This window comes from Salmo salar, chromosome 11, assembly GCF_965601325.2.
Source record: "Salmo salar chromosome 11, fSalSal1, whole genome shotgun sequence".
Taxonomy (NCBI): domain Eukaryota; kingdom Metazoa; phylum Chordata; class Actinopteri; order Salmoniformes; family Salmonidae; genus Salmo; species Salmo salar.
The window spans coordinates 41,851,145-42,139,502 of NC_138301.1; the positions used below are offsets into that span (position 1 = coordinate 41,851,145).

Genomic DNA, 288,358 nt, shown 5'->3' on the forward strand with positions numbered 1-288,358 from the left:
TAGATGTTTGTACTCAATCACATCCTCTCTTTGAGACTAATCAAAATGGTTATTAGCCCTAATGGCTGTAAATAGTATGAAACCCATCTGCACCCTGGGATATAAAAGACCAACTACTATTTACTGAGTCCTGACTCTTCAAGACAGACTTTGCCAAGATATTTCCACTGCTTCTGGCTGCAAAGCCTTTTATCCTGAGTGCAGGCCAAATCAAACTGTTACCAGAGGGCAGTGCACATCTGAGTTCAGGCCTTGATATGGTAATTCAGCAAGATGCTGTTATCCAAAGCAACTCTCTGTAAACATACAGTATATGTTCCATGAGTGACTTAAAGCCCAGCTTTGGTGTGGCAGCACTATGCTCCAATCAACTAAAGCAGTTACAGTTTACATTTCCCCCATTGATGTTTCATTTGAAGTAGTGGAATAGAGTCCAATCCAGGGTACAAGAAGATCTGCAGCTGCTACACGGTGTAAATATACATCTCTGCGGAACCAATATTCTAATTAGGAAAAGCAGTTATAGGAATGAAATGGGTGGGACACACACCATAATAGAAAACCACTGTGGGGAATTATCTGCTCTAGTATTTTACAGCTATTCATTGAATGGGAGAGTTTCTCAGAGTTTCATCCGTTTCTGCATTTTCACCACGTGAAATATGGTGAAATATGAAAGCCACTCAATTAAAATGTTGCAGATATATCGTATTAATACCATATTATACGTTTTGAGGGATTTCTCATTGCTGTTAGTTGACTTGGCACTTCCATGAACTATGGTCTTTGAGGGGACAAGCTATGAACAATACCGCTCTCCTCCAAGATCTTCCATTCTTTATTGCCATGGTCCCTCTCTTTCCACCTCATGCCAAGTTATACTACACTACCTAGCATGCCCCACCCTGTCCCTGTCATGGTCCCAAAGCATTCTACAGCTTTCACTTGGATCAGGCATCAATGGCTCTTTTGTCATGGGTATCCAGAGTCATTCAGCTTACTGTGTTGTAATTCATCTGGCTGAGCTCGTGGCTTTTATCTGTTCGATTGCCTCATAATTTGTTCATGTGTTTCGGTGTAAGACTTGGGCTACTTTCACAGCCCTCCTCAAAGCAGCTTTCTGCTCGTCTGATTGCAGAATCTTCAACACATATTTTTAACCCATTTATTTCTAGTACCATCCACAGGGTCTGGAAGGCGGCTCATATACTCCCCCTTCACAAATGTGTTGACCCGTATGACCTAAATAATTATAGCCTCATTTCCAAACTCTATTGCCTAGCAAATATTATTTTATAACTATGAAATGTATTCTAAATGTACACGAGTCAGGTTCCAGACAAGGTTATAACACCATCTCTGCTACTTCTTTGGTTTTAAATGATGTTCTTAATTGTTTGGATGAGAAAAAAACATTGTGCAAACCGTTTTATTGACCTGTCTAAAGCCTTCAACACTGTGGATTGCGCATTACTTATTCAAAGGCTTTCATCAATTGATCATGACCAGGCTGGTTTGAAACTATATTAAAGGACAGAATACAGTGTGTATATACTGATGGTGTTAAATCAGGTTTTCTGGATTTAACATAAGAGTGTCCCACAGGGATTGATTCTTGGTCCTGTTCTTTTCACTATTTACATTAACAGTATTTGTTTATCTGGAGAAGAAGAAAAAAAAAATGTCACCTGTATGCAGATGACACTGTGGTGCATGCTATTTCCCCCACAGCTGACCAGACTCTATCAGAGTTTTAATCTGTCTTTATTGCCCTGCAGAAAGCTTTTGTTGAACTGAAATGGTTACTTAATGCAGGTTAAACCAAGTTATTATTATTATTATTATTATTATTATTTTCCAAATCATGTAAAAATGTATCTGATGATTTATGCATACCTACTTTGGACGGTGCCCTCATTGATCGTGTCCACGCTTATAAATATCTGGGCATCTGAATTTACAAAAAGCTACTATATCTTTTCAAAGAAGCATGTTGATGAGTTAGTTAAGAAATGTAGAATTAAAATAGTCTTCTTCTGTCAGAACAGGTCCTGTCTTTCGTTAAAAAGCAAAAGACAAATAATTCAGTCAACATTCATTCTGGTTATTGACTACGGTATAGTCATCTAACGGTTAAGCTAGCTATAAAGAAAAACTAAACAACCACCTGTTTGATCCACAAGCCCTTCACACATGTCTGAAAATTCTGTGTTATGGTTGGAATAACTTTTGTTGGCTGTTATTCATTGGCTTAAAAATCTGGTGTTGATTTTGAGTCTATGAATATGTTCACAGCATTACACACAGACACACAGGAACAATATTGTGTGCATCACCTGACCTTTGCCCTGTTTTAGGAAATACTATACGTTATATGACAGTAGGGCTGGAGTAGTGGAATGGAAATACTATACGTTATATGACAGTAGGGCTGGAGTAGTGGAATGGAAATAGCATACAGAGGCTATGACTCTCGTTCAGTGAAGAAGGGAAAAAACATGAGTAGAAGAAGTATGGTATGCAAAATGATGTCACCAGTCACAGTTTAACCATCGGAAAATCCACCCCCACTGCCATGCTGGGTAGATGCAGTCGTTGTGGAGAGAGATATCCCACTGCCATGCTGGGTAGATGCAGTCGTTGTGGAGAGAGATATCCCACTGCCATGCTGGGTAGATGCAGTCGTTGTGGAGAGAGATATCCCACTGCCATGCTGGGTAGATGCAGTCGTTGTGGAGAGAGATATCCCACTGCCATGCTGGGTAGATGCAGTCGTTGTGGAGAGAGATATCCCACTGCCATGCTGGGTAGATGCAGTCGTTGTGGAGAGAGATATCCCACTGCCATGCTGGGTAGATGCAGTCGTTGTGGAGAGAGATATCCCACTGCCATGCTGGGTAGATGCAGTCGTTGTGGAGAGAGATATCCCACTGCCATGCTGGGTAGATGCAGTCGTTGTGGAGAGAGATATCCCACTGCCATGCTGGGTAGATGCAGTCGTTGTGGAGAGGGATATCCCACTGAGCACAGATGTCATTTCAACGTCTACTTTTGATTTACATTTGGTTGAGTTGTCAACTATTATGTAACCTTCAGGTGAAACTGAGATATTAAACCTACAGATATTATGTAACCTTCAGGTGAAACTGAGATATTAAACCTACAGATATTATGTAACCTTCAGGTGAAACTGAGATATTAAACCTACAGATATTATGTAACCTTCAGGTGAAACTGAGATATTAAACCTACAGATATTATGTAACCTTCAGGTGAAACTGAGATATTAAACCTTCAGATATTATGTAACCTTCAGGTGAAACTGAGATATTAAACCTACAGATATTATGTAACCTTCAGGTGAAACTGAGATATTAAACCTACAGATATTATGTAACCTTCAGGTGAAACTGAGATATTAAACCTACAGATATTATGTAACCTTCAGGTGAAACTGAGATATTAAACCTACAGATATTATGTAACCTTCAGGTGAAAATGTGGTATTGGTCCTACAGATATTAAATCAAATCAAATTGTATTTGTCACATGTGCCGAATACAACAGGTTTGTATTTGTAAGGTTTGTACCTTACCGTGAAATGCTTACTTACAAGCTCTTAACCAACAACGCAGTTTTAAGAATAAATTGGTACTATATTTACTAAATAAACAAAAAAATAAACTGACGTTTAAAAAAAAGTAACACAATAAAATAACAATAACGAAGCTATATACAGGGGGTGCCGGTACCGAGTCAATGTGCGGGGGTCCAGGTTAGTCGAGGTAATTGAGGTAATTTGTACATGTAGGTAGGAGTAAAGTGACTAGTCCAGTGATTAGTCCAGATGGCCATTTGATTAATTGTTCAGGAGTCTTATGGCTTGGGGATAGAAGCTGTTAAGGAGCCTTTTGGACCTAGACTTTGCGCTCTGGTATCGCTTGCCGTGCGGTAGCAGAGAGAACAGTCTATGACTTGGGTGACTGGAGTCTTTGACATTTTTTGGGGCCTTCATCTGACCCCGCCTAGTATAGAGGTCCTGGATGGAAGAAAGCTTGGCCCCAGTAATGTACTGGGCTGTACGCATTACCTTCTGTAGCGCCTTATGGTCAGATACCGAGCAGTTGTCATACCAGGCGGTGATGCAACCGGTCAGGATGCTCTCGATGGTGCAGCTGTATAACTTTTTGAAGATCTGAGGACCAATGCCAAATCTTTTCAGTCTCCTGAGGGGGAATTGGCATTGTCGTGCCCTCTTCATGACTGTCTTGGTGTGTTTGGACCATGATAGTTTGTTGGTGATGTGGCAAAGCTCTCGACCTGCTCTACTACAGCCCCGTCAATGTGAATGGGGGCGTGTTCGGCCCTCCTTTTCCTGTGGTCCACAATTAACTCCTTTGTATTGCTCACATTGAGGGAGAGGTTGTTGTCCTGGCCCCACACTGCCAGGTCTCTGACCTCCTCCCTATAGGCTGTCTCATTGTTGTCGGTGATCAGTCCTACCACCTAAGTGTCGTCAGCAAACTTAATGATGGTGTTAGAGTCATGCTTGGCCACGCAGTAGTGGGTGAACAGGGAGTACAGGAGGGGACTAAGCATGCACCCTGTGTTGAGGATCAGCGTGGCAGATGTGTTGTTGCCTACCCTTACAAAACTGGGGGTGGCCCGTCAGGAAGTCTAGGATCCAGTTGCAGAGGGAGGTGTTTAGTCCCAGGTTCCGTAGTTTAGTGATGAGCTTTGAGGCCACTATGGTGTTGAACGCTGAGCTGTAGTCAATGAACAGCATTCTCACATAGGTGTTCCTTTGTCCAGGTGTGGAGTGAAAAGTGTGGAGTGGGAGTGAGATTGAGATTGAGATTGCGTCATCTGTGAATCTGTTGGGGCGGTATGAGAGTTTTATGTAACCTTCAGGTGAATCTGAGGTATTGGTTCTACAGATATGATGTAACCTTCAGGTGACTTTGAGACATTGGTCCTACAGATATGATGTAACCTTCAGGTGACTTTGAGACATTGGTATTTTAGGTATTGTGTGTGTGTGTGTGTGTGTGTGTGTGTGTGTGTGTGTGTGTGTGTGTGTGTGTGTGTGTGTGTGTGTGTGTGTGTGTGTGTGTGTGTGTGTGTGTGTGTGTGTGTGTGTGTGTGTGTGTGTGTGTGTGTTTGTGTGTGCATTTGTTTCCCTATCAGTGTGTAGAGCTGCTGTGTGTCTAAGTGTGAACGCAGCAGGGTATAACAGCCCTGTGTTAGAGAGTCTCTGGTGAACACAGCAGGGTATAACAGCCCTGTGTTAGAGAGTCTCTGGTGAACACAGCAGGGTATAACAGCCCTGTGTTAGAGAGTCTCTGGTGAACACAGCAGGGTATAACAGCCCTGTGTTAGAGAGTCTCTGGTGAACACAGCAGGGTATAACAGCCCTGTGTTAGAGAGTCTCTGGTGAACACAGCAGGGTATAACAGCCCTGTGTTAGAGAGTCTCTGGTGAACACAGCATGGTATAACAGCCCTGTGTTAGAGAGTCTCTGGTGAACACAGCAGGGTATAACAGCCCTGTGTTAGAGAGTCTCTGGTGAACACAGCAGGGTATAACAGCCCTGTGTTAGAGAGTCTCTGGTGAACACAGCAGGGTATAACAGCCCTGTGTTAGAGAGTCTCTGGTGAACACAGCAGGGTATAACAGCCCTGTGTTAGAGAGTCTCTGGTGAACACAGCAGGGTATAACAGCCCTGTGTTAGAGAGTCTCTGGTGAACACAGCAGGGTATAACAGCCCTGTGTTAGAGAGTCTCTGGTGAACACAGCAGGGTATAACAGCCCTGTGTTAGAGAGTCTCTGGTGAACACAGCAGGGTATAACAGCCCTGTGTTAGAGAGTCTCTGGTGATAATGCGTTGTGTGGCTGTTGCCAGATGACATCATGAGAATGTCTTTGATCGGAAGTCTTTTGTCTTTAACCCTTAAAGGGAGCCAACCAGTGTACTGAATGCCCAGAGGACCTGGTTCAACCCAAGGTCTCATTCACACCATCTCAGAATTGTGATCCAGATTCACCCTGGCTTCTGCCTGATGCCCTCCCGTTGTCCTCTATTTATTCATATTCAAAGACTTCGAATTCCATAACCAATTTAATGATGGCATAATCCTGTAAGACTTACACTGAGGCCCAATATGCTTCTACAAAATGATATCAAGCTTTGTGTTAATATTTTATCAGATGTGTTCCCCACTTTCCCTCAGCTAATGAGGAATGAATATTTCTGATTAAAACTGTGACATCTGTCTTGTCTGTTGAGTATTGAGGACCTATGGGAAATCAAACAGGAGATGATGAGTTTAGCCAATAGAAGAAATCTCTGGAAGAAAGTCTACATTAGAAAATGACACACTAATTGAGTAAAGTTGGTAAAGTTTTACTGTGGGAAGCTGTTGAGATTGGACTCTTTTTCTGAAAAGCCTGGGTAGGGACTTTAGCTGTAAATCTGTTCTGCCATGAAAAGGATACTCCAAGTTATGAATGCTGCCCTTGGTTTGTCACACACATACACACACACACACACACACAAATACAGTATATACAGTGCATTCGGAAGGTATTCAGACCCATTGACTTTTTCCACATTTTGTTACGTTAGAGCCTTATTTTAAATTGATAAAAAAAATACAGAAATAACTTATCAATCTACACACAATGCCCCATAATGACGAAGAAAAAACTGCTTTTTAAAAATGTTTGCAAATGTATTACAAATAAAAAACTGAAATATAACATTTACATAAGTATTCAGACCCTTTATTCAGTACTTTGTTGAAGCACCTTTGGCAGCGATCGGTGGCAGGGACTGGGAGACTAGTCGGCATTGAGGGAAAGATGAATGGAGCAACCTACAGAGAGATCCTTGATGAAAACTTGCTCCAAAGCGCTCAGGACCTCAGACTGTGGTGAAGGTTCACCTTCCAACAGGACAACGACCCTAAGCACACAGCCAAGACAACGCAGGAGTGGTTTCGAGACAAGTCTCTGAATGTCCTTGAGTGGCCCAGCCAGAGCCTGGACTTGAACCCGATCGAACATCTCTGGAGAGACCTGAAAATAGCTGTGCAGCGACGCTCCCCATCCAACCTGACAGAGCTTGAGAGAATCTGCAGAGAAGAATGGGAGAAACTCCCCAAATACAGGTGTGCCAAGCTTGTAGCATCATACCCAAGAAGACTCAAAGCTGTAATTACTGCCAAAGGTACTTCAACAAGGTACTGTGTAAATGGTCTGAATACTTATGTAAATGTGATATTTAAGATTTAGATTTTTAATACATTTGCAATGCCATTATGGGGTACTGTGTGTAGATTGATGAGGGAAAAAATGATTTAATCAATTTTAGAATAAGGCAGTAATGTAAGAAAATATGGAAAAAGTCAAGTGGTCTGAATACTTTCCGAATGCACTGTATATATAAATATAAAAATGCATGCATGCATGCACGCACGCACGCACGCACGCACACACACACACACACAGCCAGTTCCACTCAGGCATGGCCTGAAGCTCTCAGCCATATGTCTCTGAGGAAATAAGAAGGAGGTCAGTGGATTGAAGTGACATCAAACATTCATGACATCATAACCAACATTGAGAGGTCTCAGCCATGATCCATCCAAGTCTGTTAATCCAGCGCCTCACTGTGGACGTAGAGGCACATTGCAATAACAATTCTTTGGTTGGCCCAGGTTCTTAAACAAAGGAAATGATGTTATTTCTTCAATGTGTATTTCTCGGCTGCTTTGTGTTTATGTTGATTGTAGACTTTAACAGCCAAGTGTTGAGTTTGTTTGGTAATTGAAGGATCAGCGGGGATAACATTGTTACAGTATCAGTACACTTTCATCGTGGTTTATTAGCAAGTCTTCAGTTACACTAATTCAACATTTATCTGTAAGGGTGAACGTTTAAAAGAGACGTTATTTGACTGAGGTCATCAAATTATCCAATCAATTTTGTAGGGTTGTGTTAACTGTTTACATGGCTAGTGTTACTCAGTGGGGTCCTCTGACCTTGACATATGTAGGGCAGTGTTAACTGTTTACATGGCTGGTGTTACTCAGTGGTGTCCTCTGACCTTGACATATGTAGGGTTGTGTTAACTGTTTACATGGCTGGTGTTACTCAGTGGGGTCCTCTGACCTTGACATATGTAGGGCAGTGTTAACTGTTTACATGGCTAGTGTTACTCAGTGGTGTCCTCTGACCTTGACATATGTAGGGCAGTGTTAACTGTTTACATGGCTAGTGTTACTCAGTGGGGTCCTCTGACCTTGACATATGTAGGGCAGTGTTAACTGTTTACATGGCTAGTGTTACTCAGTGGTGTCCTCTGACCTTGACATATGTAGGGCAGTGTTAACTGTTTACATGGCTGGTGTTACTCAGTGGTGTCCCCTGACCTTGACATATGTAGGGCAGTGTTAACTGTTTACATGGCTGGTGTTACTCAGTGGTGTCCTCTGACCTTGACATATGTAGGGCAGTGTTAACTGTTTACATGGCTGGTGTTACTCAGTGGTGTCCTCTGACCTTGACATATGTAGGGCAGTGTTAACTGTTTACATGGCTGGTGTTACTCAGTGGTGTCCCCTGACCTTGACATATGTAGGGCAGTGTTAACTGTTTACATGGCTGGTGTTACTCAGTGGTGTCCTCTGACCTTGACATATGTAGGGCAGTGTTAACTGTTTACATGGCTGGTGTTACTCAGTGGTGTCCTCTGACCTTGACATATGTAGGGCTGTGTTAACTGTTTACATGGCTGGTGTTACTCAGTGGTGTCCTCTGACCTTGACATATGTAGGGTTGTGTTAACTGTTTACATGGCTGGTGTTACTCAGTGGTGTCCTCTGACCTTGACATATGTAGGGTTGTGTTAACTGTTTACATGGCTGGTGTTACTCAGTGGTGTCCTCTGACCTTGACATATGTAGGGTTGTGTTAACTGTTTACATGGCTAGTGTTACTCAGTGGTGTCCTCTGACCTTGACATATGTAGGGTTGTGTTAACTGTTTACATGGCTGGTGTTACTCAATGGTGCCCTCTGAGGGCTCCCGAGTGGCGCAGCGGTCTAAGGCACTGCATCCTAGTGCAAGAAGTGTCACTACAGACCCTGGTTCAATTCCAGGCTGTATCACAACTGGCTGTGATTGGAAGTCCCATAGGGTGGTGCACAATTGGCCCAGTGTTGTCTTGGTTTTGCCAGGGTAGGCCGTCATTGTAAATAAGAATTTGTTCTTAACTAACTTGCCTAGTTAAATAAAGGTATAAAAAAATGTACCTTGACATATGGCCTATATGTGTGATGTCATCATTTGGAAAATACATAGTCACATACATGTCAATAATGGTGATAGAGAGCCATTGAAGTCTGTTCTCCTCAATATATGATCAGTATGTTTGTTCTTTCATTTCAGGCCGGCCGCATCGACCCCCACCACCCCAAAGTGTGTGGCCACCAAGGCAATGTCCTGGACATCAAATGGAATCCCTTCTTTGAAAACATCATAGCTTCCTGCTCTGAAGATTCCTCTGTAAGTGCACACATACACACACACACACACACACACACACACACACACACACACACACACACAGTAAACTGCTGTTTCTGCTGACTCATTGACTGTGCAGCTACAGTTGAAGTTGGAAGTTAACATACACCTTATCCAAATACATTTAAACTCAGTTTTTCACAATACCTGACTTTCAATCCTAGTAAAAATTCCCTGTCTGAGGTCAGTTAGGATCACCACTTTATTTTAAGAATGTGAAATGTCAGAATAATAGCAGAGAGAATTATTTATTTCAGCTTTTATTTCTTTCATCACATTTCCAGTGGGTCAGAAGTTTACATACACTCAATTAGTATTTGGTAGCACTGCCTTTAAATTGTTTAACTTGGGTCAAACGTTTTGGGTAGCCTTCCACAAGCTTCCACAATAATTTGGGTGAATTTTGGCCCATTCCTCCTGACAGAGCTGGTGTAAGTGAGACAGATTTGTTGGCCTCCTTGCTCTCACCCGCTTTTTCAGTTCTGCCCACAAATGTTCTATAGGATTGAGGTCAGGGCTTTGTGATGGCCACTCCAGTACCTTGACTTTGTTGTCCTTAAGCCATTTTGCCACAACTTTGTTAGTATGCTTGGGGTCATTGTCCATTTGGAAGACCCATTTGTGACAAAGCTTTAACTTCCTGACTGATGTCTTGAGATGTTGCTTCAATATATCCACATCATTTTCCTCACTCATGATGCCATCTATTTTGTGAAGTGCACCAGTCCCTCCTGCAGCAAACACCCCCACAACATGATGCTGCCACCCCCGTGCTTCACGGTTGGGATGCTGTTCTTCGACTTGCAAGCCTCCCCCTTTTTCCTCCAAACATAACAATGGCCAAACAGTTCTATTTTTGTTTCATCAGACCAGAGGACATTTCTACAAAAAGTACGATCTGTGTCCCCATTTGCAGTTGCAAACTGTAGTCTGGCTTTTTTATGGCGGTTTTGGAGCAGTGGCTGCTTCCTTGCTGAGCGGCCTTTCAGGTTACGTCGATATAGGACTCGTTTTACTGTGAAAATAGATACTTTTGGACCTGTTTCCTCCAGCATCTTCACAAGGTCCTTTGCTGTTGTTCTGGGATTAATTTGCACTTTTCGCAGCAAAGTACGTTCATCTCTAGGAGACAGAACGTGTCTCCTTCCTGAGCGGTATGATGGCTGCGTGGTCCCATGGTGTTAATACTTACGTACTATTGTTTGTACAGATGAACGTGGTACCTTCAGGCGTTTGGAAATTGCTCCAAAGGATGAATCAGACTTGTGGAGGTCTACAATTTTTTTCTGAGGTCTTGGCTGATTTCTTTTGATTTTCCCATGATGTCAAGCAAAGAGGCACTGAGTTTGAAGGTAGGCCTTGAAATACATCCACAGGTACACCTACAGTTGACTCAAATTAGGTCAATTAGCCTATCAGAAGCTTCTAAAGCCATAACATAATTTTCTGGAATTTTCCAAGCTGTTTAAAGGCACAGTCAACTTAGTGTATGTAAACCTCTGACCCACTGGAATTGTGATACAGTGAATTATAAGTGAAATAATCTGTCTATAAACAATTGTTGGAAAAATGACTTGTGTCATGCACAAAGTAGATGTCCTAACTGACTTGCCAAAACTATAGTTTATTAACAAGAAATATGTGGAGTGGTTGAAAAATGAGTTTTAATGACTCCAACCTAAGTGTATGTAAACTCCCGACTTCAACTGTATGTTAGTTCTGCATCCCGTAGTACTTTCACTTATTATAGGATCATCTCCTCAGTACATCACAGAGCTCCATCACTGAGCTCCCTCACAGCGCTCCCTCACAGAGCTCCCTCACAGAGCTCCCTCACAGAGCTCCGTCACAGAGCTACCTCACAGAGCTCCCTCACAGAGCTCCCTAACAGAGCTCCCTCACAGAGCTCCATCACAGAGCTCCATCACATAGCTCCCTCACAGAGCTCCCTCACAGAGCTACATCACAGAGCTACATAACAGAGCTCCCTCACAGAGCTCCATCACAGATTATATGGTCTATTTTCCATCAAGTATACAGCAGCTCCCTATGCTGACATCTTCAATACACACATACAAACTGTCAATCTGATCACAAATAGGATCATGATTACATTGGAGAGACGAGTGTATGACTGGCTAAAGTATCAAAGGTCTAAACGTTAGGTTGACATTGAAGTATCAAAGGTACTCTAACAAAGAATGAAACAGTAATTCAAATGAATTTTGTGAATTTGTTTACTAAAGATTATGCTAATTGTGTTTGTGTGTGTGTGTGTTCATGTGTACGTGCAGGTGTGTGTGTGTGTGTGTGTGTGTGTGTGTGTGTGTGTGTGTGTGTGTGTGTGTGTGTGTGTGTGTGTGTGTGTGTGTGTGTGTGTGTGTGTGTGTGTGTGCACTTGTGTGTGTGTGTGCACTTGTGTGTGTGCCAGGTACGAGTATGGGAGATCCCAGAGGGAGGGCTGAGGCGAAATATGACAGAGGCCATGATGGAGCTGTATGGACACAGCAGGCGTGTGGGCCTCATCGAGTGGCACCCCACCAGCAGTGGAATCCTCTTCAGCGCTGGCTATGACTATAAGGTATCATCACAGATCACTGGCTATGACTGTAAGGTATCATTACAGATCACTAGCTATGGCTTTAAGGTATCATCACAGATCACTGGCTATGACTGTAAGGTATCATTACAGATCACTAGCTATGGCTTTAAGGTATCATCACAGATCACTGGCTATGGCTTTAAGGTATCATCACAGATCACTAGCTATGACTGTAAGGTATCATCACAGATCACTGGCTACGGCTTTAAGGTGTCATCACAGATCACTGGCTACGGCTTTAAGGTATCATCACAGATCACTGGCTATGACTGTAAGGTATCATCACAGATCACTGGCTACGACTGTAAGGTATCATCACAGATCACTGGCTATGACTGTAAGGTATCATTACAGATCACTAGCTATGGCTTTAAGGTATCATCACAGATCACTAGCTATGACTGTAAGGTATCATCACAGATCACTGGCTATGACTGTAAGGTATCATCACAGATCACTGGCTACGGCTTTAAGGTATCATCACAGATCACTGGCTACGACTATAAGGTATCATCACAGATCACTGGCTACGACTGTAAGGTATCATCACAGATCACTGGCTATGACTGTAAGGTATCATCACAGATCACTGGCTATGACTGTAAGGTATCATCACAGATCACTGGCTACGACTGTAAGGTATTATCACAGATCACTGGCTACGACTGTAAGGTATCATCACAGATCACTGGCTACGACTGTAAGGTATCATCACAGATCACTGGCTACGGCTTTAAGGTATCATCACAAATCACTGGCTACGACTGTAAGGTATCATCACAGATCACTGGCTATGACTGTAAGGTATCATCACAGATCACTGGCTATGACTGTAAGGTATCATCACAGATCACTGGCTATGACTGTAAGGTATCATCACAGATCACTGGCTATGACTGTAAGGTATCATCACAGATCACTGGCTATGACTGTAAGGTATCATCACAGATCACTGGCTAGGACTGTAAGGTATCATCACAGATCACTGGCTATGACTGTAAGGTATCATCACAGATCACTGGCTACGACTGTAAGGTATCATCACAGATCACTGGCTATGATTGTAAGGTATCATCACAGATCACTGGCTACGACTGTAAGGTATCATCACAGATCACTGGCTACGACTGTAAGGTATCATCACAGATCACTGGCTACGACTGTAAGGTATCATCACAGATCACTGGCTACGACTGTAAGGTATCATCACAGATCACTGGCTACGACTGTAAGGTATCATCACAGATCACTGGCTACGACTGTAAGGTATCATCACAGATCACTGGCTACGACTGTAAGGTATCATCACAGATCACTGGCTACGACTGTAAGGTATCATCACAGATCACTGGCTACGACTGTAAGGTATCATCACAGATCACTGGCTACGACTGTAAGGTATCATCACAGATCACTGGCTACGACTGTAAGGTATCATCACAGATCACTGGCTACGACTGTAAGGTATCATCACAGATCACTGGCTACGACTGTAAGGTATCATCACAGATCACTGGCTATGACTGTAAGGTATCATCACAGATCACTGGCTATGACTGTAAGGTATCATCACAGATCACTGGCTATGACTGTAAGGTATACACAACAGGGTCATATTCATTAGTGCACACCGTAGCACAACGTAACAAAACTATTTTAACGAAAATAAAATGTGTTTTTATTGGAGTTCAGGGTAGTCTTTCCCCATTTCACTCCCTTTTCTTCGAAGTTCAGATCTGACAGTTGATATGATTCCCTGCCCGTCCCATCCAGATCCTGATCTGGAACCTGGAGATAGGTGAGCCGGTGAAGATGATCGACTGTCACTCTGACGTCATCGTGTGTATGTCCTTCAACACAGACGGCAGCCTGCTGGCCACCAGCTGTAAGGACAAGAAGCTGCGTGTCATCGAGCCCCGCTCCGGGAGAGTCTTACAGGTCAGTCTTACAGCGGGCAGAGAAAGTTTCACTATTTACCTCCTTTACAGAGACAAGGTTTCACTATTTACCTCCTTTACAGAGACAAGGTTTCACTATTTACTTCCTTTACAGAGACAAGGTTTCAGTATTTACTTTGTTTACAGAGACAAGGTTTCACTATTTATCTCCTTCACAGAGACACGGTTTCACTATTTACTTCCTTTACAGAGACAAGGTTTCACTATTTACCTCCTTTACAGAGACAAGGTTTCACTATTTACCTCCTTTACAGAGACAAGGTTTCACTATTTACCTCCTTTACAGAGATAAGATTTCACTATTTATCTCCTTTACAGAGACAAGGTTTCACTATTTACTTCCTTTACAGAGACAAGGTTTCACTATTTACCTCCTTTACAGAGACAAGGTTTCACTATTTACCTCCTTTACAGAGATAAGGTTTCACTATTTACTTCCTTTACAGAGACACGGTTTCACTATTTACTTCCTTTACAGAGACAAGGTTTCACTATTTACCTCCTTTACAGAGACAAGGTTTCACTATTTACCTCCTTTACAGAGATAAGGTTTCACTATTTACTTCCTTTACAGAGACACGGTTTCACTATTTACTTCCTTTACAGAGACAAGGTTTCACTATTTACTTTGTTTCCAGAGACAAGTTTCACTATTTACTTTGTTTACAGAGACAAGGTTTCACTAATTACTTTGTTTACAGAGACAAGGTTTTACTATTTACGTCCTTTACAGAGACAAGGTTTTACTATTTACTTCCTTTACAGAGACAAGGTTTCAATATTTACTTTGTTTACAGAGACAAGGTTTCACTATTTACTTTGTTTACAGAGACAAGGTTTTACTATTTACGTCCTTTACAAAGACAAGGTTTCATTATTTACTTTGTTTACAGAGACAAGGTTTCACTATGTATCTCCTTTACAGAGACAAGGTTTCACTATGTATCTCCTTTACAGAGTACATCTAAATGAGTGAATATAATGCCCCATTACAGTAGAGTCTCTTTGTGTTTGTTCCCAACATTTAGAGTGAATATAATGCCCCATTATAGTAGAGTCTGTGTGATTGTTCCCCACATTTAGAGTGAATATAATGCCCCATTATAGTAGAGTCTGTGTGATTGTTCCCCACATTTAGAGTGAATATAATGCCCCATTACAGTAGAGTCTCTGTGTGATTGTTCTCCACATTTAGAGTGAATATAATGCCCCATTACAGTAGAGTCTGTGTGATTGTTCCCCACATTTAGAGTGAATATAATGCCCCATTACAGTAGTCTCTGTGTGATTGTTCTCCACATTTAGAGTGAATATAATGCCCCGTTACAGTAGAGTCTGTGTGATTGTTCCCCACATTTAGAGTGAATATAATGCCCCATTATAGTAGAGTCTGTGTGATTGTTCCCACATTTAGAGTGAATATAATGCCCCATTATAGTAGAGTCTGTGTGATTGTTCCCCACATTTAGAGTGAATATAATGCCCCATTATAGTAGTCTCTGTGTGATTGTTCTCCACATTTAGAGTGAATATAATGCCCCGTTACAGTAGAGTCTGTGTGATTGTTCCCCACATTTAGAGTGAATATAATGCCCCATTATAGTAGTCTCTGTATGATTGTTCCCCACATTTAGAGTGAATATAATGCCCCATTATAGTAGAGTCTGTGTGATTGTTCCCACATTTAGAGTGAATATAATGCCCCATTACAGTAGAGTCTCTGTGTGATTGTTCCCCACATTTAGAGTGAATATAATGCCCCATTACAGTAGAGTCTCTGTGTGATTGTTCCCCACATTTAGAGTGAATATAATGCCCCATTACAGTAGAGTCTCTGTGTGATTGTTCCCACATTTAGAGTGAATATAATGCCCCATTACAGTAGAGTCTCTGTGTGATTGTTCCCCACATTTAGAGTGAATATAATGCCCCATTACAGTAGTCTCTGTGTGAATGTTCCCCACATTTAGAGTGAATATAATGCCCCATTACAGTAGAGTTTCTGTGTGATTGTTCCCCACATTTAGAGTGAATATAATGCCCCATTACAGTAGTCTTTGTGTGATTGTTCCCCACATTTAGAGTGAATATAATGCCCCGTTACAGTAGTTTCTGTGTGATTGTTCCCCACATTTAGAGTGAATATAATGCCCCGTTACAGTAGTCTCTGTGTGATTGTTCCCCACATCTAGAGTGAATATAATGCCCCATTATAGTAGTCTCTGTGTGATTGTTCCCCACATCTAGAGTGAATATAATGCCCCGTTACAGTAGAGTCTTTGTGTGATTGTTCCCCACCAGCACGCCAGCTGTAAGAACCACAGGGTGAACAGAGTGGTGTTCCTGGGCAACATGAAGCGGCTGCTGACAACAGGTGTGTCCCGGTGGAACACCAGACAGATTGCACTGTGGGATCAGGTGAGGCAGCCGGGGACCCCTGCTGAGATGTGTCCCCTTGGGTGTGTGTGTGTGTGTGTGTGTGTGTGTGTGTGTGTGTGTGTGTGTGTGTGTGTGTGTGTGTGTGTGTGTGTGTGTGTGTGTGTGTGTGTGTGTGTGTGTGTGTGTGTATCCTCAATTAAGGGTTATGTGTGTCCTTATTAGTGTGTGTTCAGGAACAATGTCTGAACCCTAGGGGGGGGGGGGGGGGGGGGGGGGGGGGGGGGGGGGGGGTGTGTGTGTGTGTGTGTGTGTGTGTGTGTGTGTGTGTGTGTGTGTGTGTGTGTGTGTGTGTGTGTGTGTGTGTGTGTGTGTGTGTGTGTGTGTGTGTGTGTGGTCCCACAGGAGGACCTGTCTATGCCCATGGTAGAAGAGGAGATAGACGGTCTCTCAGGGCTGCTGTTTCCTTTCTATGATGCAGACACACACATGCTGTACCTGGCAGGAAAGGTGAGCACTACCCCTTACACAACACAATGAATAGTGTGGACTCATGTAGTGGATTATTTTTTTAAAGACAAATTAGTCCTTTGATTGGTTTAGGTAGATGTGAGATGTCATTTGATTAGTTTAAGTAGATGTGAGACCATTGTGTATGCAAAACGTTAACTTGTTAACCAAAAATATTCTTAAATAGTATTTTACATTCCCTGATTCAATGATGGTATTCCCTTTCTGTTTCATCAACAAGCCCTGTCAGTAAAATTGAAGGTAAAACATATATGTACATGTATTGGAAGACATCTGGGTCAGATAGTAAACAAACACATCCATTCCATTCACAGGGCGATGGCAACATCCGTTACTATGAGATCACCACAGAGAAGCCCTGCCTGCAGTATCTCATGGAGTTCCGCTCCCCTGCCCCACAGAAAGGCCTTGGTAAGTGACAGACTCACCGGGGCAGACCCTTACAAACAGAGACCAAGGGTTTGGGTTTGTTTGCTCAGACACATCTTAGCTTTCATTCAGAAATGTTGTTGCTCTTTTTCTGAGTGAAAAATCTATGGAAATGTCATCAATGATTTTAAAAAGTCAAGTTATACAGTAATATCACTATGGTAATATCTAAGGTAATGTTATACAGTAACATCACTATGGTGATGTCTAAGGTAATGTTATACAGTAACAGGACTATGGTGATGTCTAAGGTAATGTTATACAGTAACATCACTGTGGTGATGTCTAAGGTAATGTTATACAGTAACAGGACTATGGGGATATCTAAGGTAATGTTATACAGTAACAGGACTATGGTGATGTCTAAGGTAATGTTATACAGTAACAGGACTATGGTGGTGTCTAAGGTAATGTTATACAGTAACATCACTATGGTGATGTCTAAGGTAATGTTATACAGTAACATCACTGTGGTAATGTCTAAGGTAATGTTATACAGTAACATCACTGTGGTGATGTCTAAGGTAATGTTATACAGTAACATGACTATGGTGATGTCTAAGGTAATGTTATACAGTAACATGACTATGGTGGTGTCTAAGGTAATGTTATACAGTAACATCACTATGGTGATATCTAAGGTAATGTTATACAGTAACAGGTCTAAGGTAATGTTATACAGAAACATCACTATGGTGATATCTAAGGTAATGTTATACAGTAACCGGTCTAAGGTAAATTTATACAGTAACATCACTATGGTGATGTCTAAGGTAAATTTATACAGTAAAATCACTATGGTGATGTCTAAGGTAATGTTATACAGTAACATCACTATGGTGATGTCTAAGGTAATGTTATACAGTAACATCACTATGGTGATGTCTAAGGTAATGTTATACAGTAACAGGACTATGGGGATATCTAAGGTAATGTTATACAGTAACATCACTATGGTGATGTCTAAGGTAATGTTATACAGTAACATCACTATGGTGATGTCTAAGGTAATGTTATACAGTAACATCACTATGTGATGTCTAAGGTAATGTTATACAGTAACAGGACTATGGTGATGTCTAAAGTAATGTTATAAAGTAACATCACTATGGTGATGTCTAAGGTAATGTTATACAGTAAAATCACTATGTGCTGTCTAAGGTAATGTTATACAGTAACATCACTATGTGATGTCTAAGGTAATGTTATACAGTAACAGGACTATGGTGATGTCTAAGTTAATGTTATACAGTAACAGGACTATGGTGATGTCTAAGGTAATGTTATACAGTAACAGGACTATGGTGATGTCTAAGGTAATGTTATACAGTAACAGGTCTAAGGTAATGTTATACAGTAACATCACTATGGTGATGTCTAAGGTAATGTTATACAGTAACATCACTGTGGTGATGTCTAAGGCAATGTTATATAGGAACATCACTATGGTGATGTCTAAGGCAATGTTATACAGTAACAGGTCTAAGGTAATGTTATACAGTAACATCACTATGGTGATGTCTAAGGTAATGTTATACAGTAACAGGACTATGGTGATGTCTAAGGTAATGTTATACAGTAACAGGACTATGGTGATATCTAAGGTAATGTTATACAGTAACATCACTATGGTGATGTCTAAGGTAATTTTATACAGTAACATAACTATGGTGATGTCTAAGGTAATGTTATACAGTAACAGGACTATGGTGATGTCTAAGGTAATGTTATACAGTAGCAGGTCTAAGGTAATGTTATACAGTAATATCACTGTGGTGATGTCTAAGGCAATGTTATACAGTAACATCACTATGGTGATATCTAAGGTAATGTTATACAGTAACAAGTCTAAGGTAATGTTATACAGTAACATCACTATGGTGATGTCTAAGGTAATGTTATACAGTAACATCACTATGGTGATGTCTAAGGTAATGTTATACAGTAACATCACTATGGTGATGTCTAAGGTAATGTTATACAGTAACATCACTATGGTGATGTTATACAGTAACATCACTATGGTGATGTCTAAGGTAATGTTATACAGTAACATCACTATGTGATGTCTAAGGTAATGTTATACAGTAACAGGACTATGGTGATGTCTAAAGTAATGTTATACAGCAACATCACTATGGTGATGTCTAAGGTAATGTTATACAGTAACATCACTATGGTGATGTCTAAGGTGTTGTTATACAGTAACAGGACTATGGTGATGTCTAAGGTAATGTTATACAGTAACAGGACTATGGTGATGTCTAAAGTAATGTTATACAGCAACATCACTATGGTGATGTCTAAGGTAATGTTATACAGTAACAGGTCAAAGGTAATGTTATACAGTAACAGGACTATGGTGATGTCTAAGGAAATGTTATACAGTAACAGGACTATGGTGATGTTATACAGTAACAGGACTATGGTGATGCCTAAGGTAATGTTAGACAGTAACAGGACTATGGTGATGTCTAAGGTAATGTTATACAGTAACAGGACTATGGTGATGTCTAAGGTAATGTTATACAGTAACATCACTATGGTGATATCTAAGGTAATGTTATACAGTAACAGGACTATGGTGATATATAAGGTAATGTTATACAGTAACAGGACTATGGTGATGTTATACAGTAACAGGACTATGGTGATGTCTAAGGTAATGTTATACAGTAACAGGACTATGGTGATATCTAAGGTAATGTTATACAGTAACAGGACTATGGTGATATCTAAGGTAATGTTATACAGTAACAGGTCTATGGTGATGTCTAAGGTAATGTTATACAGTAACAGGACTATGGTGATGTCTAAGGTAATGTTATACAGTAACAGGACTATGGTGATATCTAAGGTAATGTTATACAGTAACAGGACTATGGTGATATCTAAGGTAATGTTATACAGTAACAGGACTGTGGTGATGTCTAAGGTAATGTTATACAGTAATATCACTATGGTGATGTCTAAGGTAAAGTTATACAGTAACAGGTCTAAGGTAATGTTATACAGTAACAGAACTATGGTGATATCTAAGGTAATGTTATACAGTAACAGGACTATGGTGATATATAAGGTAATGTTATACAGTAACAGGACTATGGTGATGTTATACAGTAACAGGACTATGGTGATGTCTAAGGTAATGTTATACAGTAACAGGACTATGGTGATATCTAAGGTAATGTTATACAGTAACAGGACTATGGTGATGTCTAAGGTAATGTTATACAGTAACAGGACTATGGTGATGTCTAAGGTAATGTTATACAGTAACAGGACTATGGTGATATCTAAGGTAATGTTATACAGTAACAGGACTATGGTGATATCTAAGGTAATGTTAAACAGTAACAGGACTATGGTGATGTCTAAGGTAATGTTATACAGTAATATCACTATGGTGATGTCTAAGGTAAAGTTATACAGTAACAGGTCTAAGGTAATGTTATACAGTAACAGAACTATGGTGATGTCTAAGGTAATGTTATACAGTAACAGGACTATGGTGATGTCTAAGGTAATGTTATACAGTAACAGGACTATGGTGATGTCTAAGGTAATGTTATACAGTAATATCACTATGGTAATATCTAAGGCAATGTTATACAGTAACAGGACTATGGGGATATTTAAGGTAATGTTATACAGTAACAGGACTATGGTGATGTCTAAGGTAATGTTATACAGTAACAGGACTATGGCGATTCCCTCCTCAGGTGTGATGCCTAAACATGGGCTGGACGTAACGGCCTGCGAGGTGTTTCGCTTCTACAAGCTGGTGACGCTGAAGGGGCTGATCGAGCCCATCTCCATGATAGTACCAAGAAGGGTCAGTGTCAGTGGGGATGCCCTTCTCCCTCTCACTTCATATAGCAGTGTTTCTCAATCCATTCCCGGAAAGACCTTAGGGTGTGTGCACATATTTGTTACAGCCCTGCACTAACACACCTCATTAATCTAATCCAGGGCAGTTGAATCAGATTGAATGTTGAATCAGTGCAGGGTTGGAACAAACATGTGCACCCTTGGAAAGAAACAGAGATCTTAAAGTATTGGAACATGCTCTCACTCTGTCTCTCCTGGTGTTGCAGTCAGAGACGTACCAGGAGGACATCTATCCAATGACGGCAGGGACCGAGCCTGCCCTCTCAGCCAATGACTGGTTGAGTGGTATCAACCGAGGTACAGTGCACGCCACATGTCTTTAGTTTGAATGTTCAGTACACCTTCTGATATAGTCCTAGTAGTGGGAGAGGAAATGTTTACATCAATATATAGTGTATGTGTGCAGTTGTACGTAGCACATTTTAATGAAGTTTGTGTGTGTGTGTGTGTGTGTGTGTGTGGTGTGTGTGTGTGTGTGTGTGTGTGTGTGTGTGTGTGTGTGTGTGTGTGTGTGGTGTGTGTGTGTGTGGTGTGTGCGTGCGTGCGTGCGTGCGTGCGTGCGTGCAGACCCAGTGTTAATGTCCCTGAAGAAGGGCTACCAGAAGCCCAACCAGCTGGTGTTCAAGGCACCGGTGAAGGAAAAGAAAGGTGTGGTGGTCAACGGCATTGACCTGCTGGAAAATGTGCCACCCAGGACAGAGAACGAGGTGTGTTTATCAGATAACTGTGGATGGAGATATGGGTGGGTGAATGGATGAATGAAAAGAAAAGGGAGAGAAGGAAGAAGGTTGGTTGGTGGGTGGTGAGTGTATTAAACACTACTTGGAATGGGGTGCAAATGCTCAAATTACTTCCTAAGCACATTTACAAACTATGGTCTATAGCCTGTTATCTTTGTGGACCTGATCCCTCTATTCTGTAGTTCCTGGGGATGTTCTACAGGACGCTATATGACCCTGATCCCTCTGTTCTGTAGTTCCTGGGGATGTTCTACAGGACGCTATATGACCCTGATCCCTCTGGTCTGTAGTTCCTGGGGATGTTCTACAGGACGCTATATGACCCTGATCCCTCTGTTCTGTAGTTCCTGGGGATGTTCTACAGGACGCTATATGACCCTGATCCCTCTGTTCTGTAGTTCCTGGGGATGTTCTACAGGACGCTATATGACCCTGATCCCTCTGTTCTGTAGTTCCTGGGGATGTTCTACAGGACGCTATATGACCCTGATCCCTCTGTTCTGTAGTTCCTGGGGATGTTCTACAGGACGCTATATGACCCTGATCCCTCTGTTCTGTAGTTCCTGGGGATGTTCTACAGGACGCTATATGACCCTGATCCCTCTGTTCTGTAGTTCCTGGGGATGTTCTACAGGACGCTATATGACCCTGATCCCTCTGTTCTGTAGTTCCTGGGGATGTTCTACAGGACGCTATATGACCCTGATCCCTCTGTTCTGTAGTTCCTGGGGATGTTCTACAGGACGCTATATGACCCTGATCCCTCTGTTCTGTAGTTCCTGGGGATGTTCTACAGGACGCTATATGACCCTGATCCCTCTGTTCTGTAGTTCCTGGGGATGTTCTACAGGACGCTATATGACCCTGAGCCCTCTGTTCTGTTCTGTTCTGTTCTGTAGCTACTGAGGATGTTCTTCAGGCAGCAGGAGGAGCTGAGAAAGCTGAAGGAGGAGCTGAACACCAAGGACGTTAAAATACGCCAGCTGGAGCTGGAACTCAACAACCTGAGGAACGTCAGCCCCGTTGGAAACAATGTCTGACCTCTGATCTCTAGCTTATGGCACCACCACCACCACGCCACGTCCAGCGTCCTCCCTCCCTTTCATCGTGTATCATTTGTACTTCCTGTTGCAATTGATAATGTAATAGCCACCGGATAATGTAAATACTGATTATAACGTTTGTGTAACAGTTTTTGTTATCGATAATGTAATCATATTGACATCACTGTTAAATCCCTCAATTGATAACATAATAACCAACTGATAATATAATTTATTGTTACAAGATTTTTTTTTATTCTGTTCCATTGATGTATCCTGATATCCGGTTTGGCTTCATTATGATTAGTTATTACATCATCAGTCGCAATACACCCCTCCCCCCTACTGCAGAGCACCATCAGTGTATCCCAGGGGTCCTCACACCCCACCTGCCATGTCATGCCATGCCCCTCTGAGTCCACGTGGCAAAGCCTTTGTCATCACCCAGAAATGCCACCCCCAAATCCTCCAACCTCCACCCTGCCATCACCAGAGACTACCCTGGGGAAAGAGATTGACTTCCCCCTTCTCCCCCAATCCTCCCCCATGGTCTACCCACTGCAAACCAACTCACAGCAAAGCTGCAACATCTCAACCTCCCAATGGAAGAGTCTTCTACTAGTTCCAACTACTGTGGATGATGAGTTTTACAGGGACATGAATGAGGATGAGTTTTACAGGGACATGAATGAGGATGATGAGTTTTACAGGGACATGAATGAGGATGAGTTTAACAGGGACATGAATGAGGATGAGTTTTACAGGGACATGAATGAGGATGATGAGTTTTACAGGGACATGAATGAGGTGTATTTCAAGACAGTTTTTTTTCTTCATCTCTCCTAAGAATGTGTTGTCTGTAAAAAGCTGCAGCTCTGGCTCAGACTGGCATACAGCAACCCAAATGTAGTCTTAACGGGCAGTTTGTCTGTCACCTCAGTCATTATCTTTAGAAGTTTTGTTGGAAAATGTATTATTGTTACTATTTATTTGTTATATTTGATGTTTTTAGCTAACTCTTTATGCAGAACATTCATCTCATGTCTTTGGGAGAAATCGTGGTCATGAAAATGATAGCTGACACACTTGTGATTGAATTATGTTTTCACACAGATGGTGGCAATTTGGCTGAGACCGTATACTCAAAAATATCCAGTATTTTCTTGATTGAATCGATACAATACTAAATCTGGTAAATTGGAATATTAGTTAACATGAAATTAGGTTATGTACGTAAAACTGTACATCAAACCGAAAAATTAATACAATATTTGTCTTTATACCTTTCAGCTATGAATATTCTATTTAAGAAAGTTACCAACATTGTTAATCTGTGGTATTCCACATGATCCATTCCACTCAAGTTAAGACTGAGATTTCCTGTAGTTCTGGTTACCTATACTATACCTCTACAGAGGAATCATTATTTGTACCATTGTCATAATATTGTCATAATCGGTAACATACTCTGCAGGGGTTGACTGACTAAATGAATGAAACAGCAATATTACTTACACAAGGTAATTATTTACATCTTTAACCCTAACATATACCTTGTAAATACCCCCCCCCCCCCCCTCAAATGTTATACTGTAATAGTGTGTCCTTATCCAATGAAGACACCAAGCAAACAAATGAAGGTACAGTAGCGTGGTTGCCATGTGTTACATTTTGCTTTAGCCAACTCCTCTGGCATTCGTTGTCATGCTATATGGACATTGGAGAAGTTGCCTTAAGCTCTTACAGGTGTGGGTAGCTAGCACCAGACTATAGGCACAGCACCCTGTGGGCATCTAGTCTGGCAACAGTGAAGGTGAACATGGTGGATAAGGTCAGGTCAGCCCTTAGAGAATGACAGAGGTCTCAAGTGGCCTAAAGGAGGGGATTCACAGTGTTGCACTGTGAAGATGCAGCCGTATGCAAGGTGACTGAAAAGCGCTGCAGTATTGTTTTGAATGGGAGGATAACTAACCATTTGGTGGAGATGATGATGATGATGGCCTATAGGTGTAGTAAATACTGGTCTACGACCATCTAAATGCCTAATTGTACTATGTGCTGATGAAACTGCAGAATGACAATTCTCTCAGAAAGACAGAACATTGTACTGTGTCAGTTAGCCTACAATACATCCTGTTTCACCTCATTGATCTACAAGTCCCAACAACTAATATCAATTTGTTAAGTTAATGCAATGAGTGGATAAACCAGATTATTCCCTTTTAGCATGAACTACCTGGATTCTCCACATGATGTCAGTAGTAGGCTACAGTACATTAGGAAGCAGGTACAATTTAGCACAAGCATCTGGGATTATCAAAAATGCTATTAGATGACGATGTAAGCAATTCAAAAAGATCACAAACCACAACTTGTATTAAAAAAAAAATATTTATTGAAGTGAAAGGGAGAAAATCAAAAGTTTGTCTCATGGTAAGGTATTAGCTTTGATGACAGTGGGTTAAACATGTAAGGGGAACATGACTGAGGTAGGCCTATCTGACCATGAACTGCCCTATGGTTTTAGAAAAGAAAATGCAAAAGGTGTTTTCTTTGCACATTGCCCAGCGGTGTATTATATAGGTGGGGAACGAATATGTACTTGAAGAGTTGGACAGCAATAACAAATTTGGATTCAGTGAGTATTTCTGTGAATATAATTTGGTGAAAATGGAAATCGTGTACCAGATTCAATTAGCCTATTTTAGGTACGGCTGCACAGATATTCAATATCTTACTACAGTTCATCGTTACAATTAATTAAGTGTAAATGTCTGCCATTATCAAAGAGTAATAGAAAAAAAATAGATTTGGTCAGTATTTACAAATAACACGTAATTTCCGAACTATCAAAGCTAGGGGTTAAGGAGAAACATTCTGACAAGGGCAGACATTCTTTACTATGCTTAAAAAGATGCCCTGTATACAGGCCATTCTATGAATGTTTAAACACCCAACCCATGAAGAAAACAGCACATATAATGATATACGGATGACACCACAAAACGCTTCATGTACACAAAGAAAAAGACACTGAATAAGAAAAGGGTATAGGAAACTGTCATACTTGAAATCCAGTAGTCGACTTTAAAATCTATTTCAGACATGCATTTCTAAAAGGTTTTTTGGTAGCTTGTCTCTTTAAATACATAAACCATCATCAGAAATCTGTATACACAGAAGCTATCAATATCACTGAGGAAACAAAACCTTTACAAAGGTTAGAGCTAATAATATTGGACTTTTACAAAATGTTCTCTTCTGCCCTTCCAGTGGTTTGCAGGGGACAGATATGAGTAGAATACAAGGAATCAAAAAGTACAAAAAAAAATTATAAAGTCAACTTGTCAACTTGTTTCCTTACACCAACCCTTTACCCAGCTGGCCCATGACACTACCATGCCTACTGCAATATATGACAACTGACAAATACAGAGGGGTGGGGGGAGACAGGGAATACAAGGTTAAAACAGTCTGATCAGAACATAGCTTGGTGGTGAGCACATCTTCAGTCGTCTTCCTCCTCCTCTGCTTCCTCGTCTAAATCCCTTTTCCTCTTCAGACCTCGCTCCTCTTCTAGGAAAAAAAAAGTCAATGGTCACGTTCAACAGGAAAGCATTGAGTTTGGTTTAAGTTGACGTGTTATTTTAAAAATCAGTCCCAACATTAAAGCTACACACGATACTGTGACCATGCACATTTGGTGACAACAGTGAGATTCCACCACACTCACCTTCATTATCCTCATCACTCTCCTTGCCGTCCAACTCCTCCTCGTCCTCCTAAGAGACAAATGCAGATCAGAATCTCCCTTGTCATGTGCCCTGGGTCATATTCAAATAATGATGTCACAGTGCAGTGGTTGAGATGCACCTTCGGGAAGGGAAGGGGGGGGGGGGGTGAAGGGCACCAGGTATTTGCTGGTTTAGCAAACATCAGCCCAGTCTGCATCACTTTAAGGTAGGTATAAGAACATTTTGTGTGGCCCTTTATTCATTTATTGTAAATCATGCAACTTATCATGCAGGCGTCGATCAAGATATAAGTATCATTGCAGCCCGATCCTCAAAGTCTCACCTCTCCACTTAGGTCCTCCTCTTCCTCTTCTTCCTCATCATCATCATCATCCTCCGCTTTTCTTGGTGGGGCGTCTTCATCCTCATCCTCCTCCTCGTCTACCTCTGCAGTTGAAAATAGAATTAGCCTATTAAGGTGATCAAAAAATGCATAAGGGCCACTACAAAGTTACAATAGTTATAATGCAACTCATTCACTGCAGCCACTTGGTATAATACCGTTGTTACAAAAGGAAACGTTGAACAACATCATGAACATAATTACCATTAGAAAAACACAGAGGTCATGTCAGAGCTCTATGGGTTCATATCCATCTTTTAAATCACAGCCCAATCAGATTATTATTTACCAACATTTGTATATAGTATACAATAGTATGGATCTTAAATCGTACCATCACTGTCATCGTCATCGTCCAGTCCCTCCACATAGGCCTCTGCGTCCGAATCTGGCGCCTCCTTGTCGTCTTTGTCATAGCCGTCGAGGTACGTCAACTGGGGGAGGAGCTTGAACACGTTGTCTCTGTAGTCGTTGAGGTTGGTCACCTCGCAGTTGAACAAGTCTAAGCTTTTCAGGGTCTCTAATTTTTTCTGGGAAAGAAGAGAAGTCTTGATGATGAAATATGAATATTTAGGCTTTGTTTGTTTTCTTTAATACTGACTACTCCAACTAGATTAAAATATACACTATGGAGGTTTAGTTGCTAATTGTTTACCTCAAAGCTTTACATATAAGTTATGGAGGTACATTTGATGAATGAGGTATTTTCTGGACAATGATATGTCCATTTAGGGTTCCCTTTCAGACCCAATAGCACCTTGCGACAAGAGTTCAGTACAGTACACATATATATACATATATATACACACACACACACACAGAGCTACTACGTTGTCATGACACCCGCTGCATACCAGAGGTTCTATCGTGCTGAGGTCTTTAATTTTGTTGCCACTGAGGTTTAGGTGTGTGAGGTTCGGGCATTTCTCCGCCAGTACTTCCAGCCCTCCTGAGATCCTGTTGTCGCTGAGTTCAAGCTGAGGAGAAAATAATGCAACAACTGTATGAGCAGAGTAATCATAACAGGACATCCATAAAACAGATTTTCACTTTACTGCACAAAGTGGTAATAGCATGGCAACAATAATACTTTGTTAATTTTTATTTTTATAGAAAACCTACTTTTTTCAGCTTGTTCAGCTTCGGCAAGTTGGAGACCGACGTCAGCCCAACGTTGATTGTGCTTAGAAATTCCAACTCTTTAAATTCATCTGTGAGGCCCTCAATTTTGCCTTCGTTTGAGCGACAGTTATCAAGCACCAGCTCTTTCACCTGGAAAACAAGAGGAATAGGAAATGTAAAGTGATTCTTTACTCCAAATCTATAACTATAGTATGCCTGTCAGTCCATTTGAGGGAGGGCAGTCCCAAAGCAATGGTGTCTGCATAAAGTCCATATCTGACACCAGAGGAGGCTGGTGGTAGGAGGTATAGGAGGACGGGCTCATTGGAATGGCCAGAACGGAACGCTATCAAACACATGGAATCCACATGTTTGACTTGGTTCCATTTATTCCATTCCAATGAGCCCGTCCTGTTATAGCTCCTCCCACCAGCCTCCTCTGACACTGGTCTGGTGCAGAAAATGTTACATAACAGATGGTGTGTTGCTTGGGATTTAATGAATTGATCATTTATTAAACATATTCTTCAGAATCTGGGTGGTAGTTTCAGGTAACTTGTTGTTCCACGGATCACTATTTTGTAAATACATAGAGGTGATTTCTCACAGGAACGTACATGTAGTAATACATACATATTTAGATTGAACTCACATTAAACATATCTGATGATTATGACAGTACCCAGCTTGTACACTCCTCTGTAATTCCCACGTTTTGTGGACAGAATGCAGACTAATGTTTTGCACAGGACCGGGATTCTCATTAGTGTATGTAGAGGACAATGACCAATATTAAGATTTTCTAATTGGTGGTGCTGCTTCTTGTATTCCATTGTCGTAGTCCCACAAATTAATCCAACCAGCTCATAGGCAAAACACAGACACCTCTGGTATATTACATTTGGCATGAAAACACCTTCTGTTCACGTTTGAAATGAACATTATGCTGAGTGGACACCATTGGCATTATATTATACCCTGGATTAGACCATCTGTGCTGCTGGTGTGAGCCAAATCCGCAAATTATGCACGTAACAAATTCGACTAAATAAGGGGTAAACCACGCACAACGATCGACGAGTGGGTGTATTTGTCGATTTTCATTGCTCTAAAAGCGAAAACAACCTGCTACGAGTCGTGCAATGGGTCATCAAGCGAGTAGGAGGGGCTGCCGATTAGAAGTTGGCTGGGATGGCAGCAGGCGCAAGAAAACCAATCGTTACATTATGGCTTACTCATAAAGAGTTGACGATTTGGATTGTAGCCTACTGCAATATGTTTAAAGGTATGCAGGAAAAATGTGTTATCGTTCGTGTTAAATGAACGTACAGCAATGTACACGGTATCTTCGATAGAAACCGTTGCCTTTGTTTCTCGGTAAAATGGCGGCTTGTCCTAGATCTTGAAACTGGAGCACCGCAGCCCGAAATTGCCTGTCGGTTTTTATGTGCTTAGCTTGACAGAAAATTATTCTTATTGTTTGATGCTGAAACCTGGGTCAAACTCATCGTTTTTCAACTGGGAATCCAAGCATGCGTATAGCCTATGCAACCAAACGAGCCATAATGTAAAATATTGTAACATGCTTTTTTGATTTTTATTCGGCAATAGTCTGATATTCTCTGAATGTGCACCTTGTTTAGAATATGAGCCGAGATAGATGTTTCTTCACACGTGATAACCTGCACTAAAATCCTAGGACGGACAAAACCTTTTCATTGCGGTTTTAAATGAGTTGTGTAGGCTATACACTTAACGTTACTAATACCTAGGCTATTATAACAAATACAAAAAGTAGGCCTATCCTACCATACACGGTAAATATAGCCGACCCAACGAACGATACACACGTCTATTTGGCAGTCTAGGAATTTGCCTATCTTTGGATAAACAATCCGTAGACAGACCACTGAGATCGGTTACCAAACCATTTCTAATAGGTATAGCCTGTGCTGCGTAATAAGTTGTGAGCGAGCAATCGCCGGGGTACAAAAATCAAGGACCTTTTGTAGCCTATGCATGCGCTAAAATAGTAACGTTAATTGTATGAGAACTGACAATGAATTAGCTGAAAAGAGGCTATGAATGCGCCTTGTTGATGGGAAGGAAAAGGGCGCGTTCAGGACTACAAAGTTACCATCAGGCAATATGGCTCACGCTTGCCTTTTAAATACAGATATGAAAATGAGGTGTATTGGTGCATTCTCACCAACTGCACTTTCAGACATGCTTCCTTCTAATCGTTTTAAGTTGGCTACGAAGTCTAGAGCGGCAATTACGGTGATAAATATCAGCAATAATGTAACAAACTGCTCCGGTAATGGCAACATTGCTAACTCGGGAAAAAACTTTGTAACCCTTTGCATATCACACTATCATTAAAACAATTGCAAACAATACGATCTCAACGTTAGCTTACATCAGATGGCGTGCGATTCCGCAATTCTAGATGAATTCTTTTCTTCATATCCATCTTGAGAAAACCAGTCCACCGATTTTCTAAACCAAGTATACAGACGTAAAAGTATGTTTTACTGAAATTGCAACTACTACTCCTTGAACAGACTGCTGTTGTTCATTCAAACTTGATCTCCTCGGTAGGCGGGAATGTGAGTTGGGATTGTCGTCACCATTGACCAATTACAATCGCCAACAAAAAGGGGGACAGGATTTACAAAAGATCACCCACCAATAAAAGGCGATTATAAAATTGGGTGGGGTTTTCTACACGATGTTTGGTTGTATGTTCAGTATTTAAGTTGACATCCAAAGTATGTACACATCAACATTGAACTCTGTCCATCAGGATTTACTTAGCACACAACTAAATAATGAAATTTGGCTTAACAGTGAAGATTCTCCTTAGCAATTAATTTATTGTCAAAATATTGCCTTAATTTTGAAGTAGGCTATGGACACCTTCAATGATGTGCTAATTACGCACGCAGGTGCGGTGCTTACAACCTTTCAATCGACGTTTTTGACGTCTTCCTCATTTTATCATTGTGTCGGCGAGTCTGCTGCCAACATCATTTTGGCATTGGGCCTTGGCCACAACATCATAATTATATAAGTACGCCTTTATGCACTACACCCTTGGAAAACTCAAAGCGCAGTTTCCCAACACAGGCTAATGAAGAACGAGCAGCATGCAACATCTGGTGACATGTAAGCCTAGCCATAGTGGTTTATGCATGGCCAAACTCCTGTTTTTTATATCCAAGAATGTGTGGAATGCAGGATTGTTGCCACCAAAATGTATTGACACACCGAAACCACTTACACATTATAAAGTGGTCGCATCAGAGACCCCCATTGCCGCCATTACATGTGCACGGTTGAAACAATGGTCTCACCACATATCCCAACCAGCTACGCAATTGTGTAGGTAGGCTACAATAGGCTACATTGACTTCCGCATCTCTTATGAACCAACAATCATGCATTGGTGATGGAGAAAAACAAGGTCACCTGACTTGGCTACGCCGGCGCCATCTTGCCAGCAAAATGCAATACAGTGAAATGTAATTTATTGATGATTAAAACGAACAAAAATCATTAACATTACCTATCATTGAGGTCAGTTCTGTATGGCGCTCCGACATTGCTTTAAAAAGCATGGAAAACGTAAAGCTTTGCGCGCTACTAATTGTTTTTTCTCAAATGCACCGACTTTGCTGGCTTGAGAGAACACATTTCATGAGAATCTGTCGCTCATGTCATGTACATTTCAGGTAATTTCGTTCTCGACAGTCTTCTTCCACTTTCCTGGCCAGTTTCCGCACCGTGCCTGCAGGATCATTTGGAACCATTTTTGGGTATTGCTGTTTGTCGCATTTGCCAGCACCATATTTCCGCTGGGTGTGTCCCTCTGACTATATGCCCTTGTTCTGCCTTGAATGTGAGAAGAGAACTGCATACTGCGTGTTTCTTGTGCGCAGAGCTGTTTTCCACGTCGCTCGACCTTTCCCGTAACCATCTCTCCCTCCCTTGCTCCGAATCGAGCTCAAACTCAAACATTTCCGCTTGAGACTAGGGAGATAGGCAGGCTCGTTTGTAGGAAAATAGCAACATCAGGTAACTCTATCAGGTCAGGTTGCTCTGATGATGTGTACATTTGTAGTAACATCGTATTATTATCATGCCGTTTCATAGTAGGCTACTTTTGTAAATGCAATACAAAAAAGCCTACTTGCCTATGAAGAGGAGTGGCCGGTTTTGGTTACACAAGAGGAATATGTTGCTTAATATAGTGGCCACTTATGTAGCTAAGGCTAAGCTGTAGCCAAACATTCTAAATTCTAGGCTTCTATTACTAAACAGTATAACTCCAGTAGGCTACTTTGTAGGAATTACCTTGTTACTACACAGGTATACGACAATTGGAGGAAATGTAAAGTGCATTCACAGGCATACATAATGTAGCCTGTATGCTATCTTTAAGGGCACTCCCATCTATTTTGGTTTGAACTGAAACAACGTTACAGGAGTAGCCCCCTGGCACAATATGAATACAGGTTGAATGGTGGCCTAGAGTTAACATTTACGAGTACTACGTGTGTATGAATGAGATGCCACTTCCCAAATGTAATGTTTAAATCCCAAAGGCCCAGATACATTCCAGTCCTTCCTCCTACATAGAAGGTAATATAACTGAGTGTGATGTGGTCGTTTTGATTAAAGTTGATTCAGGAACTACACAAAGACAGTTTTGCAGCCTATAGGCCTATACTAAGAGCTTGGGATATTTAGTTTTTACATAGGCCTAGTTGTCATGTTGCAACTAGCTTGACTAGATACCTTTTGCTTCAATAAGCCTATCAAGTTCATGTATTCACATTTTGTTGAGTTCATTTAGGCTGTTCAGTCACAGCTGCACAGCTCCACACCATTGCCATCTAGTGGTGGAAACAGTGCCTTGCCTACTTTATTTCTAAGTATGTAGCAGACAGGCAGCATTACGTAATTATTATAGATCAGCAGGGTATGAGATTTCTTATATAAGAGCTGGAAACACCAGAAGGAAATGTGCCAGCCCAGTATGGCTGCAAGAGCACAACTTGAAATTGTTGGGGGTGACATAGAAATTATTGGAGAATGATGCAGCCATGTGTTTTTATTTAACCAGGAAAGTCACTTAAGAACAAAATCTTATTTACAATGACGGCCAAACCCGGACGATGCTGGGCCTATTGTGGGCTGCCCTATGGGACTTCCAATCACAGCCGGTTGTGATACAGCCTGGAATCGAAGCAGGGTCTGTAGTGACGCCTCTAGCACTGAGATGCAGTGCCATAGACCGCTGCGCCACTCGGGAGCCCCTCTTCTGGTCAAATTATTTTACTACAACAGTATACTTTATCAGGAATAAATATGTTCAGAACTCTTCTCTAGCCTAAGGTTTTGAAGTTGACCTGCTGGCTTAAAAAATACTTTAACTCTAAAGCGGAAACATTTAAATCAAGAAATCAGAGACATTTCATACATAAGGTCTAAAAATGAACTTTCACTTTGAAAGTATGTTCAGCCTTGAAAGTATGTTTCCTCTTTTATGTACTAGACCAGTGGTTCCTGACATTTTTCGGTTACTGTACCACTAACTGAATTCTGCTCTGCCTGGAGTACCCCTGAAGTACCCTTTCATGTGCATTTTACCAGTAAGCCTATGGTCTGATGAGTCTTCTCAAGTACCCCCTGTGGATAGACCACGTACCCCCAGGGGTCCTAGTAGCCTTGGTTGAGAACCACTGCACTAGACCATATGTAGGTAGTATTTCTATCCACTAGATGGAACCTTAGGGTAGAGAATAGTTTTTAACATATTGAGACCTGACAAAGTATAATGTTGTAGTAAAATAATTTTACCAGAAGAGGGGGGTGTTGATGAGAAAAAAAGATTATAGTGAGGCGTCCTTATAAAGAAATAGAGTGGACACATACCCAAAAAGTATTTGAGGTGCTGACTAACGGAAACAGAAAAGTCACACACTATGTATAGTCTACTATCAAACATGTAATGTTGGTAACCAGTGAAAGTGAAGTGTTCTGCAAATTATTATTCAGTACATTTAGAAATGTCCAAGTAAATGACATATTGTAATATGATAAAGTCTATACATATAAACATTACGTTCTATGTCAGTAGATAAAGTTGCTTGATAATTTTGAGGCATAACACTAGATGTCACTTCTTTGTATATTTTGATAGTTATAACCTAAAGCTTGGAGTATCAGTGGACTGTTCCTCATACCAACGCGGGGACCAGAGTGGGGAGGGGGGGTAATCTTGATGGAGTATCAGTGGACTGTTCCTCATACCAACGCGGGGACCAGAGTGGGGAGGGGGGGGGGGGGTAATCTTGATGGAGTATCAGTGGACTGTTCCTCATACCAACACGGGGACCAGAGTGGGGAGGGGGGGGGGGAATCTTGATGGAGTATCAGTGGACTGTTCCTCATACCAACGCAGGGACCAGAGTGGGGAGGGGGGGTAATCTTGATGGAGTATCAGTGGACTGTTCCTCATACCAACGCGGGGACCAGAGTGGGGAGGGGGGGTAATCTTGATGGAGTATCAGTGGACTGTTCCTCATACCAACGCAGGGACCAGAGTGGGGAGGGGGGGTAATCTTGATGGAGTATCAGTGGACTGTTCCTCATACCAACGCGGGGACCAGAGGGGGGGGGGGGGGGGGGTAATCTTGATGGAGTATCAGTGGACTGTTCCTCATACCAACACGGGGACCAGAGGGGGGGGGGGGGGTAATCTTGATGGAGTATCAGTGGACTGTTCCTCATACCAACGCGGGGACCAGAGTGGGGAGGGGGGGGGGGGGAATCTTGATGGAGTATCAGTGGACTGTTCCTCATACCAACACGGGGACCAGAGTGGGGAGGGGGGGGGGGTAATCTTGATGGAGTATCAGTGGACTGTTCCTCATACCAACGCAGGGACCAGAGTGGGGAGGGGGGGGGGGGGTAATCTTGATGGAGTATCAGTGGACTGTTCCTCATACCAACGCGGGGACCAGAGTGGGGAGGGGGGGGGGGGAATCTTGATGGAGTATCAGTGGACTGTTCCTCATACCAACGCAGGGACCAGAGTGGGGAGGGGGGGTAATCTTGATGGAGTATCAGTGGACTGTTCCTCATACCAACACGGGGACCAGAGTGGGGAGGGGGGGTAATCTTGATGGAGTATCAGTGGACTGTTCCTCATACCAACGCGGGGACCAGAGTGGGGAGGGGGGGTAATCTTGATGGAGTATCAGTGGACTGTTCCTCATACCAACACGGGGACCAGAGTGGGGAGGGGGGGTAATCTTGATGGAGTATCAGTGGACTGTTCCTCATACCAACGCGGGGACCAGAGTGGGGAGGGGGGGTAATCTTGATGGAGTATCAGTGGACTGTTCCTCATACCAACGCAGGGACCAGAGTGGGGAGGGGGGGGGGGGGGTAATCTTGATGGAGTATCAGTGGACTGTTCCTCATACCAACACGGGGACCAGAGTGGGGAGGGGGGGGGGGGTAATCTTGATGGAGTATCAGTGGACTGTTCCTCATACCAACGCGGGGACCAGAGTGGGGAGGGGGGGGTAATCTTGATGGAGTATCAGTGGACTGTTCCTCATACCAACACGGGGACCAGAGTGGGGAGGGGGGGTAATCTTGATGGAGTATCAGTGGACTGTTCCTCATACCAACGCGGGGACCAGAGTTTGACTAAATGACACAAAGATAATCTGCGGTTGCCGGTTTGAATCCCCAAGCTGATGGGGGAATCTGGAGGGTCCTTCAAAATCCCATGAGCTAACTACCGCCATTGTGCCCTTTAACCCCAAAACTGGTCCAGTCTGTCCCTGGTTCTGACCCCTACTTCTCTATGTGTATATACAGTACTGTATGTGTACGTCCACCTGGGAGAATGGAATATACAATAGACATTTCTGTTGCAAAATGGACTAAGAAAGTTCTCTTCTAAGTGGAGGAGAACATTCTCTCCATCCACCACATGTATGGTAGCCTATATTTGAACTATTTGAATGTCATACCAAGACAACAAATCTTCTGACCCCTATTTTGCTAAATAATTAGCTGAGGATCCTCTTCTGCGAAATTCAAGTGATGTGAGAACAATGGTAGGAGCCAGGAGAAGGTTCTACGGTTCACAGGGTAACTCAAGTTGCTCTACATTCATTATTCATATTAATTGATTCTGGCAGTTTTGAGGACAGTGCCTTGTAATGCAACACCCATGGAGGACAGGGATGAGAAATGCACACTAATTTCCTTTGACATGCATACTAAAGAGCCCATTTAACAGTCACACGACAAACTTACACACAAGACCCTAGTGAAAGGAAATGTACATCTTATAGTACAATGGTTATAAACCCACTACCCGAGTGAATGTTGTTCAGTTTTCTTTTTTCTTTAAGTTTATACATCTCCCTGTCACGCCTCAGGAGAAGACCCAGATGCAGACAGTTTCAAAGTAATAAACGTTTATTACAGAAATGGGGGCAGGCAAACGATAGGTCAAGGGCAGGCAGAGGTCAGTAGTCCAGAACAGAGTCCGAAAGGTACAGAACGGCAGGCAAGATGGTCAAAAACCAGGGAAAGCTGGGAAAACAGGAACTAGTGCAAGACAGACACACAGAAAAACCACTGGTAGGCTTGATGAAACAAAACAAACTGGTGACAGACAGAGAACACAGATGTAAATACACTGAGGATAATGGGGAAGATGGGCGACACCTGGAGGGGGTGGAGACAAGCACAAATACAGGTGAAACAGATCAGGGTGTGATACTCCCAAAGCAGCTGCAATTAGGTTTAGTAAATCATTATTTTGATAGCATCATTATTCAAAACCATTGATTATAATCTATATCATTGTTACCAAGGTGTCACATCCTGATCTGTTTCACCTGTCTTTGTGCTGGTCTCTACCCCCTCCAGGTGTCGACCATCTTCCAAATTATCCCCAGTGTATTTATACCTGTGTTCTCAGTCTGTTGCCATTTAATCTGGTCAAGCCTATCAGCGCGTTTCCCCCCTGTGCTCTTGATTTTTCTAGTCTCTGTTTTCTAGCCCTCCCAGTTCTGACCTGTTCTGCCTGGCCTGACACTGAGCCCGCCTGTCTGACCATTCAGCCTGCCCACCCCCCTGTACCTTTCGGACTCGACCTGGTTAATGAACTTCTTCCTGTCTTCGACCTGCCTATTGCCTGCCCCTTGTATTCTAATAAATATCAGACTCTAACCATCTGAATCTGGGTCTCGCACTGTGTCGTTATTCAAGGTCTACATATTATATGGATACCCCCTGTACTTTTCGGGAATGGGGGGCACAAGGCCTTGTAGAACCACATCTCTCTCTCAGTTATATGGATGTTGGGGAATATCGGTGTGTTCAGTCTACTGAAGGTAAGCCTTTTGATTAATACTCTACATCCCATCACTCAGGCATCTCAGTGGCTCCTCTTGCTAGATGCCGGTGGGCAGGCATATCACTGAAAAGTCCAGAGCAACATTTGTCATTTGCTGGTGACATTACAATACAGCAGCACCCACATCTATCTGTGTAACCAGTGTTATATTCTCACCTAATCAAATAGCAGCCCCTGGAGAACTGCCAGTAGCACACAGGCACCACAAACCACATTTTCAATCAAACTATAGCCCAAGTTGAATTGGAGGTGCCACTCAGAAGATGTTTCATTTCTGGTTGAGTGAGGTATTTATTTGGATCGGGAAAGCAACTCTTGTTGGAGAAAGAGAGAGACAGGAAAGCAACTCTTGAGAGAGTGAAAGACGAAGAGGGGACTGTAAGAGGGAAACAGTGATTGTAGGAGAGGTGTGTATAGAGGTAGTATAGACTCTACTACTGCTACTCTGCTGTATTAGTCTTTACCTTTCTTAAGTTTTAGCAGGAAAAAGCAGATGGCTAGATGGATTTGTTTTTAAGGAGAGAGGCAAAGGTCTAACATGTTGTATATGGAGATTTACTCATTCCAACTCAGCCATCGAACATGTTGCATATAGAGATGTACCCTGTCTCTCTCTACCTCTCTCTCTCCCTGTCTCTCTCTGTCACTGTCTCTCTGCCTCTCTCCCTGTCTCCCCCTGTCTTTATCTCGCTTCCCTGACACCCAGTCTCCTGAATACTCTTCAGAGTATGATTGTTGGAACATTAGTTGTGCTATTATTATTAAAGGGCTTCTCATGGTTAAGATGTTTTTTTGACCTACTCTCATATAAATACTGGCTTCTGGTGCAGAACTGTTTACGTTATATATAGCTGTTTTAGGATTTTGACTCCCCAAAGCTGATTCTTCTTTAAAATTATTCCAGAAGCAGGTTAAGCATAGTCTCGGACTAAGAAGCACTTTAAATGGAGAATCTCCATTGAACATACCTTCTAGTCTAGGACTGAAATTAATCTGTGTCCAGGAAACCAGCCCATGATGTGATTCCCACTGTTCAAGATAATCCCCAACCATGTGGCCCTCAGCATCCCTTCACCCCTCTGTAAATGACTGCATAGACCTGCCCATCAAGGGTTCATCCTATTCACACTGAGCTCTATCCAGAACAGTGGACCAACTCCCTGGGACTAATGTTGAACATTCATTAACCTTCCTGAGATCCTCTATATCAAGCTCAGCTGGCTGCTCAGCTGAATGACAAACACACATACACACACACACACCCTGCCCTGTAGCTAATCATATTGTGTTAGAGCGGAGGAGGAATACATGATTACATATTTACTGCTCACTGATCTGCAGTGGTTTCGATCACTAAGTGGACCGTCTTCATGTTAACCAGAGGGTTGAGTGGCGTAGTCACAACCTACATCTGAACAGAGGCGGTAACAAATCCTTGCAGCAAGCTACCACTATCTAGCCTTGTCCCAGGTCTGTTTGTTCAGTATAGCCAAGTCCTATGGTCGTTTCGCGTGTTTGGCATGGCATGATAATGACCATAGGAGTTAGCAGGACAGCACAAATAGATCTGGGACCAGGCTCGGTCCATCATCATCACAAGGAATCAAAAGACAGGGTAAATATAATGTGAAGAATGATACGCCCTTTCTCTAACTGCTGTTAAAGTCTTGGATACTATTCCATTGTTGAATGTGTACTATCGATGTGTAATGGGGGTGTCAAATGATACCCAATACAAATATGACTTATGGAACATTTGCACACGTTCTCTTTCAGTTTTTTACCTTGGCTCTGTCTCAGCCTCACAGTAGCTGTACTAATCTGCACAATCATGATGGCATGATTCACTTTTATAAGCAGCCTGATTCACGAGGTGGAAGGGGGAGTCCTCTGAAGTTGCAGCTGTGGAAGCATCAAATCTTCAACTTCATGAAAGAAAGAGGCCTGCTCCTCTCACTGCTTTCGGTGTGAAAGAGGCCTACTCTCACCTCTTGGTGTGACCATTTCCCCAAACCTTCCCTTTAATATTTTAATCAATATAATTATAGGAATGAGGGCCACGGGTGTAAACACCATTCAAATTCTCTGGTATTAAAGGGGCTTTCCTGATTTGCATGGCTTCTCCCTGTGTCATATTTTCACTGACAGACTTAATTAGCATAATTTCAATTATCCTCTATTAAAAGGAGCCGAACTTTGCCAAACCACAATAACTTTCTCTTTTTAATTCATTGATTAATTCCCCCACACTCAAAAAAAATAACAGACATTCCACTCTCAATCTTGTTAGTGTAATGTACAGTGCATTCGGAAAGTATTCAGACCGCTTCACTTTTTTCCCACATTTTGTTACGTCACAGCCTTATTCTAAAATTGATAAAATAATTTTTTTCTATCATCAATCTACACACAATACCCCATAATGACAAAGCAAAAACAGGTTTTTAGATTTTTTTGTACATTTATGAAAAACCCCTGAAATATCACATTTACATAGGTATTCAGACTCTTTACTCAGTACTTTGTTGAAGCACCTTTGGCAGCGATTACAGCCTTGAGTCTTCTTGGGTAAGACACTACAAGCTTGGCACACCTGTATTTGGGGAGTTTCTCCTCTCAAGCTCTGTCAGGTTGGATGGGGAGCGTCGCTGCACAGCTATTTTCAGGTCTCTCCAGAGATGTTCGATCGGGTTCAAGTCCGTGGCTGGGCCACTCAAGAACATTCAGAGACTTGTCCCGAAGCTTCTCCTGCGTTGTCTTGGCTGTTTGCTTAGGGTCATTGTCCTGTTGGAAGGTGAACCTTCGCCCCAGTCTGAGGTCCTAAGTGCTCTGTAGCAGGTGTTCATCAAGGATCTCTTTGTACTTTGCTCCGTTCATCTTTCCCTCGATCCTGACTATTCTCTCAGTCCCTGCCGCTGAAAAACATCCCCACAGCATGACGCTGCCACCACCTTTAAGTGCTTTTTGGCAAACTCCAAGCGAGCTGTCATGTGCCTTTTACTGAGGAGTGGCTTCCGCCTGGCCACTCTACCATAAAGGCCTGATTGTTGGAGTGCTGCAGAGATGGTTGTCCTTCTGGAAGGTTCTCCCATCTTCACAGAGGAACTCTGGAGCTCTGTCAGAGTGACCATCGAGGCCTCCCGAGTGGCTCAGCAATCTAAGGCACTGCATTGCAGTGTTAGAGGCGTCACTACAGACCCTGGGGGTAGGCCATCATTGTAAATAAGAATTTGTTCTTAACTGACTTGCCTAGTTGAATAAAGGTTAAATAAATAAAAAATTGTAAGACTTCTTGGTCATTTCCCTGACCAAGCCCCTTCTCCCCCGATTGCTCATTTTGGTCGGGCGCCCAGCTCTAGGAAGAGTCTTGGTGGTTCCAAATTTCTTCCATTTAAGAACGATGGAGGCCACTGTGTTCTTGGGACCTTCAATGCTGCAGACATTTTTTGGTACCCTTTCCCAGATCTGTTCAGCGACACAATCCTGTCTTGGAGCTCTACAGACAATTTCTTCAACCTCATGGCTTGGTTTTTGCTCTGACATGCACTGTCAACTGTGGGACCTTATATACACAGGTGTGTGTCTTTCCAAATCATGTCCAATAAATGTAATTTACCACAGATGGACTCCAATCAAGTTGTAAAAACATCTCAAGGATGATCAATGGAAACAAGATACACCTGAGCTCAATTTCGAGTCTCATAGCAAAGGGTCTGAATACTTATGTAAATAAGCTATTCCTGTTTTCATTTTTTAAATATATTTGCAACATTCAAAAAAACAGTTTTTGCTTTGTCCTTATGGGGTATTGTGTGTAGATGAGGATTTTTTTTATTTAATCAATTTTAGAATAAGGTTGTAACGTAACAAAATGTGGAAAAAGTGAAGTGGTCTGAATACTTTCCAAATTCACTGTATATCACAGTGGAGTAAGGTTGATTCAGTTAACAGTAGTACTAACCAAGCCTTTTACATTTAAATAAGTTATAGAATTAATTAAGTAGTATCCAATAGTCTTTGAAAAGCTTACCATGCTATTATTTTTCTTTAATGATGTTTCTGAGTTTACGTGCAGTTAGGAATCTTGGCGACAATACTTGGAACATTGCCATAGAAGATAGTTCTAATTCATCAGAGAGCTATTTTATGGTCCTCCAGGCTAACTCCCTACTGGGCTCGGAATCTATTTTAAAACTCATGTTGCTGTAATTCAACAAAATGGGCAGAAGAATAGATTGTGTTTGAGGCTTGAAGCACTGAGACACAGATGGACTCATCTAAAAGACGTGAGGGGGATTTCATATTTCATTGTCAGCTGACTGAAAAGCTTCTTCTATCTGGAGGCCATGTTTTAGTTAAATTCTTTCATTCTCCTCCCGCTGCCTGTCTGCATAGCTACTGACAACAGTGAACGTCAGCAGTGAGATCACACCAGTGGAGGCTGCTGAGGGGAGGACGACTCATATTAATGGCTGGAATGGAGTCAATGGAATGGTATCAAACACATGGAAACCATGTCTTTGATGCAATTCCATTGAATCCATTGCATGAGTCCATTGCATGAATCCATATTATGAGCTGTCCTCCCCTCAGAAGCCTCCACTGGAACACACAGTATGGATAACTCTCTCATCTGTACACAAGCAGTGTGACACACCTTCCACTTCATCACCCTGGTTACCGCCTGCCTCGGAGGAAACTAACTTCATCACCCTGGTTACCGCCTGCCTCGGAGGAGCCAAACTTCATCACCCCGGTTACCGCCTGCCTCGGAGGAGACAAACTTCATCACCCTGGTTACCGCCTGCCTCTGAGGAGACAAACTTCATCACCCTGGTTACCGCCTGCCTCTGAGGAGACAAACTTCATCACCCGGTTACCGCCTGCCTCGGAGGAGACAAACTTCATCACCCGGTTACCGCCTGCCTCGGAGGAGACAAACTTCATCACCCGGTTACCGCCTGCCTCGGAGGAGACAAACTTCATCACCCGGTTACCGCCTGCCTCGGAGGAGACAAACTTCATCACCCCGGTTACCGCCTGCCTCGGAGGAGACAAACTTCATCACCCGGTTACCGTCTGCCTCGGAGGAGACAAACTTCATCACCCTGGTTACCGCCTGCCTCTGAGGAGACAAACTTCATCACCCTGGTTACCGCCTGCCTCTGAGGAGACAAACTTCATCACCCGGTTACCGCCTGCCTCGGAGGAGACAAACTTCATCACCCGGTTACCGCCTGCCTCGGAGGAGACAAACCAAGGAGCAGCATTTGCATGGTAGATGTGATAGAAGAACACTTATTTTCATTTTTTAAATTCTCCGTATAAACATGAATCAGGGAGACAGCCTCAGGCAGACACGCCAGTGGTCCTCAGAGACCCAGCCCTCCTCCCGCTGGCAGGCAGGCTGGGCAGGTTAGGCGGGTGGGCCCAGCAGGGTAAAGGATGACTGATCTGAGGAGTAGGAGGAGGACAGACGGCTTTTGAGGAGCTGTGTGAGGCTGCGGAGCCAATCCCCCTGACGCTGCTGACTCTGACGCCTCGATCTCAGAGGCGTCACCCGGAGAGACTAATGGAGTACGCTAGTGTAGCAGGCAGCTCTCTGGTTTAACATGCAGTGAATGTGAACTGATTCTAAACACCCACTCACTTCAACTCCCCAGCAGCCCAACATGGACTGAGCTGGTACAGGACAGAACAGAAGACCCAGGCACAGACTTTTTGAGTGTCAGGTTTATGCTGTGGATTAGAGATGAGATTGTGTCCGATAAAGCAGGGTCTTAGTTCAGATCTCACAAAGGGCTGCTTCATCAATTCTGAAATGAAGAAACTGAGATGAGTAGGAGGACTAGGCCCTAGGTGATCAGAATAATGAAAAGCTGTTCCCACTGAATTGGCTACAATACTGGCTTAAGCCACGACCCACTGCAACACCAGTCATTTTTTAAATTTAACCTTTATTTAACTAGGCAAGTCAGTTAAGGACAAATTCTTATTTATAATGACGGCCTACACTGGCCAAATGCTGGGCCATTTGTGAGCCACCCTATGGGACTCCCAATCACGGCCGGTTGTGATACAGCCTGGATTCAAACCAGGGTGTCTTTAGTGACACCTCTAGCACTGAGATGCAGTGCCTTACACCACTGCGCCACTCGGGAGCCCACCATTTGGGAAACAAATAAGGTTATGATGCTCCGAGTCAGGAGAACAGTTAACTGAATACTGCCATTTCCAGACTTCTTTGTATGAATTCAGCGATGCCAAACACCCTCACACAGTCAGGCGTAGCCCACTTATTCACCCATATATTCAGTAGTGTAAAGTACTTAAGTAAAAATACTTTAAAGTACTACTTAAGTAGTTTTTTGGGGTATCTGTACTTTACTTTACTATTTATATTTTTGACAACATTTACTTTTACCCAAAAGTACTCATTACATTTTGAATGCTCAGGCAGGACAGCAATATGGTCCAATTCACTCACTTATCAAGAGAACATCCCTGGTCATCTCTACTGCCTCTGATCTGGCGGACTCACTAAACACACGTTTCATTTGTAAATTATGTCTGAGTGTTGGAGTGTGCTCCTGGCTATCTGTAAATTTAAAAACAAGAAAACTATGCCGTCTGGTTTAATATAAGGAATTTGAAATTATTTATACTTTTACTTTTGATACTTAAGTATATTTAACCCTCCTGCTGTGTTCCAGTCGAATTGGACCGATTTACAGGTTCTCTCTGAAAAATGTAGTTCATTTAATCAGATTGTCATAAGGTTCCATGACTTTGTCCACACAGGGCATCTGAACACACCATATACATTTTGATGATTTTCATAACATTTTGGGTGTTTTATTTAACTTTTGTACACCTGTGGTGTTCCCGATCAAAAATGACCGCTCATTAGAAATGAATGGGTGAGACTACAATTAGTGTATGAAATTGAGTTCAGGCACATGCCCATAGTTGTACACACTTACTCTCCCAGATCCTCACATGCATGTGTGTTTGAGCGCACACACACACACACAAAACACACACACACACACACACACACACACACACACACACACACACACACACACACACACACACACACACACACACACACACACACACACACACACACACACCTCACTCCCCTTCTTGGCTTCCACGGCAACCCCCACGGGAACCTTTCCTCAATAGAATCTTTCCCCCACGGAACCACACCTGTTGGCATTCTCACAAACAATCACAACATTGTTTCAATAATGTATAGAACTTTTCTCGCAGATCTGGTATGTAAAGCTTTATTGAGGCCTTGCTCACAATTCATTCTGTGGCAGCACAATGGCTAAACGTGTCAGGAATCCCGCTTCCTGAGTCTGTTTTCTGCCTGAGCTGACTTTTTTTTGTTTTGGAGTCTGTTTCCTGAGGTTTCTGAACACACCCTGTCTGGTTGCCAAGCGACGAAGCTAGGCGGGAGAACTCTTGATTACCCGCACCTGCATCTCATCAGCCATCTGCACACCTGGTCCTGATCATCACCTCTTCTCTTCATAAGCTCTAACCTGACATCCATTCCCTGCCGGATCGTTAGCAATAAACACTATATTGTGTCAGCGTATCAAGCCTCATGTTACCAGAGTTAGTTTTGTTGTTCTGTACTTTTTGCCGGTTACTCACCCCCGTTTACTCTGTCTACAGTTATCCTCCCAGAACATTCAACTCACTTGCCTGGCCGTCGGTGGTTTCAGTGACATCATTGGATCTGCCTATTCACTCATTAACTCACCTCCGCTGTCGCTCCGTCTCCTGGATTATTCAATTTTCACCTCGAGACTGTAAATAAATACTCACCTTCATTTTACTCACCTTGTCCTGGTCTGCTTCTGGGTTCAGCTTTAGAGAATCGTGACAAAACGATATGCTGTATGTGAGGCTCTTGATCATATCTTTGATTATGACACTAGTGAGGTGGAGGAAGTCCTTGTTAAACTTTGACACAAAGTAGTCTGTGATAAATAGCACAATATGTTTATTCTGAGTATTTGTTATAGTCAAAATAATCCATACATTATGCTTTTTTTTACTCAAAACCGAGTTGTACGAGCTCAGCTCAATGAGGCTTACAGGCCATAAATAGCAAATAGAAGTTCAAAACTTGTAATGTTCACAAGAACTTAAGTTGATAAAAGATCTAACACAACATTAGGTGATAATATATGTATTATTATGGATTTATAAATCAGCTATAATGGGGCGGTCATTTTGGACCGGGAACACAGAATTAATTAACATGAAACGAACACAACAGGAGGGTTAAAACCCAATACTTGTAGACTTTTACTCAAGTAGTATTTTACTGGGTGACTTTCACTTTTACTTGAGTCATTTTCTATTAAGGTATCTTTACTTTTACTACAGTAAGCCATTTGGGTACTTTTTCCACCGCTGCAAATATTTCTCCCTAGTTTAGCATCCTCCCTCTTTATTACTTGTAGTTGTCTCACCTGGCTGCCATCTTGTCTCCACAACAGTGTTTATAAGGGCTGTCCTGGTAAACAGGTCTATCTGAGGGGAACAAGGGAGGCATTGTAAATATTTATAAAGCCTCCACACCGTTGTTCTCGGTCCCTGCAATGCTCTACCTAAAGTACATTAACAAACACTGTAAGCACTGCGCATGAATCTTTTATGACCTTCGGAGGCTAGATAAAATGAAAGACAACAGAGGGTTGCAGCAGTGAGCACATGGCAACACTGGAATCAATCAGCTGTCAGCCCCAGTGTGTTGAAAGCCAAGCTGGGCTGAGTTGAACTTTGTCTCTCCTAGCGCTATATCTCCCCCCGGGTGCTGTGTAAGTGTGTTTGGGTGCTAACGAGAAGGAAGACCCTCTGCTGTCAAGGCAAACTGGAGTGTTTGCTGGAAAGCGATGAGATGCTTGCTTAGGGGTCAGGCACAATCTGAATCTGACTGCATTTAGGGAATGTCGGAGAGGGCTTGTAGGAGACAACTGTGGAACTGGGGATTTATGGAGGGATAAGGTCAGTTTTATGAGGCATTTTTAGTCAATGGATTTTTTTGTTGTTTAACCTTTATTTAACTAGGCAAGAACAAATTCTTATTTACAATGACAGCCTACCAAAAGGCAAAAGGCCTCCTGCGGGGACGGGGGCTGGGATTAAAAATAATATAAAATATAAATATAGGATAAAACACACATCACGATAAGAGAGACAACACTACATAAATAGAGACCTAAGACAACAACATAGTAAGGCAGCAACACAGCATGGTAGCAACACAACATGACAACAACATGGTAGCAGCACAAAACATGGTACAAACATTATTGGGCACAGACAACAGCACAAAGGGCAAGAATGTAGAGACAACAATAATCATGCAAAGCAGCCACAACTGTCAGTAAGAGTGTCCATGATTGAGTCTTTGAATGAAAAGATTGAGATAAAACTGTCCAGTTTGTGTGTTTGTTGCAGCCCTTTCCAGTCGCTAGCTGCAGCGAACTGAAAAGAGGAGGGACCCATGGATGTGTGTGCTTTGGGGACCTTTAACAGAATGTGACTGGCAGAACACCTAGCTATGGCTAGGGCTGTTACCGTCACACCGGTGGTCATGAGTAGGGCTGTTACCGTGACCTTCTTAAGGCAGTAAAATTCCACATGACCGTTTAGTCATGGTAATTAGGCTTCTCCAAGCTCTGAAGCAGCTGAGGCCTACAATATATATTTCTCAACTTTCCTCATATTAAGCACATTGCTTCTCTTTACAACAGGAGTATAGCCTACCTGTCTGGCATGAAAATGAACCACTGGAAAAGCATCTTCCATTCGCTATTTAAGTGCATAGATGACATCGAGACAGGTGCATCATAATGGTCCATTCTAAATCAAAACAAATTTCATACTTATATTATTTAGTATATGTACAGACAATATTAAATCAAGAATAGTGTGATGGGTGATAATATTAGGCTATCACTTGTGAATGATATATTACCACTTGTGAATGATGCTCAGCTTAAGGCAAGAAACAGCCATGGCTTTTTTTTGTGTGACTTTTTCAAATCATAGTCGCACACCTCATGTTGCATAGCCCATAGATAGGCCTATATGTTTTGTATCACAACTAAAGTGGCCAAATAACTTAAGTAACAACCTAATAACTTTGAGTAAAGCCAGTGTGTCTATGTATGCGGATGACTCAACACTATACACGTCAGTTATTATAGCGACTGAAATTACTGCAACACTTAACAAAGAGCTGCAGTTAGTTTCAGAAGGGGTGGCAACGAATAAGTTAGTACTAAATATTTTAAAAACTAAAAGCATTGTATTTGGGACAAATAATTGTGATTTAGGTGACTGCACGTCACTGGTACTTCATGTTTGACTTTTTGATTGGCTGCTTGTTGCTACTTGGCTACCTGCCAAACTTTTAGTTTTTTTACATTTAATAACCGTTTAATCAAAATCAAAATGTAATACATTTACAAACGTCTTAGTTTTTCCTCGTTCGACTTTTTCTCCCCGGACGCTTTATCTGGACATGGTTCTGGAGACGTCCACCAGCCGAAGAAGCTAAGTAGTAACATCAACACTATGCCATCTAATTGCAGTCGCTGTGCTCATAATATACAGGAGAACTATTGCCTTATGTTGGGGATAGCCTTGTTGCAAGCCCAGCTTCAGATGCAATCATTAGGCAAGAGCAATTTAAGTGTAGGAAAGGATGGAACAGCATCTGTGCCACAAGTAAGTACAGATAGTAGTATAAATCCTACCGCACAGTCCTCGCAGCCTTCTGGAAAGAAATGCTGTTGGACAGAAACTTCCAACCGGTTCTCCCAATAAGCAACGAGTCAGAGGCCGAGCCTTCTCAGGTCCCTCCTCCACCCGTTACGGGGTCTGAGCCGCCGAAGCCTCCCACCATTAGCTCTGACAAATTGAAAACCCTAGTCATTGGCGACTCCATTACCCGCAATATTGGAGTTAAAAAGAATCATCTAGCGATCATACACTGTTTACCAGGGGGCAGGGCTACCGACGTAAAGGCTAATCTGAAGAGGGTGCTGGCTAAGGCTAAAACTGGTGAGCATAGAGAGTATAGGAATATTGTTATCTACTGTATGTCGGCACCAACGATGTCAGGATGAAACAGTCAGAGGTCACCAAGCAAGTGCAACATAGCTTCTGCGTGTAAATTAGCTAGAAAGATGTCAGCATCGAGTAATTATCTCTGGCCCCCTCCCAGTTAGGGGGAGCGATGAACTCAACAGAAGACTCTCACAACTCAATCTCTTGTTGAAAACTGTTTTCTGCCTCTCCCAAAAGATTAGCTTATCCCCACATTCTGCCACTAGCACAGTCAGTGTAGTCAGCTCAACTATCCCCATTGAGACCGTGTCTGTGCCTCGATCTAGATTGAGCAAAATTTAACATGGCGGTGTTCGCTTTAGCAATCTCAGTGGAATAAAGACCTCCTCCATTCCTGTCATTATTGAAAGAATTTGTGATATCTCACATCTCAAAATAGGGCTACTTAACACTTCCAAGGCAGTCATACTCAATGAACTAATCACTGATCATAATCTTGATGTGATTGGCCTGACTTAAACATGAATTTACTGTGTTAAATGAGGCCTCTCCTCCTGGTTACACTAGTGACCATATCCCCCGCACATCCTGCGGAGGTGTTGCTAACATTTATGACAGCAAATTTCAATAAAAATACATTTTAAAAAAAGACTGCGTTTTTGTCTTTGGACCTTCTAGTCATAAAATCTATGCAGCCTACTCAATCACTTTTTATAGCTACTGTTTACAGGCCTCCTGGGCCCTATATATGGTTCCTCACCGAGTTCCTTGAATTCCTGTCGGACCTTGTAGTCATGGCAGATAATATTCAAATTCTTGGTGACTTTAATATTCACATGGAAAAGTCCACAGTCCCACTCCAAAAGGCTTTCGGAGCCATCATCGACTCAGTAGGTTTTGTCCAACATGTTTTCGGACCTACTCATTGCCACGGTCATACCCTGGATTTAGTTTTGTCCAGTGGAATAAATATTGTGGATCTAAATGTTTTTCATCATATTCCTGGACTATCGGACCACCATTTATTACGTTTGCAATCGCAACAAATAATCTGCCCAGACCTCAACCAAGGATCATCAAAAGTAGTGCTCTAAATTCTCAGACAACCCAAAGATTCCTAGATGCCCTTCCAAACCCCCTCAACCTACCCAAGGACATCAGTTAACCACCTAACTGAGGATCTAAATTTAACCTTGCGTAATACCCCCGATGCAGTTACACCCCTAAAAACCAAAAACATTTGTCACAAGAAATTTGCTCCCTGGTATACAAAACAATACCCGTGCCCTGAAGCAAGCTTCCAGAAAATTGGAACGGAAATGGTGCTCCACCAAATTAAAAGTCTTCCAACTAGCTTGGAAAGACAGTACCATGCAATATCAAAGAGCCCTCACTGCTGCTCGATTATCCTATTTTTCCAACCTAATTGAGGAGAATAAGAACAATCCAAAATGTATTTTTGATATTGTAGCAAAGCTAACCAAAAAGCAGCGTTCCCCAAGATAGGATGGCTTTTACTTCAGCAGTGATGAAGACTGCACTCGTGAAGGTGGTAAATTACCTTTTAATGGCGTCAGACCAAGGCTCTGCATCTGTCCTCGTGCTCCTAGACCTTAGTGCTGCTTTTGACGCCATCGATCCCCACATTCTTTTGGAGAGATTGGAAACCGTAATTGGTCTACACGAACAGGTTCTTGCCTGGTTTAGATCTTATCTGTCGGAAAGATATCAGTTCGTCACTATATATTTTACCTCTTGGTGATGTCATTTGGAAACACAATGTCAACTTTCACTGCTATGCGGACGAAACACAGCTATATATTTCAATGAAACATGGAGAAGCCCTGAAATTACCCTGGAAGCCTGTGTTTCAGACATAAGGAAGTGGATGGCGGCAAATGTTTTACTTTTAAACTCAGACAAAACAGAGAACCTAGTTCTAGGTCCCAAGAAACAAAGAGATCTGCTGTTGGATCTGACAATTAATCTTGATGGTTGTACAGTCGTCTCAAATAAAACTGTGAAGGACCTCGGCGTTACTTTGGACACTGATCTTTCTTTTGACGAACATATCAAGAATATTTCAAGGACAGCTTTTTTCAATCTTTGTGACATTGCAAAAATCCTAAGCTTTTTGTCCGAAAGTGATGCAGACAAACTAATCTGTGCTTTTGCCACTTCTAGATTAGACTACTGCAATGCTCTACTCTCTGGCTACCCGGACAAAGCACAGAATATACGTCAGTTAGTGCTAAACACGGCTAGAATCTTGACTAGAACCAAAAGATGTGATCATATTACTCCAGTGCTAGCCTCTGGCTTCCTGTTAAAACTTCTTCAGGATTGGTGGGTCCCCTGCGGGACAGTTGAGCTAACGTAGGCTTATGCGATTAGCATGAGGTTGTAAGTAACAAGAACATTTCCCAGGACATAGACATATATTGGCAGAAAGCTTAAATTCTTGTTAATCTAACTGTACTGTCCAATTTACAGTAGCTATTACAGTGAAATAATACCATGCTATTGTTTGAGAAGAGTGCACAGTTTTGAATATGAAAAGTTATTAATAAACAAATTAGGCACATTTGGGCAATCTTGATACAAAATTTTGAACAGAAATACAATGGTTCATTGGATTAGTCTGAAACTTTGCACATACACTGCCGCCATCTAGTGGCTAAAATCTACATTTCACCCGGGCCGGAATAATACATTATGGCCTTTCTCTTGCATTTCAAAGATGATGGTACAAAAAAAAGAAAAAAAAGGTTAGTTTTTTTCTTTGTATTATCTTTTACCATATCTAATGTGTTATGTTCTCTTACATTCCTTTCACATTTCCACAAACACTAAAGTGTTTCCTTTGAAATGGTACCAAGAAAATGCATTTCCTTGCTTCAGGGCCTGAGCTACAGGCAGTTTTTATTTTTTTTATTTCACCTTTATTTAACCAGGTAAGCTAGTTGAGAACAAGTTCTCATTTACAACTGCGACATGGCCAAGATAAAGCAAAGCAGTGCGACAGAAACAACAACACAGAGTTAGTTACACATGGAATAAACAAGCGTACAGTCAATAACACAAAAGAAAAAAGAAAGAAAGTCTATATACAGTGTGTGCAAGTGGCATGAGGAGGTATGGCAATAAATAGGCCATAGTAGCAAAGTAATTACAATTTAGCAGATTAACACTGGAGTGATAGATGAGCAGATGATGAGCAGATGATGGTGTGTAAGTAGTGATACTGGTGTGCAAAAGAGCAGCAACGTAAATAAAAACAATATGGGGATGAGGTAGGTAGATTGGTTGGGCTATTTACAGATGGACTATGTACAGCTGCAGCGATCGGTTAGCTGCTCAGATAGCTGATGTTTAAAGTTAGTGAGGGAAATGTAAGTCTCCAGCTTCAGCGATTTTTGCAATTCGTTCCAGTCACTGGCAGCAGAGAACTGGAAGGAAAGGCGGCCAAACGAGGTGTTGGCTTTGGGGATGACCAGTGAGATATATCTGCTGGAGCGTGTGCTACGGGTGGGTGTTGTTATCGTGACCAGTTAGATTTGGGTGTGTCATTTTAGGAGAAAATTGAAAAAAAGGAGCCGAACCATAGCATTGCAAATGAAATAAAAATACCAATGCTCATATTTTCTTGCCACCCAACCTATTTTTTTTTATAGATTGATCTGCCCTTGCAGCACTGAGATTTCAGATGATCCCAAACATTTCAATCTGATAAGCGTAATCAGAAACAATTCTACTGTTGTCACTGAGGGATTCAACTGTTGTTACTTAGTGATTATACTGTCGTTACTGAGAGATTATACTGTCGTTACTAAGTGATTATACTGTTGATACTGAGGCATTATACTGTTGTTACTGAGTGATTATACTGTTGTTACAGGGATTATACTGTTCTTACTGAGTGATTATACTGTTACTATTGACTGACTATACTGTTCTTACTGAGTGTATATACTGTTGTTAATGAGTGATTATATTGTTCTCACTGAGGGATTATAGTATTGTTACTGAGGGATTATACTGTTGTTACTGAGTGATTCTACTGTTACTCAGGGATTATACTGTTCTTACTCAGGGATTATACTGTTGTTACTGAGGGATTATACTGTTGTTACTGAGGGATTATACTGTTGTTACTAAGGGATTATACTGTTACTAAGGAATTATACTGTTGTTACTGAGGGACTATACTGTTGTTACTGAGGGATTATACTGTTCTTACTAAGGGATTATACTGTTGTTACTGAGTGATTCTACTGTTGTTTCTGAGTGATTCTACTATTGTTTCTGAGTGGTTATGCTGTTGTTACTGAGGGATTATACTGTTGTTACTAAGTGATTATACTGTTACTCAAGGATTTGACTGTTGTTATTGAGGGTTTATACTGTTGTAACTCAGGGATTATACTGTTGTTACTGAGTGATTATATTGTTTTTACTGGGGGATTATACTGTTGTTACTGAGTGATTATGCTGTTGTTACTGAGTGATTATACTGTTGTTACTGAGTGATTCTACTGTTGTTACTGAGTGATTCTATTGTTGTTACTGAGTAGTTATACTGTTGTTACTGCGGGATTATACTGTTGTTACTAATTGATTATGATGTTGTTACTGAGGGATTATACTGTTGTTACTGAATGATTATACTGTTCTTACTGAGGGATTATATTGTTACTCAGGGATTATACTGTTGTTCCTGAGGGATTATACTGTTCTTACTGAGGGATTATACTGTTGTTACTGATTGATTATACTGTTGTTACTGAGTGATTATACTGTTCTTACTGAGGGATTATACTGTTGTTACTGATGGATTATACTGTTGTTACTGAGAGAGACTATACTGTTGTTACTGAGGGATTATACTGTTTCTCAGGGATTATACTGTTGCTACTGAGTGATTCTACTGTTGTTACTGAGTGATTATATTGTTACTGAGGGATTATACTGTTGTTACGGATCGATTATACTGTTGCTACTGAGGGATTATACTGTTGTTGCTAATTGATTATAATGCTGTCACTGAGGGATTGTACTGTTGTTACTGAATGATTATATTGTTCTTACTGAGGGATTATAGTGATGATACTGAGGGATTATACTGTTGTTACTAAGGGATTTTACTGTTGTTACTGAGTGATTCTACTGTTACTCAGGGATTGTACTGTTATTACTGAGGGATTCTACTGTTGTTACTGAGGGATTATACTGTTGTTACTTAGATAGTATACTGTTGTTACTGAGGGATTATACTGTTGTTACTCAGGGATTATACTGTTGTTACTGAGGGATTATACTGTTGTTACTGAGCGATTATACTGTTACTCAGGAATTATATTGTTGTTACTAAGGGATTATACTGTTCTTACTGAGGGATTATACTGTTGTTACTGAGAGATTATACTATTGTTACTAGGGGTTATACTGTTACTCAGGGATTATACTGTTCTAACTGAGGGATTATACTGTTGTTACTGAGAGATTATATTGTTGTTACTGAGGGATTATATTGTTGTTGCTGAGGGATTATGCTGTTGTTTGCTCCCTGGTATACAAAACAATACCCGTGCCCTGAAGCAAGCTTCCAGAAAATTGGAACGGAAATGGCGCTCCACCAAATTAAAAGTCTTCCAACTAGCTTGGAAAGACAGTACCATGCAATATCAAAGAGCCCTCACTGCTGCTCGATTATTCTATTTTTCCAACCTAATTGAGGAGAATAAGAACAATCCAAAATGTATTTTTGATATTGTAGCAAAGCTAACCAAAAAGCAGCGTTCCCCAAGATAGGATGGCTTTTACTTCAGCAGTGATGAAGACTGCACTCGTGAAGGTGGTAAATTACCTTTTAATGGCGTCAGACCAAGGCTCTGCATCTGTCCTCGTGCTCCTAGACCTTAGTGCTGCTTTTGACGCCATCGATCCCCACATTCTTTTGGAGAGATTGGAAACCGTAATTGGTCTACACGAACAGGTTCTTGCCTGGTTTAGATCTTATCTGTTGGAAAGATATCAGTTCGTCACTATATATTTTACCTCTTGGTGATGTCATTTGGAAACACAATGTCAACTTTCACTGCTATGCGGACGACACACAGCTATATATTTCAATGAAACATGGAGAAGCCCTGAAATTACCCTGGAAGCCTGTGTTTCAGACATAAGGAAGTGGATGGCGGCAAATGTTTTACTTTTAAACTCAGACAAAACAGAGAACCTAGTTCTAGGTCCCAAGAAACAAAGAGATCTGCTGTTGGATCTGACAATTAATCTTGATGGTTGTACAGTCGTCTCAAGTAAAACTGTGAAGGACCTCGGCGTTACTTTGGACACTGATCTTTCTTTTGACGAACATATCAAGAATATTTCAAGGACAGCTTTTTTCAATCTTTGTGACATTGCAAAAATCCTAAGCTTTTTGTCCGAAAGTGATGCAGACAAACTAATCTGTGCTTTTGCCACTTCTAGATTAGACTACTGCAATGCTCTACTCTCTGGCTACCCGGACAAAGCACAGAATATACGTCAGTTAGTGCTAAACACGGCTAGAATCTTGACTAGAACCAAAAGATGTGATCATATTACTCCAGTGCTAGCCTCTGGCTTCCTGTTAAAACTTCTTCAGGATTGGTGGGTCCCCTGCGGGACAGTTGAGCTAACGTAGGCTTATGCGATTAGCATGAGGTTGTAAGTAACAAGAACATTTCCCAGGACATAGACATATATTGGCAGAAAGCTTAAATTCTTGTTAATCTAACTGTACTGTCCAATTTACAGTAGCTATTACAGTGAAATAATACCATGCTATTGTTTGAGAAGAGTGCACAGTTTTGAATATGAAAAGTTATTAATAAACAAATTAGGCACATTTGGGCAATCTTGATACAAAATTTTGAACAGAAATACAATGGTTCATTGGATTAGTCTGAAACTTTGCACATACACTGCTGCCATCTAGTGGCTAAAATCTACATTTCACCCGGGCCGGAATAATACATTATGGCCTTTCTCTTGCATTTCAAAGATGATGGTACAAAAAAAAGAAAAAAAAGGTTAGTTTTTTTCTTTGTATTATCTTTTACCATATCTAATGTGTTATGTTCTCTTACATTCCTTTCACATTTCCACAAACACTAAAGTGTTTCCTTTGAAATGGTACCAAGAAAATGCATTTCCTTGCTTCAGGGCCTGAGCTACAGGCAGTTTTTATTTTTTTTATTTCACCTTTATTTAACCAGGTAAGCTAGTTGAGAACAAGTTCTCATTTACAACTGCGACATGGCCAAGATAAAGCAAAGCAGTGCGACAGAAACAACAACACAGAGTTAGTTACACATGGAATAAACAAGCGTACAGTCAATAACACAAAAGAAAAAAGAAAGAAAGTCTATATACAGTGTGTGCAAGTGGCATGAGGAGGTATGGCAATAAATAGGCCATAGTAGCAAAGTAATTACAATTTAGCAGATTAACACTGGAGTGATAGATGAGCAGATGATGAGCAGATGATGGTGTGTAAGTAGTGATACTGGTGTGCAAAAGAGCAGCAATGTAAATAAAAACAATATGGGGATGAGGTAGGTAGATTGGTTGGGCTATTTACAGATGGACTATGTACAGCTGCAGCGATCGGTTAGCTGCTCAGATAGCTGATGTTTAAAGTTAGTGAGGGAAATGTAAGTCTCTAGCTTCAGCGATTTTTGCAATTCGTTCCAGTCACTGGCAGCAGAGAACTGGAAGGAAAGGCGGCCAAACGAGGTGTTGGCTTTGGGGATGACCAGTGAGATATATCTGCTGGAGCGTGTGCTACGGGTGGGTGTTGTTATCGTGACCAGTTAGATTTGGGTGTGTCATTTTAGGAGAAAATTGAAAAAAAGGAGCCGAACCATAGCATTGCAAATGAAATAAAAATACCAATGCTCATATTTTCTTGCCACCCAACCTATTTTTTTTTATAGATTGATCTGCCCTTGCAGCACTGAGATTTCAGATGATCCCAAACATTTCAATCTGATAAGCGTAATCAGAAACAATTCTACTGTTGTCACTGAGGGATTCAACTGTTGTTACTTAGTGATTATACTGTCGTTACTGAGAGATTATACTGTCGTTACTAAGTGATTATACTGTTGATACTGAGGCATTATACTGTTGTTACTGAGTGATTATACTGTTGTTACAGGGATTATACTGTTCTTACTGAGTGATTATACTGTTACTATTGACTGACTATACTGTTCTTACTGAGTGTATATACTGTTGTTAATGAGTGATTATATTGTTCTCACTGAGGGATTATAGTATTGTTACTGAGGGATTATACTGTTGTTACTGAGTGATTCTACTGTTACTCAGGGATTATACTGTTCTTACTCAGGGATTATACTGTTGTTACTGAGTGATTATACTGTTGTTACTCAAAGATTATACTGTTGTTACTGAGGGATTATACTGTTGTTACTGAGGGATTATACTGTTACTAAGGAATTATACTGTTGTTACTGAGGGACTATACTGTTGTTACTGAGGGATTATACTGTTCTTACTAAGGGATTATACTGTTGTTACTGAGTGATTCTACTGTTGTTTCTGAGTGATTCTACTATTGTTTCTGAGTGGTTATGCTGTTGTTACTGAGGGATTATACTGTTGTTACTAAGTGATTATACTGTTACTCAAGGATTTGACTGTTGTTATTGAGGGTTTATACTGTTGTAACTCAGGGATTATACTGTTGTTACTGAGTGATTATATTGTTTTTACTGGGGGATTATACTGTTGTTACTGAGTGATTATGCTGTTGTTACTGAGTGATTCTACTGTTGTTACTGAGTGATTCTATTGTTGTTACTGAGTAGTTATACTGTTGTTACTGCGGGATTATACTGTTGTTACTAATTGATTATGATGTTGTTACTGAGGGATTATACTGTTGTTACTGAATGATTATACTGTTCTTACTGATGGATTATATTGTTACTCAGGGATTATACTGTTGTTCCTGAGGGATTATACTGTTCTTACTGAGGGATTATACTGTTGTTACTGAGTGATTATACTGTTGTTACTGAGTGATTATACTGTTCTTACTGAGGGATTATACTGTTGTTACTGATGGATTATACTGTTGTTACTGAGAGACTATACTGTTGTTACTGAGGGATTATACTGTTTCTCAGGGATTATACTGTTGCTACTGAGTGATTCTACTGTTGTTACTGAGTGATTATATTGTTACTGAGGGATTGTACTGTTATTACTGAGGGATTCTACTGTTGTTACTGAGGGATTCTACTGTTGTTACTGAGGGATTATACTGTTGTTACTTAGATAGTATACTGTTGTTACTGAGGGATTATACTGTTGTTACTCAGGGATTATACTGTTGTTACTGAGGGATTATACTGTTGTTACTGAGCGATTATACTGTTACTCAGGAATTATATTGTTGTTACTAAGGGATTATACTGTTCTTACTGAGGGATTATACTGTTGTTACTGAGAGATTATACTATTGTTACTGAGGGGTTATACTGTTACTCAGGGATTATACTGTTCTAACTGAGGGATTATACTGTTGTTAGTTAGGGATTATACTGTTGTTACTGAGAGATTATATTGTTGTTACTGAGGGATTATATTGTTGTTGCTGAGGGATTATGCTGTTGTTACTGAGGGATTATACTGTTGTTACTGAGGGATTATGCTGTTGTTACTGAGGGATTATGCTGTTGTTACTGAGGGATTATACTGTTGTTGCCTAGAAATTATACTGTTGTTACTGAGAGATTATACTGTTGTTACTGAGGGATTATGCTGTTGTTACTGAGGGATTATGCTGTTGTTACTGAGGGATTATACTGTTGTTGCTGAGGGATTATGCTGTTGTTACTGAGGGATTGCTGCCATATTCTTTTACTAGTAGTGGTAATTGCTCATTTAAATTAGTGTGCGATCTGAAAGGTGACCTTGATATTGTTATGGTAACTGGGAAACTCCTGAGAATAAAGAGCTGGTCCGACATGAAGACATGTCTTTGGATAAAGACATGGCATATATTATATTATTTTATATTATTGTACTATTATATATATTGTACAAGACATATCCTGAATCTAACTATTTTGAGGAACTCAGTGTGCACTTCTTAACTGTCAAGCAACTATGTTTTTTTCCCCCAACTGGTAAGTACTCTCAGAAAGTGAATACAAAGGTGTGAGTCAACCACATCCCAAAGCACAGGTACCTGTCTCATAGAATGAACATGCATCAGTTACTCCACTCCATTTTCCTATCCTCTTAACAACGCGAGAGCTCTTAAGCACTTGTTGCCTGGTTCATTTACCAGTCCACAATTACAAGTCCCTCTTAGATTACTCCTACTCTCACTTGGCCTTACATCATTTGAACCTGATTGGTGTGTTAAACCTTTTTTTATTTTTATTTTATTTCACCTTTATTTAACCAGGTAGGCCAGTTGAGAACAAGTTAAAAAGCAAAGCAGTGCGACAAAAACAACAACACAGAGTTACACATAAACAAAGGTACAGTCAATAATGCAAAATAAAATAAAAATATATGTACAGCGTGTGCTAATGTAGAAGAGTAGGGAGGTAGGCAATAAATAGGCCCTAGAGGTGAAAATAATTACAATTTAGCATTAATACTGGAGTGATAGATGTGCAGATGGTGATGTGCAAGAAGAGATACTGGGGTGCAAAAGAGCAAGAGGGTAAGTAATAATATGGGGATGAGGTAGTTGGGTGTGCTATTTACAGATTGGCTATGTACAGGTGCAGTGATCGGTAAGCTGCTCTGTCAGCTGATGCTTAAAGTTAGAGAGGGAGATATAAGACTCCAGCTTCAGAGATTTTTGCAATTCGTTCCAGTCATTGGCAGCAGAGAACTGGAAGGAAAACTATATATATAACATATACTCTAACTTTCTGCCAGACAGGAAGACTACATGGTAGGTCCCAATATGCAGTCAGTGACATATTGTCAGTGACATATTATCAGTGACATATTATGCTGTGCTTACTTCTGCTTCGAATTGCAAATTATAGTGTTAGCAGTAAGCACATTCACACAAAGAAAAGGAAAGCCCCTACTCAGTTTAAGTAACTGAAATATAGTGTTAGCAGTAAGCACATCCACACACAGAAAAGGAAAGCCCTAGCTCAGTTTAAGTAACTGAAATATAGTGTTAGCAGTAAGCCCATCCACACACAGAAAAGGAAAGCCCCTGCTCAGTTTAAGTAACTGAAATATAGTGTTAGCAGTAAGCACATCCACACACAGAAAAGGAAAGCCCTAGCTCAGTTTAAGAAACTGAAATATAGTGTTAGCAGTAAGCACATCCACACACAGAAAAGGAAAGCCCTAGCTCAGTTTAAGAAACTGAAATATAGTGTTAGCAGTAAGCCCATCCACACACAGAAAAGGAAAGCCCTAGCTCAGTTTAAGAAACTGAAATATAGTGTTAGCAGTAAGCACATCCACACACAGAAAAGGAAAGCCCTAGCTCAGTTTAAGAAACTGAAATATAGTGTTAGCAGTAAGCCCATCCACACACAGAAAAGGAAAGCCCCTGCTCGGTCTAAATAAAGTTCCACAGTTGAAAGAAAGATGGCGGGGAAGTTGTCAGGTTGAATTAGAAGCCTAATAAAAGTTTATATTTAAGCAGTAAGGCACGAAGGGTGTGGTATATGGCCAATATACCATGGCGAAGGGCTGTTCTTAGGCAAGACGCAACGTGGAGTGTGTTGTGAAGTGTGTTAGAGGTAGGTGAAGGAGTCAAGCGCAGGAGAGCAGAGATGTCCATGTAGCGTCTTTAATAGGCAAGTCCACAACACACAAAAGGTCAGGTACAATACCAAAACAAGAAACCGCCCACGACACAAGAGAACACAGTACTCACGGGAGGAGGAAAACAACGCTCCTAAACTTATACACACTCAGTATAAACGTGAATAAACCTGAGGCACAACCTCAACGAGCAACATAACACGTCTAATCCCACACAAACCTAAGCAGGCAACAGGGGTAATTATACACACAGAAATTAAACCAAATGAACCCAAGTGTGAAAGAACCAAAGACAAAACAAACGGAAAAGGAAAAATGGATCGGTGATGGCTAGTAGGCCGGCAACGCCGACCGCCGAGCACCGCCCGAACAGGGAGAGGAATCACCTTCGGTGGAAGTCGTGACAGAGTGCCTGGATACAGCCCTTAGCCGTGGTATATTGGCCATATACCACAAACCCCCGAGGTGCCTTATTACTATTATAAACTGGTTACCAACGTAATTAGAGCAGTAAAAATAAATGTTTTGTCATACCCGTGGTATACGGTCTGATATACCATGGCTGTCAGCCAATCAACATTCAGGGCTCGAAACACCCAGTTTATACAAGCCTACATGTCTCCATTCAAAGTGATGGCCTCCCTCGCTCCCCTTTTGCAGTGCTGTCAGTTTTTTGCACCAAGGTTAATATCAGAGAGAGGGAGAGCAGCGTATGAAAGTGTCGCGTCTCATCCCCTTTTCCCAAAAGTGAAAATGAGAAACTACAGCTGAATATAAATGGCGGGAGATCAAATGAACTGTGGTGTTGAGCGCCTTATCTCGCCCAGTCAGCCTATTCAGGCCCCAGCAACAAAGACCTAGCTTCCCTCATGGTTGTGACACACACACTCACTCACTCACTCACACACTCACACACTTAACTCACACTCACACACAGCTATAGGGAGGTGAAAACACCAGCCCCGCCGCAGAGAGAGTTGGTGTTGGACAATTATGCTTTCAATGACCAACACTGGAGCGGGGAGACAAATGTTTTCATAATGAGACAGCTTTTACTAATTAGCTCAGTACATTTGTGTAAGCACGGCTGGGTTCAGATAACATGTCCAAGAACCATGTGGCTGGGTTGGAAGTGTGGCAATATATTTTATTATTGAATCATGTACAAGCTTGTAAATCATATGTTCTCACTGTAAAGGGCTTGACTGCCATGGATTTAGTTGACTGTATGGATCAGTCCAGGTTATCCATTCTCACTGTGTCAACAGAACTTCAAACCTCTTGACTGACTATAGGATTCTCAAGATGATCAAATCAAATGAAACTTTATGCAACGAATACAACAAGTGTTGACCTTACCGTGAAGTGCTTACTTACAAGCCCTTAACCAACAGCGCAGTTCAAAAAGAGTTAAGAAAATATTTATCAAGTAAAAAATAATAAAAAGTAACACAATAAAATAACAATAATGAGGCTATATACAGGGGGTGCAGGTACCGAGTCAATGTGTGGGGGTCCAGGTTAGTCGAGGTAATTTGTACATGTAGGCAGGAGTGAAGTGACTATGCATAGATAATAAACAGCAAGTAGCAGCAGTGTGGGGGGGGGGGGGGGGGGGGGGGTCAATGTAAATAGTCTGGTGGCCATCTGATTAATTGTTCAGCAGTCTTACGGCTTGGGGGTATAAGCTGTTAAGGAGCCTTTTGGTCCTAGACTTGGCGCTCTGATACCGCTTGCCGTGCGGAAGCAGAGAAAACTTGGGTGACTGGAGTCTCTGACAATTTTATGGGCTTTCCTCTGACACCACTTATTATATAGGTCCTGGATGGCAGGAAGCTTGGCCCCAGTGATGTACTGGGCTGTACGCACTACGCTCTGAAGTGCCTTACGGTCAGATACCGAGCAGTTGCCATACCAGGCGGTGATGCAACCGGTCAGGATGCTCTCTGGTGCAGCTGTAGAACTTTTTGAGGATCTGGGGACCCATGCTAAATCTTTTCAGTCTTCTGAGGGGGAAAAGGTTTTGTCGTGCCTTCTTCACGACTGTCTTGATGTGTTTGGACCATGATTGTTCGTTGGTGATGTGGACACAGAGGAACTTGAAACTCTTGACCCGCTCCACTACAGCCCCGTTGATGTTAATGGGGGCCTGTTCGGCCCGCCTTTTCCTGTAGTCCACGATCAGCTCCTTTGCCTTGCTCACATTGAGGGAGAGGTTGTTGTCCTACCACCACCCTGCCAGGTCTCTGACCTCCTCCTTATAGGCTGTCTCATCGTTGTTGGTGATCAGGCCTACCACTGTTGTGTCGTCAGCAAACTTATTGATGGTGTTGGAGTTGTGTTTGGCCATGCAGTCGTGGGTGTACAGGGAGTACAGAAGGGGACTAAGTACACACCCCTGAGGGGCCTAGTGTTAAGGATCAGCGTGGCAGACGTGTTGTTGCCTACCCTTACCACCTGGGGGCGGCCCGTCAGGAAGTCCAGGATCCAGTTGCAGAGGGAGGTGTTTAGTCCCAGGGTCCTTAGCTTAGTGATGAGCTTTGCGGGCACTATGGTGTTGAACGCTGAGCTGTAGACAATGAACAGCATTCTCACATAGGTGTTCCTTTTATCCAGGTGGGAAAGGGCAGTGTGGAGTGCGATTGAGATTGCGCCATCTGTGGATCTGTTGAGGCGGTATGCGAATTGGAGTGGGTCTAGGGTATCTGGGAGAATGCTGTTCATGTGAGCCAAGGCACTTCATGGCTACCAACAAGAGTGCTACGGGGCGGTAATCATTTAGGCAGGTTACCTTCACTTCCTTGATCAACCTAATAATAACATATTTTTGCCTAAACCTGTAGTATGAGCATATGCATGTAACTTCTTCAGTCCACATCTAGTATCTTCATCCAGACTTGTTTTTTTTAATGAGACGCTAATTCCTAATTTTTTCAGTGCAGTTATAAGTACTGTAAAACTGGATGCGTATTTAAAGCTCCTATCAGTGTTGTGAATGCTGCTTTTTCACACTACTATGGAATAATATCCACCATGTGTTTGAGCATATTTTTCATTCGAGGTAGCTACCTGGGTAGTGCCAGACATCAGCCTCTGCGCATAGGGACAGGGATAAAAACACTAAGCTTATTAATTTCAATAACATTCTGCATGTTCCTGGATGAGGGAATCGAGAACATGGCTGCCAGGAAATGTGATTAGGTGCCGAAATGTCCTCTGTCGTTTTAACAACCTTCCACTCACATCCTCTCCCAAAACAAGATAGACCTACTTAATTCCTTCTACCCTCCTCTTGTGTCGTTTTTTCCCCCTGTATTAGTGCAAAGTTACATACTCATTATTATACAGCTGGGTGCGTTCAGTTTGACAGAATGGTGTGCAATGGTGAATTCAAAGGAAACTGTACCGAACGCCCAGTTGAAGAACGGTGTGCTGAACGACCAGTTGAAGAACGGTGTGCTGAACGACCAGTTGAAGAACGGTGTGCTGAACGACCAGTTGAAGAACGGTGTGCTGAACGCCCAGTTGAAGAACGGTGTGCTGAACGACCAGTTGAAGAACGGTGTGCTGAACGACCAGTTGAAGAACGGTGTGCTGAACGACCAGTTGAAGAACGGTGTGCTGAATGACCAGTTGAAGAATGTTGTGGTTATGGTGACCCAGAGAACGACTGTGTATGTGCTGCACAGGTTTTGTGTTTTAAAATGGTCACAACCATATTGCACATTGTTTTGGGGACATGTGTCATTCAGTACAAACCGTCAAGCAATTAGCAAATGTTGAACCAAACTGAACGCACCCCTGGCATCTTGGGTCCAGATTTCCATCATCCCAATTTGAGCTTTTTTGTCAACAAGCTTCCAGGGAGCATTCAAACACACCTCCAAAATTTTGCACATGTACACATGGGAATTTACACACACACACATCCCGAGAGACTGTTTACTTCTGAGAGACTGTTTACTTCTGAGAGACTGTTTACTTCTGACAAACTGTTTACTTCTGAGAGACTGTTTACTTCTGAGAAACTGTTTTCTTCTGAGAGACTGATTACTTCAGAGAAACTGTTTACTTCTGAGAGACTGTTTACTTCTGAGAGAATGTTTACTTCTGAGAGACTGTTTACTTCTGAGAGACTGTTTACTTCTGAGAAACTGTTTACTTCTGAGAGACTGTTTACTTCTGAGAGACTATTTACTTCTGAGAGACTGTTTACTTCTGAGAGACTGTTTACTTCTGAGAAACTGTTTACTTCTGAGAGACTGTTTACTTCTGAGAGACTGTTTACTTCTGAGAGACTATTTACTCCTGAGAAACTATTTACTTCTGAGAGACTGTTTACTTCTGAGAAACTGTTTACTTCTGAGAGACTGTTTACTTCTGAGAGACTGTTTACTTCTGAGAGACTCTTTACTTCTGAGATACTATTTACTCCTGAGAAACTATTTACTTCTGAGAAACTGTTTACTTCTGAGAGACTGTTTACTTCTGAGTGACTGTTTACTTCTGAGAGACTCTACTTCTGAGAGACTGTTTACTTCTGAGAAACCATCTACTTCTGAGAGACTGTCTACTTCTGAGAGACTGTTTACTTCTGAGAGACTGTCTACTTCTGAGAGACTGTCTCTTACTCTATGTTGGAGATGGACAGGCACTCCTGTGGGATAGCACACACACACACTCTCTCTGTCTCACTCTCTCTCTCTCTCTCTCTCTCTCTCTCTCTCTCTCACACACACACACACACACACACACACACACACAAAATGCCATTTCCACACACACACACACACACACACACACACACACACACACACACACACACACACACACACACACACACACACACACACACACACTGAAAATAACAAATACACAACACTACTATCTTTGACGCCCACTTGATTATTCGGATGACCATTAAAAAGCAACTCTTGTAAATGGTGCATACTATTGGCATGTTATTCCTATAACACCCACAGCACCCTGTAGCCTGCAGCCTGTTTCCTTTCCTCACTTAGCAGAGTGGACCAGGACTCCGACCCCAGTGAGACATCCAAAAAGCATGACCAGCCATACACATGGCCAAAGCTCATTACCCAGCATGCAAGGCTGAGTATGGAGTGAAGCTCTTCATCGCAGGTCAGGAACCCTTTCACCGGGGGGCTGAAAAGACTCCAGCACACAGGAACATAGTGAATAATGCATGGAGGTGAGTAGGGGAGCCTGATCAAAGGATACCGTATAAGCTGATGAATATGAGAAAGAGCTTGACAACGGCCTCCAAAGGGTTGTTGTTTTTTGAATAAAATGAATAATTTTGGAATTACAAACGGCTGTGTGTTTTTAAGGGTGGTGGGTGGACGATGCAGCCTAACCTGTCTATGATGTTTACTGTTTATAAACATTTTCCACACATGATTACAATTCTATTGATCGATCTATTAGGCAAAGCACGTAATGATACGCTAACAAAGCATTTGTAACCTGCATTTGCCACGACTGAGCACCACCACAGATCCAGAAATATTGTTGTTTTATAATGCAAGAAGTCATGCTCTTATGAGAACCTGCTTCATTAGCTTAATTATAGCCTGCAGTCTACACACAGAGACACACACACACACGCACACACACAAAGTCCCCTAATCTGCAGTAAACAAATGTGTTGTACGTTTTCAGCCAGGTCACAGCCTATGTTGAACAGGGATGACTCAAGACTTTTTTTCTTCTCAAATTAAAACAGGCCAAAAAAGAGCAACATGAGAACTCATATCACAACATGCGAACTCATATCACAACATGAGAACTCATATCACAACATGAGAACTCATATCACACAACATGAGAACTCATATCACACAACATGAGAACTCATATCACACAACATGAGAACTCATATCACAACATCAGAACTCATATCACACAACATGAGAACTCATATCACACAACATGAGAACTCATATCAGAACATCAGAACTCATATCACACAACATGAGAACTCATATCACACAACATGAGAACTCATATCACAACATCAGAACTCATATCACACAACATGAGAACTCATATCACACAACATGAGAACTCATTACGGCTGCAGGTAGCCTAGTGGTTAGAGCATTGGACTAGTAACTGAAAGGTTGCAAGATTGAATCCCCGAGCTGAAAAGGTAAAAATCTGTTGTTCTGCCCCTGAACAAGACAGTTAACCCACTGTTCCTAGGCCGTCATTGAAAATAAGAATTTGTTCTTAACTGACTTGCCTAGTTAAATAAAGGCAAACTAAAAAAATAATATCAGAACTCATATTACAACGCCACTTGAGAGGGTTCAACATAAGTTTAGTCGAATTATGCAGAAATTCAATGTTAGTGACTGAATACAACAGACTAGATCTTGGTCTCTGGATAGCAGGTAGCCATAGCACCTCTGCTAATATTCATACAGAGTTGTAGCATCCATCCACATTCCACAATATACCTTGTAGCCTATAGCTGTAGTCATAATGAATCAAAACCTCCTTACCAGATCATTTTAAACTGAGGGCCATATATGATCACAATTTATGTTTTCACAACTGTTTTTGCTTTGAAGCATATTGAATGAAACATACTTTTATCCCATTTAGTTAAAAATAACAGACAGATCACTTAAAATGACTGTATATGTGCATAACCGCGACCCCTAACGTCAGATATCTGAATCTGTCAATGAAAAAAAAAAAACGATAATCTTCGATTTCATTGGCCATTGCCTTTCTCACCGGGGCCTCTCACTGGTTCGTCAAATCTCCACCCTCTCGTACTGTCTCGCGGTGTCAGAGTGCTAGCAGTGAGAAGCAGATGCGCGATTCTGTCCACATTAAATGTTGCGCGAAGGTAAGGCATACTGCCTCTTGTGAAAAGGAACATTCAGAGAGAACCCAGCTATCTACCTAACCTGCACTGAAGTCATTGATTTCAGCATCCCTGGATATTCAGCACTATATCTGAACAGGACATTTATTAAGCTTTTGTCGAAGGTAAGTCACACGTCTTTCAGCATTCTCTGTTTATTATTGCCCATGTAATGCTAACGTCTGTTTGCAATAATTTTCCATTCTCCACATACACAGCCAGCTGCTAGTTAGGACAACCGTCATATGTAGTGCCTTGTTCAGACAGTATAGCAACGGAAATGGCTCTATTTGCCGTACTAGTTTGTTTGTTAGCTAAGTAACTAGCTATCATTGTATTTGATAGGGTGCATTGAAGTTACATGTACAAGTTAGCCTGCCAGCTAGCTCGCTAGCTAACGTTACAGTAGTGGACTAGCAGCCAGCAATGTTTTAAGACATCAGCTGGCAGCTACGTTAGCTACTTCTGGTAGACACACTCGTACAACCACAGCGGGTAACGTTAGCTAGCTAGCTATATGTTTTGCAAGTTGCACAAAAACACTAACTAGGTATGTTGTTCAGTGTAAAGGGATAAAGAAAAGAAGGAAAGCCACATTTGGGTAACTTAGCAGTGTTCACCCTCTTGACATTCTAGCCAGCTCCTGCTAGGTGGCCAGTCTCTCATGCGTTCAACTCTGAACTTCTGAGTTTAGGCGAGTAAACTAGCTAACTATTTCTATCTACCAGACAGTACGACATTAACACTTGAGTTATCCTGTCTGTATAACCACCCAACCACAATCAAAGTAGATTTTACCCTCCTCAGTCCAGTTTTAGAGTTTGGCTATGCCACCATAGTATAAAACTAGTAAATTCATCTAAGGGTCTTTTCACATAGTCATCTTTAAAGCGAACTCTGGGATTAAAAAAAAGAGCAAATAACTCAGTTCTTTGTGTTCACACTAACCTTGCATTTTAATGAGGACTCAACTATTTTGCCAGTTCACTTCACCTATTTTGTGATCCGAGTCACATTGCTATGTTTAGAAAGGACCCAAGATCTTTTTCCAATATTCATTCAATGCACTCTGGGTTTTTACAAATGGCAGGAAAGCAATTCAATCAGAATGTGTCATTGGACAGCAAGATATACCTACTTACTTTGTTGGAAGCTAATAGATTGCATTTTGTTAAAAGATGAGACATAATCATTGTAATCAGAAGATACTATTAACATGTAAATATTATGGTAACAGAATAAATAGCAGAATAACTGCAGATTAAATAATGCTGTCATTGAAAATTGTAAACCCAATGTAGGGTACTGCCCCTTTCAAGAGCTAGAATAAATGTTGTACCCTAGTTTGTGATTCTCACCAAATACAGTATATTATCTCCTCACACTATTCAAACCCCACAATCGAATAAACAGTCTATGAAGCTCTCTTAGCCTATAGATCACATATTGCAAAACAATTATCTGAACTAAACTCCACACATTTGAAGGCATTTCTGTGCGTTCTTGACAATCGCTAATCAATATCCAAAACAGCACTTTTTTTCCCCACAAACCTGCACATCATCTCTCTTTTGTGGCACTAATGTGAGGGTTTATGTCAGGGAAAACGGTGTTTCAGTAGTCTAGTGTGTGGTGCCGGAATAACGACATGTAATCCTGGGGAGATTTTTTTTCACATTACCCCAAAAAAGTGAAGCAAAACGAGCTCAGACCAGCTCTGAAGATTGTTTCGGTTTGCTTCGAGGGCTCTTTTGAGGGGTCTGAGTTCCTTTGGAATGTTCACACTTCAGTTTTTGCAAATGGCATTGAGTTCACCAAAATTGTCTGAAAGGGACCAAGTGTGAAAACAATGTTTGGCACCCCTGATCTTTAAAAAAGACACCACTTTTCAAAAATAAACTGTCACACACCCCAGTCAATTCTATTCTATCCAGCCTCTTCACCAACTAAAGGAGGTTCATCCAGCTTTACTTTGTCCTGTCAAACTGTTTCTGCAGTCTTGGATACAGTGACTTTTTGGGGCTTTTGTGTGCACTGGCTGAGCCCACTTGGCTGTTGTGACTGCATCTCTCTGGTCTGAGAAGCAGTCTTTGCTCTGTGCGCTCTAGCTAGCCTAATGCCTTCACAATGTCACACAATTTTACTTTTTCAACTTTTTTGTTCCAGCCTGAATTTTAAATGGATTAAATTGAGATTGTGTGTCACTGGCCAACACACAATACCCCATAATGTCAAAGTGGAATTATTTTTGTTTGTGTGTGTGTGTATGTATGTAATATATATCTCTATATCTCTATCTCTCACACAAAATAAAAAGCTGAAATGTCTTGAGTCAAGTATTCAACCTCTTATGGCAAGCTTAAATAAGTTAAGGAGTAAACATTTGATTAACAAGTCACATGCATTTGCATGGACTCACTCTGTTTCTAATAATAGTGTTTAACATTTATTTTATAATGACTGCCTCAGCTCTGTACCCCACACATACAATTATCTGTAAGGTTCCTCCGTCGAGCAGTGAATTTCAAACACAGAACACAGATTCAACCACAAAGACCAGGGATGTTTTCCAATGCCACGCAAAGAAGGGCACCTATTGGTAGATGGGTAATACAAAAAAAGCAGACATTGAATATCCTTTTGAGCATGATGAAGTTAATAATTACGCTTTGGAGGGTGTATCAATACACCCAGTCACTACAAAGATCCAGATGCCCTTCCAAACTCAGTTGCCGGAGAGGAAGGATACCATTCAGGGATTTCACCGAGGCCAATTGTGACTTTAAAACGGTTAGAGTTTAATGCTGTGACAGGAGAAAACTGAGGATGGATCAACAAGATTGTAGTTACTCCACAATACTAACCTAAATGACAGTGAAAAGAAGGAAGACTGTATAGAATATAAATATTCTAAAACATGCATCCGGGTTCCAATAATGCACTAAAGTAAAACTCTAAAATGTGGCAAAGAAATTAACTTTTTCTTCAATACAAGGCACTATGTTTGTAGCAAACCCAACACATCACTGAGTACCACTTCATATTTTCAAGCATGGTAGTGGCTGCATCATGTTATGGGTATAATACACTGCTCAAAAAAATAAAGGGAACACTTAAACAACACAATGTAACTCCAAGTCAATCACACTTCTGTGAAATAAAACTGTCCACTTAGAAAGCAACAATGATTGACAATACATTTCACATGCTGTTGTGCAAATTGAATAGACAACAGGTGGAAATTATAGGCAATTAGCAAGACACCCCCAATAAAGGAGTGGTTCTGCAGGTGGGGACCCCAGACCACTTCTCAGTTCCTATGCTTCCTGGTGGATGTTTTGGTCACTTGTGAATGCTGGCGGTGCTTTCACTCTAGTGGTAGCATGAGACGGAGTCTACAACCCACACAAGTGGCTCAGGTAGTGCAGCTCATCCAGGATGGCACATCAATGCGAGCTGTGGCAAGAAGGTTTGCTGTGTCTGTCAGCGTAGTGTCCAGAGCATGGAGGCGCTACCAGGAGACAGGCCAGTACATCAGGAGACGTGGAGGAGGTCGTAGGAGGGCAACAACCCAGCAGCAGGACCGCTACCTCCGCCTTTGTGCAAGGAGGAGCAGGAGGAGCACTGCCAGAGCCCTGCAAAATGACTTCCAGCAGGCCACAAATGTGCATGTGTCTGCTCAAACGGTCAGAAACAGACTCCATGAGGGTGGTATGAGGGCCCGACGTCCACAGGTGGGGGTTGTGCTTACAGCCCAACACCGTGCAGGACGTTTGGCATTTGCCAGAAAACACCAAGATTGGCAAATTCGCCACTGGCGCCCTGTGCTCTTCACAGATGAAAGCAGGTTCACACTGAGCACGTGACAGAGTCTGGAGACGCCATGGAGAATGTTCTGCTGCCTGCAACATCCTCCAGCATGACCGGTTTGGCGGTGGGTCAGTCATGGTGTGGGGTGGCATTTCTTTGGGGGGCCGCACAGCCCTCCATGTGCTCGCCAGAGGTAGCCTGACTGCCATTAGGTACCGAGATGAGATCCTCAGACCCCTTGTGAGACCATATGCTGGTGCGGTTGGCCCTGGGTTCCTCCTAATGCAAGACAATGCTAGACCTCATGTGGCTGGAGTGTGTCAGCAGTTCCTGCAAGAGGAAGGCATTGATGCTATGGACTGGCCTGCCCGTTCCCCAGACCTGAATCCAATTGAGCACATCTGGGACATCATGTCTCGCTCCATCCACCAACGCCACGTTGCACCACAGACTGTCCAGGAGTTGGCGGATGCTTTAGTCCAGGTCTGGGAGGAGATCCCTCAGGAGACCATCCGCCACCTCATCAGGAGCATGCCCAGGTATTGTAGGGAGGTCATACAGGCACATGGAGGCCACACACACTACTGAGCCTCATTTTGACTTGTTTTAAGGACATTACATCAAAGTTGGATCAGCCTGTAGTGTGGTTTTCCACTTTAATTTTGAGTGTGACTCCAAATCCAGACCTTCATGGGTTGATCAATTGGATTTCCATTGATTATTTTTGTGTGATTTTGTTGTCAGCACATTCAACTATGTAAAGAAAAAAGTATTTAATACGATTATTTCTTTCATTCAGATCTAGGATGTGTTGTTTAAGTGTTCCCTTTATTTTTTTGAGCAGTATATTAATCGGCAAGGACTATGGAGTTGTTTTAGGATAAATAGAAACATAATAGAGCTAAGCAGAGGAAAAATCCTAGAGTAAAACCGTGTTCAGTCTGCTTTCCAGCAGACACTTGGAGACAAAATCACCGTCTGTGTGTGTGTGTGTGTGTGAATACATTCTTTAGGCACTGTATATGCCAAACAATGGTTTGGCCTTGGCAGTGTGCACTTTTGTCAACGACTGTGATTTGTAGTTCACGTGTCCTTCCAAATCCATTTCAAAGTCCTCTCTCCAATGAGTGTCCTTTATCAGCACATTTTGTCATACTTTCTTGAATTATTCTTTCTGTGATTGAAGTGCAGAGCTAGCTGATGCTCAAAGGAACGGTGCATCAGTTGCTATTCAGACTTCCAAAAGAGACTCATCAGTGGAAATGCCTTTTCATTCATAAGCACTTTTTAAAATACCTGGGGACTACATATTCTCTGGAAATGTGATGAATAATGGGCACATTGGGTTCAGAGTTTAATTTGAGATTTCTGCTGCAGGCAATGTTCCCTCTAAACTGTGCGCGCACACGCAGTAGTCCCGAGACGCGCAGCTCCCTGGGACTGCAGTGCAGAAATATCAGCCCACAGAGAGTAGCTTGAGATTAAACTTCACTCAACTTTCTAGAGCAGTGGTCACCAACCGGTCGATCGATTGGTCAATCTCCAAGGCATTCCTAGTCGACCTTCAAACATTTCTGTAAAAACCCTGATAAGTCCTTGTTTCTTTTTAAAAATGTATATGTCTCCTGCTGTTGGTGGTAGGTGCACCCGGGTAGGGGAACGGTTGCCATTTTGAACCATTTCATGTGTCTGAAGGTACAAACTCTCCCTTCCTGGCGGGCCCAGAGAGCAAATCAAGTGCATTAAAGGCCTACTGCTGTCCAATCAGTTGGCTCAGATGATTGTCTCTGCAGTAACGTCGCAGGCATTAAAGAAAGCTAAAGCAAAGTTGATACTGTGAGATTTCAAAATTTATAAAACCATGAGAGGGGCTCAATGAATACAGCAAAGAGCTGCTGTTTTTGACTGAGTTCATGTTTAAGTTCTTACTCAGCACTGTCAACACTTTGTATTCAACACTTTTTTATAAGCCATGAAATGTGTTGTTCCTATTTCCAGTCAATGCTACAACAAGCAGTGCAGTAGTAATGAATGAGTAGGAAAGTGTATCGATAGGCTTGCGTCGTTTGGGTCTTTAATATCAAGGAATATTACACTTTTTCTCTGTTCATTGGAGTAACATGAATTTGTGCATGGAACAGAAATAATGCAGTGCGACTCGAGTTTCGCCATCAGCTGGAAGACGGTGTCTCTTTTTGGTCAGTGTATGAAAGGTAAAGTGGAGGGGTGTTGACAGGCGGACCCTCAGTCTGCTGCTCTCACCCTCCGCTGAGAATGACCATCAGATGCAGGCACCATCAGCAAAGTATTTAAATATGCTCACTCAGCTGTGCTTCACAAGTAATACAACAACATATCCATTACTGGTGTGATCATATAGCCTACCTCAAATTTTGAATTATAAACTGGGTGGTTTGAACCCTGAATGCTGATTGGCTGACAGCTGTGGTATATCAGACCATATACCATGGGTATGACAATATTTATTTTTACTGCTCTAATTACATTGGTAACCAGTTTATAATAGCAATAAGGCACCTCGTAGGTTTGTGGTATATGGCCAATATACCACGGCTAAGGGCTGTCTGCAGGAACTCCGCGTTGCGTCGTGCATAAGGACAGCCCTTAGCCGTGGTATATTGACCAAATACATTTTAAATTCAGTTTTTCACAATTCCTGTCATTTTAATCCTAGTAAAAATTCCCTGTCTTAGGTCAGTTAGGATCACCACTTTTATTTATTTTAAGAATGTGTAATGTCAGAATAATAGAGGTGATTTATTTCAGCTTTTATTTATTTCCTCACATTCCCAGTGGGTCAGAAGTTTACATACTAATTGAGTGTATATGGTAGCATTACCTTAGTATTTGGTAGCATTGTTTAACTTGGGTCAAACGTTTCGGGTAGCCTTCCACAAGCTTCCCACAATAAGTTGGGTGAATTTTGACCCATTCTTCCTGACAGCTGCTGTAACTGAGTCAGGTTTGTAGGCCTCCTTGCTCGCACACACTTTTTCAGTTCTGCCCACACATTTTCTATAGGATTGAGGTCAGGGCTTTGTGATGGCCACTCCAATACCTTGACTTTGTTGTCCTTAAGCCATTTTGCCACAACTTTGGAAGTATGCTTGGGGTCTTTGTCCATTTGGAAGACCCATTTGTGACCAAGCTTTAACTTCCTAACTGATGTCTTGAGATGATGCTTTAATATATCCACATCAATTTCCTTTCTCATGAAGCCATCTATTTTATGAAGTGCACCAGTCCCTCCTGCAGCAACGCACCCCCACAACATGATGCTGCCACCCCTGTGCTTCACTGTTGGAATGGTGTTCTTCGGCTTGCAAGCCTCCCCCCTTTTCCTCCAAACATAACGATGGTCATTATGGCCAAACAGTTATATTTTTGTTTCATCAGACCAGAGGACATTTCTACAAAAAGTACGATCTTTGTCCCCATGTGCAAACTGTAGTCTAGTTTTTTTATGCCGATTTTGGAGCAGTGGCTTCTTCCTTGCTGAGCTGTCTCTCAGGTTATGTGGATATAGGACTCGTTTTACCTATGGATATAGATACTTTTGTACCTGTTTCCTCGAGCATCTTCACAAGGTCCTTTGCTGTTGTTCTGGGATTAATTTGCACTTTTCGCAGTAAAGTACGTTCATCTCTAGGAGACAACGCGTCTCCTTTCTGAGCGGTATGACGGCTGCGTGGTCCCATGGTGTTAATACTTGCGTACTATTGTTTGTACAGATGAACGTGGTACCTTCAGGCGTTTGGAAATTGCTCCCAAGGATGAACCAGACTTGTGGAGGTCTAAAAAATTTTTTTTTCCTTGTGTCTCAGCTGATTTCTTTAGATTTTTCCCATGATGTCAAGCAAAGAGGCACTGAGTTTGAAGGTAGGCCTTCAAATACTTCCACAGGTACACCTCCAATTGACTCAAATTATGTCAATTAGCCTATCAGAAGCTTCTAAAGCCATGACATCATTGTCTGGAATTTTCCAAGCTATTTAAAGGCAGTCAACTTAGTGTATGTAAACTTCTGACCCACTGGAATTGTGATACAGTGAAATAATCTGTGTAAAAAATTGTTGGAAAAATGACTTGTCATGCACAAAGTAGATGTCCTAACTGACTTGCCAAAACTATAGTTTGTTAACAAGAAATTTGTGGAGTGGTTGAAAAACGAGTTTTAATGACTCCAACCTAAGTGTATGTAAACTTCTGACTTCAACTGTACCACACCACCTTGTGCCTTATTGCTTGAATATATATTTTTTTAAAGTCTCACAATAATGCATTGGCAGGAAAGACAGTATGCAGTGATAATTGGCCAAAGTTTACTGCACAAACCTTATTACTACAGTACTGTTTTTAATTGGTTAATGTTGCATAGCTTACATTTAAGTCATGTTAATAAATCTAAGCGGTAGATCTCAGCTTGCTTTTTGACTCTGATCTTGACTCAGGAAAGGTTGGCGACCACGGTTCTAGAGTTTTCCCTGTTAACGCTATCAACGTTTCCCTTTACTCTGGCAATTGTGATCGACTCAACGCAATGTTACCCACTTTCAAGGCAACACTACCCAAATCAAAATATACTGCTCAAAAAAATAAAGGGAACACTTAAACAACACAATGTAACTCCAAGTCAATCACACTTCTGTGAAATCAAACTGTCCACTTAGGAAGCAACACTGATTGACAATACATTTCACATGCTGTTGTGCAAATGGAATAGACAACAGGTGGAAATTATAGGCAATAAGCAAGACACCCCCAATAAAGGAGTGGTTCTGCAGGTGGTGACCACAGACCACTTCTCAGTTCCTATGCTTCCTGGCTGATGTTTTGGTCACTTTTGAATGCTGGCGGTGCTTTCACTCTTGTGGTAGCATGAGACGGAGTCTACAGCCCACAAAAGTGGAAAAGTGGAAAAGAAAAACGTATTTAATAAGATTATTTCTTTCATTCAGATCTAGGATGTGTTTAAGTGTTCCCTTTATTTTTTTTAGCAGTGTACATTTAAAGTAGGCAGAAAGCATCAGAGTAGGATTCTATTGCATTGACATGCACTACTCAGCCCGTACTCTACACAGACCTATGCTGCAGTAGACCTATATGCAAATAGAATGTTGCCATATATGGATGTGTGCCATTTACTTTGAACTAGACTATGTTTACAGCATGATCGGTCGCGAGTAAATGCTTTTGTTTTGAGATCAAAGCGAGAGCTGAATGTATCCACGTTTGCACATTTTGTTCATATCTTTTGCTAGTTAGTGAGTTAATAACCAAGTTACAAATAATTTGTAGTCGGCAATAGGGGAGTGATATCTTCCTACAAGAGCACAAAACATGTTCATTTCTAGACATCTTTGAAAAGTGAGTCAGGTAAAGACTTTTTTTTTTTTTGTTTTTTTTTGTCTTAAAGGGGCAGTGCTGTATTGAGACTTGAAATAAGCTAAGCCAACAGGCCTTGGGTAACTGTTTGATTCTCTGTAATAATGGTATGGTAATAATAATGCATTTTATTTTGTAAAGTTGTTTCTTGCATAAAACAACATTTTCAGTCACCTTGGCCACTGTTAACTGTAACTTAAATTGGGTACACCCTCAGTGTTCAGTCAACGGGCTGGAAGTTGCACTGAATTTTCACTATGTTCAAGTTTGCGCTCGGCATACTTTACATTTTCTCAGTGCTGGAAAAAAAATTAGAGGGAACATTGGCCTCAGCCCTGTCTAGTTTGCAGTGTTGTCTGATCAAGTCGCTTCACCTCAGCAGTTTACAGGACTTGCTGCAGCTGCTTCCCCTTCAGGTCAGGCATGGCTCTAGAAAGAATTTGCCTGAATGAAATGCATAGTCCTTTCCCGTCATTGCTTAATCAGGTCATGTCTGAAACGTGAATATGGAAAGATCTACCTGTCTTGACAAGAGCAGGATTGTCAACTACACCTGTTTTCCTTAGCAGGTGTCTGCAAGCTCTGCTGTTTCAGTGGGATGAACTTCTGGACCACATTGGTCTGAGGGGATATTGTTTCTGTGTTCTTACAAGAATTCTTACAACTCTTATGCATGGTGCTGAATTGACTTTTGCTAATTCTTTTGAGCCTGGCTCCACCTCTAAGTGAGGTTTTTCAATATTTTAATGTTGCGAACACACTAAATTGTAATTCCTGCATTTATTTAGAAACGAATGCATTTACAGCTTTGATTAATGCAGCATCAGTGCTAAGTTGATTCAACAGCAATCTTTAGTTCTGGGGCAAGTGTTCAGTTAATTACAAAGCTTTTTTTCCTCTGTGGCTCTCTGTGCTATGTGAAGTAGACCTGTATTAAGGGTGCAGTAGCTGGAGAGGCGGGTGCTGATTGCAGCCAGAGGATCCAGCTACTTTACGAACAGTGGACAAATGGCCTCTACTCTACTTCTCCAGTCAGCTGCTGGAGTCATCTCTTTCCTCAAGGGGCTCGGCTTTGGGCGCATCAGGGCAAAATGCTGAATTATTTTATAAAGTCATTGGGAATACATGGGCCTTTTGATGTGCTTTAGTGGTGGCAGGTAGCCTAGTGGTTAGAGCGTTGGACTAGTAACCAATAGGTTGCAAGATCCAATCCCCCGAGCAGACAAGGTCAAATTCTGTCGTTCTGCCCCTGAACAAGGCAGTTAACCCACTGTTCCTAGACCATCATTGAAAATAAGAATTTGTTCTTAACTGACTTGCCTAGTTAAATAAAGCTGTAAAAAAGAAAGTTAACCGAAAAGTAATGTTTGAAACATGTAGGTGAGGCTAGCTATTCGCTAGGACTACATCAGGCCCAATGTTAAAGGCCTGGCCTGTAGTCTATTTTATTTTAAATGTTGCAGTTATTTCAGTCATGTTATTCAGACTACTTGAGAACTGGAATAGACTACATAGGCGGTTAATGCCCCCAGTGTCTGAACAGATGTGAAAAGCAACATTAGCCAGAGCACTAGGCTACATGTGTGAGGAACCTAGGTTCTGTAGGCTAAATGGTGTGGGGGAATGTAGTGTTCAGCGACGTGTTGGCGTCTCTAATTTGCATGATGAACTAAATTAGTTCTGGGTTTGAACAAGCTTATGTTATCTCAGCATACCATCCCATTCTATTGGGAGCAGTTATCATCTTGGCTAAATTAATGAATGATAAGTTGGGCTGATTATCAGACTGTCAAAAAGTAAGCTAATTATAGTGTATGTGTGAGGCTTTTGTATCAGCTGCATTGCATTATCCTAAAGAGCGACGGTACCGTCTAGCTTCCTGCCACAGATATACACATTTCTTCTGTTTTCCCCTTTTATTGTTTGAAGGAGTCTTGGTAGTTCTACTTCCTGTTCCGTAGCTTTGGAAAGCAACCCTCAACAATGGGCTGCTTTTATGAGCTTTGAAAAGTGCCAGCTGAAGAAATTGTATTGAAGGAATGCTAACATTTCTGTGCCCTGAGGAGATGCCATTGTCTCTGGGGTGTTTGCCTGCCACCCATCAAAGCAGACTCCTAAAGCAGACTGAGTGGCTTTATGACACTTGTTTGGCTTTGTCCTGCCCTGTGGTGGTTTGCTGGGAGGTTATCAGAGGTGGGGCGTCTGGGGCCAGGCATACAGGCAGATGGCCACTCTGTGCTGCTCATACCCTACTGGAGCACACTAGGAAATCCTCTAACTGTCATGTCCTTTTGGGATGTGGCAGTGAAGTGGCAGTGCTTGAACTTCTCCCTTCCTGTTTTCTGGCTAAATTGCATTTCAAGGACCCACGACCACTTGTGCTCTTAACAAATTGTTCCATCGGCTTGTTTTCAGTAAGGCTTACCTACACGGTGTCGACCCTAAGTCATTGTCGTCAGTGACAACTGTATCTAGCGAACAACCAAACCATTATTTAAACATAATACAACTTAGTATGCTGCAGTGGTTTAAATATCCAATTTTAACAATATAACAGCTTTTTCACTAATGTATTTATGAAATTTAATTAACCCAAATCTCTTGGAAATGTAAAAGTCCCCCTGTCAAGGCTGTCTTTCAGGGAAGTCTTTTGAATACTGCACGAATAATTAGAGAAATGGGCTTGGTCCTAGCAGCAGTGTAGACTAATAATGATGCAGCATTTTTACTAACATTCCTAAATCTCTTCTTATTGTCTAGGTTGTATGGAAACGTGAGTTGTAGCTGTAATCAGTGGCTCATGTGACTTCTGTCTTGGTAGTTACAATAGTTCCACGTTTCAACCCATAGCCTACACACACTCATCAGCAACCCTGCTTCCAAGAGCAACAGTTTACAACCAATGAAACCAACCCCGTCCACGCATAATTAGCACTTAGCAGTATGTCTTGATAATCGCGAGTCTCACCTGCAGTGCCTTGATAAGATGCAGAACTTTCCCTCCCGTTCTCCTTTAACTTTTGCTAAAGCTTTGGGGAGTCTGCCAAGGCCCACCAAGTGCTTTGATTAAGAGGCATATGATATTTCAGTGGACTAATTATACTGGAAGGTGCAAGGGGAATTTTTAATAGGGAGTTTGGCTGAGAACAGGTCTCAAGCACAAAGGCAGCTGAAGTGAAATGGGAAGAAGTAAATTGGCCTTCACCGATTTTCAGAACGCCTTTTCCTCTGTCTTTTTGTTTTACTGCAGCACCTCTTAATGAGCGTCCGTAGGAGCCGTTCCATGTAATTTCAGCAAGCCATGACACCCACCATCTCAGACCACACTATTTATTTTCATCATGAGCAAAAGCAAATGGCTCTCTACCCAAAGTTGCAAATAAATTGTTGTGATCTGTTCAATAAACATGAGACCAGTGACATTTATAAAAGGGTGTGGCAGTAGCAGGAACAGTGGCATCTAGTGGGCAAAACCTGGTATTTTCACACATTTTTGTTAAATAATGCAAGCGACTTCAATGGCCAATTTCTCAGAACAGGAGAAAAACCACCAGGTTAACAGGGAATACATTACATGGTATGACGAAACAACACTCCAAGCCGTAGCTCTGTACTACTTGTTAGACATGGGGAACTGATAATGGTTGTTGGGGAGGGATTGGCATGGGGGGGGGTCCATGGGTGGCTTTTGACCATGTTATTGGATTCCTCATGACTTACAATAATTATGGTCCAAATTGGATGGTAGGTACTATATTTATTGAATTCTATAAATTAAAAGGACCAATTAGGGTGTAATCAATTAGATTATTTTCTCAGACCAAATTATATTTCAACCAAATAATGTTTCAGGAATGTTAATCTTATTTCTAACTACAGGAACAATTTCAACACGACCCGTAGCCATCTTCAAAGGAGATTTAGAAGAAATAGGAACACGACTCCTGGTAAGACTGTGGGCCTGTGCAGGCCTGGCCAACTAGCTGGGTCTCATTTGGTTGCCTCAGGACCTCTACTCTAAAATGTTGGGTCACTGGCCTGTTCCGTGGCTGCCTTTAAAAAATAAAAAATAAAAAAGAATGTATAGGCTTACTGTCACCCAGACACTAATAGGTGGACTCATAATCTGCCCCAATGCTTCAGTCACTTGAGTCGGCTCATCGAGGGGGTTTAGTCTCTGATACCGTGAGTGGAGCGTTAAGCCAGGCGCCCCATCGAGACTAATAATAGTGTAGTGCTGGAAGGCCCTGCCCTACTTTGGCTCCTAGCTGGACACTTCCTGGAGCCTGCAGCCCTCTGGTACACAAGTCACTCCGGTCATTTGGTTGGCTGGGTTACTGGCTAACTAACATTGCTGTCAGCAAGACTGCTAAAATGGATCATCCAACTGGGCTTCATTCAGCCCTGCCGTTAAAGTTCAACACAGTTGTGGTAAAACAAACGTGCAAAGTTTTCTGTACTTTGCAAGAACCAGAAGGAGCCATGAATATAAACGCTCTAATGGATTGGAGACATTTTGAGAGATCGATAACCTGAAAGCCAGCAAAGGTTTTACGGTGCCCTCGCAATCAATACGCTGCCTGTGTTGCTGGTTTGAAAAGGGCAACACAGACAAACATAGGGTTAACGGTGCAAAGTTTACCCAGTTCTTGAGGAGTGGATACTTTTGAGGGGGTGGAATTTAGCAAGAGGTGAGATCTGTTTGCTGTGGATGGTTTCCATAAGAGATCCCCGGTCAGTTCATTTGTTGAGTCACAATGGGGGTGTGACGATCCCTATTGATAGTTAATTTGATGGCTCCAGTTTCCAATAGTGTCTAGAACAGTAGTTAATAAATACATGACTGATGCAGAAAAGACTAGGGGAAGTATTTTAAAGTGCTCATGATGTCTCCAGTGTGTTCTGTTTTGAACTGAAGCATGCAAGCCTGCATTCAAACTGTGGAAGTTACTCCCATGTCCTGATTTCAAGTGTGCATGGATGACTCCCCATCTCGCCACTTCATTGTACAATGGTCTTTCTGTTGAGGCACTTTTGCTTTAGGGCCACTTTGTCACCCCGGAACGACAGCAGAGCTTCTGGGAGCCAAGAGATGTCAGGAAGGGCTAGGCCATTATTGTCTCATCAGAGAGAAAATATGGGCTTGAGAAACTAGACACTTTCACCCACAGACTTCTGTTTTCTGAGTGGTTTCTGTGTAGTCAATGGGCATTCATATCACATTTTAATGTTGATTTAATGGGTGATTCATGCTGTTTAACATTTTTGAACAGCGCTTGGTGGTGATTTTTTTATTTTTTTTAATGGAGCTGTTGATGTCATGGTGCAACATCCCATAGTCAGCTGATTCAGTGTGGTGGTGACCATGCATCATTGAGCCTCATTTAATTCAAACAGCTGTCCAATCATTTCTATATATTTTGTACTGAATGGTTCCTTTTTAACTGCTGTATGTTGTCTTCCTAAATATTACCATGGAGTAGCCTAAATGTGTGACATTGCTCATTTTGCTATCATCATGGGTCTTGGTGAAATACAAAGTATTACACAACTTTGTAAGACAGACTATTTCCTCTTTCGAACATCACTTGTTTTCCCTAATGCCATTTTTTTTCTCCTGAGTACTGGCTCTTGGAAATGTGGTGTCACTGTTACCACTGCTGTCTGTAGAGGGTTGTCTCCATGCTATCTGTGGGACTGTCAGCCTGACAGTTAACCCCCTCGCTGGGGCCCCTCAGGGCACCGTTGACCATGGCCCAGTTCACAGTCCTAAACCAGACGGCACTAATGCTCCCCGACCCGGGGTGCTCTAATCCTCAGACGCCCCCCTTCCCCTGCAGCCCCAGCAGCCACATTAACAAAGAGCTGGCTTCAGCACCCCGGCACCAAGACCAACAGAGATGGAGTTGTGCTCCCATCCTATTATTCACTGTACTCTCATTATGGCCAGTTGTGAATGGAGGGGGCTTTTAGAAAAATGTCTGTGCTGCCTTTGGGGCTAGACTTCCTGGTCGATGCCAGTGTTTGTGCAATAGCCTGAATGTCCAGACAGGCTCACAGGGACTAAGGTGGGGGTGCTCTCTCTGAGGATTGGGAATATCTGGTTGGCTGCTGCTGAGCCAATGGGAAGCTTGCAGCTCTCCCTGTTGCCCTGTGCTCTGCTATGACAGACACTGCCATGAGGAGTAGTGGCTATGGACACACGCCCACACAGACACACACTGTGGTGTTGGCCTGTGGAGTCACACTGCTGCCTTGCCAGGATGGTCCTCTCAGGCACTGTCTCAGATCTGTTTAGGAGTCCATGGAGCCCATTCAGCTGAATGTATAGAGGGGTGTTCCGGAGTGTCAACAGAGGTCCATATGACCCTCGTCATACTAACTGGCTGAGAGCCTTCACTCTGTTTTGATCTCAGTTTTCTGTCTTTCAGTTGTTCAAACAATGATAGGAGAATGGATTGGAGCGTAGATCAGTTGTTGGCATTAAAAGTGGAAAACCATGTTTGTCTTGGCATTGTTGCCGTTTTGACAACAGCCAATGGGAGGAGTACAGTGCATTGGGAAAGTATTCAGACCCCTTGACTTTTTCCACATTTTCCACATAGCCCTTTTTCCACATTTTCCACATAGCCCTTTTCTGAAATTGATGTTTAAATTATGTATTTTTCTCAATCTATGCACAATACCCCATAATGATAAAGCGAAAACTAGGTTTTCAGAAATATTTGCTAGTGTATTAAAAATAGAACACCTTCTATAAGAATTCAGACCCTTTGCTCTGAGACTCAATTGAGCTCTGGTGAATCCTGTTTCCATTGATCATCCTTGAGATGTTTCTACAACTTGATTGGAGTCCACCTGTGGTAAATTCAATGGATTGGACATGATTTGGAAAGGCACACACCTGTCTACTTAAGGTCCAACAGTTGACAGTGCATGTCAAAGCAAAAACCAAGCCATGTCGTCGAAGGAATTGTCCATAGAACTCTGAGACAGGATTGTGTTGAGGGACAGGAAGAAGTTTGGAACCACCAAGACAATTCCTAGTGTCTGGCCAAACTGAGCAATCGGGGGACAAGGGCCTTGGTCAGGGAGGTGACCACGAACCTGATGGTCACTCTGACAGAGCTCCAGAGTTCCTCTGTGGAGATGGTTGTCCTTCTGGAAGGTTGTCCCGTCTCTGCAGCACTCCACTAATCAGGCCTTTATGGTAGAGTGGCTAGACGGAAGCCACTTCTCTCTAAAATGCAAATGACAGCCCGTTTTGGGTTTGCCAAAAGGGACCTAAAGGACTCTCATACCAGGAGAAACAAGATTGAACTCTTTGGTCTGAATTGCAAGCATCACATCTAGAGGAAACCTGGCACCATCCATCCATCCGGTGAAGCGTGGTGGCAGCCTCATGCTGTGGGGATGTTTTTCAGCGGCAAGGACTGGGAGATAAGTCAGGATCAAGGGAAAGATTAACTTAGCAAAGTGCAGAGAGATCCTTGATGAAAATCTGTTCCAGAGCGCTCAGGACCTCAGACTGGGGCAAAGGTTCACCTTCCAACAGGACAACGACCTTAAGCACATAGACACGTCTCAATGTTCTTCAGTGCCTCAACCATAGCCCGGACTTGAACCCGCTTAAACATCTCTGGAGAGACCTGAAAATAGCTGTGCGGCGACGCTCCCCATCCAACCTGACAGAGCTTGAGAGGATCTGCAGAGTAGAATAGGTGTGCCAAACTCGAGTCTGTAATCGCTGCCAAATGTGTTTTAACAAAGTACTGAGTAAAAGGTCTGCATATTTATGTAAATGTGATATTTCAGTGTTTAATACATTTGCAAAAAATTCTAACCATCTTTTGCTTTGGAATTATGGGGTATTGTGTGTGTGTGTGTGTGTGTGTGTGTATTGAGGAATGTTTATTTTTTTTAATCCATTTTTGAATAAGGCTGTAACGTAACAATGTGAAAAGGTCTAGACAACAGCCAATGAGTGGAGTATGTCTAGACCTACACATGTTCCATCATTCTCTATTCATGCTCAGATTCAAATGATACCTGGACAAGCAAGCACACAAAAGGAAAAGCTTTCATTGTCGTTTTGAAATGGTCTCCATGTCAATGTTCCCTGTTATCTTGTAAAATGGCAACAAGTGGCTATCTGTAAATGGCTGTTGCTGTTAGCCTGTTGAGGCGGGTGTCTGGGGAGGTTGTGCATTGTAGGGGCGTGAATGTTAAAACGTAAAAAATACCTAACCCAAAAAGTTTTTACCGTAGCATAGTCGGTGAACTATTGCTACCATGTACGACTAAGAAGGATCTGTCGCAACCATGTACTAGGGATGTGACGAATGGGATTTTTTTCCCCTTCATTTTTTGGGGTGTCGTCCTTTCAGATTGTTAAGCATTACTGTACCTCAATTCCACCTTGCAACGTTTGCTGCATTTCCTTCTAATTTAACTTCTCAGTGTTGCCATACAGGACTTTGCCTGTCGTCGCCTGCCTCTCTGCCATTTTTCCAACTGTTAACGATGACGTGGTGGTGGAGAGTCAACTCCAAAGTAATTGATTCCTCGACTCCTTGCAGGTCGATTCCCATTTCTGAGTGAAAATTAAATTCATCTGGGAATCGACTCCTAAGAGTCAGTGTTTTTGGAATGGAGGAGAAGGATTAGTTGTCGTACTTCTGAGAATACTAACACTTGTTTCAGAGCGAGCTAGTGAGTGTTTCAATTAGATGGCACAGCCACAAAGTCAAAATGGTCTATATCATGAAAATTCATAACAAAGAAAAGCACATCGTTTTTCATTTAAGGTTACGCTAGCAGTGTGATTGAGGTTAGGATTAGGTTTAAAATCACATGTTGGTTTTCCCAAGTGGCACTGCGGTCTAAGGCACTGCTAGAGGCATCACTACAGACCTGTGTTTTTCCATTTGTCACATCCCTAGTGCATGGTAGCGACAGATCCTCTCCAGACCTTTAGCTCACTTCCTGCCACCGGGAACTCCTGCCTCGACCTTTAGCACCCTCCAAGCAGCAGGTTGTCAGGGGCGATATATTAAAAACCTCCAGTCATCCAGAAACAAGGTGGAAGAGTGCTTATGCCTAAACCACATGGCGGCCCTCCTCTCCTCAGCAGATATAGCTTAGTGATCCTCCACACACTGTCTATTAGCCTGTACGTGCCCATGTTAAATCCAGAACGGAATGCTAAACATCCTGAGAAGCCATCACTGATTGTAAACATTGCTTAGTGTCTTGTGTTTTAATGTCATTGGTTGAACTTTATTTGACGTGTAGGCCTATGTTTTAATGACATTTTAGCTCATCACTAAACTACTGATACTTTACATATGCAGACCATTGCTCAATATCAAGTGTTAGGATAGTCATTATTAGGTTGTGTTGGCATTATTTGCAGTGACTCCTTGATGTTTCTCCTAAGCGAGGAAAGCGCTTATGCAAATATGACCTGTGTCATGGGAAGGACAGCGGTAGGGCTTCATAAGTATGAATAACGACGCAATTATTTTTCATCCATTTGATAACACATGGAGCCAGTATAATAAAATGTCCCTCGGCAGCCATTTTCCCTCCACCTTCATGAGCGCCACCCACTACCACCGTAGAGTCTGAAATGATGCCTCGTTAAATAGTTCTAATAGCCGCCTTTACAAGCCAGTGCCTGGATACAAACTGGCTGTCTGACTTCCTCCTCTCCCACGATAAAATGACTTCCCTCCCTGGATGCCTCAAGTCACGCTCACACATGATTGGGCTTGCAAATTAAGTTTTCCCCTTTCGAAAGATAAGAGCAACCTTGGCCCTGGAGACCCGGTAAGTCTGTTTTCTTTGGCCGTGGACAGGCCAGCTCCTCCATCATCAGCACTTTCTTTAGCTCTTCCATCGCGTCCTCCACAACGGCCCCTCCCTCAACAGCCTTTGAGGCGAGGGGGGTCCCCAGACTGATGAAGCACTTTGGTCAAGAGAGCCACCGTTTGTCATCCAATTTGATGCAGAGCACACAGAGGAATGGAACCGAACCAATCAGCTGGCCGCTGAAACGTTGTCTTTTTGAACGGTATTGTTCCACAGTCGGCTATAGACTGATTAGTTGACAACGTCAGGAAAACGACGTGCTCGCTTCAATGGGGCAGAAGTCAGTGTGTTGTGATTCTGGATGTGCAGATAGCTAGTAACAATGAGGGAGAGAAATAAATCCTGGCATGTGGGGAATCGTAGGTGGCTTGTTTCAGCTAGTTTTATCTTGTGCTTGATCCAATGTCTTGTTTTGAGGTGTTTTATGCTAATGTGGCAAATTTAATTAGCTATCCTACAGATGTAACAATATATTTGAGAAGTGCTCATTGTGAAAATGTATTTGACATGTCAAATATATTTAGAAAACAATCTAAGCCAGGGGTCTGTAACCTTTTTCTAGCATGAGAGCTACTTCATTTATTTTTATAAATAAACATGTCGCGAGTTAGTATTACTTATTTATTTTATAGCTTCTCCTCTACACTGCAACTTGTACACCAAGGACCTGGAGACAAGATGTGTTTTCTGTGAAATATACCTGATCAAATAATAGTTGATTTAAAGTATTTGGCATGACTTGGATTTTCCCATATGCTGTTTTCTATCTGGTTTATGGATTTATTTAATTGACTCTCTTACAATATTTGTAGAGAAACAACTAATTGATATTCTGATAGGGCTGGGGGGTATACCGCATTTGACCGACCAACACTTTTGGTTCCTACCTTGTCAATAATTCCTCCCTGGTTTTTTAATTCATTGTCAAACAGCAATGTATTCAAGGTGCTGCCCACTATATTCCAACTATAGAATTAGAATAATCATTATATTTTCATGATTCCAACAGTACACCAATTAACTAGGCCTATATATATATATATATATATTTATTTTTTTGTTGCCCATATCATGCTGCGTGGCAGTGGGGAAATTGATGAAAATGCTGAATTTGTTGTTGTTGGATTGAACAGTATAAATGGAGAAAGCCCCATTTTGAAGTCGCATTGTCTTATCACACTAAGGTTATGAACTACTGAAAAAGCATATTTAGAACTTTTATTATTGAAAAACATACAATACCGTCAAACAAATTTTGATAGACAAAAAATCATATCCCAGCCATATGTTCTGAGTCCATTTCAATGCTTAACACATTTTTAATTTGTCTAATTTCCCTTTAGTTGTCCATCTAGAAAGAGGAATGTGTCAGTCTAGCGATGTTTCTGCTGTTAGGCCTACTGCTGAAGCACGTCATGGCATAGTTTGCAAACAATGGACTCCCAATTTAATCAAATAATGATTTATGGTTCTGTCAGGTAAGCCTACTCTGCATTTGACATATTCATTGAGAAGGTTTTTGGGGAAAGTCTTTGTCTACTCGACCCACAAGACGGGTATCATTAGCACCTCTAACAGGCTAAATACGGAGGGATGGACAAACACGCACGCCAGATGGGCAATATTGCTGGAAATGAATTGCCAGGTGTTATGTTTGGCTTTTTAAGCCAATGGTGGCTAACCAGTGGTGGGATATTGTCAACATGGCTTTGATTGGATAGTAGCCAGGAGCTTTATGTTTGACAGTACTCCGTCTGGTTTGTCCCCGGACCCCGTCTGTTTCGACCCCCGTCTAGTTTAGCCCCCGTCTGGTTTGGCCCCGGACCCCATCTGGTTTTGTTGCTAAACCACCAACCTGTCTATTAAACCGTGCACATTCAGTGTACACACACACACACACACACACGTTTTGATGTTTTCACACACTTCACACTGCTCAAAATGCTGTGATGTCTTCAGCTCCATTGGCCCCATGTAAGACATGTCACCACTATCATCAGATCTCATCATGTGATGAGGAGTTGGGCCAATGATCTATAACAGCTCTTTGTTTTCTTCAGAATATGTATCCAACCTAAAGATGGCGCCGACAGAGGGCTGCCTCGCTTCTAGTCCTTAGGAAACTTTGCACTATTTAATTTTTTGTAATCTATTATGCTGCACTGTTGGAACTAGAAGCACATGACTATTGCGAGTGTAGCAACATTATCTGCTAACCATGTGTATGTGACCGATTTTGAAATGATTTAACTCTCTCCTGAGATTGGACTATTGTGATAAATGACTTCTAAAGGAAGGATGGTTGGTGTTTATTGCAAGGAAAATAATAGAATGGAGTGGGGAAGCATGTTTTGAAGGGCAAACATTATTGGTGTTATTCTGTAAGAAACAGAGAGACGGTAGTTGGTTGGCTTTTTCCCCAAGTATGTCTTTGTAAACTTGACAGTCCAGAGAAAAGTATGAAGGGAAGTGATCTCTCCTCCTTTGCAGGTTTTCTTTGAGGGCCTGTTCAGAGTGTACACACCCTGGAAAGTGCTTGCCTGTATTGCATGTTGCCTAGTTATAGGCTGTAACGTTGTGAAGCCATAGGCTGTAACGTTGTGAAGCCATAGGCTGTAACGTTGTGAAGCCATAGGCTGTAACGTTGTGAAGCCATAGGCTGTAACGTTGTGAAGCCATAGGCTGTAACGTTGTGAAGCCATAGGCTGTAACGTTGTGAAGCCATAGGCTGTAACGTTGTGAAGCCATAGGCTGTAACGTTGTGAAGCCATAGGCTGTAACGTTGTGAAGCCATAGGCTGTAACGTTGTGAAGCCATAGGCTGTAACGTTGTGAAGCCATAGGCTGTAACGTTGTGAAGCCATAGGCTGTAACGTTGTGAAGCCATAGGCTGTAACGTTGTGAAGCCATAGGCTGTAACGTTGTGAAGCCATAGGCTGTAACGTTGTGAAGCCATAGGCCGTAACGTTGTGAAGCCATAGGCCGTAACGTTGTGAAGCCATAGGCCGTAACGTTGTGAAGCCATAGGCCGTAACGTTGTGAAGCCATAGGCCGTAACGTTGTGAAGCCATAGGCCAGGGTGGGCTAGCGGTAGCAGAGAAACACCAGGGCTAGCTGATCATTTGTTACCTTGTTGCCACCAAGGAGAAAAGATTTGGATGTGCTTTCAATTACAAGGCTGCACATCAAAGAACATCAAGAGAAATCTTTGAATACATGTCTCGCTGGAACCAAGATGTTCATTTCATGTGTTTTCTTTTAGATCGAAAGCCTTCACTAAGGTTATGACAATAGCCTTCAAAGGTGAAGCAACCGTTATCATAGCAAATGACAACCAGCCTTTCAGTGGCAGGTTGTAGCACAGCCATATCTTAACGCTCCTCACCGTCATGACTGATGCACCCAGGTGACGTCACCCTGAAAGCTGGGCTCTTCATCCTCTACCTCCCTTTCATCTTCTCCACACCAAAGCGAGACTGCAGCACCTTTCATTCTGCCTCAGTGGAATATTCCAACATAGGGACCCCCCCACCACCGCCACAGAGGCGCTCAGAAGCCTCACTAAGAGGATTTCAGATGGAGGCGGTCGTTGCCAGGTAGAGGTCAGGCCAGGTTGAGCTTGAAAAGAGAGCCTCTGCCTCCTGAAGAGCTAGTGTGTTGGAAAAGTTCTGAGAATGTTTCTGCAGGCTAGGCGCCGTAGCAGTGTGCTGGTGAAGTTCTGAGAATGCTTCTGCAGGCTAGGCATCGTAGCAGCGTTGGCAACAACAACAAGCTTGGGGGTGATTGACTCCCAGCTTTTCTACTTTTGATCTTCCCCATTTAATATTTATAAAGAGATTTTTAGAAGTCCATATTTAGCTATTCATTTCATGTAATCCTCCGCCCTAAAAGCATTCTGCTGGAGTTTACTGAGCTTTAGCGGCGATATGCCAGAAAATCCAGACCCATGCAATTTCTGGCCTGCTTTCCAGTGGAGGTATTTGGGAGTGTTCTGCTCGCACCATTTCTGCAATGTATGTGGCGTGTGAGAACTTGCCATATGTCATCTCTAATAACAACGTACCTCCTGCTTTATATAATCCCTGTCTGGCGTTCAGAAAACCTGTGCCAGTCATTTTGAGTCATGGTCACGTACTAGAGTAAATGTGTGCATCTCACGTTTTTGGTGATGTCCATCTTCCTCCTTTATGAACGTTGCTGAAGTCTGCATCTGCAGTAGGTCTGTGCATCTGCAGTAGGTCTGTGCATCTGCAGCAAAGAGTAAGTGAACCCGTACTTTCTGTAGTGCTCCTAATGTGAGGAGCAGCTGAGTAAATATTCTCTCACCTCACCAACAAGGTAATTCTCCTCTCATCTCTGCCTCTCATCTCCTCCTCTCCATTCTATGTCTTATTGCCCTCCAAGACTAGCTAGCCTTGGTAACATTGTACCAATGTGCTCCCTTGCCAACCAGCCCGTTCAGACAAAGCCCTGTCAGTGATACCAGATTTGAAGAGTTGTGCTGCTCCGCTGGATGACTCTAATATCCTCAGCTCTCTCCCCCCTCTCCATCTGGAGAAGGTGTGGAAATGACCTGGCACAGCGTCATGTCCAACCCCGTAGGCGCCCGTTTCTAAAAAAAATAAATTTGTCACCAAGTGAAACCACGGCGCTTTTGTCATTTTTCAAACGATAGGGTTTACTTTTTAATCATTTGTTTGTTTCACACCATTACCTGCCACCGCACTCGTTTTGAGATGAGAAAATATGATTTTCAGCTGAGAGCTTAGAATTCTGGAAAATTCAGCCTGTTGCTTAAGGGTTCGATGTGTGTCAAGGCAGGTGTTAGCTTTTAATGCCAATGTTCTGAGAACAGAGAGCTAAGACTGAGGCTATGTACACAAGGTGAAGTTTGAAGGGGTACATCTCTCAGGTTTTTCAATTTCCCCCCCAAGGCCTTTCTGTTCTCGCTCACTCAATCTACAGACGCGTTGAACCATTTTACTAGCAAGGCTCCATGTGAATACTGACATTTTCGTAGAATTCCTAAGCATGGTGACATTACGGGCCTTGCATATTGAACTCTGAATTAGCTTTTCTTATGAGCTCAGGTCTACTTACTTTATTTTTAACTGTGGATATCTCCCTGAAGTTCCAGGTTAATACAGGATACATGAGAGAAGTACTAAGTCAGACGGGCTATATATCACATTTATATTATTCACATGCGCCGAATACACAGTCATTTATCTAAGGTGCTACTAATTATCCATCACCCAACGGAAACCCTTGGTACCCGTCCAAGTTCTAGAATCTGTTTAAAGGGGCATGCTCTGCTGCTGTCATTTCTGCTGCCTTGACCATTGTTGACCTAATTGTTTCATTAGGCCCCTGACCTTCCAGTTCCCCCAGATTGAAGAGGCATGTCTCTGCCCTCCTCCCTTTCACAGGCCAATATCGCTCTCTCCGTCGTCCTCTCTCCGTCCTCCTCTCTCTGGCCGACGCCTCTCCGTCCTCTCAAGGGTAGAATATAGGGCGGAGTGCTCGGTTAGGAATGCAATAGAAGGACAGCTATTTGTGCTATTTGGCATGCCTTGGTAGAAGTAGCGTGTAGCCTACAGTAGTGGACTCTGATATGGGCCCCAGCACACCACGCTGTAGTGGACTCTATGGGCCCCAGCACACCACGCTGTAGTGGACTCTATGGGCCCCAGCACACCACGCTGTAGTGGACTCTATGGGCCCCAGCACACCACGCTGTAGTGGACTCTATGGGCCCCAGCACACCACGCTGTAGTGGACTCTATGGGCCCCAGCACACCACGCTGTAGTGGACTCTATGGGCCCCAGCACACCACGCTGTAGTGGACTCTATGGGCCCCAGCACACCACGCTGTAGTGGACTCTATGGGCCCCAGCACACCACGCTGTAGTGGACTCTATGGGCCCCAGCACACCACGCTGTAGTGGACTCTGATATGGGCCCCAGCACACCTCGCTGTAGTGGACGCTGATATGGGCCCCAGCGCACCACGCTGTAGTGGACTCTATGGGCCCCAGCGCACCACGCTGTAGTGGACTCTGATATGGGCCCCAGCACACCACGCTGTAGTGGATTCTGATATGGGCCCCAGCACACCACGCTGTAGTGGACTCTGATATGGGCCCCAGCACACCACGCTGTAGTGGACGCTGATATGGGCCCCAGCACACCACGCTGTAGTGGATTCTGATATGGGCCCCAGCACACCACGCTGTAGTGGACTCTGATATGGGCCCCAGCACACCACGCTGTAGTGGACGCTGATATGGGCCCCAGCACACCACGCTGTAGTGGACTCTGATATGGGCCCCAGCACACCACGCTGTAGTGGACTCTGATATGGGCCCCAGCACACCACGCTGTAGTGGACGCTGATATGGGCCCCAGCACACCACGCTGTAGTTGAAGGCTTGTATTAGGAGGTTACTGTCAGGGGGAGAGCCCTCAGTATTACATTCTGGCCTCATATTGGAGATCAGTGTCAAGCAGTGTGTCTCAGATCTATTGAAAGAGAATGACAAATGTCCTGAAACCCCTCCTGGTGTCCCACTTCCCACTCTCTTCCACTCCCTCTGGCAGTCTGTGCTTCACTCTTTCTCCCACCACTTCTCTCTCTCTGAATCAGAACTTGATATTGAAAAGCCAAGCCTTTGATTGAGGAATTATATCATGTGCCAGGATAAGATAGGCAAAGAATAATCCTCCTCCTCTTTTGGAAGCCCTTTCTTCCCTGCCTTTTTATTTGTTGGCTCTGTCATATCAGCAAGCCTTCGAAGAGATGGAGCGATATCATCAAAGCTTTTTGAAGCCCCTACTCTCTTTTCAAGTCCTTTTGATTTCCACAGGCTTAACTGTTTAATATTCCAAACTAGTTGGTGGCCTTTTCAGAAAACCACCAAGGTGCTGAGGATGTGAGCCTTGTCTTTATGCGGAGGCAGCTGGACTCAGCCTCAGACACTGGGGTCGCAATGCTTCTAGAAAGCTCTGTCGCTCTCCTCAGACAGCACCGTGGCCTGACGCACTACAGACGCTCACGTCATTGTCCTCCGGTCTCTTGTCTTTACAAGTGTCCCTAGAAGTGCCCCCCTCCCCCTCTTACTGCAGGAGGAGGGGTGTCAGTGCAACAAGTTCCCCCTAGTCTGACGGGGGGACACGTTTAGCTAAGACTCCGTCGACCATAGACACTTCGTCTGGATTCAGAGCTGTGAGCTTTTGCAAACGTGTGTGTGGACAGTTTAGGACCTGTGTCCTACTTGTTTATCTTCTATTTCAAGATTAGTTTTCTGAGTTCATCCAGGATATGAACACTCAGTCTTCAGAGCCGACACTCTGGGAGGCTCTGCCCTCTAGGGCTGTTTATGCAGCTCTGTCAAACTGTGTCCAGCTTTTATTTACTCTCAGCTGGCCTGTGCTGCAGCCTGCCTACCCTGCCTTTCTCTCCTGCTTGTTTGTTTGGCGCCAGAGAGCCCAGCCTGAGTGGTACTTACAGAGACGCTGCAGTCTGGGCTCCCCTGTCGCTCAGCGCTCACTCCCGGCCTCCCTAGAGCCTGTTTTGGTTTTATCGCCTCTGCCTGCCACTTCTCACTAATCTGTCTTTTAACCCCACATTAGCGGGATTGAACTTTTGTGAGTAAATGGGAAACAGTGAAGGATCCCTACTCTTCTGTCATTGTCATCACAGTATTGGGGGGGGGGGGGGGGGGTTGTCTAAAATAGATCAATGACTTGTGATGCTGCCAGCAGGATATTGTGACAGGGGCAGGATCTACTACTCACAGTAAGACACCAGCTGAGAAAGGGATGGAGGAGTAGAGAAGGACAGAGAAGCTGAGAAAGGGATGGAGGAGTAGAGAAGGACAGAGAAGCGGTAGAAAACGGCTGCTTCGATCGGGGTGGAATCCAGAGGATACGGAGAACCGTGGCAGAGCCACATTCGTGGGGAGAGAGGACCACCAAATGATATGCAAAGCCTGGGTAAAAACTCAGAGGAATATACTGACTATATTCCTGAGAGCTTGTGACAGCCACGACGCATCTCTCAGCGTGTGACGCAGGGCCCCTGAAACCCTCTTTGTTCACTAAATCCACTGTGAAGATTCCGCTCATGTTTGGAGATTTGAGGATGGGGGGGTTGGAGCAGGATATTAGGGGTGTGTAGTTCTGCAGTAGCCATCTCAGGATTTAGGGCCTAATTATCCCCATCAGACAGGGTTATTGTGTTGGCTTGATACTCCCAATGTGCTTCTAGAGACTGCTGAAAACAATCCTGTCAGCTGTGATAAAAATAGAAACTGAGTTTCTGTATGCAAACCAAAGTCTTAATAATGTCTCCGTTTCCCACCCATGTGTCGTTGTCTTGCATATTCTAATCTAAATATTGCTTTGTGATGTTGTATTTGCCGGTCCGCATTAAGATGTTCTTGGTCCATCTGATTTTACGAGCAGCATTTCTGACAGACTTGTTATAAATCAGAAATGAGAGAGATTCCATTTCCCTTTCAAGTGTGCATCTATTATTTAACCTGCAATATTTTATGCAGAATGGAAATTAGCCTGGTAAGAGGCACTTTCTTTTCCATCTTCATCGGATGCCAGATTAAATATTGTGTAGTTCAGTGTTCCAGCACTCTCTGTGCTCATTTAGAATTCAGCTTTGTTGCCTCAGCCTTTGAAGTGTTGTCAGGGAAGCAGCTTGTGATCTTCATATACATTAGTGTTGAGTCTGACATGGTGTACAGACTCATGCCTTCCTAGTATTTGTTTACACAAACATACAGGCAGCCACACTGTATTATTCTAACCAATCAAGGAACTCTAAAGGCATCCACATGCTTCCCCCAGCCAAAACAGTTGGGATGAGTTTGAATAGATTGAGGACATTTTGGGATGTCTTTGTTTGTTTTAGACTTCGGTAAGGTTTTTTTTTGGTTGTTCTGGCGCACATTTTCTTGAGACGACAACGTTGGTAGCTGAAGTCTATCCCCCCTTCGTCGGTGATTGGTCAGCAGTAGGGATTCTTCACTAAAGGTTTGTTGTCATTAAATGAGAGATGGCTCGTTTTCATGCAACTTCTTTAAATTGAGAAATACCGCACCAAACATCTTAGTTAATGTAAAGTTGCGTGACTAAGATTTCCTCGTCAAAAACGTCAATTACATATTTCTTGTTATCTTAGATTAATTCTGACTATTTTGAGGAAGTGTGTACTCGCTACAGCATCTCAAAATGGCCAAACAGTACTATTTCAGATTTTTTCTTGTTTTTCAGAAGGTCTTTTTTAGGGAGTATGCGAGTACACTCATTCGGTGAGCCGCCAGCCCAACTTAAACATGCTGACACCTTAACCTCTTACATCTAGACGTTCGGCTAGCGGAACACCTGCTCCAATATCCAATGATAGGCGTGGCGCGAATTACAAATTCCTCAAAAATACAAAAACTTCCATTTTTCAAACATAAGACTATTTTACAGCATTTTAAAGACAAGACTCTCGTTAATCTAACCACACTGTCCGATTTCAAAAAGGCTTTACAGCGAAAGCAAAACATTAGATTGTCAGCAGAGTACCCAGCCAGAAATAATCAGACACCCATTTTTCAAGCTAGCATATAATGTCACAAAAAACAAAACCACACCAAAATGCAGCACTAACCTTTGATCTTCATCAGATGACACTCCTAGGACATTATGTTATACAATGCATGCATGTTTTGTTCAATCAAGTTCATATTTATATCAAAAACCAGCTTTTTACATTAGCATGTGACGTTCAGAACTAGCATTCCCACCGAACACTTCCGGTGAATTTACTAAATTACTCACGATAAACGTTCACAAAAAACATAATTATTTTAAGAATTATAGATACAGAACTCCTTTGTGCAATCGAGGTGTCCGATTTTAAAATAGCTTTTCGGTGAAAGCACATTTTGCAATATTCTGAGTACATAGCCCGGCATCACAGGGCTAGCTATTTAGACACCCAGCAAGTTTAGCCTTCACCAAACTCCGATTTACTATTAGAAAAGTTTGATTACCTTTGTTCTTCGTCAGAATGCACTCCCAGGACTGCTACTTCAATAACAAATGTTGGTTTGGTTCAAAATAATCCATAGTTATATCCAAACAGCGGCGTTTTGTTCGTGCGTTCAAGACACTATCCGAAGTGTAAATAAGGGTCACGCGCACGACGCATTTCGTGACAAAAAAATTCTAAATATTCCATTACCGTACTTCGAAGCATGTCAACCGCTGTTTAAAATCAATTTTTATGCCATTTTTCTCGTAAAAAAGCGATAATATTCCGACCGGGAGTGGTGGTTTTCGTTCAAAGAGAGAAAATAAACAATGGAGTCGACTCGTGCACGCGCCTCAGTTTCATAGTACTGTGACCGGCCACTATCCAAACGTGCCAATGTTTTTCAGCCAGAGCCAGCAAAGCCACGATTCAGCTTTTTGCCGCCTTCTGAGAGCCCATGGGAGCCGTAGGAAGTGTCACGTAACAGCAGAGATCCCCTGTATTGGATAGAGATAATCAAGAAGGCCAAGAAATTGTCAGACAGGGCACTTCCTGCATGGAATCTTCTCAGGTTTTGGCCTGCCATATGAGTTCTCTTATACTCAGACACCATTCAAACAGTTTTAGAAACTTTAGTGTTTTCTATCCAAAGCTAATAATTATATGCATATTCTAGTTTCTGGGCAGGAGTAATAATCAGATTAAATCGGGTACGTTTTTTATCCGGCCGTGAAAATACTGCCCCCTAGCCATAACAGGTTAATTGCGTCACAAGGTTTTAGCTCAGTCTTTTCTTCCCTGATACAGGAAGCAGACCCTGGAATACTTTGCTTTGATTCATTCTGTCAACGTTTCACAGTAAATGTCATAGATCTGTCTTCGTGCTGTATGTGTAAATTCTCAGCTGTTTTCCTTTTTGTTCGCTTTTCTATGAAAATGACAGCCAAATCACTTGAAATGGGAAGGTGTGCAATGATGGGAGTGTTCATTCCTTCAGAATATGTGATGGACTCCTGTCACTGAAGAGTCTACTGAAGCTTGTTTTATATTGAGTCTCTAAAACTTGTGTTTAGATCTTCAGCTCAACCCACTCAGTGATCTATGTTCTGAATCACAACTGAGCTGGCTGTGTGACTGGTTGATTCGGTGATCTTGGTTCTGAATCAGATTTGAGCTGGCTGTGTGTGTAAGGTCTCAGGAAGCAGATATATCTGTCATTTTGGATCTTTGTTTCACTGACTCAGTTTTCCTGGACACTGCTCTGGGTTTCAGATGGCTAATGATGCCTGCCACTATTAATGTCCATGGCTTGATTAGTTCATGATTAGCCAGCTATCAAGACCATGAGTGTTATGACTGCAGAGCAGATGGACCATCACAGGCCCACACACACCCTGAGTAGAAGTCCTGATGGATGCTCGCTCAGAGCGCCAGGAAAGGACGAGTGTCTGGAATTTACAATGCAGTAACATCATACTTCGGCCTGCAGTGTGAACAAGGCTTGAATGCTCAAATTAGTTTTAGAATACTGACTGTCCAACCCGGAAGTTAGAAGTTACCAAATAGGATTTGTATATGTTCAGACAGCAGTCATTAGCAGACATGGCCAAGCTAGTTGTCATAGTAACGCCGTGTGTGTGTGCAGTGGTGTAGGCAATGAAGGGGGTTTGAAATGTCAGATTCCATGTGCTTTTTTGGCTGTAGGTTCAGACTGGCTGTAGGTTCAGAGATGCAATTTTGGGGGGATTTGAGTCACTTCAAACTGCCAATGTGAACAACACTTAATGTGAGGATCCTTAACGTAATAGACTCCCCTTTACACCATGTACAATGTGAACGGTAGGTTAGAACCTGGTTGAGTCATTGCATGTGTGCAAGGTGTCAACCCCTGTTTTGAGGTGTCAGATGAAAGGACACTTGAAGGCTATGATGAGTGTCACGGTAAAGATTAAAGTCCAGAGATGTGCTAAGCTACCGCTCTGCAGGAACTGAGATCACTGGATCATGTTGAACAACCATTCTGCTTCTTAAACATTACACATCCCAAGGCTTAGGAATGGTTTGTTACTGAGCTGCTTTCTGCTCAGGGAGTCGGGGCGATGGAAGACTGAGCTGTGTCATGACGTTGGCCTGTGGGTAAGGTTTATGACCCCCCCCCCCCCCCCCCCCCCCCCCCATAAATACCCTTCTCCCTTCCCCTCTCTCTCTGACCCTACTGAAGGACTTTTGAATAGCCTTTGTTAAATATAGAGTGTCTGGGAACATCAAACAAGTGGGGGGGGGGGGAAGGAACCATATTTCGGTAATAGAACCAATAGGAAATATACCAGGTACTTAATGAGTATGGATTTCAGTTCGGTTGTCATCTGAGACATTGACTGATGACAGGACGACAAACTGTAGCTGGGAAAGTCTACACATTCTAGTTATCAGATTCACATGGAATTGTTGTGGAATTTAGATGTTTGATATTGAAACTGTTTGTTAGGAGATTAAATGTAATTTAGCTTCCAATTGAGAGAATTGGGTTTTCATAAGGAAAGAGCCCTGACCAATCAGTGGCCCGCTCCTGTGAAGAGACAGGGGTTATAAACGATGAAACGCACACTTCTCCCCTCGCCACTATATAAGCCTTTGACAAAATGTAACCAGCCTGTTCCGGGTACGTGAGGTCTGCAGCCTCTGCGTTAAAAGGACACACATGTCAAGTACAGAACTAAGCTAACCTCAGCGTGAGCTTTGGTTGCGAATGGTATGAACTTTGAACTCTTATTCACTACTGAAGTGATACTTCCTAGCTGTTGAGTTAGCAGCGGCCGCTGTAGACGTGGGCTAGGAAACGACGGACGACGTATCCAGTCTAACACACAACGAAGATACTACAACGAAGATACTACAACGTATCCATTTTACCAAGAGTGACATTCTTCCGAGGACAGGAAGATCTCTGTTGGCCAACACAGCCAGCATCTGCGACCAACCTATCGAAGCGCAGCTCAGAGTAAATATTTATTGCGTTTTCCTTTTCCAAATGGCCGGTAATTTAGAATGCATACAATACAGTATTTACGATGGCATAGCTGCTTTCTTTGTTCCTCAGTCTTCCCGCTCTTTCATTCAAGCCCAACCCCCATTTCTTTGTGTAACAAGCCTCTGTCATGACGTTGGCCTGTGGGTAAGGTTTATGACCCCCCCCATAAATACCTTTCTCCCTTCCCCTCTCTGAATCTACTGAAGGACTTGAATAGCCTGTGTTAAATATAGAGAGTCTGGGAACATCAAACAAATGGGGAAAGGTACCACATATTTTGTTAATAAAACCAGTTGGAAATATGCTTGGGAACGTAATGAGTATGTATGTCAGTTCGGTTGTCATCTGAGACATTATGACTGATGACAGGACGACATAAACTGTACCTGAGAAAGTATACGCCCTCTAGTTATCAGAGTCACATGGAATTGTTATGCAATTGAAATGTTTGATATTGAAAATGTTTGTTAGGAGATGAAATGTAATTTTAGTTTCCGAATGAGAGATTTGGGTTTTCATAAGGAAAGTGCCCTGCTCGATCAGTGGCCCGCCCCTGTGAAGAGACAGGGGTTATAAACGATGAAACACCTCCCTCCCCCTCTCCACTATATAAGCCTTTGACGAAAAGATAACCAGTGGTTCCAGTACGGGAGGTCTGCAGCCTCTACGTTAGAAGGACACACATGTCAAGTACAGAACTAAGCCAACCTCGGCGTGAGCTCTGGTATGAACTGGTATGAACTTTGAGCTTATTCACTACAGAAGTGCTACTTCCTAGCCGTTGAGTTAGCAGCGTGGGTTAGGAAAGGACGGACGACGGATCCAGTCTAACAACCGACGAGTATACCACCACGTATCCAATTGACCACCATTGACATTCTTCCGGCCAGGAAGATCTGTTGGCCAAGCCGGCCAGCATCTACGACCAATCTACCGAAGCGCAGCTCAGAGTAAATATTTATTGCATTTTCCTTTTCCAAATGGGCGGTAATTTAGAATGCATAAGATAATGTATTTACGATAGCATAGCTTCTGTTTCTGTGTTCCTAAATCTTCCCGCTCTTTCATTCAAGCCCAACCCCCTTTCCTTTGTGTAACTAGCTTTCATACAGGTTCCGTCCACCAGGACGTTTTCTGTATGACATCATTGTATTCTGTGTATTTGTAATTCTGTGTGATTTAGTTAGGTATTTAGTAAATAAATAATTAAACCCAATTTTGTATTGCTGATTTAACTTGTTAGCCAGGGTTCGTGAAGATAGCCAAGAATTTAACTTTCATTATGACACTGAAAATAAGACAAGGGTTTAATATTGACTGCTATCGATGTAAAGTATTACTAAGTATTTTAAGAGTTTATTCGGAAGATAACGGCTCTATAAACGTTCTTCCGTGGTGCCCCGACTTTCTAGTTAATTACATTTACATGATTAGCTTAATCAGGTAATATTAATTACAGAGAAATCATTTTATAAGTTAGCATGTCATATCACTTAATCCGGCATAGCCAAAGACACGACACCGCCATGCCGGTTTAGCCCACTAGGGCACATTCTCCTATCATTTCCTTGTAACCATATCTGTTTTATGCATTTCTGTGAATTATTTAGTTAGCAAATAAATTATTTTAAGACAATTGATGTATGGATGACTCATAGTGAAGACTGGGTTCGTGAAGATAACCAACAATTTACGACGTTTGGAATGAGACTGACGTGAGGTAAACGAATACGTCATTAATCAGAAGACTCAGATCAGATGGTATGATATCTGAAAGTTATAGTTATTTGATAAACATGTCTTCCGTTTTAATGATGCCAAAGACACGACAGCTGCTTTCTGCTCAGGGAGTAAGGGTGATGGAAGACTGAGCTGCTTGCTGTGTAGTTTACTCATTTTCATTTATCTTCTTGCATGTCTTTTTATTTCTCACCTCTGTATGTGTGTGTGAGGAAGTGGCCTGAGGCTGGGCCTGGCTGTGTCCAGATGTTCATTCCTGTGGGAAAGACGAGGGACACATCTAGAGGGAGAGTGCCACGTTGGTGCCTTGAGAGGGGGAGAGTGACGCACAACAAACACCTGCTTTCTGCTCAGGGAGTCGGAAGACTGAGCCGCTTTCTGCTCAGGGAGTCGGAAGACTGAGCCGCTTTCTGCTCAGGGAGTCGGAAGACTGAGCCGCTTGCTGTGTAGTTTACTTCACTCATTTTCATTTATCTCCTTGCTTCTTGGCTACGATTACGGCTGTCTAGCCCTGTAGGAGTAGAGATTTCCATATTGCTGTGGAATATTGATTTGACCATCTTGCTTGCCAGCATGTTTTCTGAATTCAAAGGTATTGAATATTTTTTTTTAATCTAGTCTCCCTATTTATAAAATGGAGTACACATGGTTTTAAGGGAATAGCAATGTTAAATTGCCCTCGTTGAGTGCAGAATAGTTTTTTTTTTTTGCTAACGGTGCGTGTAAGTACTATTTGTCTTACCGTAGCCACTTGGAAGACCACTGCTCTGTTATCCTATTTCATTTCAGGTGACTAGTATCTTGAGGCAGTGTTCAGCTGGCCAGTCACACCCTGCCTCTAGTGCTTCCTCTTCAGTCTAACAGGGTTTTGAGGTTCCCTGTTGCAATGTGGGTCAAAAAAGATGCATAGTGGTTTATCATGCCTGTCACCTTCAAGGTGGCCATGGGGGGGGGGTTGTATTTGATATTAGTAGCATCTCTAAATTGCCTTCACCACCCAGACCTGTCAAACCAGGGCCTTCAACACATGACCTGTCAAACCAGGGCCTTCAACACATGACCTGTCAAACCAGGGCCTTCAACACATGACCGTCCATGATAGTACAGCATTGTGCTGTTTAATTACCAAGACAGATTTAGTTTCTGTATTAAACCAACACTAAATGCATGGAGATATAATTTAGAATTACCAGTCATATGATTTAGAATCACAAGGTATATTTGCCATAGTCAAGACTTCAACAGCCTCTTGGCCCAGACTTGTTGTGTGTGATTTTGTCTTCTATAGCCACCTTGGTGTGTCAATACTTGCTCTGCTCTGGTCTGATGGCTAGATAAATGCAATTAAATATTATAATTTGGGGGAATTCTACGAAAAATCCTCCCACACAGCTCGGCCCCAATCAAACATCCACCTTCCTGCTCCACCCCATCTTAGCCTTGACTGAAGATACTCTCTTTGTTCTTCAAGCATCCGCTCCACTATGTAACACTGTGCCCACAACAGGGCTTGTATGTTACCAGCTGTTATAAACTTTCTAATACCTGATTTGAGTGCTTTGTCAATTAAACCCGTTTTGATGAAAGATTGATCGTCTCTCTTTGTGCGGTGATTTAACACCGTCTTTCATTTAACAGTCCTTTCCGCCTCTGCAGTAGGAACGTTATAGGGGCGCGATTAATTGCAGGGTGAAGTATCCCTGTCACTTTCTACACATTGCTCATAATGGATTGGCAGTACGTTAATGACCTAGTGGTTGAGACGCCTGTAAATTCATCATGGTTGCAATTACAAATATGTGTTTGTTTCCTCAGCATCATTTATGGGTCATTCAGAGCCTTAAGTCATTGGCTATTGATGTTCGACTATCATTTACCCCTGGTCAAAAAGCATTACGGCAATAATTTTGGTTTCCCTCACAAAACGTGTGACCTGAAAAGGCGGTGGAAGAGATCAATCGTAATTTACTTCAAGAAACATTACGTCTGTTAAAGGATTATCTTGAAACCGCCAACAAAGGGAAAGTGCAGCGTGATCTGATTATTGCATGATCAATTCTCCTGTAAAAAGGCCAACATTAACGTCATTCACCCTGGTAAATCTTGAAGTGTGGTGTTGAACCTTGTAACAAACCCTGTTGTGAACAATTAGATATTATCGTCTGATTTGACAAATTAGAATTAATATAGGCTAAATGCCCGGGCACAGTTAATAGTACTGATTTCAGTAAGAAGGAAGATGGACGTCAATACTTATTGGATTAGGATAGCCTCAGCATGAGGATCATGTTATAAATATCCTGCTAAATTCTCATGCTCTGGTGAAAGCTGATCTCGCTAAGATTACCCATAGCCTATTATTCCAAAGATTGTGTTGCCTGAACGTCTTAATCGCAACATGTTTATGACCCACAATTTGCATACGATTTGTATTAGTGCCACTGGTTGCTGCAGTGAACCAACATCCTGCCAATTTTGGCTCTAATCTTGTCCACCAAACGGTACAGGCTTAGCCAAAGAGGGTGTTTTTAGTGATTTACAATGAATAGTTTGTATTTGATGCAGCACAGTTTGGGCACATTTGACCTTTGATGAAGAGGCCTCTGAATAGAGGAGAACATGGAGCTTCAATATTCCAGATTATATTTAACCAGTGAACTCCACCTCCATGGAGTCTGCCTTTTTATGTTGAACTTTCATGGTATGGATACATATGTCTGAGTGACCTTTATGTTCTCTCCAAATAGATATGATTGTCTGATATTTCTAAGCCTTTTTGTCCAATGAACATCAATGAGAGGCCAGGGGATGAGGCTTGGCTGTTTGATTGGCCTAATTTGATTGTAGAGATGTAATCCGTGCATGTTTCTTTTAAGCGCTCATTTCTACGAATCATCACAGCCTTTCATCCCTATCAGCAGGGTACTAGAAGACTCTTTTTTTCCCCCCACAGACACGTTTCTCTCTGGCCATGTTTGCCCAGGAGTTGTCTGATCTCCCGATGTAGGCCTGATGATGGCAGACACTGATAGAGCCCTGTCTTGGTCTGGGAACTCTTGATGTTTCCTGTCAGTGGTCCAAGTCCAAAATGGCTGCCGCCCACTCTGCTGGACGGAGTCAAGCTAACACACAACATTCTCTGCTCTACAGGCCTTGTTGTTGTCTCCCTTGGTTGTTAGGTCATTATGCTTTCACGTTTTTAGGGACAATTTTTGAAACAACCAAAGATGTCTGCCTGGTAACTCATCCAAAATGTTAACCTTATTAGAATGTGATCATATGTAACTTCTTTCCTGGAGAGTTTTAGGCCTATATTTAGTAAGTCATCCTCATTGGTAGGTAGTCATTGTTAGGGATGTGACAAACGGAAACATTTTCTTAATGTTGAAAAAACTAAAAACATCTGCTTTCTGTTAAAACTATAAGCTCCCGAGTGGCGCAGCGGTCTAAGGCACTGCATCTCAGTGCATGAAGCGTCACTATAGTACCTGGTTCGAATCCAGGCTGTATCACATCCGGCTGTGATTGGGATGCAGCGTCGTCGGGTTTGGCCGGAGTAGGCCGTCATTGTAAATAATAATTTGTTAACTGACTTTCCTAATTAAATAAAATTCACAATGCAGCTGTGCTGTTGCCAGCAATGGTTTGGTTCTCAGGGTGCGGTCCTTTTCAGATGGTTAAGCATTGAACCTGTACTACCATACTCTACTTCAATTCCACCTCACATAATTAGCATTTCCTTCTCAACTACACTACCGTTCAAAAGTTTGGGGTCACTTAAATGTCCTTGTGCTTTTCTTTCAAGAACATTTTTTGTTGTTGTCCATTTTAAAATAACATTAAATTCATCAGAAATGGTGTGGACATTAATGTTGTAAATGACTATTGTAGCTGGAAATGGCAGATTTTTTATGGAATATCTACATAGGCGTACAGAGGCCCATTATCAGCAACCATCAGTCCTGTGTTCCAATGGCACGTTGTGTTAGCTAATCCAAGTGTATCATTTTAAAAGGCTAATTGATCATTAGAAAACCCTTTTGCAATTATGTTAGCACAGCTGAAAACTGTTGTCCTGATTAAAGAAGCAATAAAACTGTCCTTTAGACTAGTTGAGAATCTAGAGCATCATCATTTGAAGAAGTTGAGCCTCGCGCTTCAACGCTCTTAGTTCCTGTGGAAATTGACCCACTATGCTGTTTACTTTCTGCGTACTGGGATTTGTCGTAATGTTACGGATCCCAATTTCATTTAAAAGTTTTAACATTTTAAGTGTTCACACTGCTACTCAATGTAATGTGATGTTTTTATTGCAGGTGGTGAGGAGTCGGCCAGTGAGATAGGTGGCCAGATGAACTAGAGCCAGGGGAACCTGTGGCCGTGGACATGACTGATCCGTTGGCTGTTTTCTGGTGAATGGATTAGGGTGAGTACCTACAGTGCCTTCAAAAAGTATTCATACCCCTTGACTTATTCCACATGTTACAGCCTGATTTCAACATGTATTTTTCTCCTCACCCATCTACACACACTACCCCATAATGACAAAGAGCAAACATGATTTTAGCAAATTACAGAAATAGCTCATTTACATAAGTATTCACACCCCTGAGTCAATACATGTTAGAATCCCCTTTGGCAGTGATTACAGCTGTGAGTCTTTCTGGGTAAGTCTCTAAGAGCTTTCCACATGTGGATTGTGCAACATTTTTTTAAATTATTTTCATAATTCTCCAAGTTCTGTCAAGTAAGTTGTTCATTATTACTAGACAATCATTTTTGTCTTGACATATATTTTCATGCAGATTTAAGTCAAAACTAACTCAGCCAACACCCAGTGTAGATTTGGCCTTGTATTTTAGGTTATTGTCCTGCTGAAATGTTAATTTACCAGTGTCTGGTGGAAAGCAGACTGAACCAGGTTTTCCTCTAGGATTTTGCCTGTGCTTAGCTTTATTCCATTTTTTTTTTAAATAAAAAAAAACTCCCTAGTCCTTGCCAATGACCAGCATACCTATGATGCAGGCACCACCTGCTTGAAAATATGAAGAGTGGTACTCAGTAATGTGTAGTGTTGGATTTGCCCCAAACATAATGCTTTGTATTCAGGAAAGCAAGTTCATTTCTTTGACACATTTTTTTTGCAGTTTTACTTTAGTGCCTTGTTGGAAACAGGATGTGTGTTTCGGAATATTTTTATTCTGTACAGGCTTCCTTTTCACTCTGTCAATTAGGTTAGTATTGTGGAGTAACTACGATGTTGATCCATCCTCAGTTTTCTCCTATCACAGCCATTAAAATCTGTAGTTGTTTTAAAGTCACCATTGCCCTCATGGTGAAATCCCTGAGCGGTTTCTTTCCTCTCCGACAACTGAGTTTGGAAGGGCGTCTGGATCTTTGTAGTGACTGGGTGTATTGATACACCATCCAAGTGTAATGAACAACTTCTCCATTCTCAAAGGGATATATTCAATGCCCTACTTGGTCAGGCATTGGAAAACCTCCCTGGTCTTTGTGGTTGAATTTGTGTTAGAAATTCACTGCTCGACTGAGACCTTACAGATAATTGTATGTGTGGCACACAGATGAGGTAGTCATTCAAAAATCATGTTAGACACTATTACTGCACACAGTGAGTCCATGTGACTTATTAAGCAAGTGTTTACTCCTGAACTTATTTATGCTTGCCATAACAAAGGGGATGAATACTTATTGACTAAAGACATTTCAGCTTTTCATTTTGTATTAATTTGTAAACATTTCTAAAAACATAATTCCACACTATAGGGTATTGTGTGTTGGCCAGCGACGCAATCTAATTTCAATCCTTTTTAAATTCAGGCTCTACCACAAATGTGGAAAAAGTCAACGGGTGTGAAATACTTTCTGAAGGCACTGTACCTGTCATTTTTCAAAAGTAACTTACTTTGGAACCATAGAACTGCATTAATGCTGACCCAATCTGACCTAATCTTAATTGAGTAAGCAGAGCTGTGACGGATTTCCCTAAACCCAAACCGTATCAAGTTGATAGCAAAAGGAAAGGAGAAGTCTTTGAACGTGCTCTGGATTTATTAGCCTGTATCAGGCTGGTAATTGGAAGTCTGCATGGAGCGAGAGCACGGGACTTGGGTAGATTCACAGACGCCGATCAAAGCTACAGCTCCACGGGTTGCTTTTTTTTATGCCACCTCTTCATGCAAAAGACTCGCCTAGAGGGGATATGTCACATGTTCAAGGTCCCAATATCTATAACCCTGCTATGTCATGAGGTTTTAACCATGTAAGCCTTACTGTGAAAGGATACCATGCCCTGCTCCGTCCCTAAATCATATTCTGTTATGCTGCTGCAGAGGCTACTTGTTGTTGTGCACTGCTTATAAATGATGTGCAAAGGTCACAGTAATGGCATTGAAGAGTGGTTATTTTTCTATCGTCTCTTCTCCAGTTGATTAGGAGCGTGTTTAATCCCCTCTGTAGGTCTCTAATATTGTACGCTTCTTGGTAATAACCTGCCTAATCCCTGGACTAGCGATGAGTTGGACCGAGGCATTAACTTCAAAGCAATTTCCTCCATTCTCTGCCTGCTCTGAGAGATATAAACAATGTTTCATTGTGCAGCGCTAATGTGGAATTATTACTTTGTTGGCCACATCGAAGTCAATTTGTTAGCTCAGTGTGTTTGTTATGGTGATTCAACAAACGGAATGTAATAGAGAGAAGAAACCCAGTGGAATGCAGGGCCAATGCCAGGTAAGAACGACCTGGTGCTTAAGTCTTGTGTTATCAGGGCACAGACGGTAAACGCCGGCTGGCCGGTATAGACCTTCCTCAGCTAAAATCAGCAGAACACATCTTTACTCAATTATATAGGCCCAGCTTTAGAGGATAAATCCTACATTTAGATATCTCAGCCTTACCTGGCCTTGAAATGGGCATCGTTTTTTCAAATAAACATTTGACTTCCATTTTCTACATTTGTAAACGCCCATACGACTCTTTGGGTCGTTAGAGGTTTGAAGAATATCAGCTTGGAGTTGGAGTTCTCACACAGTGAACTCTTTTTAAAACCTCTATTAATCCAAATACACATTCTCACAGGGTTAGACTAGAAGAGCCTATATGCGGTTTTGTTTTCCACTGCAAACATCTGGATAGGAGTTTTGATTGGACTATAGTAAGCGTCTTATTCAAATCAATGTGAGGTCTGCACAACTGGGCCCTATTGGAGTGGCGAGGGCATCCACACCCATGAATGATTAACAAGGCTGGAGTCCAGCAGGGTATTGAGCTACTGGAAGTCCTGCTACTCCCCTGAGAGGCCTGGTGAGATGGTAAATGGAGACACACACACTACTCTAGAAACTGTTTGACCATCTGGTTTTTAGAGCTTCTGCTTTGACTAATCTCCATTTAAAAAAAAAAAATCTGAACTTCTTGAAGTATTTGTTGAAATATGATGACTAACAGGTTAGAATGGTGAACGTAGCTCACCGCTGACTCTGTTGGTGAATCCCTTTGCACTCTGATTCATTCATTATTTCACAAGGTGTAGTTGCAGGATGATCTCCTTCTCTGCAGGATGATCTATATCCAGTCAGTCTCAGAGAGAGACAACCTTTCCACCCAGAGGACTGGCATCCTTTAGTGAAGATCGCACCAGATTTGCTTTCGTGTGCCAACGTCTGATTGGGCGACGGAGCGGGTGTTTTGGGCAGAATGTGTACTCATTGCTAACAGAAGATGTGATGAAGGGCTAGCTCCCTCCCCCTGTCCCCCCTCTCCTTCTCTACTCCTCTCCTCTGAGATACAACTCGCTGTGACGGTGTGTTCTTACGCCCAGGCAGCAGCAGGCATTTGAAGACTTGAAAGGGCATGTGTAGGGGTAATTACAGAACAGACATTTGAATGTTGTGGATGGTACATGCACTGTGGTGCATATTAATACTCTGTCATCAGTGTGACTTATTCAAGCTTAGTCGCGGTCGCTTCCCTTGTATTGAGGCACCACCAAGGGAGAATTTGGCCTCAACCTTGGTAGTGATGCTGTCAACGCCTAAATGTTACTGAGTGAGCCATGCATTAACCTGTTAGGGCTAGGGGGCAGTATTGACACGGCTGGATAAAAAACATACCCGATTTAATCTGGTTACCACTCCTACCCAGTAACTACAATATGCATATACTTATTACATATGGATAGAAAACACCCTAAATTTTCTAAAACTGTTTGAATGGTGTCTGTGAGTATAACAGAACTCAAATGGCAGGTCAAAACCTGAGAGATTCCTTTACAGGAAGTGGCCTGTCTGACCATTTCTTGAACTTCTTTTCCATCTCTATCATTTACTAAGGATCTCTGCTCTAACGTGACACTTCCCACGTCGTCCATAGGCGCTCAGAGCCCGGGAAAAAACAGAATGTCGTCATTCCAGCCCCAGGCTGAAACACATTATCGCCTTTCTCAAGTGGCCGATCAAGGGACACTGGGCTTATGCGCGTGACCCGACCGCCCCCGCCTTTGGGATTTTTTCCTCTGTTTGCCGAAAAGGAGATTCCCTGTCGGAATATTATCGCTTTTCTACGAGAACTGTCGTAAAAATTTATTTTAAACAGCGGTTGACATGCTTCGAAGTACGGTAATGGAATATTTAGAATTTTATTGTCACGAATTGCGCCATGCGCGCAACACTTCTTTACTATTTCGGATAGTGTCTGGAACGCACGAACAAAACGCTGCTATTCGGATATAACGATGGATTATTTTGGACCAAACCAACATTTGTTATTGAAGTAGCAGTCCTGGGTGTGCATTCTGACGAAGACAACAAAAGGTAATCAAACTTTTATAATAGTAAATATGATTATGGTGAGTGCTAAACTTGCCGGGTGTCTAAATAGCGAGCCCGTGATGCCTGGGCTATGTACTTAGAATATTGCAAAATGTGCTTTCACCAAAAAGCTATTTTAAAATCGGACATATCGAGTGCATAGAGGAGGTCTGTATCTATAATTCTTAAAATAATTGTTATGCTTTTTGTGAACGTTTATCGTGAGTAATTTAGTAAAATGTTAGCGAATTCCCTGGAAGTTTGCAGGGGGTATGCTAGTTCTGAACGTCACATGCTAATGTAAAAAGCTGGTTTTTGATATAAATATGAACTTGATTGAACAAAACATGCATGTATTGTATAACATAATGTCCTAGGGTTGTCATCTGATGACGATCATCAAAGGTGAGTGCTGCATTTAGCTGTCTTCTGGGTTTTGCTGACATTATATGCTGGCTTGAAAAATGGGTGTCTGATTATTTCTGGCTTGGTACTCTGCTGACATAATCTAATGTTTTGCTTTCGTTGTAAAGCCTTTTTGAAATCGGACAGTGTGGTTAGATTAACGAGAGTCTTGTCTTTAAATAGCTGTAAAATAGTCATATGTTTGAGAAATTGAAGTAATAGGATTTTTAAGGTTTTGAAAATCGCGCCACAGGCTGGCAGTGGCTGTTACGTAGGTGGGACGCAAGCGTCCCACCTAGCCCATAGAGGTTAACTGATGAAGAGGAGTGAGACGACCTACAGTGGAGCACATTTATGGGAGGCGTGTTTCTTTTCTAACGTGCTGCCTCTCGCTCTCTCTCACACACACACACACACACACACACACACACGGACACACGGACACCCTTCTCGTCTCCGACACAACAGGAGTTAACAGGCCCCTGAGCTCCAGCCAGCCAGAGCTTATTATTTACAGCAGTCTGAGCCCCTGCCTGAATTCACCCAGAGACCACTGAAAATGTCATGAGTGTCTAGTTGGGGCTGGAACACCTGGCTGCACAAACACCGGGACTTCTGCTCCGATACCTCCCCAAGGGCAGCTCACTGGCGCTGGGGCGTTATCGCAATGATGGCTGTTAGATTTTGTTTTCCACCAGAAAACAGCAGAGGGATAAAAACAAAAGTCTGCCCATCCCAGGGCTCTGCTGCTACAGTGGTCTGCCCATCCCAGGGCTCTGCTGCTACAGTGGTCTGCCCATCCCAGGGCTCTGCTGCTACAGTGGTCTGCCCATCCCAGGGCTCTGCTGCTACAGTGGTCTGCCCATCCCAGGGCTCTGCTGCTACAGTGGTCTGCCCATCCCAGGGCTCTGCTGCTACAGTGGTCTGCCCATCCCAGGGCTCTGCTGCTACAGTGGTCTGCCCATCCCAGGGCTCTGCTGCTACAGTGGTCGCTACACCTTTGTATTGAGAGATAATGACAGGACAATGAACCTAAACACTGCAGGATGTTCCTCATCCCTCCCCATGTTATCAGTAAAACAACACAAAACCTCTGCTCACATTTGAAAAACAATGTTAGGCCCACTTGTTTTGCTCTTTTCGCGGTCTCTTCATTATAAACTGAACTTGTAGTAGGAGATTGGCTTTAGCAGGCGTACTGTAACTAAGTAGCCAATCCAACCACCCCCTTTTCTGTTTTCTTGCTGTTGTGTGAAGGGTTAAAGTATCCCCCCCTTTTTATACATGCACATTAAGCTAACTGGCCAGCTGGTATGTTGGCAGTCTGTTAACGTTCCAAGGCAGAATGAGATACTCTTGAGCACGGTGTATCCTGGGTAGTTGTGAAGCAGCTGTTATTGCATCCAGAGATTTCTGACACGTTAACAATGCAGCGCAGCTGCTGCCAGCATTCACCCTATGAGCAAACGCCTGTCATCGGAGCTTGCCTATGAGTGATGTCAGAGATGACCGGAGAAGCTGCGAGCAATTGGAACTCGCAGACCTCCCTCCTCATGGCTTCTGTGTTCAGTGTTTACAGTCCCGTGACCTCGGATCACAAAGGTACTTCTCAACACGTAAGCCCCTTCAAGATATCGATTTGACCTCTGCTCCAACCAGCCACGGTTAGACATGGACAGTTGGAGCAGAGGTCAATCGACATGTTGAAGGGGTCCATGTCTTACCTTGGATGGTTGGAGCAGAGGTCAATCGATATGTTGAAGGGGTCCAAGGTTAGACATGGACCCCTTCAATATATCGATTGACCTCTGCTCCAACCAGCCACGGTTAGACATGGACCCCTTCAACATATCGATTGACCTCTGCTCCAACCGTCCAAGGCTAGACATACTATTATGTCTCTGTTGGTCTTCAAGGACTGTTTGTAAGTTTTGCCATAGCTCATGTTGCCTAGAAGCAATGCATTGTATTTCAACCAGCTTTTTTACTGATTTTCAAGTCTTAGCAAGCCTGGCATGCACCTGCCTCTGATCTATTCCTGGAACTTAAATGGCCTGAAGAGTTGGACAGTATATCTGATGACCGTTCTGTCAAGCTCACCGTAGTCGTCTAACCCCACCTGGCTGGGCAGGTTGCGCCCAATATGGCCTGTCGTCCCAACCCCTTGGAAGCCAACAAAACGCCACATGTAGTCCGACATCATCAGCATGCTAGCAGCAGCAGCTGCCCTCTTCATTTTGTCTCAACGTTGATGCCCAGTCAGTGTTTATAAAAAAAAAAAAACTCTGAGTGGAAGTGTTCTGACAACCATAAGGTGACCGGAGCCAAACCATCCACTCAGAGCAGAGGCCACTAAACCTGAAAGCAGTCCTTTCAGACTCCACAGTCCCTAGTGCCAGGGCCAGCCTTCCTCCTCCCACCCCTGATGGCCATTATCGGGACAGCATCTAAAGACAATGTAGCCCCTATGCTCCCAAGGGCCAGGTTGCCAAGGCTGGGGTGGAGGCCAAGGGCAGTGGATGTTCTCACATTACTGAGACCCCCCCCTTATCAAGGCTAGGCTGTTTTAAGCTCAGTGGATAACACACACACACACACACACACACACACACACACACACACACATCTTTATTATTAAGGCTGTTTTAAGCTCAGACAGTGGAGAACCCACCCCCCCATACATACATTTATCAAGGCTAAAGGCTAGGCTGTTTTAAGCTCAGCAGTATGCTTAGCAGCATTTCAATAGAGTCCTTCCTTTCCTCCTGTGTCTCGTCCCTCCCCCTTGGCCCCCTGGGAAGGCCATGCATCACCAGGATGAGGACGGGGAGTGGGCGTGAACTCTGGGCAGAGCGCCGTGATGACAGATGAACTCTTAAAGCATACTGGGAGGGCATTTGGTCGTGTGTGCTGGCTACAGATTGATGCACTCATTTTAAACGCAGGTCCCATGCTGCTGTGTCAAATTTTTTAAGTATCTTTCAAATCTCCGAAGCAGGACGTTGGCGCATTATAAGCTGAAAAGCTCCACCCCCCCCCCACACACACACACACACACACAATCTGTCAGGCATGGAGGGTTTTTATCCTCAACAGCCTTGTACTCCGTATCCGGTTTGTTGTCTGTTGTTTTGGAGTACTTTCCCTCTAAGTCTGTAGTTCAAGTTGTGGATATTACCAGAGGGATTACATCTGTGCAACACATCCGTAGTCAAGCTGATTGCCCTTGGATTACACAGAGGCCCATCCATATCTCATGCAATAAAGTGGATTTGGGCCGAAATGATCCATGAAAACACTGCTACTGTCTAGTCCACTAGATATAGCCTAGTGGTGTTGTCTGAGCTGTAGTTTAGTCGTACATAATAAATAGGTTACGTTCACAAGTGAATTGAAAGATGCTACAGGTTTTTATTGAAGTGGCTCCTTTTCCAAAACCTTGAGGAGATCCGTTTTAACAGTCTGATCATATGAATCACAAGATGTGGATTCATGAAAGGTGGTGAGGGCGAACATGAATGAATCACAAGCAATGTGAAATAAGTTCTAGATTTATCCTTGCCCACTTGTCTAGTCACTATGGTGTTGTCCTGGTTTAGGCAGACTGTGATTGGCTGGACTCAGTGAAGTCTCAGTGAAGCCTAGTGGTATAGCCAGTAGCCATGCCACTGACTGAGCTCTGCCGGCAGCACACCACCTAATAAGATCCAATTATTTATAGTCAGGCCTTGATAAGATGGAGACAGTCTGCTTATCTTTCACTGTGCAGTCCCCAGGCTTCCTCCCAGAGTTCTCATCATTGTCAGAGCTCCTAGCAGCCCAATCATTCATCTCTACACTACGCTGACTTTTCTCCAAATATCAATGATACTTTTATTCATACAGCACTATTTTACATATGCAGAAGTCTGCCAAAGCAGATTTTTCACATGACATGACACTTAAAGTTGGTAACTGCAAGTGCAGAGTTGACTTTTACCCTCCAGCAGTTGATACTTGGAGAGAAGCATGTGTAGACCTATTTCCAAATGGAAGTGCTCTCTCTTATTGGAAAGTGTGTTTCTAACCCACCCCATACAGCTCATGTATTTGCAGCAGCTATTGTTAGAACATGATCACCAACACATGATCTTCAGGGTTCATATTGTGAGCTGGGTTACTAACACCAGGCTGTTTTTAAAATGTATACAGTACCAGTCAAAAGTTTGGACACCTACTCAAGGGTTTTTCTTTATTTTTACTATTTTCTACATTGTAGAAATGATAGTGAAGACATCAAAACTATGAAATAACACTTATGGAATCATGGATTAACCAAAAGTGTTCAACAAATCAAATCAAAATATATTTGAGATAGCCACTCTTTGCCTTGACAACAGTTTTGCACACTCTTGGCGTTCTCTCAACCAGCTTCACCTGGAATGCTTTTCCAACATTCTTGAAGGAGTTCCCACATGCTGAGCACTTGTTGGCTGCTTTTCCTTCACTCTGCGGGCCAGGTCATCTGGTGCAGCACTCCATCAATCTTCTTAGTCAAATAGCCCTTACACAGCCTGAAGGTGTGTTTTGGGTCACTGTCCTGTTGAAAAACAAACGATAGTCCCTCTAAGCGCAAATCAAATGGGATGGCGTATCGCTGCAGAATGCTGTGGTAGCCATGCTGGTTAAGTGTGCCTTGAATTCTAAATAAATTACTGACAGTGTCACCAGAAAAAGAACACTCACACCTCCTCCATGCTTCACGGTGGGAACCACACATGTGGAGATCATCTATTTACCTAATCTGCATCTCATGAAGACATGGTGATTGGAAGAAAAAATATTGTTTTCTTGGCCCAAGAAAGTCTCTTCTTATTGGTGTCCTTTTAGTAGTGCTTTCTTTGCAGCATTTCGACCTTAAAGGCCTGATTCACGCAGTCTCCTCTGAACAGTTGATTTTGAGATGTCTGTTACTTGAACTTTGACGCATTTATTTGGGCTGCAATTTCTGAGGCTGGTAACTAATGAATTTATCCTCTGCAGCAGAGGGTCTTTTCTTTTCTGTGGCCAGTTGGTTTTTGCGACTGCACTTGAAGAAACTTTCAAAGTTCTTAATCTTCTGCATTGACTGACCTTCATGTCTTAAAGTAATGATCTACTGTCAATTCCCTTTGCCAAGAACAGCTCAAATAAGCATAGTATGGACTTGGTCTTTTACCAAATAGGGCCATCTTCTGTATACCACCCTTATCTTGTCGCAACACAACTGATTTGGCTCAAATGAATTAATTTGTGGAATTTCTTTCCTTAACTTTTTAACAAGGCACACCTGTTTTAATTGAAATGCATTCCAGGTGACTACCTCCATGAAGCTGTTTGAGAATGCCAAGTGTGCAAAGCTGTCATCAAGGCAAAGGGTGGCTACTTTGAAGAATCTCAAATATAAAATATATTTTGATTTGTTTAACACTTTTTTGGGGGGGATACTACATGTGTTATTTCATAGTTTTGATGTCTTCACTATTATTCTACAATGTAGAAATTAGAAATAAAATAACCCTGTGTCCAAACTTTTGACTGGTACTGTATGTTTTTCTTTATTTCCCCCTAACCCTACCACTCCTCCCCTAATTGGAGTAAACGAATCGACAACAACACTTAGGCTTCTACTTCCAGTGTATACATACTATATACATTTTACAGACACTGTATATTTTACAATGGTTATCTTTTGTTTGTTTTTAGTCCCATCTTTCAGCTCCCCTCCCATCTATCTCTGAACACCATCCAGTTTTGGTTTCTATTTAGTATATAGTTTTCAGCTGTGATGTTTAACAAAAGTTCTGAACCTTTCTATTCTCATAGTGTCTACAGATTGTAAATAAAATGTAAAAAAATTCTAAGAGCATTCTTATATTATTGATCATTTGACTGACATTTTTAAATCACCCAGCACTCAAGGCTGTTCTTAAGAGAGTAGCCTATACTGCCTCATATCCTGTATCATATCATGCCTTTACTCTACACGCCTATTAGAGAGAACTGGAACTTCCTGACTCCGGTCACCCTTGTCTGGCTACATGCTTGTCCTTGGTGTATAACTTTGTTGGAGACCAGAGACCATTATCGTTGTAATTTGACTCGGCGTTGCTAGGGCAGATTGCTCCCATTGTGGAATTAATGCGCATTCATTGTGCTGACCTTTAGCTGTGGCTGGATTAAGCTGAAGCATTGAGATGCTCTTGGAAGTAATGATTTTCTACCCTCTCTCTCGCCTCCTGTATTGTGGGAAGGCCGAGTCTTTGTCGTTGCTGCATCTGCAACTCCTAGCGCCGTAAGCTGTAATTAGTGAGGGGGTTTGCCTATTGATTTCTCTCAGGACGATGGAAATGCCAGAAACAACATGGCTGACGTGAGCCTCGTACCCGCGCTGATTGGCACTGTTAATTGGGTGAATGAATCGACGCGTCTCGTTCGCCTGGTAGACGTCTACTCCAGCCTTTTATCTAGTTTTAACCCTCACCTCAAAGCGTTTCAAGTTCTTAATACTGTTCTCGTAGACAAGTGTTTAGTCCCTCTTTGGTTGTGGCTGTCTGTGATCCACTATTTGGAAACCACTATTCTAGTTATTTACTCCTTGTTCACCCTCCACCCCTGTGCTCATTTAAAATGGCCAATGCAAGCCTCTGAAGTGGTAGTTGAATGAATGTTTTCCATTCCCAACCCTCAAGCGGAAGCATCTGCAAAAGCGTACACAAACAACTAATTGCCAATGCTGCTCGTCATCACATTTACCATAATGCTGGTTCCTTTCCTCAAGTTAATCTGCATTCAATTCTCATCAACTCATCTGCAGATGTTCCTCAATCACCTTGCATCTTCTTAAGTGGTTTAGTCTACTTTGTGTGATCAATATTCCTTAATTGATCACCCGTGAGCTGGGGAGCCCAGACCTGTCGTCTAGAACCGTGAGCTGGGGAGCCCAGACCTGTCGTCTAGAACCGTGAGCTGGGGAGCCCAGACCTGTCGTCTAGAACCGTGAGCTGGGGAGCCCAGACCTGTCGTCTAGAACCGTGAGCTGGGGAGCCCAGACCTGTCGTCTAGAACCGTGAGCTGGGGAGCCCAGACCTGTCGTCTAGAACCGTGAGCTGGGGAGCCCAGACCTGTCGTCTAGAACCGTGAGCTGGGGAGCCCAATCCTGTCGTCTAGAACCGTGAGCTGGGGAGCCCAGACCTGTCGTCTAGAACCGTGAGCTGGGGAGCCCAGACCTGTCGTCTAGAACCGTGAGCTGGGGAGCCCAGACCTGTCGTCTAGAACCGTGAGCTGGGGAGCCCAGACCTGTCGGTGTAGAGCAGTAGGCTAGTGTTGGAGTGACTATCTGTGCTGTTTTTCTCCACATCCCAACACCTCTCTTGTTTGTATCAATGGAGCTCCCAGATAACACTTTGCATGTGTTTTTGTTGAAGATGTTGAGATCCACACATACGGTGACAGTAGTAGTGGTACAGCAGAAGTACATGGAGTATACAAAATATTAAGAACACCTTCATAATATTGAAAAATGAAGAAGGCAATGTTCTTGATCACCTAACGTATAGCAGAAGTTAACTGCAGGTATTTACAACCAGTTGAGTTGACAGCCGTTTTACACTATTTTATTCATATAGAAGTAGTGTGTGTGTGTGTGTGTGTGTGTGTGTGTGTGTGTGTGTGTGTGTGTGTGTGTGTGTGTGTGTGTTTCCCCCTCCCCTGGAAAGCTATGACCTTTCACCTGGAATTGTTTATTTAAGTCTGAGGGGGAAAGAAACACTTTTCAAAAGTATTCATTCTCTTTGACTTATTCCACATGTTAGTCTGAATTTCAAAATGTATATGAAAAGAAATGTTCTTACCCATCTAAACACAATACATGTTTTTGGGCCCAATCTATTACATTTAATACAGAAATATCTAATTTACATAAGTATTCACACCCCTGAGTTAATACTTTGTAGAAGTACCTTTAGCAGAGACTAGTCTTTCTGGGTAAGTGTCCAAGAGCTTTCAACACCTGGATTGTGCAACATTTTATAAAAAATAATATATATATATATTCAAGCTCTGTCAAATTTGGTTGTTGATCATTGCTAGTCAACCATTTTTCAGGTCTTCCGATGGATTTTCCAAGTAAATTTAAGTCAAAACTGTAACTCTACCACTCAGGAACATTTCACTGTCTTCTTGGTGAGTAACTCCAGTGTAAATTTGGCCTTGTGTTCTAGGTTATTGTCCTGCTGAAATGTTAATTAATTTCCCAGTGTCTGGTGGAAAGCAGATTGAACCAGGTTTTCCTCTAGGATTTTGCCTGTGCTTAGCTCCATTCAGTTTATTTTTTTTATCCTGAAAATCTCCCTTGTCCTTAACAATTACAGGCATACCCATAACATGAGGAAAATACGGAGAGTGGCGCTCAGTAATGGATTGTATTTTCCCCAAATATAGCGCTTTGTATTAGGGACAAAAAGTTAATTGCTTTGCCACCTTTTTTTGCTGTATTAGTTTAGTGCCTTGTCGCAAACAGGATGCATATTTTGGAGTATTTGTTTTCTGTACCGGCTTCCTTCTTTTTGTTGAGCCATCCTCAGTTTTCTATCACAGCCATTAAACTCCTTCCTCTGCGGCAAATTAAGTAGGAAGGCTGCCTGTATCTACAGTGCCTTCGGAAAGTTTTCAGACCCCTCCACAATACTTATGTAAATCTGATATTTAAGTTTTTCTATTTGTAATACATTTGCAAAAATGTATAAAAACCTGTGTTTGCTTTGTCATTATGGGGTATTGTGTGTAGATTGAGGGGGGATGACGATTTAATCAATTTTAGAATAAGGCTGTAACGTAACTGTGGAAAAAGTTCTGGAGTCTGAATACTTTCCCAAGGCACTGTATGTGTTTTATATACTTAATGTTGTCAAAGGATACTATTAATAATTCTCTGTTATCCCCTGTGCAGGTGTGCTGTGACCATGCGTTGCCTGGCGGCCCGGGTCAACTACAAGACCCTGATCGTCATCTGCGCCCTCTTCACCCTCCTCACCGTGCTTCTGTGGAACCGCTGCTCCAGCGACACCGCCCTGCGCTTCCTCCCACGGGCCCCGCCGCCACCCCCCAGCGCCAAGGGGGGCGACGCCAGCATTAGCAGCCAGCAGCAACCCCCGCAGCCCCCGGAGCCGCCGCCCATAGTAGGCGGAGCTGCCGGCATCAAGTACGAAGAGATCGACTGCCTGATTAACGACGACGTCACGATAAAGGGTCGGCGGGACGGTGCTGAAGTGTACTTTCCTTTCAGCTGGCTGGAGAAGTACTTTGACGTGTACGGCAAGGTGGTGCAGTATGACGGTTACGAGCGCTTTGAGTTCCAGCACAGCTACTCCAAGGTGTACGCGCAGCGCGAGCCCTACCACCCGGACGGCGTCTTCATGTCCTTCGAGGCATACAACGTGGAGGTGCGCGACCGCGTCAAGTGCATCAGTGGAGTGGAAGGTGAGTCAAATCCCTTGAGGCGCCAACATTGATCCGTAACACTGTCCACGAGGAAAGGCATTTAACCTGTCTGGGAACGTGCTTGCGTCCCAACCTAGTCAACAGCCAGTGGAATCGCGTGGCGCGAAATACAAATGCCTCATAAATGCTATAACTTCAATTTCTCAAACATATGACTATTTTACACCATTTTATAGATACACCTCTCCTGAATCGAACCACGTTGTCCGATTTCAAAAAGGCTTTACAGCAAAAGCAAAACATTAGATTATGTTAGGAGAGTACCCAGCCCAAAATAATCACACTGCCATTTTCAAAGCAACTAGCATGCATCACAAATACCCAAAACACAGCTAAATGCAGCACTAACCATTTACATTACATTTACATTTAAGTCATTTTGCAGACGCTCTTATCCAGAGCGACTTACAAATTGGTGCATTCACCTTATGATATCCAGTGGAACAACCACTTTACAATAGTGCATCTAAATCTTTTAAGGGGGGGGGGGGGGGGTTAGAAGGATTACATTATCCTATCCTAGGTATTCCTTAAAGAGGTGGGGTTTCAGGTGTCTCCAGAAGGTGGTGATTGACTCCGCTGTCCTGGCGTCGTGAGGGAGCTTGTTCCACCATTGGGGTGCCAGAGCAGCGAACAGTTTTGACTGGGCTGAGCGGGAACTGTGCTTCCTCAGAAGTAGGGGGGCCAGCAGGCCAGAGGTGGATGAACGCAGTGCCCTTGTTTGGGTGTAGGGCCTGATCAGAGCCTGAAGGTATGGAGGTGCCGTTCCCTTCACAGCTCCGTAGGCAATCACCATGGTCTTGTAGCGGATGCGAGCTTCAACTGGAAGCCAGTGGAGAGAGCGGAGGAGCGGGGTGACGTGAGAGAACTTGGGAAGGTTGAACACCAGACGGGCTGCGGCGTTCTGGATGAGTTGTAGGGGTTTAATGGCACAGGCAGGGAGCCCAGCCAACAGCGAGTTGCAGTAATCCAGACGGGAGATGACAAGTGCCTGGATTAGGACCTGCCCCGCTTCCTGTGTGAGGCAGGGTCGTACTCTGCGAATGTTGTAGAGCATGAACCTACAGGATCGGGTCACCACCTTGATGTTAGTGGAGAACGACAGGGTGTTGTCCAGGATCACGCCAAGGTTCTTAGCACTCTGGGAGGAGGACACAAGGGAGTTGTCAACCGTGATGGCGAGATCATGGAACGGGCAGTCCTTCCCCGGGAGGAAGAGCAGCTCCGTCTTGCCGAGGTTCAGCTTGAGGTGGTGATCCGTCATCCACACTGATATGTCTGACAGACATGCAGAGATGCGATTCGCCGCCTGGTTATCAGAAGGGGGAAAGGAGAAGATTAATTGTGTGTCGTCTGCATAGCAATGATAGGAGAGACCATGTGATGATATGACAGAGCCAAGTGACTTGGTGTATAGCGAGAATAGGAGAGGGCCTAGAACAGAGCCCTGGGGGACACCAGTGGTGAGAGCGCATGGTGCGGAGACAGATTCTCGCCACGCCACCTGGTAGAAGCGACCTGTCAGGTAGGACGCAATCCAAGCGTGGGCCGCGCCGGAGATGCCCAACTCGGAGAGGGTGGAGAGGAGGATCTGATGGTTCACAGTATCAAAGGCAGCAGATAGGGCTAGAAGGATGAGAGCAGAGGAGAGAGAGTTAGCTTTAGCAGTGCGGAGAGCCTCCGTGACACAGAGAAGAGCAGTCTCAGTTGAATGCCCAGTCTTGAAACCTGACTGATTTAGGATCAAGAAGGTCATTCTGAGAGGGATAGCAGGAGAGCTGGCCAAGGACGGCACGTTCAAGAGTTTTGGAGAGAAAAGAAAGAAGGGATACTGGTCTGTAGTTGTTGACATCGGAGGGATCGAGTGTAGGTTTTTTTCAGAAGGGGTGCAACTCTCGCTCTCTTGAAGACGGAAGGGACGTAGCCAGCGGTCAAGGATGAGTTGATGAGCAAGGTGAGGTAGGGGAGAAGGTCTCCGGAAATGGTCTGGAGAAGAGAGGAGGGGATAGGGTCAAGTGGGCAGGTTGTTGGGCGGCCGGCCGTCACAAGACGCGAGATTTCATCTGGAGAGAGAGGGGAGAAAGAGGTCAAAGCACAGGGTAGGGCAGTGTGAGCAGGACCAGCGGTGTCGTTTGACTTAGCAAACGAGGATCGGATATCGTCAACCTTCTTTTGAAAATGGTTGACGAAGTCATCCGCAGAGAGGGAGGAGGGGGGGGGGGAGGGGGAGGAGGATTCAGGAGGGAGGAGAAGGTAGCAAAGAGCTTCCTAGGGTTAGAGGCAGATGCTTGGAATTTAGAGTGGTAGAAAGTGGCTTTAGCAGCAGAGACAGAAGAGGAGGAGGGAGTGAAAGGATGCCAGGTCCGCAGGGAGGCGAGTTTTCCTCCATTTCCGCTCGGCTGCCCGGAGCCCTGTTCTGTGAGCTCGTAGTGAGTCGTCGAGCCACGGAGCAGGAGGGGAGGACCGAGCCGGCCTGGAGGATAGGGGACAGAGAAAATCAAAGGATGCAGAAAGGGAGGAGAGGAGGGTTGAGGAGGCAGAATCAGGAGATAGGTTGGAGAAGGTTTGAGCAGAGGGAAGAGATGATAGGATGGAAGAGGAGAGAGTAGCGGGAGAGAGAGAGCGAAGGTTGGGACGGCGCAATACCATCCGAGTAGGGGCAGAGTGATAAGTGTTGGATGAGAGCAAGAGGGAAAAGGATACAAGGTAGTGGTCGGAGATTTGGAGGGGAGTTGCAATGAGATTAGTGGAAGAACAGCATCTAGTAAAGATGAGGTCAAGCGTATTGCCTGCCTTGAGTAGGGGGGGAAGGTGAGAGGGTGAGGTCAAAAGAGGAGAGGAGTGGAAAGAAGGAGGCAGAGAGGAATGAGTCAAAGGTAGACGTGGGGAGGTTAAAGTCACCCAGAACTACTGTGAGAGGTGAGCCATCTTCAGGAAAGGAACTTATCAAGGCGTCAAGCTCATTGATGAACTCTCCAAGGGAACCTGGAGGGCGATAAATGATAAGGATGTTAAGCTTGAAAGGGCTGGTAACTGTGACAGCATGGAATTCAAATGAGGAGATAGACAGATGGGTCAGGGGAGAAAGAGAGAATGTCCACTTGGGAGAGATGAGGATTCCAGTGCCACCACCCCGCTGGCTCGATGCTCTAGGGGTATGCGAGAACACGTGGGCAGACGAAGAGAGAGCAGTAGGAGTAGCAGTGTTATCTGTGGTAATCCATGTTTCCGTCAGCGCCAGGAAGTCTAGGGACTGGAGGGTAGCATAGGCTGAGATGAACTCAGCCTTGTTGGCTGCAGACCGGCAGTTCCAGAGGCTGCCGGAGACCTGGAACCTTTGACAATCCTCATCAGATGACACTCCTAGGACATCATGTTACACAATACATGCATTTTTTGTTCGATAAAGTTCATATTTATATATAAAAACAGCATTTTACATCGGCGCGTGACGTTCAGAAAATATTTTTCCTCAAATGCATCTGGTGAAACTGCGCTACAATTTACAAAATTACTATTCGAAAACATTATTAAAATGTAATATTGTCATTCAAAGAATTATAGATGAACATCTCGTGAATGCAACCGCATTGCCAGATTTAAAAAGAACTTTACTGTGAAATCACACTTTGCAATAAACGAGGTACTATGCTCAGAAAAATAGGCTAGGTGATACAGGTTAGCGCCATCTTGGAACCATCTAAAATCAAATATACTATTGTAAATATTCCCTTACCTTTGATTATCTTCATCAGAAGGCACTTCCAGGAATCCCAGGTCCACAACAAATGTAGTTTTGTTCGTAAAAGTTAATATTTTATGTCCCAATAGCTCCTTCTTGTTAGCGCGTTCCGAAGGCTACTCATAATGTACGAGGCGCGCTGGACTTGTCGTCACGAATGTGCAAAAAAAAGATATTTACGTTCGTTCAAACGTTGTCTAACAAATCTTTAGGGCCTTTTTCAATCAGAGCTTCAATAATATTCAAGGCGGACGATTGCATTGTCTTACTAAACATTTCGGAATGAAAGGGTACCCATGGGCGCCCGCGTCATAGTAGTAATGGCCCTCCCCTATGACCAACTTTCCAAGCCTCTTTCGGTCAGTTTTTACCGGAGAAGACTCAAACCACTTTGTAAAGACTGTTAACATCTAGTGGAAGCCTTAGGAAGTGCTAAATGAATCCTAACTCACGGTGTGTTTCATAGGCAAAGTGTTGAAGGTGATTCCACAAATCAGATTTCCACTTCCTGCATGGAATCTTCTCAGGTTTTGGCCTGCCATATGAGTTCTCTTATACTCAGACACCATTCAAACAGTTTTAGAAACTTTAGTGTTTTCTATCCAAATATACTAATTATATGCATATTCTAATTACTGGGCAGGAGTAGTAACCAGATTAAATCGGGTACGTTTTTTTTATCCGGCCGTGCAAATTACTGCCCCCTAGCCCCAACAGGTTAATTCCAGCCAACCATATTGCAACCAATATTTTTGATTCACCTGACGCACAGGAAATTAGAGCTAGTCTATCAATCCTTTAATCGCCTTAATTACTACTTATTGATCAATACCATCACGAATGTATGGCCTTATAAAATCTTATTTGTTTTTCCCAAAATTTAGTTTTCTCCGTTTTGGTTTCTGTAATTCCCAAACTTTTTAAAAATAACAAAATTTGATCTTTTTTTAATTTTGGGTTGTAGTATGAACCAACGAGAGACTGTTTGGTTAGCGCCGTTTGTGTAGCGTTCATGTGGTTGGAGAGTTTTCAAAACAAATAGCCACTGGATTGATGCAAATGGTCATATCATTCTGCCAGGTAGGCATAGGCTACTTTGTGGTAGACATTTTAATTGGTAAGGTTTTTGGGAAAGCCTTTCCATCGAACAGAAGATGGTTATAATTAGCATCATCCCTAACGGCTACTCAATGTGCAGACATGCGCTCGCCGCGCAGACACGGGCATTCCTCGCCGCGCAGACACGGGCATTCCTCGCCGCCTCATAAAGTTGCAGCGAAATACGAATCACTGATGCATTCTGTTCTAGTCTTGTCTTGGGCAAAGTAATGTGCTTTCTACTAAGTTCAATACATTTTTGAATATTGTTGAAATCCGTTTTAATATCTTGATTCCGTGATTCTGTCCTCATTCTCCGCAATGTGGCTTTTTTGGGCCCTGTGAATGGTCGCACCCCAAGACCAGGATTGGAAGAATTCTGTGAATAGTCAAATGTAAGAAAGCAAAGTAGCCCAACATTCATTGCCTTTGTCCTCAACTCCATAACCCCTCCTTGCAACTCCATAAACGGGGACCAGGAAAGAAACTACTAAAGCTCTATCACACACTAGTTTATACATGGCACGTCAGGGCCAGCACTTAGTGGTTGTGTGCAAAGCAGTCTGAACGGACCCGTCTTAAAGGACAGTGTCCATACGTGCTTAAGAGCCATTTAGCTGCACAGTCCACAGGAGAATTTTCCAGGAAACCAGGCTTGAGTAATCCACCACTGGCCCCTTGTGAATAATGCACCATCAATTGAGTTGCATTAAGCAAATGAAACTGGGATTTGATCAGGCAGATCACAAGACCTGATTGTGGCAACTTAATGGAGCACCATTTTGTGCTTGTACCGCTACGCAGGGGTCTCCTGTTTCACAACGTGGAGATGGTGGACTATTGGTAGACAATGGAGTGTGAGGGTCTCCATGTGTGGGTACCCGTGGTTTTAATCTCTGATCAGCTTATTTTCTGTCTGAGTGTTTGACACCTACACCTACAGCACCTGATGTCACAGGAAGGCCAAAAAGATCATTGACATCAACCACCCGAGCCACGGCCTATTCACCCTACTATCATCCAGAAAGCGAGTTCAGTACAGGTGCCTCAAAGCTTGGACCGAGAGACTGGAAAAATCTCAAGCCATTAGACTGTTAAATAGCCATCACTAGCCGGCCTCCACCCAGTACCCTGCCCTGAACTTACTCACTAGCTGGCTACCACCCAGTTACTCAACCCTGCACCTTAGAGACTGCCGCCCTATGTACATAGACATGGAATCACTGGTCACTTTAATGATGTTTACATACTGGTGTTTTGTTGAGGACTTGTGAGGGGTCTTTCTCAAACTAGACGCTAATGTACTTGTCCTCTTGCTCAGTTGTGCACCGGGGCCTCCCACTCTTTATATTCTGGTTAGAGCCAGTTTGCGCTGTTCTGTGAAGGGAGTAGTACACAGCGTTGTACGAGATCTTCAGTTTCTTGGCAATTTCTCGCATGGAATAGCCTTCATTTCTCAGAACAAGAATAGACTGATGAGTTTCAGAAGAAAGTGCTTTGTTTCTGGCCATTTTGAGCCTGTAATCGAACCCTCAAATGCTGACGCTCCAGATTCTCAACTAGTCTAAAGAAGGCCAGTTTTATTGCTTCTTTAATCAACACAACAGTTTTCAGTGGTGCTAACATAATTGCAAAAGAGTTTAATGACAATTAGTCTTTTAAAATGATCAAGTTGGATTAGCTCACACAATGTCTACACTGTATTTCTGATCAATTTGATGGTATTTTAATGGACAAAAAATGTATTTTTCTTTCAAAAACAAGGACGTTTCGAAGTGACCACAAACTTTTGAACGGTAGTGTATGTACATATGTATGCGTGTGTGTGTGTATATATATGTATGAGTGTGTGTATGTATATATAAACGTCCTCTCACTGTCAACTGAGTTTATTTTCATCAAACTTAACATGTATGAATATAAGATTCAACAACTGAGACAAACTGAACAAGTTCCACAGACATGTGACTAACAGAAATGGAATAATGTGTCCCTGAACAAAGGGGGGGGGGTCAAAATCAAAAGTAAGTCAGTATCTGGTGTGGCCACAAGCTGCATTAAGTACTGCAGTGCATCTCCTCCTCATGGACTGCACCAGATTTGCCAGTTCTTGCTGTGAGGTGTTACCCCACTCTTCCACCAAGGCACCTGCAAGTTCCCGGACATTTCTGGGGGAATGGCCCTAGCCCTCACCTGCCGATCCAACAGGTCCCAGATGTGCTCAATGGGATTGAGATCTGGGCTCTTCGCTGGCCATGTCAGAACACTGACATTCCTGTCTTGCAGGAAATTATGCACAGAACGAGCAGTATGGCTGGTGGCCTTGTCATGCTGGAGGGTCATGTCAGGATGAGCCTGCAGGAAGGGTACCACATGAGGGAGGAGGATGTCTTCCCTGTAACACACAGCGTTGACATTGCCTGCAATAATGACAAGCTCAGTCCGATAATGCTGTGACACACCGCCCCAGACCATGACGGACCCTTCACCTCCAAATCGATCCCGCTCCAGAGTACAGGCCTCGGTGTAAAGCTCATTCCTTCGACGATAAACGCGAATCCGACCATCGCTCCTGTTGAGACAAAACGGCGACTCGTCAGTAAAGAGCACTTTTTGCCAGTCCTGTCTGGCTCAGCGACGGTGGGTTTGTGCCCATAGGCGACGTTGTTGCCGGTGATGTCTGGTGAGGACCTTCTTTACAACAGGCCTACAAGTCCTCAGTCCACCCTCTCAGTCTATTGCGGACAGTCTGAGCACTGATGGAGGGATTGTGCGTTCCTGGTGTAACTCGGGCAGTTGTTGTTGCCATCCTGTACCTGTCCCGCAGGTGTTACACGTGGTCTGCCAATGCGAGGACGATCAGCTTTCCGTCCTGTCTCCCTGTAGCGCTGTCTTAGGCGTCTCACAGTACGGACATTGCAATTTATTTCCCTGGCCACATCTGCAGTCCTCATGCCTCCTTGCAGCATGCCTAAGGCACGTTCACGCAGGGACCCTGGGCATCGTTCTTTTTTGTTTTTTAGAGTCAGAAAGTGTCTTAAGTTTTCATAACTGTGACCTTAATTGCCTACCGTCTGTAAGCTGTTAGTGTCTTAACGACCGTTCCACAGGTGCATGTTCATTAATTGTTTATGGTTCATTGAACAAGCATGGGTAACGGTCTTTAAACCCTTTACAATGAAGATCTGTGAAGTTATTTTTACGAATTATCTTTGAAAGACAGGGTCCTGAAAATGGGAAGTTTCTTTTTTTGCTGAGTTTGTGTGTCACACACACACTCTGACATTGCTCGTCCTAATATTTATATATTTCTTAATTCCGTTCTTTTGCTTTTAGATCTGTGTGTATTGTTGGATATTAATGCACTGCTGTACCTAGGAACACAAGCCTTTCACTACACCCGCAATAACATCTGATAAATATGTGGATGTGACCAATAACATTTTGAATTGTGTGTTCTATTTGTCTATCTTGTGGGTTGTGAAGTATGCTTCGTGTTGGTGTGTGGGTAGGTGTGAATATGTCGGCTATAACACACGACTTGAAAAGAGCACAGTATCTCAGAAGCTCACACACATTGTCTGCCTTTGTCCTCAGTGCTCCACTTACTGAGCCGGAGTGTAACCAAGCGTCTCCCTACCTCTGTGTTCGTCCCTGTCCTTACTGCTCTGCCAGTCCACTTTCATTTATCTTCTCTGTTTAAACAAGAAATTCTCCCCAAGGATGGCCTTGGGTTTTTGTTCTGCCGTGACTACAGCACAATGGAGAGAGCAGGTCCCCCCCCCCCCCGTCCCCCCCCTCCTCATCTAACAGTGCGTTTCCTCTGCATCTCTCTCTCTAACTCTCTCATTCTCTCGCTCTCTCTCATTCTTGTGCTGTCTCTTGTTCTCTCCTTACTGGAAGTCACAGCGATACTGCCAAGTGTGGAAGGAGAGAACATCTCTCCTCATGTTCCTTCCATTTATCTCCTTGTTATTACTCTCCTCTCTGATGCCTCTCACTGTCCTGTCTCTCTCTCCCTAGGGGTTCATTTCATCATATGCCACTTTCACTTTCTTGGCTTATTCAAATTCTGACCGCATAGCAGGCGTCATGCTATGCGTCATATTATTCTACATGGTATTTATGGTCATTGCATGGTAGCTGCCATGTGTTGTTGCCTAACAAGTAGTATTTAGTTCTCTATGGATGTGGTACCATTTTAGTACCCTGTAATATGAATTAAAAGGGTGGATTTGACTAGAACAGAAAATCATGATCAAGAGCCATTGAGATCAGGTATAAACAGAATTTTTTTGGCCCTTCCACATTGTTTTAACTCAATCAGACATGGCTTGATAACCACCTGCTTTTCTTAGGGAAATTACAGATCCTTTTGGATAATCAGCAGAATCCAGTAAAGTTTGTGTGATGGCTAAATTAAAATGTTCACTTGTTCTGTGCTGATGTGATTTCAGACTTGATTAACAAGACGCATCCCATTTACCAACGGCATGTAAGACGTGCATCACCTGCCCCTCCACCTAAATGCAATTAGACTTTTAAAAACATTTTTTTTTACTGCAAACATAATCATACTTGATTTGTTTGTAAAGCCAATTAAAAAGGCATTGGAACTCTAGCTTGGAGGCCTTGTTAGTGTTGGAATCGACAACGAATGATGCTAGCTTTAAGAGAATGAGAACTGGGCCAGCTAGCCTTTTATAATGAGAACTGGGCCAGCTAGCCTTTTATAATGAGAACTGGGCCAGCTAGCCTTTTATAATGAGAACTGGGCCAGCTAGCCTTTTATAATGAGAACTGGGCCAGCTAGCCTTTTATAATGAGAACTGGGCCAGCTAGCCTTTTATAATGAGAACTGGGCCAGCTAGCCTTTTATAATGAGAACTGGGCCAGCTAGCCTTTTATAATGAGAACTGGGCCAGCTAGCCTTTTAATAATGAGAACTGGGCCAGCTAGCCTTTTAATAATGAGAACTGGGCCAGCTAGCCTTTTAATAATGAGAACTGGGCCAGCTAGCCTTTTAATAATGAGAACTGGGCCAGCTAGCCTTTTAATAATGAGAACTGGGCCAGCTAGCCTTTTAATAATGAGAACTGGGCCAGCTAGCCTTTTAATAATGAGAACTGGGCCAGCTAGCCTTTTAATAATGAGAACTGGGCCAGCTAGCCTTTTAATAATGAGAACTGGGCCAGCTAGCCTTTTAATAATGAGAACTGGGCCAGCTAGCCTTTTAATAATGAGAACTGGGCCAGCTAGCCTTTTAATAATGAGAACTGGGCCAGCTAGCCTTTTAATAATGAGAACTGGGCCAGCTAGCCTTTTAATAATGAGAACTGGGCCAGCTAGCCTTTTAATAATGAGAACTGGGCCAGCTAGCCTTTTAATAATGAGAACTGGGCCAGCTAGCCTTTTAATAATGAGAACTGGGCCAGCTAGCCTTTTAATAATGAGAACTGGGCCAGCTAGCCTTTTAATAATGAGAACTGGGCCAGCTAGCCTTTTAATAATGAGAACTGGGCCAGCTAGCCTTTTAATAATGAGAACTGGGCCAGCTAGCCTTTTAATAATGAGAACTGGGCCAGCTAGCCTTTTAATAATGAGAACTGGGCCAGCTAGCCTTTTAATAATGAGAACTGGGCCAGCTAGCCTTTTAATAATGAGAACTGGGCCAGCTAGCCTTTTAATAATGAGAACTGGGCCAGCTAGCCTTTTAATAATGAGAACTGGGCCAGCTAGCCTTTTAATAATGAGAACTGGGCCAGCTAGCCTTCTAATAATGAGAGTCGGGCCTTAACTAAAGTCATTACTGATAGGCACCTCTTGTTAAAATGAAAGCCCCCATATATCAATAGCCCATTTCAGAAAGCTCTGGCTCTAAACCACATTATTACCATGCTGGACCCTTCCCAATGCTAGTTGGTAAAGTGGCCTGTATACTTGAGGGGGGGGGGGGAGGACTGTGAGGGTAGCAGTTCAGGGAGCTATTATGTCATTAATTTTGAAAGTGAAGTCTCAACTTTTTTGGGCTCTGTACTCCAATTTGCATTTGATATTAATTGATGAATGAGGCAAAAAAAGCTCAGCGCTTTATATTACAATATTAATACATGTGCCTGAAGTGATAAACATTTCGTGTGCTCTCACTACCTGCTGACGATTGTGTAATTATGCAAATTACCAACATTAAAATGTGAAACCTTTTAACTTCTTTTAAATGAGAAAAATAAGCCACTGACCGGAAACAATCGTCTCAGGAACAGTCATAGGAATTTACTGACAGCAGTTTGTATATGGAATAATTCAATCCCCTGCAGATGTATTCGTTGCTGCGGCACTCTAAATTTGTTGCATGGCTGAACTGCACCCTGTTATTAGGTCCAGCTGGGTAGTAAATGCTGCTACCTTTACCCAACAGTGTTCTGCACCACAGGTATGGAGGGCTGCATTTGGCTAGGGTGGAAAATGGGTCAGTCAGGAGCTGAGCACAATCCATGTGTGGTACTGTATGAATCTGGAGGGAGCTTACTTATTCTCTCACCCATTTCCTATAGACGAGGAGAGACTTGCACTATCTCGCACCTCAACTGCAACTTTGCATCTTATAAAGGGGTGAATATATCACTCCATTTAATTAGGTCGTCACAGCCAGAGGGACCCGAGGGCTCAGCCGTAAGGTTTTGGGAGCGTTTCTACCCGATGCGCCCTGGTATCCATGGAAAAGTTATTTAGTGAAGGCCCCTTGGAGCATAATGCATTAAACATGGGTCTCCTTTCATCTCTGTCCCTACTTTAACCCTGCCTAATCACTCTGGGACCAACTCAAAGCGTTCACTATCCGCTGAGAGACTCCTCCACAACAGACTTGGTCAGAGTGGAGATGTCAAGTGGACTCATTTGTTTACGTTTCTTGTTCAAAAGGCAACTCTTTGACGTATAAATGCAATTCACGGAACAATAAGTGATTTATTTTGACGTGATGTCATGTCCGCTTTATGCCTTGCGTTTCTATATTAGAAGAGAGGCGTAGGTATAAATTTTTTGACTTATTAGAATGTATATCAGCAGTGTTTTCTGTAAGTACATGGAGAAAGTAGCCAGCCAGGGAGTTCCAGTCTGGGGGGGCATACCCCCCAGGGATTTTTGTTTTGCAGAACAAGCTCTATTTTGGTGGCCTCTGGTACATTCTGTCTATATTCCATCTGAAAAATACACAGTTAAATTATTGAATACGTTAATGACTTTACCACCCAGATTGGTAAAATGAGTTGTTGACTTTACGATGAACATTTCTTAAAATGGATGAATTCAGCATGCTAGTTGTTTTTGGATTTTGCCGTAGGGTGGATTTTGCCGTAGGGTGGCGGCAAATGTTTGCAGTTTTTATATGATAACTGATGATCAATGGGCCCCACCCCGGTCAGTAATTTGACCATGCTTACTACAGGTTTAGTTAGTTAGTCTAGCGGACAGCATTTCGATATTGCCCCTTGTGTATTCTATTATTCAATAAGTTTCTTGTGTGAAATTGGTCCGTGGGCCTAGAAAAGGGTGGTGGCCCGCGGGAATGATTTTAACATTAAACAAGTCTTCTCTTGAGGTTAGTCATATTTACAGTTTTACTGCAACATGAATTGCCACAATGACGTTTGTTCTTCAAATTATTTATTTTATTGGCTCTGCTGCTTTGGACACTTTTAGGGTAAGGAAACCAATGTCATTTTGGGTGAACTATCCTTTTAACACGTATGTCAAACTCGTTCCGTGGAGGGCCGAGCGTCTGCGGGTTTTTGCTCTTCCCTTGAGCTTCATTGATGAATTAAGGTCACTAATTAGTAAGGAACTCCTCACACCTGGTTGTCTAGGGCTTAATTGAAAGCAAAAAGCAAAAACCTGCAGACACTCGGCCCTCCATGGAATGAGTTTGACACCCTGCCCTCCCCTGACCATCCCACCCACAGTGATTGATTGGCCTGTCAATCAATCACTGTGGGTGGAATTGTCAGGGGAGGGGACAGGATGTTTGAGTCAGTTCGTAGGGTTTCAGACCTGTCAATCAATCACTGTGGGTAGAACTTTGAGGGAAGGCGGTAGATTAGTAATCTTGTCAGAAAAGATTGTAGTCTACTCTTTCAATTCAGTTTTTTTTTATGTCATGTAAACATGGATTCCCTGTTGAGAAAAAATATAGAATTGAAGGGAAATGGGTTTAAAATAACATTTAAAAACATGTTAGAGGGAGGACACCCAGACCCCCCACTTTTATACCAAGTCAGGCGCCCATTAAAAGACATGAAAAGACCTACAGGTGTGATTGAAGAATGAAGCCAGTGTTTAACATGGGCTTTGCTACACAGAAAGCAGCAGTTGACTACTTGTGGACACTTCAATCAAATCAGTAGGCCTAAATCAATATTCTGAATAATACCATACCAAGTACCATGACATTAGCTTTTATAACCTTCAATCTGTTTTATTTATCATATTTTCTCTACTACCTATTGTTCCTGCAGCAAGGATTCAACATCTTAACCGAATGTTTTCATAATTTATCTGCAGATAATTGCCAAAAAAGCAGTAGTAGCCTACCAGTATGCAAATTGGAGAGCTAAATGAACAACTCGATTCCTTCACCTAAAAGATGCGTTCAAAAAGAGCCGTTCGTTCGCGAGCAACCATCACCAGGTTTCACTGACGAGTCACTTTAGAGGTCACTGGCAAGTCTCGACATTGGCTTGGAATCCTAGGAAAATACAAAGATCTTTTGGTTTACTTGTCCCGATGCGGTACCATGGACTTATAAATAGCAAAGTATGATTTATAAATGGCAAAGGGATCTAGAAGATGGACTTTTCAGTCAGTTCGACACCTTTTATAAACTGGTCAACACTTGCTGTTTGGTCATCAATCAAAGCACAGTAAATAGTCTATGGGCCGCGACTCTTTGGCTGGCTATAGTAGGCCTATGAAACACGCAAAAGAAAATAAATGAATATGCCTCAAAACGATAATGAAGTGGATTTTAACTCATCGTTACCACTTGCATTAATGTACATTGGAAGTGTAAATTCACTCACAGGAGATGTTGAAGAGGATCACGCTCCTCCATGAAAAGAAATTTGACTGCAGCCAACCAGAGCGCACAAAGATCACACGGGTACCGAGAGGCGGGATAGACAGCAGACTGACAATCCAGCAGTGTGTCCCTGTCATCTCTGGCTTTGACTGACAGGCGCCTGTCCTATAAATAGATCACTAGAAGATTCATGTCGTTCATTCGAGTGGGAGAAGGCTCTACTGACTTTTCTGACGAATTGAAACTTTTTAAATGAAAAGAAGCCTAGTTAATTAATGAAGTGGAAAGAGTAGCCGGCTGACAAAGCAGTTTATCCGCTATTTCGCCGATGGTTGGAGCTTATGGAAAATTCTTATCAGGTGACTGAGTTGCTGCTAAAGTTGAATCTTTAGGAATTAAGTTCTAGCAGGGTGTCTGTCATTACTGGAGAGAGAAGCTTCACTCCTCAACCCATAGAGCTTTTCTTTATCACGTTCTAGTCTATGTTCTTACGGTCTTTCTCTTCCCCTAGTCTCTCTCTCACACACACACACCCACCCTCTAATGATGTATATGACGCTCTTCATCCGGAGGAGGAGGAGGTGTGTGTGTGTGTGTGTGGAGGGGGCTAAGGACTCTGAATAGAATCTAGGCCAGACACTGTCGCCAAACCTAAGACTTAATTTAACTCCTGGAGCGTGTAGCAGGAGTAGCAATCCCCTGCCATGGTGCTTACAGCTGCAGTCCTGGTGCCACGCGGCCCTAGTGTAAATCAAGTTAAGTGAGAATGGCTTGCATCATCTTTAAAGTCGACATAGCTCAGGAAGATCTAAGCAATAGTCAAACCATTATAAGCTATTTTCACACAAATTATTTATTTTCTTTGGAGAGTCTTCATGCGCCAGGTATCCTTTCTACATCAGACATGTCTTTTTTTTACCCAGCAGCCCCTGAGAAATAATGGATGTGCACGCTGAGTGTTTGTGTGATGGATGGAGGGCGACCTGGCAACTGCCTGGGTTTTGTAAGGAGAACTGAAGGCAGACTAATGAATACTGAACACTATGCCCCCAAATTCAGAAAACGTCACAACCTCAACTATTCCATTATTAATAATCCTAAACTCTGCTGTCCTTTTGTCTGGTGTTGACGGTTTATACTTGATACTTAACTGTCTTTCTCTCCTCATCTCTTGTCCTTAATCTGCTCTGAACTGAGGATAGCGGAAAGCAATATGGTAGATCCCTCTTTTTTTCCATTGGGTGCAGATGAAGGAAAGGAGATATAAGGAAGCTTCTTTAAACTATTCACACCCATTGGTCCGGTGTTGTCTTGTTGTACAAGATAAAACATTGCAAACTGATTCACACAAACTGATTCACACTGCTTAATGCAGAGTAATCACCACCACCAAAACACTATGGGCTAGCCTAACGCTAGCCGCTAATGTGATTGTCATGGCTAGTGGGTTCTGCTGTCTCTGTCATGAGCTCTTTAGGTAAACTATCTATTCATCAGGGTGCCACCCGCCTGGCAGCCTAGGCTATTTGTAGTGGGATGAGGAGGCTAGCCTCCAGGTACCTGACGTTGGAAATGGATTAGCTTGAATTTCACCTCACGGTCTTGTCTGTCTCTCTGATCACTTAATGTGGCCATTTTCCTTTCTCTCTATTCCTCAGTTTCTTTCTAAAATAGGCCGTGTCTCGCTGGCACTTGTCTCGCTTCACTTTGTCTCTGCCACCCCCCACCCCCTCGCTCTTTACATCTGTCTGTGGCTCTCACTCTCTCCCTTCTCTTTATAGGACTCTCTCCATTTCTATCTTTGTCTGCCGCCGCTGCTCTCTGTCTGCCGCCGCTGCTCTCTGTCTGCCGCCGCTGCTCTCTGTCTGCCGCCGCTGCTCTCTGTCTGCCGCCGCTGCTCTCTGTCTGCCGCCGCTGCTCTCTGTCTGCCGCCGCTGCTCTCTGTCTGCCGCCGCTGCTCTCTGTCTGCCGCCGCTGCTCTCTGTGTGCCGCCGCTGCTCTCTGTGTGCCGCCGCTGCTCTCTGTGTGCCGCCGCTGCTCTCTGTGTGCCGCCGCTGCTCTCTGTGTGCCGCCGCTGCTCTCTGTCTGCCGCCGCTGCTCTCTGTCTGCCGCCGCTGCTCTCTGTCTGCCGCCGCTGCTCTCTGTCTGCCGCCGCTGCTCTCTGTCTGCCGCCGCTGCTCTCTGTCTGCCGCCGCTGCTCTCTGTCTGCCGCCGCTGCTCTCTGTCTGCCGCCGCTGCTCTCTGTCTGCCGCCGCTGCTCTCTGTCTGCCGCCGCTGCTCTCTTGTCTGCCGCCGCTGCTCTCTTGTCTGCCGCCGCGCCCGCTGCCGCCGCTGCTCTCTGTCTGCCGCCGCTGCTCTCTGTCTGCCGCCGCTGCTCTCTGTCTGCCGCCGCTGCTCTCTGTCTGCCGCCGCTGCTCTCTGTCTGCCGCCGCTGCTCTCTGTCTGCCGCCGCTGCTCTCTGTCTGCCGCCGCTGCTCTCTGTCTGCCGCCGCTGCTCTCTGTCTGCCGCCGCTGCTCTCTGTCTGCCGCCGCTGCTCTCTGTCTGCCGCCGCTGCTCTCTGTCTGTCTGCCGCCGCTGCTCTCTGTCTGCCGCCGCTGCTCTCTCTCTGTCTGTCTGCCGCCGCTGCTCTCTGTCTGTCTGCCGCCGCTGCTCTCACTGTTTCTAATTTAAACATGAAGTTTGAAATATATAAATAATATTCAAACTTTATTTGTCACATGTGTAGACCTTACCATGAAATGTTTACTTACAAGCCCTTAACCAACATTGCAGTTCAAGAAGAGTTAAGAAAATATTTACCAAATAAACTAAAGTAAAAAAATCATAAAGTAACATAACAATAACGAGGCTATATACAGGGGTTACAGGACCCGAGTCAGGGTGTGGGGGTACAGGTCAGAGGGAATTTGTACATGTAGGTAGGGGTGAAGTGACTATGCAAAGATGATAAACAGTGAGAAGTAGCAGTTTACAAAACAAATGGGGGGGGGGGGGGTCAATGTAAATCGTCCGGTGGCCATTTGATTAATTGTTCAGCAGTCTTATGGCTTGGGGGTAGAAGCTGTTAAGCAGCCTTTTGGTCCAAGACTTGAAGCTCCGGTATCGCTTGCTGTGCGGTAGCAGAGAAAACAGTCTGACTAGGGTGGCTGCAGTCTTTGACAATTTTATGGGCTTTCCTCTGACACCGCCTATTATATAGGTCCTAGATTGCAGAAAGCTTGGCCCCAGTGATGTACTGGGCCATACGCACAAACCTCTGTAGAATCTTAATAACCTCTTACATCTAGATGTTCCGCTAGTGGAACGCCTCGCCAATATCCAATGATAAAGCGTGGCGCGAATTACAAACTCCTCAAACTCCTCAAATCCAAAAACTTCAATTTTTCAAACCTATAACTATTTTACACCATTTTAAAGACAAGACTCTCCTTTATCTAACCACATTGTCCGATTTCAAAAAGGCTTTACAACGAAAGCAAAACATTAGATTATGTCAGGAGAGTACCCAGCCAGAAATAATCAGACACCCATTTTTCAAGCTAGCATATAATGTCACAAAAACCAAAACCACAGCTAAATGCAGCACTAACCTTTGATCTTCATCAGATGACACCCCTAGGACATTGTTATACAATACATGCATGTTTTGTTCAATCAAGTTCATATTTATATCAAAAAACAGCTTTTTACATTAGCATGTGACGTTCAGAACTAGCATTCCCACCGAAAACTTCCGGTGAATTTACTAAATTACTCATGATAAACGTTCACAAAAAACATTATTTTAAGAATTATAGATAAAGAACTCCTTTATGCAATCGCGGTGTCCGATTTTAAAATAGCTTTTCGGTGAAAGCACATTTTGCAATATTCTGAGTAGATAGCCCGGCCATCACAGGCTAGCAATTTTGACACCCGCCAAGTTTGGCACTCACCAAACTCAGATTTACTATAAGAAAAATTGGATTACCTTTGATGTTCTTCGTCAGAATGCACTCCCAGGACTTCTACTTCAACACCCAATGTTGTTTTGGTTCCAAATAATCCATAGTTATATCCAAATAGCGTCGTTATGTTCTTGCGTTCAAGACACTATCCGAAGGGTGACGCGCCGGCGCATATCGTGACAAAAAAATTCCAAATATTCCATTACCGTACTTCGAAGCATGTCAAACGCTGTTTAAAATCAATTTTTATGCGATTTTTCTCGTAAAATAGCGATAAAATTCCGACCAGGAGACCTTGTTTTCGTTCAAAGACTGAAAATAGAAAATGGAGTCTTCGAATGCGCGCGCCCTTGTCATTGTTCTCAGATCGACCACTTTCCAAAACCCCTACTGTTTTTCGCCCAGGGACTGCAGAGTTATCATTCCCCGTTCTGGCGCCTTCTGAGAGCCTATGGGAGCCTTAGAAAATGTCACGTTACAGCAGAGATCCTCTATTTTCCATAAAGAGGCTATAGAAGGACAAGAAATGGTCAGAGAGGGCACTTCCTGTATGGAATCTTCTCAGGTTTTGGCCTGCCATATGAGTTCTGTTATACTCACAGACACCATTTAACAGTTTTAGAAACTTTAGGGTATTTTATGTCCACATCTACTAATTATATGCATTTTCTAGTTTCTGGGCAGGAGTAATAACCAGATTAAATCGGGTACGTTTTTTTTATCCGGCCGTGAAAGTACTGCCCCCTATCCTAAACAGGTTAATGTCAGATGCTCAGCAGTTGCCATTCCAGGCGGTGATGCAACCGGTCAGGATGCTCTCGATGGTGCAGCTGTAGAACTTTTTGAGGATCTGGGGACCCATGCCAAATCTTTCCAGTCTCCTGAGGGGGAAAAGGGTTTTGTTGTGCCCTCTTCACGACTGTCTTGGTGTGTTTGGACCATGATAGTTCATTGGTGATATGGACACTGAGGAACTTGAAACTCTCGACTTGCTCCACTACAGCCCTGTCGATGTTAATGGGGGCCTGTCCGGCCCGCCTTTTCCTGTAGTCCACGATCTGCTCCTTTGTCTTGCTCACATTGAGGGAGAGGTTGTTGTCCTGGCACCACACTGCCAGTTCTCTGACCACCTCCCTATAGACAGTTTCATCGTTGTTGGTGATCAGACCTACCACTGTTGTCATCAGCAAACTTAATGATGTTGGTGTCGTTTGGCCACACAGTTGTGGGTGAACAGGGAGTACAGGAGGGGACTAAGTACACACCCCTGAGGGGCCCCAGTGTTGTGGATCAGCGCGGCAGACGTGTTGTTGCCTACCCTTACCACCTGGGGGCGGTCTGTCAGGAAGTCCGGGATCCAGTTGCAGAGGGAGGGTGTTTATTCCCAGGGTCCTTAGCTTAGTGATGAGCTTTGAGGGCACTATGGTGTTGAACGCTGAGCTGAAGTCAATGAACAGCATCCTCACATAGGTGTTCCTTTAGTCCAGGTGGGAAAGGGCAGTGTAGAGATGGCTTAATCTGTGGATGTGTTGGGGCGGTATGCGAATTGGAGTGTGTTTAGGGTGTCCGGGAAGATGCTGTTGAAGTGAACCATGACCAGCCTTTCAAAGCACTTCATGGCTGCCGATGTGAGTGCCACGGGCGGTAATCGTTTAGGCAGGTTACCTTCGCTTCCTTGGGCACAGGGACTATGGTGGTCTGCTTGAAACATGTAGACTCAGGCAGGGAGAGGTTGAAAATGTCAGTGAAGACACTTGCCAGTTGGTCCGCGCATGCTTTGAGTAAACGTCCTGGTAATCCATCTGGCCCTGCGGCTTTGTGAATGTTGACCTGTTTAACCTCTCTGGGCTAGGCGGGACGAATTCGTCCCACCTACGTAACAGCCACTTGCAGGCTAAGGCGCGATTTTCAAAACCTTAAAAATCCTATTACTTCAATTTCTCAAACATATGACTATTTTACAGCTATTTAAAGACAAGACTCTCGTTAATCTAACCACACTGTCCGATTTCAAAAAGGCTTTACAACGAAAGCAAAACATTAGATTATGTCAGCAGAGTACCAAGCCAGAAATAATCAGACACCCATTTTTCAAGCCAGCATATAATGTCACCAAAACCCAGAAGACAGCTAAATGCAGCACTCACCTTTGATGATCTTCATCAGATGACAACCCTAGGACATTATGTTATACAATACATGCATGTTTTGTTCAATCAAGTTCATATTTATATCAAAAACCAGCTTTTTACATTAGCATGTGACGTTCAGAACTAGCATACCCCCCGCAAACTTCCGGGGAATTCGCTAACATTTTACTAAATTACTCACGATAAACGTTCACAAAAAGCATAACAATTATTTTAAGAATTATAGATACAGACCTCCTCTATGCACTCGATATGTCCGATTTTAAAATAGCTTTTTGGTGAAAGCACATTTTGCAATATTCTAAGTACATAGCCCAGGCATCACGGGCTCGCTATTTAGACACCCGGCAAGTTTAGCACTCACCATAATCATATTTACTATTATAAAAGTTTGATTACCTTTTGTTGTCTTTGTCAGAATGCACACCCAGGACTGCTACTTCAATAACAAATGTTGGTTTGGTCCAAAATAATCCATCGTTATATCCGAATAGCGGCGTTTTGTTCGTGCGTTCCAGACACTATCCGAAATAGTAAAGAAGTGTCGCGCGCATGGCGCAATTCGTGACAATAAAATTCTAAATATTCCATTACCGTACTTCGAAGCATGTCAACCTCTGTTTAAAATCAATTTTTACGCCATTTTTCTCGTAGAAAAGCGATAATATTCCGAAAGGGAATCTCCTTTTCGGCAAACAGAGGAAAAAATCCCAAAGGCGGGGGCGGTCGGGTCACGCGCATAAGCCCAGAGTCCCTTGATCGGCCACTTGAGAAAGGCGATAATGTGTTTCAGCCTGGGGCTGGAATGACGACATTCTGTTTTTTCCCGGGCTCTGAGCGCCTATGGACGACGTGGGAAGTGTCACGTTAGAGCAGAGATCCTTAGTAAATGATAGAGATGGAAAATAAGTTCAAGAAATGGTCAGACAGGCCACTTACTGTAAAGGAATCTCTCAGGTTTTGACCTGCCATTTGAGTTCTGTTATACTCACAGACACCATTCAAACAGTTTTAGAAACTTTAGGGTCTTTTCTATCCATATGTAATAAGTATATGCATATTCTAGTTACTGGGTAGGAGTGGTAACCAGATTAAATCGGGTATGTTTTTTATCCAGCCGTGTCAATACTGCCCCCTAGCCCTAACAGGTTAAAGGTCTTGCTCACATCGGCTACCGAGAGCGTTATCACACAGTCATCCAGAACTGGTGCTCTCGTGCATGCTTCAGTGTTGCTTGCTTCGAAGCGAGCATAAAAGGCATTTAGCTCGTCTGGTAGGCACGCGTCACTGGGCAGCTTGCGTCTGGGTTTCCCTTTGTAGTCCGTAATAGTTTTCAAGCCCTGCCACATTCGACGAGCGTCAGAGCCGGGGTAGTAGGATTCGATCTTAGTCCTGTATTGACTCCTTGCTTGTTTGATGGTTCATCTGAGGGCATAGCGGGATTTCTTATAGCGTCCGGATTAGTGTCCCGCTCCTTGAAAGCGGCAGCTCTAGCCTTTAGCTCGATGCGGATGTTGCCTGTAATCCATGGTTTCTGGTTGGGATATGTACCTACGGTCACTGGGGATGACGTCGTCGATGCACTTATTGATGAAGCCGATGACAGGTGTACTCCTCAATGCCATTGGATGTATCCCGGAACATATTCCAGTCTTGGCTAGCAAAACAGTCCTGTAGCGTAGCATCCACGTCATCTGACCACTTCCGTATTGAGTGAGTCACTGGTACTTCCTCCTTAGTTTTTGCTTGTAAGCAGGAATCAGGAGGATAGAATTATGGTCAGATTTTCCAAATGGAGGGCAGGGGAGAGCTTTGTATGCATCTCTGTGTGTGGAGTAAATGTGGTCGAGTCGTTTTTCCTATGGTTTCACATGTGACATGCTGGTAAAAATGAGGTAAAACTGATTTGTTTGCCTGGATTAAAGTTCTCAGAAGGTAGCCCGATCTGCGTCCTTTTCCTCCGTCTTTTCTTCACCCAAATGACGGGGATCTGGGCCTGTTCCCAGGAGAGCAGTATATCTTTCTTGTCGGACTCGTTAAAAGAAAAAGATTCTTCCAGTTCTGATGGCCAGAAGTTATTTTTGGTCATAAGAGACAGTAGCAGCAACATTATATACAAAATAAGTTACAAACAACGCAAAAAAACCTAACAAAATAGCACAACGGTAACTAATTGCAACTGATATCGAAACGATATCACAGTGTATCAAGAATGGAGTATCTCTGAAAACAAGACAGTAATTATTCAGTAGCGTCCTAGGTGCTCAGGCATGATCTGTAATCACAGGTGACGTCAGTGCTTTGTGATGCTAGTGCCTCAACTGTTTCATTATGTAAGCTCTCTCCCTCTCCCCCAGGCGTGCCCCTCTCTACCCAGTGGGGTCCCCAGGGCTACTTCTATGCCATCCAGATCGCCCAGTACGGCCTGAGCCACTACAGCAAGAACCTGACGGAGCGGCCACCCCATGTGGAGCTGTATGACGTGGCCGAGGAGAAGGACAACCGCGCGGGCTCACCCAGCGGGCCCTGGACGGTCCCCAAGGGCTGCAGCCTCACACGGCTCCACGACAAGGGCCGTGCCACCGCCGTGCGCCAGTTCAGTGCCCCAGGTAGGATGGCAGCAGCGCATGTATGTCTATAGTGCGGGGAGGTAGATGGAAATAGAAACGCACAAGAATATCATTCTATCTCTATGGTGGATAGAATGCAGTGGTTGAAAATGAGGCTGGAATGTTCTGCTCTATTCAGTTCTGTCCTCACCTCAATCTGTAGAGCTTTCTTAGACCTTGATCATTAGTACATCATCAACCTCTCCTTGATTGCTCTCTTTGTCTATTTCTCTTTCTAGCTCTCAACTTTGTCTGGCCATTTTCCCTCTTCTCTCTCGCTCCATCTTTTTTTGAAGGCTATTCCTCTCTCTACTCATCTTTCTTAGTCCCCATAGAATTACTCAGGTTAATGTTTTTTTCCACATGAATCTTCTTGAGGCAACTCTGCACAGCCACAAAGTCATTATATTTTAACCTTAACCCACTGCTAACCCAATGTTGACTTTTCAGCTGGCCTATCTAAAGGGAAGTTGCTCAGTTCTGCCTCCAGGACAAGACATGACGACAAACATCAACCTACTAGAATGAACTCCCACAATCCCCCTCTCTCTCCCTCCCCCACAATCCCCCTCTCTCTCCTCCCCCACAATCCCCCTCTCTCTCCCTCCCCCACAATCCCCCTCTCTCTCCCTCCCTCCCACAATCCCCCCCTTGGGTATCTGACAAGCGGATCAATGAGTTTCATTTGATTGGAAGCCTGTGGCCTACTCATCCCATACAGAGCAGATTGTGGTCACTACTGTATGTCTCAGTCGTCAATGGCAGAGAGGCGCCTGGATTCTGGGCGCTGATACCCATTCTTTTGTTGATCATCCTGTAATGCAGTTTTCCCCCTGCAGCAGATCAAACCCCATTAACATTAGCAGGGCCATTCTATAAGGAGACAGTGGAGTAATTGTTGTCACTAGCTAAGCCCCATATGGCTAGAGCTGTGGTCTATGAATGTGTGAGTGCTTATGTGTTTCGATAGGCCTAAATAAGTGTGTGTGTGTGAGCGCAATTGAGTACCTGGGTTTGTATTTGTGTGTGTGTTGTCACAAACAGGCTCAAAGTGCGTAACAAAAAAGGAGACAACGTGGAGTTAAGGAATAACAAAATATATTTCTTTAACTAAAGTAAACTAAATATAATTAACAATGGTGTGTGTGTAGTCAGTAATCACTAGTGTGAGTGAGTGGTCGTGTGCATAAATGTGATAATGAGGGGTGTTGAAAGGTGCCAAAGCAAACAGCCACAACCAAAATCTGTGTCTGCATGGAGAGAGTCTCCCCAATGAATGGGGAGGAGGTGCATTTATCCTGGGACACACCCGAGCCCAGGTGTCCCATTTTGCTGACGACCCTCCCAGGAGGGAGGGCTGCCCACCGACATCCTATTAAGGAAAACAAGAGCAAAGAGAGAATTCGGCAGACAGAGTGGGAGGGTCGTCAGTGTGTCACGATACCTGCATTTTAATTTGGATACCAGGTTTAGTATCACAATGCTCGATACCAAAATGATACCTCAGCAAAAACAGAAGGCATATTAGCCAAAGCCACAGAATGGCACTTGATCCAGACAGATGAACTCAGGTACTGCTCTGTTCAATTGCTGGGCATCTTTTGAGTTCAATATCATTACATTTGAAATGTTTTACGTCAGACTTCTTCAGATACAGCCATGTATGTATTAATGAACCAATTAAACAATCTAACTACATAACAACAACATGGTAATACCTTTTTGAATGGTTTATCTCTATTGATAAACTGGGTAAATCAAGATGTAGCCTAGGTCTATCCACAATACAGGTGAATGCATATTCAGTAGGCGTGTGTGCATGCGTTGAGTTATTCAGCTTGTTTTGGCTGATGTCATCTGTACCCCATGAAAATCTGTTTCCCTTCCATGTGACCCTTATGTTATTGTACCGATCAACAACATTTGCGTAGAAGTAGCTTCTTTTATAAAATTGCCACTGTCTCTTTAACTAGTAATGAAGTCGTTCACCAGCCAAGAGGGGTACGGCCTGTCGGAGCCCTCAGTTCTCTGAGGCAATAAATCTTTGACAGAGAGAGAGACGTGAGGGATACCGATAAAGTGAATTAATTACGTTTTTGGTAGAAAGTTAGCCTACGAAGCTGGAAGCTACCGGTATCTTCTTGCATTGTAAAGTATTACATGCTGTGTCACATTATTCAAGTGTGTTGACTTCTGTGCATCATGAGTGAGGAGCTAAAATAATGCAGCCCAGACTCCCAGTGCAAGCTAACAGTGAGTATGTGGAGCTAACATGATGCAGCCCAGACTCCCATTGCAGGCTAACAGTGAGTATGTGGAGCTAACATGATGCAGCCCAGACTCTCAGTGCAAGCTAACAGTGAGTATGTGGAGCTAACATGATGCAGCCCAGACTCCCAGTGCAGGCTAACAGTGAGTATGTGGAGCTAACATGTAGCCCAGACTCCCAGTGCAGGCTAACAGTGAGTATGTGGGGGACATTTGCAGCGCTGATAGACTTGATTTGTGAGACACATTTGACAAAAGTATCGAAAGTAACAAATTATAGTACTCAAACCGTTTTGTTCTAGTTTCTAAAAAGTACAGATGTTTTAGTATATTCGTGTGCCTTCAGGAAGTATTCACGCCCCTTAACTTTTTCCACATTTTGTCGTTAACAATGTGGGATTAAAATGGATTTAATTGTAAAAAAAGAAATGTTACTGATCTGCACAAAATACTTTCATAGTGGAAGAAAATGTGTTTTTAATTTATTTAAAATGAACACTATATCTTGATTAGATAAGTATTCAAACCCCTGAGTTAATACATGTTACAATCACCTTTGGCAGTGATTCCAGCAGTGAGTCTTTCTGGGATTTTTGCCATAGATTTTCAAGCTGATTTAAATCAAAACTATAACTAGGCCACTCAGGAACGTTGTCTTGGTAAGCAACTCCAGTGTGTATTTGGCCTTGTGTTTTAGGTAATTGTCCTGATGAAAGGTGAATTTGTCTCCCAGTGTCTGTTGGAAAGCAGACAACCATGTTTTCCTCTAGGATTTTGCCTGTTCTTAGCGCTATTCCATTAATTTTTTTCCTAAAAACTTCCCTAGTCCTTGCTGATGACAAGCATACCTATAACAACATGATGCAGCCACCACCATGCTTGAAAATATTAAGAGGTATTCGGTGACGTATTGTTGGATTTGCCCCAAACATAACGTTTTGTATTCAAACATAACGTTTTGTATTCAAGACAAAAAGTTCATTTCTTTGCCTTTTAAAAAAAAAATAAAGTATTACTTTAGTGCCTTATTGCAAACAGGATGCATGTTTTGGAATATTTTTTTCTTCTGTATGGGCTTCTTTTTCCTTCTGTCATTTATGTTAGTATTGTGGAGTAACTACAATGCTATTGATTCATCCTCAGTTATCTCCTTTCACAGCCACTAAAGAAAAAATCCCTCACTGTTAGCTTCATGGTGAAATCCCTGAGCGGTTTCCTTCCTCTCGGGCAACTGTGTTAGGAAGGACGCCTGTATCTTTGTAGTGACTGGGTGTATTGATGCACCATCCAAAGTTGAATTAGTAATTGTAACATGCTGAAAGTGATATTCAATGTCTGCTTTTTTTATTACACATCTACCAGTAGGTGCCCTTCTTTGTGTACAATTGGAAAACCTCCCTTGTCTTTGTGGTTGAAATTCACTGCTCAACTGAGGGACCTTAAAGATAATTGTGACTCGTTTCAGGAAACTAGGAGTATGTCATGCGTCACTACTTCACAGGAGAGCCATTTGAACGTAAATGTTTTAGCTAGCTAGCGTTAGCAGGCTCGCTTGCTAACGTTACGAATAATATTACTACACAGATCATACACGTATCTGAGCCATTTGCATTGCTAGTTAAAGCCTAATGTTAGCTAGCTAACATTGAACCTGGTTGGTTAGCTACCTATAAATTAATGCAGAGTAGTAACGTTATAAGTTTGGATTATGGTTCATTGTTTAGCTAGATAGCTACATGTCTAAACAAAAGACTCCACTGCAAGTAACCATGTCAATAGAATGTTCATGATGTCACTGCGACAACTGTCGCTAGAGTTAGCCAGAGCGAATTTACCAGCTATCTACTTTGATTTCAGAGCACTCTCGTCTGAGTGTGCCAGAGCGCAGAATAACTGACAAATATACGATAGCTCAACACCCGTTGAATATGGCCGGTATCAGTAAACGTTGGCAAAAAAATCTGAATTAAATTGTTGCCAGCACTACAGTTAGTCACCAACATTCTGGATAACATAAAAACAGCCTAATCAGCTCTGCCAGGGTGAGTAAAATGGTCGGAGTGATCTGTTCTCTCATTTTTTGGTCTGGCAGTAGCTAGCAAGCTAGCCAACGTTAGCTTGGGTGCTTGACTGCTGTTGTGAGGTCAGAACGCTGGGATGAACCCTACTCCTTGTGCTAGAGCGTCCAGTGTGCGCTCTGAACGCTAAGAGAGCGAAAGGCTCAATTTACCAACAGACAATCTGACAACACTCTGAGTTTACGAAACACCTAGAGCGCGCTCTCCTGCTCTTCAAATTAAATTACAAACACACCCGTAGTATAAACCAGCCTTTAGTCTTGATGTCTTTGGTTGTTTAGTACATGGCCTTACATGTGAATCCTTAAAGAGATGGGTGGAGCTAAAGCGAGTGTGAACGATGCTGAATGGGTGTAGACAAAAGAGCTCTCCAGTAGGTGTACCAAAACATTCAAGGGCCATTTTCTCAAAAATGAGGTTACAAGTTTGTCAATTTTCAAAGCATAATTACTTTCCCATTGTTCTGTAGTGTATGATATACCATTTTGTAGCTCTGAGTCGCTACTTTTATCCAATGTAAAAAAAAAAAAAAATATCTGGGTAGAATACTTATTGACTAATTTCAGCTTTTCATTTTTATTCATTAGAAATATTTACCAAAAACAGATTTCCACTGACATTATGGGGTGCTGTGTGTAGATCTGTGACACACAATCTCAATGTAATCCATTTTAAATCCAGTCTGTATCTCAACATAATGTGGAAAAAGTCAAGGTGTGTAAATACTTAATGAAGGCAATGTATGTATTAGTGCACCTGTGCCGCAGACAACCTGGCATATTGTCTCTCTCAACCCCGGTGATGAGCAGCAGACAACCTGGCATATTGTCTCTCTCAACCCCGGTGATGAGCAGCATCAGAGAGGAGATGGGATCTCGTCTGTATTCCCGGCCCATCATTTATTGATGGCAGAGTAATCACAGGGCCACGGTACAAATCCACTTACTCTCTGGGTTGCCTTAAGTAATGGATTTATGAGTGCATTAAAGAGCTGTAGAAACCTGGGGCCCTGCCTGCCAGCCTGACTGTGCCTCTCTGTCTGTGTGCTGACAAGGGGCCTCTCTGTCTGTTTGTGCCTCTCTGTCTGTGTGTGCCTCTCTGTCTGTGTGTGCCTCTCTGTCTGTGTGTGCACTCTCTTTCTGAATGTTTAACAGTGCCTCCTCCGCTGAGTGTTTTCAGAGTGCTGTGGGGTGCAGACTTAGTAGGGGGGAGGGAGCAAGGCTTAGCCGCTGACAAGGGGCCTGAACATTTTGGGATAAGTTCAGAAGATGAATTCTGGAAGGAAGTGTGTGTATCTATACATATACAGTACCAGTCAAAAGTTTGGACACCTACTTATTCCAGTTTTTTATTTTTTACTATTTTCTACGTTGCAGTGTAATTGTGAAGACATCAGAACTATGAAATAACACATGGAGTCATGTAGTAACCAAAAAAGTGTTTAACAAATCAAAATATATTTTATATTTGAGATTCTTCAAAGTAGCCACCCTTTGGTGTGATGAGAGCTTTACATACTCTTGTGTGAAAAACCCTTGAATGAGAAGGTGTGTCCAAACTTTTGACTGGTACTGTATATGTGTGTGTGTGTGTGTGTGTGTGTGTGTGTGTGTGTGTGTGTGTGTGTGTGTGTGTGTGTGTGTGTGTGTGTGTGTGTGTGTGTGTGTGTGTGTGTGTGTGTGTGTGTGTGTGTGTGTGTGTGTGTGTGTGTGTGTGTGTGTGTGTGTGTGTGAGGGATTCAACATTTCCTAGTAGTATTGTCAAACTGTGTTCCATGCTGGGCTGTTGCCTAAGGAAGTGTTGCAGTGCGAGATGTGGACTGAATCCAGACAATAAAACAGAATTCAACAATGTATTGAACTTATCAGTAGGGAATAAACTAAATGTATAAAAGCATGTATTCATTTGCCCAAGTTTATCATGACATGAACAGAGTGATTCGTATTTCCTGCAACTTTCGGAAGAGGCAAGGAGAATTCCTCCCTGTCTGTATGCTGTATGGGCGGTGTGCGCTGCTATCACTTTGTGTAGCCGTTAGCGATGATGCTAATGATAAATCTCCCAATAGATGGAAAGGCCTTCCCAAAAACATTCTAAATGAAATATTAACTGCAGAGTAGCCTGTGTTTACCTGGCAGAATATCATTATTATTTACATCAATCCAGTGGGTATTAGTTCTGTAAACTCTACCCACGTGGGACAATGCAAATGTGTGCTAGAAAAACACAGCTAAACAGCCTCTTGCTAGGTGCACACTGGAATTAAAGGGTGACTGCACACTAAACATTTTCCCAGACCTCAAAAGTGGTCTCTTGATGCGGTTTAAGTATGGTTGTTGACTTAGATTATCCAATTTTTAGTTCTGAATTTGGATGTTGTTTTTTATTTTTTTTTATTTTAGGGGTCTAATTAGGATATGGGCTGAGCAGCACCTTGGTCTATTTTCCTTATCTCCCAACTACCTCTCTTCTCGCTTATATATATATATATTTATTTATTTATTTATACTATCCAGGGGGACTTTCTCTCAGAACCCATGCATCTGTTGGGGGGGGGGGGGGGAAGAAGAGAGACTTCTCAAAGTCCTATTACAATGCAAGCCTACAGAAAGCTGTCCTTAGAATGACACGGTAGCGCTTTATGATGCTGCACGTTTAAGACAAACTGTCTTGGGTGTGATGGGCCTTTTTCTAAATACAGCGCTTTGTTACAAAAAAATCCAACTTCAAAATCTCCCTCACCCTGTTAGTAACCATGAGAACAAACCCAAATACACACATTCTCATTAGTTCAGAGAAGGTTGGACCCTAGTGAGTACCAGTGCTGTGAAGAACTGTGAAACCATTAAACCCACCATGTTGTTTCTCCCTCCCGTCACTACAGAGAACTCTGAAGGTGTCTCCCTCCCCCTGGGCAACTCCAAGGACTTTATCATCTCCTTCGACCTCAAGTTCACCTCCAACGGAAGTGTGTCTGTGGTGCTTGAGACCACGGAGAAGGGCGCGCCCTTCATCATCCACTATGTCACCTCCACTCAGCTCATCGCCTTCAGCGGCCGCGACATCACCTACGGCATCGGACCCCGTGCCGCCTGGTCCACTGTCACCCGGGACCTGCTGACCGACCTGAGGAAGGGCGTGGGCCTGTCCAACACCAAGGCCGTCAAGGCCACCAAGGTCAGCACCTTCAGTCTTAATTGTGTTAGAGCAGGGCTCTCCAAACCCCAGTTGATTCAGTTTATCATTTACATTTAAGTCATTTAGCAGACGCTCTTATCCAGAGCGACTTACAAATTATCAACCAGCTAATTATTAGAATCGGCTGCGGTAGATTAGGGGTGTAGTGAAAAACCTACAGGAGGGTGGTTCTCCAGGCACAGGGTTGTAGTGAACCTACAGGAGGGTAGCTCTCCAGGAACAGGGTTGTAGTGAAAACCTACAGGAGGGTAGCTCTCCAGGAACAGGGTTGTAGTGAAAACCTACAGGAGGGTGGTTCTCCAGGCACAGGGTTGTAGTGAAAACCTACAGGAGGGTAGGTCTCCAGGAACAGGGTTGTAGTGAAAACCTACAGGAGGGTAGCTCTCCAGGAACAGGGTTGTAGTGAAAACCTACAGGAGGGTAGCTCTCCAGGAACAGGGTTGTAGTGAAAACCTACAGGAGGGTGGTTCTCCAGGCACAGGGTTGTAGTGAAAACCTACAGGAGGGTAGGTCTCCAGGAACAGGGTTGTAGTGAAAAACCTACAGGAGGGTAGCTCTCCGGGAACAGGGTTGGAGAGAGAACCTACAGGAGGGTAGCTCTCCGGGAACAGGGTTGGAGAGAGAACCTACAGGAGGGTAGCTCTCCGGGAACAGGGTTGGAGAGAGAACCTACAGGAGGGTAGCTCTCCGGGAACAGGGTTGGAGAGCCCTGCTGTAGAGAAACAACAAAATGTATAGAAACAATAATACATTTTAACCAAACAATACATTTAAACATGTTGGTTAAGACCATAAGATACTATTTACAGTGTTAAAATATATTTTTTAATGTTAGTTACCAAATCAGCATATAACCCATAAGGTTATAAAGTACAAGAAACTTAGAAGTAAAAGTTGTGTGAATCTTGGTAGGAAGAGTTAATGTTCCTATCATGTTAAACATGGCTTCAGTTAAACTAAACAACCTGCCCCCCCCCCCCCCCCCCCCCCGTTTCCAGGTGATGCCGCGGCGGGTTGTGCGACTGATAGTCCGCGGGCGCGGCGCCATCGACAACGTCACCATCGCCACCACAGCGCACACGGCTGCTTTCTTCGCCGCCAGTGACTGGCTGCTGCGCAACCAGGACGAGCGTGGCGGATGGCCCATCATGGTCACACGCAAGTTGGGTGAGGGCTTCCGCCCCCTGGAGCCCGGCTGGTACTCCGCCATGGCGCAGGGCCAGGCCATGTCGACTCTGGTCCGTGCCTACCTGCTCACCAAGGACCAGACGTACCTGAACGCTGCGCTGCGGGCCACCGGCCCCTACAAGCTGCCCTCTGAACAGCACGGCGTTAAGGCTGTCTTCATGAACAAGTACGACTGGTACGAGGAGTACCCCACTACACCAGGCTCCTTCGTGCTCAACGGCTTTATCTACTCGCTGCTCGGTCTCCACGATCTGGCCGAGACGGCGGGCGAGAAACTAGGCCGGGAGTCTGGCCTGTTGTTCTCTAGGGGCATGGAGTCCCTGAAGGCCATGCTGCCACTGTACGACACGGGCTCAGGCAGCATCTACGACCTGCGGCACTACATGCTGGGCACAGCCCCCAACCTGGCACGCTGGGACTACCACACCACGCACATCAACCAGCTGCAGCTGCTGGCGTCCATCGATAACGCGCCCATCTTCCGGGACGTGGTGAAGCGCTGGAAGAGCTACCTGAAGGGGGGACGGGCCAAGCACAACTAGGAGCCGGTCCTGGACCATAAACTCTTTGGGGAAGGTGTGGGAGGGAACCGGGTGATTTTTGTATGTGTGTGGGTGTGCACATCTATCTGTGTGTAAAGCCTACGTAGCTAAGTGTGTGTGATCTGGTAAGGTTTCAGAGAAGGTGAAAGGTGCATTCAGTCTATTGCAGTCTAAAAGTGGTAAATGTTTGTGGTGCCCGTTACAGGCCCTGGTCTTATTTTTGCCACTGTAATTGCAGCTGTGGTCTATTCCGAGCTAGCTGTTGTAATTCTGTGCAAACGTAGCTTCAGGGAGTGTGTCTGTGTGTATGGGAGAAAAAGGGTGCCCCCCCCTCCTATTTGTCTCTTCACTCATCAGGATGCTACAGAAGAAGAATGTCTTGAGTGGGTTTATTGAATAGCTTTGTTCCAACACTTTATTCCTTCACTAGTCTCCCCTCCAATTGTCTTTTTGTTTACTGTTTCATCTGTGTTTTGGGACGGCGGAAGAACTAGCTGACTGAAACGATACTGTAAATACTAGATGGAGTATGATATGCGTCTTTTATTTGGAGGAGACTAATTTATAAAGACTCTTTTTGGAGGAGAGTTTTCCCCCAGCCGACCAGGTTTCCAACAACATTGATAGTTGTTTTGAACGTACCAAATGTTATTTGTTCTATGAAAGTAAATAGTCCACTGATTGGTGTTCAGAGTAGAAAGATAAGGAGCTACTATCGTCATTCACTAACAATCGCTCCCCTGGATTATCATGAGTAACCCCAGTTGATGTAGAATCAGTTTATTTTAACCCAATCCCAACCTAAAACATCAGTATCCAATAAATAGATCTGACTTGCGATCAGCTCTTAGGGGTAGCAACATCTCGCCCCTTCCAGAAAACATCCCATTCCCATAGGCCTCATAACCACCTCACCACAATCTCATTTTGGGTGGCGAAGATTGAGCCCTGCGGAGCCCCGTAGTCTGTTCAGGGGCGGTGTCCGTGTAGCTGCTCTCAGGTCAGTTTGATTGCTCTGAGACACGGGTTGTATTTCAGCCCAGTAAGGGGAGGCAGCATCCCTGATCCCCGGCCACAACTAGCTCCCATTACAGCTCCCATTACAGCTCCCTGGGGTCGGCCCATCATCCTTCACATACTGGAGCCAGAGGCATTCGCTATAGTCGTTACATTACATCCTATCTTTTCCTATTGCCAGGAAATGGCCGCCCTCCCTTCAGTCTGAGACTGGAGCTCTGTTCATGTCCATTATAAATCCATCTTGAATTCTTCCTTAGTGATTTCACTGATTTTAATTTCACCGTGGGTTGATTTTCGTGAACCCTCTCCAGTTGTGAGTGTCTGATCAGCAAATGAAATGTAGATGAATGTAATTTCTTTGACTATTGTTATTGTTTCAGTAACACTGACATCATATCCTATTTTACATTAATTGTCAGAAATACTAGCTACTACACTACATTTTCATTACTCTATCAATCATCTGGAAATGAGATCAATCATTTGCTAATCACTACACTACAATTCTGGAAGTGTGTGTGTCTGCGCGTGTGTGAGAGAGTGGGCAGATTGAGGCGTCATGTTGTTCGAGGAACACTGTCAACATCTTTAGTTTCTCAACAAGAACATCGCCGGCGGCTGAGGTTGTTTTGAACGCTGCCCTAATTCTTGGCACACGGAGACGCTAGCGGAAAGCAAGCTAATGACAGTCAGTCTTTCTCCCATCCGTTAGCATGCGTGGGCTCAGGCCTGTTTAATCTCCCTGCCTGGCCTATTGACAGGTGGATGTGAGTGAAGAGGGTTGCAGAGCCACCTCTAATTCAGACGGTTAATAGGCTTGAGTCTTGAGAGCCTGTCGGTGGTGCAGCAAGGAATGATTCAGCTTTTAACTGACTGGTAAACAATGGCTGGCCAAGCCCAAGAAGACGGTTTCACTCCTGACTGATATGGAGTCAGATCAAAGATGGTTTGTGAAAAGGATGTTCTGTGGTACAGATGGATCGGGTTCACCGTCTCCAACCGGCTACAGGAATTCTAAAGTGCGTAAGAGGATTGAAATGTTCTTTGTTCAAAGGACCACTCCATTTCTCCCATTTTTCCTAAATCACTTTTTAACTTGATAAAGGACGAAATCCGGCTATTTTAGTGACGTTGGCCCTCGCTCTTTGAGGTGATGCCAATGACGTATAAAATAATGAAAGGAAAACCTACTACTGGTGTGAGTCTGGTACTGCTGTCAGAGAGGAGACCGTAAGAAGAGCTTGGCGTGAGCTACATGTTTTCATTAGAACATGCAGAGGAAATGGTTTAGTCAATGAGGTTTAACCTTCATTTACTCAGTGAAATTCAGTGTCAGTCGAGGTGCAGAAGTTCTCAAACTCAAAGCCCCAACCTTGTGTTTCCTAGCCTGGTCCCAGATCTGTTTTAGCACGACAATGACCATAGGATTTCACAAGACTGCACAAACGCATCTGAGACCAGGTAGTGTGTGTGTGTGTACCTGCTCCATCTGATCTCCCAGGTTCCATGTCAGTCACAGGGTTCAGATGGTCACCTCTTCACCCTCTGTGACCCTTGCCCTCTTGTGCCCTGCTCTGGTTTCATTCTGGAGGCCAAGTCATTGGTTGCTGAGAAATTGCACTCTGAACCTGTCATAACTTGAGATCCCCTGATTTGGATATTCAATGGATATTGTTTGATTCTCTTAATCATTGGTTGATCATTTCTATTCAATCTCATTTCTTCACATGAATACCACTATGCATATTTCATACTTTGACGGGACTAAGAATGAAGTACATTCATTAAAAGGATATTGGGACAGTGAGGCATACCGATAGGGCCTGTTTATTGAGAGCTTCATTTTGTTCAGACCAAAGTCTTTAAAAGTCCAGGTTGTTTGAGGTGTTATTCTTCTTTTTTTTGTTTCTGCAGATTTTCCATGAAGCATTTTGTTTGTCAGTCTCAAGTCTGAGATATTGCAAGATGACAAACGATAATGCTTAAACAAGAGTTTCTTGCCTTCCCCCCTCAGAGACAACGGGGGGAATCAACTGCCTTTTGAAAAATTTAGTTTTTGAAATGTAGATTCTAATAGAGTAGCGTGGGAAGTTGTAGTTAACAGAAGATAAGTAAAACTGGCCTGTCTAATGGGATGTGTGCAACCGTACCTCTAGTGTTAGTGCTCGGTCATATTTCAAAGGGAAAAATAGGCTCCTAACTGCAGATCCTCCTGGAGGGGGTTGTAGTTTACCAGCTTGTTTTGTTTAGCGTTGCTTTACATGGTGGAAGGATTTGCTTTAGGGTCAGCTGTTTTGTTTGTTGTTGTTGAGTAAAGCACAATCACAGGCTCCATTCGTTGGTCTATATTTCTGTTGGATTTTCTTTCTTCTGGACAATGTGCAACGCCTTCCTTTTGAAAGCTGCTATTGTTTTTCACTGTGTAATGGAATCTTTCTAGTCTTTATTTTCTCTCCTTTTCAACTTGATTCTTTCCACTATCCTGTAAATTGACATGTGCGGATCACATGTGACTTATGCAATAAAATGTAGACTGTGTCCCAGCTGCCGAGGGGCGCCCAGAGAGCGGTTGTACAGACAAGCACAATGTGCACATGCTACCATTTTTTTATGCAGAGAAAAAGTGTTTATATATAAGAGTGAATCTTTGTGCTTAAAAGTCGCTTTTTAAAGTTGTAAAATAAATACATTTTTCTTAATGTTGACGTCCAATGATCTCTTTCTTCAAATATGCAGCCATGTTCCTGTTTAATACTCTTTAATTGCTTAGAAGATTAATCAATCAAGGTGTATCAAAATGCACAACTCGTTTCGGACGAGACGATTGAGTTACAATCCGATAGTCTACTTCCATTAAGTGATCAGTCCTCTACACCCACAAAACACAAACCTGAGGAAAGACCTAATGGATGGAACCCGGGTGAGTTTAAGCACATTGAATTGGAAACTCATTGAGGACGCTCGACCTGAGCTCAGCAGAGCTCCCCTCTCCTGACATTTATAGACTTCAGCCCTTCTCTCTCTCCACAGACCCTAATGATATTACCTTTCCTCCTGACAGCCAGTTTGTCTCCCAGCCCTTTAATTAGGCCTTTCCCAGACTCCAGGCTTTGTCTCTTTATTGGCCCCATTGGCCCTCCCTCCACAGGACCATCCACATCCTTCACCTACTCTAGTGCCATTCAGATGGCTCTGATAGCATTAGAGGAATTCATGGTGCTTTGAGTGTCCGGAGACCCAGGAGAGGAGCACTGCAGTTGGGTTCATTTCACTGTCTGTCTGATCAGATTAGCTCCAGGGTGACCCTACGCTCATTGGGTTTGGGTCCGTGTGAGGCGTTTGTAGATGGGATGGGGGGGGGGGGGGGGTTGAGTAGAGCAGATTAAAGCAGGGGAGGTAAGAGTTGAGTGAGTGAAAGAGGGAGGTAGAGGGAGAGAAAGGAAGATGGAGGAAGCCTCGAGTCATCACTTCATTGTGTAAGACGGAGCTTATGAAGTTGCAAGTCTTAGAGGTAGCTGGAACTTTCTCATTACATTTGATTTGCTTTTTCTAATCTTTGCTTGGTTTATGATCCCTCTGACCTATTTTAAACACCGATGCTTATCTAATTCAGAAGCAGAATAAACATTGTTATCGAATGCAGATAGTTTTAGCAATATCTATTTCAGACAATGGAACAGCAGAGATGATCATTAACCAAAGACCATGTGATCATTCCCTGATTGCTGCCATTGACTTACCAAACCAGCTAATTACAGTGTTTGGCTTGGCGCTTTGTCTCGCGGCTCTCTTATAGGCATTGTACTGAATAATATAGTGCATTGTGCCACTAACTGGCAGTTGTTAGAGCCAGAGGTGACCTCGGGGGCGAGGCTGGCATAACCGTGCCCCAACCAGAGAGGGAGAGCGACCTGAGCTGCTTACCCACCATTAATTATGAATCCGGCAGGGCAGACTGGGTCAGGGAGTGTCTGTCTGCCAGACACACCCGACCTCGCCAACAGACTCCAGAACACCACAACCAAGCAGACGACCTAATCCACTCCAACCTACTGACCTTCTACTGACCTGTCACACTGGCAGCACACACACTAGGATGTACTGTATTGTAATGAATGTGCTGCAAGATGCCACCTGGTTTACACTGTTACACTAAAGCCCTGTTTCCATTGGCTCTTTGAAATTAGGGCCAAATTATGCCCCACTGGGGCTTCTGTTTTGCCTGCGAAGAGGAGGGCGTTTAGCCTCAAGTAGATTTCTCTCAACAGTCAATAGCGGTGGTTACGCACCAAGGGCTTCTTTCCACAGCATGTGGTGAAAACCAAATGGTAGGTTCAGGTTGTGACCTACTGGGTTGTGGCCAGAACCATTGGTCTTTGTTTGGGTTTGTCACAGGGGAATTCTTCATTGTAAAACTATAGGTGGGTCAAGGCCTCTGGTAGATTTGGTCTATTAGGTCCCATCTGTTGCTATTAGAAGTCGTATCAGAAACCGTAGGAAATGTTGTCAATCACTGAGAATTCCCTCTTTCGCTACAGCGGAGCTACTGTGTCTATGCATTGTTCTTACAGAAGATATGCAGAAAGATTACTGCTTGTCAGAGAACACAATGAACTCAAGAAAGACTGGATCATGGTGCAAGTTAAAGAAGCTAGTAACAACTGATTTTAATTAGGTTGAAAAATACTATCTTCATAGCAAGGCTACTAATGCTATGTTACAGCAGTGATATTTATTTTTATATGGCTTCTGGGGGTGTTCAGGTGATAAACAACGTTGATGTATTTTATTGGCCATTATAAGCCGTCACTGTAGTTGAATGAACACATTTGACCAAAACAATCCAGACAAACTCAAAACCATGCTAATACCAATATTAGGCATTAGGATTCCCCAACCTCTGTGGTAAGGTAGGCCTCGGAGCTGTTCACCTTGAGGACTGTTCAGAACTCTACCCTGTAATGTTTCCATATGAAAAGACTGACATCTTGTGGTGAAGTGTGATATTGCAGACATGGCAGTGAGCTTGCGTTTTATTCACCTGTCATATGTATTATAATAGGGAAGAGGATTGAACTCTCCTGAAAGTCTGTCTGGAATTCAACAAACTACCATTCATTTTTCTAAAGTGTTTTATTATTCATTATTTGCATCAAGAATATGACATTTCCATTATGAGGTCAAATAATCTCATAACAGTGATGTTTTTTCTAAGACATCCAGAGATCGATGCTCTAAATGTCCAACAAACTGGTTTGGATTTAGCCAACTACTTATTAAGATTGCATAAAATGTATGATAGAAGGAAATAACTTATCCGTTTCCTAAGTCTCTCTGGGGTCCCAGGTGATACTATATCCAGGGCTGCTTTACTGAGCTCTCCATGGCGGAAGTCACATGACGATCCATCGCCACAATCATTAGATGATGGGAATGCACAAGCAACAATTATCAACACTTAACGTATATTCTTACATTGTAAATGTCTTGGAAACTGGATCAGGGCCAAACGGGACCATGGCAGGAGAGATCCTCAAGCCGGCCAGGGTCACTGGATAATCCAGCCTGGAGGCAGGCGTGTCCTCCTTCCTCCCGGCGCATGTCCAAATTGATCCCGGCACACGTTCTTCCGCCCTGCGCTCTTCCTCCCTTCCTCCCTGTGCGCGTTCTTCCTCCCTGTGCGCGTCCTTCCTCCCTGTGCGCGTCCTTCCTCCCTGTGCGCGTCCTTCCTCCCTGTGCGCGTCCTTCCTCCCTGTGCGTGTGTTTCGTCCTTCCTCCCTGTGCGCGTCCTTCCTCCCTGTGCGTGTGTATCGTCCTTCCTTCCTGTGTCGTCCTTCCTCCCTGTGCGTGTGTATCGTCCTTCCTCCATAGGTGTGTGTCCTCCTTCCTTCCTGCATGACTTGAGTGAAGCCAATGCAGCTGCTAAGGGAGCAAGTATCTCACTACACGTCAACACAGGAGGAGTCCACCATGAACCCCCTGTACACGTCAACACAGGAGGAGTCCACCATGAACCCCCTGTGCACGTCAACACAGGAAGAGTCCACCATGAACCCCTGTACACGTCAACACAGGAAGAGTCCACCATGAACCCCCTGTGCACGTCAACACAGGAAGAGTCCACCATGAACCCTGTGCACGTCAACACAGGAAGAGTCCACCATGAACCCCCTGTGCACGTCAACACAGGAAGAGTCCACCATGAACCCCCTGTGCACGTCAACACAGGAAGAGTCCACCATGAACCCCCTGTGCACGTCAACACAGGAAGAGTCCACCATGAACCCTGTGCACGTCAACACAGGAAGAGTCCACCATGAACCCTGTGCACGTCAACACAGGAAGAGTCCACCATGAACCCTGTGCACGTCAACACAGGAAGAGTCCACCATGAACCCTGTGCACGTCAACACAGGAAGAGTCCACCATGAACCCTGTGCACGTCAACACAGGAAGAGTCCACCATGAACCCTGTGCACGTCAACACAGGAAGAGTCCACCATGAACCCTGTGCACGTCAACACAGGAAGAGTAAAATCAAATCAAATTTATTTATATAGCCCTTCGTACATCAGCTGATATCTCAAAGTGCTGTCCAGAAACCCAGCCTAAAACCCCAAACAGCAAGCAATGCATGTGAAAGAAGCACGGTGGCTAGGAAAAACTCCCTAGGAAAAACTCCCTAGAAAGGCTAAAAACCTAGGAAGAAACCTAGAGAGGAACCAGGCTATGAGGGGTGGCCAGTCCTCTTCTGGCTGTGCAGGGTGGATATTATAACAGAACATGGTCAAGATGTTAAAATGTTCATAAATGACCAGCATGGTCAAATAATACTAATCATAGTAGTTGTCGAGGGTGCAACAAGCACGTCCGGTGAACAGGTCAGGGTTCCACCATGAATCCCCTGTACACGTCAACACAGGAAGAGTCCACCATAAACCCTGTGCACGTCAACACAGGAAGAGTCCACCATCAACCTCTTTTAGAGAATTGTGTGGGAAAATACATCATTATGCACATCAAATTGACATCTGGCCTATGAGTGATCTTTTCTTTTGAATGTAGGCTACCAACGTGGTCTCGGAGAATTTCGTATTATTCTGTACGGAAATCCCAGACATGGTTGTACTATTTAGTGGATGTCCATCACCTATTTTGTATATGTTACAAATTGCAATTTGTTGGATATGTTACAAATTGCAATTTGTTGGATATGTTACAAATTGCAATTTGTTGGATATGTTACAAATTGCAATTTGTTGGATATGTTACAAATTGCAATTTGTTGGATATGTTACAAATTGCAATTTGTAGGATATGTTACAAATTGCAATTTGTAGGATATGTTACAAATTGCAATTTGTTGTGGCTTACGCTAACCCATGCACCCAGACCAACCACCCTCCTTTCGTTTTTACCTTAAGTAACCTGTCTTATGTAACCATACCAAACCTAACATATCAAACTCATTTGAGTGTCCCAGATTTATATTTACTATCTTATATTTATGGGTCTACTCTGAGACCAGTCTGAGGCTACTCACATGTGTAAAGTGTAGGCCTGTAACATAAACGTTTAATACACAACATTTTCCCTATTTTAGTTTGTGTGTCAGCTAGACCAAATTATACAGTGTGCATACTAATTTACCTGTTGTGACAAAGTGTGTCCGACTCTTAATCAGTGAAATTTGGGATACAATTGGCTGAATGGCGGAGCTGTCCTTCAGCATCACAAAGTTTTCCCTAACCACCACTATCTCAATATGCAATATAGTCTACTTGCAGTTCAGCACCACACAAACTCACATTGAGGATGCACACCATGATAATAACATAACTAATTGAGGATGATCATATATAATGTGTAGGCCGATGTGAAAGGCACAATTTAAATAGTGACATTTCATACATCTTCTGTTTGTTCTTTCATACAATTTCCTTATCAATTTCCTTATCTAAGGTGTTAAATTGGATTTTGGCACTATCAATCCATTGAATTGTTTTTTTTTTGTAAATACAACCAAATTGTTTTTTTGTTTTGTTTTCCTCCAAAATCCAAACTTTTACTTTTCCAGGCAATTTGAGACTTTCCAAATGAATGTGTACACCTTCCTAGCATGATTTGATATCACTGTCATTACATTCACTACATTAAACTAGACTACATTAACTAGACTACATTAACTAGACTACATTAAACTAGACTACATTAATACATTAACTAGACTACATTAATACATTAAATTAGACTACATTAAACTAGACTACATTAACTAGACTACATTAATACATTAACTGGACTACATTAAATTAGACTACATTAAACTAGACTATAATTAAACTAGACTACATTAACTAGACTACATTAAACTAGACTACATTAAACTAGACTACATTAACTAGACTACATTAAACTAGACTACATTAAACTACCTAATGGTTCATGTTTTCTTGCCGTCACCTGGTTACAAGTCCCAGTGAAGATGTTTTATGCGATCCCAGGCGGCAGATACTCCACACTACCAGGTAACAAAAACACAATGGTGTCTTGGGAGGAAATACAATGTTTTGATAAAGAATACCTCAGGGGCAAAATCTGTATAGCTTTCACAAGAGACTTTCTTCTGTTTGAACCTCGTTTGTCTTTATGTTCAGGCCTAATGGGCTTCCCATTTTGTTTTAAAAGTAATTCAAAGGAATGAATCACCAAGTCATCACAAATAGCATATTGAATGAATCACCAAGTCATCACAAATAGCATATTGAATGCATTGCATTTATTTGACATTTATTTGAAAGATGTACAAATATGTGCGATGTTTCATGTTGTGTTGTAGTCCTCCTGTAGAATACCTTATTGGTCCTTTACTTTGTTCTTTCCCTCTTTGTCTAGGGACATGTCACTTAAGTGAACCTGCCGGGTCTAGGGACATGTCACTTAGGTTAACCTGCCGGGTCTAGGGACATGTCACTTAAGTGAACCTGCCGGGTCTAGGGACATGTCACTTAGGTTAACCTGCCGGGTCTAGGGACATGTCACTTAAGTGAACCTGCCAGGTCTAGGGACATGTCACTTAGGTTAACCTGCCGGGTCTAGGGACATGTCACTTAGGTTAACCTGCCGGGTCTAGGGACATGTCACTTAGGTTAACCTGCCGGGTCTAGGGACATGTCACTTAGGTGAACCTGCCGGGTCTAGGGACATGTCACTTAGGTTAACCTGCCGGGTCTAGGGACATGTCACTTAGGTGAACCTGCCGGGTCTAGGGACATGTCACTTAGGTGAACCTGCCGGGTCTAGGGACATGTCACTTAGGTGAACCTGCCGGGTCTAGGGACATGTCACTTAGGTGAACCTGCCGGGTCTAGGGACATGTCACTTAGGTTAACCTGCCGGGTCTAGGGACATGTCACTTAGGTTAACCTGCCGGGTCTAGGGACATGTCACTTAGGTTAACCTGCCGAGTCTAGGGACATGTCACTTAGGTGAACCTGTCGGGTCTAGGGACATGTCACTTAGGTTAACCTGCCGGGTCTAGGGACATGTCACTTAGGTGAACCTGTCGGGTCTAGGGACATGTCACTTAGGTTAACCTGCCGGGTCTAGGGACATGTCACCTAGGTGAACCTGCCGGGTCTAGGGACATGTCACTTAGGTGAACCTGCCGGGTCTAAGGACATGTCACTTAGGTGAACCTGCCGGGTCTAGGGACATGTCACTTAGGTTAACCTGCCGGGTCTAGGGACATGTCACTTAGGTTGGTTAACCTGCCGGGTCTAGGGACATGTCACTTAGGTTGGTTAACCTGCCGGGTCTAGGGACATGTCACTTAGGTTGGTTAACCTGCCGGGTCTAGGGACATGTCACTTAGGTTGGTTAACCTGCCGGGTCTAGGGACATGTCACTTAGGTTGGTTAACCTGCCGGGTCTAGGGACATGTCACTTAGGTTGGTTAACCTGCCGGGTCTAGGGACATGTCACTTAGGTTGGTTAACCTGCCGGGTCTGGGGGACATGTCACTTAGGTTGGTTAACCTGCCGGGTCTGGGGACATGTCACTTAGGTTAACCTGCCGGGTCTAGGGACATGTCACTTAGGTTGGTTAACCTGCCGGGTCTAGGGACATGTCACTTAGGTTGGTTAACCTGCCGGGTCTAGGGACATGTCACTTAGGTTGGTTAACCTGCCGGGTCTGGGGACATGTCACTTAGGTTGGTTAACCTGCCGGGTCTGGGGACATGTCACTTAGGTTGGTTAACCTGCCGGGTCTAGGGACATGTCACTTAGGTTGGTTAACCTGCCGGGTCTAGGGACATGTCACTTAAGTTAACCTGCCGGGTCTAGGGACATGTCACTTAGGTTAACCTGCCGGGTCTAGGGACATGTCACTTAGGTGAACCTGCCGGGTCTAGGGACATGTCACTTAGGTGAACCTGCCGGGTCTAGGGACATGTCACTTAGGTTAACCTGCCGGGTCTAGGGACATGTCACTTAGGTTAACCTGCCGGGTCTAGGGACATGTCACTTAGGTTAACCTGCCGGGTCTAGGGACATGTCACTTAGGTGAACCTGTCGGGTCTAGGGACATGTCACTTAGGTTAACCTGCCGGGTCTAGGGAGATGTCACCTAGGTGAACCTGCCGGGTCTAGGGACATGTCACTTAGGTGAACCTGCCGGGTCTAGGGACATGTCACTTAGGTGAACCTGCCGGGTCTAGGGACATGTCACTTAGGTTGGTGAACCTGCCGGGTCTAGGGACATGTCACTTAGGTTGGTTAACCTGCCGGGTCTAGGGACATGTCACTTAGGTTGGTTAACCTGCCGGGTCTAGGGACATGTCACTTAGGTTGGTTAACCTGCCGGGTCTAGGGGCATGTCACTTAGGTTGGTTAACCTGCCGGGTCTAGGGACATGTCATTTAGGTTAACCTGCCGGGTCTAGGGACATGTCACTTAGGTTAACCTGCCGGGTCTGGGGACATGTCACTTAGGTTAACCTACCGGGTCTAGGGACATGTCACTTAGGTTGGTTAACCTGCCGGGTCTAGGGACATGTCACTTAGGTTAGTTAACCTGCCGGGTCTAGGGACATGTCACTTAGGTTAGTTAACCTGCCGGGTCTGGGGACATGTCACTTAGGTTGGTTAACCTGCCGGATCTGGGGACATGTCACTTAGGTTAGTTAACCTGCCGGGTCTGGGGAGATGTCTGGAGAGACCTGAAAATAGCTTTGCAGCAACTCTCCCCATCTAACCTGACAGAGCTTGAGAGAATCTGCAGAGAAGAATGGGATAAACTCCCCAAATACAGCTTTGCCAAGCTTGTAGCATCATACCCAAGAAGGATTGAGGCTGTAATCTATTATTATGAGCCATCCTCCCCTCCGCAGCCTCCACTGCACTGACCCTAAACCTTAACCTTAACATTACCCTTAACCCCAACCCTCACTTAACCTGACCCTACTCATAACTCTATCAAATTGTTGAGTATCTTCAGATAAAATGTGACATTAATTTGTAATGGTACTGCAGGTAAAAGATCAGGCTCTTCTATGATCTGTAGGACCATCATGTCTGTGCTGATATAGGCCTAGCCATGTAGTTGTTACTCAGTTTACACACTTGGTTAATTTTTACACATTCTAGTTGCTGAGATTTGAGATGAACTGTCCTCAAGTGAACCAAACCTAGAACTACAGTAGTTAGCAATGTCCAGTCAAAGAAATAAAACATCATTTGTAACTATATTCGAACGAACAAAGCAACAAAATAAAATTTCAAAAACAACATTTATTTACACATGACAGAAAATTACTAAGAAAAGGCCACACTTAATGTTACTACATCTATAGCAAAAGTGGAATATGTTTTCATTCTTTGCGTTCAGATTTTGAACAACATAACATGGAAGAATGTTGATTTAAGCTTTCAGTCATCTCTGGGTGTGACACTCGTTCTGTGGGCAGATGACATGTCTACATGCCTCTTTCTAACATGGAAGGAATGAGTGAAAGAGATGTTTCTTTCTGCCATTTACACCCTTCATTCATTGCCAGCCTTTATCTGGTGTGACTGAAACTCAGTTTGCATATTTGGCAGAGTTCAATATGGCTTGGTCCCAGATTTGTTTGTGCTGTTATGCAATGACCATACAGATGTAGGATCTTAATTTGATAAATCTTTTTGTTGCTGAGAATTTTCCTGCCGAGCAGGAAATGCAAACTTGTAGTGTATTCAAGGTTTAAAAAGTATTCTAAAGTTTAGAATTTCCACTTTAAAATGTCACTTCATTTGCTCTAATGAAAAATGTATCAACCCTTACAAAAATGTCCATTAATTATAATTCACATAATAATTCACATCTCCTGTTGCTACAGGATTATTTTCCTCCTGTAGCGAACTGGCTCAAATTAAGATCCTACATCTGTAGGAGTTGGAAAGACAGCACAAACAGGTCTGGGACCAGGCTAAATTCACTGCTAATCTCCAGACATCTTCACTTAGGTGTCTCTTAATGGAAAATGGCCACCCATTCTAAAGTGATTCTTAAGACAATGAATGTCAGTAACAGCTGGTTCCTTGGAGACTGAGGTAGTGCTTGTTTGTGTCACTGTTACCTTGAAGTTGAACCAAGACTCCTCACTGCGAAACCTTTTTTATAAATGTATTGTCAAGTGCAGGTAAAAAAATATAACATTTCATTACAATGAATAGCTTAAATAATACCTGTCTTTATTTTGTATTTCTTCCCCATGACTTGCATACACTCATGTACAGCATCAGAACAGGTACAACCATGCATACCCTCATGTACAGCATCAGAACAGGTACAACCATGCATACACTCATGTACAGCATCAGAACAGGTACAACCATGCATACACTCATGTACAGTATCAGAACAGGTACAACCATGCATACACTCATGTACAGCATCAGAACAGGTACAACCATGCAATCAGACAAAAACAAAAAAAAGAGTTCATATTCACGTCTTATTTCTTATTGATTTGCTCTTATTGACATGAATCTGATGTGGGACTGCCAGATATTATGGAAATCATTTGGTCTGCCTTTGATGTTACAGTAGGACCTAAATCTTGTCCTCAAGGATGTAGCTAGATATTTAATTTAGCCGCTGTGTTCAAGTAGGAGGATTGTAGATTTCCAGAATAATGTTATGCATTTCTTTGCTGCATGCATAGACGGATCAATATATATTTTTCTGCTACTTATTCCATGGATCTAGTTCACGAGTACCAAGCAGACACAAGCGAGGCAGGGGTTGAAATCTCTAAACATCACTGTGAAAGCTGCTAAATTTGCTGTACTGCTGTGCTCTTTCCCCTTTGTGATTGTTAAGCTACCGTAATCAGTCATTAACTCATTGTTTTTACTTCAGAGAACAATAGGCCAACTGATCTCAAAGACAAACTCTGTAACTCATAAACCACTATCTTTCAAAATATGAAAGCTTTTGGTTAGACTTCTGTTGCCTTTTTCAAAAGTTTTCTCCCTTGGCAGCTTTTTCGAAGAATGTGAATATTTTTGTGTGTCTGTGTGTGAACATGAACTCAGCTGCTCAACACCTTTTTGTCTTAGGGTGAAACTAGATGGGGTGTGCAGAGCCTGATGGGAGAGGGAGAGAGAGAGAGAGAGAGAGAGGAGGAGTGGAACAGGTGTACTGAATGTTCTGGGTGGGTGGGGAGTGGGAGGGAGGGAGGGAGGGAGGGAGGGAGGGAGGGAGGGAGGGAGGGAGGGAGGGGAGGGAGGAACCAACAGAACAACATAGCAACAACCTTATAAAGTGAAAGATGCTCCCTCTCTCTGGCTTCAGTTCATACAGCAAGTGAAGTCAACACCACTGTCCTCTCAGACAACATGCTCAGCCTTATTAAACTGCCCAGAGTCTTCACCATCAACCAAGTCCCAAAAGTAAGTTACTTTACTTCACTACGTTTTATAATGACATATCCTACAATATTATTTTCAGAGTCGAGGTTATATTTTCTATTTAAGTCCAGTTAATTCAGAAGTTGGACATGTGGACATGGAATTTGAGTGGAACACTATTCTGAATCATGTGTTTATTCTTGCCACTTAGAATGTCAAGAATGTATCATTGTGACTCCCCTCAAGAATGTATAGTCCTACTTTCACTGGGAAATATGTCAACATCATCACCATTGTGTTTATAGTAAACAGGTTACCCTCCATATGTATCTAGATATAGCCTACTACTGTGTGGTGAATGAGTGTTGGCCAACTGTGCAGTAACCCTGGGTTTTGTTTTGTTTAGGTGTTCCATGAGGACAGCATCATCTCAGGCTACCGACACCCTCGCAGCTCAGCCACTGACTGCATCCTCAGCCTCTTCCAGCTGACCAATGAAACGCTCAATATCTGGACACACTTCCTGCCCACATGGTATAGCCGAGCAACACCTGTTACACTTACGGGGTTCCTTGTGAACGTTTTGGTCACACTTTATTTGGATAGTCCCACACAAGATGCTCTGTAGATGCTCATACTATCAACAAACTATCTGTTTAGCAATTGCTTGCTAAATTTGGCTTAGGGTTAGGTTTAGAATCAGGGCTAGGGTTAGTGGATAGTTATTTCAATCAATCAAATGTATTTATAAAGCCCTTCTTACATCAGTTGATGTCACAATGTGCTGTACAGAAACATTGACATTTGTTTACAGTTATTGAACATCAACTGAACATCTACTTGGGACTATCTAAATAAAGTGTTACCCAGCACTAACACACCTAATTCAGGGTTGAATGGTTATTAGTTCATTAGTGCTGGGTAAGAACTAAAATGTGCACTCCTGTCACAGCAGTGGTATGTGTCCTTCAGACAGAGTTGTAGTAAATTCACAACCTTAACATCCTTCATAGATTAAAACAAACTGAGCTCTTTTCCTTAGATTCTTTATTCCAAAACTCTTCATCCTCAAAAAACAATGATCCGTATAGTTAAATGTGTGTCAGGTAATCCTGTGAATTGTAGTTAATAGAAGATGGGGGGACTTCTCAAACTATTTAATAACCCGTATAACATCTCTTTGAGGATCATTGTAGTATTCAATGCAGACCCGCCCCCATGGCAGTCCTCTGCTTCTTATTAAGGATGTGTAAAGAGCAGGTGTAGTCATTAAACATGATGGCTAACTAGAACCTCAGGGGACAGTCTCGTGTCAGTGATACTGGAGGCTTGACTGAGACGAAAGTAAACAGTTGAACTTTTCTCTCATGTTTAGTGTTATCTTTATAATTTGGATACGAACAATGAACATAACATGTCTTTTAATGACAGAAAAGAAGCAACTGCATATTGAAACATGCTCTCTCACACTCAATTCCCTGGAACAATGTTGCTTTGGATTTGGACTAAACCAGAAAACATGATTAGCAGGTTTTAGTGAATAGCAGCTGAAGCATATTCCACAGGCTTGAGGCCTTCCACAGGAAGTAGTAGTTGATTAGCAGTGTAGCATGGTGTATGTGACTGTGTCTACCTGATGATGACAGTCGTTAAGACACTTGCCTCTGCACTGCAAGGATCAAGGACTCCTCTTTCTATTTCTCTCTCCCTCTCTCTCTGTCTCCCTCTTCTCTCTCTTCTCACAGCTCTCAAATGAGTTGCCACAATTAGTGAACAGCTCAGTGTAGTAATGGGGAAAACCACAAATAAGGTTTATTTGTTAATGAGGCGTGCAGAGACATGGAAACACAGCCCACTGCCTCTGTAACTACTGTGTACAGGCCAGGGAAAACCTTGTGGTAGATACAGTAACTCACTGTGGCTGACTGAACTGGAGAATACAGTAATCTTACAAAAGACCAGGCTGGTTAAAGGGGATTTATTTCTTTTTTTAAGCTATCACTGTGATGTTTAGGCAAACAATCCAAAATAACTATTTAATTTTGAAGAATCATAATTAACTTGCATTCTGATTTAATGCTGAAACAAGTACCACAAAATTGGTAAACGATTGCTCCCCCGATAAACAATTGGTCCTGAAAGGAATGCGTCCTCCAGTGCCAAACTAACCCCCTCTGTCCTCTGTGTGTCCTGACAGGTACTTCTTCTGGAAGCTGCTGACGGTGGTCCTGATGCAGGACGTGTGGCGCGACTCGTTCACATGGCCGCTCCTGATGTTCCTGATGTCGTGCTGTGTGTACCCGCTGGCCTCTAGCTGTGCCCACACCTTTAGCACCATGTCAACGCGCGCGCGACACATCTGCTTCTTCTTCGACTACGGAGCTCTGAGTCTCTACAGCCTGGGTGAGTAGACATGTCATAGAAATAGAATTCTTTTCAAAAGAACATTGTTGCCCCTAGCAACATGACTACATTACATTACATTTAAGTCATTTAGCAGACGCTCTTATCCAGTGCGACTTACAAATTGGTGCATTCACCTTATGATATCCAGTGAAACAACCACTTTACAATAGTGCATCTAAATCTTTTAAGGGGGGGGGGGGGGGGGGGTTAGAAGGATTACTTTATCCTATCCTAGGTATTCCTTAAAGAGGTGGGGTTTCAGGTGTCTCCGGAAGGTGGTGATTGACTCCGCTGTCCTGGCGTCGTGAGGGAGCTTGTTCCACCATTGGGGTGCCAGAGCAGCGAACAGTTTTGACTGGGCTGAGCGGGAACTGTGCTTCCTCAGAAGTAGGGGGGCCAGCAGGCCAGAGGTGGATGAACGCAGTGCCCTTGTTTGGGTGTAGGGCCTGATCAGAGCCTGAAGGTATGGAGGTGCCTGTTGTAGAGCATGAACCTACAGGATCGGGTCACCGCCTTGATGTTAGTGGAGAACGACAGGGTGTTGTCCAGGATCACGCCAAGGTTCTTAGCACTCTGGGAGGAGGACACAAGGGAGTTGTCAACCGTGATGGCGAGATCATGGAACGGGCAGTCCTTCCCCGGGAGGAAGAGCAGCTCCGTCTTGCCGAGGTTCAGCTTGAGCTGGTGATCCGTCATCCACACTGATATGTCTGATAGACATGCAGAGATGCGATTCGCCGCCTGGTTATCAGAAGGGGGAAAGGAGAAGATTAATTGTGTGTCGTCTGCATAGCAATTAATCTTCTCCTTTCCCCCTTCTGATAACCAGGCGGCGAATCGCATCTCTGCATGTCTGTCAGACATATAGACCCGATCCTGTAGGTTCATGCTCTACAACATTCGCAGAGTACGACCCTGCCTCACACAGGAAGCGGCGCAGGTCCTAATCCAGGCACTTGTCATCTCCCGTCTGGATTACTGCAACTCGCTGTTGGCTGGGCTCCCTGCCTGTGCCATTAAACCCCTACAACTCATCCAGAACGCCGCAGCCCGTCTGGTGTTCAACCTTCCCAAGTTCTCTCACGTCACCCCGCTCCTCCGCTCTCTCCACTGGCTTCCAGTTGAAGCTCGCATCCGCTACAAGACCATGGTGATTGCCTACGGAGCTGTGAAGGGAACGGCACCTCCATACCTTCAGGCTCTGATCAGGCCCTACACCCAAATAAGGGCACTGCGTTCATCCACCACTGGCCTGCTGGCCCCCCTACCTCTGAGGAAGCACAGTTCCCGCTCAGCCCAGTCAAAACTGTTCGCTGCTCTGGCACCCCAATTGTGGAACAAGCTCCCTCACGACGCCAGGACAGCGGAGTCAATCACCACCTTCCGGAGACACCTGAAACCCCACCTCTTTAAGGAATACCTAGGATAGGATAAAGTAATCCTTCTAACCCCCCCCCCCCCCCCCCCCCCCTTAAAAGATTTAGATGCACTATTGTAAAGTGGTTGTTCCACTGGATATCATAAGGTGAATGCACCATTTTGTAAGTCGCTCTGGATAAGAGCGTCTGCTAAATGACTTAAATGTAATGTAAATGTAATTAATTGTGTGTCGTCTGCATAGCAATGATAGGAGAGACCATGTGTGGATATGACAGAGCCAAGTGACTTGGTGTATAGCGAGAATAGGAGAGGGCCTAGAACAGAGCCCAGAGACTACTATATTATGCAGGTGTATTTCTAGAGGGAAAGGCATTGTATGGATTCTATCTAGTCAATGTATAAGGGGTTGGATTTGTATAGAGTTTTGAACCTGCAGGTCTTTTAACTGAGAGTCGTTGTATGATACCCTGATGGAGTTAGAATGGGTAGGAAGCACAGGAGGTTGGTGGCACCTTTACTGGGGAGGATGGACTTGTGGTAATGGCTGGAGCAGAATCTGTGGAATGGTATCAAATACATCAAACATTGTTTGATGCCATTCCATTTGCTCCATTCCAGCCATTATTATGAGTTGTCCTCCCCTCAGCAGCCTCCACTGGTAGAAAGGGAATGTAGTCCCATTCAAATGGATGTTCTGTGGTGGGTACACTGGCCAGTCATACTTTTGATGTACAATTTGGAGTGTTGGATTGATCACATTAAACATCTATGCCTGTTTCATTTGATCTAATTCTGTGGTTTCCGCCAATCCCAAATCAACCCCTAGTCGCTTGTTAATTCCTCATTACAGATCTGATGGAAGTACATGTGTCTGAGATAAATGGCACCAACTGCCTGGCCAGGCTCTATGACCATATTTGGCCCACCCATTCAATCCTTTTGGATTTTGGAGGGGCTTACAAAAGGTGACTAGGCGTGGCAGTTGGGGTGGCAGTAGGGGTTGATGTGGAAAAACGCATGCATAATGGTTTGCATTTATATAGCTCTGCACCCAGTTTTAAAAATCCCTTAATGTGTAGCAGGTCTTGAACAGGACATAATGTACAGTCAGGGTAACTATACCCTCAACTAACTAATGTGAAGCACCAACCTGCCATACAAAGGGTGTTATTAGTTATGGAATGCATGCAGGAATGTGCTTAACCACATGTACCATGCATACTGAGTCCTGGACCAACCAGTCCTCAGATTGGAATCTACACTTCTGCCAGCATCTGCATGCTGAAGGGTGACAGTGTGTGTTTGTGTGTACACACGCATTAATGCCTTAGCCTCATGAGTTCCCAAATGTAGGATCTTAATTTGAGCCAGTTTGCAACAGCATGAAAGATCTCCTGAAACAGGGTGATCAAATTAAGATCCTCCATCTGTATGTGTGTATATTATACACATCAATATAGTCTATGGTATATACACATAGTTTGCAGTGCCTCTGTATGCACACACATGTTTATGTATTTGTGTCTATTCCTGCATGTTTGGTTATGCATATTTCTTTCCCCTCCAGGCTCTGCCATAACATATTCTGCCTACGTGATTCCTGATAAGTGGGTGAACAGTTTGTTCCACCAGTACTATATCCCCATCGCTGTGGTAAACACTGTCATCTGTACCGCCTTAGCCTGCTACTCCAGGTAAGAGAGCTTTCTACTGGAAGGCCACTGTTGTTTGCAGGTTAACGTTTTTCCTTGTTCTGGAGGCAGCTCTGCAGAGTGGTCATTAGCTGGCACAGCCACAAAGTCATCAAATCTGATTTAAACCTAACCTTAACCCCAACCTTAACCACACTGCTAAACCTAACCTTAACCCCAACCTTAACCACACTGCTAACCATCATGCCTAAACCTAACCTTAACCTAACCTTAACCACACTGCTAACCATCATGCCTAAACCTAACCTTAACCCTAACCACATGGCTAAATCTAACCTTAACCCCAACTTTAACCACACTGCTAACCATCATGCCTAAACCTAACCTTAACCCTAACCACACTGCTAAATCTAACCTTAACCCCAACTTTAACCACACTGCTAACCATCATGCCTAAACCTAACCTTAACCCTAACCTTAACCACACTGCTAACCATCATGCCTAAACCTAACCTTAACCCTAACCTTAATCACACTGCTAAACCTAACCTTAACCCCAACCTTAACCACACTGCTAACCATCATGCCTAAACCTAACCTTAACCTAACCTTAACCACACTGCTAAATCTAACCTTAACCCCAACTTTAACCACACTGCTAACCATCATGCCTAAACCTAACCTTAACCCTAACCTTAATCACACTGCTAAACCTAACCTTAACCCCAACCTTAACCACACTGCTAACCATCATGCCTAAACCTAACCTTAACCCTAACCTTAACCACACTGCTAACCATCATGCCTAAACCTAACCTTAACCCTAACCACACTGCTAAATCTAACCTTAACCCCAACTTTAACCACACTGCTAACCATCATGCCTAAACCTAACCTTAACCCTAACCTTAACCACACTGCTAAACCTAACCTTAACCCCAACTTTAACCACACTGCTAACCATCATGCCTAAACCTAACCTTAACCCTAACCTTAACCACACTGCTAAACCTAACCTTAACCCCAACTTTAACCACACTGCTAACCATCATGCCTAAACCTAACCTTAACCCTAACCTTAACCACACTGCTAAATCTAACCTTAACCCCAACCTTAACCACACTGCTAACCATCATGCCTAAATCTAACCTTAACCCTAACCTTAACCACACTGCTAACCATCATGCCTAAATCTAACCCTAACCTTAACCACACTGCTAAATCTAACCTTAACCCCAACCTTAACCACACTGCTAACCATCATGCCTAAACCTAACCTTAACCCTAACCTTAACCACACTGCTAAACCTAACCTTAACCCCAACTTTAACCACACTGCTAACCATCATGCCTAAACCTAACCTTAACCCTAACCTTAACCACACTGCTAAACCTAACCTTAACCCCAACTTTAACCACACTGCTAACCATCATGCCTAAACCTAACCTTAACCCTAACCTTAACCACACTGCTAAATCTAACCTTAACCCCAACCTTAACCACACTGCTAACCATCATGCCTAAATCTAACCTTAACCCTAACCTTAACCACACTGCTAACCATCATGCCTAAATCTAACCTTAACCCTAACCTTAACCACACTGCTAAATCTAACCTTAACCCCAACCTTAACCACACTGCTAACCATCATGCCTAAACCTAACCTTAACACTAACCTTAACCACACTGCTAAACCTAACCTTAACCCCAACCTTAACCACACTGCTAAACCTAACCTTAACCCAACCTTAACCACACTGCTAAATCTAACCTTAACCCCAACCTTAACCACACTGCTAAATCTAACCTTAACCCAACCTTAACCACACTGCTAAATCTAACCGTAAATGAAAACCAAAAAGCAAATGTTTGTTTTCATGAATGTTTACAATATAGCCAGCTGGCCTATCTAAGGGGAAAACGCTCAGTTCTGCCTCCAGGACAAGACTCATGACAATAAATGTCAACCTGCCTGTTGTTTAGCAACCACTCAATCTCAGGCATCTCATAGTGCTAATGAGGATATTGTATAATTATCTCTGGGTTTTAAAGGAATGTGATTGTACAACTTGACCCCTAGCTTTGGATGTTGTGAATTAATAAGATTACAAAATGACAATATTCCTCCAACCAGAAACAATCACATTTAGTCTAAATCCTACTGTGTGGACACATATTTGACATTAAACATTTTAATGTACATTTCATGTAGATTTGATACACACACTGCTGTTAATTAATTTTGGGGAATGAAACTGCTCCTTTCAGCTCCTTTCTGTCAAAATATCTTGCATGATAGGAGGCAAATTGGACCAGTATTTTACCTCAGCTTAGCTTCACTGTGTAGAAGCTTGTCATCGTACACTAAGCCAACACGTTGTTGTTAAAACGCACACTGACTGGTTTGCCTACATTTCTTCATAATTATTACTGAGTATTCTCTGCTTGATGGCAGTCTCACAATGCTTCTCCCTCCTCTTTTCTGCTAAGGCTTGGTTTACCATATATCCAATATAACCATGACATCATAAAAAGGTAAACATCATGTCGTCTCCGTTAGTCATGCGTTTTCTTTTGCTCTCTGTCAACTGCTGTGCTACTGCTAACCTAACTCACTGTGCTACTGCTAACCTAACTCACTGTCTATCACAGGAGGTTGGTGGCACCTTAATTGGGGAGGATGGGCTCATGGTAGTGGCTGGAGCGGAATGGGTGGAATGGTATCAAATACATCAACCACTTGGTTTCCATTTTCACATATGTAGACACTGGTTTGGTGCTGGAGATAATGAATATGAGGTTGAAAAGTGGCGGAGTTGCCCTTGAAATGTTAGTGGCACTATGCACCTCCCTTTTCAATTATGTGGTGTGAGCTAACAAAAAAACATGTAGGCCTCGTCACTCCATAGATAGACTATCAAGTGTGGTTTTAGTTGGAAGAGGTAGTAAGGAGAGGAAAGACATGTACAGTAGTTAGCAACAGATCGTGTGTTCTTTATGTGAAGAGGGAGTTGGCTTCATTTACACTGGAATGTGTTTCAAAGCTACAAAAACAGAATCTATTTTGCTAATCTGATCTGACAATGACTCAGCAGTTATGGTTGTGTGAAAGGTAAGGAGAGCAAGTGAGTGAATTTAATTGAAGCCGTGCATTCGGAAAGCATTCAGACCCCTTGACTTTTCCCACATTTGTTACATTACAGCCTTAAAAAAAGTGTTTTTGCTATTAAACTAGAAATTGAGCTCATGTGCATCCTGTTTCCATTGATCCTCCTTGAGATGTTTCTACAACTTGATTGAAGACCACCTGTGGCAAATTCAATTGATTGGATATGATGTGGAAAAGCACATGTCTATATAAGGTCCCACAGTTGACAGTGCAGGTCAGAGCAAAAATCAAGCCATGAGGTCGAAGGAATTATCCGTAGAGCTCCGAGACAGGATTGTGTCGAGGCACAGATCTGGGGAACGTTACCAAAACATTTCTGCAGCATTGAAGGTCCCCAAGAACACAGTGGCCTCCATCATACTTAAACGGCAGAAGTTTAGAACCACCAAGAATCTTCCTAGAGCTGGCCGCTCGGCCAAACTAAGCAATCGGGGGAGAAGGAACTTGGTCAGGGAGGTGACCAAGAACCCGATGGTCACTCTGATAGAGGTCCAGAGTTCCTCTGTGGAGATGGGAGAATCTTCCAGCCATTTCTACAGCGCTCCACCAATCCGGCCTTTATGGTAGTGGCCAGACAGAAGCCACTCTTCAGTAAAAGGCACATGACAGCCTTCTTGGAGTTTGCCAAAAGGCACCTAAAGGACTCTCCGACCATGAGAAACAAGATTCTCTGGTCTGATGAAACCGAGATTGAACTCTTTGGCCTGAATGCCAAGGGTCACGTCTGGAAGGATCCGGCAACATCACTACAGTGAAGCATGGTGGTGGCAGCATTATGCTGTGGGGATGTTTTTCAGCGGCAGGGAATGGGAGACTTGATGAAAATCTGCTCCATAACTCTCAGGACCTCAGACTGGGGTGAAGGTTCACCTTCCAACAGGACAACGACCCTAAGCACATAGCCAAGCCAACACAGGAGTGGCTTTCGGACCAGTCTTTGAGTGGCCCAGCCAGAGCCCGGACTTGAACCCAATCGAATATCTCTGGAGAGCCCTGACAATAGCTGTGCATCAACGCTCCCCATCCAACCTGATAGCGCTTGAGAGGATCTGCAGAGAAGAATGGGAGAAACTCCCCAAATACAGGTGTGCCAAGCTTGTAGCATCATACCCAAGAAGACTCGAGGGTGTAATCGCTGCCAAAGGTGCTTCAGCAAAGTACTTAGTAAAGGGTCTGAATACTTATGTAAATGTGATATTTCTGTTTATTTTTTATTTTTAATACATTTACAAAATGTATTTATTGGGTATTGTGTGTAGATTGATGAGGGGAAGGAAAACATTTGAATCCATTTTAGAATAAGGCTATAACGTAACAAAATGTGGAAAAAGTCCAGTGGTCTCAATACTCTCCAAATGCACTGTAAGTGATTTGTGATGGGAATATAAAACCATGAAAATGTCCTGTGTAATATTTAAACAAGATGAGTTCATGCTAGATACAAAAATGCACTGAAAAAGTGTCTATTTGGGAGCAAGTTCATAAAGGCTACAGTTTATTCCCAAATTCAGTAACGGGAAATAGGTTTCTAATAATTTGAATAACCATGCAACAGTAATGCAATAATTTGTTCCCTAGACGCTGTTAAGAGCATCTTCTATTCATCTATCCTTAATGCACAGAGATGGGGAACAAAGAGATGGCATACGTTGATGAATTAAAATCCGTAATTATTTGCAGTGTATAATGAATGTGCATGGATTTGGCTCATTGTGATGGCTGATAAAACAACCATAACATTTTTGTTTCAGATTCTCAGAGTGTAAGAGCCCAAAGTTTGGCAAATTTCTCCGCATTCTAGCTTTCGCATTACCCTACCTGTTCGACAACATTCCTCTCTTCTACAGGGTGAGTCATTACATTTCTCACCCCTCTGTGTGACAGACGCACCTTCTCCTGTGCCTGAGGAAAAGTTGAAAAGTATAGAACAGTGTTTGTCATGTTGAAGTGTACTGTGTCAATGTTTGATTCATGTGATGTTTCTATCATTTTTTTGCCAGATCGTGGGACTAGGGATGAAAATGAGCTGAAGCTAGTATTGTCTGATTATTGTACGACTATATATTTTGAAACCTAGCAAGCTCTGAACACTTTGTTGTCTGGTTAATGGTATAATTATGGTCAAGTCAGTGGAATGCAGGTGTACAGTTAAGTATTTATGAACAGTTCTGAAATTCAGCTATTGGATCTTAATTTGACCAGTTTCTCACAGCAGTAAAATAATCCTGCAGCAACAGAAATGTTGATTATAATTATTGATTATAATTAATTTTTGTATGGGTTGATACGTTTTTAGTTAGGGCAAATCAAGTCTGAAATTTTGAACTGTAAATTACCAATGTTAAAATATTTTTTAAAGCTCAAATACACTACAAGTTGGTGTTTCCTGCTGTATAGGAAATGTCCTGCAACAACCGGGTGATCAAATTAATATTCTACACCTGTACCATGCTATCTTGGTTCAACAGCCATGTGGAGTATGACTGTGATGAAGCCTGTCACGTGACGCGAGGCTAATACATTCTACTGTGTTTTGACAGCTCTTCTTGTGTGTGGGTGAGGGCTGCACTGACAACGATACCAACGCTCTCCACCACACCCACATCGTCATGGCCTTCCTGACCGCATTCCTCTTCGCCACACACCTACCAGAGCGCCTGGCCCCCGGCAGCTTCGACTACATAGGTCAAAGTGCATGGTCTATCTGGAAAGGCTGCTTGTTTGATACATTCAGAATGATTTGTCACTGTACTGTGCAAGACTTGTTGCAATACAGTGGATACTGATCAACACTGGCTTGACATTAGTGGTATGACATATGTAGCATTAAAACAACATAGTAGTCTTTATATCACTGCCTCTGGGTCTCACCGTGCCTTCCTGTTTCCCCCTTATGCTGTGGAGGCCAGTTCTTCTGTGGCTGGCCAGTTACAGTTCTCCTCCTTGAGTTCTGCTTCGTACCTTTCCTGTACCACTACTACTGTAGGTATTTAACCACAGTCCTTTTGCACCCTCTGCAGGTCACAGCCACCAACTGTTCCACGTGTTCGGCATAATCGGCACTCATTTCCAGATGGAGGCCATTGAGCAGGACATGGTGACGCGACGCCCGTGGCTCCTCACGTACTCTCTGCCCATCACCTTCACCAACACACTGGGGGCGGCACTGCTGAGTGTAACCCTCAGCCTTGGCATCATCTTCCTCTTTAGTCTGCCTCTGCTCTGGTCAGCCACCCAGGGAGAACACACTGAGAAGAAGACACAGTCACATCCAATAGCCAAGGGCTGCCAGTACCACTAGCACTAGCCATTAGCCACATGCTAATGACAATGTATACGGGATGTAGGAACTGGATGGTTCAGTTGGTGGAGCATGGTGCCTGTAATGCCAGGATTGTGGATTCGATTCACAGGGCCACCCACACGTAAAATGTATACAAGCATGAATGTAAGTCACTTTGGATAAGAGTGTCTGCTAAATGGCATATATTTGTATTATATTACTATTATTAAACTGGACACTGTGGTGGGGTGGGCCTGGGAGAAGAGGTGAACAAGTGAAGTGACCCACTATGACTTCTTGGTGTTGGATAGAGGTGAAGTCATGACAAGATACAATGCTGAAGGGGCAATGAAATGTTCTTCACATTATGTCAGCATGGATGAATAAACTGGTAGCTGAGCAAGAGCTCCAGATATACTACAATGAGGGACAGACAGTGGTACCTCTGGTAGTATTACATTGACTATAGAACTAGTACACAGTACTAAACACATAGGCCTTGCTTTTGTTCTCTGATTTACCAACGCTACTGAGGAGCAGGAAGAGACTGGAGCAGTGGGAAGTCAAACTGTATATGAAGAATCAATCCACTGATGAGCAGGAAGAGACTGGAGCAGTGGGAAGTCAAACTGTATATGAAGAATCAATCCACTGAGGAGCAGGAAGAGACTGGAGCAGTGGGAAGTCAAACTGTATATGAAGAATCAATCCACTGAGGAGCAGGAAGAGACTGGAGCAGTGGGAAGTCAAACTGTATATGAAGAATCAATCCACTGAGGAGCAGGAAGAGACTGGAGCAGTGGGAAGTCAAACTGTATATGAAGAATCAATCCACTGAGGAGCAGGAAGAGACTGGAGCAGTGGGAAGTCAAACTGTTTATGAAGAATCAATCCACTGAATGTTACATGAAGAGGAATTTTCAATATTCCTTCAATTTCATTATTCTTTCTTTTTAAACACATTATTTTTATACTAAATATATTGATCACTTGATCATTTTTATACACAAACAATGGATATGTACCACAAACATATATCAACAATATTAGGGCCACAGTCTGTAGTCTAAGGGCTGTTCAGTAGAGGGTTTTGGTAGTCTACTGTAAACTAAAATCAGCACTGAAGGATACAATAACTTATTAATGAAGTGTATGATGGTCAGCTACAAAAGTGAAGGTGCCTTTTAGAGATAAAAATGATACATGTCACATCGCTTTCCTGTACACTGTTAAGTACAGTATTATTTAAAGCATCACCAAGAGATTATAGTTCTCCGTTAAACATTAAACATTTTCTTTGGCTCCTGTAAATCTTGTCTTATTTTAGTTCATATATTTTGTAATGTTATTTATTGTGAATTCCCATAAAAGGTGTATGTGTATTGCCTTGAAATGAACTAGAGAGCAAAAACATCCTGTGAATGCAACACAAGAACTAGGCCTACAGCAAACTCCAAACACGGTTTTCTCATTGTAGTACATTTGAAGAAGAGCCATTAGCTCACTTTCTCTTATTTCATTAACCACATGTAGGCTAGAGGATCACTTTGGATTTTATCATAAGCACAATATTCTTGAAATAGACATTGTACACAATATTTTTTTATTGAATGATTATTGAAGACATGGTTAGTTTTATTCCCAACAAATGATAATGCAGAAGTGTGCAGCACACACTCAGCTGATCCCAGGTTTTCGGTCAGGGTAGATAAGGTCATTTGGGGCAACCATATGTGGGGGCGGGGCTTCCTTCACATACGGATGACGCTGTCTGCGTTTTTACTGGCTCAAAACCACCAACACCTACGTGACGTCACACGAGAGGGAATTTTCAAAAACTGAAGAAGCTCACCGAAGTTAAGGGGAAAGATAAACAAAGGCAACATAAAAAATGCAAAGACCTGCGTAAGTACAATATTGTACTATTATATAACGATAGCGAACAAGGTAACTAGCATTCTAGCTAACTAAACTAGCTAGACCGGCAGATAACCTTGATTGATAGATATCACGCCAACTGTGGCTAGCTAGCTAAGTATCATGTCGAATGTAATGTTTGCCAGCTTAGCAAGCTACTCCAACATAATGCATAGACGTTAGCCAACACAAATTGAGACGCCAGTTTGCGCTGTTGACTTGAACATGTACACTTTTCTGAAGGGTGGGCTGATTTTGTAGCCAGCAGATCCAACCCGCTTGCTTACAGCTGCACCAGGGTCTGACAGGCTAACTGTGTAGCTTAAGGCAGAAGGAACCACTGCAAGATATATCGGAAAGGTACCTCAATGCAGGAATGAAGAAATACCTTGTACTCCGAATTGTCCCATTATCCCAATAGTTACAATTGAACAACTGTTAGTTTATAAGTAAACTGCCATCTGTCCTAATGCTAGCTAGTAGTAGCCACATCGGCCATTATGGAATGGCATGTCAAGTTGAACAAGAAAAGGAGTTGATTGGCTGACACTGCCAGTCCAAAATGACTGCTATGACTTCTGCTACCTAGCATGAGGACGAAATGGACAGTTTTCTGAGAAACATGGCGCTGGCTCCATGGTCAATCAAATGTATTTATAAAGCCCTTCTTACATCAGCTGATGTCACAAAGTGCTGTACAGAAACCCAGCCTAAAACCCCAAACAGCAAGCAATGCAGATGTAGAAACATGGTGGCTAGGAAAAACTCCCTAGAAAGACCGGAACCTAGAGAGGAACCAGGCTATGAGGGGTGGCCAGTCCTCTTCTGGCTGTGCCGGGTGGATATTTTTAACAGAACATGGCCAAGATGTTCATAGATGACCATCAGGGTCAAATAATAATCACAGTGGCTTTAGAGGGTGCAACAGGTCAGCACCTCAGGAGTAAATGTCAGTTGGCTTTTCATAGCAGATCATTCAGAGTATCTGCACATCTATCACTCCAGCGTTTAATTGCTAAATTGTAATTACTTCGTCACTATGGCCTATTTATTGCCTTACCTCCCTAATCTTATCTCATTTGCACACACTGTATATAGACTTTTTCTATTGTGTTATCGACTGTACATTTGTTTATTCCATGTGTAAGTCTGTTTTTTGTCACACTGCTTTGGTTGCAGTTGTTCTCAACCGGCCTACCTGGTTAAATAAAGGTGAAAAAAATAATCTCTACTGCTCCTGCTGTCTCTAGAGAGTTGATAACAGCAGGTCTGGGACAGGTAGCGCGTCTGGTGAACAGGTCAGGGTTCCATAGCCGCAGGCAGAACAGTTGAAACTGGAGCAGCAGCATGACCAGGTGGACTGGGGACAAATCAAATCAAAGTTTATTTGTCACATGCACCGAATACAACAGGTGTAGACCTTACAGTGAAATGCTTACTTAGAGGCTCTAACCAATAGTGCAAAAAAGGCATTAGGTGAACAATAGGTAAGTAAAGAAATAAAACAACAGTAAAAAGACAGGCTACATACAGACACCGGTTAGTCAGGCTGATTGAGGTAGTATGTACATTATTATGTAAATGTAGATATGGTTAAAGTGATTATGCATATATGATGAACAGAGAGTAGCAGTAGCGTAAAAGAGGGGTTGGTGGATGGCGGACACAATGCAGATAGCCCGGTTAGCCAATGTGCGGGAGCACTGGTTGGTCGGCCCAGTTCAGGTACTATGTACATGAATGTATAGTTAAAGTGACTATGCATATATGATAAACGGAGAGTAGCAGCAGCATAAAAAAGAGGGGTTGGGGGAGCACACAATGCAAATAGTCCGGGTAGCCATTTGATGACCTTTTCAGGAGTCTTATGGCTTGGGGGTAAAAACTGTTGAAGCCTTTTTTGTCCTAGACTTGGCACTCCGGTACCGCTTGCCATGCGGTAGTAGAGAGAACAGTCTATGACTGGGGTGGCTGGGGTCTTTGACAATTTTTAGGGCCTTCCTCAGACACCGCCTGGTGTAGAGGTCCTGGATGGCAGGTAGCTTAGCCCCAGTGATGTACTGGGCTGTACGCACTACCCTCTGTAGTGCCTTGCGGTCAAAGGCCGAGCAATTGCCGTACCAGGAAGTGATGCAACCACTCAGGATGCTCTCGATGTTGCAGCTGTAGAACCTTTTGAGGATCTCAGGACCCATGCCAAATCTTTTTAGTTTCCTGAGAGGGAATAGGCTTTGTCATGCCCTCTTCACGACTGTCTTTGTGTGTTTGGACCATTCTAGTTTGTTGCTGTGGATGCCAAGGAACTTGAAGCTCTCAACCTGCTCCACTACAGCTCCATCGATGAGAAATGGGGGTGTGCTCGGTCCTCCTTTTCCTGTAGTCCACAATCATCTCCTTAGTCTTTGTTACGTTGAGGGATAGGTTGTTATTCTGGCACCACCCGGCCAGGTCTCTGACAGCAAGGAGTCATCAGGCCAGGTAGTCCTGAGGCATGGTCCTAGGGCTCAGGTCCTCCGAGAGCGGATTAGAGAGAGCACACTTAAATTCAGACAGGTGAAATACTCCAGATATAACAGACTGACCCTAGCCCCCCGACACATAAACTATTGCAGCATAAATACGGGAGGCTGAGACCGGAGGGGTCGGGAGACACTGTGGCCCCGTCCGACGATACCCCCGGGCTGGGCCAAACAGGCAGGATATAACCCCACCCACTTTGCCAAAGCACAGCCCCCACACCACTCGGGTTTGAGGCAGAGAATCCCAGTGGAGAGACGGGAACCGGCCAGACAGAGACAGCGTTTGTTGCACCAGTGCTTTTCTGTTCACCTTCACTCCTGGGCCAGACTACACTCAATCATAGTACCTACTGAAGAGATGGGTCTTCAATAACGACTTAAAGGTTGAGACCGAGTCTGCGTCTCTCACATGGATAGGCAGACCATTCCATAAAAATTGAGCTCTATAGGAGGAAGCCCTGCCTCCAGCTGTTTGTTTTGATATTCTAGGGACAGTAAGGAGGCTTGCGTCTTGTGACCGTAGCGTACGTGTAGGTATGTATGGCAGGACCAAATCGGAAAGGTAGGTAGGAGCATGCCCATGTAATGCTTTGTAGGTTAGCAGTAAAACCTTGAAATCAGCCCTTGCCTTGACAGGTAGCCAGTCTAGAGAGGCTAGCACTGGAGTAATATGATCACGTTTTCTGGTTCTAGTCAAGATTCTAGCAGCTGTGCTTAGCACTAACTGAAGTCTTAATCTACACAGGAAGCCTGTCTGACCCAAGTGCAGCTGTAAGCAAGCGGGTCGGATCTGCTGTCTTCTGTATTTGTAGCTAACTATGTGTTAGTTATGCTAGCCATGTCTTGCTGCAGTGTTTTTTTTCAGCCACTTTCTCCAAGTCCATCACTGTGTAAATGTACTGTAGCTACTCAACCTCTAAATGCCTCTCATTCATTTCACAGAAAGGGCAAAACTCCACGGAGGCCAGCCCTGAAGAAAACATCCCACACACAAAAAGACCCAGTTGGTGTAAGTTGGTCACTGTCAGCTGTCACCTCAATTAATAGTTACTAAAAGCAAGTTGATAATGACAAAATAATCTGTACGTAGCTAGTGAATAACATGCCTTACAGTATGGTGATTTGCTGTGTGCAGGTGTACTGCCGTATCCGCCCTTTAGGAGCTACAGATGAGGAGTGTTGTATTGAAATGATCAGCAGCACCACCATTCAGCTGCATGCTCCTGATGGCATCAAAGCCAACCGCAATGGGGAATACAAAGAGGTACAGGTGTAACACAGCTAACTACATTACATGTCTCTCTCTCTCTATGATGCATCTTCCTGTGTCATCTCATAATGAACGTGTTCTTTCACAGACCGTCTCTCTCTATGATGTCATCTCATAATGAACGTGTTCTTTCACAGACCGTCTCTCTCTATGATGTCATCTCATAATGAACTTGTTCTTTCACAGACCGTCTCTCTCTATGATGTCATCTCATAATGAACGTGTTCTTTCACAGACCGTCTCTCTCTATGACGTCATCTCATAATGAACGTGTTCTTTCACAGACCGTCTCTCTCTATGATGTCATCTCATAATGAACTTGTTCTTTCACAGACCGTCTCTCTCTATGATGTCATCTCATAATGAACGTGTTCTTTCACAGACCGTCTCTCTCTATGACGTCATCTCATAATGAACGTGTTCTTTCACAGACCGTCTCTCTCTATGATGTCATCTCATAATGAACGTGTTCTTTCACAGACCGTCTCTCTCTATGATGTCATCTCATAATGAACGTGTTCTTTCACAGACCGTCTCTCTCTATGACGTCATCTCATAATGAACTTGTTCTTTCACAGACCGTCTCTCTCTATGATGTCATCTCATAATGAACGTGTTCTTTCACAGACCGTCTCTCTCTATGATGTCATCTCATAATGAACTTGTTCTTTCACAGACCGTCTCTCTCTATGACGTCATCTCATAATGAACGTGTTCTTTCACAGACTCAGTACTCCTTCAAAAAAGTGTTTGGGATCCAAACCTCCCAAATAGAGTTGTTTAAGGATGTTGCCAAACCACTTGTGGATGACCTCATTCACTGCAAGAATGGTAAGTGACCGAAACTGCTCGTTTAGTTTTAATAATGCATACGTTTTTAAAGTATTCGGTTTCGACAGGGTGTTGAGCGGCGACTTTTGTTTTTCTTTGCTGTCCGTAGGATTGCTTTTCACTTATGGCGTCACAGGCAGTGGAAAGACGTTTACCATGACAGGCTCTCCTGGAGAAGGTGGTCTCCTCCCCCGCTCTCTGGACATGCTATTCAACAGCATCGCTCCATTACAGGCCAAGAGATTTGTAAGACTTATTTTACGTCTATCTCTGTTCCTACAGGGCATCATTGTATGCTTTTGTCCTTGTCTTTTCATCAGAGATTTATACATTGAACTGGATGTGTTGGTACACTAGCCAATCAAGTGCATGTGAGAGACTTAACTTTGAGTTGGCCATTTTATTCAACAGCTAATATGTGCAAAAAAGCCAATATTATTTTACTATTTGAATTTCAGGTTCTGCAAATTTTACATTTAGTGCTAAACCCTATACGTCTAGCTTTCAAATGTTCAATCTTGTAGGTGTTTAGGACCGACGACAAGAATGGCATGGAGATCCAAGGTCAGGTGGACGCTCTCCTGGAGAGACAGAAGAGAGAATCAAATCAACAGTCTACAGTGCCCAAAACACCGTCCTCAAAGTATGCATGGGTTTTAGAAGCCAAACATGTTTCGTGCACATATTTGTGATCATCCTCAGATGTAAATAGATGCTAGGTTATTGACATCTTTCATGCCTTGATTTGAGTGTTTCAGAGACTATTTGGATGACAAAAAGACAACCTGTTGAAATGATATTGCAAATGGCAAAAGAAAATGACCATTTCACTTTCTTGATTGTTGAAGCTGGTTTGAGACTGAGGTTTTGTGTTGGTTCTGTCCTTCAGGCAAAAACCTGACCCAGAGTTCGCAGACATGATCAGTCCAGAGGAGGCTTGCAAATGTGAGGGAGTTGATGAGGACAGCTGTTACAGTGTGTTTGTGTCCTACATAGAAATATACAATAACTACATCTACGATCTGCTGGAAGAAGCTCCAATAGACCCCATACGACACAAGTAAGTCCAGGCTTTGTTGTTCTACCAGTAGTTATGTATTTTTGTGTAATTTAATTGGAAAGATATGTTAAGGGAGACCAGTAAATCATTCTGCAAGAGTGGTCCTACCGCACGTCTTTCCTGTCATTTGTATCTTCTACAGTTAATTTTAGTGTGAAGAATGCACCAGTCAATGTAAGATGTATTGTAGGTTAGAGATGTGAAATGTTTTGTCTTTGTTAGGCGACCCGGTGGAGACACACCTCTGCGGATCCCTGAGTTGATGTACGTGGTTAGTTTATAACTAGCCTGGGACCACACTGATCAACTAGCTGTTTCATAGAAGCAGTTTCATATATCTGATCCCAGGATAAGTGTATACAGTTTAAAAGTATAAAAACATGGCAGAATGATCTAGCCATCATCCCTCCACTACATCCCCTCCCAATCTAGAACCCTGCATATAATATGTATGGTACCATCATCCCTTCCCATCTAGAACCCTGCATATAATATGTATGGTACCATCATCCCTTCCCAATCTAGAACCCTGCATATAATACGTATGGTACCATCATCCCTTCCCAATCTAGAACCCTGCATATAATACGTATGGTACCATCATCCCTTCCCAATCTAGAACCCTGCATATAATATGTATGGTACCATCATCCCTTCCCAATCTAGAACCCTGCATATAATACGTATGGTACCATCATCCCTCCCCTACATCCCCTACCAATCTAGAACCCTGCATATAATATGAGTGGTATGTAGTGTTATTATATAGTATATACATTTAAACATGTAGTATTACCTTTGGAGTAACTATTTGCTTTTATTCCTCTGTCTCTGGTTGCCTTTGTAGAGGCAGTGCTTTTAACCTCTGCTGATTATCATGAGATTGGTGTAAACACATCCTTGAATGGCTGTGGTGAAACTGATCTGTGCTGCGGCTGGGAAGCTAGACATAATGCATGTCTTTTACCCGTTGACTGTTTTGAACAGTCATAACCGTTGTTTTAACATAGTCATGTTGACTTTTTGCTAGTGGTTAGTCTAGTTTATTTGTTGTAGGCTGTGTGGTGGTTAACCGTATTGTTGCTCTGCACGGTTGCAGACCGCCTCAATCAAAGATTTTACGTGAGGACCAGAACCACAACATGTATGTGTCAGGATGCACAGAGGTCGAGGTGAAGTCCACAGAGGAAGCCTTCCAAGTGTTTTGGCGGGGTAAGTGGGATTTTAGTCATTTCTTTTGAAGGAAAAAACTTTTTTCCCTCTGATTGTATTAGTCTACAGTATTTGCTTTTGTCCAGGTCAAAAGAAAAGGAGGATTGCCGATACTCAGCTGAATCGCGAGTCCAGTCGCTCTCACAGTGTGTTTATCGTCAAACTTGCACAAGCTCCGCTGGATGCAGATGGAGACCACATTTTACAGGTGACTTTGAACCTTGCATCTTTATATCTTGCCGATACAGTTCTTCATATAGAAGTGAAGCCAAAATCCACTACCTTGTCCCAGGGATGGAACAAGGATTTTGGGCATGGCCAGCCAGGCTAGTACACCACCCTTTTTTAGTAGCCTGGGTCTAATATCTGTGCCATGCGATATCTGAAAATACAAAATGTCACTAGCCAGGAGGCTAGTTGGGAAAATGTTCTACCAGCCCAGTGTGACCCGTACTAGCCTGGGCCCGGTGGGCTGGCATACTCTATCCCTGCCTTGACCTAATCTTAAGATAACAAACGCAAACATCCTTTAATTACTATGTGAACTAGCACAATGAATATCTGCTGCTCCTTCACTAGTAGAAGCTGTGTTAGCTCATGTATGTTTCACTAGAAGACCCAATACAGAGCAGGCATGCTAACAGCTATCACTGGACCACGTGGACTTCAACCAGTGCCAGCTCTGATAGCCTAGCCTGGCTGTGTTACAGGACAAGAACCAGGTGACTGTTAGCCAGCTGTGTCTGGTGGACCTGGCAGGGAGTGAACGCACCAGCAGGACTAAAGCAGAGGGCAACCGCCTCCGGGAAGCAGGTGAGCTGACAACGTGGGACCCATAGAAAAATCCTTTACTTTTCAGTTTGTCTAACTGTACCACTGACCTAGCCTGGGGACCAGTCTGTTTAGCTAACATTCTGTTTGTCTAACTGTACCACTGACCTAGCCTGGGGACCAGTCTGTTTAGCTAACATTCTGTTTGTCTAACTGTACCACTGACCTAGCCTGGGGACCAGTCTGTTTAGCTAACATTCTGTTTGTCTAACAGTACCACTGACCTAGCCTGGGGACCAGTCTGTTTAGCTAACATTCTGTTTGTCTAACAGTACCACTGACCTAGCCTGGGGACCAGTCTGTTTAGCTAACATTCTGTTTGTCTAACAGTACCACTGACCTAGCCTGGGGACCAGTCTGTTTAGCTAACATTCTGTTTGTCTAACAGTACCACTGACCTAGCCTGGGGACCAGTCTGTTTAGCTAACATTCTGTTTGTCTAACAGTACCACTGACCTAGCCTGGGGACCAGTCTGTTTAGCTAACATTCTGTTTGTCTAACTGTACCACTGACCTAGCCTGGGGACCAGTCTGTTTAGCTAACATTCTGTTTGTCTAACAGTACCACTGACCTAGCCTAGGGACCAGTCTGTTTAGCTAACATTCTGTTTGTCTAACTGTACCACTGACCTAGCCTGGGGACCAGTCTGTTTAGCTAACATTCTGTTTGTCTAACAGCATCACTGACCTAGCCTGGGGACCAGTCTGTTTAGCTAACATTCCACTCCACTCCTTGTGCTCTATGTCATATACCACATGTTAAGCATGACAGGAGTGGAATCATGGCTAAACAGACTGGTACCCAGACTAGTACTGACCTACTGACAGCTTCACAACATGCACCCATCTTTACCTGGCATCTCCACTCTTTCCCCAGGCAACATCAACCAGTCCCTGATGACGTTACGCACCTGTATAGAAGTCCTCAGAGAGAACCAGATGTGTGGAACAAACCGGGTTGGTCACTTTGAATGAATCTCTGTGTACTTGATAAAACTGTAGACCAGATGAGTCAAGCTCTGATATTATGTCATAAAGTAACACAATGATACTGTGTGTTTTTGTTTCAGATGGTTCCTTACAGAGACTCTAAAGTCACTCATCTGTTCAAGAACTATTTTGACGGTGAAGGGAAAGTCCGCATGGTTGTGTGTGTCAACCCTAAAGCTGACGACTATGAAGAAACCATGGTAACTGATCTGAGTTAGATCCCAATAACAGCACTAAGAAACCATGGTAACTGATCTGACTTAGATCCCAATAACAGCCCTAAGAAACCATGGTAAGTGATCTGACTTAGATCCCAATAACAGCCCTAAGAAACCATGGTAAGTGATCTGACTTAGATCCCAATAACAGCCCTAAGAAACCATGGTAAGTGATCTGACTTAGATCCCAATAACAGCCCTAAGAAACCATGGTAAGTGATCTGACTTAGATCCCAATAACAGCCCTAAGAAACCATGGTAAGTGATCTGACTTAGATCCCAATAACAGCCCTAAGAAACCATGGTAAGTGATCTGACTTAGATCCCAATAACAGCCCTAAGAAACCATGGTAAGTGATCTGACTTAGATCCCAATAACAGCCCTAAGAAACCATGGTAAGTGATCTGACTTAGATCCCAATAACAGCCCTAAGAAACCATGGTAAGTGATCTGACTTAGATCCCAATAACAGCCCTAAGAAACCATGGTAAGTGATCTGACTTAGATCCCAATAACAGCCCTAAGAAACGGAAATATCAACAAGACGTAACGGTGTGTGTTCCTTCAGTTGGTCATGCGCTTTGCGGAGTTGACCCAGGAGGTTGAGGTGGCGCGGCCGGTGGACAGGCCCATTTGCAGCCTGGCGGCGGGGCGGAGACACCGGAACCAGGCCTTCAGAGATGAGTTGTCACGACGCCAGGAGGAGCGCCCTGGGGGACCCAACAACACCGGTATGAACACACACATAATCACAGAGAGAGAGCGAGATATATATATATATATATATATATATATATATATATATATATATATATATTTTATTTATAGCTAGCTAGCTACAAAGCAGGAGGGCTATCACATCTAATTTTAAATCATCTGATTGTACATGGGTGATGTTAGAACCATCCAATGTGACCACCACCTCAGGCAGCACTAATGTTAAGTCAAGTTAATCTGTTCTCCACTGATCTTTCAGAGGATGGCTCGGTGCTGAACCAGCTCCTGGACAGCCTGCCGGCCCTGCCTGCCTGTGAGTTGGTGGATCCCACCGATGAGCAGATCCTGCCCCGCCTCATAGAGGTGCTGGAGAGGAGGCACCGCATCCGCCAGATGATCACTGAGCAGTACACCAGAACTGGTACGGACCAGGCCACTATAGACCTAATGAGGGGTATTTTGTCAGTACAGGACCTATTTTATTTATTTTAAATGTATGTACTGTAGTTCTGTTGTCTGTTAATGTTCTGTATTATGTCATGTTCTGTGTTGACTCCAGGAAGAGTAGCTGCTGCTTTAGCAACATCTTAAGGGGATGCTAATAAAATACTACGGGCTTTAGAGCTGTACATTTAGTCTAGCGTTTGAAATGTCAGACTTCCTCTATTTAAATTCATCATTGTCTTTTGATGTTTATCTGGCTTTTCTTAGGGCATGTTTTGCTATACATAAATGTTTAGTTAGTGTAAACATATTGTCTACCTTTAGTGGACAAGAGTAAAGTTAAATCTGTACCAATGGATTCATTTCCATTCCTTTTCCCCCTTTCCAACAGCCAACACGCTGAAATCGATGCTCCAGGAGTTTGATGGCCACCTGATGGCCAAGGAGAACTTCATCCATGAACAGCGGGGTAAACTAGGGGAGAAGGACAAGATCATGTTCAACCAGAAGAATGAGATGGATCGGCTGGAGAAGAAATCCAAAATGCTGGAATACAAGGTGAAGTCCTCCATCTCTCTCCCCCGCTTTGTTCTCCCCCCCCCCCTTTGCCTCGTTCTCTCCATCTCCTGTCCTCAGCTGCATTTTTATATCACTGAAACCCATGCATTCGTACATCCCTGAACTTTTTACATGCCTTTTATGCCCCCCCCTCAGATTGACATTCTTCAGAAGACCACCAATATTTATGAGGGGGATAAGCGGTCGCTGCAGCAGGAGCTGGAGAGCCGTGAGCAGAGGCTGCAGCGGGAGCTGTCGGAGAGGAAGCGCATGGAGGCACGCATGCAGGGCATGGTGTCTGACACCAAACACCAGTGGGAGAAGGAGTGTGTAAGTGAAGTGTTACCCTCCTCCCCTCAGCCCTCCCTCCCTCCCCTCAGCCCTCCCTCCCTCCCCCTCAGCCCTCCCTCCCTCCCCCTCAGCCCTCCCTCCCTCCCTCCCCCTCAGCCCTCCCTCCCTCCCTCCCCCTCAGCCCTCCCTCCCTCCCTCCCTCCCTCCCCTCAGCCCTCCCTCACTCAGCTGCTAACTAACCCCAGGCTGTGAGGGGGGGGTGTGTGTGTAACTCAGCTGCTAACTAACCCCAGACTGTGAGGGGGGGGGGGGGGGGTCACTCAGCTGCTAACTAACCCCAGATTGTGAGGGGGGGGGGGGGGGTCACTCAGCTGCTAACTAACCCCAGACTGTGAGGGGGGGGGGGGGGTCACTCAGCTGCTAACTAACCCCAGACTGTTGGGGGGGGGGGGGTCACTCAGCTGCTACCTAACCCCAGACTGTGAGGGGGGGGGTCACTCAGCTGCTAACTAACCCCAGACTGTTGGGGGGGGGTCACTCAGCTGCTAACTAACCCCAGACTGTGAGGGGGGGGGGGGGTCACTCAGCTGCTAACTAACCCCAGACTGTGAGGGGGGGGGGGGGGGGGGGGGGTCACTCAGCTGCTAACTAACCCCAGACTGTGAGGGGGGGGGGGGGGGTCACTTAGCTGCTAACTAACCCCAGACTGTTGGGGGGGGGTCACTCAGCTGCTAACTAACCCCAGACTGTGGGGGGGGGTCACTCAGCTGCTAACTAACCCCAGACTGTGAGGGGGGGGGGTCACTCAGTTGCTAACTAACCCCAGACTGTGGGGGGGGGGGGGGGGGGTCACTCAGCTGCTAACTAACCCCAGACTGTGAGGGTGGGGGTCACTCAGCTGCTAACTAACCCCAGACTGTGAGGGGGGGGGGGGGGGGGGTCACTCAGCTGCTAACTAATCCCAGACTCTGGGGGGGTCACTCAGCTGCTAACTAATCCCAGACTGTGAGGGGGGGGGGTCACTTAGCTGCTAACTAACCCCAGACTGTTGGGGGGGGTCACTCAGCTGCTAACTAACCCCAGACTGTGAGGGTGGGGGTCACTCAGCTGCTAACTAACCCCAGACTGTGAGGGGGGGGGGGGGGGTCACTCAGCTGCTAACTAATCCGACTGTTGGGGGGGGGGGGTCACTCAGCTGCTAACTAACCCCAGACTGTTGGGGGGGGGTCACTCAGCTGCTAACTAACCCCAGACTGTGAGGGGGGGGTCACTCAGCTGCTAACTAATCCCAGACTGTGGGGGGGGGGTCACTCAGCTGCTAACTAACCCCAGACTGTGAGGGTGGGGGTCACTCAGCTGCTAACTAACCCCAGACTGTGAGGGTGGGGGTCACTCAGCTGCTAACTAACCCCAGACTGTTGGGGGGGGGTCACTCAGCTGCTAACTAACCCCAGACTGTGAGGGGGGGGGTCACTCAGCTGCTAACTAATCCCAGACTGTGAGGGGGGGGTCACTCAGCTGCTAACTAATCCCAGACTGTGGGTGGGGGTCACTCAGCTGCTAACTAACCCCAGACTGTGAGGGTGGGGGTCACTCAGCTGCTAACTAACCCCAGACTGTGAGGGGGGGGTCATAAACATAGTTGACGGTAGGTGTGGTGGTTATTGTAGTTCAGTGCTACTTACATTTTGTTGAAGTTGTGTAGTTAACATTGGTCTTCCTCTTGCTACCTCAGGAGCGTCGTGTGAACGCCAAGCAGCTGGAGATGCAGAACAAGCTGTGGGTGAAGGATGAGAAGCTGAAGCAGCTGAAGGCCATCGTATCAGAGAGCAACAGCAGCGCCACCTCAGAGCAGCAGCGTCCCCCACCACCCCCAGACAAGCCCCAGAGGGCCTCCCGGGAGAAGGACCAGCCTCGCGCCCCTGAGAAGAGATCTCGCTCGCCACTGCCCGTGAGTTGTTACACCCTGTCACTGCCACTCTTTCTCCGTCTCTCCCTCGCACTCTTTCTCTATCCATCTATCGCTCCATCTATAAATGATTGTGATTTGACGTTATTGTAATAGATATTGACTGTGGAACTAGTCTAATGTTGATGGACCGTTGTGTTGCATGGTGGGTTAAAGGTGTATGAGTCTGTCTACTAAGCAGGTGCTGTGTCATTAGACCACATGTACTACTACTCTGCTGTCTCACCGTTACTGGCCCCCTGCATGTAGTGTCTCTGTTTCACTCTGCTGTCTCACCGTTACTGGCCCCCTGCATGTAGTGTCTCTGTTTCACTCTGCTGTCTCACCGTTACTGGCCCCCTGCATGTAGTGTCTCTGTTTCACTCTGCTGTCTCACCGTTACTGGCCCCCTGCATGTAGTGTCTCTGTTTCACTCTGCTGTCTCACCGTTACTGGCCCCCTGCATGTAGTGTCTCTGTTTCACTCTGCTGTCTCACCGTTACTGGCCCCCTGCATGTAGTGTCTCTGTTTCACTCTGCTGTCTCACCGTTACTGGCCCCCTGCATGTAGTGTCTCTGTTTCACTCTGCTGTCTCACCGTTACTGGCCCCCTGCATGTAGTGTCTCTGTTTCACTCTGCTGTCTCACCGTTACTGGCCCCCTGCATGTAGTGTCTCTGTTTCACTCTGCTGTCTGACCGTTACTGGCCCCCTGCATGTAGTGTCTCTGTTTCACTCTGCTGTCTCACCGTTACTGGCCCCCTGCATGTAGTGTCTCTGTTTCACTCTGCTGTCTGACCGTTACTGGCCCCCTGCATGTAGTGTCTCTGTTTCACTCTGCTGTCTGACCGTTACTGGCCCCCTGCATGTAGTGTCTCTGTTTCACTCTGCTGTCTGACCGTTACTGGCCCCCTGCATGTAGTGTCTCTGTTTCACTCTGCTGTCTCACCGTTACTGGCCCCCTGCATGTAGTGTCTCTGTTTCACTCTGCTGTCTCACCGTTACTGGCCCCCTGCATGTAGTGTCTCTGTTTCACTCTGCTGTCTCACCGTTACTGGCCCCCTGCATGTAGTGTCTCTGTTTCACTCTGCTGTCTCACCGTTACTGGCCCCCTGCATGTAGTGTCTCTGTTTCACTCTGCTGTCTGACCGTTACTGGCCCCCTGCATGTAGTGTCTCTGTTTCACTCTGCTGTCTCACCGTTACTGGCCCCCTGCATGTAGTGTCTCTGTTTCACTCTGCTGTCTCACCGTTACTGGCCCCCTGCATGTAGTGTCTCTGTTTCACTCTGCTGTCTGACCGTTACTGGCCCCCTGCATGTAGTGTCTCTGTTTCACTCTGCTGACATTTGTGACATTACAGTGTTCAGATATGATTGTCTGTCATGTACCTGAATAGGGCATCGTGTTGGTTCTATTTGTTACAATGTTACCTACAACGTTGTGAATACAGTGTTGTAGATGCCATGCTACAGACTTCATATATAATACTCCCAGACTCCCTCCTGCTACCACCACCAGGTCAGCACAGCTCAGTGCCACCCCCTTCCACCCTCCTCCTCCGCTAGTAGTCTCTCAGTAGCCTCCGTCATCTCTGAGTGGGAGCAGAGGTTCCCCATAGGTAGGGACCCCCCCGGGACACCCGGAGCGTACGGAAGAACGACCCCATACGGAAGCAGCAGTGTGGGCCGCAGGAGAGGCCAGCGATGGGCCCCTGAGACAGAGGCCCTGGGCCCCAGCCACACATATGGACTAGACCTAGAGTCAAGTTCAAGGGTTAGTGTGTGTTAGAATTTCACCCTAAGGGACTGGTTTCCCAGACAAAGATTAAGCATAGTCCTGCTTTTGGCTTCATCTGTGTCTTGGAAATCAGGAGGTGAACTTTAAGTAGCTGGATCTGCCATGCTTGTAGACCCGGATAGAACTGCACCCTAGACCCGGATAGAACTGTAGCTGCTTGGTTTGTATACTTACCTACTGTACATGTGCTAGCTATTAGGACCAGGCTGATACCAGTATCGATACTCGGTAGTGTCATGGCAAGAAAACAAAACACAAAGTGGATTTAACTTGTGGAAAACAGCCCTTTTGTTGAAACAAACATCACTATGTTGTCTTCCAGAGTCATGTTCCAAGCTATAACACAGTATTTACCATATAACAGGTTTTTAAAGGGCCCAAGAGTTTGGTCTGTTTCGTGTTTTAGTTTTATCCATGGAAACAAAAATTGCGACGCTGATATCACAGCAGTTAGATCTGCTATGCTTGTAGTCCTGTAGGCTTTAATCTGTGTGTTCGTATGTGTGTAGATGTACCGTAGCTAGTTCTGCTATGCTTGTAGTCCTGTAGGCTTTAATCTGTGTGTTCGTATGTGTGTAGATGTACCGTAGCTAGTTCTGCTATGCTTGTAGTCCTGTAGGCTTTAATCTGTGTGTTCGTATGTGTGTAGATGTACCGTAGCTAGTTCTGCTATGCTTGTAGTCCTGTAGGCTTTAATCTGTGTGTTCGTATGTGTGTAGATGTACCGTAGCTAGTTCTGCTATGCTTGTAGTCCTGTAGGCTTTAATCTGTGTGTTCGTATGTGTGTAGATGTACCGTAGCTAGTTCTGCTATGCTTGTAGACCCTTAAACAATCATCCTGCAGAATTGCATCAATAGCTGCTTGATATGTGTTTGGTTGTCTGTAATGGCCACCACAGGACTGATAACCAGGGTGTCCTCATCACATTTATCATCACCATTATCCTCCCATTTTATGTTACATTGTCCGCTAGTGTAGGCTGTATTACGTACAGTAAATAACATTTTTCAGCACTTTCACATATACAATATTCACAAATCTCCTCAGACTTTTTGTGTACCCCAGGAAGAGTAGCTGCTTCAGCAACCACTAGTAGGGATCCTAATAAACTACCAAGTACTAATAATACTCTTATGAAACAATTCATAATGCTATAGATTGCTGCTGTAAAACTCATATCTAACCTGGTTTCAATCATAATGTTGGCAGCTGATGTGTATATACAGTGGTAAGAGAAAGTATGTGAAATACCTGGATTTCTGCCTAAATTGGTCATACAAATGTATCTGATCTTCATCTCGGTTACAACAATATACACAGTCTGCTTAAACTAATAACACAAACAATTATACTTTTCATTGATCACACTGTAAACATTCACAATGCAGGGTGGGAAAAGTATGTGATCCCTTGGATTTAATAACAGGTTGACCCTCCTTTGGCAGCAATAACCTCAATCAAACGTTTTCTGTAGTCGCGGATCAGACCTGCACAACGGTCTGGAGGAATTTTGAAACATTCCTCTTTTACAAAACTGTTTCAGTTCAGAAATATTCCTGGGATGTTGGATATGAACTGCTCTCTTGAGGTCATGCCACGGCATCTCAATCAGGTTGAGGTCAGGACTCTGACTGGGCCACTCCAGAAGGCGTATTTTCTTCTGAAGCCCTTCTGCTGTTGATTTACTTCTGTGTTTTGGGTCGTTGTCCTGTTGCATCACCCAACTTCTGTTGAGCTTCAATTGGCAGACAGACAGCCTAACATTCTCCTGCAAAATGTCTTGATAACTTGGGAATTCATTTTTCTGTCTGATAGCAAGCTGTCCAGGCCCTGAGGCAGCAAAGCAGCCCCAAACCATGATGCTCCCTCCACCATACTTTACAGTTGGGTTGAGGGTTTCATGTTGGTGTGCTGTGCATATTTTTTTTCTCCACACGTAGTGTTGTGTGTTCCTTCCAAACAACTTTAGTTTCATCTGTCCACAGAGTATTTTGCCAGTAGCGCTGTGGAACATCCAGGCACTCTTTTGCGAACTTCAGACATTCAGCAATGCTTTTTTTTGGACAGCAGTGGCTTCTTCCATGGTGTCCTCCCATGAACACCATTCTTGTTTTAGTGTTTTACGTATCCTAGACTCGTCGGATGTTAGCATGTTCCAGAGATTTCTGTAAGTCTTTAGCTGACACTCTAGGATTCTTCTCAACCTCATTGAGTATTCTGAGCTGTGCTCTTGCAGTCATCTTTGCAGGACTGCCACTCCTAAGGAGAGTAGCCACACTGCTGAACTTTCTCCATTTATAGACAATTTGTCTTACTGTGGACTGATGAACATCAAGGCTTTTAGAGATACTTTTGTAACCCTTTCCAGCTTTATGCAAGTCAACTATTCTTAATCTTAGGCCTTCTGAGCTCTCTTTTGTTCGAGGCATGGTTCACATCAGGCAATGCCTCTTCTGAATAGCAAACTCACGTTTTGTGAGTTTCTTTTTTTTATATGGCAAGGCAGCTCTAACCAATGTCATTGATTGGACTCCAGGTTAGCTGACTCCAATTAGCTTTTGGAGAAGTCATTAGCCTAGGGGTTCACATACTTTTTCCAACCTACACTGAATGTTTAAATGATGTATTCAATATAGACAAGAAAAATACAGTAATTTGTTATTAGTTTAAGCACACTGTCTATTGTTGTGACTTAGATGAAGATCAGATCAAATTTGACAACCAATTAATGCAGAAATCCAGGTAATTCCAAAGGGTTCACCTACTTTTTCTTGCCACTGTATATTGACTTACAGTATACCTGTCATTGGTCTTCCATTAGCCTAGCTTACAGGAAGGGTTTTTAGAAAATTATCTTAATCATATCTGACTCATTTGAACCTCCAGAGCATAGAGGATTGTCCAATTATACCTGTTAACCATAACACCTCAAACCATACTGTGTATAAACCATGGGCTATATGTTTTGCCAGCCCACTTTACCCACAGTAACGCCTGTGTTTTGCCAGCTCACTCTACCCACACTAATGCCTGCCGCCGGTCCGCCGTAGACGCTGCTACTACTAACCCAATGGCCCTTAACACCACAACTGTCAATAATTCCCTGATTTTGGTCTTTTCCTCACTGTTTTAAATGGGACCCACCAGACCACGGGGACACCGATTCGCCTGCACCACAGACGCTCACACTCAGCGGGTGGGGAGCGATGGGTAGATCACAAACCACTCTCTAATTTGGATTTAGACACGGTCATGCAGCCAATCATACCCAATGCAATCAAGGTGTCAGCGGCCAGCGAGAAAGCTCTGTCTAAATGCCACAAGTATGTTCTCACGCATCAGGAGCTTGCCTCCGATGGGGAGATTCAGACCAAACTGATCAAGGTAAAAAAGAAAGAGGGGGAAGAATTCCTCAATTGGTGTCTTTTTTGTTTCTGTCTCATATTTTAGACTTTTTCACCTTTGGGTTTGAATCTTTCCGACTACTATAGAATATTGATACCTGAGCAATGAGGAGTAGTAGTAGTAGTAATAATGTTTCAAATAGAGATTTGTACTGCTACAACCATGGAAAGTGTTCAGACCCCTTGACTTTTTCCACATTTTGTTACGTTACAACCTTATTCAAACGCAAATTAAATAGTTTTTTTTCTCTCATCAATCTAGACACAATACCCCATAATGGATACATTTACATAAGTATTCAGACCCTTTACTCAGTACTTTGTACCTTTTTGGAAGCGACTACACCCTCGTCTTCTTGGGTATGACGCTACAAACATCCCCACAGCATGATGCTGCCGACACCATGCTTCACCGTAGGGATGGTGCCAGGTTTCCTCCAGACCTGATGCTTGGAATTCAGGCCAAAGACTTCAATCTTGGTTTCATAAGAGCAGAGAATCTTGTTTCTCATGGTCTGAGAGTCCTTTAGGTGCCTTTTGGCAAACTCCAAGCGGGCTGTCTTATGCCTTCTCCTGAGGAGTGGCTTCCGTCTGGCCACTCTACCATAAAGGTCTGATTGGTGGAGTGCTGCAGAGATGGTTGTTCTTCTGGAAGGTTCTCACATCTCCTCAGAGGAACTCTGGAGCTCTGTCAGTGACCATCAGGTTCTTGGTCACCTCCTTGACAAAGGCTCTTCACCCCCGATTGCTCAGTTGGAATCTTAGTGGTTCCGAACTTCACAGGTGTGTGTGTGTGTGTGTGTGCGCGCCTTTCCAAATCATGTCCAATCAATTGAATTTACAACAGGTGGACCCCAATCAAGTTGTAGAAACATCTCAAGGATTATCAATGGAAACAGGGTGCACCTGAGCTCAATTTCGAGTCTCGTAGCAAAGGGTCTGAATACTTATTTAAAATTTAATAAAAACTCTTCTTTGTCGTTATGGGGTATTATGTATAGATTTAGTTAAAAAAAAAAAAATCTTAATCCATTTTAGAATAAGGCTGTGGAAAAAGTTGTGAGGTCTGAATACTTTCCGAATGCACTGTACCTGATTTACCTGTGAAGGGGAATGCATTTGTATCCCTCACTTTGAGTCTTTCTGCGTGGTACATCTCTTAATCTGATAGTTGTCTATCTTCAGGGAGACGTATTCAGAACGAGAGGTGGAGGACAAGCCGTGCAGTTCACAGACATCGAAACGCTTAGACAGGAATGCCCAACTGCTTCAAGGTATGCCCATTGGCCAACCTATCCGTTATTATGCAGACACTTTGCCAGATAGTGCGTTGTGTTTAGCGTTGCAAAATTCTGATAACTTTCCCAACATTTCTAGGTTTCCAGAAATCCTGTTTGCAGGTTTCCATATTTTATGCTTATTTCCAGGAATATTCCAAGTGGTGTTTCTGGAAACCTTTTGCAACCCTATCAGAAATCATCTTCTGTTGAGATGAGGACATTACTTCACTGTCTCATCTTCTTGAAATAAATGTTGGCTATGTTTTTAGTGTAAGTCATTCAGAGACCTGATGTGAATATTTTCTGTTCCATGAAGTCGTAAGAGGAGGTCATCGGAAGACGGGCCAGGACAACATGATGGGAACAAGATGGACTGGAACGACAGAGAGAACAGGGTAAGCTGTCCATCACTCATTCACCTAGGCTGGAGTAAAACGGCCATTAGAGTTTTGTAAAGATACCTGCTCATAAAGGTATAAATCAGCTAGACATTTGGTGTGACCCAGGGTATAAAATATGTTTTCTCCCAACAGGCACCAGTGGCAAGCACAAGCTCGGGTCTTGGTCTCCAGATTGGCTATCAGAAGTGAGCATTTATATCACATTCCAGTAGGGATTTTGACTGACAACATTGCATGTTTTCATAGTATTGACTAATCAACTGCTGTTGACAAATTCCACTTATTTTCTCCATCCCTTCTTTCAGACGCAGAAAGTAGGAACTGGACAGATCATCTTTGTCTATGCTGGATTTGTCTTGTGCATTGGACTAGTGAACTGACCTTCACTTTAAACTATGCATCTTTTTTTTAAAGTCAAACTTTTTATATAACAGTTTTTCTAGACAAGTGATGATCAAGACCTGAGTTGTATTTAATCATGACCGTAGCTTAAAAGGGACATTTTTCAATTAGATTTGTATTAGATGATTTAGATAAGAGAACTACAAGTTATCACATTGTATAGCGTGTCATTGTATAGTTTACCACCTTCACCTATGACACTTCCCTTCACTGCGTTTTCACACCCAAAGATTATTTAGATGACAAAATGTAACTTTTTTTCTCTGTTTCAAGGTACTTGTTTTGTTGTTGTATAGACCTATATTCAGACACACAATCTGCAGAAAATCAATGGTAGAAAGCTGCTAGTTCAACGACTCCAATTATATACTTTACTAAAGCCTGCCGGTCAGTCTCTGACTGCAAATACATGTATTTTTGAACGAATGTACTATTTAAAAACTGTAAAAAAATAAATCAAGAAATGAGAATCTTATCATCTTTAACCACCTTTTTTGTATAACCATATGAATGGCAGGTCTTGCTTTGGAGGTAGGTGTAGCGCTGCAGGCCCCAAACATAATCAATTGAAACCAGTTGGCATCCAAAAAGATTTGGTGTGGCGACATGAGTACCAATCTATCAAATGAATTTTATTACTTTAAGTCAGCAGTAATGTTAGGGGAAACAGTGCTACACTCTACCTAATGTCCTAACCCAACCTTCCCCATCTTAGCAGCACCACTGCCAGACTCCTGTCTGAATAACTGGTGTCCTTATAGTTCACATTCCCTTATATTTGCCCCAGCCAGGCAGCCACAGGCACCAGCCTTTTTTATATGGAAGGGAGTGCTTGAAGACTTTGCTAAGCACGCAGTGTGCTGTGCTAACAAACTGACATTTTTATGTGGCTGGTGCTGTTTGCTCGACATTCTTTGGTCTGTTGATGAGAAATGTCAAACAGAAGCGCTCACTAGCAAATCTGTATATTTTGTGGGGGCCCTGCTGAAGTCTTGTGCACTGCAGACTCTCTGCTAGTCTCCTGGTCAGGTTACATTCCACCAGCATGATGCGAATGGTCCTGGGCATATTTATTGTATAGGGCTGCTTTTGGGCTGTCAATGGTTTGAAACATCTTTCTTGTGGGAAGAACATACGCAATGAAAGGCAGACAGTTTTTAGATTTTCTTGTTGCCTGATTCCACTTGTCTGTATGCTGAGTCATTTCACTAAGCCTCAGAAGTATTTGTAAACCTGGCCCATCAGATGTTCCATGTGGGCTAGCTGATATGTGTGTATAATTGGAGCCTATCTACATGTTCAAATTCCATCACACAACTAGAACACGTTTAATGTTCATTAATATTTGAAGATACATTTTATACATGTATCTTTCATCTATAATGTTGCATGACTTACTTTAGCCGTATAATGTAATGACTCAAACGCACTACTGTTTGCAGCACACCGAGGAGAGCTTTACAGGGAATTCCTGTAATAATCATTACTAACAGCAGGTGGCAGCAGATACCGTAAATTTTATAACAGGGGCCTTTAATATTGCCACTTATTTTGTGACTGGCCATATGGCACTACAGGTTATTCTGACTTGGAGAATTGTCTGATGGTAACCATGGTCTGGACAGTGTAGATTGGTTGGTGTTAATGCAAAGGTTTTATCCAGTAGTTCCTCAGACTGCATCCTTACCAGACACATTTGACATGACGCGTATACATGTGTTTCCATGCCAAGAAACGGTCACGTGAATATGTAATAATTACCACATGCTTTAACTGGGCATACTAGCTCTCCATTTCCACCTTCTTGTTATATTTTAACTGGGCATACTAGCTCTCCATTTCCACCTTCTTGTTATATTTTAACTGGGCATACTAGCTCTCCATTTCCACCTTCTTGTTATATTTTAACTGGGCATACTAGCTTTCCATTTCCACCTTCTTGTTATATTTTAACTGGGCATACTAGCTCTCCATTTCCGCCTTCTTGTTATATTTTAACTGGGCATACTAGCTCTCCATTTCCGCCTTCTTGTTATATTTTAACTGGGCATACTAGCTCTCCATTTCCACCTTCTTGTTATATTTTAACTGGGCATACTAGCTCTCCATTTCCACCTTCTTGTTATATTTTAACTGGGCATACTAGCTCTCCATTTCCACCTTCTTGTTATATTTTAACTGGGCTTACTAGCTCTCCATTTCCACCTTCTTGTTATATTTTAACTGGGCATACTAGCTCTCCATTTCCACCTTCTTGTTATATTTTAACTGTGCATACTAGTGTTCCGTTTCCTCTCTTGTTATATTTTAACTGTGCATACTAGTGTTCCGTTTCCTCTCTTGTTATATTTTAACTGAGCATACTAGTGTTCCGTTTCCTCTCTCTTGTTATATTTAGGGGCCTTTCAGATCTCATTGCCTGTGAGTGACTCATTGTGCTGCAGAGAATATGGATGACAGTCTTGACAAGTTGGACTGTGAGTCCAGGCCGTCAGCCACGGCCGTTGACTTTGGACAGCTCCAGATATCCAAGGCTCCTCTGCTTCACTGGGCTCGTTTCATAGTGAACGCTTGGTCGGCGGCGAGGTCCTTGCACACTGCACTGCTGAATTGCTCTTCTGCTTGGATGAGGCCCGTCGTCTTTCGCCTAAACCGCTGCGTTATCACTTCATCGTAAACGAAGCGCGAGGGAATGTAAGTTAATAGGCAATGTGCACTTAGCAAATCGACTCCAGAGTATGATTTCTTGCTGGAGTGGAGGGGGGACTGAGTTTATCAAGTTCACTCCCCTCAGCCACTTACCTTATTCAGAGTAAAAAATATATATATATATTTTACCTTTTATTTTTAAGCAGGGAGTCACCATTGAGACCAGGGTCTCTTTTTCACAAGGGTATCCTGCATATACAATTCCATAAGACAAATCAAACACTATATATATATATAACAAGTAAAATACAACACATTTAAGAAAAACGATTACATTCCTAAGTAACGATTACATTCCTAAGGTACCCAATCAATATTTGTTTTATTACCAGAGCATTCAATTGTAATGTGTTTTGTAGTTGGTTCCAGCAATGAGGCGCTTTTAAGCTAAAAGCCATTTAACCTGGTTCGGCAGGAAAGTTCACTGTACAATCTGATTCCTGCTATTTAGGGAGAGGCAAGATGCATTTTTAAAAAGAAGCCACAATCTTAGCTTTTTAACTAGCTCATCCATATGTTTTTTTATTTATTTTTTATTTTTTACATTTGTCAATCGAAATGCCAAGATATTTAAAGGCGAGAACCCGATTGGCAAGAACCATCCAATGTGGTCCATCTGAAACATTTTTGTGAGCATTAGAGAACAACATATATTTAGTCTTGCCTGCAAGGGTAGGCAGCGTAAAGTGGATTTGTATTAGTATACACATCAAAAGTCCCAATGCAAATTTACATGATGATTTAGCCAGTTGCTATCATCACCCAGCTTAGCTACATTAAAATAAACCAACGTTTTGGAAATGCATAACGCCATCTAACCAGTTATCAAAGAATGTTAGCTATCTGCAGTTATCTTGGCACGCTAGCCAGCCAGCTAAAGTTAGCTATTTAGCCAACTAGCTGTTAGGTTCGGAAATCTAGAACCCAACTACTGGATACCAGCTAGAACACAACTAAAACTTAACCGCAGATCAACAGCAAAGAGAGAACAGAGACTTAGATTGATGGCTGAGGCCCAACTTTTTAAGAGTACAGGCTGAGTTAGCTACCAAAGCGAGGGAGAGGCTGGTGCTTCACCGGGCCGAGGGAGAGTCTGGGAAATCCAATAACTAAACTCGGCAAAAAAAGAAACGTGACTTTTTCAGGACCCTGTCTTTCAAAGGTAATTTGTAAAAATCCAAAACTTCACAGATCTTAATTGTGAAGGGTTTAAACACTGTTTCCCATGCTTGTTCGATGAACCATGAACATGCACCTGTGAAACGGTCCATACAGACGGTAGGCAATTAAGGTCACAGTTATGAAAACTTAGGATACTTTCTACTGACTCTGAAAAACAAAAAGAAAGATGCCCAGGGTCCCTGCTCATCTGCGTGAATGTGCCTTAGGCATGCTGCAAGGAGGCATGAGGACTGCAGATGTGGCCAGGGCAATAAATTGCAATGTCCGTACTGTGAGACGCCTAAGACAGCGCTACAGGGAGACAGGATGGACAGATGATCATCCTCGCAGTGGCAGATCACGTGCACCTGCACAGGATCGGTACATCCAAACATCACACCTGCGGGATAGGTACAGGATGGCAACAAAAACTGCCCAAGTTACACCAGGAACGCACAATCCCTCCATCAGTGCTCAGACTGTCCGTAATAGGCTGAGAGAAGCTGGACTGAGGGCTTGTAGGCCTGTTGTAAGGCAGGTCCTCACCAGACATCACCGGCAACAACGTTGCCCATGGGCACAAACCCACTGTCGCTGGACCAGACAGGACTGGCAAAAAGTGCTCTACACTGAGTCACGGTTTTGTCTCAGCAGGGGTGATGGTTGTATTCGCGTTTATCGTCGAAGGAATGAGCGTTACACCGAGGCCTGTACTCTGGAGCGGGAACGAGGTGGAAGGTCCGTCATGGTCTGGGGCGGTGTGTCACAGCATCATCGGACTGAGCTTGTCATTGCAGGCAATCTCAACACTGTACTTTACAGGGAAGACATCCTCCTCCCTCGTGGTACCCTTCCTGCAGGCTCATCCTGACATTACCCTCCAGCATGACAATGCCACCAGCCATACTGCTCGTTCTGTGCATAATATCCTGCAAGACAGGAATGTCAGTGTTCTTCCATGGCCAGCGAAGAGCCCAGATCTCAATCCCATTGAGCACGTCTGGGACCTGTTGGATCGGAGGGTGAGGGCTACGGCCATTTCCCATTTTTTACATTTTACATTTTAGTCATTTAGCAGACGCTCTTATCCAGAGCGACTTACAGTAGTAAATACATACATTTCATACATTTTTTTTCTGTGCTGGCCCCCCGTGGGAATCGAACCCACAACCCTGGTGTTGCAAACACCATGCTCTACCAACTGAGCTACAGGGAAGGCTTTTCCCCCCCCCAGAAATGTCCGGGAACTTGCAGGTGCCTTGGTGGAAGAGTGGGGTAACATCTCACAGCAAGAACTGGCAAATCTGGTGCAGTCCATGAGGAGGAGATGCACTGCAGTACTTAGTATCTGGTGTGGACACCAGCTGCATTGACTGTTACTTTTCACATGTCTGTGGAACTTGTTCAGTTTGTCTCAGTTGTTGAATCTTATTTTCATACAAATATTTACACATGTTAAGTTTGCTGAAAATAAACGCAGTTGACAGTGAGAGGACGTTTCTTTTTTTGCTGAGTTTATATAGCGAGAACAATCCAAACTTGATAGGTCAGCTAGCGTGCTAGCACTAAACCAAGGTGGAAAAGTTACAAAACTCATGTAGCTTACTTCACAGAGAACATGCCGAAAAGTTGACAAAACAAAATGGAGAACAGACGAGCTATTACACAATTAGAGCAAGCAGGTATGATTTTTCTCTCTTGTTTTGAGCCCGCGGCAAGAAGGCACCAGAGCCTGCCATGCTAATGGGATCCCACTAAATAACATTGCCACAAAGTCTGAAGAGTGTGAGGTGTGACTAACATTAGCCAGCTTCAGCTAGCTACCGAGCTAGCATACGAACTTGGTAGCACATAGAAGTTCGCTGCATTCCCACCATTCTCAGCTATACAGCTCAAGAAGTTTGACTTTGCTTTTCTTACCAGAGGCATCCATTTCCCAAATGTCTGATGGACTGCCAGTCAGATGTAGTATCAGTCAATCTAGCCTTCTAGATCTTTCCTGTCATTTTTAAGAAAATTCATGCATGAACCAAGTGTTTGACCTATCCTTTACTCTTTTTTTTTATACAGAGAATGCTTCTCTGAGACAGTGTTAAACAGAAAAGTCAAAAAATTGTAGGGCCTGATCTGAATCAGAGATGCATGACACAATCCCCCAGTCACACAACCTCAGACATGAAATGTTGATCATTAAAATTCCTAAAATGTGGGCTGGATTTAGGTATTTTAGTAGGCAGTGGGACCAATGGTCACTGAGCTTATTAGCTAAGATTCAATTGGCAGTGTACTTATGAGGGGCATTTCTTAGAATTTCAAAAACAAATTCGATTTTTCAGGGTTTTTAAAGTTGGGAGGTTGGTTTAGTTATCAGCTGTGTTAGAATTAGCTCAGTACAAATATCTTTAAAACCATCTGAAACAGGCATCAACCAATCCAGATTAAAATCACCCAATATGAATTATTCAAATTTAGAATGGTCAGACAGTAATTCAGACAATTTGCTTAGAGCACAAGGTAGAGCTGAGGGAGGGGGATAAATTCCCACTAGTGTCATTTGGGCTTTATTACCAGGCCCACATTTGGGATTAGACATTCAAATTGCTTAGGGACAGAGGTGGAAAGGGGCACAAACATTTAAATTGTTCTTTAAGAATATGGCGACACCCACACCGCTGCCAAATCTTTTAGATCTATATATTATAACCAGTCAGAGACACCAGAATTCAGCATGGACTTCTTTAACCAAGATTCTGTAATAAACAGAATGTCTGCGTTTAATTTGAGAAGCCAGAGTAACAATGACATCTATTTTCAAAATCAAATTTCTGGCATTTGTGATTCAGTCTAAGGGCGGCGGCAGTCTAGTAGTTAGAGCGTTGGCCCAGTAACTGAAAGGTTGCTGGATCAAATCCCCAAGCTGCCTAGGTAAAGATCTGTCGTTCTGCCCCTGAACAAGGCAGTTAACCCTCTGTACCATTTAGGTACTGAACGAGGACGTGACTTTAAACAATAGTCAATGAGGGTTACCTGTTGAAATTAAATAAAAATGATTACAATAACAATACAGACAATGAGCAGTGAGTACATGCAGAGCAACATAGGACAAGCACCACGTAGCATGCAAACAGCAACATAGGACAAGTAGCACGCAGACAGAGAAACAGGACAAGTAGCACGCAGACAGAGAAATGGGACAAGCACCACGTTACACGCAGACAGAGAAACATAGGGCAAGCACCACGTAGCATGCAGACAGAGAAATATAGGACAAGCACCACATAACACGCAGACAGAGAAACATAGGACAAGCGCCACGTAGCACGCAGACAGAGAAACAGGACAAGCGCCACGTAGCACGCAGACAGAGAAACAGGACAAGCGCCACGTAGCACGCAGACAGAGAAACAGGACAAGCGCCACGTAGCACGCAGACAGAGAAACAGGACAAGCGCCACGTAGCACGCAGACAGAGAAACAGGACAAGCGCCACGTAGCACGCAGACAGAGAAACAGGACAAGCGCCACGTAGCACGCAGACAGAGAAACAGGACAAGCGCCACGTAGCACGCAGACAGAGAAACATAGGACAAGCGCCACGTAGCACGCAGACAGAGAAACATAGGACAAGCGCCACGTAGCACGCAGACAGAGAAACATAGGACAAGCGCCACGTAGCACGCAGACAGAGAAACATAGGACAAGCGCCACGTAGCACGCAGACAGAGAAACATAGGACAAGCGCCACGTAGCACGCAGACAGAGAAACATAGGACAAGCGCCCCGTAGCACGCAGACAGAGAAACATAGGACAAGCGCCACGTAGCACGCAGACAGAGAAACATAGGACAAGCGCCACGTAGCACGCAGACAGAGAAACATAGGACAAGCGCCACGTAGCACGCAGACAGAGAAACATAGGACAAGCGCCACGTAGCACGCAGACAGAGAAACATAGGACAAGCGCCACGTAGCACGCAGACAGAGAAACATAGGACAAGCGCCCCGTAGCACGCAGACAGAGAAACATAGGACAAGTAGCACGCAGACAGAGCAACACAGGACAAGCGCCATGTAGCATGCAAACAGCAACATAGGACAAGTAGCACGCAGACAGAGAAACAGGACAAGCACCACGTTACACGCAGACAGAGAAACATAGGACAAGCACCACGTAGCATGCAGACAGAGAAATATAGGACAAGCACCACGTAACACGCAGAGAAATATAGGACAAGCACCACGTTACACGCAGACAGAGAAACATAGGACAAGCGCCACGTAGCACGCAGACAGAGAAACAGGACAAGCGCCACGTAGCACGCAGACAGAGAAACAGGACAAGCGCCACGTAGCACGCAGACAGAGAAACAGGACAAGCGCCACGTAGCACGCAGACAGAGAAACAGGACAAGCGCCACGTAGCACGCAGACAGAGAAACAGGACAAGCGCCACGTAGCACGCAGACAGAGAAACAGGACAAGCGCCACGTAGCACGCAGACAGAGAAACAGGACAAGCGCCACGTAGCACGCAGACAGAGAAACAGGACAAGCGCCACGTAGCACGCAGACAGAGAAACAGGACAAGCGCCACGTAGCACGCAGACAGAGAAACATAGGACAAGCGCCACGTAGCACGCAGACAGAGAAACATAGGACAAGCGCCACGTAGCACGCAGACAGAGAAACATAGGACAAGCGCCACGTAGCACGCAGACAGAGAAACATAGGACAAGCGCCACGTAGCACGCAGACAGAGAAACATAGGACAAGCGCCACGTAGCACGCAGACAGAGAAACATAGGACAAGCGCCACGTAGCACGCAGACAGAGAAACATAGGACAAGCGCCCCGTAGCACGCAGACAGAGAAACATAGGACAAGCGCCACGTAGCACGCAGACAGAGAAACATAGGACAAGCGCCACGTAGCACGCAGACAGAGAAACATAGGACAAGCGCCACGTAGCACGCAGACAGAGAAACATAGGACAAGCGCCACGTAGCACGCAGACAGAGAAACATAGGACAAGCGCCACGTAGCACGCAGACAGAGAAACATAGGACAAGCGCCCCGTAGCACGCAGACAGAGAAACATAGGACAAGTAGCACGCAGACAGAGCAACACAGGACAAGCGCCATGTAGCATGCAAACAGCAACATAGGACAAGTAGCACGCAGACAGAGAAACAGGACAAGCACCACGTTACACGCAGACAGAGAAACATAGGACAAGCACCACGTAGCATGCAGACAGAGAAATATAGGACAAGCACCACGTAACACGCAGAGAAATATAGGACAAGCACCACGTTACACGCAGACAGAGAAACATAGGACAAGCGCCACGTAGCACGCAGACAGAGAAACAGGACAAGCGCCACGTAGCACGCAGACAGAGAAACAGGACAAGCGCCACGTAGCACGCAGACAGAGAAACAGGACAAGCGCCACGTAGCACGCAGACAGAGAAACAGGACAAGCGCCACGTAGCACGCAGACAGAGAAACAGGACAAGCGCCACGTAGCACGCAGACAGAGAAACAGGACAAGCGCCACGTAGCACGCAGACAGAGAAACAGGACAAGCGCCACGTAGCACGCAGACAGAGAAACATAGGACAAGCGCCACGTAGCACGCAGACAGAGAAACATAGGACAAGCGCCACGTAGCACGCAGACAGAGAAACATAGGACAAGCGCCACGTAGCACGCAGACAGAGAAACATAGGACAAGCGCCACGTAGCACGCAGACAGAGAAACATAGGACAAGCGCCACGTAGCACGCAGACAGAGAAACATAGGACAAGCGCCCCGTAGCACGCAGACAGAGAAACATAGGACAAGCGCCCCGTAGCACGCAGACAGAGAAACATAGGACAAGCGCCACGTAGCACGCAGACAGAGAAACATAGGACAAGCGCCACGTAGCACGCAGACAGAGAAACATAGGACAAGCGCCACGTAGCACGCAGACAGAGAAACATAGGACAAGCGCCACGTAGCACGCAGACAGAGAAACATAGGACAAGCGCCCCGTAGCACGCAGACAGAGAAACATAGGACAAGTAGCACGCAGACAGAGCAACACAGGACAAGCGCCATGTAGCATGCAAACAGCAACATAGGACAAGTAGCACGCAGACAGAGAAACAGGACAAGCACCACGTTACACGCAGACAGAGAAACATAGGACAAGCACCACGTAGCATGCAGACAGAGAAATATAGGACAAGCACCACGTAACACGCAGAGAAATATAGGACAAGCACCACGTAACACGCAGACAGAGAAACATAGGACAAGCGCCACGTAGCATGCAGACAGAGAAACATAGGACAAGCACCACATAGCATGCAGACAGAGAAACATAGGACAAGCACCACTTAGCACGCAGACAGAGAAACATAGGACTAGCACGCAGACAGAGAAATATAGGACAAGCGCCACGTAGCACGCAGACAGAGAAACATAGGACAAGCGCCACGTAGCACGCAGACAGAGAAACATAGGACAAGCACCACGTAGCATGCAGACAGAGAAACATAGGACAAGCACCACTTAGCACGCAGACAGAGAAACATAGGACAAGCACCACGTAGCATGCAGACAGAGAAACATAGGACAAGCACCACATAGGACAAGCACCACGTAGCACGCAGACAGAGAAATATAGGACAAGCACCACGTAGCACGCAGACAGAGAAACATAGGACAAGCACCACATAGCATGCAGACAGAGAAACATAGTGTGTTCCAGACATGGGAAGCTCTCACAGAGAAAGCAGATTGACCAAAGGTGATTTTCTTCAAGGGAACTATAGTCACGTCTCATGGCAGACCTTGTGGATCTGCTGCTGTGGGTTTAGGTTTTCTGTTTGACAAAACTACTAAGTGGAGGGGAGGAGCCAGGCCATTTAGGATCTTTGAATACAAGACATGCTTGTAGATTTTCCCAACTCAGGAGATTATGCATTCTGAGGATGTAGCGTGGGTGATGGCTTTTGAGCTTTCTATCAAGCACTTTGAGAGCCTGTGTGTGTGTAACAGTGTAGGTTCCGTCCCTCTCTTCGCCCCAACCTGGGCTCGAACCAGGGACCCTTGCACACATCAACAACTGACACCCCACGAAGCATCGTTACCCATCGCGTCACAAAAGCCGCGGCCCTTGCAACGCAAGGGGCAACCCTACTTCAAGTCTCAGAGCGAGTGACGTCACCGATTGAAACGCTATTAGCGCGCACCACCGCTAACTAACTAGCCATTTCACATCGGTTACATGTGGACAGACTGAATGGGTTTTAATGTTGTATAGCAAGCTTGGGCCCAACTAGTCAAGCAATATGTTAATTGGGGGAGTATCCTATCATTGAAGTACAGTTTTGCCACCTATAGTCAAACAATTTTGTATAAATCAGAAATTAGCTAGCTTGAATTTGGTTATTCAAGTTACCTTTTTCACCTGCTTTATAAAAAAGATGTCGGAATCAAGTATAATGCCAAGGTACTTATACATGACTTTCTATAGTGCCCTGTGGTTTTTATACATGACTTTCTATAGTGCCCTGTGGTTTTTATACATGACTTTCTATAGTGCCCTGTGGTTTTTATACATGACTTTCTATAGTGCCCTGTGGTTTTTATACATGACTTTCTATAGTGCCCTGTGGTTTTTATACAGGACTTTCTATAGTGCCCTGTGGTTTTTATACATGACTTTCTATAGTGCCCTGTGGTTAGAGAGTTGGACTAGTAACCAAAAGGTTGAAAGATCAAGTCACTGAGCTGACATGGTAAAAATCGTTGTTCTGCGTCTGAACAAGGCACTTAACCCACCGTTCCTAGGCCATCACTGAAAATAAGAATTTGTTCTTAACTGACTTGCCTAGTTAAATAAAGATGTTTTTTATACATGACTTTCTATAGTGCCCGGTGGTTTTTGGGTCCGCCCCCCCCCCACCCCTTTATTTGAGAGGGCCATGCTGACATGTCTGGTCTGACTGTTGTCCAGTCCAACGTCCTCTCCTGCCCAGTTTGAACAGCGAGTGGCAGCCCGGTCCGGAAACAGCTGTCAGTTGTCTCTCACTTCTAGCGGTCCTGTGTCTCCAGGCCTGCCTGTGAAAATATTGACCTTCCCCCCGCTGCCTGTTTAACCAAGCAGCCTTTAAGCACTGTTTGAGCAAATATCACATGGCCCTGCTGCTTTTCTAAATGACTCCTTTTACTCAAACATTCACTAATGGATGCTTAAATACCCCCTCTTATCCGCTGTGTACGTTGTGTTTGCCTTGGAACATTGTATTGAATTGGTCACCTTTTCACGTCCTGAGGCTCTGGTGTAGAAAGTCTGAGAGATTAGCTACCTATTTGTGCTGTTTGTTCCCTTTTATGCCGGGCCATTCCTTTATGTGGCCGTGTAGCTCAAATATAGATACAGAACAAATATGAGATGTACAAGGTACACACACCAGGCAGGTCACACGGGTGGCTACCTGCTAGCTACTTCTGCTAATCTGACTGGTCTCGTTCTCATGACCCTCCTAGCTACTACTGCCAATCTGACTGGTGTTGTTGGTTGTCATGACCCCGCTAGCTACAACTGCTAATGTGACTGGTCTTGTTGGTTGTCATGACCCCGCTAGCTACAACTGCTAATGTGACTGGTCTTGTTGGTTGTCATGACCCTGCTAGCTACTACGACTGGTCTCGTTCTCATGACCCTGCTAGCTATTACTGCTAATCTGACTGGTCTTGTTGGTTCTCATGACCCCGCTAGCTACTACTGCTAACCTGACTGGTCTCGTTCTCATGACCCTGCTAGCTACAACTGCTAATGTGACTGGTCTTGTTGGTTGTCATGACCCCGCTAGCTACAACTGCTAATGTGACTGGTCGTGTTGGTTGTCATGACCCCGGTAGCTACAACTGCTAATGTGACTGGTCTTGTTGGTTGTCATGACCCTGCTAGCTACTACTGCTAATGTGACTGGTCTTGTTGGTTGTCATGACCCTGCTAGCTATTACTGCTAATCTGACTGGTCTTGTTGGTTCTTATGACCCCGCTAGCTACTACTGCTAATGTGACTGGTCTTGTTGGTTGTCATGACCCCGCTAGCTACTACTGCTAATGTGACTGGTCTCGTTCTCATGACCCTGCTAGCTATTACTGCTAATCTGACTGGTCTTGTTGGTTCTCATGACCCCGCTAGCTACTACTGCTAACCTGACTGGTCTCGTTCTCATGACCCTGCTAGCTATTACTGCTAATATGACCTGTCTTGTTATCAACTCCTATACATTTTCATTCAGTTAGGGCTTGGAGAATACAATGGTGTGTGTGTGTGTGGACGGTTTGAAGCAGCCAAAGAATACCTGAGCCTTTCACTAACAGAGCAGCATCATGTCACAAAGTACAAGTAGGTCTACTTTTTCAATTTTAGTGTAAAATCAATGACCCACACGATACCTATCCTACTGCTGTCTACACCTGTTTACAGTCTAAAAGTACTCGCTCTAAAATAGTCAAATTCCACGAGGTTTGTTTACGTTATTTACTTAATTAATGTCAAACGTTGTTTGAGTGATGACCACTCTGGGAGGAGATCGGCATTGTTGGAACAGCAGCATTGTGTGTGTGTGTGTGTGTGTGTGTGTGTGTGTGTGTGTGTGTGTGTGTGTCACTGTGTGTCTTCTGCAGTGTGACTTGTCCCCTTAGCAACGCTCTATTTCTCCTTCCTCTATTGTCTTCGGTAAATAATGGCTTCTCTCTAACAAATTGACTTCTTACTCTCTCTCTCTGTCCTTCTTTTGTTCCCTAGGTCTCTCCCTCCTTGTTGACGCTGTGTAAACTTCCCTAACAATGCTCAACTACACACGAAGGCACACACTGAATGCCCTTAATAACCTGTCTGTGAAAGCCCTTTCTACAATACTACGCCCATAGACAAATCATACTCCTGCAAAACCAACTGCATCCCTTTGTAGTTCTCACTAGTATTGTTGTGGTAGCGCATTATGAAACCATTAATAAGCATTTTTTGAGTGTGTCTCTTACAAAGCACCATGAGTCATTGGTTATTGATACTTGTATTTGAGACTGGAATTCCCTATACATGCATTACAATACACACAGGTGGATCATAAAGTCTAATCAGTGTTGTTTCACAGCACAGAATTTTACAGACCTTATAAAATATGAGATAATCTATATGGATAAAAGAGACTCGCTCGATAGTCGTCGTAAACGGCAGGTAACAAATGGAAGGGCAGCTATATCAAAGGCCATACTTGCCTTGGGACATATTTCAGTTGTAAAGATCAAAGAGCAGGTGCCATGTCATGTAAACAGAGTTCATATGGGGAAACGTTAGGTAATATTGGGCCGTATTCATTTGGGGCGCACCGTAGCGAAACGTTTTGCTGCAATGGAAAATGAACATTTTTGTGTTTCTTATTGGACAAGTTCAGGTTGTTCCTCTGTTTCAGTCTTTTCTTCCGTTAGGTGCCTAATGAATATGACCCTGCTATAGCCGATGACCCTCAAGGTCAATGTTCACTTGCAGGCCGCCAGAATGCCAGGTCCTAATGCTAGGCATCAACAGCCAATCCTGTAGGCACTTCCTTATCTCCATGATTCCTGTAAATTGCGCATCCCTTTTATAACGCGCAGTTACATTTCACAGTTCACTATTCCACGTTCTGACTAGGTGGGTCGATTGATAGCTACTGTATCATATATTACAGATTCCACATATCAATTAGTGATGGGGGAAATCATCTATACAGTTACATATCACAATATTATTTTGGACTATATTATATTGATACTTTAACTCCAAGTATCTTGTTTTTTGTTGTCGCTAGGTAGCTTTATCAAGCACTAGTCAGCTGTACCTGCGCCACAACTCAGGTATTTTTCATCCAATAGCTTGTTCTCCATCTTCTTTTTAAATAGTGAGCCAACCTGTTTTCAACGCACTTATTTCCTTGACTGATCAAAACACACTTTTTCTTTGTAGCATTTAAAAAAATAATTTTAGTAATTTAGCTGGTGCTTATTCAGAGCGACTTACAGGAGTAATTAGGGTTAAGTGCTTTGCTCAATGGCACATCGACAGATATTTCACCTAGTCGGCTCGAGGATTTGAAACGGCAACCTTTCGCTTACTGGCCCAATGCTCTTAACCACTATGCTACCTGCAGCAGACATATACATATACACCTGTAGAATCATGAGAATCGCAATACATATCTCATTGGCATCTAAGTATTGTGATAATATCATATCGTGAGGTCCCTGGGAATTTCCATCCCTTTATTGCTGTTTTATTGTTTTGCATGTAGATTGTGTGTGTGTGTGTGTGTGTGTGTGAGAGACAGGGTGAGTGTGTGTTTACACCTGAGTGTTAACGTTTCTAAAAACAGGGGTCTGTGTGTTAGCCTACGATGACAGACAACTGGAGGGTCACAACTAACTCTTTACTTTCTTAACCCTTTTTCTAACACACTGAGACACCATTGTCCTGGAAAATACAAGATGGCCTACTTCCCTCAGTCTATACCTCCCCCCTGATTCAACACAGTGTGTTTGTACAGCCGTCGGTGTGTGGCCACTGCATACAATGGGGGTTTGACGCCGTATTGGGTCGCCTTGTTTCCCGTTTCCTCATTTTCAGGTTGCATTAAACTGTCAGAACCCAGGGTTCCTTCCAGGGCCAAGTGATGAAGGTCCTCGCCTGCACTTCTCTCTTTTTAGGCCTGTTCCCTCGCTGCTTGACTCATTGCAGTTTCAACGTTATTCAACATATTTTATCAATGTAGTGATAACGCTGCATCAATGTAGCTGGCTGGTTTGAAAATTGCGAAACATCATTAATTAATTCACGTTTGTTGACAACTCAATTAGATATCAACCAAAATGAGATGGCTGATCTGTCTTGTTTTCCCTGTGGATTCTACAGTGAAGCGCAATAGACTTACGTAAAGATCTTCATTAACTTCTAGATTTGGGTGTTCAGAAACATTCACATAGCCGGGATGTGTTCTGAATCACTTGTGGTCCTCTGTAGCTCAGTTATTAGAGCATAGTGCTTTCAACGCCAGTATAGTGGGTTCAATTCCTGGGACCAACCGTACGTAAAATGTATTCACGCATGACTTTAAGTCACTTTGGATAAAAGTCTCTTATAATTGCAAATATTGTTATTTGCGAAAAAGGCTGTAACATAAAAAAACACAATGTGAGGCTGGAGTGGGGGAATCTGTCAGGATTTGCTTATTTAATGCAGTAGGTAAAGGACACACTAAATCCAGCTTAGCATCACTCCGATGCGGTTGGGGCTTTTGGCTCTTGCCACATTCAGAACTGACTGCTATGCGTTGGATTGGAGCGTTTTGAGTGACTGCATGCATGATTAAGAATGTGTGTGTGTCTGTGTCTCTCACAGGCTGTTATCATAGTAAAACACATGGGCCTAAACATCCTTAACCATGAGTCCAGTGTGGACATTGGCTACACTTACTGCCACTGTCTCTACCAGATCAATCCAGAGTTGGAATAGGTGAGACCACAGAGGGAACACAGGAAGACACACACACACTTTAGTGGAACACGTTTCTGTGTGATCTGAACATTGTCACATCTCTCTCTCTCACACACACACACACACACACACACACACACACACACAGAGGCTTGTTGTCACAGTGACCCTGCTCTGTGTGTGTCTGTGTATATATTTGTCTGTGTGTGTATGGGTGTGAGACAAGGCTCTGTGTGACCTGTGAAAGCCCACCACTATTTGACCCCTGCAATCATCCTTTTCAATGCTGGAGGGTTGGGGGAGGGAGGTAAATGCTGTGGCTTGTGTGCCAAAGCTGTAACGTCCTACACATGAGGCTTGCTCTGTTTTACTAGTGCCGTCTACTGTTGATCTAGCTAAAGGTGTTGGCTAACACAACCACCCCCTTCCCTCTGAGACACACACAACGTCTCTGTGTGTGTTGACCCTATTTAAACCTACATTAATAAAGGCTTTTACATCTCGCCTGAATAATCTGGCCACTAGTCAAACAAATCTTTAGTCACAGCCCTTCACAACACCTGTCCTCTAGCTCTGAGGGGAAAACCCACACAAGGACAAAGCTGGGACTGTTCCACCTCAGACATGGAAGTAGCTCAGCCATTACAATGCATAACATTACTATGTCCTTCCATGGCATCTCTGAAATTGTAAAGTCATCAAACTCTTCATAAATTTAGAAAAAGCCCTTATTACACGGTTGTTACTCCCCAAGTTAACAGCAAGATTGGATATTTTAGTTAATTTGACTGGGTGACGTTGGGGAAAGCTCTTTTTTTTTCGGTTGTGCTTTCATAATTCTGAATGGGAAGGGAGGCAGGCCAGCTTGGAGGCGGTGATGTGGAGACCCATCCTGTACGCAGCGTCTCGCTGTATGCTCTCTGTGCCTAAGGGGGAGAGGGAAAGAGAGTGAGGAAGGCAGATTTGCATCAGAAGTCTTCACTGGTCCAAAAAGTTCCGAAATGGACCTGGGGCTTTCTCATTTGGACCCGACATGCATAAATATATATTTTGTAATATAGAGACCTGTTCTGAACGGACCCGAGGACAACTAGACGCGTTCCATATAGACCTGGTTGAAATCACACCCAGCTTGATCCCAGTGATGGAGTCATTTTTTTTAAGCTACTTTATTAACCGTAGCTGATATAACGATAGAGGCTGTAGCAGGCGGGGGCAGGCGACTGTACTGTGAGTGACACAGGAAGCAGCTCTCGGCTCTCCCTATACCTCTCTCTTTCTCTCTCTCTCTTGCTCTTTCTCCCCCTGTCCCTCATACGCTCTCTCTCTCTTTCTAATGGATTTATTGCCTCTCATTTTTACTTCTGTTGTCATTGTGTATGTTCATCTGTGTTTTACAGATAAACTGAGAAAATAATAAATAACACAAGTCAATCCGTATAATTCACAAAACTATTTGTGTACAAAGGGAACAAGTAAAGTAGTATGACCTGAGGCTGTTGTTATTCTCCTGATCCCAGGCCTCCTAACCCCCCTCCCCCACCACACACACAGTGGGGGCTCCTCAGAGAAAGAAGGGGAGGAACATCCTCCTCAGTGAATAGAGAAACATTAAAGTTACCCTTTTTAGATAAAACTATACTAAATATACTCACATCTCCAAATAACTGATTAAAACACAATGAAAGGTCTACACCATTGTGTAGCCGGAGGACAGCTGTTTTCCATCTGGGTACATTGACTTCAATACCAGACCTAGGAGGCTCATGGTTCTCACCCCCTTCCATAGGTTGGATGACGCCCTCTGAAAGTCTATCACAGCTCTTGTAGTGTGAACTGACACGTTGTCCATCCAATCAAAGGATCAGAGAATGAATCTAGTACTGAAAGCATAGCTAGCTAGCACTGCAGTGCTTAAAGTGTGGTGAGTAGTTTGACTCAGAGAGAGAGAAAAACAATAGTTGAACATGTTTGAGCATATTAATTTCTTAAAAAATGAAGCAGCAGCCGAGGGAGAGCTAGCTATCTATATTACTTTTTTCTTCTTAATTTACCTTTCACTTACTAACGGATTTAGCTAATGCAGCTAATTTAGCCTACTCATCAACCTGACTCAGACCGAGAGGAATGCTATTTCTGTTAGTTAGCTGGCTAAGGCTATTCAACAACACTGCAACTCTTCCAAGTCTAGGTAAGCTTTCGGTTTAATAAATGTACTGCCACTGGGGGCCCGCCGGTGTAACTGCTAAACTGCTTGCTGCACGGTGTGATTTGTACACATGGATTGGATTGTGGGTTTTAACGAGTTAGTTCTAGTTTGTTGACTAACATTAATATGGTTAAAACAATGTAGGCCGTGTAGCATTAGTGGTTATGGTATGAAGGTTTGGCTTGGAGAGGTTTATGTGCCTGTTCAGACATCTGTTGTGTTGTGCCCTGAAGGGGGAGTACATCAGCTTTAATATTGCAAATAGATCGTGGCTTCCATCAATGTAATTGTCTGCATCATTTCCAATCCACCATATATTTTTTTGTAAATATAAAATACCATGAGTAACAGGATTCTCTGGTCTGATTAAACCAAATTGAACTCTTTGCCCTGAATGTCAAGCGTCACATCTGGAGGAAACCTGGCACCATCCCGACGATGAAGCATGCTGGTGGCAGCATCATGCGGTGGAGATGATTTTCAGAGGCAGGGACTGGGAAACTAGTCAGGATCGAGGGAAAGATGAACCGGAGCAAAGTATAGAGAGATCCTTGATGAAAACCTAAGCCAGAGTGCTCAGGACCTCAGACTAGGGCAAAGGTTCACCTTTCAATACGATAATGACCCTAAGCACACAGCCAAAACAACGCAGGAGTGGCTTTGGGACAACTTGAACCCGATCAAACACCTCTGGAGAGACCTGAAAATAGCTGTGCAGGGCGCACCTGGAAATAGCTGTGCAGGGGGCACCTGGAAATAGCTGTGCAGGGGGCACCTGGAAATAGCTGTGCAGGGGGCACCTGGAAATAGCTGTGCAGGGGGCACCTGGAAATAGCTGTGCAGGGGGCACCTGAGCTCAACAGCCAGGACAACGCAGGAGTAGCTTTGGGACAACTTGAACCCTATCAAACATCTCTGGAGAGACCTGGAAATAGCTGTGCAGCGACACTCTTCTTCCAACCTAACAGAGCTTGGGAGGATCTACAGAAAAGAATGGGAGAAACTCCCCAATACAAGTATGCCTAGCTTGTAGCGTCATAAAAAATAATAATCAAACAAGGAATAAATACACAAAGTAAAAATTGCTTGCCTATATACATGGGGTACCGAGTCGATGTGCTGGGGTACGAGATAATTGACTAGGCAACAGGATAGATAATAAACAGTAACATCACCATGTGTTGAGTCAAAAGATATGTACATATAGGTAAAGCTATAGTGACTAGGCAACAGGATAGATAATAAACAGTAGCAGCATCGTGTGTTGAGTCAAGAGGTAGTGCAAAAGGGGTCAATGCAGATATTCTGGGTAGCTATTGGTTAACTATTTAACTAAATCAAATCACATTTTATTGGTCACATACACATTTAGCAGATGTTATTGCGGGTGTAGCGAAATGCTTGTGTTGCCAACTCCAACAGTGCAGTAGTATCTAGCAATTCACAATAATACACACATCTAAAAGTAAAAGAATGGAATTAAGGAATATGTAAATATTAGATTGAGCAATGTCGGAGTGGCATTGACTAAAATACAGTAGAATAGAATACAATATATATGACATGAGTAAAGCATTATGTAAACATTATTAAAGTGACTAGTGTTCCATTATTAAAGTGGCCAGTGATTCCAAGTGTATGTATATACTGTAGGGCAGCAGCCTCTAAGGTGCAGGGTTGCGTGGCTGGCTAATGATGGCTATTTAACAGTCTGATGACCTTGAGATAGAAGCTGTTTTTCAGTCTCTCGGTCCCAGCTTTGATGCACCTGTACTGACCTCGCCATTTGGATGATGGTGGGGTGAACAGTCCGTGGCTTGGGTGGTTGATGTCCTTGATGATCTTTTTGGCCTTCCTGTGACATCGGGTGCTGTAGGTGTCCTGGAGGTCAGGTAGTTTCCCCCTGGTGATGCGTTGGGCAGACCGCACCACCCTCTGGAGAGCCCTGGGGTTGCGGGCAGTACAGTTGCCGTACCAGGCAGTGATACAGCCCAACAGGAAGCTCTCAATTGTGCATTTGTAAAAGTTTGTGAGGGTTTTAGGAGCCAAGCTAAATTCCTTCAGCCTCCTGAGGTTGAAGAGGTGCTGTTGCACCTTCTTCACCACACTGTCTGTGTGGGTGGACCATTTCAGATTGTCAGTGACGTGTACGCCGAGGAACTTAAAGCTTTCCACCTTCTCCATTGCGGTCCCATCGATGTGGATAGGGACGTGCTCCTTCTGCTGTTTCCTGAAGTCCACGATCGGCTCCTTTGTTTTGTTGATGTTGATTGAGAGGTTATTTTCCTTGCACCACTCTCCCAGGGCCCTCACCTCCTCCCTGTAGACTGTCTCGTCATTGTTGGTAATCAGGTCTACTGCTGTTGTGTTGTCTGCAAACTTGATGATTGAGTTGGAGGCGTGCGTGGTCATGCAGTCACGGGTGGCCCGTCAGGAAGTCCAGGATCCAGTTGCAGAGGGAGGTGTTTAGGCCCAAGGTCCTTGGCATAGTGATGAGCTTCGAGGGCGCAATTGTGTTGAACACTGAGCTGTAGTCAACGAACAGCATTCTCACATAGGTGTTCCTTTTGTCCAGGTGGGAAAGGGCAGTGTGGAGTGCAATAGAGATTGCATCTCTATCGATCTGTTGGGCTAGTATGTGAATTGGAGTTGGTCCAGGGTGTTTAGGATGATGATGTTGATGTGAGCCATGACCAGCCTTTCAAAGCACTTCATGGCTACATATGTGAATCAAATCAAAGTTTATTTGTCACATGCGCTGAATACAGCAGGTGTAGACCTTACAGTAAAATGCTTACTTACAGGCTCTAACCAATAGTGTAAAAAAGGTATTAGGTGAACAATAGGTAAGTAAAAGAAATAAAACAACAGTAAAAAGACAGGCTATATACAGTAGCGAGGCTATAAAAGTAGTGAGGCTACATACAGACACCGGTTAGTCAGGCTGATTGAGGAAGTATGTAGATATGGTTAAAGTGACTATGCATATATGATGAACAGAGAGTAGCAGTAGTGTAAAAGAGGGGTTGGCGGGTGGTGGGTGGGACACAATGCAGATAGCCCGGTTAGCCAATGTGCGGGAGCACTGGTTGGTCGGCCCGATTGAGGTAATATGTACATGAATGTATAGTTAAAGTGACTATGCATATATGATAAACAGAGAGTAGCAGCAGCGTAAAAGAGGGGTTGGGGGGGGGGGGGCACACAATGCAAATAGTCCGGGTAGCCATTTGATTACCTTTTCAGGAGTCTTATGGCTTGGGGGGTAAAAACTGTTGAGATCCTTTTTGTCCTAGACTTGGCACTCCGGTACCACTTGCGGTAGTAGAGAGAACAGTCTATGACTGGGGTGGCTGGGGTCTTTGACAATTTTTAGGGCCTTCCTCTGACACCGCCTGGTGTAGAGGTCCTGGATGGCAGGCAGCTTAGCTCCAGTGATGTACTGGACCGTACGCACTACCCTCTGAAGTGCCTTGCAGTCAGAGGCCGAGCAATTGCCATACCAGGCAGTGATGCAACCAGTCAGGATGCTCTCGATGTTGCAGCTGTAGAACCTTTTGAGGATCTGAGGACCCATGCCAAATCTTTTTAGTTTCCTGAGGGGGAATAGGCTTTGTCGTGCCCTCTTCACGACTGTCTTGGTGTGTTTGGACCATTCTAGTTTGTTGTTGATGTGGACACCAAGGAACCTGAAGCTCTCAACCTGGTTGAATGCTCTCTGTCACTCTGCCACTCTCTCACTCTCTCTCTCACGCTCTCGGTCTCTCTCTCTCTCGCACACACACACACACTCACTCACACCCCTAGTGCCTGCCTGCCTGTGATCTCAGCTGCAGCCATGAGATGTCAGTACGGTCTGCTGATTCCCTGCCTCACCCCTGTACTTCTAAACTGTTGACTCTCTCCAATAGAAAACAGATGGGATATTTGCTGCGGGCAACCACCAAATGGAGCAAATTCTCATTACACCGTCTACAGTTGACCCTGCTTATTTTCATAAAGCCCCCCTCTCAGGGCAGCCTCTCTGTTCGGTTACCACCACCATCCACTCCGAATAGCATGTATTTGATGTCAGCTTGTCACATGTAATGCCTTGTTTGCTGATTGCAGGACATTTTTGTATCTTTAAGGCTAATGACAACCAGATGTCTCTTTAGTTTTTCTTCCAACAGTCAATTATCTTGCCATACAAACCACATGGCTTGTTATTTGAGCTGCTATTGTGTGACAGGTGGTGGTGGGAGCAGTGGGTTGGTAGTGAACCAGAATGTTTGAGGTTTTGGGGGTGTTGGCCAAAATGGAGCGAGTTACTTAGGAGTGGGAAACAGTCAGTCACGTCACCCCCATTATGGTGAGCAGTGAAGCGTATACAAATTATACACGTAAATGGCAAGTGGTACAGTATCTATATGCTTGTTAGACTAATGTCGGTCTAATCTTGGTTAACCCAGAACTAAAGTCTCCTGTAATTGGTCAACTGCTTGATTAAGTTCTGGGTCCAGACGTGTTAAGAGATGCTAGAACAAGGAGCGGAACCGGAATGACAAGCTCCACCCTCTCTCTTTTTGCAAGTTACTGTCCGAATGCCCCCTGCCCTTCCGAAAGTCAAGACGCTAACACCTGCCAAATCATGTTTTGTCCAAATAACCAGTAACGAAAAACCCAAACATGAAGAACTACTGCTGCTCAGTATCCCACGCATCCCATTCTATTCCCGACAGATTCTAGGGTACCAGTTATGTTTACGTAGATCTGTCCAAGAGAGATGAATTTCAGTCAGACAGCACCAGGGATTCAAACACCTACTACTGATATGGACAAATCCTGATTTCAGCCTCCTTAGCCCTCTCATCTGAGACAAAAACATGGATCAAATCCAATCAGATGTGTTCACACTGATTTTAACTAACAGAACACAGTGACTGTTTTAATGCTTCAGAAGGCACACTAAAACACACATGCCATTTTCAATAGGTGCCATAACTGGGCTCTGTGCAATATTTCGTTTTTACTACATAGTTATGTGTTTACTACGCAAATATTATCAGATCCAACAGCAATATGTGCAATGACTTCTATGTGTAAATGTCCTGACCTCTTTTTTTAATGTATGTACGTTGTCTGTTTTGTGTATAATGTTTTCATGTTTGTGTTCACCTTCCCAGGGACTGCAGATGGAAATGAGCTAAAACACCTCACTTCTTACTTCTGAGATGTATGTTTTGTTGTACATGGTCCCTGTTCAAATAAACTTAATAAATAATAAATAAATAAGAGTTGTAAATATGTATTTTGAACGTCAATTTCTGTTTCTATTTTTCAGGATTATAGGATCGAGGCACGAAACACACTTTTATTTCCCCACTGAGTCAGCTAAAGTATTTTTCTAGCCTTGTTGGTGAATGGAATATAAATGACATCATTACGTAATTTTCAATCTGGAGCCGCAGCAATATTCTATTCTGTGGGAGGCTCGGCTCGAGCTCCCCATATGCTGCGGACTCTCCCAGTCCCCCCTTTTCACAGAGAATATTAAGGAGTTATTAAATTAATCTGTGCTTGCTGGTGCGTGTTATTGCAGTGCAGAGATTTACAGCGAATGAAGCCGTTAGGCCGCCTTTAAGCCGATTTATTAAGGGGTGCCGGGAATCACCAAATAAACCTGATAACCTGTTTTATTTTGCACAAGTGAACACTTACCGGTCGTCAAATCCGCTTATATTAACGCCCCCCCCCCCCCCCTTTTTTTATATAAGTTTCCTATTTACGGGAATGGAATTGTATACAGAGGAAATTTTTATTTTCTCACCAGACTTCTTTGCTAATGTTATACTGTGTTCAGAATGTATTGTCTAGAATGAGTGAGTGGGGAGGTTGATGTAAAAAAGCATTATTTCATCATTGCATGAGGATGTCATCTGCATGTCATTTTGACTCGTGATTGTTATTCACTGTATATTTATTCCTTGTGTCATTATTTCTATCTTTTATCTTTAACTCTGCATTGTTGGAAAAGGACCTGTCAGTAAGCATTTCACTGTTAGACTACACCTGTTGTTTCCCAAGCATGTGACAAATGACATTTGATTTGATTTTGGTTTGTACGCTAGCTAAATAGGTGTTAAATATGTTCACCTTCTGCACATCTTATTTCTATGGTCAGTGGTGTCCGGGATCCTTGGGACATCCCTACCCTAAACCCTTACCTTGCCCTAACCTTAACCCTTACCTTGCCCTAACCGTACCCTAACCTATACCCTTACCTTACCCTAACCTTGCCATAACCTTAACCCTAACCTTAACCCTTACCTTGCCCTAACCTTAACCCTTACCTTGCCCTAACCTTAACCCTTACCTTGCCCTAACCGTACCCTAACCTATACCCTTACCTTGCCCTAACCTTAACCCTTACCTTACCCTAACCCTTACCTTGCCCTAACCTTAACCCTTACCTAACCCTAACCTTAACCCTTACCTTACCCTTAACCCTTACCATAACCTTAACCCTTACCTTACCTTACCCCTTACCTTAACCCTTACCTTACCATAACCTTAACCCTTACCTTACCATAACCTTAACCCTTACCTTACCATACATTTAACCCTTACCCTTACCCCTTAACTAACCCTAACCTTAACCATTAACTTACCCTTACCTAACTCTTAACTAACCTTAACCCTTACCTAACCCTAACCTCCCAAGGGACCCAGATTGCACATACCATGTTTCTATGGAATATCACTTTAAGTTGAGTGGCAGCCATTTGTGTGTGTGTGAGTGTGAGTGAGTGAGATCTCTGACCGGATCAGCAGGGTTAGTACTCACGGATTCAGGCCCAGAATTGTAACCTCATTTACCAGAGTGTATGCCAGCAGTGTAAACATTTAATCCAGCGTCAGATTTCCAGGCTCCTTTGGGACAACAGTTTATCTGGTGTTTTTTTGGCTTCCAAACAATGTCTGCTTTAAATTACTCTGGCAAAATTGCTTTACAGGGTCCATGCATGATTAAATATTAATTATGTTAAACTAGGCACTTTCTTTGTATATAAATCCATATTAGATTTGGCTGGCAGGCTGCCTGAAGCCACATGATGGATTCCTGGTGTAAAAGCCGCTGACTCCTTAGCAGGTTCTTTCTTCTGGCTTTGTTTGTTTTTGTTCTGATGTAAATGACGACTTGTTGATATTTCACTACCTTTTTGGTCCAGTCGGCCCCGGCACACACGGTCCTTTCAGAGAGGGGAAATGTCTGGATTTACGGCATGGGAGAATAAACAAGTCCAGCAGCAGGGGAGAGACACTGATCCCACTCAAAAACGGCCAAAGTGTGTGTGTGTGTGTGTGTGTGTGTGTGTGTGATGCAAGAGAAGAGGGTTGTGTGTATGTACATTCGTGTGTTAAGGGAGGGGAAGAAGGTAACCATTCCTTTTCAAATAGGGCCAGCTTCCCCAAAAATATTTACCCAATATTTTATTTTTCCCAGCTAAATATACGTCTTGATTGAAAAGATGACTTAAAAGACCTCATGGAAAATAAATTCTGAAGTATTTGGAATTCCTGTGTGGATTCACCGGAGCCGCTTAGCGTGAGCCAGTGTCTATTTGTTTTCCGACTGCAGGAGGAATCGGGGTTGTATTAACACAGTAGGTATGTGGTGTGTCGGGGTTGTATTAACACAGTAGATATGTGGTGTGTCGGGGTTGTGTTAACACAGTAGATATGTGTTGGGGTTGTGTTAACACAGTAGATATGTGTCGGGGTTGTGTTAACACAGTAGATATGTGTCGGGGTTGTGTTAACACAGTAGGTATGTGGTGTGTCGGGGTTGTGTTAACACAGTAGGTATGTGGTGTGTCGGGGTTGTGTTAACACAGTAGGTATGTGGTGTGTTAACACAGTAGATATGTGGTGTGTTAACACAGTAGATATGTGTTGGGGTTGTGTTAACACAGTAGATATGTGGTGTGTCGGGGTTGTGTTAACACAGTAGGTATGTGGTGTGTCGGGGTTGTGTTAACACAGTAGGTATGTGGTGTGTCGGGGTTGTGTTAACACAGGTATGTGGTGTGTTAATACAGTAGGTATGTGGTGTGTTAACACAGTAGGTATGTGGTGTGTTAACACAGTAGATATGTGGTGTGTTAACACAGTAGATATGTGGTGTGTCGGGGTTGTTTTAACACAGTAGATATGTGGTGTGTCGGGGTTGTGTTAACACAGTAGGTATGTGGTGTGGTTGTGTTAACACAGTAGATATGTGGTGTGTCAGGGTTGTATTAACACAGTAGGTATGTGGTGTGTCGGGGTTGTGTTAACACAGTAGGTATGTGGTGTGTCGGGGTTGTATTAACACAGTAGGTATGTGATGTGTTGGGGTTGTGTTAACACAGTAGATATGTGGGGTCTTTTGTTATGGACGTCATGAAGCTCTTCTCTCTCTTTACAGATGGTAACTTGACAAATTCAAAGCAGCTGTTCACTGACGTTCTTGATTTTTTGTTTTGTTTGAACATCCTTAAAAAACTCCATATTTGTCCCTTGGCCAAGCAATATGTTGAATAATTTGCTACTGTGGTTTTGCAAGTCGTTTCTCAAATGTTTTATTAAACCCCGGGCCAACGGGTGCACTCGTCAGTTTCATACATTCCTACCTTCGGCGCTGCAACCTGCAGCTTGGCCCAGAGCTTTGAGGGCACTCTGATCTGGAGGACTGCGGCTAGCGGTGCGCGAGAGAGGAATGCATATCGTTCATGATTGGATTGGACATGCCAGACCACAGAAAGAGAGAGCCCAATATTCCATATAACAACATCTTGAGGAAAGGAAAAGGTAATAGCCAAATCCTCAGTGCCACCCTGAAGCTGGACGGAGGCATGGAGGATAAGATACTTCTGCCAGGCGGTGAGAAGACTGCTTTACACTGGACTGTATGGACTGATCTATATGGTTTGACATATGCTTATGTAGAAAGTCATCGGACCACAGCGAATGTGGGTTGGCTGGCGGTGGTGCTCATACAGCACAGAGGAGCGCAGAGAGTATGCTGTTTTCGCAGTAACATAACACGTCCCATGTTTCAGAGTCAGGGTTGAAGAATAAGCCACTTGGCCACACACACACACAGTAACGGTTTTGACTTGAGGTTATAATTTATAGGGGTGCCAGGTAGGTTGTGCCTACCAGAGAAAATATTAGTTTCTCCTTTTAGTTTGATAGGGAATGAGTCCCATCTGGTCCGTCAAGTCTACACCAATACAAAGGACTCATGTAAATGTCAGGATGGAAATACACTTTTCATGAACCCTTAAAACAATGGAAATAACTTCAAAACAACTGTATTATTTTGCGGGGATGTATTAACAACATTAATGATCACACACACACACACACAACAATAATGAGCTTTAAACAGCTCTGGTTCCTTCAGAAATGTCCTGTACCTCGGGCCTAAAAAGAGTCCAGCCCGGTAAACAAGTTCAGGGAACTCAACTGACTTCAGTCATGCAATGGTTGTCCGTCATACAGTGTAGCGTAAACCCAGTGTCAATCATACAATGAAAATAACAAATATTTTACCACACATTTCAATAAATCCTCAACTACAACTAACTACATAAATCATCACAGTATACATCACACCAAAACAAATGAAATACCGTATACAAAAAAGGTTGTAGTCAGTCGGTCAGTCAGAGAAGCCAATCCGCCGACAGATCTCCAGCGGAGAAAGGCCACGAAAACCAACGGAGAGGTGTAGTCCACAGATGCAAGAGTGGATCCGATCCTGGGTAGATTTTCTATTAGGCTACACAACAAACGGAAGAGAGACGCTTCAGAACTGAGGGTCGAACACATCCTCATTCATGTTTCCATCACAACTCCACTTTTGCCCAGCTGATGCTGGCTATTTAATTGGGAATTAAAGGGGAAGCGCCCTATTGGAAGAAGCACTAATTAATTGAGAATTAAAGGGAAAGCGCCCTATTTGAAGGAGAAGCACTGAGACGGTTCAGAAACATTCAGGGCCGTCACAACACACACACACACACACACACACACACACACACACACACACACACACACACACACACACACACACACACACACAGCCCAGAGTCCACTGACTAAGCCACACTGCTGACTTCCATAAGGTCAGTCACCCTCCCTTCCTCCCACTCAGGATATGACTGCTGTGTGCCAACTACCTGTCTAGCTGTCACCAGTGGAACTCTATGGCTGCCACGCAGGGCTCATTGACAAGAGGAAGGAAACTCCAGCACGTTTCCAGTCTTTTAAGCTCCCCAATGCTCCGTGCTAGTAACATATTACAGGACTACTCATGAAGGGGTGAATGGGTTCAGAATTTGTTGCGGTAATAATTGTAATCATTTCATAAACTCTTTAGACTCACGTGTCAGCGAAAATTTGGATTTACCCTGTAGTCTAGGCATTCCGTTTGACCTATACTGTTCCTGTACCAAAACTACAGTTTTCTGGATGAAGACATCAGGGCAGTGCAATCAATGAATAAACACTGTAATACGACATGTAAAGACCCCCCCACCAACCCCTCACTTCCTCTTCCTCATCCACCTAGTTTCTCTAGACAGACGGGTTCCCTCCCACAATGGAACCAATGTCCCAGCTGCCCTAGGTCTGGGTTGTTCCGAGACTACCATCTAACCATCTCCCCAGTCAGTCACCTTGGCTGTCACACGGCCTGTCCTATAATACCACCATCCTGTCCATGTCACAGACAGGACAAGGAACAGGCGCCTGAAGCAGCCAGGGGGCCAGCCGTGAAAATGGGTTATAGAGAACAATGGAGGTACAACGACTTTTCCATTATGAGAATGAATCTAATCGCACCGCACCGCCGGAGAGGAATATGTTAATGAGGCTTGTACAGTCAATTATCTTAATTGCTCCATTTATAGAGAACCTGACGAATGTTTCAGATGCAGGCGCTTGGAATTTAAGGGATGAGTTAAATCAATCCCCATAATTATAATTGTTGATAGATTGGCTAACGAGTGAAGGGGCGGGCGGCTGCGATGGGCGGACGGGGGGTAATTGCAGATCAGTGGCGGAGAAGTGATGAGGTCATTGGGGATGTCGAGGTACGGCTGAAGAAGGTTCAGGTACAGACATATCAGATAGAAACGGGCAGACAGTCCACACTGGGAGGGAAAGGAGTTTGTTCACTGCATTCAGTGATGAAAATATGTCATGTGACAAAACAAGGTGATTGCTTGCTATGTGTGTGCTTTCTACAGGCTAGTATTCACGTGGCTACGTGGTCAGGTTCATCGTCAGCTCAGCTCCTCCTGTCAACTGACTTGCCGCTAACCACAAAAGCTACATTGTATATTTTTCCATGTGTCTGGGCCTCCTACACTATCTAATACCCTCACTCCTATGACGATTCCTCCACGGCCGTTGTCGCGCCAGAGGAATAGCCTCGATAAATCACAGTAGCGGATGATGGATTATTCTCACCTGCCGTGCGATGGGACGGTCTGGTGCACTGTCACTGTGTGAGCATTGAAGCCCAATCTACAGCGACACCCGTGTCCCCTGATGTGGAAAAGCCTCGTTGCTGGGCTCTCCATACATGAGGGAGCCTTCAGCCAAGCCCCCGGCAGGGAGGCTGGGTCCCTGCACCCACAAACACATCTGCCCGAACCAAGTGCACCGTGAACCTCTCCCAGAGACAACTCTCTTCTCTCCTTTCTCCATGTGGTCTCCTGGGCTCCCCCAATCCACAGTCAACACTTTTGGGGAAAAGGCGAGGGGAAAGAGAGCGAGCCAGCGAAGGGGAGTTAAGAAAGGTAGGTAGGGACGGTAGGGGGACAGAACCCCCTCCTTCTCTTGCTACGGTGGCTCTGTTTCAATTGTAAATTGCTGGAGAGTGACTAACATGCAGCCCCATGGAGAAGGTCAAGGACTGGCAGCCATTAAACTCACTTGTCTGAGATATCGAGTGCTCTGCTTTTTGACCGTGTAGTGTTTGATGAGCCGCACTACAATATAATCACTTGCTCTCGGCACCAGTGGGGCTCGGCGGATGGGGCCCAGAACATTAGAGGTGTTATAAAACTCTAGATTTAAAAAAGCCTGTCAAAGAGAGATGGATAGGGCTCCATTAGAGAGGGAGAGGGAGAGGGGGAGAGTGTGAGAATGAAAGGGAGTGATGGAGAGGATGAGAGAAAGGCAGACAGGGAGATTGAAATCTAATTTTAGGCCTGCTGTCACATAAAAGCACTCTGTGCATTGGCACTTTAGCCTCCTATGGATCCGAGCAGAATTGACTCAGACTGAAATTATGTGAAGTTAAAAAAAGTTTGTATTATGGTTGCTTGGTAGTAGAATGACTGATTGTTTAGTTAGTATCCATATGAGGAGGCTGGTGGGAGGAGCTATAGGAGGACGGGCTCATTGTAATGGCTGGTATGACAGAAATGGAACGGTATCAGACATATCAAACATATGGAAACCACGTTTGACTCTGTTCCATTTGTTCCATTCCAGCCATTTAAAAGCAGCCCATCCTCCTATAGCTCCGCCCACAAAATCTACAGACTGCACTTGTACAGTACACATGCTGTTAGGGCTTGTTGTCGTGTACAGTACACATGCTGTTAGGGCTTGTTGTCATGTACACATGCTGTTAGGGCTTGTTGTCATGTACACGTGCTGTTAGGGCTTGTTGTCATGTACACGTGCTGTTAGGGCTTGTTGTCATGTACACGTGCTGTTAGGGCTTGTTGTCATGTACACATGCTGTTAGGGCTTGTTGTCATGTACACGTGCTGTTAGGGCTTGTTGTCATGTACACGTGCTGTTAGGGCTTGTTGTCATGTACACGTGCTGTTAGGGCTTGTTGTCATGTACACGTGCTGTTAGGGCTTGTTGTCATGTACACGTGCTGCTAGGGCTTGTTGTCATATACAGTACACGTGCTGTTAGGGCTTGTTGTCGTGTACAGTACACATGCTGTTAGGGCTTGTTGTCGTGTACAGTACACATGCTGTTAGGGCTTGTTGTCATGTACACGTGCTGTTAGGGCTTGTTGTCATGTACACATGCTGTTAGGGCTTGTTGTCATGTACACGTGCCGTTAGGGCTTGTTGTCATGTACACGTGCTGTTAGGGCTTGTTGTCGTGTACACGTGCTGTTAGGGCTTGTTGTCGTGTACACGTGCTGTTAGGGCTTGTTGTCATGTACACGTGCTGTTAGGGCTTGTTGTCATGTGCATGTGCTGTTAGGGCTTGTTGTCATGTACACATGCTGTTAGGGCTTGTTGTCATGTACAGTACACATGCTGTTAGGGCTTGTTGTCATGTACAGTACACATGCTGTTAGGGCTTGTTATCATGTACAGTACACATGCTGTTAGGGCTTGTTGTCATGTACAGTACACATGCTGTTAGGGCTTGTTGTCATGTACACGTGTTGTTAGGGCTTGTTGTCATGTACAGTACACATGCTGTTAGGGCTTGTTGTCATGTACAGTACACATGCTGTTAGGGCTTGTTGTCATGTACACATGCTGTTAGGGCTTGTTGTCATGTACATGTGCTGTTAGGGCTTGTTGTCATGTACAGTACACATGCTGTTAGGGCTTGTTGTCATGTACAGTACACATGCTGTTAGGGCTTGTTGTCATGTACAGTACACATGCTGTTAGGGCTTGTTATCATGTACAGTACACATGCTGTTAGGGCTTGTTGTCATGTACAGTACACATGCTGTTAGGGCTTGTTGTCATGTACACGTGTTGTTAGGGCTTGTTGTCATGTACAGTACACATGCTGTTAGGGCTTGTTGTCGTGTACAGTACACATGCTGTTAGGGCTTGTTGTCGTGTACAGTACACATGCTGTTAGGGCTTGTTGTCATGTACACATGCTGTTAGGGCTTGTTGTCGTGTACACATGCTGTTAGGGCTTGTTGTCATGTACACACTATGGATCTTCTCTGGGAAATGTTGAATGTCTTACAAACCTATGAGATGATTGACATTGCATTGGATTTATTGATGCTGTGGTGAAATAGTGTTGAGGTTGTGTGACCTGATAGTGAACATAACACTTTACATTCAGGCATCATTCATAGAGTTTGTTTGTGTCATTTAGCCATGGGTTGGAAGACACTTGGTCTCAATGACCCTTGAACTCAACAGCGTTTTCTGTATTCCTCAGCACGGTTCGCTCGGCTCCTAGTCAGTCCAGCCAATAATCACATTACCTTTCAGCTGAACAGAAGACATTTCTATAAATAAGCAATCAGCACGGGAGAGAATTTAATTCGCTGCTTCATAATTAACCTTGGGGGGGAAACTCATTTAAGTCTATTAAATCATTAAATGAGCTCAGGTAAAACCCAACTTGATTATGCTCAGAAAAAAAAAATCTGTTCCGAGTCTTCAAGGGGTGAGGGAAATACAGCGGCATTTATGGGAGCTGAAGCAGTTCTCTATTTGAGCTGGTAAATTGGGGTGTGCACATCAATGCAATTAAACTTGTCGGAGGAATACTGACTTTCTGCTTGATTTCACAATGTTAATTAGCCTGTCGGGATTTTTTAAAATAAATTATTGCTCTGCTTTATCTGCGCTTTGGGTGAGCAACTCGTAGTCCTTCTATCTCTGGCGACGGGGTGGGGTGGACTCGCTAAATAATTCCAAGTAAGAGTGTGGCTAATGAGTTCCACAGAGCAGCATTCCACAGAGCACATAATATCTGTCCGTTTAAAATGCAAATTGCTGCATGTTTATGCACATTCAAATTCCAACTTGCACAAGCCACCATATTGTTCCTCAACCTATGCTCGGTTGCATAAAATAATTTCTAATAGTCTCACTTTGTCGTGTTAAGGGGTGAGAAAACAGGTTCATAACTTTTAGTTGTGTCTATCAAGGATGATGTTATGACTGTCTCTTTATGGTGTATGTAGGTTTGCCAACCATCGCAGTTCGGCCTGGAGTCTCCCGAAATCGCCCTTTATCTGAAGGTGAGTAAACTGAGATGTTATTAAGAGATGTTATTTGAATGAAATTCATTACTGAAACACTATCAAGGTACTTTTTATTCTTCAAAAACCATGTTTAAAATGTTTATGTAGTTCATCGTTTTACCATGATGAACAACTACGACAATACTGTAGCTCTCAGTATCTCCTGCAGGGGGAGTGCTGTATGTGAAGGAGTAGCATGTCCAGGGGTCTCTTGGCATTGGCAATATTCAGAAATACTGAGTTCTCTCCAATCCAGTGGACCTCTGGTCACCCAGCCACTGTGTATGATGCCGCAGACTGTGAAAAACACAGGGGATAGTGGTGGGGAAAAGCAGCCATGTCTCCTGTAAGACTAGCCGAGGTCACAGCAGTTCACTCGCCGATGCTGTGACCTTTGGAGCAGCCACAAGCAGCCGGCTATCATCTGTCAGCATCTAAACTTTCCCCTGCTCGGTCAAACGTATGCGGGAGAGCAGTCGCTGACATTAAAACTCAATTAGCGGGGCCACTTTCTAAATAATACATTAGCAAAGTGCATTAGCCACAGCGCCTGGTGCCCAGAGAACAGTTCTTGCACTACATCTCAATATGTCAGGGCTGTGACCGCCTCGGAGCTAATGTGTCGGAACAGAAAGACATTGAAATGCAGATGAGCTTTGGCAATTAGACCATTGTCATTCACAGAGGGGATGTCTCCCCGTCACCACAATATTCTGCTGGTGTGGTGATGAGCTGCCTCTCTCTGTGCCCTCTCTCACCTCTCACACTCTTATTCCTCCATGCGTATTAATGTGATGAGAAAACAGGAGCGTGACAGCAAATATGAATCCAACAATCTGCTGCCTCTACTGTCCTGTTTAGAGGGTTGATTCTGTGTGCGTGTGCGTGCGTGTGTGCGTGTGCGTGTGTGTGTGTGCGCCCTCTGTACCTCTGTCTGTCCTCTGTGTTGGAAGTCTGTTACCTCAGAGGAAGGCCCATTGTGACAACAAACAAGCTCATTAGCCATTTTCCACAAGCATGAATCAGAACCCCTTCAGCTCTAGCCATAATCCTTCCATTACCCTATGTAGAGTAGACTACACACTACCGGCTTGGTAACAATGCCAAATAGAGCCTGCTCTGGAATGGTGTTGGCCCCTGTGTGGCACAGAGCCTAGGGTATCCATATCCTCCATAGAACTCCACAGTGAACAATGCCACTCTACCCCACTATACCGCCGAGTGGGTTAACATGGTCTGTCACAGCACAAACATTGTAACTACTGTAAATAGATTACAGTAGGCCTAGGCCTGATCCTCACAAAGACTAGCTCTGTGTGCACACAGTGAGGAAACGTTGTTAATCCAGGCTTTTGTTTTTCGCCAGCGGTCCCCTCGCCATCTCAGCGCCGTGCTGAGGACGAGCGCTCCGCTGGGCCCGTGAAACGCCTCATTGTAACGGGGCAGGTTGCCTGGCGCGCCGCCCGCCTCCCCCCATATTAGTGAGTAAACAGCGCAGGAAAGATGGGAGTCATTGTCCTAGTAGTTATCGTGGCAGAGTTGCTCCTAATGGCTTCACGGTCCCCGGGTATGACAAAAGGCGCCCAGGCGAAAAGCGCAGGGCGATCATGAGCTATAAAAGATAAATACATTTGCAAGCGATTGTCGTTAAGCCGGTTCCTCGTCAACACCAGCGGGGCTGATTTCTGAAAAGCGCCCGTCCCTGCCAAGAACAATGAATGCTCTGGGTTTTGGATCCACAGAAAATATTGGAAGGCATTGTGGAGGGATAACAGTTGCAGCCAAAGTGGGTTGGATGTTTTCCTCGTGTTCCTGGCAAGCGCCCGGACTATCTGCAGCTGTCAGTGGTGTGGTTTTGCTTGGCCTCGTGAATCCCGCTTCTCATTTTTTAACTGGCCGTGGTGTCTTTGTGTTGACAGAGTACTGGGATTGATCTCAGCCCACAACAGGCTCATTAGGAGTCAGGCATGGTCCTGTAAAGTCTTAAAGCCCAGTCTCCCTCTTCTCTTCTGGTTGTAACTAACCTTAAAGCCCAGGCTCCATCTTCTCTTCTAGTCTGGTTGTAACTAACCTTAAAGCCCAGTCTCCCTCTTCTCTTCTGGTCTGGTTGTAACTAACCTTAAAGCCCAGTCTCCATCTTCTCTTCTAGTCTGGCTGTAACTAACCTTAAAGCCCAGTCTCCATCTTCTCTTCTGGTTGTAACTAACCTTAAAGCCCAGTCTCCCTCTTCTCTTCTGGTTGTAACTAACCTTAAAGCCCAGTCTCCCTCTTCTCTTCTGGTTGTAACTAACCTTAAAGCCCAGTCTCCCTCTTCTCTTCTGGTTGTAACTAACCTTAAAGCCCAGTCTCCCTCTTCTCTTCTGGTTGTAACTAACCTTAAAGCCCAGTCTCCATCTTCTCTTCTGGTTGTAACTAACCTTAAAGCCCAGTCTCCATCTTCTCTTCTGGTTGTAACTAACCTTAAAGCCCAGTCTCCATCTTCTCTTCTGGTTGTAACTAACCTTAAAGCCCAGTCTCCATCTTCTCTTCTGGTTGTAACTAACCTTAAAGCCCAGTCTCCCTCTTCTCTTCTGGTTGTAACTAACCTTAAAGCCCAGTCTCCCTCTTCTCTTCTGGTTGTAACTAACCTTAAAGCCCAGTCTCCCTATTCTCTTCTGGTTGTAACTAACCTTAAAGCCCAGTCTCCATCTTCTCTTCTGGTTGTAACTAACCTTAAAGCCCAGTCTCCCTATTCTCTTCTGGTTGTAACTAACCTTAAAGCCCAGTCTCCATCTTCTCTTCTGGTCTGGCTGTAACTAACCTTAAAGCCCAGTCTCCATCTTCTCTTCTAGTCTGGTTGTAACTAACCTTAAAGCCCAGTCTCCCTCTTCTCTTCTGGTCTGGTTGTAACTAACCTTATAGCCCAGTCTCCCTCTTCTCTTCTGGTCTGGTTGTAACTAACCTTAAAGCCCAGTCTCCATCTTCTCTTCTAGTCTGGCTGTAACTAACCTTAAAGCCCAGTCTCCATCTTCTCTTCTAGTCTGGCTGTAACTAACCTTAAAGCCCAGTCTCCCTCTTCTCTTCTGGTTGTAACTAACCTTAAAGCCCAGTCTCCATCTTCTCTTCTGGTTGTAACTAACCTTAAAGCCCAGTCTCCATCTTCTCTTCTGGTTGTAACTAACCTTAAAGCCCAGTCTCCCTCTTCTCTTCTGGTCTGGTTGTAACTAACCTTAAAGCCCAGTCTCCCTCTTCTCTTCTGGTCTGGTTGTAACTAACCTTAAAGCCCAGTCTCCATCTTCTCTTCTGGTCTGGCTGTAACTAACCTTATAACCCAGTCTCCCTCTTCTCTTCTGGTTGTAACTAACCTTAAAGCCCAGTCTCCCTCTTCTCTTCTAGTCTGGTTGTAACTAACCTTAAAGCCCAGTCTCCCTCTTCTCTTCTGGTCTGGCTGTAACTAACCTTAAAGCCCAGTCTCCATCTTCTCTTCTGGTCTGGCTGTAACTAACCTTATAACCCAGTCTCCCTCTTCTCTTCTGGTCTGGCTGTAACTAACCTTAAAGCCCAGTCTCCATCTTCTCTTCTGGTCTGGCTGTAACTAACCTTATAACCCAGTCTCCCTCTTCTCTTCTGGTCTCGCTGTAACTAACCTTAAAGCCCAGTCTCCCTCTTCTCTTCTGGTCTGGCTGTAGCTAACCTTAAAGCCCAGTCTCCATCTTCTCTTCTCCTCTGGCTGTAACTAACCTTAAAGCCTAGTCTCCCTTCTCTGGCTGTAACTTAGCAATGCAACAGGCTGCTTAAAGCTCTCATAAACCACAACAAAAACTACTCCAGGGTATTATATTATGGATGCATGAATAGTCACTATAGATGGCTATAGATGGCTAACTGTGGCTCAGTTGGTAGAGCATGGTGTTTGCAACGCCAGGATTGTGGGTTCGATTCCCACGGGGGGGCCAGTACAAAAAATAATAAAAAAAAAAATGCATGAAATTAAATGTATGAAATGTATGCATTCACTACTGTAAGTCGCTCTGGATAAGAGCGTCTGCTAAATGACTAAAATGTAAATGTAAATGGATGAATATCCACTATGGATGGATGAATAGCCACTATGGATGGATGAATAGCCACTATGGATGGATGAATAGACACTATGGATGCATCTCCTACCATTATCACTACACATATCACCCATACCCACTACTATTCCTACCACTACTGCTGCAGCCAATTCTGCACCAAAACTACAACTGTCACTACCACAACAACGACTACTACAGCTGGTACTGCTGACTGTCAGTACCACAACAACGACTACTACAGCTGGTACTGCTGACTGTCAGTACCACAACAACGACTACTACAGCTGGTACTGCTGACTGTCAGTACCACGACAACGACTACTACAGCTGGTACTGCTGACTGTCACTACCACGACAACGACTACTACAGCTGGTACTGCTGACTGTCACTACCACAACAACGACTACTACAGCTGGTACTGCTGACTGTCAGTACCACAACAACGACTACTACAGCTGGTACTGCTGACTGTCACTACCACGACAACGACTACTACAGCTGGTACTGCTGACTGTCACTACCACAACAACGACTACTACAGCTGGTACTGCTGACTGTCAGTACCACAACAACGACTACTACAGCTGGTACTGCTGACTGTCACTACCACGACAACGACTACTACAGCTGGTACTGCTGACTGTCACTACCACAACAACGACTACTACAGCTGGTACTGCTGACTGTCAGTACCACAACAACGACTACTACAGCTGGTACTGCTGACTGTCATTACAACAACAACGACTACTACAGCTGGTATTGCTGACTGTCAGTACCACAACAACGACTACTACAGCTGGTACTGCCAAAAGTTCTGCATGATTCTTCCCACAATTTCCAGGTCTAACAGTCACAGTAAAAGCAGTGATGATAATGCAAAGAAAGGATGGGAAACCCTCCCACTCTCCCATCCAGGGGATTCTGTCATTTTAAAATGGGATTGAGAGGCATGCCCGGGCCAAAGCAGCACTCTAGAACCGAGCTGCGGTTAAGAAACTCAACAAGCTTACAGCGTTGCACTGGCCCTTTTTGATGTCCAGAAAAACACTTAATGCGATTCCAAAGCCCTGGGAGCTTTGAAGCCCCCTCCAGCTGCCTCCATTCTAATTGGTCCGACAAGGGGAGAATCTGGTTAGCCTAGCCAAGCCACTGATGCCTAGCCTAGCCAAGCCACTGAAGCCTAGCCTAGCCAAGCCACTGAAGCCTAGCTTAGCCTAGCCACTGAAGCCTAGCCTAGCCAAGCCACTGAAGCCTAGCCTAGCCTAGCCACTGAAGCCTAGCCTAGCCAAGCCACTGAAGCCTAGCTTAGCCTAGCCACTGAAGCCTAGCCTAGCCAAGCCACTGAAGCCTAGCCTAGCCTAGCCACTGAAGCCTAGATTAGCCAAGTCATTGAAGCCTAGCCTAGCCAAGCCACTGAAGTCTAGCCTAGCCACTGAAGCCTAGCCTAGCCAAGCCACTGAAGCCTAACTTAGCCAAGCCAAATTGACCTTCTCTACAGGTTTAACCATGTTCATATCTGCTCCTCTTTAGCTTAGCTTAGCTTAGATGGCTAATATGACACAAACCAAATGTTCCCGCCTCCAGTTCTCGCTGCCTCCATTCAATTTTTTCCGACAAGGGGTGAAGCTAGCCTAGCCACACTGACCCTTACAGCAATTTTCTTATCTGCCTCTGTAGCGTAACCTAGTTTAGCTGGCGTATATAACAAAAACAGAAAATGTAGCCTGCTATACAATAAAGTCTTCCAGGGCTCGCCTCATGCTCCTTTGATGTGAATGCTTGACCATTCAAAATTCCCCTCATTAGAAAATGCCAGAGTGCCAACGTCTCTTTAATCATGGAATAAGTCACCTATTTATCTCTTCAAAAAGGGAAAATCATCACAGTTGGCAATAAAAGCCTCACTGATATGCATTGGTTCATAGGCAGACTGCTTTATGGTTGATTTACAGCTTGATTGGGCTTGAGAGAGAGGGAGGGAGTCAAAGAAAGAGAGAGATAGAGGGAGGGGGGAAAGTGGGGTGAGAACTGCTAGATAATCCTACATTAAGAGAAAGAAACACGATTTATCTAAGCAAGCTTTGGCCCCACATATTCTTGACAGTGGGAGTGAGAATGTCAATGCTGTTTGATTGCTCTGTTGGGCTGTTGTCAACAGTGCCTTGGGTTTTATGGCTGAACGAGTCAGGGATTCTGAGTAGGAGGATATGGGGGTGAGGGCATGGCGGCTTCCTTGTGAAAATCTGTTGATTAGCTTATTTAATTGATAAACTATCTAGTTCTCATTTGTCTGTAGGAGGTATGAAGAAAGGGGCTTTGTTCTGCAGTAATTTAGATATAATAGTTAACAGTTCTATAAGATAAAACATTAGCTTATGAAGACACACACACACACACACAAACACACACACACCACACACACACACACACACACACACACACACACACACACACACACACACACACACACACACACACACACACACACACACACACACACACACACACACACACTTTTGTTAGTGTTATCACTACATAACAGCAGTCATCTGATACTTCTCTCATCTGGGATTTTATGTACTGTGGTTATTATGTTGCCTGAATATTGGTCAACGACGTCTCTGTTAAATCCCTCCATGTCTTTCCTCCCTATCTGTCTCTTACTAGAGGCCTCAGCTCATCCTCTCAGCATGGGGTGGAATCTTAAGTCAGTGACCAAGGTCTTAACACTCGCACAGCCAACAGGACAGGGCCCGGTGACAACCAGGCTTACATTACTGATATTCATCTTTAACTCACTTCTGGGGAACTACCACTCTGAGAAGCACTCTGCATCTCGTCACCTATAAGCTGTCAATAACATTTACGGAATGAGTAGGGTGTGTGTACAGCGAACGTTTGTTTATGGACAGTGTGTGTGTGTACTTGCTTGAGGAATGTATGTGTCGATCCATATGTTGCCATTTACTCACCTGAGCTGTGCAAATAAATTGGTCAAGCTATACAATCTGCAATCCTCCATCCATGTCGCAGTTCCATAGCCAACGCTCCTATCGATGTTGTGCTCATATTACTGAATATGTCAATGGGTTGTAATATTGATTACACTATGAAGTTCCTTGCCAATTGTCATATAGTCTATTTTTGAAGCATGTCTCTTTCCTTCCCTGGGAAGTTGAGTTGTCAAGGCCTGTATTCCAAACGTTGTTATTATTATCGGAACCAGGTCACATGGTGTGTTCTCCATGAGGTGGATATCTAATATAAAATACCTTCCCAGTCATGGCTTCTTCTCACAAATCACTTCACCCAGCTCCCTATACATGTCACCTATTCTATTCTGGGCCCATTTTCAACCAGAACCAACGGACAATTTCAGGTCCCCAGCTGTTATCACATGAGGTTATTAAGAGCTGATCTGTGTTCAGATTGAGAAGGTAACAGTGACTAGAGGAGCGGGCGGGAGACATAACTGACACTGCAAGCAGGAATTAGAGAGAGAGAGAGAGAGATCACAGTGCTACTCAGAGGCTATCATATGACTAGTGCTTTTCAAAAGACAGCGTGATTGGTTTCCTTCAAGCAACCTTACACTTCTGTTATGACAGCAACGGCATTACATGTCACTATCTTGTCTTATGTATGTCTTGATAGCTTTGAATCCTATAACTTCAAACCCAACTGCCATAACTTGGGATTTTCGAGTACACTACCATTGATGCCTATGGAATATGCAGATGTAACGTTGGAAGTATGGCAGTCGTGTTAGATAAGTGTTGCTGAGAGAGATGAGGGGAAAACTACAAAGGGGGTAAAGAAGAAGAGGAATGATTAGATACTTGGGTTAGCCATGTTTCAAATATACTCCCCATGCCATTTTTGTGTTATTTATGCCCCCTAATAGTACCATGCTTTGATGTAATACATGAACGTTGTTTGCCAGGCCTGAGGTCTGTCTTTAGGCGCCCAGACAGCTTGGAGAGCTCTTAGTGCATGGGCCTTTCTTCTCCTCTAATGCTGAATCCATTGAGATAGAGAGGGCCTTTGTCTCTGAGCTCTGATTATTCTCAAATTAAAGTAGCAACTTACCTCTGTCATGCCAGCTTTCTAAGAGAGTCGAAGCAGAGGTCTTTGTGTGTGTGTGTGTGTGTGCGTGTGTGTGTGTGTGTTCATGCATACGACATTTGCATTTTCGATATCAAAGAAAGGCTCTTTCTGTCTTGGACAACCACATCACAGAGTGATTTTAGGAACTCCTATAGGTAGATTCCCTAGGAAGAGGCTTCCAATGTTCTCAGTGTGTGTGCAATATGTAAACAAAGACATTGAGTAAACATTGATATGGTGGGTTCGATTTAATACCAGGCTACGTCTGGTTATTATGCTTTGGGAATATAATGTAGTGTATAATTATAAACATTTATGATAATGTTCATATTTAAATGTATCATGTTTCATCTTGCTTAAATTGTGTTCTGTAATTATAATATTGCGTTTCTGATAGATTTCGTTCCTCAAACACACGATCAGTTGTGCTACACCACACTTTGGCAAAATGACAGCATGCCAACATTAGAGTGTGTGTGCAACATATGTGGTATGTGTGTGTATACGTGTGTTTATGTTTATGTGTGCATGACATGTAGGGTGGGCAGGGGACAGTCTGACTTTGATCACAAGCTGAGTCAGCTGCCAAGGGAGGTTGTGACACACACACACTGGTTCCCCAGCAGGCTACATCCTCATCTCGACCCACCTCCTGTGCCCCTGTGAATCCCTCTGGAGCCCCCACTAACCGCCCCACCCCCCACCCCACCCCACTGTGTCTCGCCACTCTCAGCCTCAATCGATACCCACATCAAAGGTTATGTGGAGGTAGCTAGTGAGTCAAATTCTTTGAAGCTGTTTGCGCAGAACCCACGTTTGCTAAGCTAACACTGCCGAGGAACCTCCTCCAATCGCCTTGTTTGCCAAGCATTACCTCTGTTTGCTGAAACACCTAGTGGATTCTAATAGAGAACAGACTTTGCTCCCTTCCCTTCTGTGCCCTCCTCTTCCTTTTTTCCACACAGCAGTTGAATCCATAAACCAATCAATGCGGCCAATGACTTTCACTGATCTGATAGGCCGAGGCGTGTCCTGCCAAAGCTAATATTTATCTAACATTTTATTGGCTGGGGCTTGTTGGAGACCGTAAGGAGGAAGGTGGAGGCAACGTCGGGAAAAGAACTACGTGGAAGAGGACAATAATAAAGGCTGCCTGCTGCACGGTGCCAAGTTCAAGAGAATGGGATAATTAAATGGGATAATTGCGGCAGGAGATGTAGGGGAGCGATAGCAAACAATGTCATTATTGTTGCTGGCTGGCATTTATATGGCGTTGTCATTCACACAGGTCCACTCGGTGGATTTGAATATGGCCCAGGGCCAACGTTTGATGTAGAAGGTCTGTTGATGAGACTTTGTCCCACAGAGGTGACATTGGACCGGAGGACATTTAGCCTCACTACATCCAAGGCTATGCGATGCGGTGGAGGGGGGGTTTGGGGGTGGTCATGGAGGAAGTGGTTGACCATGCAAAATGGACAGGAAGTTACTAAATTTTTTTTATGACGTGGCCACTGAAAGGGCATGTGAACACACAAAGAAGAAAGGTCATAAATGTAATCCCCAAGCACAAACATTCCTACTTCACAGTTTTAGATTACATTACAAAAAGTAATTCATTGGCTTTCTCTGAATAAGATGTAGAAGCAGCAAACAGTCTCTGCACACCTCCAGTCAGATGCATAAGGATTTTAATAGTAGCTGAGCTTTCCATCATTCGACCTTCATCAGAGCAATAAAATAAATACGCTGGATATTCAAGTAAACATCAATTACAGGTAGTCTCTTTCCAAGTATCCATGTAGTCCAGAACTCAAAGCAAACACTATGGGAGCAACACGGCACCAGAGAGTAGATGGGTCCTTTTGTTATTCAAATTCAGCCAAGGGTCATATACAAACAGCAGTCACATAATGGTGTACTCCCTGTGTCTCGTGTGCACATAATGGTGTACTCCCTGTGTCTCGTGTGCACATAATGGTGTACTCCCTGTGTCTCGTGTGCACATAATGGTGTACTCCCTGTGTCTCGTGTGCACATAATGGTGTACTCCCTGTGTCTCGTGTGCACATAATGGTGTACTCCCTGTGTCTCGTGTGCACATAATGGTGTACTCCCTGTGTCTCGTGTGCACATAATGGTGTACTCCCTGTGTCTCGTGTGCACATAATGGTGTACTCCCTGTGTCTCGTGTGCACATAATGGTGTACTCCCTGTGTCTCGTGTGCAGACGCATAGATTTATGTCAATATTTTTTGTATTTGTATCTATTATGATCCCCATTCTTCCTGGGGTCCAGCTAAATGAAGGCAGTTCTAAACCATTAAAAACACGACATTTCATTTCATTACATTTCACAACAGATTTCACAACACATTAAGTGTGTGTCCTCAGGCCACTACTCTACTACCACATATCTACAACACAAAATCCATATGTTTGTGTGTGTGTGTTTGTGCCTGTACCTGTGTGTGTGTGTCTCTTCAATATGACAAGGAGGGGTCATGGTGTGTTCCACAGCAGATGTTAGACCCCTAGTCGACCCTGTAATGTTGTCATTAAGTTGCTGTAAACCCTGGGATTTACATTCAGTCTGACCACTCAAGCTGAAACAACAGTCAACATGCTTTACATACTGTAAACCAATCAGGATAAAGAGGGCAAGCACACATGACCAGGAGATGGCAGTACTGTCTATCACAGATGGTCAATCAGTCTCTCTCTCTCTCTCTCTCTCTCTCTCTCTCTCATAGAAAAATAGGGTCTTATCCCTACCCAGAGCCACCTATCTCTCTCCCTCTCTCACACCCTTTCTCTCTCTGTCTTGTCCTTATCACTGTCTCATTCTCTCTCACTCACTCACTCACTCACTCACTCACTCACTCACTCACTCACTCACTCACTCACTCACTCACTCACTCACTCACTCACTCACTCACTCACTCACTCACTCACTCACTCACTCACTCACTCACTCACTCACTCACTCACTCACTCACTCACTCACTCACTCACTCACTCACTCACTCACTCACTCACTCACTCACACACAGCATAGCTTCATGGCATAATCAGGCTATTGACAAATGAACAGATTATTTTACAGCTTACTAAGCATTAGTGACCCCCCCCCCCCCCCCCCCCACACACACACACGCAATACTGAGAAACAGCTGTATTCGTCAGCACTCCCTAGTACCACACCAGATACTGATGAACCTGTTGGTCCACTGTGATGACAGACCTACGGACAACAGCCCCCACCTTGTGCCTATCGCTGATTGCAAACACTTATCTGAGCAAACACGAATTCAGGCTAATGTTTTACAGCCACACAGCTATTCCTCTTACAGTAAGGCTTTTCACGATAAAAACTCCCAGGAGTAAACACAATAGAGCCAAAATGGTGATAAGAGAGAGAAAAGTAAATTACTTATTAGCTTATTGAGTTGCTGTGTATTAGGTAGCAATAACATGAAAGGTGGACGTTAGCCACTTTGCTATTGTATACCACATGAAATGCTAACACAGAGAAACTGGAGACCGCAGTGTCCCAACCTGACACCTGCTCAGTGTGACACAGTGTGAGAGGATGCCATCATCACTTCCTTTAACCCTATAACGCACACACACACAACCCCCCCCCCCCCCCATTGGGTCATAACCTGAGGGAACCAGTCCTATAGGCCCAGCCGAGGCTGTGTTATTTCACTGTTGTTGTAATGCTGGTTAAACATCATTTAGAATGGCCAAACTCAATAGTGGCAGTGTTAGGCTGCAGTGTCAATATTATCATAGCACACAGAGCGGGGGGGTTGCTATGTGTGTAGCCGTGTGCTAAGTGTACTCTGTCAACTCTGGCCACACAGAGCGGGGGGGGGGGGGGGGGGTTAGAGCAGCAACAACAATAAAGTTGGTGGAAGAAAAAAAGAACAAAGACTGAGGAATTCAGACTCGCTGCGGCTTCAGGCGCTTCCTTGTTTGACAAAGAAATACATTCCTCTCTTCATTACCAGCCCTTTTTATGTTGTGCAGAAAATTCTTACCATTATCTCTCTGTTATGTCTACACTGGCTGACTTGTTGAGGCAAACTATCCCAGCTGTGGAGGATTTTGTCCCTACGAATGCCTAATAATAATTTTCTTCTATGTTGTTATGGTAGAGATAAACCTGGAAAGGGTTCTGATTCAGAGCCCATGGTAAAGAATTATAGATGAATGTAATGGCAAAGTGCAAATATCATTCTGACTGTGGCAAAGTTGGACCTGTTCTGCTAAACAATTATTCCTGGAAATTGTCTAACCAAGGCTGCGTCTTCAATTGCACCCTATTCCCTAAATAGTGCACTACCCTATGTGGCTCTGGCTAAAAGTAGTGCTATATTGGAATATGATGTCATTTGGCCCAAGTGTATTTGACCCTGACGTTTGTTGTTCTGCCCACGTACAACCTCACAGAATGAATGTGGACTGTTCTCCACTGAGCTTCCATGCATCTGTCGAGGTTTTGTGGAAAGGTTCAGTGACCATGAAGTGGACGGCCAAGTCAAGGACACCCTTTGTCAATACAGATAGCGCAGATCAATGATTACTGGCTATGCCACCACGAAAGGAGAAGTGCCTCTGTTTACATGTCTTCGTGGGGAGAAGTTGGGTTAGTGGAAAGAGTCAAATAACAACTATTCAAACAAACGGCTGAGTTGGGGGAGTTGGTTGGTTGGAAGTCATTTCCATGTAAAAGGACCCATGAGCACCAACGTGACGTTGATGGGAGCATGTCAAATTGGGTGTCAAATGAAAGCTAAGACTCTATTTGTTTTATTATTATTAAGGCATATACAGTGAGCTCCGGAAGTATTGGGACAGTGACATATTGCTTGTTGTTTTTGCTCTGTACTCCACCACTTTGTAAGTTAGCCGTGACTGTACGGCTAACTTACAGTCACGTCAAACAGTGTAGACAGAATAACAACACTGGCTGCATTGGTTTAAGCTGTTTTCTAGTGACATTTATTTGGATACATCCATAACAATGAGCTAATGAGGCACAATTTCACCTGGCATAGAAAATGTGTTCTCTCGTCAGGACACTGTTGTTCAGAGGAGCTAGCCAACAACACAGCTAACACAATCACTTCAAACTGAAGCGGGAAAGACTGCAAACTAACTGCACTTTGTTTCCTTTGACCTTTTTTCAATCGACATTTCAATATTGAAACAATGTTGCAAATGTCGGAGAGACAGACAGTCAGGTTTATACAAATCTCCTCTGTTGAAAACAAAATATATGTGAGATAATGTCTAGATGCTTTTTATAGTGGAGATCAAGTTTATAACTTCCCTGCCAGGGCTGATGAGACAGTGGATTGCGCAATCAGATGGAACAGAGTAAATAGGCATTTCAACATCATAGAGCCGATGGTAACTTCTGGAATTGAGACTGGCTGGAATGCACATTCAGGATTAGACCCACCCGTTGTATAATCTACTGTACTGAACTCTATTCTAATGTACTGAACTCTACTGTGTTGTACTGTACTGTACTTTACTGTTCTGTACTCTGCAGTTCTCTATTCTACTCTACTGTTCTGTTCTGTACTGTAGTGTCCGGTTCTGTACTCTACCGTACTCTACTGTACTCTAATGTACTCTACTGAGCTTTGCTGTGCTGTACATTGATGTCCAAACTTGTGAAACATAGACTTCTATGATTGGTTCAAATTTGGTCTTGTTTGGGGGCAGAACTCATTAAAATAATAGATTGTGTGTAGAAAAATACCCCAAAATTGTTTGCATATTTCTACCTTTGTGTACATATTCGGGATACATCACCATGAAGAGAATGATATTCATAATTCTGCATTTCTGTATAGTACAGATCAGAGACCCCATGATGAAATTCCCTTAACACAGTTCTGTTACCGGGTGTAAATCCACTTCACTTACTGTAGTTCAATAACCAAAAGAGATTTGTGTCAGTGTGTCATGTCATAGCTGACACTCCATTCTTTCTGCAGACATCGTTGAACATTCATTCGGAGCAGATATTTAAGAGTTTCTGAAAAACCTTACCAAACTTTGCATCTGCAAAGTTCTTCCAGTAAATGTGTTTTTGTAAAAATGTTCAGTGTAAGTTATTAAATGTAGTCCTTGTGCATAGAGAGAGTTGTATGGTTTGTTACAATTTGAAATCAATGGTTTTTGTTTGGCATACATTTTAATTGAAAAATCAGAGTCTCAGTGCAATTCTGTAAAGTGTACAAATGGGAAGAACTCAAGTGAGCAGCTGGAAAAATGTTTACGGAGACTTTTACCTCACCAGTTGGGAGGAAAGAGAAGTAAACACTTAACTGTTCCAGTGACACCCCTCTGTCTCACTGTTTGTTCTGGGCCTGGCCATAGAGAGCCAATGTAACTGATAGGCAAGACAAGCAAACAAACTGGTCCATTAGGGGACCTGTTGTTTTTAGGGTTCCAAGCCTCAAAAATTTGAGGCTTATATACTGTTTTGTTATTACAAACTCCCCTTCCTACTGCTGTATATTCTAATGGCTATAAACTTCCATTTCTACTGCTGTATATTCTAATGGCTATAAACTCCCCTTCCTACTGCTGTATATTCTAATGGCTATAAACTCCCCTTTCTACTGCTATATATTCTAATGGCTATAAACTCCCCTTTCTACTGCTATATATTCTAATGGCTATAAACTCCCATTCCTACTGCTATATATTATAATGGTTATAAACTCCCCTTTCTACTGCTATATATTATAATGGCTATAAACTCCCCTTCCTACTGCTGTATATTCTAATGGCTATAAACTCCCCTTCCTACTGCTGTATATTCTAATGGCTATAAACTCCCATTCCTACTGCTATATATTCTAATGGCTATAAACTCCCCTTCCTACTGCTGTATATTCTAATGGCTATAAACTCCCCTTTCTACTGCTGTATATTCTAATGGCTATAAACTCCCCTTCCTACTGCTGTATATTCTAATGGCTATAAACTCCCCTTTCTACTGCTGTATATTCTAATGGCTATAAACTCCCCTTCCTACTGCTGTATATTCTAATGGCTATAAACTCCCCTTCCTACTGCTGTATATAAACTCCACATCCTACTGCTGTATATTCTAATGGCTATAAACTCCCCTTCCTACTGCTGTATATTCTAATGGCTATAAACTCCCCTTCCTACTGCTGTATATAAACTCCCCTTCCTACTGCTGTATATTCTAATGGCTATAAACTCCCCTTTCTACTGCTGTATATTCTAATGGCTATAAACTCCCCTTCCTACTGCTGTATATTCTAATGGCTATAAACTCCCCTTCCTACTGCTGTATATAAACTCCCCTTCCTACTGCTGTATATTCTAATGGCTATAAACTCCCCTTCCTACTGCTGTATATTCTAATGGCTATAAACTCCCATTCCTACTGCTATATATTCTAATGGCTATAAACTCCCCTTCCTACTGCTATATATTCTAATGGCTATAAACTCCCCTTCCTACTGCTGTATATTATAATGGCTATAAACTCCCCTTCCTACTACTATATATTATAATGGCTATAAACTCCCCTTCCTACTGCTGTATATTATAATGGCTATAAACTCCCCTTCTTACTGCTGTATATAAACTCCCCTTTTTACTGCTGTATATTCTAATGGCTATAAACTCCCCTTCCTACTGCTGTATATTCTAATGGCTATAAACTCCCCTTCCTACTGCTGTATATTCTAATGGCTATAAACTCCCCTTCCTACTGCTGTATATTCTAATGGCTATAAACTCCCCTTCCTACTGCTATATATTCTAATGGCTATAAACTCCCCTTCCTACTGCTATATATTCTAATGGCTATAAACTCCCCTTCCTACTGCTGTATATTATAATGGCTATAAACTCCCCTTCTTACTGCTGTATATAAACTCCCCTTTTAACTGCTGTATATTCTAATGGCTATAAACTCCCCTTCCTACTGCTGTATATAAACTGCCCTTTTTACTGCTGTATATTATAATGGCTATAAACTCCCCTTCCTACTGCTGTATATAAACTCCCCTTTTTACTGCTGTATATTCTAATGGCTATAAACTCCCCGTCCTACTGCTGTATATTATAATGGCTATAAATAAAATCAAACTTTATTTGTCACATGCGCTGAATACAACAAGTGTAGACCTTACTGTTAAATGCTTAATTACAAGCCCTTAACCAACAGTGCAGTTCAAGAAGAGTTAAGAAAATATTTCTCAAATAAACTAAAGTAAAAAATAATAAAAAGTAACACAGTAACATAACAATAATGAGGCTATATACAGGGGTTACAGGATCCGAGTCAGGGTGTGGGGGTACAGGTCAGAGGGAATTTGTACATGTAGGTAGGGGTGACGTGACTGTGCATAGATAATAAACAGTGAGTAGCAGCAGTGTACAAACAAATGGGGGGGGGGGGGGGGGGGGTCAATGTAATATTCTGGTTGACATTCGATTAATTGTTCAGCAGTCTTATGGCTTGGGGGTAGCAGAGAAAACAGTCTATAACTTGGGTGACTGGAGTCTCTGACAGTTTTATGGTCTTTCCTCTGACACTGCCTATTTTATAGGTCCTGGATTGCAGGAAGCTTGGCCCCAGTGATGTACTGGGCCGTACGCACTACCCTCTGTAGCGCTTTGCAGTCAGATGCTAAGCAGTTGCCATACCAGGCGGTGATGCAACCGGTCAGGATGCTCTCTGGTGCAGCTGTAGAACTTTTTGAGGATCTGGGGACCCATGCTAAATCTTTTCAGTCTTCTGAGGGGGAAAAGGTTTTGTCGTGCCTTCTTCACGACTGTCTTGGTGTGTTTGGACTATGATTGTTCGTTGGTGATGTGGACACAGAGGAACTTGAAACTCTTGACCCGCTCCACTACAGCCCCGTTGATGTTAATGGGGGCCTGTTCGGCCCGCCTTTTCCTGTAGTCCACGATCAGCTCCTTTGTCTTGCTCACATTGAGGGAGAGGTTGTTGTCCTGGCACCACACTGCCAGTTCTCTGTCTCATCATTGTCGGTGATCAGGCCTACCACTGTTGTGTCGTCAGCAAACTTAATGATGGTGTTGGAGTCATGTTTGGCCACGCAGTCGTGGATGAACAGGGAGTACAGGAGGGGACTAAGTACACACGCCTGAGGGGCCCCAGTGTTGCAGGCATATTGTTGCCTACCCTTACCACCTGGGGGCGGCTTGTCAGGAAGTCCAGGATCCAGAGGGAGGTGTTTAGTCCCAGGATCCTTAGCTTAGTGATGAGCTTCCTGGGCACTACGGTGTTGAACGCTGAGCTGTAGTCAATGAACAGCATTCTCACATGACCAGCCTTTCAAAGCACGTCATGGCTACTGACGTGAGTGCTACGGGGCGGTAATCATTTAGGCAGGTTACCTTCGCTTCCTTGGGCACAGGGACTATGGTGGCCTGCTTGAAACATGTAGGTGTTACAGATTTTAAACTCCCCTTCCTACTGCTGTGTATTCTAATGGCTATAAACTCCCCTTCCTACTGCTGTGTATTCTAATGGCTATAAACTCCCCTTCCTACTGCTGTATATTATAATGGTTATAAACTCCCCTTCCTACTGCTGTATATAAACTCCCCTTCCTACTGCTATATATTATAATGGCTATAAACTCCCCTTCCTACTGCTGTATATAAACTCCCCTTTCTACTGCTATATATTATAATGGCTATAAACTCCCCTTCCTACTGCTGTATATTATAATGGTTATAAACTCCCCTTCCTACTGCTGTATATAAACTCCCCTTTCTACTGCTATATATTATAATGGCTATAAACTCCCCTTCCTACTGCTGTATATTATAATGGTTATAAACTCCCCTTCCTACTGCTGTATATAAACTCCCCTTTCTACTGCTATATATTATAATGGCTATAAACTCCCCTTCCTACTGCTGTATATTCTAATGGCTATAAACTCCCCTTCCTACTGCTGTATATTATAATGGTTATAAACTCCCCTTCCTACTGCTGTATATTATAATGGCTATAAACTCCCCTTCCTACTGCTGTATATTATAGTGGCTATAAACTCCCCTTCCTACTGCTGTATATAAACTCCCCTTTCTACTGCTATATATTCTAATGGCTATAAACTCCCCTTCCTACTGCTGTATATAAACTCCCCTTCCTACTGCTGTATATAAACTCCCCTTCCTACTGCTATATATTCTAATGGCTATAAACTCCCCTTCCTACTGCTGTATATTCTAATGGCTATAAACTCCCATTCCTACTGCTATATATTCTAATGGCTATAAACTCCCCTTTCTACTGCTATATATTATAATGGCTATAAACTCCCCTTCCTACTGCTGTATATTCTAATGGCTATAAACTCCCCTTCCTACTGCTGTATATTATAATGGCTATAAACTCCCCTTCCTACTGCTGTATATTCTAATGGCTATAAACTCCCATTCCTACTGCTATATATTCTAATGGCTATAAACTCCCCTTCCTACTGCTGTATATTCTAATGGCTATAAACTCCCCTTTCTACTGCTGTATATTCTAATGGCTATAAACTCCCCTTCCTACTGCTGTATATTCTAATGGCTATAAACTCCCCTTCCTACTGCTGTATATTCTAATGGCTATAAACTCCCCTTTCTACTGCTATATATTATAATGGCTATAAACTCCCCTTCCTACTGCTGTATATTCTAATGGCTATAAACTCCCCTTTCTACTGCTATATATTCTAATGGCTATAAACTCCCCTTCCTACTGCTATATATTCTAATGGCTATAAACTCCCCTTCCTACTGCTGTATATTATAATGGTTATAAACTCCCCTTCCTACTGCTGTATATTCTAATGGCTATAAACTCCCCTTCCTACTGCTGTATATAAACTCCCCTTCCTACTGCTGTGTATTCTAATGGCTATAAACTCCCCTTCCTACTGCTGTATATTCTAATGGCTATAAACTCCCCTTCCTACTGCTGTATATTCTAATGGCTATAAACTCCCCTTTCTACTGCTATATATTCTAATGGCTATAAACTCCCCTTCCTACTGCTGTATATAAACTCCCCTTTCTACTGCTATATATTCTAATGGCTATAAACTCCCCTTTCTACTGCTGTATATTATAATGGCTATAAACTCCCCTTCCTACTGTTGTATATTCTAATGGCTATAAACTCCCCTTTCTACTGCTATATATTATAATGGCTATAAACTCCCCTTCCTACTGTTGTATATTCTAATGGCTATAAACTCCCCTTTCTACTGCTATATATTATAATGGTTATAAACTCCCCTTCCTACTGCTGTATATTCTAATGGCTATAAACTCCCCTTCCTACTGCTGTATATAAACTCCCCTTCCTACTGCTGTATATAAACTCCCATTCCTACTGCTATATATTCTAATGGCTATAAACTCCCCTTCCTACTGCTGTATATTATAATGGTTATAAACTCCCCTTCCTACTGCTGTATATTCTAATGGCTATAAACTCCCCTTCCTACTGCTGTATATTCTAATGGCTATAAACTCCCCTTTCTACTGCTATATATTCTAATGGCTATAAACTCCCCTTCCTACTGCTATATATTCTAATGGATATATATATATATATATATATATATATATATATATATATATATATATATAGTGGCCTGCTTCAGCAGCACTTACAAGGAGTGCCAAACCACACCACGTAGACATTGGAAGGTAGTGCTTTTAAAGTAGTTCTAACACACATGTGGGTAAGTGAGAGAGGTTGATACTTTCTAATAATAACTACAGTTACACACGTTTACCTCTATAGAGTATTGTTCAAGGTGAAGCTGCTCGATGACTACCTACCTATTTTGCTACATCTGCACATTTTACTGGGGCCAAAGTGTTGTTTTTTTAATGACAAATGCAAATAGAGACTTTATTCCTAGCATAGAAAGCAACGTTTCTGAAAATGTAAAAAAAATGTGGACACACACTTTTCATATTAGGAGATACATATTTACAGAACTGATCAAGTGTATTTAGTGAAGTCTCAAAACATAGTAGGTGAAAGATTTGTGATAAAGAAGGAACCAGGCAGGGAAGACCATCTGTTTCAGTTTCATTTCCTGAAACACAGTCAAATGATGAAGAGGTGTGGTTGAGTTTTTCTATAGTCTGTGGACACTTCCTCAAGCAAGTTGGTGCCGATATCACGATGACAAAATGTAAGTAACCTTATCGTTTACATTTCTAACGCTAACATAAGATCATACTTTTCACATCTTTGACTATCAAAGTTTCCATTAGACATCAGAGTTTCAATTCCTGTAACACAGTCACCTGACTAGCAGGTGTGGTTGGTCTTATTATCACAATGACCAAATGGAAGTAACATTTAACTATCATTTACATTTGCTAATGCTTAATAGGATATCATTTTCCCTGTCTTGTTAGATTATCCTGTCATCTATCACTTTATTGGATTGTAAATATTGCTGATCAAAGTCGTAATATAGAGAGCGTAACTTCCATAAATGATGGAAAGTGATGCTTTCATCGTAACCAAATGATATTGCAACATAGAGGACATCTATTATCTATTATGCTTTTAGGATATTGCGTATAATATGTTGCTATATGTCAAATGCCTCTGCTGATATTATGTAGAAAAGTGTCTTACATTTATTTAAGGGCAGGGTTTCATAATTTCACCTACTGAATATTTATTGGCTAAATTGATCAATAATTTCAAATTACTTATACTGATGTCCACAATTTATTTTGTTATAGCAGATGTAGGCCTAAATGTTTTTCAGAGTAAATGTACCCCACATTTAGCTGAATGTAATGTGCTTTTATGTTATCTTTAAAGTAGCCCTGGTATTTGTTTTTTATAGAGGAGCGAAGGTCATAAGGAGTGGCCTGCTTCAGCAGCACTGACAAGGAGTGTCAAACCATGCCACGTAGACATTGGAAGGTGGTGCTTTTAAAGTAGTTCTAATACACATTACATAGCTATGTTAATCTTACAACAACAAAATATGCATTTATTTTAATTTCTGCTTATTTCTTTCCAGACATCATTGATTTCCATTCTTGTTGCTACTTCACACCTGATCAACAATACATTAAGTAAGCAATTCAATAAAATGTTTCCCACTGCCATATTATTAGACAAACTGAATACAGTTTGTAGTTGACATTTTACTAAATCCAGAATTCTCAGCTTTTACCTCCAATGGGTACATCACAGAAAATTGACTTGAATGTCCATTCTAATAGTTTAGTTATAATTATATAATTATAGATACACTAACGTTCAAACGTTTGGGGTCACTTAGAAATGTCCTTGTTTTTGAAAGAAAAGCAAATTTTTTTGTCCATTAAAATAACATCGAATTTATGTTATATATAGAAATACAGTGTAGACATTGTTAATGTTGTAAATGACTATAGTAGCTGGAAAGGGAAGATTTTTAATGGAATATCTACATAGGTGTACAGAGGCCCATTATCAACCATCAGTCCTGTGTTCCAATGGCACGTTGTGTTAGCTAATCCAAGTTTATAATTTTAAAAGGCTAATTGATCATTAGAAAACCCTTTTGCAATTATGTTAGCACAGCTGAAAACTGTTGTTCTGATTAAAGAAGCAATATAACTGGCCTTCTTTAGACTAGTTGAGTATCTGGAGCATCAGCATTTGTGGGTTCGATAACACTCTCAAAAGAGTAAGATTAGCCGATTTCGGTATAGTCATTAAGCTTTTACCTGGATTCACCTGGTCAGTCTGTCATGGAAAAAGCAGGTGTTGACTTTTTCCACATTTTGTTAAGATACAGACTGAGCCTTATTTTAAAATGTATGAAATCATTTTTTACCCTCATAAATCTACACACAAAATCCCACAATGACAAAGCGAAAACAGGGTTAATTGTTTTTGGCACAATTACAACAAGAAAAAGGAAAACCTTATTTAAATAAGTATTCAGATCCTTTGCCATGAGACTCAAAACTGAGCTCAGCTGCATCCTGTTTCCATTGATCATCCTTGATATGTTTCTACAACTTGATTTTGGTGTTTTGTATTTTATTCGGATCCCCATTAGCTGTTGCAAAGGAAGCAGCTACTCTCCCTGGGATCCACACAAAACATGAAACATAATACAGAATGACATAATACAGAACATCATTTGACAAGAACAGCTCAAGGACAGAACTACATACATTTTTAAAAAGGCACACGTAGCCTACATATCAATGCATACACACAAACTATCTAGGTCAAATAGGGGAGAGGCGTTGTGCCGCGAGGTGTTGATTTATCTGTTTTTTGAAACCAGGTTTGCTGTTTATATGAGATGGTAGGAAGTTCCATGCAATAAGGGCTCTATATAATACTGTACCTTTTCTTGAAATTGTTCTGGATTTGGGGACTATGAAAAGACCCCTGGTGGCATGTCTGGTGGGATAAGTGTGTGTGTCAGAGCTGTGTGTAAGTTGACTATGCAAACAATTTGGGATTTTCTTATAAAAAGAAGAAGTGATGCAGTCAGTCTCTCCTCAACTCTTAGCCAAGAGAGACTGGCATGCATAGTATTGATATCAGCCCTCTGATTACAATTAAGAGCAAAACGTGCCGTTCTGTTCTGGGCCAGCTGCAGCTTAACTAGGTATTTCCTTGCAGCACTGGACCACAGGACTGGACAATAATCAAGATTAGACAAAACTAGAGTCTGCAGAACTTGCTTTTTGGAGTGTGGCGTCAAAAAAGCAGAGCATCTCTTTATTACGGCTAGACCTCTCCCCATCTTTGCAACCATTGAATCTATATGTTTTGACTATGACAGTTTACAATCTAAGGTAACACCAAGTAATTTAGTCTCCTCAACTTGTTCAACAGCCACACCATTCATTACCAGATTCAGCTGAGGTCTAATACAATGCTCTTAGTTTTAGAGATGTTCAGGACCAGTTTATTACTGGCTACCCATTCCAAAACAGACTGCAACTGTTTGTTAAGGGTTTCAGTGACTTCATTAGCTGTAGTTGCTGATGCATATATGGTTGAATCATCAGCATACACGGGCACACATGCTTTGTTTAATGCCAGTGGCAGGTCATTGGTAAAAATAGAAAAGAGTTGAGGGCCTAGAGAGCTGCCCTGCGGTACACCACACTTTACATGTTTGACATGTTTTACCTGAGGTACATTCAATTGATTGGACATGATTTGGAAAGGCACACACCTGTCTATATAAGGTCCCACAGTTGACAGTGCATGTCAGAGCAAAAACCAAGCCATTAGGTCAAATACATTTTCCGTAGAGCTCCGAGACAGGATTCTGTCGAGGCACAGATCTGGGGAAAGGTACCAAAACATGTCTGTAGCATTGAAGGTCCGCAAGAATACAGTGGCCTCCATCATTCTTAAATGGAAGCAGTTTGGAATCACCAAAACTCTACCTCGAGCTGAACGCCCAGCCTAACTGAGCAATCCGGGGAGAAGGACCTTGGTCAGGAAGGTGACCAAGAACCCGATGGTCACTCTGACAGAGCTCCAGAGTTCCTCTGTAGAGATGGGAGAACCTTCCAGAAGGACAACCATCTCTGCAGCACTCCACCAATCAGGCCTTTATGGTAGAGTGGCCAGATGGAAGCCACTCATCAGTAAAAGGCAAATGACAGCCTGCTTGGAGTTTGTCAAAAGGCACCTAAAGGACTCCCAGACCAAGAGAAACAAGATTCTCTGGTCTGATGAAACCAAGATTGAACTCTTTGGCCTGAATGCCAAGCAGCACATCTGGAGGAAACCTGGCACCATCCATCCGGTGAAGCATTGTGGTGGCAGCATCATGCTGTGGGAATGTTTTTCAGCGGCAGGGACTGTGAGACTAGTCAGGATTGAGGGACAGATAAACGGAGCAAAGCGCAGAGAGATCCTTGATGAAAATCTGTTCCAGAGCGCTCAGGACCTCAGACTGGGGCAAAGGTTCACCTTCCAACAAGACAACGACCCTAAGCACACAGCTAAGACAACGCAGGAGTGACTTTGGGACAAGTCTCTGAATGTCCTTGAGTGGCCCAGCCAGAGCCCGGACTAGAACCCGATCGAACATCTCTGGAGAGACCTGAAAATAGTTAAGCCGCAACGCTCCCCATCCAACCTGACAGAGCTTGAGAGGATCTGCAGAGAAGAGAAGAATGGGAGAAACTCCCCAAATACAAGTGTGCCAAGCTTGTAGCGTCATACCCAAGAAGACGCAAGGCTGTAATCGCTGCCAAAGGTGCTTCGACAAAGGATTGAGTAAAGGGTCTGAATACCTATGTAAATGTGATATTAAAGTTTTTTTTTTTTTTACAAATTTGCAAAAATGTCTAAACTGTTTTTACTTTGTCATTATGGGTTATTGTGTGTAGATTGATGGGGGAAAAAACGATTTAATCCATTTTAGAACAAGGCTGTAACGTAATAAAATGTGGAAAAAGTCAAGGGATCTGAATACTTTCCGAATGCACTGTACATTATTTTAATAGCAGGACACTGTAAAATCCAATATTCCTCTGAAGAGTATGAATTAGGCTGTTTGAGAAGGTTTGATTCCTAAGCAACCTGCATACACATTGTTTGAAGTACAATTTAACCTAATTTCTACTGTAGTAGGTCAAAGCAGTGTGCTGGAAAACCTTGGTCGAGCATGGGTGAAGTAGGCATTGTGATGCTCATGTGAATTTATTTTCTGTTTCGACTTCGGACCAATGCCTACTTCTCACTTAAAACATATTTTTTTGTTTTTAATTTCAATGGTTTATTCACCCTGAAGGTGATTATACAAAATTATATAACATTTCCACATGCAAAAGGTGTCTTTCGAAATGTAATTTGCGCTTCAAATTGTGTTCATTTATTGTCCAGGGCCTGGTTTCCCAAAAGCATCTTGCTAAGTTCATCGCTAGAACCTTCGTAGTCACATCGTAAAATCTCAGACCTGTTTCCCAACACTTATTTACCGACTTTCTCAGACCACTAGTAGAACAGCTAACTGGGTAGTTAGATGCTTTTTTGCCCTTCAGCATCACTTTATAAGCAGAAGTTCTCCACTAAACATAGAATCAAGATGTTTATCTGTCTCTATGGCCGCCGATAACTTCAGAACAAAGTTGACTACAATACAACGTTGCCAATGTCTTTGCAATTGTTATGAACAAGAATAGGGTTAAGCAAGGTTTATATGACTGTACCTGACTTAACCTTTTAACATAGGTAATAATAGAGATGTCATCCCACAGATCTACTGTACCTGTAGAAGCAGATGTTTGAAGAATGAATATCGTCCCAGGTCAAATCCAGTTCCAATTACAATTACCAACGGGGCCTGTGGTTCCAAGGAAAACGGATCCAATTATAAAATGCATTATTGACAGAAAGTTGGAGAAACTAAAGAAATTGATCAGAGGCGGCAAGGACTTGAATAGACTGTACCCTTGTGCTGACTGGAATGATGATGTTACCCCTTTAATTGCTGCTGTTGCACTTACAAATGACAATATTTGTAAATTTCTTCTGAAAGAAGATGCTAACCCCAACATGCAATCAGCAAATGGTTGGGCTCCTTTGCATTATGCCGCAATGTCAAAAGCTCCTGTCAGTGTAGTGAGTAGATTAATCGCAGCAAAAGCAGATCCAGAAGGGACACCAATCCAGATCTTTACTCCACTTCAACTGGCGGCAAACAATGACAGAGAAGACATTGTGAAAGAGTTGATGATGTCTGGAGCATTTGCTGAAAGAAATCTCAAAGCACATCCCGCTATTGACCAAAAGATAGCAAGCATGATTCAGAAATTCTCTTTAGAGAGTGAGAAGTTTGTCAAATTGAAGATTTTTTATGATTTTTCTTGTGCAATAGGACTCAAATCAGTGGAGGATGTTTTCAATGAATATGGCAAACACATGCTGGTGGTGAACCCTGTGAATCATCTTACACTATATGACATGTCCTTTAACGCCACTGGAACAAATGCGGAGCAGTATCTTCAAGCATCCATAAAGTGGCTGAGAGAATCTCAGAAAATTGATCTCTACATTGAAGAGGCGACCAATCGTTTGCCTAAAATTCCCAAACATTTACAAGATATGGTTGTGAATTGCTTGACAGCTGTTTTTAACATTATGAAAGAAATATCTCTTAGACTGTCACTGTTAGTAATACCCACTCTTCTGAAATACCTCATACTTGAATCCAAAATTACTCCTCAAGGACTAAATCGCAACATTTCAGTTATCAGACTACTGTATGTGATTACTCAGAAAACTCCAAATCACAAACATGGCTGGACCCTCCCTTTTGTAGAGGAGTTATGCAAGAGGATCATCTCATTCACTGATCAAGCATATATCGCCAATCCTCAGACCTCAAACTTAGGTGTTTTAACTTTTGGTCTGCTTGCAGATCTGTACACCTTCGATTGTGTACCTGCGATTATCACATCACAAGGGATAACCTCTGTGCCGGAGAAAATACTTGTTACTGCCGAAATGCAGATGGATGAAGACCTGAAAGAAAAGCTGAGGAAATTAGATATGTCCCTACAAAGTCCAGTCCCACCAACAGATGCAACTGAACAATTGCAGGGAATGAATCTATCAAAGAAGAAGAAGAAGAAGAAGAAGAAAACAATTCAGGAAGAGTTGTCGGTAGAGAAAAGTACACCTGACATGACTGAGAAGCCAGATCTTGATACTTCATCAATTCCAGTTGAAGAATCCGGTTTACATGGTGAACATTCCAGTGTTAAACCATTTCCCTTCACCACCGATGAATTGAAACCCCGGAAATGGCACAAAGTTAGTGAGCGGTGGAGGCCTCAGTTGATGGTACTCAGCAACATAGATGCAGGCAAGATTTACAGATTGGGAAATCTCAATCTTGTGGTCCATCCAGATTTCCAAATAGCCAAAGGAAGTGATGGAACTGAAGTCTTTCTGGGCTTGAAGGATGATGGTACTGAGGTAGCCGTGAAGAGAATGCTCAAGTCAAACTATCAAGATCTGAAGAGAGAAGAGGGTTTTTTACGACTACCTCAGCTGGATAGTCTCTGCATTGTGAGATATGTGGACTTTGCAGAGGACGAGCACTTTGGTTACCTTGTTCTTCAGCTCTGTGAATACACCCTTGATGAATACATCAAAGACCACCTACCAGAGGACAAAACCCCTGTCCTGAAGAAAATAGTGCACGAGGTGCTCTGCAGTCTAAGCGTTCTCCATAGTCTAAACACAAAAATTCTGCACCGGGATATCAAACCCCAGAATGTTTTAATAGGTAAGACCAGACCGTGTAGTGAGTCAACAGAAATCTGGGCTAAAGAAATATTAATTTGATGTGTTGTTTATTAACCTATGTTTCAATGGTACATTTTATATGATCTTCTTTTCAGATGTTACAGGCAGAGCGAGATTAGCCGATTTCGGTATAAGTCGACAATTGAACATGGGACAAACAACTCTATACACAATCAGTGCAGGAACAAAATGTTGGAAGGCCAGAGAAACTTTAGATGAAGACAGTGGGATCGGATATAAGAGAAGCACCGATATTCAGGTTAGTTTTCAATTTTAAATAAGTCAGCATACTTGGTTAGAATGTATACTATTCTATGTTGTGAAGGAGGAGAAGTCCAGTGGCGACATGACACCTGCTGGTTCCCAGAGTAGCCCTCTACAAGATCGTCACCAGACACTTCCTCCACCTTCTGATCAAGCCATGAACTGTCCCTCTCTATCTTTGGAGGATGCATGTCCTCAAAGACTCGGCCTCTATTGGTTGACCTAGCTAACTATAGCTAGGCTACTCATGATGATGTATTGGTTGACCTAGCTAACTACAGCTAGGCTACTCATGATGATGTATTGGTTGACCTAGCTAACTATAGCTAGGCTACTCATGATGATGTATTGGTTGTTTGTTTTTTGCTATTGAAGCTCTTTGAGATTGTTATCAAAAGCGCTATAGAAATGTAATACATTATAAATTATTATTATATACTTTTCAGGTGGCTGGGATGTTAATGTATTACATCATCTCTGGTGGACATCATCCATTTGGCAAAGGCATCCATTGTGAAATGAACATTTTTCAAGGGAAGTACACACTGGAACATGTTGATGATGAGGTGACCAGGGACCTCATTGAGTGGATGATCAATGAAGAGCCAGAGAAGAGACCTACAGTGGAGGACACGCTGGCCCACCCATACTTCTGGGCAGAAGAGAGGTGAGGAGCAGTGCTAACACTTGTCAATTAGAAGGTTAGTTAAGATTAGTGATTTACTTTTTCCAGTGGACATTTACCTTTTTTAATGGGTTCAGGTTTTAACCATTGAAGTTCATAAACGTTGGTTTGGTCCCAGAGCAATGAGGACAAAGCGTGACATTGTCGAACGGGTTGCAATGCTCAATTCTAACAACGATTTATCCCAGTGGAAATGTGATCGCTGTTTGACACTGACCCAGTTGAATGCATTTAAAGGTACACTGTTGTTTTTCAGGAGAGTGGAGTACTTACGAAAAATTGGTAACGAGAAGGAAGCAGAGAACTGTCGCAAATCAGACCCAAGACTCCTTCATGCTTTGGACCAGTGTGCTGAGGGGAGGTCCTTCACAAACTGGAAGTCCAAGGTGAGTAAGACGCCATTTTATCCATTTTCTTTACCTGTACATTCATCCTAGTGTAGTGTCTAGTAGTAGTCACACTTACTGTTATTTACCTGTACATTCATCCTAGTGTAGTGTCTAGTAGTAGTCACACTTACTGTTATTTACCTGTACATTCATCCTAGTGTAGTGTCTAGTAGTAGTCACACTTACTGTTATTTACCTGTACATTCATCCTAGTGTAGTGTCTAGTAGTAGTCACACTTACTGTTATTTACCTGTACCTTCATCCTAGTGTAGTGTCTAGTAGTAGTCACACTTACTGTTATTTACCTGTACATTCATCCTAGTGTAGTGTCTAGTAGTAGTCACACTTACTGTTATTTACCTGTACCTTCATCCTAGTGTAGTGTCTAGTAGTAGTCACACTTACTGTTATTTACCTGTACATTCATCCTAGTGTAGTGTCTAGTAGTAGCCCTCGACCGACCTTCACCGGGTGTCTAGTGTGTCCACCTGTACCGACTTCATCCTAGTGTAGTGTCTAGTAGTAGTCACACTTACTGTTATTTACCTGTACCTTCATCCTAGTGTAGTGTCTAGTAGTAGCCCTCGACCGACTTCACCGGGTGTCTAGTGTGTCCACCTGTACCGACCTTCATCCTAGTGTAGTGTCTAGTAGTAGTCACACTTACTGTTATTTACCTGTACCTTCATCCTAGTGTAGTGTCTAGTAGTAGTCACACTTACTGTTATTTACCTGTACCTTCATCCTAGTGTAGTGTCTAGTAGTAGTCACACTTACTGTTATTTACCTGTACCTTCATCCTAGTGTAGTGTCTAGTAGTAGTCACACTTACTGTTATTTACCTGTACCTTCATCCTAGTGTAGTGTCTAGTAGTAGTCACACTTACTGTTATTTACCTGTACCTTCATCCTAGTGTAGTGTCTAGTAGTAGTCACACTTACTGTTATTTACCTGTACATTCATCCTAGTGTAGTGTCTAGTAGTAGTCACACTTACTGTTATTTACCTGTACCTTCATCCTAGTGTAGTGTCTAGTAGTAGTCACACTTACTGTTATTTACCTGTACCTTCATCCTAGTGTAGTGTCTAGTAGTAGTCACACTTACTGTTATTTACCTGTACCTTCATCCTAGTGTAGTGTCTAGTAGTAGTCACACTTACTGTTATTTACCTGTACCTTCATCCTAGTGTAGTGTCTAGTAGTAGTCACACTTACTGTTATTTACCTGTACCTTCATCCTAGTGTAGTGTCTAGTAGTAGTCACACTTACTGTTATTTACCTGTACCTTCATCCTAGTGTAGTGTCTAGTAGTAGTCACACTTACTGTTATTTACCTGTACCTTCATCCTAGTGTAGTGTCTAGTAGTAGTCACACTTACTGTTATTTACCTGTACATTCATCCTAGTGTAGTGTCTAGTAGTAGTCACACTTACTGTTATTTACCTGTACCTTCATCCTAGTGTAGTGTCTAGTAGTAGTCACACTTACTGTTATTTACCTGTACCTTCATCCTAGTGTAGTGTCTAGTAGTAGTCACACTTACTGTTATTTACCTGTACCTTCATCCTAGTGTAGTGTCTAGTAGTAGTCACACTTACTGTTATTTACCTGTACCTTCATCCTAGTGTAGTGTCTAGTAGTAGTCACACTTACTGTTATTTACCTGTACCTTCATCCTAGTGTAGTGTCTAGTAGTAGTCACACTTACTGTTATTTACCTGTACATTCATCCTAGTGTAGTGTCTAGTAGTAGTCACACTTACTGTTATTTACCTGTACCTTCATCCTAGTGTTGTGTCTAGTCTAGTAGTAGTCACACTTACTGTTATTTACCTGTACCTTCATCCTAGTGTAGTGTCTAGTAGTAGTCACACTTACTGTTATTTACCTGTACCTTCATCCTAGTGTAGTGTCTAGTAGTAGTCACACTTACTGTTATTTACCTGTACATTCATCCTAGTGTAGTGTCTAGTAGTAGTCACACTTACTGTTATTTACCTGTACATTCATCCTAGTGTAGTGTCTAGTAGTAGTCACACTTACTGTTATTTACCTGTACATTCATCCTAGTGTAGTGTCTAGTAGTAGTCACACTTACTGTTATTTACCTGTACCTTCATCCTAGTGTAGTGTCTAGTAGTAGTCACACTTACTGTTATTTACCTGTACATTCATCCTAGTGTAGTGTCTAGTAGTAGTCACACTTACTGTTATTTACCTGTACCTTCATCCTAGTGTAGTGTCTAGTAGTAGTCACACTTACTGTTATTTACCTGTACATTCATCCTAGTGTAGTGTCTAGTAGTAGTCACACTTACTGTTATTTACCTGTACATTCATCCTAGTGTAGTGTCTAGTAGTAGTCACACTTACTGTTATTTACCTGTACCTTCATCCTAGTGTAGTGTCTAGTAGTAGTCACACTTACTGTTATTTACCTGTACATTCATCCTAGTGTAGTGTCTAGTAGTAGTCACACTTACTGTTATTTACCTGTACATTCATCCTAGTGTAGTGTCTAGTAGTAGTCACACTTACTGTTATTTACCTGTACCTTCATCCTAGTGTAGTGTCTAGTAGTAGTCACACTTACTGTTATTTACCTGTACCTTCATCCTAGTGTAGTGTCTAGTAGTAGTCACACTTACTGTTATTTACCTGTACCTTCATCCTAGTGTTGTGTCTAGTCTAGTAGTAGTCACACTTACTGTTATTTATTTGTGTACACAGATGCCGCCTGAGTTGATGGACAAGTTGGATGGTAAAAAGAAGGCCTACCCTGACAACACATTGGGTTTGTTGCGCTTCATACGCAACCTTCATGAGCACTAGTAAGACATATTCATAGTTTTGTCTAAAACCATGTACATTAACTTTATTTACTCTCTTACCATTGAAGGTGGTTTAATATTTTGTCTCTCTCTCTCTGAAGCACTGAGGATGCGGATTCTGTTGACATGATGACAATGTTCCCTGATCTCTTTGGATGCGTCTACAAGTTTGCCAAGAAAATGGAGTGGAATTCAAGGAGTAGCCTGAAGAAAATGTTTCACAGAGAAGATGTAAGATATTGATTCTGACATTTGGAAGATTAACACTGACTAACTTCTGAAATCTTGGTTTGACTTTTCTGTTGCCATTAAACGACTCACTAGTGTAAGTGTTAGATGATTGATATACTGAATGTTCTTTCAAGGAATCAAGAGGCTATGCAGCACTTTGCCTCTGTTTTCCTACTTGGTGTTTCGGCCATTTTCTTACATCATTATAACAGTACTTATCTTATAAGCTTACATGAAATATATAAAAGATTTTTATTAGAATATGAAATGTAACAATACTTCGTAATATTATTCAATTTGCCTCAGTTTATTCATGGTTTGTTTACTGTATGTATAATAGCAATGACACATTCTGTACATACATACAACTTCTTTGTTGAAAAGTCTTGAAACGAGCTGAATCTATTAATAAAGTGTAACATCTGAATCATATAGCCTACAGTACATGCCTCTTTCTTCACTCTATACAACAACCGGCTTAGTTCATGGAAACCCCAAAACATCAAAGATTTAGAACATATACTGTTGAAGTCGGAAGTTTACATACACCTTAGCCAAATACATTTAAACTCAGTTTTTCACAATTCCTGACATTTAATCCTAGTAAAAATCCCCTGTCTTAGGTCAGTCACGATCACCACTTTATTTTAAGAATATGAAATGTTAGAATAATAGTAGAGAGAATGATTTATTTCAGATTTAATTTATTTCATCACATTCCCAGTGGGTCAGAAGTTTACATACACTCAATTAGTATTTGGTAGCATTGCCTTTAAATTGTTTAACTTGGGTCAAACATTTCAGGTAGGCTTCCACAAGCTTCCCACAATAAGTTGGGTGAATTTTGGCCCATTCCTCCTGACAGAGCTGGTGTAACTAAGTCAGGTTTGTAGGCCTCCTTGCCAGCACATGCTTTTTCAGTTCTGCACACAAATTCTCTATAGGATTGAGGTCAGGGCTTTGAGATGGCCACTCCAATACCTTGACTTTGTTGTTCTTAAGCCATTTTGCCACAACTTTGGAAGTATGCTTGGGTCATTGTCCATTTGGAAGACCCATTTGCGACCAAGCTTTAACTTCCTGACTGATTTCTTGAGATGTTGCTTCAATATATCCACATCATTTTACTTCTTTATGATGCCATCTATTTTGTGAAGTGCACCAGTCCCTCCTGCAGCAAAGCACCACCACAACACGATGCTGCCACCTCCGTGCTTCACGGTTGGGATGGTGTTCTTTGGATTGCAAGCCTCCCCCTTTTTCCTCCAAACATAACGATGGTCATTATGGCCAAACAGTTCTATTTTTGTTTCATCAGACCAGAGAACATTTCTCCAGAAAGTTCGATCTTTGTCCCCATGTGCAGTTGCAAACTGCAGTCTGGCTTTTTTTATGGCGGTTTTGGAGCAGTGGCTTCTTCCTTGCTGAGCGGACTTTCAGGTTATGTCAATATAGGACTCGTTTTACTGTGGATATAGATACTTTTGTACCCGTTTCCTCCAGCATCTTCACAAGGTCCTTTGCTGTTGTTCTGGGATTGATTTGCACTATTCGAACCAAAGTACGTTAATCTCTAGGAGATAGAACGCGTCTCCTTCCTGAGTGGTATGACGCTGCGTGGTCCCATGGTGTTTATACTTGCGAATTATTGTTTGTATCGACGAACGTGGTACCATCAGGCGTTTGGAAATTGCTCCCAAGGATAAACCAGACTTGTGGAGGTCTACAATTGTTTTCTGAGGTCTTGGTTGATTTCTTTTGATTTTCCCATGATGTCAAGCAAAGAGGTACTGAGTTTGAACGTATGCCTTGAAACCCATTCACAGGTACACCTCCAATTGACTCAAAGATGTCAATTAGCCTATCAGAGGCTTCTAAAGCCATGACATCATTTTCTGGAATTTTTCAAGCTGTTTAAAGGCACAGTCAACTTAGTGTATGTAAACTTCTGACCCACTGGAATTGTGATACAGTGAATTATAAGTGAAATAATCTGTCTGTAAACAATTGTTGGAACAATTACTTGTGTCATGCACAAAGAAGATGTCTTAACCGACTTGCCAAAACTATAGTTTGTTAACAAGAAATTTGTGGAGTGGTTGATAAACAAGTTTTAATGACACCAACCTAAGTGTATGTAAACTTCTCACTTCAACTGTAGCATGAACATCAACAGGTCCATGTTTGTCCTCGTCTGAAAGTTTGTCATCAATTCACAGCAACGCACGGATTTTAACACAGCACTGTGACAACCAACTCCCGTGGAAACCAGCCCTGCCATCCCATACACAAAGCTATAGGACATTTCTCAGATTCAGATCCACTAGCAACTAAGCTACTAAACAGTAACTGTTTGAAAAAAATATCCTATCTTTATGAGTGCTAATTACAGACTTTCCTCTTTGTTAATCGCCTTTTCTAATGGTCTTTATTAGGCCTGTGTACCCTTAGACTGAGTACTCATGCTACTCAAGTAAAAAAATAAATAAAAGCCAGCTGGTTTGCCACAAGCTAATAGCTAACCACTGCTAATAGCAATGCAACAAACATTCCATGTTGATGGACTAAACTGTGCTTCCAGCAGTACATTATGAGCACTGAGCTGATCTAACGCTCACCCAAGTCAATTTGAATTCGCATTACCCTTAGGCCTCTGTGGAAACACGTACCCGGTGCTGCTGTTAGCCTCAGGGCCTCACCTGTCACACTGTATCCAGACAGCGTCAGGAAGCCCGAGCAGCTCCAACTCTAGCCCCAGGCTGCTCCCCCGGCCTGTGCCGACAAGCTGCTTTCTCACCTCTCTGATGGCACATCAAGTGAGTCGTGTGGAAGGAATTGCATTATTATATTTGTGTGATTCCTGCTCACACCTTTTCCTGTGTGTTTGTACGTGTTTGTGTGTGTGTTTTTCTGTGTGTGTGTGTGTTTTTTTCTGTGTGTGTGTGCGTGTGTGTGTGTGTGTATCTTTGCACACTTGCATGTTTGTAATGTGTACAGAATGTACGTATGTGTGTATATGTATAGACCATGTGTGGGTGTGTGTGTGTGTGTCTGTGTGTATGCGTTCATACATGTGTGTGTACATGTGTGTGTGTGTGTGGTCTGAATTTCAGAGGGAGTGTTCCAGTTAAAGCTGATGCAGAGCCACAGAGCTCAGACTGGGAGGTGAGACTGGGAGGTGAGACTGGGAGCTCAGACTGGGAGGTGAGCCACAGTGCAGAGCTGAGACTGGGAGGTGAGCCAGAGTGTAGAGCTGAGACTGGGAGATATTTACTGTTGCCAGGATCCAGAGACCTACCTGCCTGTCTGTCTGTCTGTCTGTCTGTCTGTCTGTCTGTCTGTCTGTCTGTCTGTCTGTCTGTCTGTCTGTCTGTCTGTCTGTCTGTCTGTCTGTCTGTCTGTCTGTCTGTCTGTCTGTCTGTCTGTCTGTCTGTCTGTCTGTCTGTCTGTCTGTCTGTCTGTCTGCCAGCTAAGACTAACAACTGGGTCTGACTGAATGCAGTCATCCTTTCTCTCTCATGGTCAAGTACAGTGATACATCCTATTAGCTCTGTGGACACACAAACCCCCTAGAAATAGCATTTGACCTTGAGGGGACTAACAAAATGTTCCCAGTTGGTCAATTATTTGATTGTTTACTATTGTCGTGGAGACTTCTGGTCCCCACAAGTATAGTTAAACACACACAGACAGACAGAGAGGAACATTTATGGGGTGTGGGGAAGAAAGAGGATGTCGCACCACTGTCATTTGCTGACGTGGTACAGTGTGTGGCATGAGAAGAAGCATATACTGTGTTATACTTTACCATAAATGATGTTGTTCAATATTCCACCCCCTGGATCATGCAGGATAGACACAGTGAATAAGCTAATACTTAATCACTACTATCAATGATATCGAGGTGATGTTATTCCATAGTAATAACAAAGATATGTATTTAATATGCAGGTTATAATGAGTTAGAATTCCACAGTAAGAATCAGTTTAAGTTAGTAATAGGATCCATCGTGTGTGTGTGTGTGTGTGTGTGTGTGTGTGTGTGTGTGTGTGTGTGTGTGTGTGTGGTGTGTGTGTGTGTGTGTGTGTGTGTGTGTGTGTGTGGTGTGTGTGTGTGTGTGTGTGTGTGGTGTGTGCTGCGTGCGTGCGTGGCGTGCGTGCGGTGCGTGTGTTTACATGTTGTGTCTGCTGCATTGCTCCCAGTAGGTTACAACCTGTTCTAGTCACTTGGCTGTATTTCAGGGCTCCTACTCGTGCTTCCACAGGGTTTGGATCCCTGATTTATTTCAGGGCTCTGACTGGTGCTTCCACAGGGTTTGGATCCCTGATTTATTTCAGGGCTCCGACTGGTGCTTCCACAGGGTTTGGATCCCTGATTTATTTCAGGGCTCCGACTGGTGCTTCCACAGGGTTTGGATCCCTGATTTATTTCAGGGCTCCTACTGGTGCTTCCACAGGGTTTGGATCCCTGATTTATTTCAGGGCTCCTACTCGTGCTTCCACAGGGTTTGGATCCCTGATTTATTTCAGGGCTCCGACTGGTGCTTCCACAGGGTTTGGATCCCTGATTTATTTCAGGGCTCCGACTGGTACTTCCACAGGGTGTGGATCCCTGATTTATTTCAGGGCTCCGACTGATGCTTCCACAGGGTTTGGATCCATGATTTATTTCAGGGCTTGTGTGTGTGTGTGTGTGTGTGTGTGTGTGTGTGTGTGTGTGTGTGTGTGTGTGTGTGTGTGTGTGTGTGTGCGCGACACACACCTCTGGCGTGTTGTAGAGAGCGAGGACACATCTTATGGCATGCCACAGCAGGCCTCATGTCTACACTAGAGTCAGTCAATAGTGCCACTTTTTCAGATGGTGGTTTCTTTAGAATTAGGAATTAGAATAGTCATTTAATAGGATCTTTATTGAGTAAATGGAATGGCATCATAAACATGCTTTTCATGTGTTGGATACTATTCCATTCACTCCATTCCATCCCTTACACTCCATTCCATCTATTCCACTCCATTCCATCCCTTATACTCTGTTCCATCCCTTACACTCCATTCCATCCATTACACTCCATTCCATCCCTTACACTCCGTTCCATCCATTACACTCCATTCCATCCCTTACACTCCGTTCCATCCTTACACTCCGTTCCATCCATTACACTCCGTTCCATCCCTTACACTCCATTCCATCCCTTACACTCCATTCCATCCATTACACTCCGTTCCATCCATTACACTCCATTCCATCCATTACACTCCGTTCCATCCCTTACACTGCATTCCATCCCTTACACTCCATTCCATCCATTACACTCCGTTCCATCCCTTACACTGCATTCCATCCCTTACACTCCATTCCATCCATTACACTCCGTTCCATCCCTTACACTCCATTCCATCCATTACACTCCATTCCATCCCTTACACTGCATTCCATCCCTTCCACTCCATTCCATCCCTTACACTCCATTCCATCCATTCCACTCCATTCCATCCCTTACACTCCATTCCATCCTTTCCACTCCATTCCATCCTTTCCACTCCATTCCATCCCTTCCATTCCGTTCCATCCATTACACTCTGTTCCATCCCTTACACTCCATTCCATCCTTTCCACTCCATTCCATCCCTTCCATTCCGTTCCATCCATTACACTCCATTCCATCCATTACACTCCATTCCATCCATTACACTCCATTCCATCCATTACACTCAAGTCCATCCCGTATACTCCATTCCATCCATTACACTCCATTCCATCCCTTAAACTCCGTTCCATCCCTTACACTCCATTCCATCCTTTCCACTCCATTCCATCCCTTCCATTCCGTTCCATCCATTACACTCCATTCCATCCATTACACTCCATTCCATCCATTACACTCCATTCCATCCATTACACTCCATTCCATCCCTTCCATTCCGTTCCATCCATTACACTCTGTTCCATCCCTTACACTCCATTCCATCCATTACACTCCGTTCCATCCATTATACTCCGTTCCATCCATTACACTCCGTTCCATCCCTTACACTGCATTCCATCCCTTACACTCCATTCCATCCATTACACTCCGTTCCATCCATTACACTCCGTTCCATCCATTATACTCCGTTCCATCCATTCCACTCCGAGTCAATCACCACCTTCCGTAGACACCTGAAACCCCACCTCTTTAAGGAATACCTGGGATAGGATATAGTAATCCTTCTAACCCCCCCCCCCCCCAAAAAAAAGATATAGATGTACTATTGTAAAGTGGTTGTTCCACTGGATATCATAAGGTGAATGCACCAATTTGTAAGTCGCTCTGGATAAGAGCGTCTGCTAAATGACGTAAATGTAAATGTAAATGTTCCATTCATTCCACTCCATTCCATCCCTTCCACTCCATTCCATCCATTCAACTCCATTCCATCCCTTATACTCCGTTCCATCCATTACACTCCGTTCCATCCCTTAAACTCCGTTCCATCCCTTACACTCCGTTCCATCCATTACACTCCGTTCCATCCCTTACACTCCGTTCCATCCATTCAACTCCGTTCCATCCATTACACTCCGTTCCATCCATTACACTCCGTTCCATCCATTATACTCTGTTCCATCCATTGCACTCAGTTCCATCCATTCCACGCCGTTCCATCCATTCCACTCCATTCCATCCATTATACTACGTTCCATCCATTATACTCTGTTCCATCCATTCCACTCCCTTCCATCCCTTCCACTCCATTCCATCACTTCCACTCCATTCCATCCATTCCATCCATTCCATCCCGTAAACTCCATTCCATCCCGTAAACTCCATTCCATCCATTACACTCCATTCCATCCATTGTACTACATTCCTGACATTATTATGTCTTCCCATCAGCAGCCTCCACTGGTTGATTCCCATTGATGTGTTCCATAGGCTACATAAACTGTGTGTTAATGTGGACTTTTCTAGTTTACATAAACAGCTATGCAAGCACATTTCAGCTGTAGTCATACAAGCTAAGTGGGTGCATGGTGTCAATTCAAATCAAAGTTAATTGGTTTTGCAGTACACAGTTTTGTAGATGTTATCTCAGGTGCAGCAAAATGCTGATGCTTCTAGCTCCAACAGTGCAGTAATATCTGGCAATACAATAGCAATACACATACAGTCAAACATTTTTTTTTAAATAACAAGAAATGAAGACATGTCAGAATGAGCAATGTTAAAGTCTGTAATATATATACACTACCGTTCAAAAGTTTGGGATCACTTAGAAATGTCCATGTTTTTGAAAGAAAAGGAAAAATTTGGTCCATTAAAATAACATCAAATTGATCAGAAATACAGTGTAGACATTGTTAATGTTGTAAATGACTATTGTAGCTGGAAACGGCTGATTTTGAATGGAATATCTACATAGGCGTGCAGAGGCCCATAATCAGCAACCATCACTCCTGTGTTCAAATGGCACGTTGTGTTAGCTAATCCAAGTTTATCATTTTAAAAGGCTAATTGATCATTAGAAAACCCTTTTTGCAATTATGTTAGCATAGCTGAAAACTATTGTTCTGATAAAAGAAGCAATAAAACTGGACTTCTTTAGACTAGTTGAGAATCTGGAGTATCAGCATTTGTGGGTTTGATAACAGGCTCAAAATGGCCAGAAACAAAGCACTTTCTTCTGAAACTCGTCAGTCTATTCTTGTTCTGAGAAATGAAGGCTATTCCATGCGAGAAATTGTCAAGAAACTGAAGATCTAGTACAACACTGTGTACTACTCCCTTCACAGAACAGCGCAAACTGGCTCTAACCAGAAAATAAATAGTGGGAGGCCCCTGTGCACAACTGAGCAAAAGGACATCTGTTTGAGAAACAGATGCCTCACAAGTCCTCAACTGGCAGCTTCATTAAATAGTACCCGCAAAACACCAGTCTCAACGTCAACATTGAAGAGGCGACTCTGGAAAGTGACCCCAAACTTTTGAACGGTAGTGTAAATATATACTATACCAGTCAAAGGTTTGGACACCTCTACTCATCAAGGTTTGAATCCTAAGGAACCTGCATGCACATTGTTTGAAGTAGAATAAACCAACATAGCTACTGTAGTAGGTCAAAGCTGTGTGCTGGAAAACCTTGGCAGAGCATGGGTGCTCATGTGAATTTACTTTCTTTATAGGCTTCAGACAAATGCCTACATCTCACTTAAAACATATTTTTATATACAGACCAGTCTAAAGTTTGGACACACCTACTCATTCAAGGGTTCTTCAATATTTTTTACTATTTTCTACATTGTAGAATAATAGTGAAGACATCAAAACTATGAAATAACACATATAGAATCATGTAGTAACCAAAAAAATGTTAAACAAATCAAAATATATTTAAAATGTTAGATTCTTCAAAGTTGCCACCCTTTGCCGTGATGACAGCTTTGCATACTCTTGGCATTCTCTCAACCAGCTTCATGAGGTAGTCACCTGGAATTTCGATTAACAGGTGTGCCAGGTTAAAAGTGAATTTGTGGAATTTCTTTCCTTCATAATGCATTTGAGCCAATCAGTTGTGTTGTGACAAGGTAGGGGTGGTATACAGAAGATAGCCCTATTTGGTAAATGACCAAGTCCATATTATGGTAAGAACAGCTCAAATAAGCAAAGAGATATGACAGTCCATCATTAACTTTAAGATATGAATGTCAGTCAATGCGGAAAATTTCAAGAACTTTGAAAGTTTCTTCAAATGCAGTCGCACAAACTATGAAGCGCTATGATGAAACTGGCTCTCATGAGGACCGCCACAGAAAAGGAAGGCAAAAAGTTACCTCTGCTGCAAAGGATAAGTTCGTTAGAGTTAACTGCACCTTAGATTCCAGTCCAAATAAATGCTTTACAGAGTTCAAGTAACAGACACATCTCAACATTAACTGTTCAGAGGAGACTGTGTGAATCAGGCCTTCATGGTCAAATTGCTGCAAGGAAACCACTACTAAAAAACACAATAATAATATGAGACTTGCTTGGGCCAAGAAACACGAGCAATGGACATTAGACCGGTTGAAATCTGTCCTTTGGTCTTTGAGATTTTTGGTTCCAACCACTGTATCTTTCTGTGACACGGAGTAGGTGAACGGATGATCTCTGCATATGTGGTTCCCACTGTGAAGCTTGGAGGTGGAGGTGTGATGGTGTGGTGGTGCTTTGCTGGTGACACTGTCAGTGATTTATTTAGAAATCAGGGCACACTTAACCAGCATGGATACTGTATCACAGCATTCTGCAGTGATATGCCATCCCATCTGATTTGCGCTTAGCTGAACTTTCATTTGTTTTTCAACAGGACAATGACCCAAAACACACCTCCAGGCTGTGTAAGGGCTATTTGACCAAGGTTAGTGATAGAGCGCTGCATCAGATGACCTGGCCTCCACAATCACCCGACCTCAACCCAGTTGAGATGGTTTGGGATGAGTTGGACCGCAGAGGGAGGAAAAGCAGCCAACAAGTGCTCAGCATATGTGGGAACTCCTACAAGACTGTTGGAAAAACATTCCTCATGAAGCTGGTTGAGAGAATGCCAAGAGTGTGCAAAGCTGTCATCAAGGCAAAGGGTGGCTACTTTGAAGAATCTAAAATCTAAAATATATTAACATTTTGTAAACACTTTTTTGGTTACTACGTGATTCCATATGTGTTATTTCATAGTTTTGATGTCTTCACTATTATTCTACAATGTAGAAAATACTAAAAATAAAGAAAACCCTTCAATGAGTAGGTGTGTCCAAACTGCTGACTGGTACTATATATATATATATATTTATATATATATATTTATACACTGCTCCAAAAAATAAAGGGAACACTAAATAACACATCCTAGATCTGAATGAATGAAATAATCTTATTAAATACTTTTTTCTTTACATAGTTGAATGTGCTGACAACAAAATCACACAAAAATAATGAATGGAAATCCAATTTATCAACCCATGGAGGTCTGGATTTGGAGTCACACTCAAAATTAAAGTGGAAAACCACACTACAGGCTGATCCAACTTTGATGTAATGTCCTTAAAACAAGTCAAAATGAGGCTCAGTAGTGTGTGTGGCCTCCACGTGCCTGTATGACCTCCCTACAATGCCTGGGCATGCTCCTGATGAGGTGGCGGATGGTCTCCTGAGGGATCTCCTCCCAGACCTGGACTAAAGCATCCGCCAACTCCTGGACAGTCTGTGGTGCAACGTGGCGTTGGTGGATGGAGCGAGACATAATGTCCCAGATGTGCTCAATTGGATTGAGGTCTGGGGAACGGGCGGGCCAGTCCATAGCATCAATGCCTTCCTCTTGCAGGAACTGCTGACACACTCCAGCCACATGAGGTCTAGCATTGTCTTGCATTAGGAGGAACCCAGGGCCAACTGCACCAGCATATGGTCCCACAAGGGGTCTGAGGATCTCATATCGGTAGCTAATGGCAGTCAGGCTACCTCTGGCGAGCACATGGAGGGCTGTGCGGCCCCCCAAAGAAATGCCACCCCACACCATGACTGACCCACCGCCAAACCGGTCGTGCTGGAGGATGTTGCAGGCAGCAGAACGTTCTCCACGGCATCTCCAGACTCTGTCACGTCTGTCACGTGCTCAGTGTGAACCTGCTTTCATCTGTGAAGAGCACAGGGCGCCAGTGGCGAATTTGACAATCTTGGTGTTCTCTGGCAAATGCCAAATGTCCTGCACGGTGTTGGGCTGTAAGCACAACCCCCACCTGTGGACGTCGGGCCCTCATACCATCCTCATGGAGTCTGTTTCTGACCGTTTGAGCAGACACATGCACATTTGTGGCCTGCTGGAGGTCATTTTGCAGGGCTCTGGCAGTGCTTCTCCTGCTCCTCCTTGCACAAAGGTGGAGGTAGCAGTCTTGCTGCTGGGTTGTTGCCCTCGTACGGCCTCCTCCACGTCTCCTGATGTACTGGCCTGTCTCCTGGTAGCGCCTCCATGCTCTGGACACTACGCTGACAGACACAGCAAACCTTCTTGCCACAGCTCGCATTGATGTGCCATCCTGGATGAGCTGCACTACCTGAGCCACTTGTGTGGGTTGTAGACTCCGTCTCATGCTACCACTAGAGTGAAAGCACCGCCAGCATTCAAAAGTGACCAAAACATCAGCCAGGAAGCATAAGAACTGAGAAGTGGTCTGTGGTCACCACCTGCAGAACCACTCCTTTATTGGTGGTGTCTTGCTAATTGCCTATAATTTCCACCTGTTGTCTATTCCATTTGCACAACAGCATGTGAAATTTATTGTCAATCAGTGTTGCTTCCTAAGTGGACAGTTTGATTTCACAGAAGTGTGATTGACTTGGAGTTACATTGTGTTGTTTAAGTGTTCCCTTTATTTTTTTGAGCAGTGTATATATGGAGAACCCTTCTTTGTCTAAACCCAGTCAGCGTCATTCACACCCTCTTAAGTCTTATCCCCACCAATCTCTTTAAGGATTCACGTGAGGTCATGTGCTAAACAGAGTGAGTAGTTTAGTAAACAACCTCAGATTCCAAGACTAAAAGTGATGAAAGTAGTAGCTTACAATAAGGAAAAACTCCAGGTAAAAAGAAACTTTATCTAGTCCTTGGTCTATATCCTAATCTGACTTTGATTTAGGTCATGTTGTTCTTCACATTACTGTCTCTGGTAAACACACACTGTTTATTTGTCACATGCACAGGATACAGAAGGTGTAAATGGTATAGTGAAATGGTTACTTTCATAGTAGAAATATCAAAAACAGAGTGTCCAGATAAAAATATTTTATGAATATTTTATAATTATTAGATGATGCTTACCCAACACACTTGTATAAATCAATGGGTCATGTGAAGGAAATGCTATAACCAACACCCAGCCACATCTAGCTAAGTGGATGGGTCACTATTGTCTAGACATGTACACATGTTTATGAAATACAATAGATGGCCGTAATCACATCCAGATACACCTGGCTAACTTGATGGGTTATGTAATCAATCATCTGGCGAAGTGGAGTCTTTTGTTTAGACATGTAGCTAGCTAGCTAAACAATGAACTGGAATAATCCCAACTCCTACCAATACAAACATTTTCATAGCTGTAGTAGGAATCTGCAGGTAGCTAAAGAGCTAACCAACTAGGTTCAATGTTAGCTAGCTAACATTAGGCTTTAACTAGCAATGCAAATGGATCATACACGTAACGTTAGCTAGTGAGCCAGCTAGCTAATGTTCGCTAGCTAGCTAACAGTATGCTTTAACTTGCAATGAAAACGACTTTCTGACAAAATTTGAAATGTATAATATCTGAAAATGTAGCTAGACTGTAACCCGTATACATAGATGAATGCTTCACGGCTGACTGGAACCATTTGGCTCTGTTTTGTTTGTAGCTGCATCTTTGGACAGCATTGTGTCAAGTCACTCAGGTTCACACTGACCGTGGCATGTGCAGAAAGTAGCCCATCACTTTTTCCAACTGATCTGTCGACTGCGCCCGCTAAATTCAGGGCATCAATGTTGTTGAGAAAAGTAACAAAACTTTTGTAGTTCTCGATGGCTAACGTTATGTCTTTAAAACAGTAGAAATGTGCAGTACTATCAACACATACTGAGCAGTTGACGTTATAGACAGAAACATGCTACATGCCAGACCAATCCATATTCATCTCCCGGCATGTCCAGCCCAGCTATTATCTCAGCCAATCATGGCTAGCAGGAAGGTTCCTCACTTTTTCCGTAGCTAAACCAACTAATTAATTTAACAATTTTATTCATATTTATGGATGGAATACAAGTTTGTTATTAAAACACATGAAAGTTCACATTTTCCAGAAGGCATTTCTACCAACAAAAAAAAGCGCATTTTGATTTGAAAAAATTATGTTCAAATGCCTCACCTGTGGAGTAGTGATGTACATGACATACGCCTAGTTTCCTGAAATGAGTCACATATATGATTGGTGTGTACATTCAGTGTGGACATTATATGAATAGAAAAGGTGTGTACAGCAGTAGTTATATAGGATGAGCCATGACTAGAACACACTATATACATCTGAAGTGGGTAAAACAGTATGTAAATATTATTAAAGTGACCAGTGTTCAATGACTCTATGTTCATAGTGACAGTATCTAAGGTTCAGGGCAGGGTAGCGGGTGGTGGCCGGCTAGGGATGACTGTTTGACAGTCTGATAGCCTGGAGATTGAAGCTATTTTTCAGTCTCTTGATCCCAGCTTTGATGGACCTGTACAGTCTAAGCCTTCTAGATGGTAGCAGGATGAGGTTCTTGATGATCTTCTTGACTTTCCTGTGACACCGAGTGCTGTAGAAGTCCTGGAGGGCAGGCAGTGTGCCCCCGGTGATGCATTGGGCTGGCTGCACCACCCTCTAGAGAGCCCTGTGGTTGCGGGCAGTGCAGTTGCCATACCAGGTGGTGATACAGCCCGGCAGAATGCTCTCGATAGTGCATCTATAGGAGTTTGTGAGGGTCTTAGGGGCCAAGCCAATTTTCTTTAGGCTCCAGAGGTTGAAGAGGCGCTGTTGTGCCTTCTACACCATGCTGTTGGTTGTGAAGCGACCATTTCAGGTAGTCAGTGATGTGCACACCGAGGAATATGAAGTTTTGACCCTTTCCACTGCGGCCCTGTCGATGTGATGTGGGTGTGCTCTCTCTGCTGTCTCCTGTAGTCCACGATCATCTCCTTCATTTTGTTGACGTTGAGGGAGAGGTTATTATCCTGACACCACTCCGGCAGGGCTCTCACCTCTTACCCTGTAGGCTGTCTCGTCGTTGTTGGTAATCAGGCCTACCACTGTTGTGTTGTCAGCAAACTTGATGATTGAGTTGGAGACGTGCGTGGCCACACAGCAATGGGATAGTAGTGAGTACAGGAGGGGGCTGAGCATGCACCCCTGTGGGGCCCTCGTGTTGATGATCAGAGGATCAGCGTCTTGGATCTTATTGGAGGTTAAAACAGGAAGTTATTGAGTTATTGCGTGTTTTTATTCCTGTGTCCCTTCTGTAACCAGGCACCTCTTTCTGTATGAACTTATTCTCCCCGTCACACTGAAACGTTTCATCCATGGTGTTACTCTCACCAGGCCGGCACACTTATCCTCCTGTTTACTTTGGACCTGTAGTCTGGGGTGTAACAACAGCACTCCATATTTCCTCCAGCTGTGAAGAGGGGAAGTCATGAACATGTCAGTGGTTCCACTTAATTAACCGTGTACTGTTTTCGTTTGCTACGCCACATGACGTAGTGCCTTCAGAAAGTATTCATACAACCTTGATTTATTACACATTTTCTTGTTCCAGCCTGAATTCAAAATGGGTTGAATTGTTTTTTTTCCCCTCACCCATCTACACACAATACCACATAGTGACAAAGTGAAAACATTTTTGTTTTTTTCTTCTAAAAATGAAATACAGAAATATCTCATTAACATAAGTACTGAATCAATACATGTTCAGGGGTGTAATCACCATTGGCAGTGATTACAGCTGTGAGTATTTCTGGGTAAGTCTCAGAGCTTTCCACACCTGAATTGTACAATATTTGCCCATTATTCCTTTCAAAATACTTCAAGCTCTGTCAAATTGGTTGTTGATCATTGCTAGACAACCATTTTCAGGTCTTGCCATAGATTTTCAAGTAGATTTAAGTCAAAACTGTAACTCAGGAACATTCACTGTCTTGTTGGTAAGCAATTCCAGTGTATATTTGGCCTTGTGTTTTAGGTTATTGTCCTGCTGAAAGATGAATTCATCTACCAGTTTCTGGTGGAAAGCAGACTGAACCAGGTTTTCCTCCAGGATTTTGCTTGTGCTTAGCTCCATTTATTTTTTATCCTCAAAAACTCCCCAGAATTAACAATTACAAGCGTACCCATAACATGATGCAGCCACCACTATGCTTGAAAATATGGAGAGTGGTACTCAGTAATGTGTTGTATTGGATTTGCCCCAAACATAACACCTTGTATTCAGGACAAAAAGTGAATTGCTTTGCCACATTTTTTGCAGTATTACTTTTGTGCCTTGTTGCAAACAGGATGCATGTTTTGGAAAATGTTTATTCTGTATAAGCTTCCTTCTCTTCAATTAGGCTATTATTGTGGAGTAACTACAATGTTGTTGATCCAACCTCAGTTTTCTCCCATAACAGCCATTAAGCTCTGTAACTGTTTTGAAGTCACCATTGGCTTCATGGTGAATCCCTGAGCAGTAACCGAGTTAGGAAGGACGCCAGTATCTTTGTAGTGACTGGGTGTATTGATACACCATCCAAAGTGAAATAAATAACTTCACCATGCTCAAAGGGATATTCAATGTCTACCAATCAGTGCCCTTCTTTGCGAGGTATTGGAAAACCTCCCTGGTCTTTGTGGTTGAATCTGTGTTTGAAATTCACTGCTCGACGGAGGAACCTTACAGATAATTGTATGTGTGGGGTACAGAGCTGAGGCAGTCATTATAAAATAAATGTTAAACACTAGTATTGCACAGAGACTGAGTCTATGCAACTTATTATGTGACTTGTTAAGCACATTTTTACTCCTGAACATATTTAGGCTTGTCATAACAAAGGGGTTTAATACTTATTGACTCAAGACATTTCAGCTTTCGATTCTTTATTATTTAGTACAAATTTCCAAAAACAAAATTCCACTTTGACATTATGGGGCATTGTGTTAAGGCCAATGACAAAACAAATCTAAATGTAATCAATTTTAAGTTCAGGCTGTAACAGAACAAAATGTGTAAAAAGTCAAGGGGTTTTGAATACTTTCTGAAGGCGCAGTATTTAATATTAAACAGGATACAACCTGATCCAAGAACCTTTCCCCCCTCTTCCCTCGCCCTCCCACGGGTTGAGAGAGAAAGAGCAAGAGCAATGTGTGGTGGAAAGACATATCATGTAAGTTCCCAAAAGTTCCAAAACATTTATATATTCCACCAGTCTGCTAGCATCGGGGAATAGATCTAATTTTCAGAGAGGAAATTGACGCTCCGACCATGAAATTAACCTCTCATTAATCATGGACTAGATTTGGAAGTTCGCAAATTGATTTTTGTTGAGTCCACACAGACATCGCTGCCTAACCTCTCGGTAAACGTTTCCGTGTTCTCTTAATTCCATTTGGCCCTGCTTGTGGCTCGGCACACGGCCATCTCAATTGAGAGCATGGGCATTAGTCTTCCCCCTCGGAGAGTGACTTCATCAGATTGGTTCCTTCATGACATTCTGTTCCCTTGCAGATTCCTAGACAGCCACCTGTTCCGCTCAGAATCATTACCAAACCATTAACATCCAAAACAGCTACACAGCTCCATTCAAAGTCCTCAGTATCATTCAGTATTTCCCTCACATTTCATAAATCCACATTTCAGGGCCAATTCAGACTCATTCATGCATGGCCGAATGGGGGATTTTTCCACAGGCCAGGGCCAGAAGACATAGCTGTTAAGAGTGTATTGTCAGGGCCCGAGGTGGATGAAGTTTTCTGCGCTGTCTCTTTCTGACAGGGAAGATTTGTTCTCCTGCAGGGAGAAGGGCTCCAGTCTACCGTTCTATTGTCCCTCAGCTGACAGCCCTCCTAACAGCCTGCTTGCATCCAGCCCCAAACCTGAGCCAAAGAGCAGCTCACTGTCTGTCAGCAATACAGCTCGCAACTGTCCAAAACAATTATGACCCTACCGAGTAAAACATTATTAACCCAATCCACTACAGTAATATCAATAAAAATAACCCATTATAACCACAATCTATTGTGGTACTGTCAATAGAAATAACACATTAGAACCCCAATCCATTACGGTACTGTCAATAGAAATAACACATTAGAACCCCAATCCATTACGGTACTGTCAATAGAAATAACACATTAGAACCCCAATCTATTATGGTACTGTCAATAGAAATAACACATTAGAACCCCAATCTATTATGGTACTGTCAATAGAAATAACACATTAGAACCCCAATCCATTACGGTACTGTCAATAGAAATAACACATTATAACCCCAATCCATTACGGTACTGTCAATAGAAATAACACATTATAACCCCAATCTATTATGGTACTGTCAATAGAAATAACACATTAGAACCCCAATCCATTACGGTACTGTCAATAGAAATAACACATTATAACCCCAATCTATTATGGTACTGTCAATAGAAATAACACATTAGAACCCCAATCTATTGTGGTACTGTTAATAGAAATAACCCATTTTAACCCCAATCCATTACGGTACTGTCAACAGAAATAACACATTAGAACCCAATCTATTGAGGTACTGTCAATAGAAATACATTTATATTCAGTACTGTACTGGACCATGTATTTATATTACTCCGTAGAGGGTGTGTGTGTGTGTGTGTGTGTGTGTGTGTGTGTGTGTGTGTGTGTGTGTGTGTGTGTGTGTGTGTGTGTGTGTGTGTGTGTGTGTGTGTGTGTGTGTGTGTGTGTGTGTGTGTGTGTGTGTGTGTGTGTGTGTGTGTGTGTTTACTTGTGCGGTGCATGCGTCTGAATGTGATTGTGTATGTTTGTAATTAACCAAAATGCCCAATAACAGGCTCTTATTTCCAGCAATGGCCCCGGACTAAGATGCGAAGAGATCCGGCCAGTCTGATTACAATGTCGTTGCCATGCTAATCTTCATTAGGACAGCTAATTGGCTGGCTGCTGAGGAAGTTTCCAGCCACTCGGCACCATGGGAGCCCAGAGGACTGTGGGACAGGGACTGCAGGCGTCCAGATGACTCTGAGGATTATGGGTAATCCCTCTCATAAAACCACCGACAGGGACTGTTCGGATGGAGACAAAAAGGCAAGTGGAAGAAATTGATTTGTCACTGTAATGTTATCCGTCTCCTGGCGGCCAGTGTGGTGTGGTGGGGAAGCTGCTGGATAAATGTGAGGGCCAAAGAGCAGCCTTCATTTGAAGAAGTGTGAATGCAGAGGGGAGGGAAGGATAGAGAGGGACACTGCAGAGAGACCAGGAAGAGAAAGGAGGTGTATGCTCACCCATAAACATGTCAGTGTGAATCCACACATACTGTACAATGTATGCAACAGTAACATATCTCAGGAAGGACATGAACACATTCACATATCTGGTAACACCGTGTGACTGGGTGTGTCCGTCCCCCATATCTATCTATGAATACTCAGTATGTGTATAAATCCTAACCACCAGTGGCACAGTAGTCTAAAACACTGCATCTCAGTGCAGGAGGTGTCACTGCAGTCCTTGGTTCAAATCCAGGCTGCATCACATCCAGCTGTGATTGGGAATCCCATAACGCAGCACACAATTGGCCCAGTGTTGTCTGGGGTAGGCTGTCATTGTAAATAAGAATTTGTTCTTAATTTAAAACTGACTTTCCTAGTTAAATAAAGGTTAAATTACCGCCACAGCATGTAAATGTCTCATTCATAGCCAGCAAAAAGCACCACGCTCAGTCACAGGAATAAAGACCCAGACAGACATTTACTACACCCATTCCAGAAGGAGAACACTGTGGTCGAAACCCAACAACCATCTTGTCCTCTCTGCCAACATTTAGGAGAGATAACAGGAGGAGAGATAAAGGAAAAACAGCTTGATGACACAGACAGCATTAATTATGTAGCGCTGGCAACCAATGAAAGCTGGTTCTGCTGGTCCCCTGACAAGCTCTGGATAAAAGAGTGATGATGATTAGTTAAATCACGGAGGAACCCGGACAATGCATAAGAGATGACTTTTCTGGTTGGCCTTGTGGAGGAGGCGGGGCCAGCTGCCATACACTTCAACCCACCTATCATTCCTCCACTCTCCAGCCTCATGGAGATAACCACTGCCACAGACATTCATCCTTCTGCTGTCTGCTGCATCAACTGATACTATAATGAATTTATATTGACCTTATTATCACTAGCTGTCTGCTCCAGCCAGAGGCAGCCAGGCATACTTTCTACAAATTAAAGACCTCATTTATGGTCATTTGTGAAATCTGGGAGGGGACACAGAGTGTGAAAAGGAGGGGCGTGGGGGGTGCTGCTGTGATTTCTGGGGATGAAGGAGTGTGTGTACATGGTGGAGGTGCAAAGGGGTGTGTGTGTGTGTTTGTGAGGTAAAGAGCAGGTAGGGTTAGTCTGATGAAATGTGAGATACTGTACCTCATACCATGAGGTGGTTCTGTTCTGTCATGTCGACATGGTGCAAACCACAGGTTACACAAGTCTGGAGGGCCCCACACCCTTCCCTCTCTCCTCCTCCTCCCTTCTTCCAGTCCTCCTCCCCGAACGTACCACCTGCCAGGACTTTCTTACTGTTGGCCTTGTAATGTCATCTCAGCTGTGCACAAACAGCCCCAAACCAAACCTGACTGGTATCTGTCTGTGTGTCTCACCATGAATGTCAGTGTGAGTGAGTGAGGGAGTGAGAATAAAGCCACACCCAGCTGTTCTTCCTCTCCACTCAGCTGACTAGCAGAGGGAGGTAAAGCTGAAGTGAATTGACATTATTATTAGTCACACAGTCAAATATGCTGACTGACGATAACAAACTGAAACAGCTGTTAAACCTTATCGTTGGTCAGCCACAGGAACACATCTCCAGAGAGGGCCACTCACTCTTGTTTCCCCTTTTGTAATTCACAACACATTAAGGAATTGGCAAAACATCACTTGTAAATCAATCAAACGCTGGCTCACAGCACAGACAGAGCCTTCTGGCATACATCTGAGTTTACATTGATTCATTCAAGGTGAGTGGGTTTAATGTGTACATACTATATGTTCAATCATGTATATATGTATAATACCCACAGTACAGTGTGTGGTCTGGAAGGTCTTGGCTATGGTACTTGGTAAGGTATTATGGTAAGGCCTAACAGTTATTGTTTGGGGTACAATCTCCGAGTATAAGTGGATTAATGATGGGTTAACAACATTAGCTTAATGTTGTACATCAGAGGAAAGCCATTCACCATAAATATACCTCCTTCTCTCTAACCTTTCTCTCACCTTTCTGCCCTGCAGTCTAACCTTCCCCTTACCTGTCCTCCCTGCTCTCTCCACCTACACTAGTTTCCCTCCCAGAGGACCTGTCCAGACTTGCCCTCCTGCTGGCTCTTTCTGAGCATGTTCTCTCTCCACACAACTCTCCCATTAGCCTGCTGCTTGACCTCTGAGGGACCCTGACCTCTGAGTGGCCCTGGGCCTACGGGGAAGAATGTCTCTTTTTTCAATGTAGTCGGATACTGAGCGCTGTCGAGAGCATTGGTTTCAATGGCTGAGGAAAATGGTTGTTGAAAAATGGAGGGATTGAGGTGTCAGAGAGGTGAGTGAGTTGTGATTTTCACAACATGTGTTGATGAAAGTTACTTGAGAAGGAGACCAAGTCAAGACGCTGGACCAGGTGGATTCAGTATATAGTAAGGCTGTTTATTATGAGACAAAGATATTTGGCTGAGCGTGCACGGACTCGTTCGTTTAGCTCTTAGGGAACTAGCAGAAGAGAGAGCCCCGAAAACATAGTGTGCGTTTTATTTATACAATGAAATAACAGTGTGTTGACGTAGGTTGAGTCTAGTGGGTCCGCTCTCCTGACTGGTCGATGAGTGGAGGAACGGTCCACTCTCCAGGTGAGTGTCGACTTCCCATTGGCCCTTGGCAGTGTCCTTTGTCCTCGGAGTCCAACACCCCCAAGTGTGTGTGTGTGTGTGCGTGTGTGTGTGTGTGTGTGTGTGTGTGTGTGTGTGTGTGTGTGTGTGTGTGTGTGTGTGTGTGTGTGTGTGTGTGTGTGTGTGTCTGCTAAGTCGTGTCTGGGTAGTTGCGATAGGTATGGGGTGTTGTTTTTTACACCAGTGGTCAGTTCGTGTGGCTAGGGCGCTTCCTGTTTTGTCATGTTATGTGAGTGCTTAAGTCAGCCAATTGTCTCTGAGTGTGCTCGTGATTGGTATCAGTTGGTTGCCCAATATGTCTCTGGAGCCCTGCTGTGCACCGCTGCAAAGCATGTCGTGCAAATGCCCTCCTTATACATCACTAGGTAAAAAGTTAGATTATCTTTATTACAAATGGCTGAAGGGAAAGACACCATAACTGTTTTGTGTTTAGAACAGGAGTTAGCATGATTCCTAGTACATGTGTGCGCGTTCACACACACTCACACCCTTCTTGGCCTCTCCCATGCAGGTGACGAGCCATGGTCACACACCACTTCCTGGCCCGCGTCAGCTGAGGTCACCAACGCCCCTGAAGAAGAACACACTGCTCTGTCTGCTGTGAGTACCACACACACACACACACACACACACACACACACACACACACACACACACACACACACACACACACACACACACACACACACACACACACACACACACACACACACACACACACACACACACACACACACACACACACACACACACACACACACACACACAAAACCGCTGATAAACACAAACGCTAGGAAGCCTGCTGGAATGCGCCCTGGTTGTTGACTGATGCCGGTTCAGATCTCACTGAACCGCGGCGAGTCCCCTCTGGAGGAGGGTTTGCTGTTGCACCCACACAGATTATCATCTGCCC

At 43.4% G+C, this 288,358-nt stretch overlaps 6 protein-coding genes across 18 annotated transcripts in view; 5 read left to right on the forward strand and 1 right to left on the reverse strand.

The window, feature by feature from the left end:
* Nucleotides 1-24,668, forward strand: part of LOC106595117 (coronin-2B) — an 86,239-nt gene extending 61,571 nt beyond the window's left edge. For both annotated transcript variants that reach the window (XM_082957949.1, XM_082957950.1), the window contains exons 3-12: nucleotides 9,451-9,567; nucleotides 12,020-12,169; nucleotides 13,964-14,128; nucleotides 16,450-16,566; nucleotides 16,930-17,034; nucleotides 17,370-17,466; nucleotides 21,207-21,319; nucleotides 21,582-21,672; nucleotides 21,943-22,082; nucleotides 23,015-24,668. In XM_082957949.1, the coding sequence (XP_082814075.1) occupies nucleotides 9,451-9,567; nucleotides 12,020-12,169; nucleotides 13,964-14,128; nucleotides 16,450-16,566; nucleotides 16,930-17,034; nucleotides 17,370-17,466; nucleotides 21,207-21,319; nucleotides 21,582-21,672; nucleotides 21,943-22,082; nucleotides 23,015-23,155 (1,236 nt within the window). In that variant the 3' untranslated portion in view covers nucleotides 23,156-24,668. The remainder of the gene's footprint in view (nucleotides 1-9,450; nucleotides 9,568-12,019; nucleotides 12,170-13,963; nucleotides 14,129-16,449; nucleotides 16,567-16,929; nucleotides 17,035-17,369; nucleotides 17,467-21,206; nucleotides 21,320-21,581; nucleotides 21,673-21,942; nucleotides 22,083-23,014) is intronic.
* Nucleotides 24,669-25,530: 862 nt separating this feature from the next.
* Nucleotides 25,531-31,033, reverse strand: anp32a (acidic (leucine-rich) nuclear phosphoprotein 32 family, member A). 2 transcript variants are annotated; one of them, XM_045689556.2, is made up of 7 exons: nucleotides 30,837-31,033; nucleotides 28,418-28,567; nucleotides 28,150-28,272; nucleotides 27,630-27,825; nucleotides 27,236-27,339; nucleotides 26,892-26,940; nucleotides 25,531-26,731 (listed from the first exon to the last, which is right to left on the reverse strand). In XM_045689556.2, exons 1-7 carry the CDS (start codon nucleotides 30,888-30,890, stop codon nucleotides 26,667-26,669), a joined length of 741 nt encoding a protein of 246 aa, XP_045545512.2. In that variant the 5' UTR covers nucleotides 30,891-31,033; the 3' UTR covers nucleotides 25,531-26,666. The 2 variants fall into 2 exon arrangements, with proteins under 2 accessions (XP_045545512.2, XP_045545513.1); XM_045689557.2 differs by having other exon boundaries at nucleotides 25,531-26,734.
* Nucleotides 31,034-67,662: 36,629 nt separating this feature from the next.
* Nucleotides 67,663-152,402, forward strand: LOC106593990 (D-glucuronyl C5-epimerase B). Its single transcript, XM_045689558.2, has 6 exons — nucleotides 67,663-67,829; nucleotides 105,920-106,029; nucleotides 119,808-120,337; nucleotides 142,730-142,981; nucleotides 150,212-150,504; nucleotides 151,524-152,402. The coding sequence occupies exons 3-6, from the start codon at nucleotides 119,821-119,823 to the stop codon at nucleotides 152,253-152,255; spliced, it is 1,794 nt and encodes a 597-aa protein (XP_045545514.1). The 5' UTR covers nucleotides 67,663-67,829; nucleotides 105,920-106,029; nucleotides 119,808-119,820; the 3' UTR covers nucleotides 152,256-152,402.
* A 14,701-nt stretch (nucleotides 152,403-167,103) lies between these two features.
* On the forward strand, nucleotides 167,104-180,373 carry LOC106595196 (membrane progestin receptor gamma-B). 2 transcript variants are annotated; one of them, XM_045689559.2, is made up of 8 exons: nucleotides 167,104-167,211; nucleotides 167,576-167,703; nucleotides 169,367-169,572; nucleotides 172,523-172,649; nucleotides 175,101-175,145; nucleotides 177,531-177,627; nucleotides 178,320-178,464; nucleotides 178,800-180,373. In XM_045689559.2, exons 1-8 carry the CDS (start codon nucleotides 167,158-167,160, stop codon nucleotides 179,078-179,080), a joined length of 1,083 nt encoding a protein of 360 aa, XP_045545515.1. In that variant the 5' UTR covers nucleotides 167,104-167,157; the 3' UTR covers nucleotides 179,081-180,373. The 2 variants fall into 2 exon arrangements, with proteins under 2 accessions (XP_045545515.1, XP_045545516.1); XM_045689560.2 differs by lacking the exon at nucleotides 175,101-175,145.
* A 472-nt stretch (nucleotides 180,374-180,845) lies between these two features.
* On the forward strand, nucleotides 180,846-201,628 carry LOC106562699 (kinesin-like protein KIF23). 6 transcript variants are annotated; one of them, XM_045689561.2, is made up of 24 exons: nucleotides 180,846-180,967; nucleotides 184,441-184,507; nucleotides 184,634-184,762; nucleotides 185,494-185,599; nucleotides 185,709-185,845; nucleotides 186,124-186,242; nucleotides 186,489-186,659; nucleotides 186,882-186,923; nucleotides 187,759-187,871; nucleotides 187,958-188,079; nucleotides 188,582-188,684; nucleotides 189,580-189,659; nucleotides 189,773-189,892; nucleotides 190,480-190,642; nucleotides 190,888-191,049; nucleotides 191,464-191,630; nucleotides 191,787-191,960; nucleotides 193,657-193,872; nucleotides 195,387-195,641; nucleotides 198,814-199,050; nucleotides 200,256-200,344; nucleotides 200,667-200,745; nucleotides 200,884-200,936; nucleotides 201,057-201,628. In XM_045689561.2, exons 1-24 carry the CDS (start codon nucleotides 180,954-180,956, stop codon nucleotides 201,067-201,069), a joined length of 2,931 nt encoding a protein of 976 aa, XP_045545517.1. In that variant the 5' UTR covers nucleotides 180,846-180,953; the 3' UTR covers nucleotides 201,070-201,628. The 6 variants fall into 6 exon arrangements, with proteins under 6 accessions (XP_045545517.1, XP_045545519.1, XP_045545520.1 ...); XM_045689563.2 differs by lacking the exon at nucleotides 198,814-199,050 and having other exon boundaries at nucleotides 180,847-180,967; XM_045689564.2 differs by lacking the exon at nucleotides 195,387-195,641 and having other exon boundaries at nucleotides 180,847-180,967.
* Nucleotides 201,629-255,092: 53,464 nt separating this feature from the next.
* LOC106591064 (uncharacterized) lies at nucleotides 255,093-267,176 on the forward strand. 5 transcript variants are annotated; one of them, XM_014182247.3, is made up of 9 exons: nucleotides 255,098-255,218; nucleotides 255,891-255,970; nucleotides 256,071-256,125; nucleotides 260,284-262,319; nucleotides 262,435-262,598; nucleotides 263,050-263,270; nucleotides 263,545-263,674; nucleotides 266,413-266,513; nucleotides 266,615-267,176. In XM_014182247.3, the coding sequence occupies exons 4-9, from the start codon at nucleotides 260,318-260,320 to the stop codon at nucleotides 266,754-266,756; spliced, it is 2,760 nt and encodes a 919-aa protein (XP_014037722.3). In that variant the 5' UTR covers nucleotides 255,098-255,218; nucleotides 255,891-255,970; nucleotides 256,071-256,125; nucleotides 260,284-260,317; the 3' UTR covers nucleotides 266,757-267,176. The 5 variants fall into 5 exon arrangements, with proteins under 5 accessions (XP_014037721.3, XP_014037722.3, XP_014037724.2 ...); XM_014182249.3 differs by lacking the exon at nucleotides 260,284-262,319 and having other exon boundaries at nucleotides 255,110-255,218; XM_014182246.3 differs by lacking the exons at nucleotides 255,891-255,970; nucleotides 256,071-256,125 and having other exon boundaries at nucleotides 255,093-255,218.
* Nucleotides 267,177-288,358: the final 21,182 nt, after the last annotated feature.

Coding starts and splice junctions, on each gene's coding strand:
- anp32a (XM_045689557.2), bottom strand. CDS start 30,890: ATGGATATGAAGAAAAGAATTCATCTAGAATTGCGGAATCGCACGCCA. Junction 27,340..27,629: donor CGATGACGATGACAGTGATG/GTACGATTTAAG, acceptor TTTCAACTGCAG/AGGTAGACGAGGAGGAGGAT. Junction 26,941..27,235: donor AGGAGGACCTAAGTGGAGAG/GTGAGACTTTGA, acceptor TTTGTCTCTTAG/GAGGACGAGGAGGAGTTGGA.
- LOC106593990 (XM_045689558.2), top strand. CDS start 119,821: ATGCGTTGCCTGGCGGCCCGGGTCAACTACAAGACCCTGATCGTCATC. Junction 120,338..142,729: donor GTGCATCAGTGGAGTGGAAG/GTGAGTCAAATC, acceptor CCTCTCCCCCAG/GCGTGCCCCTCTCTACCCAG. Junction 150,505..151,523: donor AGGCCGTCAAGGCCACCAAG/GTCAGCACCTTC, acceptor CCCCGTTTCCAG/GTGATGCCGCGGCGGGTTGT.
- LOC106595196 (XM_045689559.2), top strand. CDS start 167,158: ATGCTCAGCCTTATTAAACTGCCCAGAGTCTTCACCATCAACCAAGTC. Junction 172,650..175,100: donor GCCTTAGCCTGCTACTCCAG/GTAAGAGAGCTT, acceptor TTTTCTGCTAAG/GCTTGGTTTACCATATATCC. Junction 177,628..178,319: donor ACATTCCTCTCTTCTACAGG/GTGAGTCATTAC, acceptor GTGTTTTGACAG/CTCTTCTTGTGTGTGGGTGA.
- LOC106562699 (XM_045689561.2), top strand. Junction 186,660..186,881: donor ATAGACCCCATACGACACAA/GTAAGTCCAGGC, acceptor TGTCTTTGTTAG/GCGACCCGGTGGAGACACAC. Junction 188,080..188,581: donor ATGGAGACCACATTTTACAG/GTGACTTTGAAC, acceptor GCTGTGTTACAG/GACAAGAACCAGGTGACTGT.
- LOC106591064 (XM_014182246.3), top strand. CDS start 260,318: ATGAATATCGTCCCAGGTCAAATCCAGTTCCAATTACAATTACCAACG. Junction 262,599..263,049: donor AGAGAAGCACCGATATTCAG/GTTAGTTTTCAA, acceptor TATACTTTTCAG/GTGGCTGGGATGTTAATGTA. Junction 263,271..263,544: donor TACTTCTGGGCAGAAGAGAG/GTGAGGAGCAGT, acceptor GTTGTTTTTCAG/GAGAGTGGAGTACTTACGAA.